The following is a 250118-nucleotide window of genomic DNA, read 5'->3' as shown; positions in this document are numbered from 1 at the left end:
AGTGCATTTTGCCCCTCCCCCCTTCCTCTACTTTGTTATAATTCGATAAAATTACATAACGATAAAATTTTTAAAATAAGCAATGTAAAAGCGAAAGGTGTATCATACTACTTTACCTTTTGTGTATATGATTGACCCTGAGATCTTTCAACATAAAGCAAGATCAATACGAAAAGATTGAACTTGAATATATCATCCGGTCATTCTATCTTACTAAAGTATAATAATAATAATATTACTGTAAAATCGATGTTCAATACAAACCAATTGCAAATATATATTGCAATGGTGAATCAATAACCGCTAAATGTGAATATAACTCCAGTAATTTCTTTCTTTGTTCACCATAATTTATCATCTCCGAGGCCACTTATTTTCTCAGTATAGAGTAAGACTTTGTATAGAGGTTGGGCGCACAGAGCCTCTAATACAGTATAAGATCTTATCCTCCACCAGTTTTTCGTAGTTTTTATATAGGTTTATGATTCTTAAATATATATTTCTATGGTCTTATAAGCAGTTTATCTTAAAGAAACTTATAATTTTATAAAAAACACAAATGTGATAAAATTTGATCATATTTGGTGTATTATTTATATAGGATGTATCAATATTTTATAATTTGGTTTAAGTAATGCTACGGATTGTAAATACTTATGAGTGTAAAGCAAACTAGAGAAGCAGACGATAATCTAGCGATATTCAAAGTTGAGCAGCATTGAGGTAGCACATTAGTTGGGTGGGTGACCCCTAAGCAAAATAGCAGTTAACCGGTAGATAACATTTTTTTTTTTAATTTAAATTTGATCATGCATGATTATACACACGGAGAAAAAAATATAGTAAAAATTACAATCTTATAGTAAAATTTACTAACAGATATGAAAAAATACATTCTGTATTGTAGTTATTACTAAACGTTTAGTTAAATTTACTAGTTAGTAATAATTACATAATTAAGATATTACAAATTACTATGCGTAATGTATTTTTCGCTAACACAATTGTATTTTTCACTATCTGTATAGTAAATTTTACTATAATTAATTTTAATAAATACAGATTTAAGAAAGTAAATTTTCTAATACAATATAGGATTTGTTACTATAAAAAATATTAAAAATTACTATACGCAATGTATTTTTTGCTAACACGATTATATTTTTTTACTATCTGTATAGTAAATTCTACTATGTATAGATAAAATTTAAATTTGGTGGGGATAGCATATACAAATATGTATTACAAGTTCTGAAACTCTTGTCCAAAGGAGACATTGTTGGTTGAAGCCAAGTGATTTTTTAAAAACAAAATCGACATCAACACCAATAGCAATGATAATCAAAATGATAGTAATAATAATAAAAAGTTAAATGCTAATAAAAATTTTATTTTATTTTTTTCCATTCTAATGTAGTAAAGTTTACTAAACGGAATAGTAAAATTTACTAAACGGAATAGTACAATTTACTAAACGGGATAGTAAAATTTACTGAACGTACAATTTACTAAACGGAATAGTACAGTTTACTAAACGAGATAGTAAAATTTACTTATCTGTTTATGAATTTTTTATATAAATCATAAGCGTTTCAAGATTACTATCTAAATTTAGTAATTATTCCCATATTTTTTAGTAAATTTTACTATATTTTTTTCTCCGCGTAGATAGTTATATATCATCAAATCCTGCCAATTTTCATATCTAATTGTACACTGTGAAAAATTCCCAACAAATTTTACTATGGATGCATTGTAACACCGGGCCATAAGAAAACTGGCACAAAATTTACAAGTGTCCCATAGTAAACGGTATGCGCAGACGACACGATTGGGACCTATGCGCATGTAAGGCAAATTGAGACGTCACTTCTTAACAAAAAAATATTTTTTTTGTAAATGTTTGTTTACAATCTGTAAAAAAAAATAGGGGGTACGTTGGCGAACCTAAATAGTAGGATCATTTCGAAAGTTTTACCAAAAGAAATATTATTCTTGTTTATTTAAGCTATTTTATTATAAATCGGCAAAAAACTGATTTGAGGGTGAAATGAATTTTGAAAAAACAATTTTTTTTTATTTCATTTTTTCAATAATTTTTGAAAGAAATGTTTTATAACTATTAGCTATGATTTCAATATTGATATTTGTTAATTTATTTGATATAATTATTTCTAATTATAACACAGAATTAAAAGTTTTTTTTTTTTTTTTTTTTTGATAATAGTATTACTATTATACTATTTTCAATTCAACTCGTTAGTGAGAATGTGGTTGCATAATTCTTAGGCACATTACTAGATCATTAATTCAGACACTATTAAATAATAAAATTAAAAAAAAATAATAGTGATTGATAAAACTATTAAAAGCAAAATGGAACCGACAGAAATGGAAATTTAAAAAATTTGAATATTATTTTCAATTATATTTTATAAATTATTATTATTATTTTGTTAAATTACATGATTTCCATCGATGTACTTGAATTGAATACATGATTCAAAAGTTTAACTGCAACGGAATAGCAATTACCTTTCTTCACGTACGATTTCCCAAATGATCTCTTTCATATGATGTCTCAATTGTATAATTTTTAGGGTACAAACGTAAGTGAGCATATATATAGCTCTCAACAGGAAGTTTTATAATTAACTTTTTTTTCACGCATTGAAAAAAAAAAAAAAATAATAAAGAAATAAAGAAGTTTAAATGTCTTATTTATGGAACCTTCAATTTCATGGGCGTTAACCCAATTATTTTTGAATTCATTTTTAACTTATTTTTAAATATTGCATATACTTAAATACGTTTATCGTGGTAATTACCCCGGATGTTGCTTGTTTGAAATTGCGTATGTGCATTTATCTTAATCTCGTATGGCGTAGAAATGTCGGAAACGGGTGTTGAAAATTCTGAAAGATCTTTTTTCGTTAATACGATCAATCATTAAAATACTTTTACATCCGTTAAATAGCGTCCTTGATACATTTAATAATCTGATTTGATCCATTTTTTGTTAGTTTATTAATTGAAATACAAATTTTTTTCCCTTATTTTCACGACAGAGGCTGAAAGTTCAAGTATAATATTGATCAAGAATTATAATAAAATAAAAGAACGCAGGACTACAATATGTTTGTTATATATTTTTTTAATGAATTATTCAGAACGTATGATGTAACAAAATATTTAAAGATATAAGTTTTTTTTATAACTTCTTTCAAGTACAGATTCAAATTTATAATTCAATGACTCCAGCAATTCTTTACTTGTCATCTCTATACGGAGAGAAAAAAATGGGAATTTTTCCAATTTTGCTTGTGGAAAATTCTTTTGTTGGCGTTGTAAATTTTTAAGTAAGATCTACCAATTGAACATAATTTTCTTAAGTACAAATTTTAAGTCAGCGTAACTACACTATTTTGTTAGGGCTTATCATTTATATTAAGTTAGATGAACTATGTTACGCTGGGTTGTTTGAACTAGAAATTTTATAGTATATTTTATTATGAAAGCATAGTCATTCAGACTTTTCATACATATTGTCTTCCGAGATTTTGTTTTGAGTTTAAAACGTTTTTTTTCTTTGGTTAGCTGAAGAGTATTTTTTATTTTTTAATGTCGAGAGATTATTCAAGGAATTATTAATGTCATTATGTAGTTAAGCATCTACTATATGATTACCAAAACAGGCACTTGTCACTCTGTGAAATAACAGAGGAGTATCGGTGCCAGAATTGTTCTCAAGTATGGAATATAAAAACTCTAAAATATCTATCTAACCAGGAGCAGCACAAGAAGTTGAGTGTCATCTAGTGGCGAGCACTGAACTACTTCCGCTGCTGCCTAGCACCTATGACTTTTTCCTCTTCCACATATATATTCTCCCAACAAATATTTCTCTTAAGTCTTTTAGATTAGAAATCAAAGAAAATGAAAAAAAAAAAAATGCCAAAATGTCGATATCACCAATCGCCAGCATTTTTTCCGAAGTGAATTTCTATCGTATCGTCCAAAGACCATATTTTTGTTTTTGTTAACTATAAAAGTTATAAACAAATGGATTTTTTCAAAGTCCGGATTGGATTGAAAAAATGTTGATACCACCAATCGACAGAATTTTTTCGGAATCGAATTGCTGTCGTATCGTGCCGAGAACTTTTTTTTTTTGTTAATTATTGTTATAAACAAATAGATTTTTGCAGTCCTATTTATCGTCCAGATACTTTTTTTTGTTAACTATTGTTATAAATAAATCGATACGATGAAAATTCGTTTCAGAAAAAATGCTGTCGATCAGTAGTATCGTCTTTTTGTCGACTTTTCTCTTTGGTACTGTAATTTGAAAAAAAACCTCCATTTGTTTATAACATTAGCTAACAAAAAAAGAAAGTCTGTGGACGATACAATAAAAATTCGATCGAGAAAAATGCTCTTGATCGATGATATCGTCATTTCTTTGATTTTTTTAAACCAAATAGGACTGAAAAAATCTATTTGTTTATAACATTAGTTAACAAAAAAAAAAAGTTCTCGGCACGATACGACAGCAATTCGATTCCGAAAAAATTCTGTCGATTGGTGGTATCAACATTTTTTCAATCCAATCCGGACTTTGAAAAAATCCATTTGTTTATAACTTTTATAGTTAACAAAAACAAAAATATGGTCTTTGGACGATACGATAGAAATTCACTTCGGAAAAAATGCTGGCGATTGGTGATATCGACATTTTGGCATTTTTTTTTTTTCATTTTCTTTGATTTCTAATCTAAAAGACTTAAGAGAAATATTTGTTGGGAGAATATATATGTGGAAGAGGAGAAAGTCATCGGTGCTAGGCAGCAGCGGAAGTAGTTCAGTGCTCACCACTAGATGACACTCAACTTCTTGTGCTGCTCCTGGTTAGATAGATATTTTAGAGTTTTTATATTCCATACTTGAGAACAATTCTGGCACCGATACTCCTCTGCTATTTGACAGAATGACAAGTGCCTGTATTAGTAGTCTTATAGTAGATTCTTAACTACATAATGATATTAATAATTCCTTGAATAATTTCTCGACATTAAAAAATAAAAAATACTCTCCAGCTAACCAAAGAAAAAAAACGTTTTAAACTCAAAACAAAATCTCGGAAGACAATATGTATGAAAAGTTTGAATGACTATGCTTTCTTAATAAAATATACTATAAAATTTTTAGTTCAAACAACCCAGCGTAACATAGTTCATCTAACTTAATGTAAATGATAAGCCGTAACAAAATAGTGTAGTTACGCTGACTTAAAATTTGTACTTAAGAAAATTATGTTCAATTGGTTGATCTTACTTGATATAAATATTAAATTATTACCATGTCGCGTAGTTGCGCTGTCTAGAAATTTTTAATTTAAATTACCCAACTCAGAACAGTTATGTTCACTAGTATCATAGTAGTGTATTCAACTGCATAATATTATAATCGACTACTTTTTTGTAGTACTATTTACTATAACACTTTAATTACGGGTACTACAGTCAATAGCTGAGATGTTTTTTTACTACGTTTTCCTAGTTCCGAAAACGTATTTTTTCTCTCAGTGAAAGTCGTGTGTTATTGAGCCGTCAGGCTTTGGCGGTTTGATCGTCTAATTACAATCACTTTCCCTACGGAAGAACCGAGTTTTCAGAGTTCATCCTGTTAGCACTCAGAGGAAGTATCAAGGAGAACCCAGTCTTCTAGACAGGCATCAGTGAGGGTTGGCAGTTGGTTCCAGTGGACGTTCCATCCGTCCGCCGATTGGGAGCGTCCCGTTTCATGACCCTCGTTATAGGCACTACTCTGAGGCCTATTTCAAGACCACCAGCAGGTACATGTACGTACCGGCGGAAGCAAAGAAGTTACTCACGAAAGGAATTATTTGGACCAAATTATGGGGCCCATAATCTCCACCACGGTAAGTCGATAAAATTTATTTCAAAAAATAAAGGAAGGTCAACAGCTGACACATCTACGATCTATCGATACCCCAGAGACATCAACCTGGTAAATTTTAAATTATTCTGTCTCATAAACAGAGAAGTCAGAATGTAACACAGGCATCTGCATACCTATTATTTATTTTTTTCCAATAATTAAATACTTAATCAATTAAAATTTATTTCGAGATTGTAATTTCTAAATTTAACAATTAACAAATATTCATGTAAATATTTGGTATTTAAAATAGATCTATATCTAATATATATATATATATATCATATGATTATTAATTGAATTCTCGTTTTTAAATTTTGTTTCGATTTACAATTTTAATCTCCTTTACCTATATTTAGACGTATAATTAAATATAAATTGTCGGACCCGAGCAATCAACGTAATCCGAAAAAATTAATGAGTTAACACGGGAAACTCTTGTATAAATATCTATTATTATAAAGTAGTAGGTATAATAATTATCGCGATAGATTATTATCTATAACTATAACATATTACGTGAAAACGATATGTAATAATTATTTACTTTTAGACCACATATTATATGGTAATTTATATAATTAGTAATTAGTTTATAACTTTATACTTAAAAATAATAGTTCTCTGGTAATAACATTTATTGTTCTGTTATTAATAGGATTTCACATATATATTATAACAAAAATCATATACTGGGTTTCAATTATAACTTCATCCTCTGCTTTTAGCCTTCAGACTCGATTCGAATGGGGCGCCAGGTGATTTTTATCATTGGAATAACCAAACCAGTAAATTGCGTTAGATAATTAGTACACAGAAAAAAAGGATTATTTGAATTAAGGAATATACGTTCTTCCCAACTTTATTCTTAAATCAACCTCACATTTTGTTTTTGATTGAAACAACAAAAAAATTTGGATTTAGAAGATGATTTCTTTATTAAATAAATAACTATCTTGATTCAAGAGTAAATTTATTCAACTTGAGAAACTTTTGTATTTGTTCAGAAACATTTCAGACTTATCTCAAGTATTTTTAACTTCCCGCTTAGAAAATCGATGATTTTCAAAATTTTCGGGAAGTATTTGTTTTCACCCCGATTTTCGGAAATCGAGTTTTCATCAGATGTCGACGATTTGGGGTCCTAAGAAGCTATTTTGACTATTTTCAGAATGATGTCCGTGTCCGCGCGCGCGCGTGTGTGTGTGTGTGTGTGTGTGAATGGTCTATAACTTTTTAATTAATGAATCGATTTGGATGTTTAAGGCAGCAATCGAAAGAGTTTGTTGGCCATCAACTTTCCTGGAAATTTGAGATTATTTGATCAAGTAGACTCGAGAATATTGGCGAATTACGAAAAAAAAAAATTTTTTTTTTTTTAGTTTTTTATTGATGTCTCAGAAACGAATTGAACGATCGACGCCAAAATCTAATCAACTTTAGAGCTCATTAAAACGCGTCGAATGCTGTCCCGACCATCTCAATCGGTAAATTTGTTTGAGAGATATCGTTGGAGAAAGAAATGGTAAAAAACGGTTTTTTTTTTCAAATATCTTCGAAACGACTGAACCAATCATTTATAAATTCTAATCAGCTCTAGAATCCTATAAAATGCGCCTATTGCCGACTCAATCATCAAAATCGGTTAATTAGTTCAAAAGATATCAGCGTTGAAAAGTTAAAAAAATAAAATTCTATGTTATTTTTTCCAGATAAATCAAAATGTACTGTACTACAAACGTGTCTAGAATCTTACAAACTTTTCCTCTTTATGGTCTCTTTTGATCATCATATAATGCCATCAAACTTGTTCTTTAGTTTAAACAATATTATCAATGAAAAAAATCGAAAAAACACTGTTTTTAATAATTTTCTCGGATATTTTACATATTATTGCTCTGACCAAAGCCCAAACTCATTTAAATCTTAATTTGATCACTGACATTGTTTTCTGCCTCTATACATTTAGTTTATTGAACATAATCAGAAATTAAAATTTAAAAACCGCTTTTTCATTAATGACTTGTAACAGGGAATTTTGAATTTTCCGCGCTCAATTGCCGTGATTTTCTATCATGTGCGCGGTCGATATAATTTATTACTGCCCCAGGGTTATCCGGGGTAGAGTGCGACTGTCGTCCCGCGCGGAAATCGTAGGGGCTTGTCTGTCAGTCCCACTTAGTGATAAGTAGGGGTGGCAAAGTTTCCGGAAGTTGCCGAATTCGGTCGAGTGGGTGTACAATTATAAGTGAAGAGAAAACCCAGGCGGAGACACACAACCGGACAAGACGCCGAGCAATTAAGACGCTCTTCATCATTTAGGTAATTAATCAATTTTAGACGTGGATTCTTTTGTGGAACCGAGCGATATTTTATTAACTATTATTGATACCAGGCCGTTAGCCGGTACCTTTGATATCATTGTATTAATTATTTGGAAAAGCAGGTGAAGGAGCCAGCACCAAATAGAACGAAAAGACGAGAAATAACAGGAGGAAAGACGCGAGACAAAGCAGGAGAACGCGACGAACGAGAGGAAAAAAATTAAATTAATTATTTTAGGCCGTAGCCAGGATATTAATTTAATTGCATAAATACTTAGTCGTTCGTCGGGGTAATCCGCGTCTAGGCCCATTGTCAATAATTAATTAGTTATAAAATTATTTTATTAATAAAAATTAAGCCAGACGGTTATCTAACCGGGTCCAGGCCCAATTGCCGGGTCCAGGGCGTTGTCTTAAAATTCCAGGCCATCGCCGGAATTATATGCGTCGTAGAAAATTCTAGGCCGATCGTAAATGACGAGCCAGAATTTTCCATATTCTAGTCCGCGTTGTTATAAATTAATTATTAATTAAAATAATTAAAATAAACAAATTAAATATTAATTAGATTAATTAAATGGACCAAATTAATAATTAAAGTAAATTAATAATAAATAAAATTAGTTAATAAAATTATTATAAAATATACTCGGTATAAAGAAAAATCTATAAAGTAAAAGTCGAGTAAGTCGAGTGTCGAGTCAAGAAGATAGAATTGAAATTTTACTGACTAAACTGAGAATAGTAACATAGTAACTGGATCAGTATTATATTGAAGAAATGATGTTTAATAGTTGGAAAGGAGTTAATTTAAAATTAATTAATTAATTAATAATAATTCTTCTTCTAAATTAATTAATTAATTTACTAAGTGCGTGGCGGGAATAGCCATTTTTAATTCAGTGTGTGTGAGTAAGTCCAGGGGACATGAGTACAGTGTGTATAGGAAATGAATTTTAAAATGTATAGAATAGTAATAATTAATTCGGGAAGTAACCGATTTTAATCGTAAGTCCAAAGGTAGTTGGCAATGTTTTAATCGAGTGTGAGAGTGTTTGTGATGCCAAGGTAGTGGCTATGTAGTTAAGTAAAGTAAGTCCAAAGGTAATTGGCAGAAGTTATAAGGTCAAAAAGGTTAATAGTTAGAAGGTCTAAAAGTTATAAGGTCCAGAGGTTTAATAGTTATAAGGTATAAGTTATAAGGTATAAATTATAAGGTCTAAAGTTGTAAGGTTTGAGGTCAAAGGTTATAAGTGATAAAATTATAAGGTTTTAATTACAAGGTTGTGAATTAATAAAAGTAAATATTGTGATAATAAATAAATCTAGTTATTTATAAAATTATCCTTCCTCTTCCTTCTCTTACAATTAAAATTTACACCGACCCTGAGTATTAAGAACCGGTTCTGGATACCGTTTAATCCTTCCAGTGGCGCCCTTAGGTAATTTAAGGACGACCAGAGTAACAGCATAGCCCTGTTATAGACTTTCGATTCTTGAACTTTTAAACTTTAGTATAAAGCGTAACTTGTTAGAGTTTGAAAAGCTCATAAAAAAGCAATCGCATGCAATAAGATTTTCGAGCTCGAAGAGCTCGAAAATAGCGGGAAGTTTTGGGGCTGGCCCGCAGGGCCAACCAACGCCCGGATTTTTTTTCTTGGTTTAAGGTATTTAGATTTTGATTCCAGTATTTTTTTCTTGGCTTAAATTAATTAGGTTTTTACTCAAGTATTATTGGTCTTGGTTTAAAAAAATTTAATTATTTAATATTTGACCCCTGACAAGCACACTGGGTACAAAATACCCACCCCAAAATTTTATTTCGTTATAATTCTTTGTGTATATTTAACAAAAGACTCTTTTGCTAAATATAGATAGATAAATAGATACAAATAATATTGTATCTATATTATAGAGAATTTTCTTTAATTTAGAAAAAAAAAGAATTCTCTAACTTTATTAGGGACCAAGATATTTGAAAATAAAATATGTTGGGTATTTTTCACCCTCAATGCCTAAAGAGGTACATCGTTTAGATGTGTGCATGTCAGGGGTTAAGAATATTTTATTTTAAATTATAATAACTATTAAATATTTATTATTAAAATTTTAATTCAAATGATGTTCTCCTTATTTTTTGTAATAGTTTTAAATTCAATTGATGCAGTTTAGAAAACAAAAGTTATTTAATTCTTAGATTTATTGATTTATTTTTTTCATAATTCTAAAGAATTTTACCGTTTTAAGCTTTTATAAAATTAATTGAATTAGAAAAAAACAGACTATCTCTGCAGAGTTTCCCTCCGAAATTCCTTAAATAGCAGAATTTATAATAAATAAATTACACATGTGTCCAAATATTTGCTAAACTTAAAAATAATTGTAACAACATTTATGAAATAATTATTGTTATTTTTTTTTTTGTAAATTTCATCTACTCAACTTTTACAACGTGGACAAATTTTCTATTTCTTGTGTAGGAGCGATAAAGATAGAGATAGAGTAGTGAGGAAAGAGTTGAAGAACCTCTGCGTGAACCTACGAGAACTTACTTGGCTTAAGCCCGTAGTACTCTTGGTTCGAGATTTGTATTTTAGTTCAAGTTATCACTGTTTATTGATTCAAAACATCGCATTACTTTATTCAACATTGTAACTTTCTTGTACTGAACATTTATATTTTTTGGTTAAAGTAATAAATATATTACAGTAAGGAACAATATTTATTAAATCAGGAAATTTAAATTATTTAACTAAACAACTCAACTATTGAATCAATCTTTCAAGATTGATTGAGTCAAAAAATATTTTTTCTTTGTTCAAGATTTAAAATCCAAGGAATTTTTTTACTTCCCTCAAGAAAATCTCAATTTCCATTCTATGTCCTCAAAAATTTCTTGGCTCAAGAAAAATTACTTTGAGCCAAATAATTTTTTTTTCTGTGTAAATTTCATAAAAATCTAACTATTGTATTCATCCTCATGATGGAATTTTCGACAAATTTTGCTACCTCTAAACTCAGCTCGATGAGCTGAGTCAGGAAATACATTTGGTTCAAATGTTTATAGGGGAACGGAGCCTCCAAAATTTAAGGGACCCATTTTCGCTCCCAAATCATTCGAGGCACACAAAATTTTAAGTGGCTTATTTTTCCCCCCTTTTCCCTATCACGGGAGAATGGGGCAAAATGGACCCTTGGGGGTAAAATGGGCTGACATTTATATTACATATAAACCCTCATTTCTTAAGGGGCCCATTATGCCCCACCTTCCTCTATATGTACTTATATATATGGGGCGTTCCACGCCAAATCGGACACCATTTAGCTTTTGGATTTCGGATTTTTTTGAAACTTTTTTATCTTTTAGTATAGGTTGAACGAGACCCTCATGATTTTTTTCAAATTTTTCCTCCAACCGTTTTCGAGATATTAAATTTTGAAAAATATAGAGATTTTTTTTTCAAATGCTTACAACTTCGCGAAAAGTGGTTTAAATAAAATTTTCATAGAGACAAAATATGTTTGTTTTTAAACATCTTTTCAGTAAAAAATAAAAAAAAGATTTTATGAACCACGCTACTATTGAAATTTTAAATTTTAAGTATAAATTGTCGATTTACAAAAAACACCTGAAAGAAACTTAGTATATTTATTTTATCGATGATTACCTTGAATAAGTTTGAAGATGAGCCAAATCGACCAATAAATCTAAAAGTTATGGTTAATTGAAATTTTGTAAAATTTTCAAAGAAAAAAATTGTTCACCGATTCAACCGGATGTAACTTTTAAACGGAAAGAGATAGTTTATTTTTTTTTTGTTCTATCTGAAAGCTCACTCGATTGTCTTTAACCCTTTGTTAGTCGCGCTATACACCGGTATAATTTCATTTTTACCAGGGGGTAAACACCGCTCTTTTTACAGTGTACTTCATAATTAATTGTACTATGGGTTCGTTAGTTCTGGAAATATAGTTAGCGAAAGATTTGATTAATTACTGGTTTCTTAATTTTACTCGGATACTCCATATTTCAACAGCCTAATCTGATTCAAAACTTTCGAGTCTTTAACTGAATTACTCATATTTATTTCTGTCCAAATTTATGCGTTTCATTTGGAATAATCGTTAATAAAAATTAAAAAATTGCTTGTGTCTTAACTACTTTAGATTTTTAGAACTGTCATAGTCCAAGAAATGACCACTCTTCTCGAGCACCAAAATGTATTCACAGTGACGTTTCCGAGTTTAAAGAAATCGGAAACAGTGGGAAACGTCCAGAATTTTTTACAGTGCAAACATATAGTACTTATCAAACATAGTATTCGAAAATATTCAACTCTGTATAAATTCTTAGGTATATTTTGTTTATAGGTATATGTTTATTTACTTAATAATAAACGTCTATTTATAAATTTATGATTGGCTTAGGTTAGTTTCTGAAATTTTACGCTCAGTAGGGAATCGGTGAATTAGCGTCAATGTTGACCTTTAAATGATAATAACGGTAATGATAATGACATAAAATACATTGGGGACTTGATTACGAAGAAAAAAAACTTGTTGATGCTCTTTTCCAGCTGTTAGTTCAATTGGTGTTTTCAAACTATTGATTATCATGTAATACCACTTTAATGTTTAAAAACTATTTTTAACTACTCAAATGTTTATGTGAAAAAATAATCTACGTATCTATGAATATTCGGAGTAGAATAAATGAATAATGATTGTTATCAAAATATCCAACCAATAATTAAAATTTATATTTTTCTACACTTTTACAATCTTAGACATAATTTATTATAACTAATTTAAAAGTAGAAAAAATATATGTGTTTAATTCTTTCTGGTATTTGAAGAATAAAAAAAAATCATTTTATTAAATATGCAGTCATTGCATGATAGCCAGAGTTATTATTTATTCAGAGTGGCCACAAACCGGGAAAACCGGGAATATCGGGAATTATCAGGGAATTTAATGCAACCAGAAAATATCATGGAAATGTCAGGGAATTTCGAAAAGTATCCGGGAATTAAATAGTAACAGTTCAAAATTTAAAAAATTTTCAATAATACACTGGTTACGAAAATTAAGGGATATTAAAAAAATTGCAAATTTTAAAGTGATTTTCAATAGGTTATAACTCGAAGGAAAATGGTCGTACAACAAAAACAAAAAAGGCAAATTGTAGCTTCAAGTGTATCAGTTTCTGATCTAGTCTTCAAATTTTTTTATTATGTGCGGTTCTGGAGTAATCCTGAGAAAACTATCTAAAACTGAAATTTACCAAAGTTTTGCACATCTTAAAAATGGTCTTCGAGCTTCAATAAATTTTTTTCAATAATTATGATTAATTCTTGATTGCTCCGAAACTGTGCACAGAAAGACTATTTTTCTTCGAGGTACAAACTGTTGAAAATTACAAAACAAATTTCAATTTATTTTAGTATCTCTTAATTTTTATAACCAGGGTATTTTTAATTTATTCGAATCATAAAATTTGTTATTAAATATTTTACCTTACACATTTTTAACATCAGTCAATCAAAAGTAGGCAATATTCATTTATTTCATTGCTATTTTTTATGTTTTCTCGCATGATTTTATTATCAAATTAAATTATTGAAAATGAAAATCTAATAAAAACTTTGAATATCTAAATGATACGAATAAAACTTCAAAATCAAAGAAAAATGTGGAAAACTTTACTGGAAAACCGGAAAATATCAGGGAATTTTGAAATCATTTCTTTATGGCCACCCTGTTATCTATTTAAATTCTATGATATTCAAATGATGATAGAAAAATCGAAAAAGTCTAGAGATAATTTAATGTGAGTGAATGAGTCAAAAAATTTAGAGCGATCATAAAGCACACTCAGCGCTTTCGCGCTTGAGATGTGCAAAATTTTTTAATCAATTAAAGATGTCAATTGTAATAAAAACAAAAAAAATTGTTTCTTTTACCAAAATGCTCTCCAAACATGAATTAGTGAAAATAATTGAATATGTATTTACTAATTCCAAGTGCAAATCGGATCACTAATTTAAAAAAGTGGTTCGGTCGGCACTCAAAATTAGCGAATATTTACTTATTTCACTTATTCATGTTTAGAGAGTGTAAATAAGAAAAGTCAACATTAATATACAAAAGGTTTACTATACCTAATCGTCAAATTGTAAATTTAATTGTCATCATTATATGTCAAATTATATTGTCATCATATTATAAATATGGTCCGAAGATGTGAACAATGAATTTACGAAATATTACCATAAAATGAAAAATTAAGAAAGAGATTGAATGTTGCGAGTTATTTAGCAGCCCATAAAAATTATTATTATTATTCTTAAATCTCGTTTAAAACGAAATACAAATTTTCTTTTTGTTTATAAGTTCTTTTATTATACATTTGTATAATACTAGTTTTCATAGGGTAGTTATGTAAAAATTTACTCAAATGTATATACAACTACCTTGAATAAAACCAAGAAAGAAAAGAAAGAAACGAGTGTTGAGAGTCTTCCTTACAGAAGGTGTTTGACCTTTGTGAACTTTTTCATAAAAAACTTTACATTTATTTCCCCAGTTGTCACTTGTTTTTTTTTTCTTTTTGTTTCCTTAAGTAAATATATAACTTCGCTTTCGAGCGTTCGTCTTTGTCAGATAAAATGTTATTGAATGAAAAAGGAAATATTATCTATCATAAAGATTGATAAAAAGTATTTGTAATAAATAATTCAAAATTTATGCAAGATCAAGATTATGTAGAATAACTAATATATACATGAACAATGTTATGTGTGTACGTATTTGGTTCTTTTTTTCTATACAATGTGATTTCTAGAATTCTTGTCATGGTCCTCGAACCCAAAGTTTAATTTAAATTTAATTTAAACTCTTCCTTCTGTTCGTTCAGTCACTTTGACTTCATTATTTTGACATCTACACCTTTTCTGGTAAGATCATTCACCTCATAAAACGGTGAGACACCCTTGCAATTTTTTTTTTTTTTTTTTTTTTTTTTTTCATTCTTTTATTCAGGAAATTAATTGAAGATTTCGTCCTAATTTGATTTTAATACTTATCTTTATTTATAAACATTTTAATTGGCTTATTTGTATAATTTTTATACATTTTTTTTGACCTTGACTTCCCGAGTTCGAGTTTTATTTTTCTCTTGGTTCTCTGAAGTTCGCGAAATTATTGCTTTTGATTCTCCTTACATTTCTTTTGATGCTCTTACATTCTCTTCTCTTATTTTTCTTTATTTTTTTTGGTTCTCTATAAGCTGTTCTGAGTTCTCTATCCGAAGTTTTCAATTCTCGAAATAGAAATTTATGTGCGATGATCCGCTTATGATTCTCCTTTGTTCTAAAAAAATCGATTTCAAAATTTTCATTAACCAAAAATCAATTGATTAACAATCTGGCAATCGTTTTCAAAAGTATTGGCCGACGACACCTATCCAAAAAAAGTATTCATATTTGTGTTTGCATATTAAAATACTTTACTTGGCTCAATCGAGCATCATTACTCTCCTAAAATGAATCAGTTAAAAGTGCTGCAAATCAGTCAATATTCACTGGATAAACAGTCCCAAGTATAACACTGATTGAATAAGTGGTATACTTGAGACTCTTAATTTATTCATTTACATCGAATCATAAAATTACAAATTAATAAATGTTTGTCATTACTCATTAGATAATTCTAAGTTCATTGAATAAAACTACATTTCACCTCATCTTTACGATGTAATATTTCTGAATTAAATTGTATTCAAATTATTAACAAGAAAAAAAACTCATGATTATCTAAACATCAGATTTAGCACAGTGGATAGCGTTTCGGCCTAGTAATCAGAACAATCTCAGTTCGATCCCCGGTAGCGCCCAAATAATTTTATTCGTTATTTTCTATTAATTCAGTACTTAGTTAATTACACTCCAACACTGTAAAACCAAGTGTGTAGTCAAAATTTAAAAACTTACTAAATAACATTGAAACGCCATAAGCAATCTATAAATATTTAACACACCGCGAAACGTGTTTTAAATGACGACAAAAAAACTATAGTTTCACTTATTGCCTATAACATAGAACACATTTAATATGTGTTAAAATAATACGTTTTTGTGACAGACACTTGAAATCTACGACATTTAGCGCCTATGGTCGGCAGCTAAAGATATTAGATAAGATACAGCTGGTAAAAAAGATACCTAATCGTTCTAATAGTGAGGTCATCATTGGATCAAAAAATATTTTTTGATTACATCTGCGATAGCAAACGACCAAAAAATATCGAAGTAACTTAACGAGCCATCTTGTGACAAAATTTATCATCATTTTAATTCGTCCACTTACCGACTTTTCTCTAATTTTCAACAAATACTCAAAACAATCTTACCGAATAAATAAACGCGGATTTATAACCTGCCATTTATAGGCACTAAATGTAGTAAATTTCAAATATCTGTCACAAAAACTAACGTATTTATCTAGTACAATCGAGTCTAAGACGCTCGTGTGTTGGTACCCTCGCCTTCGGCTTGGACACCAATCTTTACACTCGCGTCTTAAACGCGATCGCACTCGATAGATAAACTACTATTATGACTCAATTATTGTCATTTCAGTAAAATATAACTTTTTCATAACCAAAAATATGCAGGACAGTCTTAAACAATAAGATTTGGTAAGTTTTGAATAAGCGAAAAAATCTACAAATTAAATTAAAAAATAAAAATGTATGTAAATAACTTATTATTTCTATTTCTCGGGTTATATTTTCGTTCACTGTGATGCCATTTGATGGTAAAAAAATCGAGAAGCTTTATTATTAATATTTAAGGGCCGCTCGAAAACGCTCAAAAGACAGCACTCGGAAACATTCAAAATTTTTGAGCGAGGTATAAATGTTTAAATTTTTGGCTTAAATTTTCAACGTAGTTAAGATTTCACAAATATAAACTATTGCTGCCATGAGAAAGAAAAAAATTTGAAATAAAAAAGTCGAATTTCAATTATTTTTGATATTTTCAAAATTCGTGAGCGACCTCTTGAAAATTTCTTATCGAGCTGATTTTTGGAGAATCTTCTTAAAACATCGTAAAACAAAAAATTTTCATAAGAGACTCGAAAAAAAAATACTCGGTTTTTTTGCGCCACCCTAATATAGATATATGTAATTACACACCGAAAAAAATAATCGGTAGCAGCTACCGATTGACGATCGAAAGCCGCTACCGACTAATTTTCGATAACAGCTACCGATTTTTTTGGTAGCAGTTATCGATTTTTTTTCGGTAGCTGTTACCGATTTTTTTGGTATCAGCGTGCGTAGGTACCCGTGTGTACGCGTATGTGTGCTTGTGCATCCGAGTGCGTGCGAATGTGTGTGTGCGTCCAAGTGCGTGCGAATGTGTGTGTGTGAATGTGCGTATGCGAGTGCGTTCACACGTGTGCGAGTGTGACGTGCGTGCACAAGTGCGCGTGTGTGTTCCCCTGTGTACGGGTTTCTGCGCGTGTATGTGGCTGTGTACTTGTGTGTACGTAACTAATACCGAAAAAATCGGTAATAGCTACCGATCGCCAATCGGTAGCTGCTACTGATTATTTTTTTCCGTGCAGTAGATATTGAATGTATTTTATTGCAACAGATTAGTAGCAATTATATATACAAAAAAATTAAATGACAAACGACTAAAATTGATATTACTTTTTTAATTTTGTCTGAATTTATTTTAATCTCCCTTATCTATATTGGCATATATAATTAATTATAAATTATCCAACCCGAGCAATTAATGTAATCCTGAAAAATAAATGAGTTAACACATGAGGGAAACTCTTGAATAAATATCTATTTTTATAAAGTGGTAGATATAACAATTATCACAATAGATTATTATCTATATCACATAACGTCGAAACCATACGTAATATATATTTGCTTCTGAACCACGTATTATATGGTGATGTATATAATTGGCAATCAGTTTATAACTTTATACTCAAAAATAATAATTGGCTGGTGGTTATATTCGTTGTTTTGTCATTTATAGGATTTTATGTATATATACACATTGAAGATTGGTTAGATGAACTAATTACAGCAGTAAATTGATGGCCTGTTTTCCCATGTTCATACTCGGTTTCTTTTAGCCACTGGCCCTTGTTAGACCTCACAAATCCCCGACAATATACATAGATTTTTATATATAAAATTGGGCCCAAGCCAGTTCCTATAAATTGTGGCCCCGAAAAATAGAAATAATTTTTTCACGCAAATTCGCCTTGGTTTTGACTTAACTGGCTCACTTAGTCACGATTTAAGACAACCAAGCCTAAATCAAGTTTTATTTTTGACCCAAGATATGTTTTTAATGTATAAAAATAAAAATAATTTAGTAGAACTCATTAAATTATAATTTCATACTCTCTTAAAATGAAATAGTGAAATTCTCTGCGAATCAGGGGATAGTCTATTTGTCCAGCTATAAGTATACCATTTATTTTAACAGCCCGATAAAAAACATTTGAATCCAACCAGATGTGTCTGGATCTCGTTATATCTGTTTATATCCAAATACATCCAAATATTTGATCTTGCTAGATATAAGCATATATAATTATATCCGCCCAGATCCACTCATATATAAGCAGATATAAAAATTGATATCCATGCAGATATGCTTATATCCACGCATATGCAAGTATATATAGTTATATCTGTTCAGATCCAACTGTATGTATGTGGGTATATAGATGCAAAAATAATTCATATCCAAGCAGATATACGTATATCCAAGAATTTATGACTATCCAAAAATGTGTGTCTATATGTAGTCATATTTGGTCAGATCCAATAATATTTAGATACAGGTAAGGCTCCTGAATCGTCAAACTGTTAGGGTTCTACTGCAAATAAGACATTAAATATAGAGTTTTTTTTGTCTAATTATACACGAATATCTGAGTTATATACGAAAATTAAAATTTTTTATTTTTCTCACTGATTTTGATATATATATTATTTAAATCATATACTTGATATTATAATGAATAAATAAAATAAATCAGTTTGATCAATGTTTCTGAAGTATTTATGTATTTGTTTTGACTCAAATATCAATTGACTTTTGATATATGTTTTACATAGGTTCATCAAAAGCATTAAGAGGTAATAGCAATAAGATCCAAGATGTGAGTAGGTATCGTGTTTAGAATAGTCTAAAATATAATATATTTATACATACATTCATTAGAATGTAGTGAAACTTCTTTAGAAATATGTGGATATAGTGAGATCTGTTTGGATCTCTTTTGATATTTTAAGATCTGTTTGGATATACTTAAATATAGTGAGATTTCTTCGGAAATTGTCAGATCTGTTTGGATCCGCTTGGATCGCACCAAAATTTTGATCCAAGCATATCTGACTGTTTGGATCCAATCATATATGCTTGGATCTAAACATTTTTTATCGGGAGTGGTATACTTATAGTTGATTCCCAGTGCTTATTGACTAATTCACAGTGAATTTTACTAATTCATTTTTAAAGAGTATAATCCATAATGAAAACATTACATTATTTATTAGTTATAGTGACATAGTTTCTATGGAAATATTTTATATTTCGGCACAATATAAAATGATGTTTTGTAATATGTTTGATGTGAGTCATATGACAGTTTGTGACTTACTAGAATTATATGCTTATAATTTTTTTTAATTATTTCGCGTGAATATTTGGAAAAGAAGCTCGTAATTGTTTCCGTACTTCAATATAAATGTCAAAATATTAAAGATCTAAGCTCGCTATGTATTAGTAATTGTTTTTTTATAATTAATATTATCTAAAACTCCTTCTTCAGAATGAATGTCCACTTCGAAGGAGAGTGAATAAATGAAAAGTCATCCACTCCGCAAAATTTTTATTTAGTGTATAAGCTAGTTTATAATCATGTTAATATTTTATATTATTGACAGACTTGAATTTGTTTATAATTTCAAAGAATATTTTGAACGATATATTCCATAATATAAATTCTACAGTACTAATTATTAATATTTACTATAATAGTATTTAAATAAATTTTATTTAAACAGTTTGTAGAAATACATAAAAAGATACAATTATATTATTAGCTTGATATTCTTATTACAATCATAATTTTTTCTATCCTACCTCGAAAGTCTTGCTTCTTTGCACGTGAGGTTGTGGGTCGTGCCTATGTAACAATTAACAACGTGACGATTCTGCTCAGGACGTACTGGAGACGCAGATGAGCGTTGAAATCGACCTTAAATTCTATACCATGTTGTATAACTGCAGCTAAACCACAAGAATAACTTGTACCTTATACCATTAGGATACCAAAATAGTCGTTTTGCTGATCAAATCATCGAATGAAATATTATTTAAAATATTGGTCTTTTTGATTTTCTTAATATTTTTAGACAATTATACGAAAATTAAAATCTATTGTTTTATTCAAAACTATTAAACATCCGTTCAAAAAAAAAAAAAATTATTTATTATAATGCATTACTTGAAAAATATTAGTTAATAAATCTTTGAATCCATTTTGTAAATAAACAAAAGTTGCTATTTTTTATTATATGTAGATTTTGATTGCTGGAATAAAAAAAATACAACTACACGGAAAGAAAATTATGGAAATGGTTCCCATAATTTTGTGAAATTTTATCCTATACCAGTATAGGAATGACGACCATAAATTATGGGAGCAGTTTCTATAGTTATAGTAATGTTACCCATAATTATAGGAATAGTTCCTATAATTATGGGAATGATACCCATACCATTATGGAAATGGTTCCCATAATATATAGAACCATCCCTATAATAGTATAGGTACCATTCCTATACCATTATGGGAACCATTCCCATGATAAATAGGAATACTTCCCATCATTTTCTTTGCGTGTAAGACCTAAATCATTCATATATTATGCATGTCAAAGATTGAAGTGAGAATAAAATTACAGCCGGACCTCGTTATAAGACTATCATTCTGTCTTTTTTATAAACCAGGTATCGCAATAGTTTGGGAGAGAAACTAATAGTCTTATAACGAGGTCCTACTTAATACCACTTAAAAATAAAAATAGAAATCTAGAATTCATTAGATATGAAAAAACAAAAATTTTTAATATTCTAAATATACTAATAAGTTATTATTGTTGTCATTTATGTTAAATTGTCATATAATAACTATTTATACAAGGGATTAAAATGCAATGATGTGGAGTTTGATACATATGACAAACGCAAGTAGACCAAAATTTTCACGTGGAAATAGAAGCGCAGGCGTATGTACCCCCTGTGCGCCGCAGGACGATAATATATAAAGGGTGCGACTGTCAGTATAAGCTCAGTCAGACACTTACTACTGAATCGTAACAATTATTCATTCAACTTAAATGAATTGATTCATATCAATAACATTATCGTAATTGATAAAAACAAGTAAAAATAATATAATAGTAGTGCTTGAAATAAACAAAGTAAAATCAGTGTAATTATTCAAATAAATTTTTTGAACACTGAAAAATTATAATAAGAGTGTAATTAAATCTCTAATTATATTATTAAATATACAATTAAATTTTGAGTAAATAAAAATTGTTTATCGTCAATTAATTCCAATAATGGAAAGAAAATTAAGAATTAAAAATTCATCTTCACACCACCAACGTCGGTCTGAATTCATTGATGATGAGTGTAGCACCGACAGTGGTTGTAGCAGTGGTGGAAGTACAGGAAGTGCCGAACACCTATCACGGCGTCAAGTCAATGACCCAAGATCAACATTTCACCATCGTTGTTATATTAATCATGTTCATTATAATAATGAACCCTCAACAACAAGATCACAAGAACGTTTAACGAGGTCACATATAAACTCTAATCAACGAGGACGTACTTCTAAATCATCAAGATCATGGAGTCCAAATAATTCGAGACAACATACTGAAAAATCACCAACTCGATCATCCAGTCCATCAGATGCTCATAGTACAGACAGTGATTCACTCAAAAGCACGCCTAAAACAGACGTTTTCCGACGTGCTTTACAGTATCTTACACTAGTTAAATTGGAAAATAATAGTAAGGAAAAAAAACTTACAAAAAAAAGCCCAAAGAAAATTTTGAGAAAACCTGTTTCATATACCTACGTCAAAGGATTATCCGGCTTACCAACGCAACGAGTGCCTAGAACTTCAACACCAGAACATTCTTCAGGTTGCTCTTGCTGAATTAATATTTATTGCCTTCGTTAGAAATTTTTGTCTCTGGTAAATAACAAATATCATTATTTATTTAAATTAAATTAAACTATTTATTTTTAATCAGACAGCTTTTAAATAATGATATAAAAATTACTATTAAAAAAAAAATTAATGCTCAATGAAATGTAATTTTCATCGCTTTTATTTCTTTTATTTTTATTATTTATTTAAATACCATTCAATTAGATAGATAATAAAATTAAATAATGAATACTTAGCATTTTTACATAAATATAATGGTACATAATTCTAACAATAAATAATAATAACTTATTGTACTTTTAATTTATTAAATACCATATTTAATAATAATAATAAAAAAAAAAAAATTCGATTTATACATATTTCTCAACACTTAAAAGTCAAAATGATAAAACGCACGAGCTTAAAAATTTATTATAATTACTCAACTATCTAAAATTTTTGAAAATTAAAAATATCTTGAATAATGTCAATTAGATTAAAATCGATTTGAAATATGATTTTTTTCACAAAGATTATTTTTAATATCACAAAAATAACAAAATCTTTGAAGAAAATATTATTTGTTGTTAAAATCAATTGGCAAAAATTACGTGAGAGAAAAAAAATGTCATTGTTGACACAATGCATAATAAAATATCTTTATAGGAAAATACCTCAAAATTTGGTATGAGAACACAATATAGTGATAATGGTTAATAATTATCTAAATAAATACTTCCAATCGGTATAGTATTAATTATAATTATATACCTCATTTTTTTAAATTATTTCTTGACATGATAAAATATCAATAATCATAAACTACTGAATAAAATTATTATTATTATTATTATTATTACGAGTATAATAATGTAAATTATGATATCATAAAATCTTTTAAGTCGTTTTCAGATTTTTTTGAAATTACAATTTATTAAATAGTAAATTACTATTACGGTGGAGAATTGTGTTGTCAACTATATGAAAAAACTAATAATAAATAAAAAGACCGAGTCAATTATAAAATGTAATCTAATTTTTATTACTATAAAGATCGTGCTTAATCGAAAATAAATTTTCACAAAAAAATAAAAACTTATGCTGATCTCTAAAGATCGGCTTAAAAGCTTTCGATTTTTTTTTTTACTGATTATACTCAGTCACGTTTTGTTTATAACTAAAAAAACTATTAATATATATCGTGCACATATATTATCAGTACTTATATTTTTTTTCAATGTTCATTTTATCTTTTAAAGAGCATTCGCGACTTTTTCAATAGTATGATTTATATGAAGAAAAAAAAAAACTAAATTGATTTATTGGATTTCTTCGAAAATAAAAATTTTGGAGAAATAAAAATAAATAGATAATGAGTGATTTCAAAAATCATTATTATCTTATAAAACAAAATGAGTAACATTTAATTTTAAAAATAGAAATAAATACTCATATGCGATTTCCCTTATCGTTTTCATTTGTACAATTCACTCTAGTGCCTTTGTAGATTTCCTCTGTATGACTGATGAATGACTTACACAACATTTTTATGTAAAATAAAATTTAATGTAAAAGTTGGTATTTACGTATGTGTGAGATCTAATTGTGTATTAAATATATATACTTAAAATAAAAACAAAAAATTTTAAATATTGTAAAAACAATTTAGCCATATATGTGTATTTTATACGATATCCTTGTAGACATGATAAGTTCTAAATAAACATTTTTAATGCTGAAACAAAATATTTTTTTGTCAAACAATTATTTTCACCTTTAATTTCCTATTAAATCAATGTTTCTATCGTTATATAAATATATTTTCATATATATACTTAATCATTTCGTTATTTTTTTTCTCTACTGATAATACACATTTATTTTTTTTTATTTTTCATATTATATTTTAATATTAATGTTATTTTAAAAATATTTAAATCAGTATAGTTATGTTATTCACAACTAAGTTTTAATTCAAATGAACTCAATGCGAAATATTTAAACCTCCGAATCTTTTTTACGTAGTTCTATATTCATTGCGTGACATCGAACTTCAACAGTTTTGACCCGATTACAAGTTAGCAATAAACTCGAAATTCTGCATCGTATGAACAGATTTATTTCATACGAGAACGGTTTCGGTATTTTAGGTTGCCACTTTATATTCAGAATAAAAAAAAAAAAAAACATTGTATGAACAATCCAAAATAAATAATACTTTGAAAAAAAATAGAAAAAAATTTAAATAAAAAAAATTCGGATATAGAAAAAAAAACTGAACCCACATTTAAAATATAATATTAAAATATAGTATTTCAATTGATTGAATTTTGATTTTTTTCTTTATTGGTAGAATTAAATATGATGATGTGACAAGGCACTATTTATTGGTGGATGACGATTCATCCTTATAAAATATTTAGAAGGCAATATATACAATGTACGTTAGGTTAAACCCTATAAATATCTATTTGGGTTTATTTCTAAATAAATATGAAGTAGACGAACTCAACGAGGTAAGTAGCCTTGATAAATCACTGTTGTTATTTAATATAGTCAATCGTTGTTTAACTCTATCTGTGTCTCATTTCGCAGTATTACTAATTGGATTAATCATCGTTAATTCTATTATTTAACTCAGAGATTTAAATTAATACACTTAAAGAAAGTTTTTTCACCCGTAATTTTTTCAAATCTAAGACTGTAATATTCTTGCATGTGTAGCATTAAAATATGAGCAAGACGGACCACCGTAAAAATTTATAGTATTTTTTTTTTTTTTTTTTTTTTTTCTTCAAAATTGTGCTGATACGTCATTGATGAGTTTTATGAATATTTTTGCAGAATGTTGGGTGTACGAGAATTAAAAAACGTTTTTTTTTTATTTTTTATAATTTTTTACGAAACAATGTATCATTGGCCACAAAAACCACAAACTGTGTTTTTTTCGATTCAATAACCTTTCAACTCTTTAACTTAATCACTTATACTTATTTCCATCCGAATCTATGTGTTTCACCAAAAATCTAAGAATTGCTTGTTTTTTAATCATTTTTGATTTTTTGAGGTTTCATAGTCCAAAGGAAGACAACTTTTTTTAGCTTTAAAAGCTTAAAAAAAACATTGTAGTGAAGAGTTTTTTGAACTCGGAGAATTTTAAAACATATTGACAGCAATGATATTTTTTACTTGAATTTAAAATTTAGAGCGTATCTGTCGCTAAAAATTGTTATCATAGTGCACCTACGTTATGCCATCGTGGCCTCCGCCATCGTGACTGATCTAAAAAAAGATACACTCTCCACCTGATATTAAGACACTAGTAAACAGTTGCTTCTCCGGTAGTGACAGCTTAGCAGAAACGACAGCTGGAGCTTATGCTATACGCTTTATAGTAACCATCACAGGCAAATGTTTGAGTAGCTTATCAGTCCTCTAATCCTCTAATTAAATATTCTAAATTTTATATTTTAATAACTATGTAGGGGAGCCTGGGGCACAAAGGCCCCCTTCAAAAATAGGTAAAATTTTTTTTTTTAATTTTTCTTTCAAGTTATGACCTCTATAATGTTTTTCTCATATTTTCGGGTAATATGTGGGGTAAAATGGACCACTTGAAAAAATTATTTTTTTTTTATTTTCCGTTAAGTTAATTTTTTCGTTACAATTTTTTTTTTCAAGTGATCCATTTTACCCCACTATCACATATTGGCCTAAAGTATGATAAAAACATTACAGAGCTCATAAGTTAACAGGTAATAAAAAAAAACTTTTTGTTAATAATTTTTTGGGGAGGGGGCCTTCGTGCCCCAGAAACGAAAAACTTTTTTTTTCGTTTCTTTGCAAGATTTCGACTGATTCTTCCGATATAGACGGAAAATAAATGAATTGATGGTTAAAAGCCACGAAAGAAAAAATCGGCTAAAAAGGGCCTTCGTGCCCCAGGCCCCCCTAATTAAAACTGTTGGAGACCCAAATGTTATTTTAATTAAGGGAATTCTCAGACAACGCCCTCGATGCACTTTTTAAAAATATTCAATGACCTTATTTGAACTGTCATAACCATATTACAATATTATTAATTAATAAAAAAAAAGTATTAATTTTAAAGAAGGCAACATAGTTAACATTTCATTGAGATATAGACTTGAAAAAAAAATTGCTTACAATTATTATCTATTAGGAATTAAACGAATTTTGGTACAATTAAGTCCGCAAAAAAATGATCTTTTTTTTGTTTCTCTGTACGACAATTTGCTGCTGAGATATCGGCCTTCAAATAAAAAAAGATCCTTTTGTCTTTGATTATCGATATCTCAGCAACTAATGGTCGCACAGTAATTTAAAGGGCAGTTTGAGAAACTCGAATAAATTTCCGACAAGCTCCATTTTCGATTAAAAAAAAAAAAATTTTTTTATTCTTGATATCAATTTGAAAAACCCACAAAAAATAGAAATTTTCTAGTTTTTTTAGTCCTCATCGCTACATTGCAAATATTGATGGAAAGGTTAATGTTGCCAGGTGATTTTACAGCTTAATATACCCCCGAAAACCTTGGAAATTTTCAGATTGATCCATTGAACCGTTTGTCCGGGCCGATTGCTCAAAGTTTTACAACACAATTAATTATGCAATTATGAAATTCTATATAAATTATATATATGATTGAATGTCAGTGAATCATTAAAAAATTTTCAAATCAATAAATATATCACATTTGGCGAGATTGACGCTCAACACTTGAGAAATGCAATATTTGAGATTTGTTAAAAAAACGGATGTTACATTTAAAAATAATTATGATTCAACCTAAATAGAATTTCTTATCTTAACCTAACAATTGTTTTTTTCAAAGCTGTTGTTAAAATATGCAGTGAATCTAACAATACTTCTCTGGCTATTCATGACATGGATTAGTTTAACAGAATTCAGATATATTTCTGACTGGAAAAATAGAAGATAATGAAAAATCTATAATTCACATCAAAAGAATCATACAATTTATATAATTAACAAGTACATGAAAACAGTAAACAAACAGGTGTGCATAGCCATGAAAATAGTGAACGTGACTGATCACAGTTAGCGGATATTTCGCAGTAACCATGATGAGGCCAAGGAATGACCTATTTTCATAGGAGCGGATTCTATGACGTCAGATTCCATTCATGACCCTGTCGCGTGACCTAAATTCAACTAGCAATGAATAAAAACTCAAGAAATACCATAGTTCATTGAAATATATATATTTCCGTTATAAAATGAATAATCAATTATTTGCATTTAAATAGGCTATATATAACTTTTAATCATTGCTCTTAATCAATTTATTATCCAGAATACCCGATATATTCTATAATCAAAACTGACATTCAAATGTTATTATAATTATAAAATTTTTTTTCATTTTTTTCATCCGTTTCTGAAACATTAAGAAAGTGCCGCAAATTAGTAATCGTTTGAGCCAGTCTTCAAACTTTTTTTTGTTTACAAATTCGAAGACGTTATAAAAAATATTTACTTATTATAATAAATTATAGAAGATACGTAAAATCAGAACTATTTATTCAAATTTTCCTAGACTTTTGTCCGCAATATTTTCTAAATAAATTGACTCATTGGAATGGTTTTTATTCAGAAAATAATAGATTTCATCAAGAATAAGACTGAATTAAATTTTGAAATCAGTTTGTTATAAAATTTATAACTTATTTCAAAAATCCCTTAAAAAAAAAAATAAAATTATTAGTATTAGTTTTACTTTATGAAATCGAAGTTTTAACTGGTCGAAGTTTTGAAGCATAAAGAAGCTATATTCTTGCTGTTTTCAGGATGATGCATAAGAATATCTGTGAACGTATAGAATAGTACATTGTGTGACAAGGGAAGAAACAAAACGATTTCAGATCAGGGTAAAGTTGGCCGCTCAAGTCGTAAGTGAGGGCTGCCATCCCCCGCAGTCTGAAATCGTGTTTCGTTCTAACCGTAAATTGTGATCTGTAATTTTTAATTGAGCTAAAACTATAAATATACCGTAAAAAATTTTGAGTCCGCGGTGTAGTGTAAATGATTTGGTGTTAAAATTTTCAACGCCTGCCGGTGTGAAAGTTATACGACGCACGGTGTTAAATTTTAGACCGTGTGAATTAGAACGTTCACACCACCAATGTTGAAAATGTATAAGTTCTTTATTTAAAACTCTCGATTACTTCGACACCAGACAATTAATTTTTATTTTAAAGTAATCTTCATCAATAATAATAATATACTAAAGCTGCAATCTATATATATATTATTTGATAATTTTTAACTATAGATTATATTATCAGACAATATTTGAGGTAATAACACCGAACGGTATAGCAAAAACACTTGCACACATGCGCACTCACGAGCGCACACACGCATGTACACACATACTTACGCACACACATGACAAGTGTCAGAGTTAAAATTGCAAACGCCTTCAGTTAGCGGGCAGAAACATTATTTGTTTCTTCCCAAGGGATGAAACAAGTTTTTTTCTGCCCGCTGACTGAAGGCATTCACTATTTACACGTTTGCTCATATTCATTCGCGGCATTAAACTGAAATTAGCTTGTTTCGACTGGCTGTAAAGACACCGAAACTTCAAGTTTCGATGCTGGTATCATGAAAATTAATTAATTAATGTAATGGAACCAAGGCTTCCCCGCGCAACCTTATTCATAGAGGCCATTCCCCCACCTATTTCAGGTATATACGCCCTGTGAGTGTCCCGTCTTTTCTACCACAATATAATCAAGTAAATAGTATAATCAACAAGCAAAATATTGAACATAAGCTCATTATTGGTGTCACCTTAGGACCAATAATCAGTGATCGATAATCCTTTTACGTGTAGGGCCCAACCAAGAACCACTGCGAGTATATAACCTGTTATGCCTCCGTAGATTATTTTCACGCTCACTTCCAAAGTGCTGACAATAATGTTCCTACGCTCGCTATCAGCCGCATGACTACTTATTGTTTAAATTTTCTCAGAGCGTAATAATATCAGTTGTAGATAGTTGTAGATAGTTAGTCAGAAAGAAGGACCAAAAGAATTATGAATAATTACAGAATTATTAATTAAGAATAACTTTAATTTAAATAGACTAAAGTAATATTCTTTAGTTTCTATAATTAGTAATATTATTATTATAGTTATAAGACATTCAAATCAATTTATTGTTATTATATTTGTAATACATTTAAAAGTGAAGTTTTCTGTGCTACTTCTCATTATTAAAATTAAAATTCGAATGTCGTTACACAGAGAGAAATTTATGGTAACAATTACAATATATTATGGGAATGGTTCCCATAACCCGAGTCAAAAAACAAATTCGGATTTAAGTCTCAAAGTTCTCAATGAGGTTTTTGAGGATCAATTTAGAATTTTAAGATTGACAACAGTATAGAAAGTTATTCTAGTTTAGTCCTCAAATTAGTAGTTACGACCAATTTTACCACTTTGAAGACTAAACTGGAATAACATAATCTGGATTAGAGCCTCAAAATACTCAAAACATACACGAATAATATTATCTACATTTAAACCTCAAAAGTCTCATTCGACGTATTCTCTCCCCTCTCTTCTATCTAAAATTTTTTAAAGTCCGAAGTATAACTTTTCATTTGTTGAGAATTTTGAGGTCTTAGTTATAATTTAAAATCAATAAATTATTCGCGTTTAGACCTCATAGTTTTCATTGAGGATTTTGAGTACTAAAGTAGAGTTACTGGGCGATAAATAAAACATCAAAGGAATTGAGGCTTTTGAGGACTAATCTATTATTTGTTTTTTGACTCGGGAATGCATAGTCACCGGTTTTTTTGAAATGTCAATTGTAGGAACGGCACCTACATATATTATAGTAATCATTCCTATAAATAAGGGGGTAATTACTGTACGGTATCCTATTGGAATAGTTCCTATGAAATTATGGTAACCATTACTATAATCTCATGGTAATCGTTATCATATATTATATGGTAATAATTCTCATAAAGCATGGTAACCATTACTATAATATTATGGTAATGGTTACCATAATATTATAGTAACCAGTACCCAGAGAAAAAAGTCCGACCATTAATGTTTAAACTATCTAAGGGAAGTAAATGATGGGAAAAAAACTCGGTGAAAATTCTGCTGGGTTCTGGAAGCGAACTACCGTCCTTCTGATTGCTGGGTCTGAACGGTAGCTACTGGACGAACCTACGGATGTTGAACTGATACATTTATATGATCTACTTATTAAACCATAGGTACAACCAAACTTGGGTAATCCGACCTTGGCCCAAGTCTGGCTTGCCATTGGATGTCCAAGACAGAGGCATTCAGTCTTGACCCAAGCTCGGGTAATGATTGGGATGGCCAGGACTGAGTATCCAATTTTAGACCAAGCATGAGCCAATATAGGTGTGCTGAAGCTAGGTTCCCCAGTGCTGGGCCAAGTAGGGCCCCGTCGTTCAACTCTGGCAGCTCCTGCATGGGTTATCATAATATTATAGTAACCATTACCATAATATATAGGGTTTATTCCCATATGCACTTAAGAACTGTTACAATGTGGTTATAGGATTGGTTCCTATTTGGTTATGAGAACTATTCCTATGAATATTGTAGTCATTACCATAATTCTATCACATGCAATATGCTCTCTAAACATGAATAAGTGAAGTAAGTGAATATTCACTAATTCTGAGTGCCAGCCGAACCACTTTTTGAAACTAGCTGGTTAATAGTGTTTATTCAATAATTTACAGTAATTTTCACTAATTCATTTTTAAAGAGTCAGGAGAGACGGGAAACAATGTTTAATTCACTTTAATTTTCCAATAAAAATTTTATAACTTTATACTCTTAAAATAAATCAGTAGAAATTACTCCAATCAGTGAATAGTCATTGCACATATAGTACTAAGTATACCATTAATTAAATCAGTAACATTCCTATTTTCAATTGGTTTCTAGAACTTAAAAATAGTACAAGTAACTATAAACATCAGTTAAAATTACGATACTGTTGTACTCATCCCTCCATAGTTACCACTACCATATACTTTTCTCTCAATTTACAACAAAGATAGTTTCATTCATTTTTCTGAAAGTGTGAAAAAGGGCGGGTGAGGTTTCATCTTCACGAAACTCGCGTAGAGATACTTTAGATGCTTCCCATCACAAGAATTTATTTTCTGTCACACTAATTCGTTTTCCCATCATACTTTTTTGTGCACTAGTTTAACTGGTTAAGTTTCTTATTCCAGTAACTATTATTTGCATATTGATAGAAAATTGAAAAATTTTATAAATTTTTATTTTTTTCATCGTTTAATATAATTTAGAATTTTTCATTTTTAAGTAATATGTAAGATCTTGATTAATAATTATTAAATCTATAAATCAATTAATGCGTCATTAAGTAAGTGACGCATGTACTGTTTCTTCTTAACCGATTTAATAAACAAAATTAGACTTCAAGTTATACAACGGCTTGACATTACATTGATATTTAGTCAATTTCATTACGTTATTTTGACAATATCTATTTCCAACCATTTTTTACCCTTATAGCCCCTTAACGTTGGCCTAGTTCTTCCAATTTCTCGTGCACGTGTATGACGTCACTATCGTCATTGATGTAGCCAACGAGTAACCTGCCCCAGTTCTCAACACTCTACTATTATATATACATACCACTGGGGCTGAGCTGATCGGCATCTACTGCAACCCCTTCCTTAAAATCCCTTCGAGCTTTGTCCTTCAATCTAAAAGCTATACGCGAATGCAGTTTATTAGTATCGTCGTACTTTACTTATTTATTTCATTATTATCGATGATTACAGTTTACTTTAGCAGTCCGATGATGACTGTTAATTTTGTTTTTTTCATTAATGATAATAATAATGATATACTTTAATTATAAATAATTCAATAGTTTAATTGCAAGTAAGTTTGATTTTAAAAATTTATTCTATACATTTCAAGTAGTCAGTACAAAATGTAGAAAAAGAAAAAAAAAATACAAATCTGACAAAAGAAAATAGTAGGAAAAAATTTCGTTGCACTGCCTCATTCACCCTTGCAAGGGAGTTCGTTGCACTGACACGATGACGCGTCGATTACGTCATGACTGTGGATACTTGTCTTTACTACGCACGCCCGAAGCTCCTGTGATATCTGGGTTTATGACCTCGAACTAGGACAATCTCTACTGCAATACTCATGCTTACCATTAGCTTCCGCTCATCCATTTTTAGCTCAGGGACAACATCTGGTGACAGGGGTAGCTGAAACGATGCGCCAAAAGCTGAAAGTGCATTCACCTCGTCTATGACCTAATCAATTTTAGTATTTTAGTTATTTTTCTCTGCAATATTTTTTAATTTCTTATTATTGATTACAAATATTTGTAAATATATTTTTTCACTTTTTTTACAATTATTCGTTTCGACTCAATTGCATTTTCGCTTAATGAAAAACTCAAGTCTTTTACAAAAGTATTAATAAAAAAAAACTAAAACGTTATACTTCTATATAATCGTCTACGTTAATGTAAATTATTTTTACTGTGAACCATAAAAAAACTTACCTAATCAGTTGATGGTCTTAAATCCCAAATAGCCTTAAATCTCAACCAATCTTATAGATTGCGACAAAACCGCTTTAAAAACAGCAGCTTTTTTAAAACGATGAAAAATCAAAGGATCATAGTTGTCTTAACATATATATGTTAACATATATATGTACTTAATACGGTGTTTCAAAAAAAACAACGATTTTTTTTCTCGGAAACAGGTTCGAATGTTTCATTTTGATATGAAAATTAGATCTCTTAATATCAGCATTAAGAGGTTCCCCATCACACTTTTCTATTTTTCGGAAGAATTACTTAGAAACAAATTTTTTTTGCGTTTTCTGATTTTTATAACAATGCTAACGATGTGTCGTAGGAAAAATCTCTAGGCATAATTTTGTAAAGAATTGAATGCTCTACAAAAAAAATCACTTATCATTTTTTGATAAATCCTGTTCAAAAGTTATTGGAGCTGGAGATTATAGTAAATTCGGAGATCTTTTTACTTTTCTAACGAAGCTATCAGACTTATCACAAAATGTCACAGATTTTTTTGTAGAAAATTTTATTCCTTAAAAATTATTTCTCATAAAGTTTTTTCAAATTCCGCATTGTTTTTTAGTTATTCCCATTTTAGTGTCAATCTCTTAAAATCGATCAGAATACTACTTTTTTTATGTCACATAGTGTGACGAAGGGGGGGGGGTCTAAAAGGTAAAATTTTGGGTGACGTATTTTATGAATGGCCCCTAACCGACCTTTTTTTAAATTGGTGTTCACAAGTACACTTGATAAAATTAATGTATTCAATTAGAAATCAATACAAGTACACTATTCAAGCTAACACCGATTACAATAAATTATATAGTTATCGACAAAAACATTTTTTTAAATTTTTTTTGTGAATGAAATCGCTTGAACAAATCATCCGATTTTGATAGTCGAGTCGGTATCACGATCGGAGAGAGTGAAGGCGTCCGGGTGAAAGGTTATTTTTAGTTAATTATTTAGGTATCATTATTATGTCTGTCGTTCAATCAAGGAGTCCGAAAAATCGTCACATGGCTAGTATTAAAATGTTAAAATATTAGGTACTAATATTATTAATTAATAGTTAAAAACTATTTATTTGCACCCAGCGAAAGTGCAATAGACTATCCCCTCTGTTGACATGCGTAGATTAAGATAGGTCAAGAAATTTCGAGTGAGAAGGGATAAATGATTCGGTGAATATGGAGCTTCGAGATGTTCTTGACGTACATCTCTTTCTAGCTTAAAGGACTACTCACTGATTTTCTGAATGTTAGAGTGAAAAAGGAATACTCAATAAAAAAAAAAATCTATCTATCGGTTGACCCTGCGGGCAACAAAAAAATTTCAGTATGTATGTCCACAAAAACCCTACAAAGAGCCAGATCAATCTAACAAGTCGTATTTTTGTTTCACTCGATCGAATTTTTGAAAAAATTAAAAGATCACGGTTCTTGCTCTAAAAAGCTGATAATCTTTAACTAATGAAAAAACAAATTTTTTTCTGAGCTTTGTCCACATTCTTATTGTAGACAGTGCTTAAGCTTTCAAAAACGAAAAAGTTTTTTTTTTCAAAACAATTTTTTTTTTTTTGAATAACTTTAGAAAATTTAAAAAACCAACGCCCAATCATTTTTAACAGGTTTCCACTGCTGCATTCCGTAATTTCACTGATCTCTCGTTCATTAAATTAAAATTTTTTTTTAATGTTTTTATTTTTTGAAAATTTAAGCACTATCTGCAATAAAAATGTGTACAAAGCTCAAAAAAAAAATTTGTTTTCTCATTTTGTTAAAGATTATAAGCTTTTCAGAGCAAAAAACGTGATCCTGTGATTTATTCAAAAATTTGATCGAGTGAATCAAAAAAACGGCTGGGAGGATTGATCTGGCTCTTTGTGGAAAGAATAGGAAGAGGAAGAGGAAGGATAATTTTATAAACAACTTAGATTTATTTATTATAACAACATTCACTTTTATTTATTTCACAACCCTTGTAAATAAAACCTTATAATTTTGATAAACCTTATAAACCTTTGACCTTTATAAACTTTATATCTTTATAAACCTCAAACCTTATAACTTTTAGACCTTATAACAATTTACCAATTATCTTTGGCGACTAAAATTACTTAGACTAAATAGCCACTATCTTCGCATCACACATACACTCACTCGATTAAAATTGTTGCCAACTACCTTTGGACTTACAAATTTAAAAATCGGTTTCCTCCCGAATTAATAACAACATTAATTTTAAAATCTTTTCCTCTACACATACGCGCACTCGAGTCCCCTGGACTTTTATTCATACACACTGATTTTAAAATAACTGTTCCCGCCACGCACTTTAATAAATAAATAAATTAATTTTTGAAGAATAATTATTATTATAATTAATTAATTTTAATTTAACTCCTTTCCGGCAACTAACATTAATTCTTCAATTTAATACTGATCCGAAATCACGAGACTTAATATTTTTGAGTTTTGGTCAGTAAAAATCTCATCTCCGTTTTCTTTACCCGATACTCGCTTCACGCAAATTCCATCTTTACTCGCGGCCACTCGACTTCTTACTTTTCAGTCTCTACTTTTACTAAGTATATTTTTATAATATTTTTATTAACGAACTCTAATTATTAATTACTTTAATTATTAATTTTTATTTATTACTCGACGTAAATTAATTTAATAAAACTAATTTATGTATTTATTTAATTACTTAATATTTTATTACAACGCGGACTAGACCGCGAAAATTTCTGGCTTGTGTTCTACACAATCGGCCTAGAAATTTCTACGACGCATGTAATTCCGGCAATGGCCTGGAATTATAAGACGACGCCCTGGACCCGGCAATTGGGCCTGGATCCGGTTAGACAACCGTGTGGCTTAGTTTTACTTTAATAAATTTTATAACTAATTAATTGACTATGGGCCTAGACGCGGATTGCCCCGACGAACGACTAAGTATTTATTAAATTAAATTAATATTCTGGCTTCGGCCTAGAAAAATTAATTTGATTAATACCTGATTCTTTTCTGATGCGGCTCCTCTTTGTTTTCACCGTCTCGTCAAGTCCTCTTTGTCTCGTCTCGTCCTTGTGTGCGGTTCCTTTCGCCTCTCGTGCTTTCTCTCGCTTGTTTTTATCTTTTGGTTGGCTCCTTCACCTGAGTTGCTTAATGCGCCTATCTCTTCGGTGGTTTGTCCGGTTGTGTCTCGGCCTGGGTTCATCCTGCACTTATAATTGTGCACCCACTCGACCGAATTCGGCAACTTCCGGAAAACTTAGACACTCCTACTTATTACTAAGTGGGACTGACAGACAAGCCCCTACGATTTCCGCTCGGGACGACAGTCGCACTCTACCCCGGATAACCCTGGGGCAGTAATAGATTATATCGACCGTGCGCATGATAGAAAATCATGGCAACTGAGCGCGGAAAATTCAAAATTCCCAAACCAATTACAAAATCCCAAACCAATTACCAGTTACAAAATCAATGTCAGGGATCAAAATCAAGATTTGAATTAGTTTTGACTTATGTAAGAAACAATGAAATATGAAATATCCGAGAAAAATATGAAAAACTACGTTTTATCGATTTTATTGTTGATAATATGATTAAAACTAAAAACCAAGTTCGATGACATTATATGATCGAAAGAAACCATAAAAAGGATGAGTTAGTATGATTTCGGACACATTTCAGTAGGTTATATTATGATTTATCCGGAAACAATAACATAAAATATTATTTTTTTAACTTTTCATCGCCGATATCTTTCGAATTAATTAATCGATTCTAACGTTTGAGGTGGCAATCGGCGCGTTTTATTAAATTCTCGAGTTGATTGAAATTTGAAATCGATCGCGTCAGTCGTTTCGAAAATATTTAGAAAAAACCGTTTTTTACCATTTCTTTCTCCAACGATATCTCGCGAACGAATGAACCGATTTTGATGGTTGAGGCGGCAATCGACGTATTTTCTTGAATTCTAGAACTGGTCAAATTTTGAAATTGTTTGGTTAAGTTATTTCAAAGATATTTGCAAATAACTGTTTTTTACTATTTCTTTATCCCGTGATATCTCTCGAACAAATGAATCGATTGAGATAGCTAAGGTGGCAATCGACGCGTTTTATTAAATTCTAGAGCTGATTAGATTTTGAAGTCGATCATTCGAGTCGTTTCTGAGAAATCACTAAAAAACTGAAAAAAAAATTTTTATTTTTTTCGTAATTCGCATATATTTTCGAGTCTACTGGATCAAATGATCTAAAATTTTTAGGAAAGTTGATGGCCAACAAGCTCTTTCGATTGCCGCCTCAACCACCCAAATCGATTCATTAGTTAAAAAGTTACAAAGAGTTTACATACACACACACACACACACGCGCGCGTGTGTGTACAGCCACTCGAACATCATTCTGAAAATAGTCAGAATAGCTTCCTAAGACCTCAAAACGTCCACATCTGATGAAAACTCGATTTTCGAAAACCGGGGTAAAACCAATAACTTCCCAAATTTTTGAAAATTTACAATTTTCTTAGCGGGAAGTTAAAAAAAGAGTCGTGCAAAAATGTACAATAAAAGTTTCAAGGACAATTTTATTTTTTCTTTCTGTTTCACAAGAAATTTAAATTCCGCTCCGAAAAATAATCAAATGCATTTTCGCGCAGATGCGACGAAAGTACATATATGTAAAAAAACATATAAATATAAGAAATTAGTTGAGTTGTTTTTATTAATTATAATTAAACGGGCCCGAATTTGATGGCCATTTATGACACACTTCTTCTTTGGCCCTAAAATAATCTTTAAAAAAAAAAAAGTGATCCAAATAAAGGAGAATTTTTTTTTACATTTTGATGTTTTTTTAGTTATTTAATACATCAAATTGGTCTTTATAACTCATAGAATCCATCCTTATTAAATTCTCTATCCGATGATGTGTAACTTGGTTAAGCTCCGTGGACTAACAAGAGTGGAACAGTAAAAGCAGTAGCGTCAAAGAGGCAAACAGAATTTTTCGATCGAAAAGCACACTCTAATGCTTCATATTCAAAGCCGTGCAATATTTACATACGTATATACGTATATCCGTACATACACATATACATACATCCGGACATCATCTTGAAATTAGTCAGAATAACTTTCTAGAACCTCAAAACGTTAAGATCTGTTAGAAATTCGATTTTCGAAAATCGGACCGAAACCAATAACTTTCCGAATTTTAAAAATTCTTAATATTCTTATAGCGGGAAGTTAAAAGAAATTAAGAAAAAAAGAATGTAAGTATTTTCTGTTTTAGTTACAAAGTTGTATTATTTTACATAAGTGCACTGTGAAAAATTTCCAACAAATTTTAATATGGGTTCATTGTAACACCGGACCATAAGAAAACTGGCACAAAATTTACAAGTGTTCCATAGTAAACGGTATGCGCAGACGACACGATTAGGACCAATGCGCATACGTTTACTATGGGACGCTTGTAAATTTTGTACCAGTTTTCTTATGGTCCGGTGTTACAATGTACCCATAGTAAAATTTGTTGGAAATTTTTCACAGTGTGTAGTTGACAGGTGCTCTTACTTTTTTCTCCCTCGCACCCAAGCGGGCGAGCGGTATTATCTTTGGTGCACTAACTCACTAATCAGGTACTTGGACTGATTTTTTCTCTTATACAAACGAATATTATCAAAAAATTAAAGTGCACTTCGCTGGATTAGACAGTAATGAATCAATGTGCAATATGTAGTTTATCTTTAGAGATTTTGTGTCAGAGAAAAATTCAGTCGAAAATGTATTATAATCCTTGTTAAACGACTGAAAACACAGGTTGAGTTATACTACTGGATCTGAAGTTGTTACACGTTGGTTACACTCTCACATAATTCATCAATTTGAATTTATAAGAACAGCAATTTAATTTGTTATTTTTATAAATGTTTGTTTTTATTTGCGCTATACTGGCACATTGTACGTCTGATAGAGGAATGCCATTTTCAGTGGAATTAAATATTAACGCATGAGCGATGTTTTTGATAACTTTATACCTTTCATACAATGAATGGTTGAACAGATACGTCTCCTGTCCTTATAGCTCTACATACATTTTGTATATGGGACAGTCCACGCCAAATTGGACAGTTTTTCAACTTTGCAGTTTTGATTTCCTCTATTTTCTGACATTTTCTTGTACCTATCAAAAAACTCTTTTTGGCCGTTAGAGATTTTTTCGATTGTCGGTTAAAAAGATGTAAAATTTTGAAAAAAAAACAGCTTTTTTCACGGTTTTTTGTTTATAACTTCCATAATAATGGTCTAAATTCAGCGTTTTTTTTTTAATTTTTGTTTTCTTATATACTTCTCGAAAAAAGATGCAAAAATATTATGCCAAGTGTTTTTTTGTATGATTTCTGAAATTTAAAATTTTAATTATGGTTTCAAAAATGTTTGTGTCGTTTAATTTTTCTGAAATTGTTTTACGTCGAACTTCGATCAATTCTAGAAACTTTAAGCCTCGGCCGATAGTGGGATTCGGACAATTACTGTTTTTTTTTCGATTTTTAAAAATTTGACAAAATTTTTTTTCAGCCTTATTCATTATTAAAACTATTTTTTGCTGTTGTTTACTCTTTTTTGAGTGATTTTAAACTAATTTTTATCGTTAAAAGAAGTTTTAAAAAAATTACAAAAAATGTTATTCAGTTATTTTTTATTATTATATAAATTATACTGTATTTTATTCATTATTTTAATTTTTGGTGCCATTTTTTCTGCAAACTTTCCATTACTTTATGCAAATAATAATTAAATGGCTTTCATTTTTTTCTATACCTCAATCACACGTCCATATGTATGCAGTACGTACGTATATATACGCAGGAAAAATGCAAAAAATTGGTATCTGAATCGTGTTGCTATTTTTAACTATAAAAAAAAATTAAAGCTATTTTATTATTATTCAGATAAAATAATAAAAGTTTGCAGAAAAAAGAGCACCAAGAGTTTAAATAATAACTTAAAAATCTCATATAATTATTCGCAAAAGCGACGGAGCTATATTAACCAAGGAGTACTCTAATTCAAAAAAAAGGTTAATGTAAAATTTTTAAAAGAACACGGAAATAATTAAAAACGTTTGTAATGGAATTTCGTCACTTTTTCGAATAATTATATGAAATTTTTGAGTTCCGGTTATGGTCTTAGCTGGATTGTATAGCAAATCTAATGTTTCTTTGATCGGAAATAGTTGCTTCTCAATAAATAAAGACATTTATTATAACTGCTTACAAACAGCATTAGCTTTTACTTACTGCTCTTAAATCTCTACTCAAAAAAAAAAATATCGAAATCAATTTATAATATGTAAGATAAACAAGTGTACAGTGTCAAAACTCGGTACTGATAATAATTTATAACGAAAAAAAAATTGTTTCAATTATCAAAAATCAAAAAAATAGTAATTATGGAAAGCCCACTACCGGACTGGGCTTAGAAGTTGCAGAATGGATAGAAGTTTAAGATCGAAAGATACACACAGTTTTAAACACACAATTGAAAACTTAAAATTAAAAAATCTCGATTAAAAACATTTCGTATATTTGTTTTGTATTTTTTGCTGTAAAGGCCAGCTAAAAACGAAAATTCTGAAAAAAAAAAAAACATAAAATTTCGACCATTATTACGAAAGTTATGATAAAAAAACCATAAAAAAGCGGTTTTTTAAAAATTCGATATTTTTTGAACCATTGATCAAAAAATTTTAAAATTTACCAGGATGCATCTTTTGAGAGGTACTAAAAAATACTAAAAAATTAAGAAAATCGGTAAAAACAATTTTTGAAACCGTCCGATTTGGCGTGGAATGCCCCATATTACGACTTAAATGTAACGCTGTTCGAAATAATATTTCGAACAAAATATTTAGTAAAGAGAAAAATTAAATAAAATATATATCGGAATAAAGATTGATTTTTGTACAGAGAATCCAACAGTTTCCATAATTATGGGGTGCTATCCCCAAAAAGTACGGGCCCATATCCCATAATCCAAGTAATCATTACCATAATGGTATGGGATGATATTTCATAAACGTACTAGTAACGGATACAATAAATTTCTCTCCGTGTACCTACTTCAGTTTATATTTATCATATTTTCAAATAAACTTACAAGACTATTAGACTCAAGTTATTGTTAGAAGCAAGCTTTTACAGCTGTAATGAAATTATACAAAAATTAAAAAATTAACGCGCCTCTCATGGCGTGATAAAAATTAACGCTGTCTCTAATGAGCGCGCGCCACCTAGTACCTTTTCTACAATTGTCAAGTTTAAGCGGGGTAATAGTCATTAGTATTTCTTATCTTCGGTACTCATCATTCAATATATTTTTGTACTAAAAAGTGTAAAAAAAAATTTAATTACTTCCATCTGATACCATAATTCATAATAAAAATAAATAATTTAAAAATCTTATATTATTAATTGTGTTAAAAGTTAAATAACTATTCAAAATGCAAAGAGGTTATACAACGGTCAGTGAACGTAATACTGTTTACGAATGGAAGATAAATAAAATAGATTTTTTTATCAAAAAGAAAACAACTTTTACACTTTATTCTTCTAAATCTTCATCAGGAGCCAACTTTGAAGATGAATGGCGTATTAAGTCAATTTTTACACCTCACGACAAAATAGAATTTTATTTATGTCTAACAAGCAATCATCACGCATTAAAAACAATATTTTCATTTTTCATTTTGAACGAAAGAAAAAAGAAAAATTTTGTAAAAAATTATCAGTACCGATTAGCAAAGGTGAAGGCTTGTATTTATCCCTATCCAAAAAAGATTTATTAGATAACAAAGATGAATATTTGCCTAATAATACTTTGACAGTGTGTGTCGAACATTCTATGTATGACACTCCAGTTACAACTTCTAGAAAACTTGAATTAAATATTTCAAAACGTCAAATGATTCACGACTATACAGAACTGTACAACTCTAAAATGATTAGTGATGTTATTATAAATGTGGGTGACAAAGAATTCCAAGCTCACAAAATTATTCTGATGGCACGAAGTCCTGTTCTAGCTGCAATGTTTTCTCATGAAATGATTGAAAAGAAGCAAAACAAAGTATCTATAACAGATATTACTCCAGAGATATTCGAAAAAGTCCTGGAGTATATCTACACTGATGAGGTAATTGGTCTGGATGAGATTGCTGACGATTTATTAGAAGCTGCCGAAAAATATCAGCTTCAGTCTTTTAAAGAAACCTGTCAAGAATCACTCAGCGTCACACTGGATTTTGAAAATGCATTTAAATTGATGACTTTAGCTGATTTATATAACGCTAATCATCTGTTAGAATTCACAACTGATTTTTTGGTTGCAAAAATGAAATGTGTTATTAACACTCAGGGTTTTAAACAACTCGAGAAATCACACTCTTCTTTGGCCATATATAAAGGCAGAGAAATTTCTTCTGACTTATACATAAGTCATATAAGATTATATATGGCCATGTACGATCATATATGATACAATATAAAATATTTTTACTCGATATTCAGTCCATATAAGATCATATATGGGTATATATGACCATATATGAAGATACAGCCGGGAAAAAAAGTTCATATCTGGCTATATATAATTATATATGACCATATAAGATCATATATGAATCATATATGTTTAAATATGATTCATATATGAGTCATACATGTTCATATACGACCATATATAAAGGTAAAGAAATTTCTTTTAACTTGTACCTAAATCATATAAGATCGTATATGGTCATGTATGATCATATATGATATGACATAAAATATTTTTACTCGATGTTCAGTCCACATAAGATCATAAATGATCATATACGGACATATATGAACATATATACTTACGCAAAAAATTAAAGGAACAGAAAAATTTTATAAATTTTTTTGCGATTTTTGAAAGACTAACTTTGTGAAAAAACATCGTATCGAGATTTTTAAAAAAGCATTTTATAGCTTGATATCTCTAGTTTCGGTAAATTTTTATAAAAATGTTTTAAGAGCTCAGGATATGGCATGAACATGAGAAATACTGTGAGACAAAAAATTTCTGAATGCAAGGGAATAACAAAAGAAAAAAAGTTTCAAAAAATAATTTTTGAACACGATAATAAAGTTTCAATTTTTTTTGAAATTTTTTGGATTTTTTTTTTTTTTTTTTGAAATTTCGTTGCATTTGCTGAGTAACCAATGCAAAAATTTGAAAAAGTCGAAAAAAAAAATATTTTTTCATTTTGATTATGATTACACAATTAAAAGAACAAAACTTGATCCTTTAATTGTTTAGCAAAAATACGATCGATCATTCCCAAGAAATGGTTCGATAGTACAATTTGAAAATTTACAGGGTTATTGGGGGTACATTAGGCTAAAAAAGTCTTTGGCAACAATAGTCTTCTCATCAATATTTACAGAGTGGTGGTTGATGTTTTTTTTTTCGAAAGTCCTTTTTTTGTATTTACTTCTAATGGATGTTAAAAATAAAAAAAATTTTTTTTTTAGAGAAATGATAAAAGGGTCTTGTATGGAATTTATACCAGTTTTTAACGCCGCCCTTAAATTTACTGTGCGATCATTGGTATCTGAAATATCGATGATCAAAGCCAAAAAGTTCATTTTTTGTTTGAAGGCTGATATCTCTGCGACAAGTCGTCCCACGAGGTTAAAAAAAAGCCAAATTGAAACTGAATAAATTTGCTAAACGACCTATCCATTAGTTTAGTTTAAAGAATTTTTCCACGATCCACGGGCCCTTCGGAAAAAAAAAATTTTTGAAATTTTTTGTCTCGCGGTATTTCTCATATTTACGCAATAGCCGAAGCTCTCAAAAAATTTTTAACAAAAATGCACCGAAATTAGAGATTTCAAGCTATAAGATGCTTTTTTTAAAATCTTGATACGATTATTTTTCACAAAGCTACAGCCTTCCAAAAATCACTAAATAATTTATAAAATTTTTTTGTTCCTTTAATTTTTTGCGTTAGTGTATGAACATATATGAAGATACATTAAAAGTTTTTAACCGATATACAGGCCATATAAGATCATATATAATCATGTATGGACATATATAAACAGATATGAAAAAATATAAAAAAATTTTAACCGATATACGATCCATATAAGATTATATATGGTCATGCATGATCATATATGAAGGACCATAAAAATTTTTAAATAATGTTCAACTTGTGTAAGATCAGATATGGTCAGGAATGAACATATATGATAATACATGAAATTTCTTACAAGTTGTTTAACTTTTATGAAATTAGATATAGTCAGGTATAAAGAGACATGAAAATTCTTTACACGATATTTAACGCATGTAAATCAGATATGGTCAGGTATGATTATACATGATAAAACTTAAGTTTAAATTTTATTTTTTTAATTTGTTAAAGATAAAAAAACTTCTGATTCCGCATTAGAAAACAAACTTCTCAAATACCATGTAAAATATCAATATAAACGTAATGATTGTTGAGATTTCTAAGATCAATATATAAACCTATTGAATACTCCCAACTATCAAGTCCATGGTTTGGCAGAGTGGTACAAGCTTCACCTAATACGCAGAAGGATCCAGGTTCGAATCCAAGAAAAATACCGAATACTTTTTCGTCGATAGAAAAATTAATAATGAATGAACTATAACTTCGAAAAAATAAATTCCAATGAATGTTAATGAACAATAAAATTAAAACATTATTTTTTTAGTTTAAACAATTTTTATCAAACCTACATGTATATCATATATGGTCATATCTAATCATATATGATCATATCTAATCATATGTGATCAGACATGGCCAATTTTCATATATGATCATATATGAATGCTCATATATGGTCAGACATGAGATTTTTTTTCCCGGGAATTTATGCGCAAAATAGACTATCCGTATTAAAATAGGACACCTAGAAAATCTTATAAAATAAAGTAATTTGATATTATTAAACATTATAACTTTTTATAGCAAATAAAAATAAAATCAATGATAAGCTACGCTGAGAAAAATAAATGTACTGCGAACTAAATTCGGTTCTCTCATCAGAGTCGCGGTTGGCTCAATGACGCTAAATTTTGAGTGAAAGACGTCTCGTTTCAGCAGAGACGGTAATTCACAGCACACATTTTTTATTCTCAGGGAAGATTTCATGTCACTTGCATTGAATCTGCAAGTTTTAATGTCTATTTTGCTAATTAAAATAAACAAAGTTCAGACCTATTTTCTTTATGTAATTTATTTACTATCGAATTTTAGCACTCAAACTTTTCTTAAAATTTACTTTCATTATTTTATCCGTGATTAAAGGAAACGATTCAAAACAATCCAAAACGATTCAATTTTTCTACTATATAAATATACATTCAACATTGAGCGAATCGTATTGTTTAATCAGGGATCGTACAACTTTTCCAGATTAAAAATTTTGATAGAGAACGAGTAATTCCGATTACAAGTCAATAGGACTTCAATTGGTTCCGATTGGACCAATCGGAACACTTTTGAGGCATCCTCAAGTTAAAATCGAAATCAATCGAAGTTTTTATTCAGAGGGCATCTGTTGATACTCTAAGTTTTCAAAGTCATGATAAAAGTAATAACCAGTCTCTGTTTTTTTAATAAATTTCCAATTTCCTCAGCAAAAAGTTAATATTCTGATTATTGTGTAAATCTTTGATTTATATTTGTAAAATAATTGGCTATTTTAACATTATATTTCCTTAAATATATTTCTATGAACTTCTAATAAATTAATATCAATTGATTTATATTTAAAAATGAATTATATTTATCGGAATTTACTGACTTATTTAAGACCTATTCTCAAGGCGCTAAATCAATCGTCTTGTAAGCACGTGTTTGAGTTTAAATTTGTCGATAATTGAAGCACGTGAAATAGTTACTACCACTTTTGTGCCTTTTTCTATTAAAGAACAATTTACTTTTTTCTTTTTTCAACATAACTAAAAATAAATATGAGTTACAGAACATATTTATGAAAATTATTACTCTGTAAAAAATAACCGGGGTAAGTCCAAGCCGTGTAGGTGTTAAAATTTGCAGTGTTGAATTTCTACACCGAAAGCGGTGTCAAAATAACGCTGTCGTCGGTGTGAATATTCTTTACCGGTATGTGTCTGTGAGTGCAAGTGTGTGCGCTCGCGTGTTTGAAGGTTAATACTCCAAGCGGACATAGTTTACTCCGCTTTTACATCAGTTACTCCGCATTTACCTCGGTTTAACACCGGTATTTTAACACCGCCGAATTACGCTCCCTACACCAGTGTAATTTCATTTTAACACCGCGCAGAGTTAAAATGAGTCCATTTTTAATACCGCTCTTTTCACAGTGTAATATTGAAATACATACAACAAAAATATGTCACTTTTGATATCAATAATAAAAACTTATTCTTATTTATCTGCTACAATTGATAAAAATAAAAATCTCTCACTATTTGGATATACTTGTTATACTAAAATAACATACCAAATATAAATATACTCTTAAAAATAATTCATATAAAAATAATGTATAAGATTAAAAATAGACTCAATAAGTTTTATTATAAATCAAATTGAACGAAATATAGTATAGTACATAGAAAAAATGTTTACTTGACGCAAAAATTTTTTACTCGCCATAAGAAAATTTCTATTTGACCCAAGAAGTTTTTCTCGTTATAAATTGAAACAAAAAATTTTCTTGAGACGAGAAAAAATTTTTTTAAGGGAGAAAAAAAAATCTTCCATCAAGAAATTTTTTCTAGCCCTAGAAAAATTTTTGTCTTCAGTTCGTAATGCAAAATATTTCTTGCGCTAAAAAATCCTTTTTTTTTGTGTATATTAATTTGGATTTTTAAATTTAGTGAAACCTAAACTTACAATTAACCTTCTCAATAAGACAATTTATATATAAATTAAGAAAAATATAGATAGCCCGAACTGGGATTCGAACCCAGACCATGTTGGTATCGCGCCGAATGCTCCACGTTTTTTTTTTTATTCGCTATGAGTGTGACTGCAGCGCCAGACAAAATATGAACTACGGGAGGCTGTCAGAGTATGTTTTTATACGTATGTCAATAGCAAGAAACATAAAAATAGATAAATATTATAAATAATAGTAAAAAAAAAAGTTGTCAAAAATATGTGACAGTTTTATAGTAATTGCAGTTTTGTTTTTTAGCTAAACGAACCAACAATAAGTAAGTATAATGATAAAAAATAAAAAAGATTGCAGTAAGCATTTAGGTTAAGTTGTTTGAAATTCATATCAAAGTCAAAATATGATACTAAGGAAAAAATCAAAATGAAAAATAAATAATTAAATAATAACAAAATAAATACTTTCATGTGTGCTTGCTTACAATTTCAGTAATCATAGCCTCCCGTAACTCCGAAAGTAACCACTGCAAACGCTTCAGTCAATTTGATTTCCCCTACCATGGCTTCACTCAGAGCGAATAGAAATAAAATTCATTTCGTTTAAGTCAGTACATTGTTTTATCATAGAGAAGAAATATAACTTAAAAAATACTCTTTAATAATAACACTATTTTAAGCGGCTGAGGCAGCCGTTCGGCACGCGCGTGGCTCGGGCGATCACCGAAGTTAAGTAGCATCGAGCATGATCACTACTTGGCTGGGTGACCGTTTAGCCACACGTCGGGTTCGAACGAAGGTCTCTGATCGCTAGGCGCGGGATGAAGATCCAGTGATCGGTAAAATGGGAATTTTATCGATCACTGGAGCTTCACCCAAACCGTACTGTACTGGCTAGGTTTTCTCTGTGGTTTCCCTAGCCACTGCACCTCCATTGCACAAGGGAGGTTTCAGGGTATCACCGTAATGATGCAGTACAGTATAAGCACAAGTCGGGCCACAGCCGCACAACGAAAGGCAGAGGAGGAGAATTAAAGCAGTTTGCGATATAAAGGCAAAAAGTGTAAAAGGCCGTAATTGCGGCTATACACTAGAAAACAATTAAAAATTAAAAAAAAAATAATAACTCTATTTTGTAGTGTCGTTGCCCTGCTTAAAAAATCCGATAGATTCTTATAGCTGTATGTATAAGGCCCTATACTTAACTATAGCACTTCTCATAGAACTCATTCATTCTTATAAAATTTCTACAGGAATTTATGAGGATCTATTGGATTCTATGAGATTTTCTAAACAGGGTGGAGCTGCTGGACACTGCCGCGCTCTCGCATACTTTAGTGATAACCTGAAGGCTATTTAAGTTTGAAATCACTTTGATTATAAATTATTTTATTCATGGGTTTAACTCAGTAATTGTTAATCTTGTGATGGACAGAAAAAGACTATTGAAAACCATCTTTGACTGTTGCCGAGTACTTTACCAGTTGAGCTATTCGGCTCTATACTATACTTATATTCCGTTCAATTTGATCTATAACTTATTGAGCCACACCGTCCATTATTATACTCCACCGTACTAATTATATTATACTCTGCTGCCACATAAATTTGAAATTAATTGATGAATAGTATCCTAATTTAAAAATTACATATTTCCTTTGTGATAAAAATCGAATTCATGATACTTGCCGTGTGAAAGTGATTTTATTTGAAAAATATTTAACATTTCGACAACAACCTTACAACAAATATTATATTCCAATGTAATATATGAACTGTCATAAATTATATCATAACCGTAACTAAAATTACACCAAAAAAATGATAATAAATATCATATCTTTTCTAATGAATAAAATCAATAAAAACCATTTAATATAAATGTTATAATAGTTCATACTTAAAATTTGAATCATTTATTGATAATATTGATAGTATCAATAATATTTATTGATTGAATAACGGATAATCTTATATTTAGTAGCTGAGCATAAAATAATTTATTATAACGTATCATCGAATAAATAACATTGTTCAAATGATGAATTCGTTGGGCCAGTGTATGTTATAGGATAATTATAAATTAAATGTGCAATCTCTTCCTCCCTTGATTCGAATGAATGATTATTTTTACGAGCTGCAATAAACATGATTAAATTAAATAAATATTAATTAGCACATAATTTTTTCATAATTTACCTTCATCGACAAAGAAATTTGCGAAATATTGGCCAGCTTTAATAGCATTGCTGCTGTGAGGTATTCCTTTTAATCGATTAGCCCACTCAAAACTATTTTTCTCTGGATGAAATTGTGTACCATAAAATGGCATGTTAAAATGCTCCATTGTTGAAATATACTTTAACCCATTGTCGTCATAGTTTACAGTCATTACTCGATATGTATTTGACAAGTTGACCTTTTCTAAACCCTAATACAAGAAGAAAAAATTTTTATTTATAAAAATTCTTTGTTGTTTTAAGGGTATTCCCAAGCAGTGCCCCCTTCCCACTGTTATCGAATACTCAATGACTTTCAATTGTCGCAATAACCGTTTTGAAATTTTATTCGTTAACTAAAATAAAATTACAGAATTAATTGAAAAAATGACAATGTAGTTACAATTTCACCAAGATATAGATTTGAAAAAAAATACTTACAGTTGTTATCAATTAGGAATTAAATGCAATTCAATAAATAAATTTTAGCCTAAAAAATTTGACAATTCAGATTATAACATTGACCTGAAAATTTTACTGAAATTTATACATATAAAAAATTTCATTTAACTCCTAATTGATATGAACTGTAAGTAATCTTTTTTTAAAATCTACATCTCGGCGAAATTGTAAATAGGTTATCCTTTTTTCAATTAATGATTTATTTTTTTTTTTTTAATTGATAAAATTTTAATGCGGTTTTATGACAACTCAAAATCATTGAATATTTTTTAAAAGTTAAGGGTATTATCTTAGAATGTCCTTAATTACATTGAAAACATTAACTCATATACTTCCATTTGTATTTAATTAAACTCACTTCTTTCGTAACACAAAATTTATGAAAATTTGCAGTTACTGCTTGAGTTTTTAAGATATCAATAATATCTTCCGGTGCGTTTTTAAATAATCTACTTTTAGAATAATCTAAAAATTAGAAAAAAAAATGTATTTACGTACTAAATTACAATAAAATAATTATATACTTTTTGTAAAATTCAGCCGTAAAGCTACGTTATTTACTCCTTTACATGATACTCGTACGTCAACATCACCTGCCGCAATGTACGTCATTGCTTCAAAACCCAAGCAAGTTCCCCACAGTGGAAAATAGTCTTCTTGTTCATTCATACGAACTGCAATCCTATATATATATGAATAGTTAATATAAACAACAGTATTTATTTTTCAATTTATTTGTTGTCTATTGATGAATGTATATTTTTAATAAAATATACTATAGATTTTTTAAATTAAAAAAGGATCGAAAAAACAATTCGAATAAATATTTTTGATCTGAAGATCTAGATCAAGTTCAAAGATGAGCATAATCATCAGGGAAGTTTAAAACTTAAGAACAGTCATTCAAAAATTTCAAAAATTATTTAAAAAAAAGTCGCTTCTGTAGATTTAACCCACAAAAACTTTTTTTTTTTAATATTTACACATTTACATTAATTTGATAAAATGCATGTTAAAACTTAATGTACAGGTGTCATTTTTTTTTCTATTTTTTCCAATATCAAAATCAGAATTATACTTTTTTGAATAAAAGAACAAGAGTTTTACTAATCTAATTTATCAACATCAAATATTACAATGTGAGTAACGTTTCGTTAACTATCCCACGATTAAATATTTAATGTCAATAAATTAGATGAGTAAAAGCGCTGGTCCTTTATTCAAAAAAATATATAAGACTGATCGTATCATAATAAATTCAAATAAAGTAATAATTGTAAGTAGATATACATGTGAAAAATTTATCGCTTTAATCATTTCACATAAAAATAATTCAAATTCTTACTAATTTTTTTTTTTTTTTTTTTTTTTTTGTAATTGTTTATTACCAATAGATTATTCGAACGGTATCAGCATAACCATTAGTTGTGTTGAAAAAAGTCGAGCCTCCAGGAAAAAGGACTCTGAAAAATTTGAGTTGATATAAAAACAAATATTAATCTATCATCGATAAATATTTTATTATTACCCGTTTATTTTATTCATTATATTTTCATAATATGACTCGCGTTGTCCAATCCTGATAAGAAAAAAAATGATATTACTATTTTAATAAAAAATATTAGTAACTAATTTGATTGCTGCTCTATTAATTAAAAAGTTACCTTATAGGTACAACACGAGCACCAGCACTTTCTATGTGTTTCACATATGACGCCGCTATATAGCTGCTATACTGATTATTATAAACATTTCGCATATGATAACTGGTTTCTTGTGCTACAATACCTATAGTTTTTCAATTTTAATTATTGATCGTCATAAGCTGAAAGAATTGGTTATATATTTTAATGAATTAAATTAATTTACCTATTATCGGGCGGATGTTGAGACCATCAGGCGAGAAAGCTGTAAATAAAAATTGTGATTGAATCGGTTGATAGAAACAAATAATCAGAGTTGTTATCACTGCTTCTCGTAATATCAGCATTATTCATAAATTAAATGCTGTTACTATTATTATAATTGCAATTTAAAATTTTATATGATTTGTCACTGAGTGAATGTTGAGCTGATCTTTCTACTCAAATATCTGAGAAAAAAGATATCAATATACCAAAGCCCCACTATTAATATCAATTTTCGTATACATAAAATACTAACTATTGATAAGGCTAAGATTTGCTTATATTCAACAAAAAAAAAAAAAACTATATCAATCAAACTGATAAATAAGTTTTGACAAACAGTAGTGATAAAAACTGAATCACAAGTTTTAATTAGTAATAAACGTGACAATTCGATCGTTGTAACTTTATAAAGCACAGAGTATACTATAAACGGCTCATTATATGCAAGCGAAAAAAAACAATGGTAGGTAAAATAATTCATGAATATTATAGATATTCATAACGGAAGTACACTGTAAAAAGAGCGGTGTTTAAAAATGGACTCATTTTAACTCCGCCCGGTGTTAAAATGAAATTACACCGGTGTAGGAGGCGTAATTCGGCAGTGTTAAAATATCGGTGTAAAAGCGGGGTAAACTGCGTCCGCTTGGAGTATTAACTTTGAAGATTATAAAACACAAAAAATGTCAGTTCTTCATGAAAATTAATAAAAAATATCATTGATTAACAAGTATAGTGATCGAGTAAGTAAAAATATTCACAAAGAAAAATATTTTAACACCGGTAAAGAATATTTACACCGGTGGCGGCGTTATTTTCACACCGCTTTCGGTGTTGAAATTTAACACCGCCGATTTTAACACCCACACTGCTTGGACTTACCCCGGTGATTTTTTACAGTGTAGAATAAGAATAGAATTTTATTTGTACTACATTTGTGTTTAACAAAACTGTTTCCTTACACATGTTTCCTTACATAATAACATTTTAATAACAACATACGATTATATTTATTATTTGGTTGTTCTCTTATTTTGCGTTAACTCCATTATCTGGTAATATACCCCTTGTTTCTATTGCAAGCTCCTATCTTACTTAATATATCTCGCTCTTTACATCTTTTATAACAAAAATAATTTTTATACAAACAAAACTACTTGGTTTGCGATTCTGCGTGACCCTCCTCCATAGCCCTGTTTTTTTATGTATATATTATATGTCTGTAGCGTACTGACAATTTTGCTTATATATATATATCGCTTTCTCCTTGACATTCTTTCAACTTCCCTCATAACGGAAGTAATAAAATGGCATATTAATTATAATTGAAGAAGAAAATATTATACACACTCTAAACATTTTATCACAGATTAAATTAATTAATAATTTACCTAATCTTTGAAAAAAAAATTTTATCACAAATAACTATGTTATCGGCTACAAATAGATAAATTGTCTACTGACGTTATTTGAATTATTATAATTTTAAATTAATTGGTAAAAAATAAAAAAATCTTTCAGACACACACTCGTTACTCGTTTGATTAAAATATAAGAAAATAATATCTGTAACTAAATATAAAAAAAAAATGGATTTTTAAAAATAATTAGGTATAGTTATTTTTATTCTAGACTTATTACGCCGGTATAAATTTTTTTCAATAGAATACTGCTCATCGGGCATTTTTATACAGTCGATACTTTAATCAGAATATTTAGAATATAAATGAAAATTATATACGAACATATAGAATCTCGATGAAAAAATCACAATAAAATAACAAAATTTGGTAAATCCAAAAGTGCATGACTCTTAATGCTCATTTGATTGTGGAAAATATATATAAAAACAAAAAAAAGAGTCGTGCAAAAAAAAAAAAAAGAAAAATGTACGATAAAAGTTTCAAGGACAATTTTATTTTTTCTTTCTGTTACACTAGAAATTTAAATTTCGCTCCGAAAAGTAATCAGATGTATTTTTTCGCGCAGGCGCGACTGGTGTGATGAAAGTATATGTAAAAAACATATATAGATATACAAAATTAATTAAGTTCTTTTTATTAATTATAATTAAACAGGCCCGAATTCGATGATCATTTATGACACTCTTCTTCTTTGACCCTAAAATAATCTTTTAAAAAAAAAAAAGTGATCCAAACAATGGCTTTTTTCTCGAGTTTTGTGTTTACGGGTTACGAACACTTTTTCTACTGCTTCACGGGAGAATTTTTTTTTACATTTTGATGTTTTTTTAGTTATTTAATACATTCAATTGGTCTTTATAAGTCATAGAATGAATCCTCCTTAAATTCTCTATCCGATGATGTGTAACTTGGTTAAGCTCCGTGGACTAACAAGAGTGGAACAGTAAAAGCAGTAGCGAAAAAGAGGCAAACAGAATTTTTCGATCGTAAAGCACGCTCTAATGCTTCGCATTAAGAGACGTGCAATATTCTGTTTTTTATTGATCACGAGTTACACTTAAGTATAAAATATTTTAATTTAATGAATGATTTATTCCTGACAATTATTGTAATGACCTAATACAAACGCACGAGTTTTTAAACAAACCAATAACTGACGGAACTAAAATAAAGATCGAATCTATTAAATACAAATATTTAATTAATTCGATTTAGAATTGTACTAAAATTTGATCGATAGAATTATTTATTTAATATCGTTCAAGTGTTTTAAAGTAAGTATTACGTATGTATATATACAATTTTACGTGAGCGTATAACGATAATAGTATATATTACATACCGAGGGAGGAAAGTAGGGCATTCCGATCCACGTATTACACACTCGGGTGGGTATATTCTTACTTTCCTCTCGAGTTGTGTAATATACTATATATTTATTATTAGTCGCTGGCTCTGACGATTATCGGCAATAAATTACATGATCCAAAACAGCGATAATTTATCATTGTCATCATTGATCTGACGATTTAATGAAAACTAGCAACCTGCAGTTCACATATACAGCCGCCCAAGCCCCGAGATTCTCTGAATCAAAATTTTAGCCCTCATTTAACACTTTTTTTTGGGTTTTGTTTTTCATTTCATCCTTCAAACTGCAGATGGGTGAGCCGCATCCCGTCTTCAATGAAGTTCACTGATCCTCATTTCGTTCACAAAATAAACCTCATACTGACCCTCATCAGTGATCACTACTAAAAATTACTTACTCATGTGTTTTAAATTAAATTGTTTATCCAATCATTTACTCGGGAATATTTTTTTAAATTTTTATCATTATTAAAGTTTTATGCGACAAATATTGCCTTCCATCCTAAAACTTGGTGGCTTTTTTAAATTTTAAAATACTTTAAAAAATCAACGCACAGGTAAATTTTTGTATTACTATCATCTAATTGTCTCTCGTAATTTTTATCTCAAACCAGTAAATGATACGAAACAACTGATTCAATTATTAAGGTTTAGCAAAGAGGTGGTATTTTTTATTTCTAAAAGCAAAATTAGTTTTCAAAAAGTTTTTTTTTTAATTTTATGGTTTTCTTTGCCTATAATTTTTTTCAAAGGAGATTTTAAATGCCTAAAAATTTGTTAATAAACAATTATTTTGTGATTACTCAGAAATCAATTGAGATTGAAGTTCTTTATTTCAGAATCTTGCGACATGTTCAGTTGCTTGCTTGGAATACAAATGGCTTCATGTATTAAATTATTTTAAAATAGAGTTCAGACCTGAAAATCAAAAACGTAAATGTATGTTTTGTTTTTTTTTTCATTCCTTATTGGCTATCGTCTCATAAGGGCCACGTACGAATATAGTAAATGTATGATAAATGAATGTGCTCCGACAGCTCTGAGCAAGTAACTAAACACACCGTCAGCATTAGTAAAAATCTTTAACAGGGACCTGCATATTTTGAAAATATAAATAAACTTTAATTATTGTTTAAAAATTTTTCGAAATACCTCGTTGTGCCTTGAGAATCTCCTAGTCCTAGTTTTGCTTATAGAAATATCGAATATATAGAATTTGGTAAAATGTCAAATTTAAATAATTAAAAATTTATTAAAATTTATAGTTTTTAAACTAATTAAAATATAGTCTATAATATTACCTCGGCTCAAAGATATATTTTCCGTACATCTATGTCGTTTGAAACCTGACATAACTGAACTCTAAGTAGTTTAAATTGAAATTATTAAATGTCATAAATGTACAAGTGCTTCATTTAAAAAAATATCGTGGAAAAAGGTTGAGTTGAACGATAAATGAATTAAAACGAAATCGATAGATCGATCAGAATCTTTCGACAATCGATTACTCGTAACGCCATCTTGATTCTTCCGACGCGCGCAACAACCGGCATCAACAGTTAATTCAATAACCCATCCCTCATTCCACAACCACGACTTGAACGTTTAAAGCCACCACGATTTTCTGTGTAATCCTCAGTGAAGCGCAATTAAACGCCGAGAGGTTACAAACTTATTAAAATTCAAATATCTGAATCTAAAACTAATTAAAATGGTACGTACATTGCATATTCAATTACTAATAAATTTATATTTATTTATTTATGTAGCGGTAAGTTTATTGTTAGCATGACGAAAGTAAGGTTAGAATTTTAACACGTGGTCGGAACTCATAAATTGAAATGAATAATAATAATGATTATTATAAACATATTAATTATAATACATAATATATATTAGTTTTATTAATAATTTATCTTTTCTGTGTTTTAATTAGACAAACGAAGTAAACCCAAAAGCATACCCATTGGCGGACGCCACATTGACTGCAAAAATTCTAAACTTGGTACAACAAGCAATGAATTATAAACAATTAAGAAAAGGAGCAAATGAAGCGACGAAAACGCTTAATCGAGGATTATCAGAATTCATTGTGATGGCAGCGGATGCTGAACCATTGGAAATTTTATTGCATTTACCATTACTTTGTGAAGATAAGAATGTTCCTTATGTTTTTGTAAGGAGTAAGGAATCATTGGGACGTGCTTGTGGTGTATCACGGCCTGTTGTTGCTTGTTCAGTCACAGTTAATGAAGGTTCACAACTTAAACCTCAGATTCAAGCTATTCAGCAAGAAATTGAACGTCTTTTGGTTTAAGTTTTTTTTTGTACCTGACATTAATCTATTTTTTCAATCATTTATAAATTTATATCTTTTTTGTAACATTACTACGAAAATATAATAAAAAAAAAAAAAAGGTGTGAAAATAAAACAAAAAATTTACTGTTATTATTATTTAAAATAAAATAAAATATAAAAAATTAAGACAAATATCAATCATTAGCAAATCATTATATGTTATATAATTGAATATTGTGTAAGCAAACCGGTCATAAATAATGATTGTCAAAGATACAACACACAACTTAGGTTCTATAAAAACTCAATCTTTTTTATTCATAAATATCACTACTCTGAAAAGTCTTTTTTATTTTCTTTAGTATACTTACAATTTTAATATTTTCATAAATTTAAATTAATAAATAAAACGGTTTAATTATTTGAGTATAAACAGAAATTGTATTTAATAATCAAAATATTTAAAAAATAGAAAAATTTTAAATTAAGATTTACGAGAATAATAATATTTATTAATATTTTTTAAGAATGAATTTTATATAGTACCAAATCTGCTAAACTGAGCAGTATTTGAGAAAAAAAAATATATATTTATATATATATATATATATATATATATATATATATATATATATATATATATATATGTATATATTTCATCTGTTAATCAAAGCAAGGTAACACTACATTTCTCCAATTACCAGTCCATCGAAGTTTTTGAAAATTGTCTAATTCCTGACGAAATCTTTGATTTTTCTCAATTTGCTGTTGATCATTTGGAAAATTGTAAAACCATGTCCTCAACTGAATTGATAATTCTTGATCATTTGAAAACACTAAACTATTTTCTTCATGCCTTACAAGTTCATTGAGACTGTAATGATAATAAATTAATAATGAAACTATTGTTATTTAATATAATTTATAATTATTATTTAATTTACCATTTGAAATTATATGCACAGACTGGTAGCCCACATCCAAACATATCAACAACTTTCATTGGTAAATCTAGTCCACTTGTTGATGTATGCAGACATATTCCTAAATCTGCGCTTGCTAAAAAATTAATTAAAGATTTTTTTAATAATTTTTATTAGACCAATTGAATAATTGTAATAAATAAATTGAAATAAACCTAATAACTTAGGATAATCTTCATTTGTTAACCAAGGAGTGACAATTTTAACGTGTTTCCATTTTTTAAATTTTATGATAGCCGTCCAAAAATCTTTTAAAGGACCTTTTCCAGTAATAGCACAAATTAAATTTGGTAACATAGAATTTTCACTGCAGCAAGCCAATTCATATTCTTAAAAAAAAAAAAAAAAAAAATATAAATATATGTAAGATGAAAAAACCTTAACATAATTGATAAGAAAAAAAATCAATAGATAATTTACCTTTCAAAGCAGTAAGTAACACTGAAAAATCTTCATCTTCAGTCCAACTTGTACTAGATACAATTAATGCTGGTCGTTGGTTTCTAAGTTGAATTTCACCATTAGGTAAACATTCTGTTAAAGCAGATGAATCTTCTTGACCATTTCCAAACTCTTCATAAGTTTTACTTAGTCTAGTTAGCAAGGAATGTTTCTCAGATAAATCAATTGGTTTAAATGCCAGTGGTGGTCTGTCATACAAAACTGTAGCCCTAGAATAATATTTATTTTTATAACTAAAACCTTTCTTTTCATGCTGAGAGTAAAGGCACAGATATATACACGGAGAAAAATATAGATAAGAAATGTATGAATTTTTATTATGCTGTTTACCAAACTTGAAACAGAAAGTTAAGTCACCAACAAATTATCATGCTGTAAGGTAAAAGGCCTAGTAGCTAATCGTGGAACTAGTACTCGATCACTCCATGTATTTGTGCGTCTATAAGGGTGGTCGTTAAAAATCAAATTATCTCAGACGCCCCAAAAAAAAGCTTCTTTTTCGTGAAAAAGTACGTGGGGAATTTGGTTTTTTCTTTTAACTAAAAAGAACACGTGCGTCAGGACTATCAAAGTTCTTTTTCAATACCATCGCGGTTTTTTTTTTTAATATCTCATGAAATATGCCGATTAAAGGAAAAAATCATAGGAACAATATTGTAGAAAATTAAATTCTTGAGAAAAAAAGGTCATATTCATTTTCTTTATAAAATGTGTATTTATGAAAATATTAAAAAAAAAAACTTTTTTTAGATCGGATGAATTGAGCGGTTTAAGAATTACAAATGTTGAAAATAACACTTTTCTAAGAATATAGAAGCTATAACAAGCATTAATGATTGATATGTTTTAAGAGTTACGAAGTTGTCTATATTTAACATTCGTAAATCTTTAAATATTCAATGGATAAGATCTAACAAAGTTTTGAATATCTTCATAAATACACATTTTATAAAAAAAAAATGAATATTATCTTTTTTGTCAAGAATTTAATTTTCTACAAAATTGTTTCTATGATTTTTTCCTTTAATCTGCATATTTCATGAGATATTTAAAAAAACCGCGATTGTATCGAAAAACAAACTTTGATCGTCCTAAAGAATGTGTTCTTTTTACTTAAAAAGAAAAAACCAAATTCCCCACTTATTTTTTCATTAAAAAGAAGCTTTTTTTGGGGCGCCTGAGAAAATTTAATTTTAACGACCACCCTAACGTCTATATCTAGTAAAATTTAGTAAATATAGATATACAAATATATAAGTAATCGGGTACTCGTTCCCTGATTGGGTACTGGGTCTCTTACTTTACTATAATTGTTATTGTGAGCCTCTAAAATTTTTTTTCTCTACTATAATTCATATTTTAGACAAACAATTTTCGTTGCAAATCTATCAATTAGTTTTAAGTGTATAATATTTTTTGTAGTGCAGCATAATTTTTTGGCGACTTAACTTCCTTGTTTTAAGTTTAGTCGACAGCATAATAAAAATTCGTACATTTTTCTCCATGTAATTTAATTTAAATTACGAAGATTTTAAATTTAACAAAATTATTATTAGAAAAAATAATAGTGCCTTTAATCCAATGAAAAAAAAAGTAAATATAAATATAAAATAAAAATACTCTATACTCCATCTTTCGTTTAAATCATTTTTCATAGCATTGGTAACGCAAAAATTTTTATCAGCACGTTTACCAAAAAATGATTCAATAAACATAGTTATTTTAACAAGTAAATGATCTCTTCCAATTGTTAGTGCCATTATCGAGTACGCATAATTATGCCAATCGATAATAAATTGTGTTTTAAACATACGACAATAACACCAGCATATTGGAATAGTTGGAACAGCAGGTGGATTTTGTACCATTAAATAACTCGATTGGATTTTAGTAAATAATATTCTCACTAAATCATTAGCTTGCCATAATGTTTTTATAATATATGACAATAATCTCGGCATACCTGTAAAAATTACATTTAAAAAATCAATATCATTTACATACAGTTGAAAAATTGATTACTATCACGTATAAAAATAAATGAATAATTTTTAAAAAATTCAAGTACGATTATTCCAATCTGGTACATGTGTTAAATAATGAATATTGACATTATCATTATTTTTCAATTCTTCTAGTGGTTCAGAACCAAAATATCCTATGATGTCAACAAAATATCCTTCATTCATAAATGATAATGCATGATATTGCATTCGTGGACTGCGTCCAATATCACCCAATACAACAATACACACTCTTTTTTTATCACGAATATTGATTCGACTCCGTCTTGTCCATAATAACCAAGATATTAAAATAATTAATATACTACTAACAGTTAATAAAAACATAATTATCACAATTTACCGGTCAAATTATTTTTATTTATGGTATCATAAATAAAACAATCATTAAAATAATACTTGTTTGCAATATGCGATATTTTATTTTCAATGCCCGATGCAATATATATATGTAAATACCAAAAAATACATACATAAGTACAAGTACTTGAGACACTTATGTGTATGTAACCTTTCATTCGCAATAAAAAAAAATGTTTGAATAAAAGCGCAAAAAATAATATAATTTAAATTAATTTGATGCAATATTTCAGATCAAGTGAAATATTATTTGCTTGAATAGTTAATTAATATTCAAGTATTTGAATTTTTATAAAAAAATATTACAGGCAATAATTGTTAAATAAATAAAAATTTTAAATAATATTTTAGTAAAATTCAAAAACTTTTTATTACAAATGATGGCGCTTACATCGTTCAGCTCTTTATCCGTCGTATACTTTAGTATTTACATCGCCTATACTCGGGAATATTCGGCTGACATATGGAAATAATCACAAAAATATTCGACTTCCCACGTCATTTGATTTGGCGCCAAAATAATGTGAGTTAGGTTAAGATTTTTATTACGTGAACAATAGTTTACACTCTATTTAATATTTTACAAGTATGTATTCAAACTCATTAAACGTTAAAACTTTATTTAAAATTAATTGAATAAATATTTAACCAGCCGTGTAATTAATTAATTTTACAAAAATGAAAGATTTAACTCATTATTTTGTGGATAATGTGAAAACTAATGAGGACTCATTAATTAAGCCTGAAGAAGAGGTTACTCCTGAAAAATTAGTAAATGGTAATTGCAGTAAAAATAAAGTGGATTTCAATATGAAAAAACGCGAACGAGTTAAAATAAAAATATCGCAGTCAAGTAGTCGAGGTAAAGTTTGCAATATTGTTAATAGTCAAAACGATCTTATTGATAAAACTCCAAGTCCACATTTTAAATTGTCTGATAAAACAATAATATTAGCTAATGACACACCAAAACGTTCAAACTCCAGCAATAAAATGAATAATAATTCTGATATTAATGATAGTAAAATTGATTTAGATTCTTCAGATGAATGTATATTTGATGTTGATAAAAAAAAAAAGTCATCAAATAATAAAATAATTACATTAGAAAATAAAAAAAATAATTCACCAACTGATGAACTAACAAATGGACGGGAGGAATCAAATGCATTTCATGTTTTGATGACTCGTAATAAATCTGTAAAAGTTAATTCTACAAAACGATCAAGTGAAGAAGGAAAAGAGGACTCTTCAGAAATAAAAAATAGTCAAGAAATAAAAAATAAATTGAAACAGAATAAAGAAAAACTTATTACACTTGCTGATAAAAAGGGATATACTAAAAGAAAAATACGTGAGAGAGAAGAGGAAGAAAAAATAGAAAAACAAATAGAGAATCGTATTAAAATGTTTAAAGGAAATAATAGCAGTGATAATAATGATGATAACGTTATTACTCCAAAAATAACTCCTCGTGGTTTGTATAATTATTTTAGTACAATAACACCTGAGGAACGGGAAAAAACTAAGTCTAAAACGATTGTTGAAGCTGAAATACACGGTACAAAAATATCATTAACATCTAACGAACAGTCTTCAAAATCTAATTATAATAATAAAAATAATAAATCAAGGGTTAGAAAAATTTTAGCAACAATTGACGATATTCAAGTCCTTAATTCAGAAACTACAACCCCGACAGATATCACCCCGGCAGAAAAAAAATTAGAATCGACAAACGAATCATCTCAGTTGCTTCAAAAAAAACGTAAATGGTCGTTGCGAATCAATCTTCAATCATCAGAAACTCAAAATAAATCAGGTATATTATTTAATTTATAATTTTAATCACTATGTAATATTTGTTATAAAAAAAAAAAATTGTATGATGACTTTTTAACAGCGAGAGTCTCCTAAATTTTTAATAAAATTTAGTTGATGGCAATGAATAATCACACTTTGATCTCTGAATTTTATTACATTTTTTTTTAAAACATTTTGTCTTTCATTTTTTAATGTAAAATTAATACGATAATAAATGTATATTTCAGATGGAGATTCAGGAAATGAAGTGAAAAATAAAACTCAGGATAATCATATTAAACGTAAAAAAAGTAAAAAAATAAGTAAATCAGATAAAGAAGAATCAACAGAAGATTCTCAAGAAGAAGATGATGTTAGTAACATTAAAGATAATAGCCAAACAAATAAAGTTTCACAAACAACAGATTCTTTACAAATTAAAGAAGCAACTTTGGATGATTCAGAATTAGAAATTATTGAAACAAAAATATTAAAGAGGCCTCCAAATGAAAAACTTGCTCCATTGTTTGTCAAGAGATCGAAGCCCGATCCTGATGTTGTTGCAGCTCGACATTCATTTTTACATTCTCGAATTCCAGAAAATGATAAAAAATTTGAAAGAAAAGTTATTGTATCTGGGACACCATTGCTTTCGTTTCCATCCATATCTCATATAAATCAGCTTAGTATTGAAGAGAAAACTCTTGATATGTCTTGCCCTTTGAAATATAAAATGAAAGAAACTGCAGCTTACACCCCAGTATTTGATTTTGATAATTTCAAATCGATTATTAATTTGAATGACTCTGTACAAGAACAAAAAATACTTAAAAATGATGTAACAAACCTAGATACTGAAGAAATTTTGAAAGAAATTGAAGGACGATGTTCTGATGCTCGAGAAATGTGGACTAAAATAAATTTATTATCAAATAAACAAAAAGATCAAATGAGTCCAAAAAAACGAGGGCGTAAACGAAAGTCTGTAGATAAAGTGGCATCTGTAAATAAAAATAATAATGAAAATAATATATGGACAGAAAAATATAAACCTATATGTACTAAAGAAATTGTTGGCAATGAAGGAGCTGCTGCTAAATTACGAGATTGGTTGAATGGATGGCAATCCTCAACCAATAAAGACGATTATAGCAGTGGTGAAGAATTTTATTCATCAGATAATAGTCGATCTGGTGGCTTCGATTGTAATCAAGTTGCTGTTCTCTTGGGTCCTCATGGTAGCGGTAAAACTGCCAGTGTTTACGCAATTGCTGAAGAATTGGGTTATAATGTCCTAGAAGTTAATGCTTCAAGTAAACGTCCCGGTCGAAGAATTTTAAAAGATTTAGAGGAAGCAACTAAATCACATCATGTTAAAAAATCAGAAAAAAATAATTTTCTTCAACCTTCTTTAAATGATAATAAAAAAACATTGCAAAATTCTCTTATTTTATTTGAAGATGTTGATATTATATTTGATGAAGATGATGGCTTCATATCAGCTACTTATCAACTTGCATCAAATACTAAAAGACCAATAGTCATGACATGTAGAGATTCGTGTTCTCATTTAAGTCGAATGGCACCACAGCAATTACGTATTTCTTACCAAACGATTTATGGTTCACGTGTTTCAGCATTATTAGAATTAATAACATTAGCTGAATCTGGAACTCGTTTACCTCAAACCTGTTTAAATGTAAGTATATACTTATTTAAATTAAGTTATAAAACTTGACAATAATAATATTTATTTATTTTACAGAAGCTTATAGCAACTGGCGATTTACGAAAAGCAATACTACAATTGCAATATCTTTTAATATCAGGAACACCACGATCATCATTGCTATCTAGTGATTTTCATAAAACTTTATGGCAAGATATGCGTAATTATTTGTACAAACCAATAATTAAACAGGACAAAAAACAAACAAAGAAAAAAATTAATTTGAAAGATGAACAGAAGATAGATGATTTAAATTTAAATACCATTGCTAATTTAGCTGATGATTTAGATGCAATATCTTTAGTATCATCTTTAGTTGATATTGATGATGAAATTTTAAATATGATTGAATTTAAATATGAGCCTAGCCTGTCTCTCGAAGAAACAATGGATTTATATTCAAGCAATAATATTCTCAGCATGGAAATCGGCAAATGGTTAAGACATAAAGTTATGAATAATGATACTATAGATACCAATGAAATTGATACTAAATTTTCACGGCAATTGTCATTAAAAAAAGAATTAAATACTGGTATTAATTCAGCATTGTCACAAATTTCAATTAATAACTTAGATTCACGAAGTGTATCAATTGATTATTTGCCAGCTATCCGTACGATATGTAGATCTGAAGAAATAAAATCAACAAACAACACAAAAAGAAGATTTTTTCATTATTTACAAAACTTTCGATTACCGTATGGTTCTATTAAACCCAATATTCTGGAAGCGGCATGCAAAGCAATGCAAGAAAAACCTGATAAGTCGCTACAAAGATAGTGGATTAAATTTAGTTTTTAAATCTGTATATTTTTACTTATTTCTAAATTGTCACTTAAATCTGTCTGATAAAATCATACAGGAATTATATATTTAAATAAAATAACTTTAATATTTTTATTTTGTTTATTTTTTATTGAAATTTGAATTGTTTTTTTCAAATCAAATGTATTATTACAGAAATATTTATGTAATTATAGAAAAAAATTTTATAAAATGAATTTTTGAGTACAGTTATTTATTTACCATAATGAATTTAAAAAAATTTAATTTTATGTAAAGATTGAATTATTAAATTTTAATATGATGCAATTTCCTATTTAATTCTTCAAACTTCAAAATTTTACGGATGAAAAAGTCTCCATAGCGATGAGCAACCTTGGTGTCCGCAATATGAATCATGTCATGATCAATGTAGAAATCAAGCTAAAAAATAAATAATATTAATGAGTATTATAATTTATAATAATTTACGTATTATATAAAATAATAACTACCTCTGAGCCAGATTGGAACTTTCCTTCTAATCCCGATGCACCTTTAGTCCAAACGATGTTCTTCATTTTATGCTTAAAGCACAACAAATGAATAGTCAAAGCAGCAACTTCTTTGTCAAGATCCCAATTTTCATCAGTACTTGAGCTACTTGATCTGTACATAAATGTTGCCAATTTACTTAACGGTAGCGTGGTATACAATTTCAAATATGATCGAATAGTGGGCAACATTTTTTGTTGAATAACTTCATCCATAAAAACTTGAGTTTGATGTTTAATAGCATCCTTGGTGTAGTCTTCTCTCTTGCTATCAGGACTTGGGGGTGTTGAAGAAAGGAATTTTGGACAAGCAAATAAGAAGCAAGATTCAAATTCAACTATATCTCCGTACTGCATTTTATACATTTTTTCATGATAATTACGTTCACGAAGTGCTTGCTGTAAACCTTCATCAATACATTGAGGGTGAAGAACAAGACATATAGCCAATAGATGATACATCTGCTCAGTTTGTTTATTAATTTGATCATTTTGATAACTTCTTGCTATGAATAATTGCTTAGTACGTTGAATGTAAAGCAAAATACCAGAAAAAGTTCTGATAGCATCAGCATATCTTCTCATCATCATGTAAGCAAAACCAACGTAATATGCAGTTGAAATTTGACATCCAGGAACATGAGAATAAGCGCTCTTTTTGTAGATTTCAACATTTTCCAAGACTTTAATAGCTTGATAATAATCTCCCAGTAGAGAATGAACTCTCAATAACCCAATGAGAGCAAAATATCCAAGCATTTTGTACAAAGAATGCTTTCCAAATGGCCCAGCAACAGAATCTGGATCACCGCCACTTGCATAAACCTCCAATTGGCTCTTAATCTTTGATTTATCAACCAAATAATGCAAAACATTTAAAACACAAAGAATATCCCATATCTTGATATGATTATTCAAGTTTTCAATTTCTTCAGGAGTTTTATTGGCCAAGTTAGCTCGATAATGAGAAAATGCTTGGAATTGATAAACAAATTCGTCGATGAGCTCCCAGAGCCATTGGTCAGGTAACTCTAACTGAACCGGTTCTTCTGGATTCAAAATATAATTAAATAAATCACAATAATTATAAAATGAACCAAATCGTTGCTCCAAAGTTGGTCCTTGCATTCGTGCATAAATATGACGATAGTAAAGTTCTTTATATAAAATCAAAAATACAGTATCATTTTCAACAATATGAGCAATTTCAGATTCATCTGGCCACGATTGTTTTTCAAACAATTGCTCGCTTATTTTTGGAAATGTATTTTCATAAAGATTTTGAATTTCGAAAATCATCCCTTCGCTGATACAATTACGAAAATAAATCAGAAATTTTCTAACAACTTCAGGAACTTGACGATATCTATCATAAGAATCCGTGTGGGCTTCTGGTGCTCCATATTCATCATACGTATCGTACTGTAAGTTTTATTTTTTTTTCTCATTTAATAAACTTAATAATCATTTTATACAATATAAATATTTATTTTGTAATTTATATTTACCTGATCGCTGTATTCGTCGTACATTTTTATTTTTTTACGATAATATTACTTTATTCGTTTAATAACCTCACACTACTTTTCGCCACACGGCTGAAATCAATTACGAATAAAGTAGGGTTAAGTTTTTTTTTTTTTTGGACTAATGGCGTCGGAATTTCTAGTTGGCACCACTGTTAAATTTTTTTTGTCTTAAATATCCGGTTTGGTGTATAAATTAAGACTAGTGGAACAAGTTACTTCGAGTTCATAAATCGAATGCTCTGTTTCATAAAATTTGAATGAGAACCGAAAATACCCGAAGTAATTTCTCTTACTGAACTAAACTTATTGGATAATAATCGAGAGTATTGTCATCCCACCGAGAGAATGCACCTCGGGTGTCGTCGGTTTTTACTCCCACCCTAGATGTTTTATATGCTAAATGTTCTCCTACTTTTCTGTGCGCATGCGCAGTTCATAAATGTTTGGTAGTGGGGGCAATTTCCGAGGTTTATTCTCTTACTGGGACTACAATATGAATATTTTCGAGATAATATCGAATGAATACGTCAATCATATGATCCATTAGGGCGTAACAGTAAAGAGTGAATAAAATTATTTTTTAACGCTTAATTATTTTAAAAAATTTACCAATTTAACTATTGATTTAATTTTTTCATCAAGATACAATGAAAGTCTGTGGTCCAAAATATGCCCTATGTGGTCTTATTATATCAACTTGGGGAATTATACAACTGGTAATATTATTTTTCATTACTAACCTAGTCAAAAAAAAATTTTTTTTTATTTTTTTAGTTTAAATTTATATTGTATTTAATAATAACACATAATTATATTTTTAGCTTTTAATGGGTATATTTTTCTATGTAAAAAGTGTGGCATTGATTGAGGATTTACCTCTTGACTCACACGAGTACTCATCACCAGCAAAGTTTTATGATGATGTTGACAGAGGATTTATTCACAATGCTTACAATTGTTGGATTGCTGCTTGTCTTTACTTACTTACATTATTTTTCTCTGCCCATCAATTTTATATGAACTCAAGAACATCTTTAAGTGTTTAAATGTAAAAAAAAACATTAGATTAAATTATAGCTGCTACTTTGTGTAACTTAAATTATAACTGATTGGAAATAGCTGAGGTAAAATATGATTTACGATTTTGTCGATCAAGTTATGTTCAGAAAATGAAAGAAAAAAAAAATAAGATTCAATTGTAATATAATTTTAATATGTACAAATAATTATTTCCTTGTTGAATTAGTCTTCGAATCAAATTAAAATCTTATCATCTAATACTGTCACATTTCTGTGAATTAAGTTAATAATATTTATTTCATATTATTTATCTGTGTATGACATAAATAATCTGCTGTATGTTTAAAAGCTGCTTTTATTATTTTACAACATAAATTGTTCATTATTTTCAAAGCATTCCATATATATCATGTATATCTGTAACTTTAGAAGATTATCTGATATTAATTCAAAATTATTCGTCATTAACAGCTTTACTGCATTATTGTTCCATAAAATATTGTTCTTTAAAAAAATGTATAAATGAAGTATAATACAAAAATTTACGAAAATATATGTAGAGAAATAAAATAAATATGTAAATTAAATGTATTCATAATATAAAAAAATAATCAACAATGTTATAAAAAATAAAAAATTAACAAATTACTTTAAAATTTATTATTTTTTAGGACATTAAAATTTTAAATATCATATATTTGTTTTTTCAATACAGCATAAATTCATTTTTTAAATTTCCCGCTATAAATTGTATCGAGGTCGAATATAAAATGATCGAATCCCCGAGACTGATCAGAGCGCCATAATAAAATATATTAAACTATATATATCTATGGAATGAAATTTTTTAAATAATTGAGAAATAATGTTTTAAGTGAGAATCTGTAAAAAATATCACTCATTTTCAATCTTCCGAAAATTTTACTAATATAATGAGACAATATTTAAGTGAGAGTAAAATAGACATTTAATTTAAAAGAATTTAGTTAAGATATTAAATTTTTATTAGAAAAATTTACTCAAAGATTAAATAATTTTCGTTTATCCAATAAAGACATTATTCTTATTTTATTTTAAAACTATTGACACAAGAAGTTACGATCTTGAAACGATAGTTAATTATAACAAAATTATAGAATATGAATCGTTTTTTTTTTAAATAAATATTTAAACAAGATGATTTAAGCTATAAGTCCAAAAATATTCATTTTTTATGTTTAAAAAAGAAAAGAAAATCGCATTTACAATAATTTTTAATAAAAACAAAAAATGCATATTTTTGGGCTTATGAATCGAGTTATCTACCGAAAATATTTATTTCGCTAAATGCACCGAAAAATAAAATAAATTTAAAAAAAATTTTTTTTTTAAATATGAATTTTCCGATTTTTAACTTCCCGCTATAAAAATTGCAAACTTTCAAAAAAAAGGAAGTTATTGGTTTCGGTTGGATTTTCGAAAATGGAGTTTTCATCAGATCTCGACGTTTTGAGGTCCTAGGAAGCTATTCTGACTATTCCCGGACGGACGTCCATATGTGTATGTGCGACGATATCTTTGGAACGAATTAATCGATTTAAGCGTTCTTGGTGGCAATCGAAATGGCTCACCAAGGCTTGAAATTGATTGGATATTGGAGTCGATCGGTCACATAGTTTACAAGCTATACAAAAAATAAAAATTCAAAAATTTTTTATTTCGTAGTGTCTAAAGATACAGAAAAAAATCTGTGTTCGGAATAGCCTACCGTGTGGCACGTTATCGTGCCGCACGCTTATTCCTTATTCTATCTCACCTATTTCTATACACTTGTACGCGTCATTTTTATTTTGTTTATTTGCTTATAACTCATAAACCACTAGCCCGATTCACCTCAAAATTTAATTAGTTTTAAGTCTCGGTCAACTCTTTCGATTGCCACCAAGAACGCTTGAATCGGTTCATTCGTTCTAAAGACATCGTCGGACAAAGATTGCTTTTTTTTCAGTAAAATGTGTGTTTTGTTGGTCTGACAGTCTTTTGAGCTCTTCGAGCTAAAAAATTTACAAGTAATTATTTTTTCGAGCTCAGGAAGCTCGAAAACAGCGGAAAGTTTTGGAACTGGCTCGCAGGATCAGGCGGTTTTTAGATTTTTTTATTTATGATTCCTCATAGGATGACATTACGACGACCTCAAGTTGTTTTTCGCAACTGCTATTCTATACAATAAGGATTAAATAGGAAAGTAACATTAGTTTCTGTAATTAGTAATTTATTGTTTTATTTACGCCATAAAATGAGTAAAAGTGATCATAAAAAATATTTTCGTTTACCTAGAAACGTCTGCTGTTAATAAACAAGCTCTTTAATTAGAAATAAATACCATACCAATTGATTTAACTAAACAATTATTATTTTATTGATCTTTAATTAAACAACTATTTATTAATTAACTTATAAAAATTATTGAATACTTTGTTCTTTTTCAAGTATTGTGAGAGCGCAAGAAACTCAGCATGGTGTTCTTATAAAATTTGACATTTATTAAGAAATTAGAAGAGAAGAATAAAACTTTGGTTGAAGAGTGGGAAAATAGTCACAATTAATTATTATAGAATTTTTACGTTTACTATATGAATGCATATTAAATATATTATTATTTACAAATTTAAATAAATATCTAAACTATCTATTTAATTGACTTATTTTAAAAAACATTTTGACCGTCAACTTGTCTTCAATCGACAGTTACTGAATCCAAACAGCTTCCCCCACTTAATCACTCTTTTGAGCTTTGTACCAGACATCCCATTATTAGCCTCTGTTAAAATTGTCAAGATTATAAACCAAGAATGAGAAAAAATAGATTAATTACTGACGAAAATTTTTATATCTATACTTCGTAGAGATTTTAGTACTATAAGTACTTCAAAAATTGAGACAACAACAGGTGACAAATCGTAAATATGACGTTTAAAATCATATAAAATAAGACAGATTTATAAAAAGTAGTCGAGGATAAGCAAAACGCAAGCTAGTGGGACGACTGTTATTTCAAGAAAAATTTCCCGTCTCCTAGCCCAGGCTTATGGCGGATAGTTGACTCTATAATAAGAACTACATTAAATTAACTTTTCGTTGTAAAAATCAAATATTTAATAGAGGAAATTATTTTTCCCATAAGAAGATATTCCTGATTGAAAGCTCCGATTCAAAAATTTTTAATCGAATCGAATTTCAATTAGTTTTTAATTAAGAGCAACTCGATTGTAATTGTATTTAAAAAGTAAAAGACATGTATGAGTTTTTTGTTGGGGATATAAATAAATTTATACGTATAAAACTTTTTTTTTATTTTAGTATTTTGTTATAATTTAAAAATTGGTGTTTCAGTACTTCTGTGAAAAAAAAATTAAATGTCTAATTTTAATAACGATGCTGCAAGTAGCCATTAACTAAAAATTTTAGTGTTTTTAATTACCAAGTTAATTGTCATCATAAAAATGTTTAAAAAATATGCACAAGAGAATTTTTGAAAATTTTTCACATGCATTTTTTGAAATTTTGCCTCTCAATATTTATTTCTATTGAAAATAAATAGATAATAATAATAGATAAACAGATCAATATATTTTCTCATGGTTCAGAAATTAATTATCATATTAATCAAAAATATAAAAGATGTATATTATTTTAAGTATTTATAAATATTTTCATTTTTCATTAGTTAAAAACTTTTAATATACTTTATAAAATTTTGTCTCTATTTATTTTGAATATAAATATGTGTCGTGCTGTTGGTATTCCCTATGTTTTTTTTCTCTCTTTCATTGACTGACGGTAACGTCTGTTGTAACTTTATTTTTTTTTTTTCTCCATTTTAGAATATTAAAACGTGGTCAAAAATCTATAGCACATAAAAATACTGAGGGTTTTACTTGAGGTATTGCATATTGACAAAAATTTTAATAATATTTACTTTATAAATCAATATTCATATATTATAATATTTTATGATCTATAGAAGTTAATAATATTTATTATTATATTTATTGAAAAAATTCACATTCATTAATACACAAAAAATTTTTTTTTTATTAAAATATGTTTTGAAAATAGTCTAGACATAATTAATATAAATTTCAAAACTTTCATAATTTATAACTTAATTTTTAATATGAATTAATCGTTAATAAGTAACACATGTTTTTAACTTTATTTTTTTTTATAATAGCCGGTGCATAGGATGATGTAATATCGATCAATCAACATGACAAGCGAATTAGCAGAAAATATTTTACTCCAATTGGAGAAAAATGGTGAAGTAAATTCATTGGATTTAGTAAATGTTTTTAATGAAGACCATCAAAAAATTATAGGAGCTATTAAAAGTCTTCAAACTCTTGATAATGTATGTTGATTTATTATTTTTGATATTTACATATTTAAATTAGTGGAAATAATTATTTAAGTTTATATAAATTGATTCCGAGTTAATTTTCTTGAGATTTTAATAACACTGAACTAATATGTGTAGATCAATGAGTGTCAATGTAGCCGACAATTGGCAATTTTCTAAATATAAGAAAATAAAAAAAATTAAAATTGAGAAGAATAAAAATTAAAAAATGCGTACTTAGATAATTGAAAAATCAGAACGTGTATTTTCTTCAATTTCGATATTTTAATTAATTTATTTATTTATTTACAATTTTAGATTACAATCTAGATTAAAATAATTATTACTATTATTAATATGTAAGTTTTAAAATTTATATGATATAAAATATATATTTTTATTATTTTTAGGTAATTGAAGTTGAGCAGATAAGCCATAAAAAATGGGAACCCACTGCAGAAGGTGAACATGTAATTCAACATGGTAGTCATGAAGCAGCTGTATATCATGCAGTACCTGAAAATGGAATATTACAAACAGAAATTATGAATTCTGTACCATATGCCAAAGTTGGATTTTCAAAAGCTATTGTGGCTGGTTGGATAAAGCTTGATAAAAGCAGTGGAAAACCTATGGTTACCAGAAGTATATCTACTATTGAAGATACAACACAAAATAATCTTAAAAATTTTGATAATCTCACCGACAATATTAAACTCGAATATAAAAAGAGAAAACTACTTCAAGAAAAGTAGGTATTTGTAATTAATAAAAAAATTATGTCTGATGACCTAACTTCGAATTATTTATTACAGTATTATTAAAAGTGTCACCGTTAGAAAGGGATCAAACTTTGTGATAAAAATTGAAAAACAAGAAGCAGATTTAACAAGTGATTTATTAGTAAATGGAGCCTGGAAAGGAAAAAAATTTAAACCATATAATTTCGATGCTATGGGATCTGCACTTGATGTTGGTCATTTGCATCCTTTACTTAAAGTTCGAGCAGAGTTTAGAAAGATATTTTTAGAAATGGGGTAAGAAATAAAAAATATTTTTACAATAAAGCACTGATATAATTTTATAATAATTGATTTATTATTTATTAATTTGATAATTAGTTTTATGGAAATGCCAACGAATAATTTTGTTGAAAGTTCATTCTGGAATTTTGATGCATTATTCCAACCGCAACAACATCCAGCTCGTGATGCTCACGATACATTTTTTATTTCTGGTACTTTTCTATTATTTTTAATAGCCTATTATGATTAATTTAGATTATTGTGTCTGTTAAATTCTTATTTTAGAACCAAAGTATACAAAAAATTTTCCGCAAGCTTACTTGGAGAAAGTCAAGCAAGTACACAGCAAAGGAGGATATGGTTCTGAAGGGTATCGTTACGATTGGAAAATAGAAGAAGCACAAAAAAATCTTTTACGTACACACACGACTGCTGTGAGTGCTCGAATGCTGTATAAATTAATGCAAGAGGTATATTTTTATTATTCTATCAATATATTTGTAAATATATTGTTAAATAAATATTTATATTAAATTTAATTTTAGGGTGAATTTAAACCAGTCCGATATTTCAGTATTGATAGAGTATTTCGTAATGAAACATTAGATGCAACTCACCTTGCTGAATTTCATCAAGTAGAAGGTGTCGTAGCTGATTATAATTTAACATTGGGTGATTTAATTGGTACTCTATATGAATTTTTTAAAAAACTTGGAATTGATAAACTCGAATTTAAACCTGCATACAATCCTTACACTGAACCAAGTATGGAAATTTTTTGCTTTCACGAAGGATTAGGAAAATGGATTGAAATAGGTAACAGCGGTATATTTAGACCTGAAATGCTTTTGCCGATGGGATTACCAGAGAAAGTTAATGTTATTGCGTGGGGTTTATCATTAGAACGGTAAGTGTATTATAATTAATTAAACAAAATTAATTGTTTAATCAGTGAGTTAAACAAATAAATATAATTGATTTCCTTTTTTTTTTAGACCAACAATGATTAAATATAAACTTAACAATATAAGAGACTTAGTAGGACCAAAAGTGGATTTGCGAATGGTGTACAACAATCCCATTTGTCGTTTAGAAAAGTAAATATACATTCATTATTTTGAGGTATTTATGATTTGCATTGATGATTTTTTTTTCTTCAATCTTGTTTTTATTTTTTATTTTTTTATTCTTATTTTACTTTTTATAATCAATATGTGAAAAAAAAAAATAGATTTATTATAAAATTAATTTTATTAATAGGGTAAGCAACAAAAACTCTTTTAAAGTAAATGGATCACATGATGACAATTCTATTGTAATAAATTCAACAAAAAATAATCAATATCTTCAAGGCCAGAGTTATGTCATATTTTGTGATCCAAAGTATCCAATTTATTGGTTTGAATCACTTTTAAGTCTAGCGGAAAATTGTATTACACCATCGGTATCAACTCACCTTCACTCTTCAGTCTTAAATCCATCTGAAGATCTTAAAAATTTTTGTAATAAATTTCGTACAAATGAAAAAACAGATATATCAATTATTTTTATATGGAAATCGATAGGAATCGATCCGTTGTTAAAAGCATCAGGAATGCGTGAAATTTTTGGCGAAATTAATATCGCTCGTTTCTTTAATCGTCTAATTGAATCTGTTAATAACTCATTACTTAAATATGAAAGTAATGGTACTAAATATGCTAATAAAATAGATATGGTTCTCGAAAAAATGCATTTATCAATGCATAAAGAGAATAATTATAAATTAAATGATTTACGCAGTAAATCAAAAACCCGTTACGTTCTGGGAGATTTATCAATTATTGATGTAATGCTGGAAGCTCAACGATAATCTTATAGATTGATAATTTTTTAAAATATAAATTAATAAAAAAAAAAGCTTCCAGTGTTCTTTCATATTTTATAAATAATAAAAATAATGATAAAGTTATAATTTTCAGTACTGGAAACAAAAACCGTTGGCCTTACATTTAAATAAAGCACATAAATAACACTATTTTAATTTTTTTTTCTTCACCACTTTTTGTTAATCACCTGTCAATAATTATAATAAAAATAAATAATATTATTCAGTAATTATTGTTTAAAATTAAAATTTTTTCAATTATATTACAATTCAATTTATAAAATTAAATCATCTCCCTTATGTAGAAACCTCAAAGCTATAAATAAAAATTTCAACAATGCTGATGCATATAAATTAAAAAAAATATATATATATACATGCTTTGTGAATTTTTATGCTCCAATTGTGCAATGTCACAATTTTTGAGGCAATAATATAAATACATATTAAAGATATAGTTTTTGTTCATCATGCATTTTCTGTATGTGTGTGTTGTGTTGAGTACGAAGATGAAACAAAACAATCAAAGCATAGTAAGTAAGTATATATATTTCTATATGAATATATGCGAACATATAAATTCTAGGTAAAAATTAAGTATCGAGTATGCACGTACGAGGCTCTACGCACGTTGTGTAAGGTTTGTATTAATGTGTGTTTATGGATACGTATACATATATGAATATATGTGTATATGTATATGCTGACGAGAAAAAAAGAGAGAAAACGAGAACAGTGCACTCTGCTCGCCTCGTCACAAAATATAAAAATTATATATAGTGTGAGTGTAGCTTTTGGTTGTTAGACTATTCTTTGAATTGAACAATTGTGTGCATAAGTAAAAAAATAATAACGTCAAAAAATATCGATGAATTTTCAATATTAAGTAAATATTAAATAAAAAATTTGTAATAAATTGTGATAGTTTAATCAGATTATCAATAAAATAAAAAAATAATAATAAAAATAATAAAGGAATATCGTTGTAGTGATGGCAGTGTAGGACTGCTAAAATGGCGACGATCTGGCGGTGAATGGTAAAAAGGAAGTGCTGGACTAAGATAGTGTTTTGATTCGTACAATAGGTAGTCAACGCACAACGAACGTCGTGCAAGTACAGTAATAGTCACGCGAACGTATAATACATACACATATATATATATATATTTTTTTCTTTAGTATTAGAAAAATAAAAAAATATAATAAACACGTAAACGTACCAGGTGTGTTTGTTAGTTAAGAAAATAATTGAAGACAAGTTAAAACGTTAATAAGATAACGGCTGTAAAGCAGCACCGCCCGGTGGTGGTGAAAATTCCATCTTCCGTGCTGTGACGGCCGCAATGCTCGTTTTGAGTGGCGATTATATTCTTTTTGATAAATTCGTTGGGACCATTGCTAAAAAAAAATATTATTTCGATACAAACATAATTAACAGTAACATTTACGTCGAGGTCGACGTCACGAATAACGCTCGTGACCCTCGACTTAGGAGTCATTAGGTAAGCAAAAGGCATTACAGGAGATCTTGACGATTGTATTTTTTTTTTTTTGCGCATTGTCGAGCTTATTCTCTTATTCACATATGTAAATATCATCATTTTCATTTGTATTGGCTTTCTCTTATCCGGGATTTCCTTCAAAAGGCATCGATATATATACTCATTTTTTTTTCTCAATGTCTCGTGTTCCTTGTTCACAAGTTTACCGTTAATTATTACTGTAGCTACAATTTAACGGAAAAAAGGATATCCTACGATATCATATTTACTAAATTTTAATTACAATCATTTATAAAATGTAAACGTTCTATTTACGTAAATCTTTTATTATTGTTAATTTGATATTTTTTTTTATCCCAGATAAGAGGTTAGTTGGTCTCTTTTACCCAATGACTGTGCAATTTAATCCCGTCCAAATATGTTTTGAGTTCATGTCTTTGTACGAAAAAAGTTTTAATTAGATAAGAACAAATATTAACGTTTATGATGCAATATTCATTAAAATAAGTAAATATCAATGGATAATTGTAGAATAGTGCGCAGTGATGTTTTTTTTGTACATTCAAATGATTATAAAATTTTAAGTTTTAATTAACTTTAAATTATTAAAATAATGTAAATTAATTGTTTAATATTTATCTATTAACATTAGTCGTTGCATAATTTATTAATTAATTATTAATTTTTTCAGATTATTATAAAAGCATAGTTTATTCTTCAAAATGAAAATCGACAGGAGTAGATTGAAAAAGTGCACTTCTGAAGTGGTAAGCTGATTATAAAATTTTGTAATAACAGGAACAATTATAAATTCTCTGTTAATCTTATTATCAATGACTATTTGAATTGTTTATTTTATTTACAGCCTGCCGAGTGCCAGGCACTAATTAGTAAACTTAGGTCATGCTCTCACAGCGAATTACTTGAAGAATTAAAACAAATAGATGCCTGGACTTTTGGAAAATGTGAATTATTTCACTGGATCGATGTATTAGATCTTAGTGATAGTATATTGGAAGCAGCTGTTGCAAGAAGTCCTGATAATCCATGGGAATTAGCTTGTGATCTTCCTCAAAATAGAGAAGTAAGTTTTATTTATTATTATTATTATTATTCTTATAATTATATTTATTATGAATATCAATATCGTAAATTTAATTAAAATAATTTCTATTTACAGGCAAAAGAACTGCTTCTCTGGGTTCTTCATTTCACCACTCTATTGATAGAACATTCGTTTTCTCGGCATCTTTATAATAGCATGGAGCATCTTGTAACTTTGCTGTCAAGTTGTGATATGCAAGTAGTACTTGGTGTTCTGAGTCTTTTGTACATGTTCAGTAAACGAAGCAATTTTATCACCCGTTTAAATAGTGACAAGCGCCAGGCTTTACTCAGTCGTTTAAATCATTTAGCTGAAAGTTGGGGTGGTAAAGAAAATGGATTTGGTCTTGCAGATTGTTGTAAAGAACATCCAGATAAGCCATTTCCACCAAGCGCTACTACATTACACTTTGAATACTACGCAGAAAATCCAACAGCTACTGAAGCAACCAATAGTTCAACGGGAAATTCAAATATTAAAAAAGTTGGACAGACTAATCTAGTAACATATATACATATTGAAAATGTAGATAAACTTGGCAAAACACCAGCGCAAATTATGAATGACTTGTTAAAATTTTATAACGTACCACAAGATAGACAAATGGCTCTTTTAACACACATCAGATTGGCTCACAGTTTTTCTGATTATCGAAGACGTTTACAGTGTGTTCAAGCTCGTCTACAAGCTCTCTCTGTACTTGTTTACAGCAATGCCTTACAAGAAAATGCTCATAGTCTTCTTCATGCTGGATTATTGGAGGAATTAGTTGAATTATTAGAACTTCCACATCCCCATCTTGTTGATATTCGTGCAGCTGCACTGCGTACACTCACAAGTATCATCCATCTTGATCGAAATCCTCACTTTCCTAAAAAACCAGGCTCTCGTCTTAATATGATAATAGATGTTACCGGTGCAAGTTCTTACCATGGATTTTTGCCGGTATTAGTTCGTACGTGTATAACAACACTTACATCGCCACAACCAGACGGTCAACCTTTCCCTTTGGCATTGGCTACTGCATTGTTTAGTTTCTTGTATCATCTTGCCAGTTATGAAGCCGGTGGAGAGGCTCTTGTCAGTTGTGGAATGATGGAAAGTCTTCTCAAAGTCATAAACTGGCCTGGAAGTGAATTGGAGCATATTACGGTAAATTATTTTTTTCATTATTATTTATCTTAACCATCACTGCATTAAATTTTTATAAATTCAATTTATTTAATTTTAATCTATACTAAGTATTAAAATTTTTATTTTATATTTTTAGTTTGTAACGAGAGCTGTACGAGTGATTGATCTCATCACAAACATTGATATGCAAGGGTTTCAAGCACACGGTGGTCTGTCAAGTTTTATAAATAGATTAGATATGGAGGTTAATATTTGTAGAAAGGTACAACCTTTTGAAATTGATCCAAGTATGTACAATCAAGATGTTCCGGTATGTACTCGTGATAAATCAATTGAAAATACTGAAGAAGCTGGTCCGTCACGAGCTTCTAATCAAGTTTTTGATGAACATGAAGAAATATGTAATCCAATGGAATTTTCTGAAGATGAAAATACAAATTCTAAAACTGAAACTAAAATAGAACAAAATTCAAGTAACAACAGCTCACCAATACGGTCAGGCAAGACATGTTTACCTCAACGAGCTGCTCTATTAAAATCAATGTTTAATTTTTTGAAAAAAGCTATTCAAGATCCAGCATTTTCAGATAGTATTAGACATGTGATGGAGGGTGAATTGCCATCTTCATTGAAACATATTATAAGTAACTCTGAATATTATGGACCATCATTATTTTTATTAGCAATTGATGTAGTTACAGTTTATGTTTTTCAAGAACCATCATTACTATCTTCTTTACAAGATAACGGTTTAACGGATGTAGTACTTCACGCTTTGCTCATTAAAGATGTTCCGGCCACTAGAGAAGTTTTAGGTTCTTTACCAAATGTGTTCAGCGCATTATGTTTAAATCAACGTGGTCTTGAATCATTTATGAAACGTCGACCTTTTGAAAGAATTTTTAAAGTATTAATATCACCAAATTACTTATCAGCAATGCGTCGACGACGTAGTGCTGATCCTCTCGGCGATACGGCATCTAATCTTGGTAATGCGATGGATGAACTCATGCGTCATCAGCCAAGCTTGAAGACCGATGCAACTGCAGCAATAATAAAATTACTTGAAGAATTATGTGTACTTGGTTGTGATCCACGTTACATATGTTGGCGAGCAGCTAGTAAAACTGACAATTCACCATCGAGTTCAAATTTAAATACTCGACAATCATCTGGTCAATCAGTTGGTGTAGGTGTTGGTGATAATGGAGCCGGAAGTGGTGGAGCTGGAGGAAGCAGTAGTGATGAAGAAGAAGAAGATGAGGAAGAAGCAAGCACAAGTTCACATCCACAACGTGAAGAACAGCCATCACCATCACCTGTACAACCTGGACCTCCACCACAACAACCTCGAGAAAAAACACCAATTGCACTTGTTGATTACATTCACAATGTTATGAAATTTGTAGATGCAATATTGAGTAATAATTCAACAGATGATCACTGTCGTGAATTTGTCTCTCAAAAAGGTTTAGTACCATTATTATCTATTCTTGGATTACCAAATTTGCCAGTCGATTATCCTGTGGCACAACCCGCACAATCTGTTGCATCAGTTTGTAAGAGTATTCTTAATCTTGCTCATGAGCCACTTGTATTAAAAACCGGTCTATTACAACTTAATGAAGTACTCAGTCTTCTTAAACCACTTCATAGTCATATGGAATCACCTGGTGGTTCAGTTCTTCTTCATGAACTTGCATCAGCACCAAATTTAGAAACAGCATTTACAAATGATACTGCAACACCATTGCTTCATGCAATGAATGCAGCTCACAGTTATGTTGTAATGTTTGTTCATGTTTGTCGAACTAGTCAAAGTGAAATAAGAAATCTCTCTATGAATCATTGGGGTTCAGAGCTTGGTTTATCAGTTCTTCAAGGTTTATCAGAATTATACATGTCACTTGTATGGGAAAGTACGCTTTTACTTGCACTCTGTAGTGATGATAGTATTCCAGCTGGTTGTGATTTTGGTAAAGAAGACATGGATAAACTTATACCAGCTGAATTAAGAGCAGATGGAGATACATCTGTTTGGCCAAATACTTCTGCTGCATCAGATATGGGTAGTAATGGTATGACAACTGCAATGGAAGCATTAAGTACTGATCCACCACCAGTATCAATGGAAGTAGATGACAAACCAAGTACCAGTACTGGAAGAGCATCACCCAGTGCACATCAACTTAAATATATTAAACCACTTTTGGGAGCATCATCAAGACTTGGACGTGCTTTAGCTGAACTTTTTGGTTTATTAGTTAAACTTTGTATGGGATCACCTATCCGACAACGCCGTGGACAACAATTACCAATGATGCCAGCGATTCCTAATTCTGCTGCACGAGGTGTAGCATGTGCTCTTAATATACTTCTTACTCGTGGATTGTCTTGGGATAAACTTCCGCCATCACCACTTCCTAAATTTAAATTAACTTTCTTAATTTGTTCTTTAGGATTTACTTCACCAATGTTATTTGATGAAAAACGACATCCTTATCATCTGATGCTACAGAAATTTGTTCAATTAGGTGGACAAAATGCTTTTTTCTCTACCTTCCGTTGGGCTTTATCAGGTGGAGAACAATTTCCTTTATCTGAAGGTTTAGAACATCCAGATTTACCTGATGGAACTGGTGAATTTCTTGATGCTTGGTTGATGCTTTTAGAAAAAATGGTTAATCCAAAAGCTATATTAGATTCACCTCACGTTGGATTAGCCAAGTGTACTAGTTTCAATAATACTTATCGATCCCAAGATCCAATAATTAAATATTTACAAGATATACACAAAAAAGCATTTGAAGCAGTCATGCTTATGTGGGGTAAGAAACCTTTAAAGAATTACGGCGCACGAATGACTGAATCTATACTATCTATACTACGACACATTCTTCGTGGAGAAAAATTAATAAAAGAACGTACAGAAGAAGAAACTACTGAAGATACATCAAGTACCAGTGGAACAGCTGCAGCAGCACCTAGAACAGGAAGTAATAATGCTACAGAGCGACGAGATGATCCTGAAGCTGATATTAATGCAGAACATCTTCGACAATTAATGGATATGGGTTTCAGTCGTGCTCATTGCGTAGAAGCATTACTCCATACGTTATCTGTCGAGCAAGCAACAGATTATCTTTTAAGTAATCCAGCAACTCAACGTAGACCTGACGTTTCTATTGGTGATGCTAGTGGACAAGGACCCATTATGGATTTAGACTTTACAGATGATCAAGTAATGTATGCTATTGCAATGTCTCTTGGTGATTCAGATTCACGTAAATCTGTTGAAGAACCACGAGATATACCTATTACACAAACAATTGATGAATTTACTAGCACTGCTCTAGAACAGTGTCTTAATTTACTTGATTTAATGCCTGATACTGTATACAGAATTTGCGATCTTTTAGTAACAATAACAAAAAGAAATGGTGAAGAATGGCGTGATACTATGTTACGTCATTTGATGCGTGATATTGGTGAGCTAGTTGATTATCTTATTGACATTGCCGAATCACCAGATGAGGATGCTGGTACTAGATTAGTTGAATGTGAACAAGCTACAAAAGTTGCTGGACGTATATATTTATATACACTGTTCTTTGAAGGTACTTTCCAAGAAATGAGAGTTCCTTGTGCTCAGATAGTTGAAGATTGTGCTATTCTTGATAAACTAGTTCGTTTATTAGTAATCAGTGAAGGACCATTAACATTAAATAAAAATAAACTTTCAAAAGATTGTAAGGATGGCCAAATTCCTGCTGTTAAAACACCTAAATGGCTTGCACCTCTTCTTTTACTTATTGATAGACTAGAAAAAGTTGCTGTATTAACTCAACGTAAACAACTTATGCACAAAGTAACTAATAGAATATGGAAATGGTTTGATTTAAGTACTGGAAAATGGACCCCTTATTCACCATTAAATAATCGTTTGATAAATGACGCTTATTGGGCTGGTGAACCAAGTGTAAGAATAAATTGTTCACGTCGAAGATATTTAATAACATTTTCGTGCATGACACAAGTTAATGAAGACAGTGATAATAGACGACCTATAACAATGGGTTTTAAATTTCACAATACCAACAGTGATGATGCTAGTTCAGGATCAGACTCAAATATGGATACTGAAGAAACACCAACAGAAGAAAAACGTAATACAGTTGTTCAAGGTTTAGATCCAAGTATTGCACCAAGTATTGTTCGTGCCTGTGTTAAATTACTAGCAATTCCTGTTGATCGTGATACTTTACATGCTTTAATGAAAGTGTGCTTACGATTAACTCGTGATTATAAAAATGCTGAGGTATTTGCTAGAGAAGGTGGAGTACAATTACTTTTGGATATGACTCAAGCTAGTAGTTTTATTGGTTGTATTAATTTGAGTACTCTTTTAATTCGACATACTCTAGAAGAACCACGAACACTTCGTCTTGCTATGGAAAAAGTTGTCCGTAGTCGTACTCAAGCAAATATTCCACCTGCTTATAAAGAAATTCTATTTATGACACGACAAATTAGTAGTGCTGTTTGTAGAAATCCTGATGTTTATCGTCAAGTTTGTGAAGATATTTTACGAGTGGATATAAGTGTTTTAAAAAAAGATGATACTGATAATCGTCTTGTTGTTAAAGCTTTACCATCAAATCATTCATCAGCAATGCCAATGGCTGAAGATGTTTCTGTAAGTGTTGTTCATGATCTTCTTGATGCTTTAATAAAGCCAGTTCCTGTATTTCCGGATGATAATACAACTACACCAATAGGAAGTCCTGAAAAAAAATCTACAACAATTACAACAATAGCAACAACAGGCCTTGGTGTATCAACAACAACAACAACAAGCTCACGACGAACTGATGGTACAAGAAATAATGCATCTACTACAAATGGACCATTAGATGATGATGATCAAATAGTACCACTAAAAATGTATACTGATTATATAAATAATGGTAAAGTTGAACCTGAAGAAGCTAAAAAACCTTTACTTTCAAAATCAGCAATTTTAAAAATGTTAGCAGAGTCAATACGCTCTTATGGTGCTATTGCTAATTTAATAGCTGAACATACATACAGAGCAGGACAAAGTGAAATGGTTACTGAAGATACAACAGCACTAGGTTTTCTTTTGGATAAACTTTTACCGGTATTGCCTGAAAATTCCGGTGATCGTCAGTGTAGTAGTATGGCAAGAATGCTTATTGCTGCTATTGCTTCTTGTAATCATTCACCTGATGCTCAAACAACTTTAGTTACTGAAGTTAAAGCAGCATTACTACGAACTTTAGCATTACCCGAAAGTTCAGAAAAACATGCTCAATTACAATTACTAATTGGACTAATTTCGACAATGATTGATAGTTGTCCTCCTACATCACACACTCCATTACGAGTACCACAAAAAGTTCATCAGTATAACAATGTTAACTATGTTGTCAGAATAATGCTAAAAAAAGGAATAATTACAGATTTAGCAAAAATTCCTCATAGTCTTGATTTATCAAGTCCAAATATGGCTGGTACTATTAATGCAGCATTGAAACCTCTTGAAACATTATCAAGAATTATTAATCAACCAATGCCTGGTACAGTTAATAATAAATTTCCAAAACCGAAAAATCGTACTGTTCAAGATGAACCAATTGGTGATCAAACTGGTACAACAACATCAGAAGCAACTCATGCAGTTGGTGAGGAAGCTAATGAAGATGCTGAAAATACAGAGCATGATATTTCATTGAATGCTGAAAGTCTTGAACCAACTTCTGAAAGTCAAGTTCAAGATGAAGGTGATGAAGCTGCATTAGAAGATATCATGGATCAACTCTTGGAAAGGTATGATGCAATAATTTTTACTACTTATTATATTAATTTTTTATTATTTAAAAAAAAGAACTTCAGTGTTTATAATCCAATAGTGTTTTATTTTCCAGAGACGGCTCTGCCGTTACTGAAGAACCAACGTCACGATCTCACAGACCAATGGATATTGATGATGAAAGTCTTGCAATGCGTGATACTGATGGTGACTTTGATCCAACCCGTGATACAACCGTAAGAGTAACGTCTCATTCAGTCTATATGATCATATAAAATATTTAATTATTTATTTATTACTATATATATTTTTCATTTATTTTAATGTTTTTTTTTTTTTTTTCACAGGAGGATTTAATGAGCTCTGATTCAGACTCAGATAGTAATCAATCAGATGATAATGAAGATGATGTTCAGGATGATGATGACGATGAAGAAGAGGAAGAGGAAGACGATGGTGAAGAAAATGAAGAAGAAGATGAAGAGGAAGAAGAGTCATCAAACTATGGAGAAGAAGATCACATGGGTTATATCGAAGGTATTAGTGATGCTGTTCGTATGATGGCATCCGCTGAAAGAGACGTCAGTAATGTCGTAATGATTCCTCATAATTATGACAATCATGAGAATAATTCAACGTTACCTACATCAACAAGACCTAACCACTCTTGGAGTGCAAACTTCCCTTTACCTGTTTCATTATTTGAGGATTTACCGTCTGTCTCTGAAGGTAATGGCATTGGATCACATCCATTATTAATGGGGCAAAGTAGTCTAGACATAGCTAACTCAAGAGCTCAACGAGCTTTACGTCAACGTAGATATCAATATCTTCAAATAGCTAATCCAAGAAACTCAAATTCTCCAGTTATTTTACAACGATTATTGGTCCCAGCAGCACAGACACTTCCAATGTCAGCCAGTCAAGTATTAGCATCTGGATTCCGTGATACACGTGTCGTTGTAATGGATAATAGTCTTGGTATTTTTTCTAATCAGGAAGAAGAACAAATAGATTTTGTTGATCAATCGGGTTACTTATTTGGGCCAAGTTTAGCAGCAACATTAAATAACATTCCTACTGCTCTTCATTGGTGGATTGAAGAGAGCAAACTGTTGGATGGTGATTCACAACCTGATTGTTGTGTTGGCGTTGTTCATAAATTAATTCCAGGATTAGAAAAACAACGTAATGCTGAATTAGCAGAGAGAAAAGATAAACGTAAAAAACAACAAAATACTGAAAAAGATTCTGAAAAAGACACTAAAGATACTAAAGAAACTTTAAAAACACGTGAATCAGGATCATCAGTTATTGTATCATCTCAAGCTGAACAACAACAACCATCAGGATCTGTTTTAACAAGAACAAGTTCTAGAAGACTCGCTGATACTGTTGAAGCTGCAGTAGAAGCTGTCAGGCAAAATAGTGATCGTGATGAAAGTGTAATTGAAATTACTGGTGAGATGGAAGTTACTGTTCAAGATGATGAAGATCGAACCCCACCTCCACCACCACCACCTCCAGAAGAACAAATGTCTGAAACAAGAAATCCTCTATCTATTCTCAATGCGCCACTTGAACTTGCTGAAAGTTTAATAGATTCTGTTCTTCAACCTAGTGCAGAAGAAGCTACAAGATTACGAAGGCTGACATCAAATCTTGATTCAGATGAAATAAATCTCAATCGTTCATACAATCAACTTCCAGAACCAAGAGATCCAGGTGCATGGGTACACAGATTTTTGGGTCTTGAACAACCTCGACGGGAAAATAATGCCATTATTTCAATTCAAGATCCTGCATCATCATCTACCACTGATAACAGTGCTGTAACATTCACGGAACAACCAGTACCTCAACAAACACCAGAACAACAACAACAATCACAATCACAACAGGCAACACCACAGACACCTTCACAACAAACAACACCACAAGAAGCCCAACCACAATTGATTGAACCACAAGAAACGTCATCTGAACAACCACAACAACAATCTCCTTCACAACAAACACAACAACCAGAACAAGCGCAAGCACAGCAACAAGTAACCCAAGATCTTCAATTACCAGATGGAGTGGATCCTTCATTTCTTGCTGCGTTGCCTGATGAAATGCGTGATGAAGTTATTGCTGAACAGTTAAGACTTCAACGAATAAGACAACGTACACAAGCAACCGTTGTTGAAGAAGTCACTGGACCAGTAGAAGTTAATCCTGAATTTTTAGCTGCACTGCCACCTGCTATTCAAGAAGAAGTTCTTGCACAGCAACGATTAGAGCAACAACGTCATGCAGCAGCTTCAGCAAATCCAGCAGATCCAGTAGACGCTGCAGCTTTCTTCCAAAATCTTCAACCTTCATTACGACAAGCTATTCTTACAGATATGGAAGAATCACAGATGTCTGTACTGCCTCCTGATCTCGCTGAAGAAGCACAAAATCTTCGAAGACAATGGGAAGCTCGTAATCGACATTTAATGCAAGAACGTTTTCTTAATCATGTAAGTCAAGGTAATACAACACTTTCAAGTATTTTAAGAAACTCTGGAAGAGGTAGAGGAGGAGGTACACGATACGCAATCCATTCAGTAACTCAGAGAGCTCAATGGAACTCATGGAATCCACGTGGTGAAACTAGTATCGCTCATCAAAGTGCTGGATTACGTTTACGTGGACGTCAACTTCTTGATCATGAGTCAATGGCATGTTTACTCGTACTTTTATTTGTTGATGAACCAAAAATTAACACATTAAGACTTCACAGAGTAATTAGAAATCTTTGTTATCATACAAGCACACGTGAATGGGTAGTAAAAGCTCTTTTAAATATTATGGAACGTAGTAATGATGAAAATAAAGAAATAATGAGTGATTTTACTAGTAAATTTAAAAGAAAAACAGTACATCCATCTATTGATTATTGTTCACCAAAATTATCAGAATCAAGAAATAATTTACAATCGTGGTTAAATATAAGTATTGATGCTGCTCTTGGCTGTCGTGCTAATGTATTTCACGTTTTACGACATAGTGGAAAAAAATCAGAAAGACAAGGAAACGTAATTGCTATTCATCCTCAAGCAGCACCAACTGTTTGTAGGCATACACTAGAACTTCTTATTTCTTTAGCTAAAAGTTTTCCTGGTTACTTTGTGCCAACTAAATTTAAAGAATCTGAAGAAAAAAGTAAAGACAAAGAAACTAATGGTAAAGAAGAGACTGGAGCAAAACCAAAATCTGCATCAAAATCTACAAAAAGTGATATTCCTGATTTTTGGGATATGTTACTCAGACTTGATTCTTGTGCTTCAAAAAAAGGTAAATCCGTTGCTCGAACACACTTTACATCTGGATTTGGCAGTGAACCAGAACAAAGTTTAACATCATTTGAATCTTCAGCTTTCGGACAATTAATATCTATGCTCCATTGGTCAGTAGTAAGACGTAGTAGTCAATTAACAGATAAATTACTTCGACTTCTTTCTCTTATTTCAATTGGTCTTACTGAAGTTAATTCTTATCGACGTCAAGATGCTACAAAAAATAAAAAAGTTGAACCAAGTAAAGAACAAAGTGTTGCTGCACCTGAAGGACATCTTCGTCTTGCTGTTCAAGTTTTAACAAGTAAAAGTTGTTCTGAAGAAGGTTTAGAGGATGCTACTGCTTTACTTCTTAATTTATCACACTGTCCAGATCCTACACGACAATTGATATTGAAACTTTTATTAGAAGGAGCTATGGAGTTAGCTAATATGGTGTGTGATCATATTAGTGAATTAATGAAAGAACTTAAAGTGTTAAATCGTGAAATACGCCGTAGAAATTCACTAGAAGAGCAACCATCAACAAGTACCGGTGGTTCTGGTCGTGGTAATTTAACAGATCGATTTACTCAAGATAGTGTTATTATTACTGCACCATCAAAAGTTAAAGCTGGTACTGATCTTCAATTACCATCAATGAGTGCACTGGTCAGCAAGACTTCTAGTCAAGCATTCTTCTTACGAATACTTAAAGTTATTGTACAAATTAGAGAAGCCGTTTATTTGGCAAATAAAAAGAAAAATGAGACTGCACAACATACGGAGACTGTTATGGAAACTACAATACCATCAACACAACAAGTACAAGAGACAACGGTTGATGATAATACATCTGAAAGCACTGCAATGGATACTGCACAAGCTGCTAACACAACAACACCGATAACAACAGCAATAACAACGATGTCGACAGCTACAACGACAACAACAACAACAGCAGCAGTAGCAGCAGTAACATCACAGCCAGACAGCCATAAAACGCCAACATCATCACGGACAGATGAGGATAAATCAGCACTTCCATTGTTAAGTGAAAGTTTGGTATTGGATAATTTATGGGAAACTTTAAGTGCTTGTTTACTCGAGTTAGAACATACTCCAGATCATCATGCCGTCCTTGTTCTACAACCTGCCGTTGAAGCCTTCTTCTTGGTACATTCGTCATCAAGTACGTCAACGCGTGATCGTAACAATGACGCAAATGCTGAAACAAGAGAAGCTGTAGCAGATGTTGCACCTGTTTCACCAATTTATAATGAAAATGAAGGTCAATCACAAAGCGAAACTGCCAATGCTATTTCTTCATGGGATATGACTCCCGCACCACATAAATCATTACCGTCCGATCAATTGAAATTCCTTAAATTTGCTGAAACACATAGAACAGTGTTAAATCAAATACTACGGCAAACAACGACTCACTTGGCAGATGGTCCATTTTCAGTACTTGTTGATCATACGAGAGTTTTAGACTTTGATGTTAAACGAAGATATTTCCGAACGGAATTAGAGCGAATGGATGAAGGAATACGAAGAGAAGAACTTGCTGTTCATGTTCGCAGAAGTCATGTATTTGAAGATTCCTTCAGAGAACTTCATCGTAGAAATGCTGATGAATGGAAAAATCGTTTTTACATTGTTTTTGAAGGTGAAGAAGGTCAAGATGCTGGTGGTTTACTCAGAGAGTGGTATGTCATTATTTCAAGAGAAATATTCAATCCAATGTATGCACTCTTCACTGTCAGTCCTGGTGATCGCGTTACATATATGATTAATTCATCATCTCATTGTAATCCAAATCATTTATGTTACTACAAATTTGTCGGCCGAGTAATAGGTATGTTATATTTTTAATTTATAAAAGTATTAATAAAACAAAAAAAAACTTTTAATATGATATTAACGTATATTTATTTATTTTTTAAATACAGCTAAGGCAATTTATGACAACAAATTATTAGAGTGTTATTTCACTCGTAGTTTTTACAAGCATATTCTTGGTATTCTTGTAAAACATACTGATATGGAGAGCGAAGACTATAGTTTCTACAAGGGCCTTGTGTATCTAACTGAAAATAATATTTCTGATCTTGGATACGAATTGACTTTCTCTGCAGAGGTAATTATTAAATACAATGATTTATTATTTATTTTTTCAAGATACCAACATCGAAATTTACAGTTTCAGTTTCTACAGCCAATCGAAACATGCTAATTTCAGTCCAATGTCGCGAGCAAATATTATCAAACGCGTAAATTGCGAATGCCTTTAGTCAGCGGGCAGAAACATCTGTGTTTTGTCCCTTGAAAAGAAACAAATACTATTCTGCCCACTGACTGAAGGCATTCGCAATTTCAACTCTGATACTTGTCACTTGTTTAATGATAATTTCAGACCATTAGTTTTATTTACGTAAATGACAGTTATGACTATAATTAAGATTGTATTTATAGTTTCTGTTTAATTATAAATTGCAAATCATAATTTACTCTTACGTTAATAGTTGATCACACCATTGGTCTTAAATTAACTTGATTCTGACTGGCTGCTGACACAAACTTTAAGTTCCAATGCAGGTAATAATGAAAAGTATAGTCTGTGACAAGAGATAAAAAACGACTTCAGACTGCGGGTGATGTTAGGTCTAAAATTATTTTGTCTCATCCCTTGTTACACACTATATTTTATTTAAAAATATAATCGATTGTTCATTATTTATAAATAAATAAATAATTCAATAGGTCAATGAGTTCGGGGTCAATGATGTAAGAGATTTGATACCAAATGGACGCAATATAGTTGTTACAGAAGAAACGAAACTTGAGTACATAAGATTAGTCTGTCAAATGAAAATGACTGGAGCTATTCGTAAACAGTATGTATTATTATTTTGTTGTTAATCAAGTTAATTTTACTGACAAATAATTAACATTTTTTTTTCTTCAGATTAAATTCATTCTTAGAAGGTTTCTATGACATAATTCCCAAACGTTTAATATCAATATTCAATGAACAAGAACTTGAATTATTAATAAGTGGTTTACCAAACGTCGACATCGAAGATCTTCGAGCAAATACAGAATATCATAAATACAGTGTTACCTCGCTACAGGTAAATTATTTATTTAAATAAACACCCTGATAGCTAAGTTGGTGGCAACCTGGCGTCAAACTACTGCCACAAAAATTGGCATTTCCATAAGTTGATGGCAACTTTCTGAAAAAGTTGGTGGCAAAAGTTGGCAATTCCATAAGTTGACGGAAAGTTGCCTTTAATTTCCTCAGACACCTGCCTTCAACTTGAGGCTGCTCGCTGGCGCCAGCTTTCTCAGAAAGTTGGCGGTAACCTGTAGCCAACAGTTACAAAAGCTGAAAGTTGTCGTCAAGGTGGTCGCAAACTAATGAATACCAACTTTCTGATCAGAAACAAAATTTACTAATAAGCTATTCTTTTTTTTTTTTTTTTTATTCACAGATTCAGTGGTTCTGGCGTGCTTTGCGTGGATTTGATCAAGCGGATCGAGCAAAATTTTTACAATTTGTCACGGGTACATCAAAAGTACCACTTCAAGGTTTTGGTGCCCTTGAAGGTATGAATGGTGTACAGAAATTCCAAATTCATCGTGATGATCGTTCGACAGATAGATTACCGTCTGCACATACATGGTAATTATTTATTATTTTTATTAAGTAAATAATTACTTGCTTACCAAACTAAATAATTCGTAAATTATTACAGCTTCAATCAATTAGATTTACCTGTGTATGAGACCTATGATAAATTACGAAGCAACTTACTTAAAGCGATTCATGAATGCAGCGAAGGATTCGGATTTGCATAAACTAATTGACACCTAACAGAAAATTAATAAAGAAAAAAAACTTTTTATAATTATTTTGCAAGTTTGATTTATGTTTCCGGAAGTATACGTAAAAATAACGAAATTAATAATTTCACTTGCTACGATTCCGACTAAACATAAATATTAAAAGGCAATATAAAACAAGAAATTAAATATTCAAATATATATTAATACGCTATAAAAAAAATACGGTTTATAATTTATACAACCGATGCCGAAACTTGCATTAACTCCAATCACAAGCATAATTAAACAAGCGTATATACATGTTATGAATCGGAGGTGTAATTATTAAAATTCACCCTACAACGCTTCCCAGAAAAAAAAATGTCAGAGTTTATTTTGTTGAATGAATAAATTGCACAGTTGCAGAGCTTAAGATTAACTTTGAATATAAAAAAGAAAAAAAAAATTAATATTAATACTTGATATAATAAGTTTTTATTTGTAAACCTAAATAGTAGATGTCTTTGTTATGAATAATATCTAGAAGCAAAAATTGTAAGATATTATACTTTGAGCGAAGTAAAAAAAAAAGAAAAAAAAATTGAAAGATTGATTATCAGTGATATATATATTGATATATTGTATTTCAATCAATAGCTTTGGTAGTTTTTCTTTTGAATGATGACAAAAAATAGATCGCGACTTTTTAAAAATATAATACAAAAAAAAAATAAAAATAAATGAACGATTGAAAAAATAACATATTGAAATGTCGGTTTAGTAAAAATGTAAGAATGTATGATTGTTATGTGTGAATGTTAATAAAATCATAAAGAGCCTAAAGAAAAAATAAATAACAAAAAGAAAAAAAAAAAACAAACAAACAAACTTGGAAAATATACACAAAAAATAATTCGTTTATGTAAGATGAGTCCTCAGTTCCCGACAGATGTATGGTTGTACACTAGTATTAATAACGTAATATAGTAATACTTTTTAATTAATAATAATAATAATAACAATAATATCATTTTAATAATAATCATTTGAATGTGATGTTAAAAAAAAAACAAATTGTAATTTTTTTTTTTCAACTCTAACGAAATAAAGTTTACCGTTGAACTTGAATAATTAGTTAACAATAAAATTAATAAATTAGTAAAAAATTTAATATCTTGACGTAAGCATATATTATTTAAATTTAAATTATCAGTTTAAACAAACAGAAAAAAGCCAGATTGATAACAGAAAAAAATATATATTTAATATTTACACGTACGTACACATCGTAATGAGAATATAGTTTTTTACAGCCAAATTCGTTGTGATCAACGATGTGGAAATGAGAGTAATAATCAACGATAGTTGACTACTATATATATATTATTAATAATTAGTAGTCTATATAAATCCAATAATAATGATAACGTATTGTTATTGATTGTAAAGACCCATCCATAAATGGAAGCAACACGCATTAACGAAGCCTTCAATTAAATTATGGATCTCGCTTACACTAAACGGTGTACTTGTTATTTCACCAGACTTTCGATAAACCGCAAACAATTCCTGAAATTATTATAAAATATATTAATAATAGTATAATTTTTTTTTTAAATATGTATAATTAATTAGTATAAATTTAATGTATATTTACTTACACCTCGTGAGGTATGAAGGTCAATAGTCAGCATCATAAATACTTGAAGATAACTGGGATGTAATATCAAATGATGACTTATGTTTCCATCTGGAGTACTAAATTGTTTATGATGTTCTTGGTATTTATTTTGCAATACTTTAGCAAGTGCTTGGTACCAACTAATTGGCTGATTAATAAGTGGACTTAATCGTGAATCAAGATTTGATAATGGCTCAACTTTAGCAAGTGATCGAAGTTCAGTAAACTCAGCATAAGACATTGTAGATTTATTTTCTAATAATTTATTCCATAATAAATGGGTTCTGCAATGTAACATACCTTTTTCAATCATACTAGTGATATGTTGACGAACTGCACGTGCTTGAGATATAATAAGTTGTTGCATTAATTGCTCATGAGATGAATAATAACCTAAATAATTAATAGACTCTCGACGAATTTGAATTAAATGTGGAGAACTCATCGATGATCTTGTTATTGTTCCTGCACTTGTTAATGGTGAGCTTGGCACTGGTGGTGGTGTAGGTGCAAACATTTGATTAATAATATTATCACTCATTTCTTTATTATTATCATCATCCTCATCATCATCATCATCATCATCATCATCATTATCAACTTTAATATTATTTTTATTACTATTATTATTATCTTGTTTTATAAATTCAGTCGTATTTATATTATTATCCGTAAGTTCATAATCAACATTTGTTTCATCTCTGGAACTTCTATTGGACGATGGTGTTGGTGTTGTTGAGGTGGATTCAACAGAACTTTCAACATGTGAACCACTTGGTGTTTTAACAATACTATAAACAGTACGAAATTTACCTAATTTATTATTTTCAACTTCTTTTTTAGGATATAATTCACGTTTACTCGTTAATATTAAATAATATTTTAATATTATTTCATTTTTTTCAAATTGCACTGGTAAATCTTGTTTTGATACTATTAATATAACGGCAAAATCATCAGTATATTTATTATCTTGAATATCACAATAATTAACTGATGGTGTATTTTGTAAACGTACTAATACATATTCACTATCTTGACTATCAAGTGAATCACTTGTCATACCAAATACTTGCATACCATAAGTTTTTTCATGTGATAATAAGTATGAGTAAAGGGTTGAAGCTGGTGTTGTTAAATTATTAACAGTAATAACATCACTATATACAAGATTTCTTGCAAAATTAGGAGCTTTACTGTAGTATTTTATAAAATCATCTAAAAAATGAGTTATATGATAACCTTGTACTAATGACCATTGTCCGATTCCAGAAATATATGAATGAATACATCGTAAATGAAAATCATATGTAAATGAATGTAAATGCATATTAATTTTAACTTTTTCACAAGTATCAACAAAACTTAATATAAATTGATTAACTAAAGTAGCACCGGATTTATTTTGTAAACGATTACATTCAATTACATGTAATTTAGCTGTAAAAAATGGCTCTTCTAAACAAAGTTCAAATAATAAAATTCCACCGAGCATTGATTTTTTTAAATAACATTTTTTCCTTAATTGATTAGATTCTTCAATTGAATTTTTATGACTAGAAGAATCTATTTCTACAAGATTGAAACCAAGTTCTTGTAAATATTGATTATATTCAAACATCATTGATCTGCATAATTCTTGATGCCAAGTTGTTGTTTCATTAGTACTTGATCCAATTTTTTGATAATTATCTGATGATAATGATGATTGCCATTGAGAATTTATTGGTGAAATAGATGATGGAGGTGTTAATGAATGATCTCTAGTTGCTGCTGATTGAAATCTCCATTGAGGTAAAAAAAGTATTGGTGTATAACAGTAATGTATAAGACGTGAATATCGTTTAAATGTATTTATATTTGTTGATGACATTGGTATATTTGGCGCAGCACCTCTACTTTGCCACATTGTATGTAACCTTGTAAGATCTTCTTTATTTTTACGTTCACGTTGATGTAAATCTTGAAGATCATGTACTGCTTTTACAACAGGATCAAATGTATTTGGAGGATAATGCATATTTGGTCTTGCATCACGCATTACTTGACTTACTAAAGGATAATGAATATTTCTACCAGTTGACAATCTATGACTTGATTTAGACCAATCAGTACTATCAGCATTATACATTGTTGAGAATTTTGTTACTGCTTCGATATCAGTTATTTGACAATGATCATCACGTAAATGATAAGATTCCATCGGTTGGTGATGAAATATTCCTAATTTTTGCATTACTACATTTGAAAGTAATACAGATCTTGAAGATAACCATGTACCCAAATTTGTTGCTTGTTTAATTAATTTTTCTGAACGTTCTTTCGACCAATTATATATATATAAAATAAATTCATCACCTTGTACTTTTGCCAAAAGTAAACGTTGACGTGGAATAAAATTTGATTCTTGAATTAATGGATTAAATTTTTGAAGTAATTTTTGATCTTTTGGCATTAAAAAATCTGGTTCAGAAATATTACTGTATGAAGCTTTCCATTGATTAAAGTTTCTAGCGACAATAACTGCTTTTGAATATGATTTTGTATCGTCATGATCAAATTCATATGGCACATAATTTATATTTTCATCGTCAAATTCAAAAGAACAATAATTGTCAGGATTATATTTTATTTCATCATCATTTAGTGAATCTAATTTTTTAAATGGTAAATAAGTATCTGGTGATACTATATCATTTATAATGAATGGCTGACTTTGGTCTAGTACAAATGCACGTGTAGATGTATCAGGAGCATTAACACGAATTAAATTTTGTAATTCTTTTACTGTTGTTGAAATATGATGTCTGTGATTTATTTTTACAACATGTTTACGTACTGATGATACACTCATATCTAATGCAAATTGAAACCAACACGGTAAAGTTTTGTGATATATTTCATTAAGCACACCTTTTTCTCCTAACTCATAAGAATTACAACTAAATTTTATTTGCTCTGAATTTTTAGTATTACTTGATGATTGATGATTGTCATTTGTATCATCATTTAAATCTACTAAATTATTTTTAACAGGTACAGTTAATGGTACAGAAAAAAGATAAAATTCAGTAATTAAATCCCAAATAGCGTGTTTTATTGCAGCTCCAAGTTTTTCTTTTAATGTTTCAACATTAACTCGTCCTTGTTTCCAAATACGAAATTCAATAGGTACATCTGATATCGATACAGAACGAGTTTTACCTTCATAAACAGATGTTGAAAGCGCATCTGAAAAATCACTTACTCTCATTGAATTCGGAAAAATCTTATCACTCGATAATGTTATTTCCTTGTCAATAGCCATTGCGATACAAGCTATTCCACGATTTCCACTTGATTGACTTTGATTATTTAAAAAAATGTCAGTTTCAGGGACACGTTTTTTTGAACCTTCAGGCTGTGAATAATCTTGCAAATGATAATGAGCACGTGGGTCTGTATACTTAGGAATGTATAAAAATTGTAAAATATTTTGTCGTAAATAATATGCCAATGCGTCAATATGTTTAATATAATAAGGCTGTACAGAAAATTGGACATAACTTTCTGGCGATCGATATGGTTTTTGAATAAAATGTACATCAGCTGGTGTTAATTTACACATTGGATTTCTAGCTAACATCACAGATAATACCTCCAGTACTGCATCATCAAGTCTATTATGCAATACTTGAACTAAATCACGACGTATTTCTAAACCTGGTTCTGAAATTCCATGTACCATAAGGACTATTGAATCGTCACATTTATTCATATAATCAGAATCTTTTTCTCCAAATGATCTAACACGTGGTCTTGTATCATCTATTTTACTTAAATCCATATGATGTGATCCACTTATACGTGATTGTGATAAAGATGCAATACTATTACTTCTTGACACCATTAATCTTTCATCACTTTCAGATAATTTATTTTGAAGTGATTTACCATCACTTGTTTGTTCATGAAGTCTTAAATAAAATACATTTGAATTATTTTCACGATAAACAAACATATTATTACGATTATTTACAGAAAAACGATTCAATACCACTTGAAGTGCTTTAATACCACGTGATAATCCAGATCTTCCTGGTCCTGTTTTTAATCGTGGATGTAAACAAAAAATTTCTTCCCAAACAACTGAACATCTAAACATACCTGGTATATTTACAATTGATTCATGTTTTATTACTGATCCTGAATCATTATATGAATCAGCTCGTATTAAATGATCATCATGTAAATCTGGCTCTAATAATGTATCACAATTACGTGTATCATGAAGATTTTCTAATAATAAATATTGATTAACTCGACGACATATTGTTGCTATTTGTGAAACAACCATTTTTTGTACTTGTCTATAACGATCAACTTCTGGTGATGCTATTTCTAAAAAACGACAATGAAAATAAACATCAACATGATTACGACGAACTTGTAAAATTAGCCAAAAATTTGGCAGTGATTCACGACGTTTATCTAAATCAACAAGCCAATAACAATCATCCTCTGAATTACTACTGTCACCATCATATCCATCATCAGTACCTGGACGTCCTTCGCCAATACTAGATACTTCTGATTGACAACCAGGTAATTCACCAGAATCTTGTCTACTTGTACAACAATTATTATTATCTTGTAAACAATCTGAATAATCTAAATCTGGTATTATTGATGATTTTTCTTTATAATATTTATTATTTATATCAGTACTATCATTTATATTTTCAGTATTATTACTAACTAATCTATCATCTTTAACAAAATATAAAAATTCTTTCAATTGTTTTATTTTATAACGATCAATTTCCATTTTAATAAGTTCTTCATAAAATTTTGGTGCATTATTTGTTGATGAAAAAACAAAATGTAGTGGTACTTTATCAAAATGACAACTAGTACGTCCATTTGAATCAGCAACATGTCGAGCTATAAAATGTAATGTTTCTTCTGTTGGTGGATTAATATCAAGAAGTGCTGTTACTATTTCATCTTTTAATAACCATTCAATTTCAGAAGTAAGAGTTGAAATTGCGTGATGTTGATAAGGTGGAAGATGAGATATTCTTTCTTTAACTGGTTCATTATCTAGTGCATTATCATTTTCTGGATAACTTTCACTATCAGTACTAATACTACCAGTTGAAGATGAACTGCAGTAAGATGTTGATTTAACTTTCATATCATTTTCAATACTAACTTCCAATATATCTTTAGGTAAATTCAAACATATTATATCTAATGTAATTTTTAAATTTTTTAAATTAATATCACCAAATTCATCTAATGGCTGTTTAATATCAGAAAAAAAACAAGTTGGTAATAATTTAACAGGAATACTTAAAAAATTCGAACCAGAGTGTACTGAACAACTTAATTGTAAAAATAATGGTTGTTCTCTTATATTATTTTCATCTTCATGCAAATCACTAATAAGTGATTCTGTTGAATCATAAACTTGTAATTTTTTATTTTTAATATTTGGCCAAGTAGCATTTAATGATATATTATTTTTTCCAATATTATTATCCATTTTACAATCCATTGCTTCTGAATGAAATATAAAATTTAAATCATCATCACTATCAGAACGATGAAATTCCATTGAATCTAATCGTTCAGAATGATGTAATGGTGAACAATAATAAAATTCGGGATGAGCTGGCACTGGTTTAAATGCAACAGTTATTATTTTTTGAAATTTATCTCTTATTAAATTATGTAATTGCTGAACTTCAGAGCATGTAGTATTTTTAAAATTTTTAAATTCTTTTGAATCATCTGATTTTAATGGTAAATTATTTAGATGCTTACAAACAGTCCGAAGATAGTTTGTTATATTAATTTCAATAAGTGATTCTTCACATTGTTCAACTGCAGCTTCCATATCTTCATAAGAAAGATGAAGTTGAAGAGCTAAAGATTTATAAACTGCTACAACATAACAGTGGCAGTGAGCTAAAGTTAATAATTTACAATGCTCTAATAAACTACGCTGATCTATAAAAATAAAATATTTATTTATTTATTTTTTTATTTATTTTTTTTTTTTTTTTACTAAACTTAATAATAATCTTTATAATAAGTAAATAATAAAAATTTTACCATTTGATAAATTATCGGAATCCTCACTTTTTGGCTCTGGAGATGTTGATTCATTTGGTGGTTTAAGATTTATAAAATCTTCTTGTAAATGTTGACCAATGGTAAATGTATTATTTTGATAAATATCTTTTGATTTAGGTGTTTTCAATTTACCTACCAGTACCTCAATAAGCAAAGCTAAAGAACAATCATAAACATATATTGGAAATATTAATCCAGCTTTAACTCCTGTCGATGATGTGCGTCTTCGTCTTTCTATTTTTGGTGTGCTTTCAGCAGTTGTTGTACGACTCGATAAATTTGATTCAAAATCAACCATACGTAAATTTGAAGAAATTTCAAATTTCTTTGGACTACCGATTAAAGAAGATGGAAGTTGTTCATCAGTTATTGAGACTGGTTGTGTTAATGAATCTAATTTTTCTAAAGATTTATCACGTGAATATTTTCGCGATTTAACAACAGGAGAACCTAAATTTCTTACATCTTTTTCTGTAGCTGGTAAAATTGATATTATTATATGTGCGACATTTACACCTTTAATAAAACAACGCCATCGAATATTTTTAAGTTGTTTATCATCTGAAAAATTATTTATTTATAATATATTTTTTTTTGTTTGTAAAATTACTTGTAGTCAAAATAAGCCAATTTCAGACCAATGTGATTTCACGAGTTAAAAATAATTATTTTCTTCTCTAGCACAAATGATGTATAGTAGTAGTCAGTTTTATTTGCACACGCGCTATTGATCTTAAATAGTCTTGTTTTGACCGACTCTTTACATTAAAATTTCAAATTTCAATACAGGTAATTGTTAAAAATATAGTGCGTGAGATAATATAAAACACAATATCAGACATTGAGTGACGGTAGTCAACCTCACCCTTGTCTGAAATTATTTCATTTCAAACACTGTAACATATTTTTTGACTTTGACTTTTTGAGTGTAAAAATTACACCAAATATCGTGTTAAATTTAGGCGGTAGAAATTAAAATTTTTTACACCGTCAAGCGTGTAAACGTGTAATTTATGATAATTTTGCGTTAAGAAAAATAATCATAAAAATATTAAAATGTTAAAATTACTATTTTATATTTAAATAAAATTAATGTAGTTAATGAGTAAGTAGTTAAAAATATTCAATGATCGTTTGGTGCTGATTAATCAAAATTATAATAAGTAAAACTTAATGGTGTAAAAAAAGTAGATTACACCGTGTTAAAATTACACGGATTGCTAATTTACACCAAAATTTTTTACAGTGTATCCTTGCCATACAATATATTATGAATCAACAAAATTCAAGAACTAATAATTTTTTATAATATTTTTATTTTGGCATAAAAAATATTAATACCTGAATTTATCGAGAACGGAAGTGGTCGAGCATCCTCACGTGATCTGTTAATAAGCATTTCAGTAAATTTTTGTGATTCTGAAGTACTTAATATAAGTTCTTTATTATGAAGCCTTTTCATTTGATCCATTAAACACTCAATAAGAATATTATTAGTATCTTCATTACTTCCTTCGGGATTTTCATCAGCAAACATTGAAAATAATAATTCAGCTTGTTGACATTTAGGCAAAATATTAATCATATTAAAATTAAAAAATTTTGAATAAATTTTTTCATCGGGTTGATCATCAGATAAAATTCTAGAATGTGTAAAATTTGATACTGATGTTTGTCTTGGAATTTTGTGCGAATTAGTTTGAGCATATTGAGATAATTGATGTGGATATCCATTAGTTATAACATTATTACTATCGCGAGGTTCTACTTGCGTTAGTAGAATCAAATGCTCTAGTGTAAGTAATGCATTAAAACATTCTTCATCAACTTGAGCTATCTGTAAAATTGAAAGGGAATTTTTGTTTTTGCTTTATTTATTATGATACTAAACTTAAAAAAAAAATTTTTAATACAATTATGAAACGTTTGGTCATACAATCGGATTTAAATGTAATAACAAGTAATAAAAAATAATATAAATAGAATTAAATAATAATAAAGATATGGTGTTATTGAGGCGACCGGAATAAGTTGGAGGAGTTGAATCTCGCTTTTAAACCAAGCGTAGAGACCACTTCTCCACTTGAACCATGACTCCTCGATTAATGTTTTTTTTTAATTATCTATTAAGAACAATAAAAAAAAATTTTAGGAACTTCTAAGAGACCAACAATGAGGATGAAATAATCGACGATAGGTTCCGAACGATCTTGAGTTGGAAGAAATAGATCTGGCAAGATCCCTAAATTCCTCACTGCCTAGATCCTCACTTCCAACTCTAGACCATACGGTGGTTGTAGTCTTCAACTACGAAATCGAATCCACGTTTATCAATAAATTTTTAAATTCATAATTAAATTATAAATTAAAACAAAATTTTATATTATTCATTATAACCAATTAACACTGAATATTATTTATCGACACTTAATAATTCACAACACTAAATTAGCAATTATTGTTTAACAAAACACTATCAAATTTATAAGAAGAATTATTAATATAATGTCATAATTATATATTTAAAATTTTTTCAATCTGTCTATTTTTTTTGTTTTCTTTGACTAAAGTACTGAAGAGTAAGAGAGATCAAGAGTATATGAGAATAGTTGTTAAAAAAATAAAGTAATCCAGACACTAACAGGCCCAGAGTATACTGTGGGCCTCATATATACCCAGAGACAACTGATACGAAACCCCGTCCTAAGTTTCTCATCGATATTCGAGCCCCGCCCTGATAACGATAACGATATCAAGTGATAGAGACTACTAATACACCCTTATTACGATTAAGAATTGCACGACGTAATTAAAATTTTACAGTTACAAAAATTTCCTTTATTTCTGTCTTTTTTTGCGTTTTTTTTTTTTTAAATAAAAAAATTTTTAAAACCGGAGATTTTTTATTAATTTACGAATTTGTTCTACTTAGCAAGACATCACCCGAACAATCTGACTCATCGTCATCATCTCCACCGTAGGTATAATGAAAAAGTAAAGTGGAGGGAATGATAAGACAATAGAATTAGAAGTTTTATTTGAAGATATAAAAAATATATAACTTTATAACGTAATTAAATTATTTTATTTTAAATTAGTTATTTTTGTTGAAAAGGATAAAAAAAATAAGCTTTAATAATTTTTTATAAAAATATAAACACTAACTTTTGATAATATATATTTATTACTTTGTTGTTCAATTTCAAAGATCATATAAATATTGTTTTATATTAAAAAATTAAACTTTTTTTTTTTTTTTATAAAACTTTATTAAGTATCATTAACAATCTAATAGGTCGTTAAGCTTCAATATGACATAAAGTTAAAATAAAATATATATCCTGAGGAAATTAATGACCTAAAATGTTTTAAAATAATTAACTTTTATTTATCTATATTATAAATGACACTGTTTCATAATGGATATAACTTATCGACAATAAAAATCAACGTAGTAGAAGAAAACGACTACGCAATCTTTCCATGATATCTTTGACCAATGTTTGCTGTATGATAAAAGTCTATGACAAAATAAACCACTTCAGAAATTGCTGCCCAGGATAATTTTTTTATGTTACTGATACGAAATATTATCAAGAATTCTTAAAGATATCATGGTACCAAAGTGTTAATACATAAAAAAGAAAAAAAAGAAAAGAAAAAAAAAATGATTATTATATTAGGATACTTAAAATGACGCTAGATAATTATCACGAGCGTTCTATTTAATATCAACCATAAACCCAAGAAGATCTAGTCAAGAGAGTTGTTAAAACTACTGTAAAATCACCAAGCCAATCTGGTTTCAATTCAACCGCTAGTTTATATGTTATCTATTGATGTCTGTGCAAGTATTGATCCTAGATATCTTATCAGATATAAGACGTTTTTGAGAATATGAGAATGTCTTATCAATTTCCGACTAGCAACATGACCAAACGTGACATAGCAGCAAGTGTATATACATTATTATATATATATATATATATATATATATATATATATATATATATATATATATATTTTTTTTTTCTTTAATTTATCTCTATATCTTATAATTATATTGTTAACTTCCATTGTATACTAAAGACAATTTAGGTAGAATAAAAATACTTACCGCATTCGATAAATCATGATATAATAAAGAACTCATATATGAAGCGGTAGGATGTGCAGGTAATTTTACTTGCCCGCATTGTGGTTCTATCCATATTTCAGTAACAATTTGATAATCTCCTGAGCTCTCATTCTCTTCTGCACACCCTTCACCATCACCTGTTCCTAAAAAAGAAAAAAAAAGTATTTAATAAAGTTCATAAATTAGAATTTATTAATTCTTACAAAAGCCAAAATTTTAGAAGTATTTTTTTTAATAGATTATATAATTTTTAAATGATATAGTTATACAGCCAAATTCTAACAATTATTAAACTAGTTTAATCTATTTAATTTCATAGATATTATATGTTATATATACATTTTTCTTTATCTCAAACGATAATTTTTAGTAAATAGAAAATCCTTGATGATGAGCTGGCTAGTTCAAGTTAATAATAAACATAAATTAAAATTATAATAGATATAAACTAATTAATTTTTGTAACCCATAAACAGATTCAATATGGACTTTAATAAAATAAAAATATTTTTTTATCAATGTTATAGATTAGATTGAAAGATTATTTCAATTCGCAATCTTAAGTATCATGTTATATTACTTTAAAGATATAAGCTTTTATTATAAAATATAATTCATAAAAAATATTACATTTCATAGAATATAAAATTAAGTTTCTTTTCAACAAAATTTTGACATTAATACTTATCAAAAAAAATTCTCAATAAACAATATTTTATAAATTTCTAATTACCTGGATCTGTATCTTCTTCTGACTCCGTATTTCGCTCTAACGTAGGATTAGTTATTATGTGTGGAGGAAAAATAATGTATTGGATAATACAAGGATGATAATCATCTTGTAATCCCTGCATCTGTACTTCTAAAACCATATTAATGATTCCAGCTGTCGAATATGAAAAATTAAATCCTTCAGTCAACCTCATTCTGAAACGTTACAGAATAAATGAATAAATAAATAAATATAAATCAATAAATAATATCAATAAATGATTTGTAAATTTAATTAATTGAGACATTTTCGGAGATGTTAAAATAAATTATTTTTAATAATTTGGAAATTAAAAAAATTTTTCACATGCATACATAAATACTTGATAGATATATACGGTAAAAAATCCTATACCCGCTCACTTTTCATTTGAGTGAGATTAAATCACTCACTATAAATAATTAAATAGAATGAAAAACCGTTTTTTTTTTTTTTTTTAATTGTTATTTTTTGTAGTTTTAAGTACTAGGATAAAATTTTAGTTTGAAGAATAATGTTGATAATTAATTATTATTAATTTTTAAAATAAGGTCCTTGAGTGTACTTATAGTTGCTCGCTAAAAGTTGTGATGCACCATTACTCGATCAACACATGGCCCTATAGTCACTCAAAGACAATATCAATTAAACTATTATAAGTTTATTGATTTGGAAAATAATTTATAAATTATACTATTTTATTCTTTCATAATATAAATTTTCATTAATTTTAAAAATATAGTTAATAATAAGATATACTTATAACAATTTTTAAAAAATTTGACGTAACTTAAATTTAATCGAACGAATGAACGTTAAAGGAAAAAATTTTCGGCTGAGCGCGATTTTGAAAACAGTCACTTAATTTAAATTTATTATCTATTATAAAATAATTTGATACATCATATTTTAGTATATTTAGATTCACAAATAATTATTTATCAATAATAATTTTTTTAGTTGAAATTTTTTTTTCTAAAAATTATAAAAAACGCATTAAACAGTTAAAGTGAGTGACTAATGGTACTGAGCGGGTAAAGGTTTTTTACCTTAGATTGAAATAGTTTTTCCAAGGTCTTATGAGACTTACGGACTCAAATATATAGATATATTAAATAACTTACTTAGTTATTGTCGAAAGTATTCTAGCTATCGCAGTAATACTCAGTCTTCGCATATTTATTCCAGGGATAGTTTGTATAGTTGGTTTTTTAACATTCCACAGCCATCGATTATGATGCAAATATCTAGATAATGTCGTAGTTATAATTCCTCCTGGAATTTGTGTAACTTTAAGTGGCATTGATTGTGTCCCGTCAGAAACAGCAGTAGTACTTAAATCAATCGGTAAACGTTCATATCTTATTAAAATTTTTTCTAAAGCTTTATGTATAATTGTACAACAAGGAGAGGTCCCTCTTTGTTCCATTGGACGATTTGGTAATGTTAACTTGGATAATTTATCAACTAAATCAGTCACTACATTGTGACGTATTACACCCTCTGTACCACCAGCAAACGCAACATTTAATACAACACATAGAGCTTTACAATTAATTCTTATAACAGAAAATGAAAGAGGTGGCTTTTCAGTTTCTTTTTGAATGAATTTAACATACGTATGATTTTCAACAAGTACAAATGTTGCCCAATTTTTTAGCATTGCATAAAGTACTGCAGCAGCTTGTCTATATTGAACAGATTGAAAACGTCCACTTTGATTAGCTTGATGAAGATATTTTGGCAGAGGACGATCATGTGCCAAAATAAGAGTAACACGTTGTGAATGCATCCAACGTGCCCATTGATTTGAATCTAAAGATGCAACAGGTTGCCAAATTTTTCCAAATTGATGATAAGCTGAATCACTAAGTTGAATTGTCGTAGCTTGTGGATAAGCTGGTAAATTAAATACCGGCATACCACTTTTTATTGTATCAGGTACATTATACCAAGTCCAACCTGGTTCAGGAAACCAGCTAAAATGTTCAAGCATATTATTACTCTCTGTTAATGCTGATAGTGTAGCCCAAAATTTAGATACAACACTTTGACGATACGGTGATTTTAATGGTTTTTTTGATAAACAAGTAATATCATGAAGAAAGTCATATGTCGCTTCTACTGTTATTGTATATTGTATTTTATTGCATGTAACCAATGATTTAGGTGGCCATGCACAGCATACACAGTACTCAAGGAAGACATTTATTTTCCACGGAAGTATAAAATAAATTTCAAGACAACCGTCTCTCATGGTCAATTTTTTAATAAGATATCCGTCTCGTAGTCGACAGCACAAAAGACTACTTAGTGTACATGTTACTTTATCTTCAATTAATTTTTTTCTTAATAATTGTATTTGTTTATTACCATAAAATAATCCATTTTTTGTAAACCAATAATTTGATTTATGAGTATTGTGACATAATTCAGAACGATATAATTTCCAACATAAGAAATTATTATGATAAACATTTATTGTTGATTCGGAAGATGATAGCGGTGGCATAAATGTCATATAACAACCTAAAGTAGCTGTAGCAATAAAACATAAGAGATCTGGATATGATACTAGTCCATTGGCACAATGCGGATGATATGCGCTACCTAGATGTATGAAACTACAAGCAACTGTTGATACTCGAAATTGCTGTACTATTGAATCTAATACGTGAATATCAGTGGTTGCAAGTATACCATCAGTTATAACAACTAAATCTAAAACAAAATAAAGAAATAAGTATATAAAATTTTATTTAACATAAAATTAAAAGTTATATAATAATTGTCTTACTTGCACAACTATGATCAGGTAGTAGAGCAACAGCAAGTAATCCATATCGTAACATATTTATAAAAGTTGTTTCAGGAGAAAGTATTGATAAATTTCCTATAGAGTTATTTATACTAGAATTAACTACAGAATTTCTTTCTTCAAAAAGTCCACTAACCAATCCACTACTGTCAGGACGGAAATTTTCTTGATGATGATAAATCATACCAGTAATATGAGCTATTTTTTCTTCTAATAAAATTAATCGTTTTTCAATAACTTTCATAAGATCATCAATATTTTCTGTATTTATAAGCCATCCTTGGATTATTACTTTTTGAGCTGAACTTGTTATAAATGGAGTATGAGCTATTACTGTTACGTATATTTCTGGTTTAAGAATTATTTTACTACCTGGAATAGGAAACTATTTTATGGATTAAGTATAATTCGTTATTACTTTTAATATTATTACAAAAATGTATAAAAAATCAAACTTACGGGTTTTGAAATATTTTCTAAAAATTCTTTTGTTGCTGTACAAACTTCATCTAAAACTATTTCACCACGTTGAATATCCTAATAATTAAAATAATATTTATTACAATAAAATACGTGATTTTAATTTTTTATTTAAAAAATTAATGAATAAATAACTTACAATAGTACCAAGTGATGGACTAAGATCTAAACAAACAACCATTCTGTATTTATGAGCCAGAAAAATAATAGAAGTTGATGAGGTAACTCTGTACTGATACAGATAACTATTGTCATCATTCCACGATGATGGAAAATTTAAAGGTACAATTGATATTACTTCTAATTCTGGTATATCATCATTGTCACATTCTGGTGATTTAATATTTATTATTGTATCTAAATTATCTAAGATCCACTGGGCTCTAACATTTCGTGATATAGGAAAACCATTTTTCATTAAAACAAATACTTTATCAGCTTCGAGGACGACTTTTTCCTAAAATAAATAATTTTATTTTAACCATTCAATTTTATTAATAACTATAATAAAATTATCAATAACATTTTAATTAATACCCAAATAAAATTTTTACCTCACTTTCGGGGCTATCCATTGTAGATAATTATCATATTATAATTACTGATTGTTGATGATAATTGCTTATATACATAACATTCATGATAACTTTATTAAAAAATGTTTAATTATTTTTTATTTTTACTTAACACTGATAACCATTGTGATTTTAAACAGGTACTATAAATAAATTTATAAAAATAAATAATAACAAAATGACATTTATTCAAGTATAAGTGTGGACAAAGTTCATAACTAATAACATATTTTTATCCACATGTACAAGTTTTGTTTTTGATTAAATATAAATAATAATAATAACACAAAATAAAAACACACATGGTTAAATTGACCATTTCTTTTCTTTCAATAAAAAAAAAAAAATATCAGCGCCTCTCGTGACTGTATTTGACATTTCCAATCTAACCTGTATATTTTTACCACTTGTCTCAGTTAGTGTTTATTAACTTTTCATATTAATTATACATAGAAGGCATCAATTTAAATTATACTATTTCTGCGTTTTAATTAAAAAAAAAAAATTGTTGATAAGATTAACAATTTGACATTGAAATATAAAAATATAAAATATATAAATGATTGCATGGACATGGATAACAAAACATACACATTAATATATGTATACATATATGCACAGTCATGTGTCATGTGAAGGTGCATAATATAACGATAATTCATAGTGTATGTATACTGTAGGTATATATGTGTGTTTATAGTAAGTATAAATGTGGTAGTTGATGATACAGAGTTGGAGATGAGATATAGTTATATGTGTTATGTATTTAGAAACGGAAGGGCAGCACTTGTCGCGAAAAATCGATTAAACGCAAAAGTACTGGTGGTAAAACGTCGCCTAGTTCACGTTGTTTCATGATCACTAGAAGATCAGAAGCAGGAGCAGAACAGCAGCATCAGGAGGCCAGTGGATGGCGACTTCTGTCGTCAAATTTTTCATTAATTTTTGTGGATCATTTTTTTTTAACAATTCACTATATATTTTATAATATATATCAGTAATTATTACAAGTATTTAATACGGAAAGTTATTTTTTAACGGATAAAAATGTAATATTTTTATTTTATTTATAATTATTTAAAGTTTAATTAATGTTGAGCTATAATTACGATAATATTTTTTTCAGTGTTATATTTATTGGTGTAGTGATTCAGATTGAACCCCAATCTTTTATGAGTCTGTGGATTTAACATCAATTTCTATGACATCCGGCAAGGAAACGATGGGGTAACTTTAATTTCTTTTTTTTTTTTTTTTTATTTCATCAAAGGTTTTACGTAGATTAAAAATGAAGTCGAGTTATAAATAGTTTTAATTTAAAGAAAATGTTGGAAAATTATTAATTAATAATGATACGATGGTTTTGTTAATTTTTTTTTTGTTTAATTGATTATTTTCATTTGATAACACAATAATCTATTCAAGTGAATAATTACTCTGCTGTATAATTTTCACACGTTCATTATAAGTCCAACCCTTTTTTTAACGCACACATTAGACATTATATGTGTATACGTTGATTAAATGAAAGTAACGTGTACACAGTTTGTAATAATTGTCCTATGTATTATGGTAAAGAAATAGATTAATAACCGAGTAACGAGTTGTGATTTTTTTTTCTATTTTTAGAGTAAAAATAAAAATACTTTAATTTAAATTGTACATGCATATAATATATGGATACAAATTTTTATTAAATAAAAATTTATTTTTTTTATATCATCATAGTAAAAATTCATATTAATTTTTTTTTGCAGTGAACAACCAATTTTTACATGCAAAGCGCATGTATTTCACATAGACCCCAAGACCAAGAGGTCGTGGGTTTCAGCATCTACAGCCGCTGTGTCTGTGTCCTTCTTTTATGATTCAACGAGAAGTTTATACAGAATTATTTCTGTCGAAGGAACAAAGGTAAAAATAAACCATATGTATACATTATTAAATTTTTAATACTCATTTAAGTTTTTTTTTCCTTCATTCATTTATTTTTTTTATTTATTTATTTTTTTTTTTGTTTTTGTTAAAATTGTTATAATTCGTTTCAGGCGGTTATAAATAGCACAATTACTCCAAGTATGACGTTTACTAAAACTTCACAAAAATTTGGTCAATGGTCTGATGTGAGAGCTAATACGGTTTATGGTTTAGGATTTTCATCAGAAGCTGAATTAGGAAAGGTTTGTAGATAAATATATAGCTAAACTATAATTTCTCATCTCTGTTTGTGGTGTATGTTATAACATGATTAACCAATTTGAAAAGCATTAGGTTAAAGAGAAACTTAAATTTAAACCTAATGAATTTGAAGATGCATCTTCTTGATTCTCAAAGAAAAAGATTTTACCAAAATCTAAGGGAATGTGAACGGCGATTTCAGGGTCAGTGGAGAGTAAATATGTTTGCAGATTACTGTTGGATGCTACAATAGAAAACTCGAAGGAGAGGAAAAAATGCAGCTGAAATCCACTGCGTGGTTTATTTGAAAACAAAAGTGCTAGAAAACGATGAAATCTATAAGAACATTATCGTCATACAGAAAAAACTATTATATCATGATTTTTATCGATTTTTTGAGTTTTTCTCGAATATTTGCAGTTCGACCCACAATTCTGACTTCAGATTCGTGTTCAGCGGGAAAAAATACGCCAAATAATCATAGTCTGACACCCAGCATACACTACTTTTTTTTGTGGACCTGTGTTATTAATTAAATATTGTAAATTTTACTCAGTATTAAAAAGTCGAAATTTCTTATCAGTTTATTTTTTAAATTAGTTTTTAAATAGAAAAAAAAATGATAACAATACATAACACCGATTGATCATAGTGTATGATTATATTGTATGTTTTAAAAATAGTTTCATACTTTTTATGTTCATTGATGATACTCACTAAAAGCACAAGTAGATGTAACAATAAATCCCAATAGTGAATATTTTTTTATTTCATTTGGAAATTGATATTCCATGAATTGTTATAGTTTTATATAATTCTTTCGAACTGGTTCAATAGTACACGAAATGAGATATAAATATATTTTTCTGTTTTTTTCAGTTAATTTAACTTTTTACTTAAGATTATTTATTTCAATAATAATATTATTATTTTTTGTTTCAGTTTATCGAAAAATTTCACGAAGTAAAAGAAGCAACGAAAATAGCGGGAGCAAAATTGCAATCAAACAGCTCATCAGTAACACCATCAACTAGTGCAAATGTCAGTCCAATAACACAACGTTCTTGCATGCCATCATCTGAACAAGATTTAATAGATCCTCCAAATTCCTCTATGATAAATTCAAATACCTCGGCTTCAAATAATCCAAATCCAAATACAAATATGATTTCTGCGCAAAATAGTACATCGTCAGTCAGTAGTAGTCCTTTACCTGGAACATGTCAATCTAAAGTTGATGAAGAATTGAAAAATGCAGTTCATGCAAGGTCTCAACAAATAGCTTTGGCTCAACAACAGAGTATTGAAAGTCCACAGCATCAGGGTAAATCAGGACAGCTTAGTTCTAATCAAGTTAATCAATCGTCTGAATTACAGTTAAAATATGAAAATGATAGGCTTAAACTTGCGCTTGCTCAGAGTTCCGCTAATGCGAAAAAATGGGAGGTAATAAATAATTTAAAAATAAAATATTATTATTTCGTTTGATAAAAAACTAAAAAAATTTGCTTATATATTTTTATTTTTAATTGTAGGTTGAATTATCAATACTCAAAACAAATAATACTAGGTTAACAAGTGCATTGCAAGAATCTACAGCCAATGTTGAAGAATGGAAGCGACAATTGCAAATGTATAAAGAAGAAAATGCTCGAATTAAGGCAAGGTACACAGATTTAGAAAATGGAAAAATATCTGAGGGTAATAGTGAAGCTCTTAAGCTACGAGTTGAAGCATTGGAAAATGAATTAAGAACGCGTAATGAAGAGTTAAAAGCTATTACAATGGCTACAAAGAATAAAGATTTTATTGTAAGTAATTAAAAAAATTTTAATTATTTAATGAAATAATATTATAATCACATTTATTATTTTATAATATTTTAGAGTTTGCAAAAAGAAAACAATGAACTTCGTCATACGTTAAGTGTTGTCCATGAACAATTGGAACTTGCGTTAAGTTCAAATAAAGTTCAAAAGCAAAATTTGGAAACGCTAAATTCGCGGTTGGCTGGTTATATTCAAGATTTAGCTACAGTGCATCGAGAAATAACGAACACACTGCAAACTTAAGTATAATTATCATTTTTATTATATACTTTTTGTAACGCAGGATGTGACGACCCGATGATGAAACAAACAAACTCGGGTAATCTCATTTAAAAATTCAAAACAAAAACAAAACAATCAATGAAATATAGCGAAGGGCCATGTTCCAAAAAAAAAACATATCTTGTAGTAAACTCCCTCCAAAATAATTATATTTTAATTGTGCCACGATAGAATCATTTTATTATTAAATTATTTTTATTATACTCACTAGTATTTTTGTTGATATTTTAATCATCAACTGAAAAAAAAATCATGCAACCGATTTTTTTTTTATTAATTAATTGATAAATTAAAAATAAAAATTATTTTACAAGAATACATTATTAATAATTGTTGCCAAGCACAAATGCCATAATTGTATAAATGTATTTATCGTAGAAGTATAATTAATCGTGTTTAATCGATAATATAGTTATTATTTTTTAACGAGACTGAATTTTTTTAGGCTATTAGTTTTTATTACTTATTTGCTTACAAAACTGAAAATGACAGAGCTTAAAAATACTACGTGTGGAGGAGTTATCATACATATCAATAAAATAATTGATATGTACTCATTAAAAATGTGTCGGTTTTTTTGGAACCCGTCCCTTTGATTAATAAAAAAAATAAATATATTGATGGTGGTTCACATCAAACGCGCCTCAATTAAATGCACAATCGCATTTAGTTATAATTAGGTAATTAGTAAAAAAACAAAAAAAAAAAATGAATAAACAACAAACGGATTTTCGATTTAATAAAATTATTTATTTTAATATAATGATGAGCTGGATATTTATTGAAATTAGAATCGTTATTTTCTTTATTCTGATGAATCATTGGTATATAGTATATATATATATATATATATGTATATATATATATATATATATATATATATATATATATATATATATATATATATATATATATAATATTTAAATATACAAAAAGTAATTTGGTTAATTGGAAAAAAAGTTGCTGATCATTATCATTGAAATAAATAGATTGATTATAAACTTTAAATATTGTTTATCATGAACTTATCGAAACATCGATAATTATTTCATCTTGAAGTTAATCAGTTTTGTTTACTTTTTTTTTTACAAGAACAGTTGATTTTAATACTAATAACAATATTAAGTAGCATTATTTATAACTAAAAATGTGCATTTATATATGTAGGAAATTTTACATAAATTTATGTAAAAAAAAAAAGAAAAAAATAATCATTAATTGGGTCACTAGTAACTAATCTTGTATAAAGTTGAGTTAAACACGGTCAATAAAATGATTGCACAATAATTTTGACCAATTAGCACAGACTCAAGTACTTGCAATAACAATTATTCATTTAAATTTATTAACGCGAAAATCTAATCAATTTTTAGCAACGATATTTTTTATTTGTGCGGAAAATACGCAATAGAGTTCAATTAGTTAAATTAATTTTTCAATCAAATATATTTTTAAATTATTACCTCAATTCATGTGTTATAATTAAGGTACATATCTCAATTAACAAACCAATCGAATTTTTTTTTTACTAGTCATATAAATATTTCAAGCAAATATAATATTGAAAATATCACGTTTACAGTTGATAGGATCAATTGAATCCGTCATAATAAATAATTAATAGATGTTTTTACGCTTCAATAAGTACACTTTTCACAAAGAAATTTTTTTTATATATTATTATTTATTGTAAATGTTTAAAAATCTACTAAAAATAATCACGGAGAATGATAATTGAGGTAATTAATTGTTAATTATTGTTTAAATAATTTAAAAATGAATCTATTAATTAATATGACGTTTTATGCAATTACTATTGTTTTTTTACCACTGCTTTATTTACGGTAAAAAATTATACTTACCTTTAATTATAAACTGTAATTGAGTCTTATTTAATTTATATCGGATTATAATTGATTTTCATTGAAATACATTATAATTTTAATCAGAGATTGAACAAATTTTGAACTAATTAGCAAAGTTATTTATAACTAAAGGTCATTATTAAATTATTTTAGGTAATTAAAATTAATTATTTTAACAATGGTTAATCAATAAAGACTGTTTGCATATTATTAATTTTTTTTTTTCCTATTGAATATTATTAATTTATTGTAATGTATATTCAACCGACCTTAACTTTAGCAACCCAAGTAGTAAGTTACGGTATAAATATTATATTCATAGTTTTAAAATATTAATTTATCTAATGCCGTAAGGTAGACGGCGGAGTTGAATCTGATATTTGCTATTTGCTACTTGCTACTTGCTAATTGCTACTTGCCATTAGTAGTAGTCCCCAAAATCTTGACGTCGGAAAATAATCATGGAAATGGTCATGAATTCTATGATTATTCTCTTCCGTCATAGCATTCTTAGCAATCGTATAAATATTATATTCATTGTTTTAAAATATTAATTTATTTAATGCCGTAAGATGGACGGCGGAGTTGAATCTGATATTTGCTACTTGCTATTTGCCGGCGTCAAGATTTTGGAGACTACTACTAATGGCAAGTAGCAATTAGCAAGTAGCAAATAGCAAATACCAGATTCAACTCCGCCGTCCATCTTACGGCATTGAATAAATTAATATTTTAAAACTATGAACATAATATTTATACTGTAACTTACTACTTGGGTTGCTAAAGTTAAGGTCGGTTGAATATACATTACAATAAATTAATAATATTCAATAGGAAAAAAAAAAAATTAATAATATGCAAACAGTCTTTATTGATTAACCATTGTTAAAATAATTGATTTTAATTACCTAAAACTTTAGCAACCCAAATAGTATACGGATTTGTGACATCTATAAGATCGCAGTTTTAAGGCTGTTTGTTAACCTATCGACAAGGCACCAAAATGTTGACAAAACAATGAGAATTTAATGCCATCAAAAAAAAATATTTGCTACTTAAATGGCTTGACACAAACGACGGCAAAAATTGAATTACAAATAATTTTTGAGTCGGTCATCTGAACGATTTGTCAATTGAGATGACTTTTTTAAGACGGGAAATAGAACACAAATTTTATATGACGTCTAGAACCAACACCTGTATGACTTACTTACATAAAAAAACTTTTCTTTGAGGCATAATAAAATTTATCTTGTCCTTTTTAAAACATCTTTATGACATCTAAAAATTGACTTTGTACTACTTGGGAGAATATCATATGGAACAGAAAAGTTCTAATGGTTAATAGTTATGTTTGCAGTATCCTAATAAATGCTTATTTATTGATAGTTAATAAATTTTAGCCATTTTATAAATATATTATGTCATGAACACGTTATATGAGTAAACTTTACTTTTATAAAAATTTTAATTGAGATATTTACCTTAATTTTATATTGCATGTAGGCTTAAACGATGATCTATATTTTGCTGTATTAATATATTGTCACTGTTAATAACAATTAATCGCCGCCAACAATGAAAAAAAAAAATAAATAAATAAATAAAATTTTAAAAAACTTATGATCTCAAAAAATAGCAGTGATGATAATTAAACTTGATAGGTTTATTATAATCAGTTAGATCTCTTCGTGAAAAATTATGACAAAACAATAATAAAAGGTGCGATTTTTGTTGTAGTAAAATATATTTTATTTTATTTCAAAATACATTGAAATTATAAATTTAATATTTTAAAATAGGAAAAGCAAAAAAATATATAATTTAACATTAAACTAATAAGGTAATCTTAACGTTGCAAGTAGTTAAAAAAATTTTATACTTATATATAATTTAGTAAAATCAACGACAATTGTACGTATATCAATAGCAATAGAATTATATAGAATTAAACTTTAAAAATATTTATAACAAAAGAAAAAAAATCATAATTAAAGCAACAGGATTACCTTATTATAATTATTAAATATCTTTTAATTGTTGATAACTAATTTATTTAAAAAAAAAATACTCAATTGATTGAATAGTTTAGTAGAAAAAATTTACATTACAATTCTTATAATCATACGGTTTTTTAAAATTTATATTGCATTTAGTCATTATTATGAGATAGAAGACAGGAGTTTTTGAATAAATCTTTTTTTTTTCTTTTAATTAACACTAATTATAAGATTAAGACAATTTATAGCCAATATTGTATAATTTATATTGTATTCCATAGTAATCCTGTTTTGTAACTATGGTTTTATAAACTAATATTAAGGTCGTTACATGACGTTTTTACATTAACACGAAATCAATTAAACAAAAAAATAAAAATATCGAGATACCAAATATCTTCCTTGAAAAGAAATAATAAGTCACATATTAAACATTTTATATGAATATTTTACGTGTTTTTAATCTAATAATTTAAACTGAAATAATTTTTTAATAGTAAAATATTTGATTATGTAATGCAGCAATTAATCAATATTATATATCGGTAATTTGCTTTTAAACTGATTATGTTTTGTTAAATTATAATATATATAATTTTAATTAGTTCTAATATAATTATCATTGTGTATTAGAAAGAAAAAAAGAAAATTTCGTGCGACTGCTGTGACATAATTTTTCCAAATCCATGATCGGTACAAACAATACAAGCTTTATTTATAGAGCGAATACTGAGATCGAAAAATGAGTGACTGAATTATTATATTAATATATTAATTCGAATTATGAAAATTGTGTATGTTTCTAAAAATGAAAAAATTAAATTACCGAAAAAAGCGCAGGACACATAGTGAATAAAAAAAAAAAAGTTAATAAAATAAACCGTAAATTTTAGAGTGTTTGTACTCGATACGGTTGAAAAATTAAATAAAGTTGGCAATATACTTGGATAATTGTTTTTTTTTTTTTTTTTTTTTTTTTTTTTTACATTTATAAATTTTAAATTATTATTTTAGTTGGTAATTTTTTAAAGATAACATATTGAAGGTTGAAAAATATTGTTTGTTTAAAATTTTGCATAAGTGTAAAAATATTATTTGCAAATGAAAATCTGTTGCTTTATAACGTATTATATTTTAGGCTTTGAGATCATTATTTAAAAGAAACAAAAAGAAAAAGTAGAAAAATTTTAGTAATAGTGAATAAAAACTTTTGTTTTCAAAACTTCACAGCCTTTTTAAACATTCTTAGCATTAATAATTGTTATCGAAATATAAGAAGTTTAAAATTGGACAAGAAATTTGTGAATCATTAGCAGTACAGTCCTGTTCCCTGATTATCAATCACACATTTCTTGACATAGTCATATTGTTTTTCATTAAGTGTTTTACAAATAGGATCATTATCGAATTGCTCAAGTGATCCAGCTCCCGCTACGTAACCGTTTAATCTTGTAGCTAATGGTGTATGGAGATCAGAAGCTGTTGCGATACTAAGAGCTTCAATAAGATAAGTATGCAACTGTAAACGATATTTTTGATGATAGCTGTAATTATAAAATAATCATGATATAAATTTTTTTTCATTTTTCATCTTCAAGGCTTAAATTTATCGGGAAGACAAAAAAATAATCTAAATTTATTTACTCTTCAGCAGGATAAAATTTATCGAATTTCTTAATTTGGGTGGTAAAAGTTGTTCCCCGTTTGTTTTGCTCTTCATTAAGAGATTTTTGTGCCTCTATTTTTTGCTCTTCATCGTGGTAAAGAATTAATGAAGCATACTGTGTTTTTATTTTTTTTGTCAATCCATATTCATGATTATTCCAAAATAGACCCAGTAATTGAGAAAAAGATGCCGCACTCGGATCATATTCAATTTCAATGACTTCAGTATGATCACCTCTATAAAATAAATAATTTTTTTTTTTTTTTTTTTTTATTTAAATTATTACTATGGGAAATAATGCAATACAAATAGAATATATATGCATATATAACATACATGTTTTTGTATGTTGGAGATAGCTTAGTGCCACCGGCATATCCAACACGTGTTCTTGTTACACCTGGAACTACTCCAAAAAGAGCATCACACGCCCAAAAACAACCCATTCCAAATGTCGCTTTCTTTAGTGCTTCTGATTGACCCGGCATTTTATATATAATACAAATTCTTTTTAAATTTTATTTATAAATTTATTATTTGACCTGGATTCTATGAAAATAAAAACATGAATGAAAAACTTACGATTGTAATCACGTATAGATTGAATTCAAATGAAGTTTTAATAAAAAAAAAGCAAACATATATCAATACTTACAACTATTAAATTTAGAATTTGAATATTTAATCAAAAGTCAGTGTCAAAATTAGAAGAGCTAAAGCACTGTTCTCGAACTGGTAAAGTTTCAAACTGAAATATTTAATAAAATGTCAGCTTTTATATCTGGTTGGAGGTCTTGATGATATCCCCTCTTTTTTAATGCACTGTATAGTAGAATCTACTCTGCGGTTTAATTAAAATAGAAGTAAAGGCTCTGTTAAAAAACATAGAGTATCAAGGTCAAGAAAAAAGGCGTAATACTTGATTGAAGATGAATTGAAATTCTTCTTGAAGATACATAATATAGTTGATTTATTATGGAATGTAAATTATCGTTAAATGAAATATATGTGAACAAATAGTTGAATATAAAAATGAATGTAAACAAATAATTTTAAGATATGTTTCAGAGCAATTACGTCAGATTATGAAAATCATTTTTTGTAATTTATAAATAATTTTACCACTGACACAGCTAATTCGTAAGCTAAGGTCAATGATGAGTTTCATATTCATCTATTTTTGTATTAAATGATTATAATTACGAATTATTTTACTATTGCTTCAATTTTATTATTAATATCTGAATTAAAGATACATTTATACATACATATTCTGAGATAGCGGTTATTTTTGTAGAACCAACGAAAAAATTTTCATTAATTCTTTAAAATTAAAACTTTTGTATCTTTTAGATAAATATATTTTTAACTTTTCGCTAAGAAAATCAAAGATTTTCGAAAAATTCTGGAAGTTATTGTTTTCACCCCGATTTTCGAAAATCGAGTTTTTATCAAATGTCGACGTTTTGAGGTCCTCGGAAGCTATTCTGACTAATTTTAGAATGATGCCCGAGTGTGTGTGCGTGTGAGCGCGTGTGTGAGCGCTCTATAACTTTTTAACTAATTAACCGATTTGGATGGTTCTTGTGGCAATCGAAAGAGCTTGTTAGCGATCAACTTCCCTGCAAATTTCATATCATTAGATCGAATAGACTCTGAAATAATTAAGAAATACGGAAATTTTTTTTGTTTGTCGTTTTTTTGAAATTTTTAAAAACAACTTGATCAATTAATGCCTAAATATACTCAGCTCTAGAACTCAACAAAGCGCGTCGATTGTCGTTAGAACCATCTCAATCGGTTAATTTGTTCAAGAGATACAGTTGGAGAGAGAAATAATGTAAACCCGTTTTTTTTTTTCGAATATCTTCGAAATAATTGAATCGATCGATTTAAAATTTTAATTCACTCTAGAGCTTAATAAAATGCGCTAATTGCCGTCTTAACCATTGAAATCGGATCATTTCTTCAAGATATATATTTGTCGAAACAATTACAAAAAATAATTTTTTTTAATAAATTCCAAATCGCTGAACTGATTGATAATAAATATTTTTCAGCATCAAAGACTAAAAAACTGTGTCAAATGCTCCCTCAAACTTTAAAATCTGTTAATTAGTTCGTAAGATATCGGCGATGAAAAATTAAGATAATTATAATTTACTTCATTTTTCCCGGATAATACGTAATGTAATTGATCATATGTTCCAGAATTTATACTGGCCCTTTGCCTTCATAGTGTTTGATAATCGCTACATAAATTATTGCAATCAGTTCGTTTAAACAATGTCATCATTAAAAATTTTTAAAAATCATTCATTTAGACATTTTTTTCCGTATGTTTTATATTGTAACTCGCTGGTTAAATTTAAAGTTCATATCACTGTCCATATTGATAATTTCTATAAGTTTCTGTCAGAAAACATTGAATTTGTCAAGTATAATCGTGAGCAAAACTTTAAAAAACGATCCTTATTGATCATTTTTAATTTATCAAATTCTTGGAGATTAATACGAAATTTAACTTTTTTTGACCTGGAAGGGCTTGATTTTTAATTAAATTTGTATCTGTCATTATAATCTGATTCTTTTTCATAATCAAGTTTGGGTTTTTTAATTTATTTTTTCCCAATCAACTAAAACACCACAAGAAAAATAACAAAAAAAATTTCTGTAAGAATAATAAGTTAACATTTAAAAAAATATACATATCCAGGATTCGAGTGCTGTAAACGACAGCCTGTAATGACTTTTATGAAGAAATGTATTAATTGGTTTTATTATTTAGTTCATTTTTGCCTAAAAACATTGAATAATTTGAATGAATAAATAAATAAATAAACTTTAAACAAAATAAAAATTCTTTTTCATACACGGAGAAAAATGCAGATACAAATGTACGAATTTTTATTATGCTGTAAACCAAACTTAAAACAGGACGATGAGTCGTTAAAAAATTATTATGCTGCACTATAATTATTATTGTAAGACTAAACATTTTTTATTTTCTGCTATAATTCCTAATTTATAAAAATAATATTAATTATAATTTGTAACAATTATTTGCATAAAAAATCACCTAAAGGTAAATTATAAAATTATAACTATTAAATTTGTTCCTAAATAATAAAGCCATTAAGAACTTATGAAAAATTGAATAATATAATTTCTAAAGTTATTAATAAATAATCGATCTACTCAGCAGTATTTAGGTCAGTATTACACTCTAAGTATTCAATACTTAATAAATTCTATAAACTATTACAACTATTTATTATTAAGAAATTTAAAAAAATTGCAAGTTGAAACTTTCAATAAATTTGAATGGCTTTAAAAATTACTTACTATTTTGTTTGCATATTTTTTCAAGTTAATAATTTAATAAGACAAATAGCTTTATTACATTCTTGATATTTTTTTTGATTAGTTAATAATACAAATTAAAGTATGTTATTTAAATTAAAATTATTGAAAATAAGTTTTATTGCAAATGAATAAATGACATATGATATATAGTATCGCTAAATTTTTATTGAAGCAAAATTATATCGAATTTACGTATCAAAATCAAAATAATGCGCAAGCGTTCTTCATAACTAAAAAACGGCTGAACAAATATATTGCACATGAATTTATATAACATTTGTGTTAATTGACTAAATATATAATTGATAATTTTGAAGAAAAATTTTTTTTTTATAATTTTTTAATGATAAAAAATTAATATATCATAATTTTTATAAATCATAAAATGTTTACCTAAATTTTTTTATTTTCTTACTAAACTTAATAGATAAAAAAAAAATGATTTTGTCTAATTATTAAATTATTATTTATTAAACCAAACTATTAAAAAAAAATTATTATTCTGTTAAAATGCCAGTGATTACACCGCAATGATGTTTGTCAAAATATCAGTCATTAATACAATTTTATGAATGAGAGTAAATGTAACAGACATGAGACAATTTATAAACTTTTAATAACTAAATTAATGAATTAAAATAATGAAATTGAAAAAAATGCGCGGACTGATTTTTCATTTATTTAAATACACATTTTTTAATTTTTATTTTACTTACATTTTATTTGTTTGTTCAAAAATTAATTGCCACCTGTCAATTACATTCACACTCATATTTTGTGTTTATGATTTTAGTCATGATATAAAAATTATTATTATAAATTATCTCATTTGTAAAATAACAATTTTTAAGATTGAATACATTTATTTTATAGTGTGTTGATTAACAAATTAAGTTAAAAAAGAAATAAGTAGGATTTTTTATGAGTATAAAAGTAGCTGGCAATTAGTGATTTTATGAATGATAGAATAAATATAACAATAAAGCTAGCAGACATTTAACAATTTTTGGATTTTTTTTAACAAAAAAATAAATATTAAAAAAATATTTTGAAAAATTGCATGTATAGTTTATCAAATTTTCGACATGTGTATTTTTTTTTATCATTTATCTGTTAAAAAAAATTTTTTTAACTTCAAATGTCTGCTAATTTTAATAAGTGTGTATGTAGCAAACGTCAGACAAATTTAAAATTATTAATAAACCTAGTAAATAATTAATGAAATAAAATTTTTAAAAAATGCGCATTTAAAAAATTTTGAAATTATTAAGTGCATTTTCAGTTAATATTATTTTTTAAATTATTTATTCTATTTGTTTATAATTTTAAATTTGTGTGATGTCTCCTACATTCACACTTATTAATTTTACGGTCATGGAATAAATAACTGAAATGTAAGAGTATAATAAAAATTAAAAAATGCGTATTTAGATTAATTTAAAAATCAATACGCCCTTTTTTCAATTTGATTAATTTACTTATTTATTTGAAATTTATAAATTATTATCTGATGTCTGCTACATTCACACTCATGATTTTCTAAAAACTTTATTATTTATAAACTTATATTAAATATGAATATTATTTTACTTATTCAGCTTTACCTTGGAAATAATTTTTCTCTATGTACAGTAACTCCTCGTACATAAATATAATTAAACTTTAGATTAAAATGAATAGCTTTTAAATAAAACAAATAAATCAAATGAGATTAATTTTAATTATTTTTTTAAATAATTTATTTACACACTGTAGAAAATTTGATATAAGTCGACCTCTATATGTTATTATAAATATGTATACATATATTTAATTATTAAGTATTGAATACGTGCGCTTATGTATACTACTATAGAAATAAATGTATATTATGTATACCAGTATAAGTACATATGGTCGGAAAAAAGTTCCAGTCCGCTTTTTTAGTGGCGCTGTCATTATGCATGCGTACGTCTCACACTGATGTTTAATATTATTGGTATTTTCGTGCACGCAGCCAATAGTATAGCAAAAAGCAAATAGTATTCCAAGCACGTGTTGTTGATAACTGCAATAATGAGTTTTTCAGTATTCAACTCAAATATAATTTTGTGTAGTGCTGATAATGTTATATCATATGATTACAAAACAAAAAGTGAATTATCAATTGAACTTCCAAAATTAATAATCAGTGATAACCTTAAGCTTCATAACAATCTTGATATTGAAGCATGTCACGGTATAACCTCAATAACATTTTCATCTGATGGACAATATTATTGTGTTTGTACAAATCGCAAGCAATTGTGTATTTACAAACGTAAAGATAATACTCTTGTATCAAATAGAACACTAGTAAGAGCAGCAAGTAAAGTTCAATTTACTCCAAAAAATGATGTAATAGTTGCTGATAAATCTGGTGATGTTTATCTATACCATACCTCTAATTATGCCAATGAAGGACAACTGATACTCGGACATTTATCAATGCTACTTGATGTTCTAGTTACTTCTAATAATGATTTTATTATTACGGCTGATCGAGATGAAAAAATTCGAGTATCTAAATTTCCAAATGCTTATAACATTCATTCATATTGTTTAGGACATACTAAATTTGTAAATAATATTATTGAATTACCTCATGATATTGATATTTTAGTATCTGCTGGCGGAGATGGAGTTTTTAAATTTTGGGATTTCAAAAATGGAGTTGAATTAAATTCCGTTAGTTATAAAGACAAAATAAACGAAGACGACGTTAGTAAATTGAATGAAAATTTACGTAATTTAGAATTAACTGAAGTAGTTGATAATTTACCAGTTAAACATATGAGAGTTATGAAATTTGATGACAATTATTCTATTTTAATCTTTAGTTTTTATGGCAATGGTAATATTATTATTTATCATGTCACTGGAACGCTATCCAGTGGATTAAATGTTAATTTTAAACAAAAAATTTACGAAAAGGACGAACCGTTGGAATGTATTTTACAAAAACAACAAATGTGGTTATTATTCGATGATGGATTGAAAATATTTAAACTTAAAGATGAAATTTTTATTGAAAATACAGAAATGAATGACAATCTTAAAGCATTAAATGAATCATGGAGTTTACTGAGAAGTAAAGTAATCAATAAATTAAATTTATATCCTATTCTTTATAAAAGGAAATTCGATACAGTTCAAGAATATCAAGAAAGAAAAAAAAGTCGCTTGACAACTATAGTTGATTAACAAATTATGTATTTTTGTTATTTTGTATATAATTATAATCAAATACAAATCAATTGTGAAAAAAATTCACTCTATTTATTCAAATTATTATTATAATAAAACGCATAGACATAAGAAAGCTTTAAAAAAGAGTTAAACTGGCTTGTAATCTAACTTCGACTCCAATTTTTTGTTATCTGATACTTTTCTAACCGCCTTCATAAAGTCTTCTTGGATAACGTATTCGCGTTCTAAACGTATTGCGAATAATCCTGCCTCTGTGCATACATTTCTTAAATCAGCTCCGTTAAATCCATCTGATAGTTTAACAACAGCTTCATAATCTGCAATAAATTATTATTTTTTAATATTAAGTTTAATAACTTTTTTTCAAATTTTCAACCTCCGAATTATCATATTGCAATATTTTTATAATAAATAGCAGTTATGATAAAGGTACAGACTATTTTTTGGATAATATTATATTTTGTGTTAACGATTCTTACTTTTTTATTTCAATGAGAGGTAATGAAAATAAAGAATGACAATTTAACAGTTTTATAATTCAATACAAAAGTTTGTGAAAATTAAAAAAAAAAAATCCGATTTTAACTTTGATGAAATATTGATTAAAAAAATTTTTTTTTTAATGGAAAGCAATCAATAAAAATGATTTTTTTTTTTAAACATTTCAAGACAATAAAAATGATAATTTTTTCAATTTAAATATTGTAACACCTAATTTTAAGGATCCTGAAATCCCAAGAATTTCAAACTTCTAAATATTTTTAAATATTTAACTGAAATTTTATAAAGATTCTAAAGTAGCTGCTATTTTCAAGACGACTAAAACATCTGTGATCTTATTATTAGACCTTTTAACTACAGTCGGACCTCGTTATAAGACTATCATTCTGTCTTTTTTATAAATTAGGTATCGCGATAGTTTGGGAGAGAAACTAATAGTTTTATAACGAGGTCCTCCTACTGTATAATTTTCAAAAATTTCCAAAAATTATGTTGCAATATTTAATGTATTCAAAATATTAAAAAAAAAATATGGAACTAACAGATTCACTGATAAAACGTTCAATACAAAAAACTTATTAAAGTGAAAAACGGTAGATACTATAATCTCAATAACTTTGTATTGAATATTTCTTATTTAACATATTGTTTATAATAATTAAAATTCTTTACCAATTTCTCCATGTTTAGCGATTGGCAGTGCATGAATTTTCAAAATTTCCAACCTCGCCTGTTCATTTGGCAATGGAATTTCAATTTTCCTGTCCAATCTTCCCGGTCGTAATAAAGCTGGGTCAAGAGTATCTGGTCTGTTAGTCGCCATAATCATTTTAACTTGACCCAAGGAATCAAAACCATCCATTTGATTCAATAACTCCATAAGTGTTCTTTGAATTTCACGATCAGCACTAGTACCCTCAGAGAATCTTCGACCACCTGAGAAAAAAAAAATCATTTTACAAATATTATTTTATTCAAATTAATTACTATTAACTAATGAATATAACAATAAATAATATTCACCAATAGCATCAATTTCATCCATGAATATAATGCAAGGCTGATGGTCGCGTGCATAATTAAACATTTCACGAATTAATCGAGCTGATTCACCGATGTACTTATCAACTATAGCACTCGAGACAACTTTGAGAAAATTAGCATCAAGTTGACTGGCAACAGCTCGAGCTAAAAGTGTTTTTCCCGTTCCAGGAGGTCCATATAAAAGACATCCTTTTGGTGGAGTAATACCTACTCGCTGGAAGAGTTCAGGATTTAATAAAGGCAACTCTATGACTTCTCGTAGCTCACGAATTTGTTCACTCAGTCCTCCAATAGCTGAATAAGTTACATCACCAGGATCTTCATGGGACATATTATATACCAAAGGATCAACTTCACGGGGTAAATACCGCATAATAGTCAAAGTAGTCATATCAAGAGCTACTCTGGTCCCTGATTTTAATTTATTTTTATCCAACTGACGTCTGCATCCGACAACATAACGAGGGCCGTTGGTAGCCTTTACAATAACTGAAAAAAATTTTTATTTTTACAAACGTGATCAAGCAATTATCTATTATTTAATCCATAAATTTTATTAGAATCTTACATTTTTCTTCAGTCAGCTGTTTTAATACTTCTCCCACGATCTGAAAATAAAATTTTTAATATTATACTTTTTTTAAAGACAAAATAAATGTAAAAAAAAAAGTAAATAAATCTGAACTACTCACCTGGCCTACACTTTGCAGAGCTTTGAGATCATTTTCTGATTTGTCATACTGCTTGGCAAGATCCTTCGAATGTTCACGCACTAAAAATCAATAAATAATTCCATCATACATACTTATAAATACACTTTAACGAATTGTATTTATGTCACGCACTTGTTTTCATGTATTGTAAATTTGAAAATTGACAGAATCATGATCCAAGTTGTGAGGTTAGGAACCAAAACTATTTCGGATTAGTCAAAGAAAATGGAAAAAAAATAAATAAAATTATAAATAAAATAATATACTTACTTTCTTTTAATCGTGACTCAGTTTCTTTATGTTCCATAAGTTTTTTTCTATAATCTTGAAGAGCTTTTTCACGTACGGGATCCATAGCTGTAGCCATTTTTGGATTCTATTATGCTGTATAATGATGATCAGTGATCAAACCAGATCAACTTTTATAGAGACGAGAAAACTTACGGCACCTAGTGTTTGAATATTATAATCTCAATGAAGAGTCAATGGAGAAATCAAAGTCGTTAAAAAGTTGAATATTAATTGTTATTGAAAAATTTTAATTTATATTATGTATGGTAATTAATATTTAAATATGAAACCAGAGCAAAATATTATTTATAAAAATTATTGAAAAGTCATTTTAGTTGATGTTTAAAAAAAAAAATAATATATTTGTTAAGAACTCCGGAATTATTTATATTTCTTGGTGGGGCTTAAAAGATGGCGCAATAGTTTAAAGTCACAAACTTTCAAAGCGGGAAATAAAATTCTTATTTTTTGAATAAATAAAGAAAATATATAAACAAGCAATAATTATTGTACAAAAATATATGTCCATTCTTTTACATGTTCATTTACGTTCATAAATAATTTTGGGATATAAATTAAATTTATATGATAAAATCATAAGACATAGTCGAAATTTATTTATTCTCAAAATTTGCATAAACATGATAACCATGTATAGTGAATAAAGAAAAATTACAAATAATTTGACCGAAATTCATTATAAATATCACTACGACCTTTTTTAATTAGAAATTTTTCATTCAATTGGTAATAAGTTATGATAGTAAAGTTAAAGGCAGCCTACAGCTTATTATTTTCAAATAAAATAGTTTAACGTTAACATTAACATTAAAAAAATCGATTAAAATCCGTATAAAAGACTTTTAAAAATCTTTGTGTGCACATATTTTTTAACAATATCCCTGTTCAGAAAGTTTCAAAAAATCCGATCGATTTTCGTAAAGATTTTTTAAGAATTAATGAGTTTTATGAGACTTTCACATTTTTTTTTCTATAATAACCAGGGATATAAGTAATTAATAAAAAAGAAATTTTCAGTCGTCTTATATTTTCAGTATCATAATAACTTATATTAACAATAATCTATTATTTCAAGTACAGGAAAGTATAGAGATGAACAATAAAAATTTTGAAATTAATAACATTTATTAATGATACTTAATAAATACTTAATAAGTAAATTTTTACAATATAGAAATTATCAATAACTTTTTGCACATAAAAAAATTATTTTTTATTAAATATCATTAATTTTCACTAAAAATGAAATTTTCCAGAAAAAATTTCATTCGAATTAGAACTCGCAACACGAGGAAAACTTTTACTTTTCCTTTTACTGACTTATTTATTCATTTATTTTTTTCAGATTACTTAACTACAAATATGTCCGCATTTATGCCTCTAAAACATGTAATTTTCATCAACTTTCGTTTGATTATAATTATTTTTGTTTTCCTTAGCCATTTATCATAATAAAATCTTGATAATACTTCAGATGGCGTTTATCGTCAACATAGTTTGACAACCTAATATTTTTTTTTTTTCTATATTTCATCACAAAGTGAGTCTTGATCGTTGTATATATACGATATTTATCATATACCCATATTCAATATCTCATAAATATATATTTCAACTTTTTTTCAATACCATGATTTATTGGATTTTAAAAAAACGTACAATTAAAAGGTATATTTTTATTTTACTTTTTTTATTCTACTTTGATTATTGGCTGTATAACAATTAACAAGAACAAATTATAACAAAATCTCATTTAAAAAAAAGGGTTTTTATAACATCACTTCGTTATATTAAATAACAAAATTACATATAATCAATCATAAGTGTGTTTAAACAAATTATATCAGTCATATTGATGAACTAACGTAGAGATTAAATAAGCTTTTATCAATAAATTTTCTAATCTATGACTTTTTTGAACTTTTGTTTACGACAATTAATTAAAAATTAATTTTTCTAAACATACTAATATTTATTAAAAATATTTATTAAAATATGTTCAGTAATTGGATTTTCTCTAATCTTTCAACTATGAACTTATGCAGGTATATTTAAATTATTAATAATTTAACAATTATAGTTGTTTATAAGAATAATTATAAAAAAAAACAACTTTAATTTTCACTGATTTACAATTTTAAATGTTTTAAAGCACATTTTAAAATTACAGTTTAAATGAAAACAATAACTACTTACAACATACAAAAACAAAATATACTGTTTATATTGTCAGAATGACATTTAAAATGATTCATTGAAAATTATTAATGACTACTACTACTACTACTAATACTACCCTATTATAATTCACACTGTGTTGATACCTCATGCTGCTTGGTATACTTGATTGATTTTTTCATAGGTTGCACATTGACAATAGCTCCTGTTGATGTTGTTAATCCGCGAGAAATACTTGGTGCTTCAAAACATTTATGGAATTATATATAAAACAATAAAAATATATAAATACTTATAATAACAATAAAATATATATAAATACTTATAATAACAAAAAACATTTAAAATAAAAGGATATTCTACTCTGCTTTAATAAAATAATTATTTTTTTGGGTTATATGTTATATACTTACTAACAAAATGCAATGGGCATATTTCTTAGCTGGTTTTGTGCCATTCATCATCCTTGATATTTGGTATATGGGAATGTAAGTTAAATTATGCTTGATTTAAATTGCTAAGTCACTATATTCATTGTGTGTCATTATTGTATTGTGAGAATTTATAATAGTATTTTACTTTATTCATTAATAATTCATATGTATACATACACACAATACACAGTTTGTTAAACAAATTTTTTTATTACCTATCATTGATTATTAAATAATTTTATAACTTTTAGTTTTCACAGTAAACCGAGATTCAAAAATTAATAAATTACTCATTAATCGGTTATTTGTATAATCACTATTTTCTCTGTTTTATTTATATTGTTATTTTATTATTCTTTTCCTTTCTTTCACTGAGTTGATATTTTATTTTAATTGTTTGTACCATAATAATAAATATTTAACGTACTGATTTTTAATTTTACAGAATCACATTATGGACTTTAAAAATATTTATTATTCTTTACATAATTATATTTGGTATTTGTCCGTTTATATTTCATTACTCATATAACTTTCAACGTAAAATACTTTTTTTGAATTTCGGTAAGTTTTAATATTATTTGTTATGTTATTAACTATTGTCAATAATATTATATAACTAATGTAATATTATTTTAGTACACTGGCCCCCTAGTCTAGACTTTAATAAACCCGAAACAATCGGATTGGAAGGTGTAAGAAATTTTTATTTACACACTGATGAAAATGTTAAAATTGGAGCGTGGTAATGAATTAAAATTAAAATTATTATAATATTCATTATTTAAACTATAATTAATCATTTTTATTATTGTAGGCAAATGTTACCTCGATCTTTACTCAACGGCACTACGATACTCAATGATGAATATTTTGAAGCAACCTTAGCAAATGCAAGTAAACCAGTATTTTTATATATGCATGGTAATAGTGGAAACAGAGGAAGTAGTCATAGAATTGAATTATACAAAGTATTTCAAGACCTAGATTATCATGTAATTGCTTTCGATTATCGAAGTAAGTGTAATTATTCCTGATAAATTGTATGTGTCTAAAATATTTAGATAATTTTAAAAAAAATTATACATATGTATATATATTTTTTTTTATTTTAGGCTACGGTGACAGTGACCCTGCTGATTTATCAGAACTTGGTGTTGTTACTGACAGTAAATATGTAGTACAATGGCTTATAAATAAAGTAAATAACAGTGCACCTATTTTTGTATGGGGTCATTCACTTGGAACTGGGTATAATAATTTATAATAATAATGAAACTAAAAATTAAGTGATAATAAATAACAATTTAATATTATTTTAGAGTATCAAGTCATGCATTGGCTTTATTAGCTACTGAAAATATACACCCTACAGGATTATTTTTAGAATCTCCTTTTAATAATATAGCTGATGAATTACGTTGTCATCCTTTTGCTCAAGTTTTTAAACATCTACCATGGTTTGATTGGATAATTGTGCAGCCATTTTATGGAAATAATTTGAGATTTGAGTCTGATAAACATACTGCTAATATAAAATGTCCTATTATGATCTTACACGCTGAAGATGATAGTGTTGTACCATTTAATCTAGGTGAAAAGGTAAAATATTTTATTTTAAAAAATGATGAATTATAAATAATAAATAATAATGAAGAATAATATTTATTATTATTCTTCATTATTATTTACTTGTATCACTCATCGTGTTTTACAAGACTCTACATTCAAATTCTCCCTTTTCTCGCATCTTTTTAATTTTTGCGGCTGCGGCCCGATTTGTGCTTATGACTACTGCATCATTACGGTAATGCCCTGCTACCTCCCTTGTACAATGGAGGTGCAGTGGCGTAGGAAAACCACAGAGAAAACCTAGCCAGCACAGTTTCGGTTTGGGTGAAGCTCCAGTGGTCGATAAAATTCCCAATTTTACCGATCACTGGATCTTCATCCCGCGCCTAACGCTCAGAGACCTTCGTTTCAGCCTGACTCGTGGCTAAGCGGTCATCCAGCCAAATATTAATCATGTTCGATGCTACTTAACTTCGGTGATCACCTGAACCACGCGCGTGCCGAACGGCTGCCTTAGCCGCTTGAATAATAATTATAACCTCGATCGTATGAAGTTAAAAATTAACGAAGTGTGTTAAATTAAATACATTAAATGTTTTGTCATTTATTTATGACTTTCTCAGCAAATGTAATAAAATAAGAACAATAATAGACATATTAAAATTAATTATACTAAGTTTATATTTTGAACATTTAATTTATTTTATTACAGTTGTTGATGAAGTCATAAATAAATAATGAAACATTCACTTTATTCAATTTAACTCACCCTGATTAAAAACTCCAATTAAAACCGCTGAATTCCGATTAAAATCCGATAGACTTTTAATTGAAATTCATTGGTTTCAATCGGAGTTTTTAATCAGAGCATTTCGTTAATTTTAAATTTCCTACGATTGGAGTTATTGATAATGATAGATACGATTAATGAAAAAATGATATTTATAGCTAATAATTTTAATGACTTTTTTTATTCATATAGAAATAAAAAATTTAAAATTGTTAATTATTGTAGCTTTATGAAGAGACTTTAAAATCACATGGAAATGATACCGAACAAATTCAAATGGTTAGGATAAATGCTTCGTTAGAGCTTGGTCATAAATATATATGTCGATATAAACCATTACCATCAATTATAGAGTATGTATCAATGAAATAACCATATTAGTATTTATTTATTCAAAATAATGATACTAATTGTTGATTGTTTATTTTAGGCATTTTGTTTTACAATGTCAAAAGAACAAAATTCAATGAAATGCTTTAAAAAATTTAGCATCGTATTTGTGTCCATCAAATCCAAAGAGCCTGGTGGTATCGTCCAATTTTATATTTTGAGTGACTTAACTAAAGTAAAAAAATTATTTTTTTCAGTAGAAATACTTAGAAAAAAGACAGTTGAGATTAGAAAATTATATTTTTTTTAGGTAATATTTAATAGTATATTGTGTGGCAAGAGGTGAAGCACAATAATTTTAGATGAGGGTAAGATTGGCTGCTCGCGCTGAAGGCAAGCGCGGGCTGCCACCACATGAAGTTTTCAATTGTGTTTTATCTCATGTCACACACATAATTTTTCATCATTACCTGAATTGAAACTTAGAGTTTAAGTGTTTGGAATCAATTAAAATGAGACAATTTAAGGGCATTTTTGAACAATGCCCCCACTTTTTTAAAATATTCAATGACTTTCAACTGTCATAACAGTATTTAAATTTTACTAATTAATTTTTAAAAAATTAGAGCATTAATTGAGAAAAGGATAACGTAGTTACAATTTCTCCGAGACATAGATTTAAAAAAAAATTACTTAAAGTTGTTATCAATTGAGAGTTGAACGAAATTCGGTAAATGAATTTAAGTAAAATTTTCATGTCAATATTATATAATTAAGCCCGTAAAAGAAAGATCTTTTCTCCCACTATTTTTTACATGCCATTAAGTCATTACTGTGCATGCACGTTAATAGGGTGAAATTATGACAATTCACGGTGAATCAACGTGATTCCCAGTGATGTCAGCGTAAGATTACGGCGAGCTTCCACGGTTATATCACGGTGATTTCTCATAATGATTTACGGTGAGACATGGTAAAATTTTCGTGAGCTACCACGATGACTCTCGGTGATTTCTTCTGGTGATTCGAGGTAAAATCAGGGTAGAATCACGGTGATGTTCCATAATCGAGCAATGGAGATTTACCATGATTCACTCTTGGGAGATAAAGTAAATATTGAAGAAGGGAAAGTTACCGGTGCTCGACAGCAGCAGCGGGAGTAGTTCAGTGCTCGCCACGAGATTGCGTCTAGCTGCTTGAGGTTATCCTGGTACGAAATTCATTCTAGAACTGTCATATCCGAAACTTGAGAGCAATTCTGACACAGATACTCCTCTGTTATTCGACAGAGTAAAAAATACCTGTTTTGATAATAATATAGTATATTCTATAATATATTATGACAATACTATTTATTATCAATGTCTCCAAGAATAATTTTTCTTTGAAATTGGCCTTGCATAGTCCGAAAATTATTTATCCGACTCGACACGTCAATTTTTTAGAAAAAGATTTCATTTCTTAGATTAGTAATAACAATAGACTAGCAGTAATATTAAAGGTCATACATCACGGTGATTCACAGTCACATCGCAGGGAGCTCTCATCGTGATTTACTGTTGATCTAAACCACTAGAGGGCGATTCACGGGGATTCTCCGTGATACATCGCATTCATGGTACTTCACCGGGATTCACGGTGATTCGTGGTAAATCAATGTGAATAAGGACCGCCAGTGATGGACTTCATCAAGTAGTGGAAGAAAAGCCCATTCTCTTGCAGCAACTATAATTCGAAGTCAAATTTATTTACCAAATTGGATTTTAACTACCAATTGATAACAATTTTAAATAATTCTTTTCTAAATCTATATCTTGGATAAATTGTAACTACGTCGTCTTTTTTTTTCAATTAATGCTTTAACTTTTTTCTTTTAATTAATTGATAAAATTTTAATAAGGTTATAATTACTTGCATTGAAATCAAGTATCAGTGCCGCAGCCAGTTAGGGATAAATTAACTTAAGGCGAATGATGCAGAAAATTATTAGCGTAAATTGTAATTTACAATTTACAGTTGAATAGAAACGAAAAAAAAGGACCGGACGAAAAGATGCTTTACTGAAAGTATTGCAATTAACGCATTCACCGACAGTTGTTCATGGCATTGACCAGAAATGATCTTATTTAGATTGGCTGTAGAGGCACTGAAACTTGAAGTTTTAATGCCGGTATCATGAAAATTCATTTAGCTTGCAGAAAACTAGAAAAATAGACTGTCGATTTTAAACTCCTCAAGTCGCTTTGATCTATTTCAACTGATTAAACAGGCATTGAAGCTCAAAGCTTCAAGCCAGACGATATGAAAATAGTATATTACAAACCGAGGGCAGTAAAGTAAGAAATGTCTCAGATCACATGTAATTTTTGGCCGAGACGAAGCCAAGCTGTTTTGCTCAGCGGGACGAAAGTTGACGCTTTCCGCCCGGAGGTGAGAAATAATATATTACATGCCTAGGGAAGTAAAGTAAGAAATGTCTCAGATCACATGTAATTGTGGGCCGAGGCGAAGCCGAGGTCAACAAACATGTGATCTGAGGCTTTCTTATTTACTTCCCGTGGTGTGTATACTATTTTTCTCCTCGACGGAGGCGGAAAACGGCAACTTCGTTTTGCACAGCGGGACGAAAGTTGACGCGTTCCACCCGGAGGCGAGAAAAAAGTATTGCACACCTAGGGAAGAAAGTAGGACATTCCAACCCGTGTGTGTAATTACCCACCCGAGCCCCATCCAAGGTGTGCATAGTATTTTTTACCATATGTGCAACGGACACTTCAAATTTCTATCATTGTTTGAAGAAAGATTGGCATATGTTCGTAATTAAATTATTTACTTTTTCATAAGAGAAAAATCCAATTTCCTTCTTTCTAAACAGAACAGAAACTTGAACTTTCTACACAAATGTGGTAAAAAAATTATTAATTATTTTAAAAGGTTGATTAATATGTGATCAACAAAAATATCAAATAGAAATTAACAATCAAATACTTGGCTCTCTTGGTGTTCAATAGATAATAACCGAATTAAATTTTATTTATAAATTTATTAAATATATTTGATAAATATTTTTTGATTGGAGTCTGAAGTATTGTATTAATATTAGTATCTGTATTCAATATAGTATATTAATCCTCATCATGAAATTATTACAATTAATGTATAGTTTAATATATTATATTTAAAATTGTATTTATAATAAAATGTTTCTTGGAGTCGCAAGAAAATTTTATTCAATAATTTATATAAAATCCCCAGGAAAAAATGATCAGATCTGATCAGACATGAAAAATGGCCGGGCATGATCAATCCTGATCAGGTCTGTTCATGTCTGATAAGGTCTGTTCATTACTACATGGAAAGATTGGAACTCGACTCAGTACATAGTTAGGTTCCGCACAAAAATTAATGTAACGGGACTATTAAGTCCGCCTACGTTTGACGGGAGACCGACACCGCACCCTTTTGGGTATACTCGCGTTCAGTAACCCTATTTGTATATTATGAATCCACCATATATTATAAAAGCGATATATGAGCATAAGCTCGCATTAGCTTACCCATTAGGCATGCAGTGCGTGTGGGTGCCTCACACACAGCCACCATGAGTCCGACCTCACATGGACCCAAACACTCCTCCCATCTCAGGAAACAAAGAGACTATGGTCGAAGTGGGGCTTGGAATGGGTCCCCCATGGTACCAGACTTCAGCTCTGGTCAACCGCTTGCGTAAGATAAGTGGTGGGACGCAAGTTCTTCCCAACCCATACGGGTTACCTCCACTTATAATCACTAAGGATTTGAGATAAGCCATTATATACATTTGCCCTCATTTGTCACCTAGTGTTCACTTATCTCCGAGCTTTTTGGGGACGCCATTAGTGTTTAAAGTCATAAAAATGGCGGTGATAGTTCAACTTGGGATCAGGTTCCGCACGGTAATCAGTGTGACGCTGCATGCATCACGATCGAGCATTTTCTTCCAGCACCGTACTGAGTCGGGTGCAGAACAGTAACCAGTCGGCGGGTTACAATTTTTCCGTATACATGCTTTCTTATCTAAATAGTATATTATATATCTAGGGAAGTAAAGTAAGAAATGTCTCAGATCACATGTTTGTTGACCTCGGCTCCGCCTCGGCCAACAATTACATGTGATCTGAGGCTTTCTTATTTACTTCCCGTGGTGTGTATACTATTTTTCTCGCCTCCGGACGGAAAGCGTCAACTTTCGTTCCGCTGTGCAAAACGAAGTTGCCGCTTTCCGCCTCCGTCGACGCGAAAAATAGTTGTTAACTTCCCGCTAAGAAAATTGAAAATTTTCAAAAAAATACATAAACTAAACCTCGCGGTTTTGAATCACCCTGGAAACACCCTGAAAACATGGTGGAATCACGGTGGATCCACGGCGGTTACACGGTAGGTTTTTTATCATGTTATCACCATGATTCCACGGTGGTTACACGGTGTACCCACCGTGATTCAACGTACACCACGTAATCACCGTGGAATCTCCGTGAGTACACCGTGTAACCATTGTGGAAACACCGTGTAACCACCGTGTATACACAGTGATAAAATGGCACAAACCCACCCTGTAACCACCCTGGATCCACCATGATTCCACCGTGTTTCCACTCCCAGGGTGTTTCCAGGCTGATTCAAAACCGCGAGGGAAAAGACATATACTTTTTAAACCATACTATAATTTTTACAGTTGCTTACAGTTTATTCACCATAATCGTTCTAAATAAATTTCTAATTTCAACATACCGACTCCTTCACAATATGGTTTAAAGTATCTTTATATTAAAATAAAAAAACCATACAGTTTATATATCGTTCTATATCAGTTGGCATCATTGTTCTGTCATCGCACCTAGTCATATGACTCAATAATACTGCATCCAGCTCTGAAATTCTTATTATAACTTCTCGTCAATCTATTATTAAAACATATTTACTTCTTTCAAACTATAATTATCATATAAGGTAAATGTCCCAATACTGGAACGGGACCCAATACCGGAACGATTTGATAATCATTATATTATATTTCAACTCGTACGCGATGAAACTAAATAAAACTTTCTTTATTTGAAACCTTAATCTTTCAGTTAAAAAATAAGATATAAAATAGATTTTAGAAAATATTTAAAATATGAAAAAAAAATGTTAATTAGAGCAATAGTCTCGGATTCATGACTTTTTCATGTCTCTTAATGGTTTTGCTAAGAAATCAGTTAATGGTCTTAAGCTTATAGAAAATGCATAGAATTACTTTTCAATAATTTTTTTTTTGTATATGTATCTTGAATGACATAAAATTCAAGAAAACATATTGAAAATATGAAAAAAATAGTATAATTATATTAATTTTACTGTTCGTCTATTGGTACACCAAAATGAACCCGTGCCCAGTACCGGAACAGCCAATCATATTAATGTTATCGATAGACATTAACGGTGAATTTTATTGACTGGCTAAATCAAGTACATTATTAATTATTACTGGAGCCCTAATATATTTAATGCAGTATGTATAATTGTTATAAAAAATAGATGAAGTATAGATAAACTCTAATTTAAATCATAAAAAATAAATTTTTGTGTTCAGTTTTTTTTTTTTTAATTATTTTTCTAGTATAACCTCAAATAATTTATTTTGTTTCTATTCTTTAGTTCAAAATATTTATTTTCATTGAATATTCAATCATTTTTAAATTTTAAATACATTTTACATTATGGGTGTGATATAGCAGACATCAGATAAATTTAAAATTATTTATAAATCGAGCAAATAATTAATAATATAAAATTTAAAAAAATGCAAATTCAAAAAATTTTAAAATTAATAGTGCTTTTTTTGTAAATATTATTTTTTTAATGATTTATCTTATTTATTTATAATTTTAAAGTTCTCTGATGTCTGCTACATTCATACTCGTTTTACATTAATATTATTTAATAATTATTAATATTTTCACCATGAATAAATGCAAAAAATAACTTATTTTATTTACTGTTCCGGTATTAGGACAACCGAATTCCCGTATTGGGACAAGGCTATTTCAGCGTTCCGGTATTGGGTCTTTTGGGTGTCATAGAAAAAAATTTTTTTTTTATATTAAATTTGAGAAAAATGAACTAATTTGATTATGTTTGCATTGGTAAATGTCTATTCTATATGATCTAATAAATTACTTTGGTTTATAATTTATTTGAATATTTTTAAAACGATAAAAATCAGTCATATACCCTTCGTCGTTCCGGTATTGGGACATTTACCTTATGTTATGAAGATTAAGTATATTATGGAAACATCGCTAGAACCGATACCGCAATTATAACTAAATATTAGTCTCATTATCCTTTCAATTGCTTATTGAACTTATTAAAATCGATAAGATTAATATTACTCTACAAATCTGATAAAGCAAGAAATTCCAGGGACAGCCTGCGGTGTCAATCGGGTTACAGACTTTTTTTATAAATGATACATCAATTAAAATTTTTCTCCGAGTATTTTTTCGGATTTCGCAGTTGCTCCATAATTATAATTTATAGTCGTTAGATCTCATGAAAGTCACAGATGCATGAATTGTCGTTGCGGAAATGAAACAATTTCATCTAAGTACGCCTTAATGTTTATAATTTTATGATTTTTTTTCATTATAATGAAGTCATATTCATATATTTTTATCAATTATTGTCTATAATTACAGTATAAAGTAGTTTTTCAAGTGATGCCGTATAATCTTGAAACATCATTTCAATAATAACAACGTTCCATATTCATAAATATAATTTAAATATACTTATATAAAATTTACAAAAATATAACCCCACTTATGTATTAGAAAGTCAAAAATAACCTACTACTTATTGTTTTATTTATTTTCAAATGAAATTAGCATTCGCCATTTGTTAACAATAACTATTAACATAGAAATATGGTAATCAGTTTTTTAATGAGTAATTCAAAATATTTGTAAGAATAATTGATACTTTCTTATTTCGATTTTTTCCCAACAAAAAGTTCATGTTGTCAAGTTGTCATTGATGATCAACATATCGAAAAAGAATCTAATAGTTTATTGCCATAGATTTGGCCGACAAAGTTATGCTTTTTTTTTTTTTTTTTTTTTTTAATGAATTGAAAATTTTTTTTTTTTTTTTTTTTAGATTATTGCATTTTCATAAGAAAATTTTCTCATCTTGAAACTGTGTGGCATGTTTTTCTCATTTAAGTATTATTTACTTGAAAAATTTTCGAGTGACAACTAATTGTTATTATTATTATAAAATGGAGTCGACTGGAAATAAAATATGATTGAAAAACTGTTTATAGTGTTTTGCTTAAATGGAAAATTAACAATTCTTCATGGATCGGAAAATGTTTTAGGGATGGAGTAAAATTTTTGATCTGATATGGGATTTGAATCATAAGTTGAAAAACAATTTTCTAAACTTATTTCTGATGAAATAATCAAGTCTGGTAATGCACCCATTATAGCGCAAAACAAAAGCAAAGTTTAAAGGGTGGTGCTAAAAGTATTAAAATAAAAAAAAAAGATTTATTTAAGAAGAAATGTTGTGTCTATTATACTTTTTCTCTTCACTGTGAATTACAAGTAAATAAAAAATTTCGTTGTTCTCAATCAAATCTATTACGATTAATCAAGTTAAGATTATTTCTTTCATTCTTGTAATTAGTTTTGTTAGCACACATATTAATGTTATCAGCAATGAAAATAAAATTGAAATTAATATTTTTTTTTTAAATTCAAGTGGCATTTGTCTAATTGTATGGTTAATATGTTAAAATAATGTACGTAGTCGAGAGAACTCTATTGTCATAATTTCATAGCTACTGCGGTTAATTAAGAAATAGTTTCACTAGAATCAAGAATCGTTTAATTTAAAAATATATATATATATATATATATATATATATATATACAAATCTATTTTATTTAAAATAGATATAGGGTCCATATATAAAAAGATGTATTAATGTCTATTCATCTATTAATGAGGTATCATGTTCATGACTGTAAAAATAAAAATAATTTTCGTGAAATTTAAAAATGAATTTATTTCTGTTGACTTGATAATTTCGCATTTTTTTTAGCTATTGTTGGTATATATTTTACTTGTGAATTTTTTATTTTTAAACAATACAGAAGAGAGTAAGCCTTCGGAAACTTTTTTATATAAATTAAAATAATTAAAAATTAAATTTATGAAATAAAAATTTGAAAAAGTAAGTAAATTTTTTTTTTTAAATTTCGTGTGCATTTTTTGATGTAATTATTTTTTACAATATTCAGATTGTTTCTATATAAAAATTTTTAATTGTCAGATGTCAGCTATTTTCGGTGTCATGAAATACAAATCTGTAAAAATAAGTGATTAAAAAAGAAATGAGTTACTTAGAGGTTGCTACATAAAATTGAATTAATAATTAATTATAATAAATATGTTAAACTAAGTGCTTGTTTTGATGACGTTGCATCTTTCTTGAGTGAAATCTTGAATAATATTATAATAGTAAAAATTACAGGTTATGAATGAAAATTAAAAATTTTCATTAATTATATGTTGTTGTAAACTTCTATAAATTCTTGTTCACTAGATTCCATTCTACCTTCAAAAACCTCTACTTCGTTGATTATCGAGTGTATGATTAAATAGGAACAGGAATTATAAATATTGTTATTAGCACTATCATTGATAAATAAATATTTATCTTCAAAAAAAAATTATTTTGCACTTTATTGAATTATTATATTGTCTCTGATTGAAAAAACGTATTGCTATATAAATATCTTCAATATAGGAAATACGAATATTTATTTTACATACATTTGATTTTTGGAACATTGTTATTATTTATTGAGATGATTAAATTTATTATTTTTAATTCACATGAATAATTTTAACACATAATTCTATTCAGGATTCTGCAAATTATCTAAAATACAAAATTGGTTGTTTTAATCTTTAATTATAAACAATAGTAAAAATAAAAAAAATTATTTCAGTATATATTTTACACATGCGGACAATTTTATTCTTATAACTTAACCTTAACCTATACAGTTTTCTTTAAATATATTAATAAAAAGCACTTTATTTATGAACATAAGTATTTTTTAATACTTTTCTTCTAATTTTTTCTTTTTTTTATTTAAAAAAACATGGGAATTAAATGCATATAAAATTGATTAGAAATTGTAAGCAATGTATACAGACATTGATTATGATGTTAGCTACTTTTAGCATAATCTTTACTTATGTAAATAGTGTATAAATACTTTTTTGTATTATTTATATATAATTATTAAAATTATCTCATAATTGATGGCATTTTTTTTCTTAATTTTTTATCAACAAATTAATGACACTGAAGTTAGCCGACGTCTAATAATTTTTGGATTTTTTTTAAATTCTTTAGTTTTTAAAATTTTCTACATGTGCATATGTTTAATTTGGTTTTTCTTCAAATATAATTGTTGGAAAAACAAAAAAAAAAAAAAAATCGAAAATTGTTAATTGTCTCCAAACTTCAGGATCATGTAAATAAATATTGAATTGGCATCATATTTGTAGTCAATGCAATAAATAATTCTTAAGCGTTTGTCAATAGTATAAAAATGAATACTTATTAATTAAAACGAGTAAAACATTAATAGAATATTTATCGTAGCATTGTACATATCTCAGTATATAGTCTTTATAAATATTTTAATTGAAATAAAAAATTTACATTATTTCGAGCTTTATGTACATGTTATAGCTACATGTCCGTGAAATGAATTTTCATTCGAAGTAAGTTTGCTTATACTATAAATAATTTATTTATTTATTATTGATATAAAATGATATGAAATAACATTTATTATTCTGTATTCAATATTATATTTTTGATTTCTTCATATATAATTATTTATAAGAAATGTAACATTAAAATAAAATTAACATAATAATTTCACAAGACGTAAATTTAATAGTATTTTCATTATTGCTGTATTATTCTAAAATATAATAAACTCCGTGGGGTTCAACTTCAGTACTAAGAGCTCCAGATTCTGGTTTAGCTGAAGAATCATTGTAAATTTGCCAACTGCCCGACAATGGTTGACAGTAAGCAAAATAATGACCAGTTCGATACGCTGCTACTCCAGATAATCTAAAAATCAATCAGTTTTTCAAAAATTAGTCATAACTGTAGACATAAAATTAAATATTGTTAAAAGCAATAAGTATACCGGTAACGTAGAGTAGTTTCAGACCCATTATCTGTTATTTTTAAGTTTAAATGAGTAGGAAATTGACTTAATTTACATCTTTTGCCACTTGATGCATTGATATTGCCACGTATATCTAATTCTAAAAATAAATACTCTTTAGGAACAGTAACACGGGTTGCTTTTGCTTTGTTACAAAACCGACACTGAACATTAAAGATTTTATTGTAGAATCTTAAAGCTTTTTCGAGAGCAATAAATCCACAACGATCAATCGTTTTATGATTGACAGTAAGAACTGGAAAAGCTTGAGTGTGTATTTGACACGAAGAATTTGAACAAAATGAAGTTTCGATGACGCTTGGCGCATTTTTAAGTAAAGTTTGCCACAACTTGCTGATATTATCATAACAATTAATAGTGGGAGAAACATTAATTTTCATCATGTCTTTTTCTTCTAATTTTTTTTTATCTACAATAGAAACATTATAAATAGGATGTAAAATAGACATGCGTTGTTGATAAATTTCTTTTGTTGGTCCTTTTTTCATAAAGTCATTCAAAAATTTAAATACAGGAATATCTAAATTTGTGATATATTTATGAAAACGTGTACTATCTAATGCGCCAACAAATATTAATTGAATTATTGTGTCAAAAGGACAAGTATTAAGTGCTGTCCATTTTTTTCCATTAAATACAACTGGACCACTCTTGTTACCATTACCTAGTAAGAAAATTTTAGTTTGTTTCACGTCCACTAAATTATTTCGTAGTTTAATTTCAGGGAAATTTTGAAAATATAGACCAACTTCTTTATTAATGGATTTTTGTTGAACCATAGCTTCAACAGCTGCTGATAAAGGCCCGCTATGTTGTTTCATAGTTAATAATTCCGGAGTATTTTTTTTATTGTCATTCTCAATCACTTTTGATAAATTATTAGAATTTCTCAATTTAATAACATCATTTCGATGGTGATAACTTTTTGATAATAATATATTTAAATCATCATTAGGATCCCCAGCATCAGTGGTAGCAATACTAATGTCTTGTTCATGATGATTCTTTGATAATAACATATTCAAATTATTATTAACGTCTTTAGCAGCATCGGAGGTAATAATACTATCTTGATCATGAAGATCCTTTGATAATAATATAATTAAAGTATTATTATCATCTCCAGTATGAGCGGCAGCGATAATATCTTCATCGTGACGATTCCTTGATGATATTGCAGTTAGACTGTTATCATTTTCTGTTATAGTGGAACTAATATTAATAATTTTGTTTGCATCATTTTTTTCCTCCAAATAGTTTGCACTTTAATTGTGATCAATATGACTCTCTGATAGATTTACAGAATAATTTAAGCCATCTTTGTCTTTCAACGGGCTTACAGAATCACTTTGATCATCTTTATCCATTGATGAGTTCACGTAATCATCTATCCAGTCGTAATCGTTTGAATTTCCATCCTTTCCCAACTCCTGCCAATTTTCAAACAAATTTTCATCTTTTGGTTTGTTTAATTCTTCTTCAGAACAATTATCGACCACGAACTTTGCCAATTTTGAACGAAATTTATTTACACCACCTAAAAGATCAACAATATGTAATTTCAGAAATTTGATTTCTGTTGCAGGTAATTTTATTTTTTTTTTTCAAATTCATTTTTAAATCTTTGAAATCAGCCTCTATATAACTAGTCGTTGCTCGTGGCATCGTATCAGGTGTGCACATATTTGTCCAAAGTGGAAACTCTTTGATTATTTCAACAAGTCTGACATATAGTTTAGGCATATAAAAACTGTTAATCTTGCTTCCAGTGAAGATTATAGTATTAGCTTTTTTACAGAGATTATCAATCCATACTAAAAGAGCTAAAGACCATCCATTCTTATCGACTCCACACGATGATTGATCGAAAATCATAGTTTTTTCTGTGTCAATTTCAATAGAATCAATAACTGTCAAGTCAGGATTGCAAATTGAAATGAACTTTTCTAATTGATTTCTAGCCTCTACTGGAGTAATTATACAGTCATCAGACACAGAAACAATTGAATCTTCAAACTCAGTACCAGATACGATTAATGTCAAGATAAAAATTCCTTCCAGTTGAGATAATCGTTTACAATCAATCATAAATGCTGTACAATAGAGATAAAAAGATTTCACAATTTTATGAAGCACTGATTGAAAACATTCCCATCTGCTGACAGAATGACTAAAGTGTGCTGTGTCCAAGCGTATGAAAGTGCGCGGTTCTAAATTTGTATTACCTATCAGATTTTCAAAACAGAAATTAATATATTCCTTCAGAAATTTACCATTGAATGAATCTGACATTGCATTTAGAAGTGCTTTAGATCCATCAGAGACTGCTTCGCGTGGTGGATTAACTTTCTGGACCCACCTTGAAAGCCAAAAAGAAATAAACTTGGCATCATGAGTTTCTGATAACATCTGATAAACTGAGATGGAAGTGCCTTTAAAGTTAATCACGACTTGATACAAAAATATATAACCAGTTTTTTTATCTCGAGAATCAGTCAATTTTTTCACTAAACCACCAGTCGCATCTATGCATATTGATGAATATTTCCGGTAAATGCGCAGATATTCTGCATAAGTGTGGAACTGAGTTGGAGTTGCATAAAATAAGTAGAATGGTGTATCACCAATTGCTAAAATAGAATTCGCAAAGCATGGATCTTCGTTCATCTTGCGTATAGTTAATATAACATCTCTTCGATCATCAGGTTTTATCCCAAGTTCTTTGTCCGAAGCTTCTTTTTTGGCTTGATGTAGAGTACTCGAATCATATAAAAACGGTGATCCGGTATCTCCTGGTTTCAAAATTTTTTCGGCTTCTTCTTTTCGCCAAGCCAATACACCTGTGCGCAGTAATCTTTCTTGAACACCATTCCGTTTTTTACCATTAAGAGGACGTTTGACATCAGCGTGCTTTGAAAATCTTGTATCTCGACACTTCATGGTTATGAAGACAGGACCTTCATCTCCAGGAGGATATTTAATTATTCCGAAAAGAGGATTTCGACAAGTGCGATCTCGACAACGTCCAGTCATGACTGCATAATTACTACCACTTTCATGGATTTTACCCCGTTTAAAAACAAACGCACATTTGAGGCGATACTGCTCCCAAAAAGCAAATGAAACAATATTGGTCTATACATCAGGTTTAAATCCAGGATATCTCCGTCCATTACAAATAAGTGGTTCATCAACCGTGTCAAGTCCGTGTCAACCGTGCCATAGTCAAGGGTGAGCTGCACAGATGCTTAATGGCTTTCTCTGCCAATGAGCAATCAGAAACTTAACTGAAGGCTCCCCTCGCGGTTTTGATTCACCCTGGACACACCCCGGAAACACGGTGGAATCACGGTGGATCCAGGGTGGTTACAGGGTGGGTTTTTTGTCATTTTATCACCGTGATTCCACGGTGATTACGCGGTGTATTCACCGTGAGTCGACGATGATTACACGGTGTACCCACCGTGATTCCACGTACACCGCGTAATCACCGTGGATACACTGTGGAATCTCGGTGAATACACCGTGGAATCAGGGTGGGTACACCGTGTTATCGTGGAAACACCATATAACCACCGTGTATACACGGTGATAAAATAGCACAAACCCACCCTGTAACCACCCTGGATCCACCGTGATTCCACCGTGTTTCCACTCCCAGGGTGTTTCCAGGCTGATTTAAAACCGTCAGGGTCGAGATGAGCAGAAATTAATTACAAGAATTATTTATAATAATTTTGATTGATGTAAGTAATTAATTTGCTGTAGCCCGTGTCAGCCGTGGCCCATGTCAGCCGTGCTATAATAAAGTCTAAGTTGAACGGATGCTTAATGTTTTTCTATGCCAATGAGCAATGAGATTCTTACCTGAAGGCTCGGGATGATTAGAAATTAAATACTAAAAATATTTATGATAATTATGATTGATATAATTAATTAATTTGCCATGGCTCGTGTCAGCTGTGGCTCGTGTTAGCCGTGCCATAATAAAATCTAAGTTGAACGGATGCTTAATGTTTTTCTATGCCAATGAGATCGATTCTTTGTTTTGAAGATTGATTGGTTAAAACCAACATGGTGGAGTTAACGGTTGTACAAATTTTATCCTAAAAGCTAGTTTGTCCAAATCGTATGAAAAGTAAAAAATTGTTGGACATCAGACTTTTTATTTATTTATTATTTTTTCCTTAACTGTACAACTTATTAGTTTTTTACAGAATAAATCATCCCTTGCTTCTTAATTTCCTAAGCTCATTATTCCTTTATTTCCTAAGCTCGTTATTCCTTTATACCCTATTTGTGCGGCTGTGGCCCGACTCACTCACTCACTCTTTATTTTCTGGCTTAAACTGTTGGGAGCCAGAGACGTCCCCAAGTGAAATATATGCTATACGTAATTTCTATGAAACTACAAATTAAAAAGTAGAAACAATTTGAAATGAGGAAAAATTCAACAGGAGAATGCATCGGAGTTACTGAGTTGAAAAGAATAGAAAGTACCGAAAAAAAAAACATCGAAAAAAATATTTGAATAAGATATTGTATCAAGATAGAATAAATTTGAAGTAAAATTTTAAAAATAAAAATTTCTGCAATACAAAATAAATTCGAAAAAAATAAATACCTTAAAATACAATTTCATAGAATAAAAAAAAAATTCACATTAAAAAAACTTCGAAATGTTTAGTTTTTGAAATTATATGCTCTTGAAAATATATAATGAAGAAATATATTTGAATCGAGTGGCGTGCGAGCTAGTTAGAGTAAGGACGCAGTGAGACAGCACAAGCGCAAAAAATAAAAATAAAGTGATAATAAGAAGGGAAAAAAATAAAAGAAATAGGGAAAAAGCAAAGTGAAAAAAGGGCAAAAGATAATAAAGAACAGAAAAGGGTAAACGAGTGGTGGAAAGTGAAAAAATAGTGAAGTGAAAAGTGCAGGGGCAAATCATGGTTAGACATCGAAAGGGGTCCCAAAGCGAGGGAGAATCAGATAAAGAAAAAGGTGGAGGCGACACCTGTGATGAAGAACTTGAAGATTACGAGAGCACGGATGATAAAAATGTGGAGAGGGGAGAAAGAACAACAGATGAAGAAGGCAAGAGAGGTAACGAGGAATCAGACAAAGAGAACATGGAAAAGAAGATAGAAAATAAGAGAAATACAGAAAAGAAAAAGAGAGGGAGGCCGTTTGGCAGCAAGAACAAAAACAACAAAAAAAACCGAGAAAAAGAAATTGCGGAGAAAAATAAAAAGAAGAAAAACCTAGATGACTACGTCATAAAAACAGGGGAGCAAAAAAGCATAAATAACCAAGACGAAATGGAAGGTTTCATGACAAAAAGCAGAATTGAGAGATCGCCAACCAGAGTAACAAATACAATGGACGTCACAGAGATCGAGGAGAACAAGGAGCAGAGCAGCGGGAACCAGGAGACAAATATCAGCGGGACACAAGAAATAGTAGATAGCGTGAATCAGGATATAAATAGTAGCGTGAACCTGGAAATAAATGAAAGCGGGACTCAGGAAATAGTTAGCAAGCAAAACATAAGCGGAGACAAATTAAGAGAGGCAGAAAAGACAGCACAAAGCGCAGCACAGCAGTGGGTAATGAATAAGATAAACCCTAAACAGAATGGAGTAGAAACGAGAGAGGGGGAATGCGCATGTAAATGCTGCAATACAAATAAAATAAGGCTCGGGGAGTTAGAGAGCAAACTGATAAACCAGCTAGAGAAGATAAAAAGGGAAATGATGATAGAAATAGGAGGGATGAAAGCGAAGAGCAGCAAGGGAAATAAAAGTGAAGAAACGAGCGACGGCCTGGAATTGATAAGCGAGGACGAGCTGCGAATAAGTGAAGCCGACGCAGAATACGATGGTGAAGACGATGAAGGCAGGAATAAAAAGAAGAAGAGGACAGGTAAGAAGAAAAAAGGGCACGCACAAAAGGAGAAAGAGGCCCAAAACATGAACGCAAGCGATGAGGACGTAATAAGTCAAACGAGTGCAATCAATACAGAGAAAAAAGAAAGAAAAAGAGAACGAAGAGCTGATCCGAGGAAAAAAAGTGAAGCAGAAATTGAGAAATTCATAAAAGAGACAAGGAGGATGCACGATCAGCAGGCAGGGAAGACGAGAGAATGGAGGAGAGAGGAAGAAGATAAAATAAGAAAAGAAAAACCAAAGAAATTGAATGAGGAAGAGCAAAAAAAAGAATGGGAAGAAAGGAAGAAAATAAGACTAAATATACATATAAGCTATGAAAAAGATAAATATAATAGAGTAGAGGATGTGATAAAGACAATAGAAAGAAGACTGAAGTTCCGATTAGAGACAAAAAAATAATAACACAAAAAGGAAGACAAATGATAATAGAAAATGCGACGCGCGAGGATAAAGAAAACATGCTAGAAAGGAAAAAAATTATGAAAGGGTCAGGGATATGGATAAGCGAAGAAAAAACAAGAAGAGAACTTGAAGTGGAAAGATGGCTAAGAAAAAAAGCAAAATGGGAGCAGTGCAATGGTGGAGAAACAGAAATAGAGGGAAAAAAGATAAAGATAAGAGAAATATGGTGGCGCTGGGATGAGAAGGTAGGGGAGTTGGTAAGATGAAAATTAATAAACGAGGAGAAAGAAAGCTGGGCGGGTAGTGAAAGAAGAAAGGAGGATAGAGTGCCAGCAGATGAAGGAGGGGAAAAACAAGAGAAGAGGAAGATGAGAAAAATAATGTTTTGGAACGTAGCAGGGATGAATGAAGTGGATCGAGCGAGGGAGTTAATGGAAGAAAACGATATAGTGATCCTAGTAGAGACATGGGTGACGGAAGAAAAAACAAAAGCAGCCCAAAGAAATCTAAGTGAAAAATTTGAATGGAAGGCAAAAAGCGCAAAAAAAGAAAAACAAAGAGGAAGAGCAAAAGGAGGACAGCTGATAGGGATAAAGAAAGAAATAAAAAAGGAATGGAGCACAAGAGAATGGGAATACGGTATGATAATAGAAAACAGACAGGAAGCAGGGGAGAGCCTTATCACAGTGTACAACAACGTTGGGATGAAAAAGATAGAAATGGAGCTGAGGAACCAGATTGAGGAATGCATGAACAGACGGGAAAAAATAATGATCATCGGAGATCTAAACGCCAGAATCGGTGAAGAGAACAATGAGGAAGATGAGGATGGTGTCAAAAGAAGAAAGAGAAGATCTAAAGATAAGGTGATAAACAGTGAGGGACGAAAGCTATTAAAGATGTGCGACGAATTGGGATTATGTATATGGAACGGCAGGGCTAAAAATGATGAGGAAGGAGAGATAACATTTGTAGGTGGAGATGAAGAATGCCTAGGGTCAGTCTTAGACCTGGTGATAACAGTCGAAAGAGGAGGGGATGACAAGATGGAAATAGAAGTGAAAGAGAGAATCGAATCGGACCACCTACCTGTAGTCGCGAAATACAAGATAGGAGACGAAGAGGTCGAGAAAAGTTAAGAAGAAAAGGAAGAGGAAGAAAGTCTTGAGGAGAGACACGAAAAAAGACTAGTATGGAAAAAAGAAAAAAGCCAAGAGTACACCGAGGCAACGCAGGAAGCTCTGACAAAGAAGCTGCAAGAAAAAGAAGTACTGGAATGGGAGGATATAATTGAAATAATAAAAAGTGGAGCAGAAAAAGCTGGAATGGCAATAAAAAATAAAAGCAAGCAAGACAGAGGGGAAAAAAAAATGGTTCAACGAGGACTGCAAAGCAAAGAGAAAAGAGGTATGGAAAAAGCTTAGAGAATTCAGGAAGGACACCAGCGATAAAGAGAAGACAAAGAAACTGATGGAAAGTAGGAAAAACTATAGAAAAGTGAGAAAAGAGAGTAAAGAAAAATGGTTGCAAGAGATATGTGATGAAATAAGCAACGCAAAAGATATGCAAAAGTGGTGGGAAGCTGTAAACAGATTTAGAGGAAAAAAGAAAAGTCAAACGTGCAATAAGATAAAAGAAGAAAAATGGACGGAGCATTTTGAGGAGCTTCTGAATGGAGAAGTGGAATCGGAGTACGAGGAACAAGAAGAGGAAAAGAGAGCACCCTGGAATGGAGTAAATGGGGAAGAAGAGTCCACTGAGCCGAAGCTAGACGAAGTATTCAGTATGAAAGAGATAAAGGAGGCAATAAGGAAACTCGGCAACAAAAAAGCGCCTGGGGAGGACGGAATAGCTGCTGAGTTCCTGAAAAACATTACAGCTGAAGCGATACCATGGATAAGAGAGGGGATAAACAAAATGTGGGAAGAAGGATACTTACAGGAAGGATGGGACACAGCACTAATAATACCAATATACAAAGCGGGGGACGAGGAGAAACCTGAAAACTATCGGGGAATTTCCCTATTAGACACGGGCTACAAGCTAATGACAACACTGATGACGGAAAGACTAAATAATTGGATTGAAAAAGAGAGGATACTTAAAGAAAGCCAGGCGGGGTTCAGGAAGAGAAGGGGTACGAGGGATCACATCTTTGTACTGAATGGTATAATTAACAACAAGCTAAAAAAGAAAGGAGGGAAGCTGTACATAGGATTCATAGACTTCAAGGCAGCATTCGACACGGTAAAGCGGGTAAAATGGAAGATAAAGGCGTGGAAGAAAGGAATAAAAGGAAAGATGCACAGAATGATAAGAATAGCATATAGACGAACATATTGCAAAGTAAAGATGGGAAAAAGAAAAATAACAAAAAAGTTTGAAACGAAAAAAGGAGTAAGGCAGGGATGCCCGATGAGTGGAGCAGCGTACGGAATTGACATAGATGAAATAGAGGAGACACTAGAGAGGAAAAAGATCGGGGGTGCCATGATAGGAAAGCAAAGGATATACGTGATGAAGTTTGCAGACGATATAGCATACATAGCGGAAAACGAAGAGGACCTCAAGAAAATGCTGAAGGAGCTAGAGAAATACGTGAAGGAAAACAAAATGAAGGTAAATGTAAAGAAGACCAAGATCTTAGTGTGTAGGAACGGTGGAAGAATCAAAAAAGGGAAAAGAGAATGGAGATACGAAGGAAAAGAAGTAGAGGAGGTAAAAGATTTCAAATACCTAGGTTTCTGGTTCACAACTAGAAACGGGTTGGGAAAACAGAGAAAAGAAATGGCTAAGAAGGCGCAAAAAGCAGTAAATGTTGCCTGGGGGGTGATGAAAAGAAGCAGAAGGAACTGCATGAAGGAAAGAATATACTTGATGAATACGGTCGCGAGGTCAGTGGCAATGTATGGGGTGGAGGTATGGGGATGGGAGAAGGCAGAGGAGATAGAAAGAGTGCAGAGGAGGTTGTGTAAAATGGCGCTAGGAGTAAGAAGGAACACACCAGGATACATTTGGAGGTCCGAATTGGGGATAGAGAGCATGGAAGTAATAATAAAAGAAAGAGCGATAAGATACCTAAAAGAATGCATCGGAATGGATGAGGAAAGATGGCCAAGAATTGTGGTGAAGGAAGAAATGCGAGGAATTTTAAATGGGAATCCGTCAAGGTGGGGGAAAGCAGTGAAAAAAACCCTGAAAGAAATGGGATGCGAAGAGACAGTCGGGATGATATACAGAAATGAAGAAAGTGAAGTGATTGAAGAGAAACTAAACAAGGGGATCGAAAAGTTAAGGGAAAAAGCAAGAAAAGAGGACTTGGAGGCGATTGAGAAATCAACACACAGAGAGCTATATAAAAAGATCAGAATAGAAGTAGATAAAGACCACTACTGGAAAAAAGACAAGATCAAGGGAGAAGATAAAGAGGTGTGGGCGAGGGCAAGATGTGGCAATATAGAAAGAGCGGGAAAGAAAGGCCTTGCGTGCTGGACATGCAGGGCCTGTGGTGAGGAAAAAGAAACGCTAGTGCACCTACTGAGATGCAATGAGATAGCCAAGAAGGTGGGTGAGAAAGACAAAGAGTATTTAGTGACGTGGAAGCAAACACAGGACGGGACAGAGGCAGAGGAAAAACTAGTGGCAACATTGAAGGGAGAGGTCAATGTAAATTTGTGTGTGGTCTTCAAAAAAATTGAAGAGATCCTGCACAATGCAGTGTCAGACAAATTGGGGCAAGAGGGCAACCATGATGACGCAAAATGAAGGAAGGAAAAATATTAAAAGAGTGCAATAAATATAATAAAAATATATTTAAAGAAAAACATGTGCAAAACTTTGTATGAGACCTAAAAGTCGTGCAAATAAAACCTATTATTATTATTATTATATTTGAATCGAGAATGAATAGTATGAATATTATTTTGCAATATTTAATACTACAGTGTTACCAATTGAATTCTAAAAAAACTTTTTTATCGGAAGCTGTTATGTCCTCAACAGCCTGAGGTGCCTTCACCTGTTAATTAATTAGTAAACTCAAGATATATAAGAAACGCGCATTTAAATTCTATTTGAAATAATATATTAATATCCTACAACACTTATTGCGTCTTAACAATATGAAGTAAATAAATTAAATTACAAATCGTCGTGGCACATACTCTTTAAATTATATATTTTTATTATAAGAAAGTTAAATAAATAGATGGATAAACTTTATTTTATATTTAGAGAAACATAAATACAGTTTGAGTGGTCTTGGAACGTTTCCTGTCACCTGATACTTAAAGCCTAAACAAAACACACGCATAAAAATCATGAATAGGCCCTTGTTCTATAGTTAATAGTAAATATGGTTATAAACAAATATATACTCTATAAGCAAATAAGGAAAAGAAATATATAATAAATAAATCTTATTTATAAATGAAAACCATATCACAGGAACTTAACTATTATTGTTGATATATATATTTCTATATTAAATAAAGAGTGATTCGTATAATAAATGAATTAATAGAAATATTGAAATATAGCATTAGAATAATTATAATGATGTTTCACGATAAATGATAATGTCAATTGTAAGCGCTGGTCGGTTGGTTTCGAAGCGGGGGCATTCCCAGAAGATGTGATTAAGGTCTTGAGTTGGGTGGCCACATTCGCAAGAAGGTGAGTCGCAGAGGTTTTTCCTATGGGCACTGTAGTTTAAATTGTAGTGGTTTAAACGCATACGACAGAAAGAAACGATGGCTGATCTTGTTATGTTTAATTTTTGAAACCAAGGTTTCTTGAAACCCTGGTAAAAGTTGTCGAAGTATATTTTTCCTTTAAGTCAGCCTCTCAGACGCAGGAATTTGTCGGTGGATGAATTGATTTGGATTGTGGAGATGTTTATTAGATCTGAGTAAGGTAGTTTGATTCTTATGGCAGAACCTGAGTTGATGGCATTCTTGGCTAGGTGGTCGGCGATTTCGTTTCCATCAATGTTTGAGTTACTCGGGATCCATATTAATTTTATTTTACGATTTTCTTCATCGGCTTTTTTTAGTTTTTGTAGGATTATTGGTGCTATATGAGTTTTTGCCTTGTCCAGATCCAGATTGTCTATTGCCTGCAGTACGCTGAGTGAATCGGTGAAGATGACTGCTTTTTCAATGTTATCTATGGATGTGAGGTCGATAGCTTTTATGATTCCTGTTCCTTCTGCAGTAAAGATTGATGCGTGATTGGAGATGGTGAGTGATATTTCGAGGTTTAGTTGAGGGCAGTAAACCCTAATACCGCAACTTTTTGATCATCTTGGGGGCTTTTGGACCCATCTGTAAAAAAATGCATATAGTTTCCGAATTTTTGGTTTGACATTGTTGAGAAGTTGTTGCTGGTGTCTTCAGGAGTGAGTCCTTGGAGTTCTTGTCCTGATACTAAGTCGATGTCAGGTTTATGCCATCTGATTTTATAGGGAAATTGATATGGAATCGGCAGTCGATGTGAGTGAATTAGGTTTCTGAATCGATCAAACTTTTTGTAAGCTTTCAGTAACAGAAAGGAGTTGTCGTATGCTGGGCACCTCCTTTTGTTACTCATTAGATTGATAAGACGATCCAGGGCTTTTGCAGGTGTAGATGAAGTTAGAGATAGTATTTTAATGGCATATCTGTTGGAGAGTACGTCGAATCTAAGTTTAAGTGGAGTTACGCCAGTTTCTGCCATCAGCGAGTTTATTGGAGTGGAAATCCTGGCCCCAATAGATAATCTTAAGGCTTGGTTTTGTATTTTATTTAGTTTGTCCACTAGGTTGAAATTGGATAAGTTAAATATGTGATTTCCATATTCAAATTGGCTACGTATGAGGGATTTGTAAATATTAAGTAGTGTCATTGGGTCAGCACCCCATCAAGTGCCTCTTAGAGATTTGATTATGTTTGTTAGTTTTTTGGCTCTTGTTATCAGGAGATCGAAGTGATGTTTAAAGGTTAATTTCGAGTCTAGCCTTATACCCAAGAAGGTAACAGAGTTAGATGGTTTAACTCTGGTGTTATTAATCTTTATGTGTAGAGAATTATAAATGTCTATGTTTTCATTTGTGAAGATTATAACTTTTGTTATAGGGTGAGAGATTTAGGCTGCGCTTTTTCAAGAAGGTTTGGACTCTGTCTATCGACGCTTGGAGTAAGTCTAAAGCTGTTGAGATGTTACAGTCTTCGCAGTCTATGGAGATGTCGTCGGCAAACATCCTGATTTTACAGGATGGCAGGACTTGCTTAGGAAGTTTTGAGATGTAAAAGTTGAAAAGAAAAGTGCTTGATATGAGGCCTTGTCCTGTACCTAACTCGACTTTCTGTGGCTGGCTTAGGGCACCATCTAAGACGAAGTGAAGCTTTCTAGATGTTAGTATAAAATTGAAAAATTTTATGTAGTTATCTGGGAGATTGGTTTCTTTGAGATCATTTATTAGTAGTTCTGGGATGACATGGTCAAAGGATCCATCTATGTCCAATAGAGCGCTGACCAAGTAGTTGTTATTTGTTTTGGCTGAATAAATGTCAATAGTTAAGATTGCTAAATTATCCCAACAGCTTCTGGTCTTCTTGAAGCCATTTTGTTCATTTGGTATAATTTCTTGTGTTTCTGCCCACCAGTTGACTCTGGACATATGGATTTTTTCAAAGATCTTGAGCGTACAAGAGGCGAGAGATATTGGTCTGTATTTTCCTGGTACAGGTTTGGGGAGTAGGAATACCAGCATGTTGCTCCAGGAGGCCGGAAAGTTACTATTTTCGAAGAAGGAGTTGAAACAGTAGAGCAGAATTTCTTTGTAGGAATCCGGTAATTTTTGGATGATGTCGTAGGTAATTTGGTAAAGCCCAGGGCTGGAGTTAGGTTTCGAATTTTTGATTTGCTTATTGAGTTCAGAGAATTTGAAGGATTCGTTCATAAAATTGTATGAGCTGTTGAGAGCTGTCTAATAATTTGAATGAGGTGTGTGAGTCGTTAGAGGTGGATTAGATGTATTTCCTCTGTGTATGGTTGAGTTTCCGTTATCAACTTGGTGTGTTTGAAGGTTGTTGATGGTATCTGTGAGTTCTTGGGAAAGAGAGAGTTTGGAGCTGTTGAAACCGAAGGTGTCTATAAAATCTTTTTTTAAGGCTGAGTCTTTGTGATCTTGTTGTGTTATGAGTTGTGATGTAGCAAGAGCTTTGTTTTTGAAGGCCTTAATTTTGTTCCAGATTATTTTTTGCGGTGTCGTTTGGTTTAAGGTTTTAGAAAAGGCTTTCCAACTATCTTTCTTGGCTTTCCTAAGTGTTCGTCTAGTTTCTGCTTCCTGTTTTTTCATGGCTATATAGTTTTCATAGGTTCTATTTAATCTGAAGTTTACATAAGCTACTTTCCTTAGCTGTACAGCCTCAGTACATTCTGGGGTCCACCACGGTGCTGGAGATTTGTGTATACGTATGTTACTTGTTTTCCCACCCCTATTGGATGGTTATGGGTTTGACCGAATCGTTGAAGTTTGGCTAGTGTTGATTCCTTCTATGATCGTGTGTACAAGTTTATCATAGGTGGCTAGTGCGTCTGGGTATAGCTTGGTAATATTTTTTACTTCGTTATTAAGGTAGTTGTAAAAATCTTCCCAAATTACTCCTTTAGTGCTAAGTTTATGGGAGAAGTGTTTGTACTTTTCCCCTGAAGTTCCTATTTTAGTTACAATCGGGTAGTGATCACTATTTAAGGCGTCTGGCAAGACACTCCATGTGCAAAGCAAAGCAAAATTGGCAGAAGTCACTGTTAAGTCAATTGCTGAATTTTGTTGGTCTGGATTGTTAATGTGAGTAGGAGAGCCATCGTTTAAGATTATTAGATCATTTTCAAAAGCGGCTTCAAATAAGTTGGTGACACTTCGGCAATTTTTCCCGCAGCCCCAAGATGTGTGGTGAGAGTTGAAGTCGCCTCCTATTAGTATGGAGCTGTTTTGTTGCTTTGCTTTGTTCACTATTTCTTTAATGTGTTGTTCTGTAAGCCGAAAAGTAGGATGTTTGTAGATATTAACAATTAGAATCTTGCCGTGTGAAGTGTTGAGGAGTATAGCCATTGTGTCTAAGGAATCGTCTACACTGAAAATGTTATTTGTCACAGAGTATTGTAGTTTTTTGCTGATACAAATCGCTAGGCCACTTCCTGTTGGAGTGGTGGTCCTATCCTTTCTGATAATGTTAAAGTTTTTTAAGTCGAATTTGATGTGAGGCTTGAGCCATGTTTCCGAGAGAAGGATAAGGTCATATAAGAACATGATATTTTCTAGGTCACCCTTTTTATATAGTATGCTATGACAGTTCCATTGGAGAATTTTTAATTCTTGCAGTTGAGAGTGGGCCATTTTATTCGAGCGTGGTGCAGAGACTGCTGATTGAGCTGGCCTGGGTTAGAGGTTGTGTTGGTGAGGGTTGGATAGCATTTTTCTTTGATCTGGTTATTAGAGCACATGTTTGTTGTAAGGCTGTAACTTGGTTTTTGATTCCGATATTTTCCAGTTCGGTCCCAAGCTTGTTACTTATGGTACCTAGTACCGAGGATATTTGAGATAATAGATTTATTAGAATGTTTGGGTCAAGTTGGTCATTCGGAAGAGTATTCGTTGCGCTTGAAATTTCATGAGTCTGCATAATTAAGAGAGTTTGCAGAGTAGTTATTATTGGATTTGAGCCTGTTTTTGGTTTCCGCATAGCTGATGTTATTAATAGCAACACAGTTGTATAGTGATTTGAGGTAATCAAGTGCTGGGCGATTTGAGCTCATTGATTCATGAGCTCCTTTGCAGTTAGCACACTTTGGCGGTAAGTTGATATATGGGCATGAGTTGTCTTCTGGATGGTTATTTTTGTTTTCTCCACAGTGTCTGCATCTTGAGGGGTGGGAACATTCCTTGGAGGGGTGATTGAAACGTAAGCAATTGGTGCACCGCTTAACTGGCGCGACATAGACATAGACTTTATGAATGGCATTATAGATGCTTACATGGTTAGGGCGAATTTGTCCAGCGAAAGTAACTTTTATCGTTTTCGATGGGACATATCTTCGAGCGTTGTTTTCCATCACTGCTCTTTGGCATCTTTCGAATGCCATAATTTCAACTATCGACTGTGTACCTTCTTTTAGATCTTCCATGGGGAAATCGACTGGTACATCCTTAATGATACCATAGCATACCATTCTGTGGACGGGTATGTATGCAATGAGGCCGTGTTCTTTAAAGTCTTTGTGATTGACTAGCAAGTTTGCTGTCGTTCTAGAGTTTAGTATTATTGCTGCTTTCTTACCTATTTGTTTCATGTTTTTAAGATACTGAATTGCGTTGTTTTTCTTTAGTGTATCAGTAATTAACTTGCAGAGTGATAGGTAATGTGTAGGTGGAGAAAGATGGCTGGTCTTGTCATGTTCAATGATAAGTTCGTAAGATCCTTTATTGTCTTGGTTGTATTTGTTTTTAATTAAGTCTGAGTAATTGGGTGGAGTCGCAGTTATATTAGCTTTTTTAGAAGTCGACGTAGATGTGTCTGAGTCTTGGTCGGATAGATTTTCATCTCTCACTCTTTTTTTTAAAGAAATATCAAAGGGATGTAGTTTATTTGTGTTAATTGTATTTAAGGGGTTACCTTCTGTTTGGACTTCATGAGGGTTTTCAAAAACGTCCGTGTTATCCATGTAGTCCTGGTCCTGGGACATCTGTTCGGCAATTATGCTGGCTGCTTAGGTTACCTTCATCGATGAGCTGTAAGTTTTCTTGAGAAGTTGATTGCGTTTGTGATTGTTGTTGATTTTTTGTTTCATATATGTTACTATTTGGATTTGCTAAGTTTGATTTGGAATTAATCTGATAGGTTTCAACTGTTTTGAGGTTAGACATGATGTGGGTGGGGTAAAGGCTCAAGGCCTTACTATCGAAGATATTATGTATTTTCTTCGCACTTGTACACTTATTTCAGCCTTAAAAAACAAAAAAAAATTGTTTGATTGATAGTACCTAGACCGTTCTTGGTTTAGTTGTTTATAGCTGTACGTAATTAATATAAAATATTATTTTTAATTTCCGATTTCCGAAGATTATCTACCTATGAATTATCTCCTGTGGCCCGACTTCTGCTTATACTATAGTACATCATTACGGTGATGACCCGGTGCCTCCCTTGCAATGGAGGTGCAGTGGCATGGGGAAACCATAGAGAAAACCTAGCCAATACAGTTCGGTTTGGGTGAAGCTCCAGTGGTCGATAAAATTCCCAATTTTACCGATCACTGGATCTTCATCCCGCGCCTAACGCTCAGAGACCTTCGTTTCAGCCTGACTCGTGGCTAAGCGGTCACCCAGCAAAAATTTAATAAGTTCGATGCTACTTAACTTCGGTGATCGCCCGAGCCACGCGCGTGCCGAACGGCTGCCTTAGCCACTCGACATCAGACTTGTAAGGTAAATGTCCCAATACCGGAACGACGAAGGGTATATGACTGATTTTTATCGTTTTAAAAATATTCAAATAAATTATAAACCAAAGTAATTTATTACATCATATAGAACAGACATTTACCAATGCAAACATAATCAAATTAGTTCATTTTTCTTAAATTTAATATAAAAAAAAAATTTTTTACTATGACACCCAAAAAACCCAATACCGGAACGCTGAAATAGCCTTGTCCCAATACGGGAATTCGGTTGTCCTAATACCGGAACAGTAAATAAAATAAGTTATTTTTTGCATTTATTCATGGTGAAAATATTAATAATTATTAAATAATATTAATGTAAAACGAGTATGAATGTAGCAGACATCAGAGAACTTTAAAATTATAAATAAATAAGATAAATAATTAAAAAAATAATATTTACAAAAAAAGCACTATTAATTTTAAAATTTTTTGAATTTGCATTTTTTTAAATTTTATATTATTAATTATTTGCTCGATTTATAAATAATTTTAAATTTATCTGATGTCTGCTATATCACACCCATAATGTAAAATGTATTTAAAATTTAAAAATGATTGAATATTCAATGAAAATAAATATTTTGAACTAAAGATTAGAAACAAAATAAATTATTTGAGGTTATACTAGAAAAATAATTAAAAAAAAAACTGAACACAAAAATTTATTTTTAATGATTTAAATTAGAGTTTATCTATACTTCATCTTTTTTTATAACAATTATACATACTGCATTAAATATATTAGGGCTCCAGTAATAATTAATAATGTACTTGATTTAGCCAGTCAATAAAATTCACCGTTAATGTCTATCGATAACATTAATATGATTGGCTGTTCCGGTACTGGGCACGGGTTCATTTTGGTGTACCAATAGACGAACAGTAAAATTAATATAATAATACTATTTTTTTCGTATTTTCAATGTGTTTTCTTGAATTTTATGTCATTCAAGATGCATATACAAAAAAAAAATTATTGAAAAGTAATTCTATGCATTTTCTATAAGCTTAAGACCATTAACTGATTTCTTAGCAAAACCATTAAGAGACATGAAAAAGTCATGAATCTGAGACTATTGCTCTAATTAACATTTTTTTTTCATATTTTAAATATTTTCTAAAATCTATTTTATATCTTATTTTTTAACTGAAAGATTAAGGTTTCAAATAAAGAAAGTTTTATTTAGTTTCATCGCGTACGAGTTGAAATATAATATAATGATTATCAAATCGTTCCGGTGTTGGGTCCCGTTCCGGTATTGGGACATTTACTTTAGTTCGGTGTAACACGAAATTAATATTATCACGCTTACCATATGAGACTGTATTAAATCGAGTTGGTGCTGGACCAGGATGTAATTAATTAAATAGGGTAATAATTACGCGTAAACAAAACTTCAAAAGACCGTAAATCCTTCTGAGCCTTAGACGGATTAACTTTTTTTGTCATTGCTTATTTTTTTTAAAATTACCCGCCTTCATCATTAAATGCGCGCATGCGCAACACAAGTGTTCCACACATATGAATATATAACTAATTAAAAACTGCAAATGAACATAAAAACAGACAATTTAACAATAGGACAAACACAATTAATGATCGGACAAACGTTTATAGATAATTATAGACCAAATATGATAGAATAAAATTATAATTTGCATAGGGGGGGACTAACTAAACAATCAGTTATTATTTAATTTTTTATAAATAAACAAAATTAGGACAAACAATTATTAATGACGAACATTTAAGGAGAAACGACGAACAAACGATTTATTACAATCAAAATCCAAAAAAGTGTCAAAAAAAATTTAGAAGGGGCTAACTTTGCTCAGCTGCTCTTGGCACATTTTAGCCGACCCGTAATGGCAGGAGGGGGTAAAAATATCGCACGTTCTGGCAGCACTGCTTGCGTCACACTCCCGTCTCGTTACTGATTGCTTACAAACAAACAATATTTTTTTTGTAATTTTACACGCTAATTAATTTATAAACATATTTAAAAAAGCGAACGCGTTAAAAAGGTAAAGAGTATCTGTACTTATTTTTCTGATTTTAATGAAATGAAAACATTTAACTTTCTAATTCTTAACTCTAACCTCTAATAACCGGTCAAAATAAAAATATATCATTTAAATTTAGAAATAATAGTCATGTATTATTAATTATTTATAAAAGAAATTGTTCCAATCACTATTTTTTCTAATGAACTAAATGTGACATTCATTTTAATATAAAATTATAAATTTTATAACCTCTCAATTATTTCGGATTTTATGAATATAAATATTTTTAAAATTAACATTGAAATAAACTTTTTATTTTATTTATAACTAGATGAGTAGGAAAGAAGCACTTCAACAATTCATCCATCAGATTCATGGAAGACCGGTGGTTGTTAAATTAAACAGTGGCGTAGATTACAGAGGTATTTTATATATTATTAAATGATGAGTGTAAAAGTAGCAGATATAAAGCAATTCAAAATTTTAAATAAATAAATTAATTAATTGAAATAATGAAATTGAAAAAAATGCGTGGACTAGTTTTTCAATTATCTAAATACGCATTTTTTGATTTTCATTTTTATTCTACTTACAATTTATTTATTTCAAAATTTAAAAACTCGCCAATTATCAGCTACATTCTTATCGAATTAATTATAAATTTTCAACTATTTAATAATTACAGGTGTATTAGCTTGTCTCGATGGATATATGAATATTGCTCTTGAACAAACTGAAGAGTACGTTAATGGACAATTAAAGGATAAATATGGAGATGCATTTATTAGGGGAAATAATGTACTTTATATTAGCACACAAAGACGTAGAACTTGATTATATATTTTATAAAATAATTATTAAAATTAACAATAAATTGGTACTTTATATATAATAAAATTAAAAAAAAAATATTAACTTATTTATAATCGATTTTTTTTATTCAAATATTATAATTTGATTATGAAATACTACAAAGATAAAAAATGAATTATAATTATAATCGACGGTAAATTTATATTACTAGCAATAAAATTTTTAAGATTAATGTAATGGTCTTTTTTGTTGGGCGAATTGGTTGACTGCTTCATTTATCTCTCTTTCAAGTTCTTCGTCAGTCAATAAAGTTTTGGGTACATTTTTGTTGTTTAAATTGCCATTGACTGTATTTGAAAGTTGTTGATTATTTTCTTGAATGTCGATATCTTCTAACGGTTGAGTGTCTGAATTGAAAATAGAATTTATTTCTTCATCAGTAAGAGTTGGATTTTGATCTTTAGAATTTGTAACTGGTATTTGGACATGAGGAATACTTTCACTTGTTTGTGGTAAATTTTCAGATGTATGTGGTAATGGTTTTGTAGTTTTTTCTATTTCAGCGGATACAATAGAAGATTCGGAAATTTTACTTTTTTTAATTTGTTCATCTCTCCTCAATTTAGCTTGTCTACGTTCAATTGCCAATTGCCTGTTTCTCTCAATTCTCTTTTTTATTTCTTCTTCTGACTCAGTTGAATTAATAGATTTACTAATATTTACTTGTTGACTACTACTGGGTGTTTGCTGATTTTGTGAATTTACAAGTGAATCAAAGATATCATTATTACGTTGAGTTGTTTCAGTAACTACTGTTGCTTGTTTAGTTTTTTCAATTTGTTCAGCGATAAGTAAATCAAATTCATCTACAGGTTCAGGTGATTTTTTTCTTTCATCAATAGCATCATCTTCTTCTCGAATAATTACTTCATCAAGCATCATATCTCTACGGTATCTTGTAAGGAATGTTTGAAGTTCTTTTTTTGTTCCCAAAGTTTCAAGTTTTTCAATAAAATCATCAAATTGATATTTTGGAAATAATCTATGTCCCCAATGTTCTAAACGTTTCATAATACGATCTAAATCATGTTTTTCATGTCCTTTACCGTGAAATTTAAATCCTGTAAAATATTCCTCAATAGTATGAATACCTTTAGGTCCTTTTAACCTTGCAGGATTTAACTTTGGCATAGGATTACGAACTATACGTTTTCTTGAAGTCTTTGGATCAATTTTTCTACCATCTTCTTCATTATTTTCATCGTTTTCTTGTTGATCATTATTAGTAGGTTTATTTTCATTATCTGAATTTTGACCTTCGTCTCCAGACAATGATCTTTGATTAATTTCATCGTCTAAATTATCAGTCATTTTCATTTTATTTATATTACTTTAATAATTATCAAGACAATAAAAGATATTATCAATGTTTAATTTTTTTCTATCAATCTTCACTTTTATTTTCAATAAAAAAATAGCCAATATTTTTGTTTACTGATTCCCGCCAAATCTACTTGACAAAAGAAAGGAAAGCTAGCATTTAATCGACAATATCGTAACATAATCAGTAATTATTATTGTTATAAGATTAATATAAATATTTAAATTCATAGTAAAAATATAAAATATAAGTAGTTAAAATTTTTATTACCACAAGATAACCTCACTTGACCGCCTGTTAAATTTTTTTATTATTATTGATATTAAAACTCAGCTTCATCTGCGTCTTCTTTTTCAATAGAGTCTTTCGAATCTAAAAATTTATCGAACTCATCGGTTTTACTCATACGTTCTAATAAAGACTCTAATAATCGTTTATTTAATTTATCCGTTTGTGTTAATTCACGCACAACTGGTTGTTGTCGATTATCATCTCGTTGCTCTGATTGATTTTGTTCATTTTCAAATCTATTATTCACTTTATCAACACTGTTATTGTTATTTTTATTAATTGGCGTTCCCGGCATATTTACTATTTGATAAAAACCAACAACAATATATAAATTTTCATAAATTTTAATCAATTTAAACTATAATACTTTAGTAAAAATATTTTTATAATTTTTTTAGTTGGCAGCTACAGCGCATGAGCAAAAATGACATTATTTCATAAGATCTAAAAATAAAGTTCAGAAAATCAAAAAGTGCATACATCTATTGATCAAATTAAAATAAAAATGTAATTTGAAATTATTATTAAATTAAGAATTTAGTATCATTTATAATTTTACATATTTCATATATAATCAACATGTATGTTGTCTGACAATAGATGTATGGCACAAAAAAAAAGATTGTTCACTTTTTGTTAAATCCAAGTTAACAATTAGTTATCATGAAGCCAATTGTTAACTTAAATTGAATAAAAAACCAACAATTTTCTTTTGTACCACGTGGGCGAGTTTCAATTTAACATTTATGAAATTACACAACTCCATTAAAAAATTTTAACTATTGAATCAACTAAGGTAAAAGACTTAGTACCCGATCAGGGAACTAGTACCCAATCACTCCATGTATTTGTATATCTATATTTAGTAAAAATTTAGTAAATATAGATATACAAATACATGAGTGATCGGGTTTGGGTCTCTGACCTTACTAATTATTTATGAAAACTTAAATTTTTCAAAAAAAAACTAATATAAAACAAAAAACAATTTTATTTTTACAATGAAAAGAAAAATTTTAATTCGGAAAATCCAACAACCTATATTTGGAATGCTCATGTTGAAAATATAACTTAAAATTTATGAATTGAATAATTCAGTAACAGTATTGTGAAAATTTTATTAATTCTTAATTTTTATAATTAACACATGCTGTCTATTAATTCATATCTTATTCAGAGTTTCGGTCCATTATTTATTAATATATGTAGTGTTCTTGAAGAAAATATAATTTTTAAACAAACAGCTTATTATTTATGAAACCTAAAATTTCCATGATACCGAATCAAAAATAGCCATGGGAAATTAGGCTGCTTGCTCTGTGAGTGCTCGGAGCAAGTAATGGCAAGTACTTTTTTTACCGTATTATGTTTTTGTTTAGCTCTGAATTATGTTCTAAAATTATTAAGAATTCATCTTAATTCATTTTATAAAATTTCCTGATTAAAAACTCTGACTTAAATAATAAAATTTTATTTTATTCCAATCGGAGTTTAGTAGAAACGAAATGAAATTTTTTCATTTTAAATCCGAGCTTTTAATCAGGATTGATAAAAAAATGTTAAGTCAATAAAAAATAATTACTAATCAACCTGTCAATAAATTTTTTTTAGACCACTTCGTATCAGTGTCATCAGAACGCATCAAACCTGCTGACTAAAAGCAAAATGTATGATCAAAAATCTCCATAACAGCTGAATAAATTATTCCACTGACATTTGGAATATTAAAAAAAGAGAGTAAAAATATTTGCGCAATAAGAATAAAAATAACAGGAAAAAATCGTAATCTAGACCGGCTAAAGTCAAGATTAATGAGGCCCAAGGATAAAAAATTATATACTCTAAGAAATATCTGAGAATATTTATTTTTTTGAAAACTATACTTGAACAAAATAGATTCCAAATGAAGCAGTTGAGGGAAAAACATATTAGAAAATTATAAAAAAATTACTCAAATAATTGAGTTGTCAGAACAAATATTTGAATTGAAACTAAAATAACATTAATAAAATAAGTTACATAATTTCAATAATAACGTTTCATATGTTAATTATTTTTAACGCAATTATAGTGATGTCACCGTATAAATAAAATTCTAATCTAAGAAAGTTTTTACGTGTTTAAACACATGTTTTAAGTGTTTACATGTTTGGGCATAAAAAGACAATTATTGAGAATGAATTATTGATTAAATACAATTATTAACAATAGTTTTTTTTTGCACGTAATTTTTGTTGTGCACTTAAATAAGATACGTAACATTATTACTAATATTTAAAATATATGAGCACTAAAACTTCAAAACGTTTCCATTACAAATAAAATATTTATTTAAGAATGAAAAAAATTATTGCATGCAATTGAAATTTACTAAATAAAAATTATCATTAGTTGAAATACTAAATCATTTAAAAATAAACAAGAGATACGTTCAAAGAAAATGATTAATTTAGCATATTTATCAAAAAGTTGTAAAGTTCATTTAACTTGCTCATTACTTTTTATTTATTCAATTCTATAATTACATGCTTGAAATGTTCAGAAAATTATTAATAAAAATCAACGTGTTGCATATATTTTCTTGATATTTGATTTTTTATTTACAACATTTTGGACTGACACTATTAATAAGTTATGAGTTCAAGCTCATTATTATATGAACTCTATACATACATATACATACATTTTATGCATGTTAAAGCTCTTTGGAACCCATGTGTCTAGACATAGACAACCTAGACCCTAGAGAAAAAAATATTACGTTTTGGAATATCACGTGACATATATTTTTATTAAATTGATAAAAGACTTAAAAATTGATTAATTTATAAAATTATCAATCATAAAAATGTTATCAGAAATGACGAGGGATTTCTCTAGTGAATAAGAGAAAAAAAGAACGAGAAAAAGAAAAGTATACAAATATAGAGGACAGAAGAAGGATCACGCGATGAAAGTAGAGGGGGCACAGCAAATCCAACGACGTACTTCTGTTGGGGGTTATGCACCGTGTGATAATTTAATGCATAAGTGAGCAAGCGCATCGGAAATTTTATTAGGAGAGGGTAGTGAAGACTTTCCTCATTTTTTTTTTAACGTGCATTAGTTTACACGTGGTACAGCGATGATCCGCAATGATCGAGTAAAACGTGTTGGGTGATATTGGTCCCAGCCTTTTAGTTTAAAGATATAATAAAAAAAAACAGTTTATGTGACAAAACAAGTCTTGAAAATAAAAACGCTGTGTATTTATACCGGCAAGCAGTATTTTGTATTTTATTTACATTGCCATAACGTGAGTAGCGGTAGTATCATAAATACCGTTAAATACTGTAGCTTGGTTTTTTTTTTTTTTTTTAATTATTTTGTGACTGCAATTGAAAATAATTTATAAATATATTTGGTGAGTATAGTATAGTTATAATCAATTATTTATTGTTTATTTTATTTCATATAATTTTGTTTGTTGCATATTTACATAATGTGGATAACGTTGAGTACATTAAAATATCATGAAAAAATTCGTTACAAATATAGTTATTAGGTACGTCCCAAAGTACAGAGTTCTAAGTTTATATTTTTAATTTCATCTGTCGCATATTATATTTAGCTTATTATCACGTCAGATTGATACTGATAATTATTATTCTTGTGTACGTATTTTTTATTTTCAAATTAAACATTAATAATTGATAGCTTTAAATTACACATTAATTATCGATATCTACTGTTTAAAAAATTAAGCGCTAATAATTATTTATATTTGAATAGAAAGCTATTAAAAATAATCAATGAATAAAAAATTGATAACTTTTAATTATTAATTTTCATTTTAATATAAACTAATAATGGATTAATGTCTTGTACATGTTTTGAGCGAATGACCACGTGCACACTTGATATGACATGCTTTATGACGCGGAATCATTGATAATTTTTCATCCAATACGATCGAAACGCGTGACCTTATTACTAATAAATACCTAGTATACACGGAATTACGCATTTTTTAAATTTTAATATTATTTTGTTTTTTCGAAATTATTTAATTATCATTTGAATATAATTAAAATTTATCATGTTCTATATATATATATTTTTTTTTTTTATATATATTGGTATATATAATATATATATAAAATATATATATTTAAATAAATAAATATATATATATATATATTTATTTATTTATTTATAAGTTCATATAATAAATATAGAAAATTTGAAATTATTTTTTTATTTAAAACTTTAGTATATTTTAAACTTACTAAATAAACATTGGCAAAATATGACTATGTTAAAAAACTTAATTTTTGTCCGCTTAATTTTAAATGCCATAAGTGTAAACCATACCGAATCATATATAATTAAATGTATAGATAATAAATTATAAAGTAATCGTCATCAGCGTACATATTATCAACAGGTAGCACGTAGTTTTCTATAAATTTATTTTTATCTTCATGATAATTATTACAGAAATTGATGGAACTGTCTATTATCTTATGAAAATAATAATTATAGAATGATTTTTTTTTTTTTTTAATACGCAAGTTTAATTTTTTTTTTATTACGATATGATTATTAATAAATTTAAGTACGAAATTTAGATTAAAATAATCTTTGTTCAATTTTTGTTATTAATTCATTGATATTTATTTATTATCGTTTAAGTTTTGAACCGTAAATTCAAGTTTAGTTTTTTAAAATTCAAGCTAAATAAAATATCATAATTATTAAAATTTATAATTTAAATTCGAATTTTTATTGATTTATTTTTCACTTTCAAAAATTACTTTTGAAATATATGTAGAAATAATTAAATTATCTTATGATAATTTAATATAGTAAACAACCTTCAGTTTAGTGGTATTTTCCATAAAATAAATTTATTTTAATTTAAGAATAAATAAGAGCTGGTTAATGCCTAGTTTAAATACATTTATAGTAATTTTCATATTAAATATATGATTTGACAGATGAAAATGAAGATGAAGGGAAATGATGATATTCATATAATTAGCAATAAAATTTTGAATTCCAACAATAGAATATTAAAATTCGCCTGTTCAATCAGTATGAATCTATAATAAAAGTTCAAACACTAATAATTTACATCTTGATTTTTATTTGAAAATTTTTAAATATCGAGTAATAGATTGCCAAGGACAAACAAATGACATTATCTATAATTTTATAATGTATGTAATGTCATGTATGTTTTTTTTTTGTATTTTATTATGTTTTTTCTTTCAATTCACGCTATTATTAAAAATCTATCACGGTAATTTCGGTTAATGATACTTTATAAAGTGTTATGTAATAAATGGTAGTGGGGTGATTAGATGTTTTCTATACCGGACTCTAAAGTAATAACAAATTCTATTCAGCTTCATTTCCAAGCAAACAGTTAACGAAAAAAGAGGTATGATAACTTGTTATCATTTTTATATATTATTTGTATTTGTACTATAATTTTAATGACAGTTTCTGTTAATAGAAAGAAAATTTAGCGACTTACTAACTTAAATAAAAATCTAAAAAGAATTTTTTTTTTAAATTATTTACTGGCAAAAAATAAGCGCGCAAATTTTTGAAATTCTTATTCTTATTATTATCATTATTATTACTATAATAAATTAATATTTTTACCGTAGAAAAAATGTAATCTAATATAATAATTGTACATAAAAGTTAGGTGTGTCAAACATAACTTAAATTTACCGCCAGAAAGTGGGGTGATATGCTCAGCTCTATTGATTTCTACCACTTGGCTGCGTTATTCGAAGCAGTAAAATACGCGAAAGAATTATTTAAAACGGTGCAATGGTGATTTTAGTATATAAAGGTATTATAAATAAATTATTTATTGATTACTTTACAAAGCTAATGTTTAATAGTCTATTTGTTATAAAAATTTTATTATAAAAATGTAAAGTTTGTTAGTGAAATTCGTTAATGCATTTATGATTGCACGGTGGTGCCTTCGAAGTCATAGAACTGCTTCAGAATTTTTGTATTTTCTTTAATTGAAAATTTATATCACCTCATTTATTATTAGATTGATAATAAAATTGCATCAGTAAAATTAGAATTTATTTGAAAAGTAAAAAATCTATAATAGAATAAACAATTATTTTGGATATACTTGCTTGAAATTTACAAATAATGGGCGTAGTTCATTTTATATGTTTAATTTTCATTTTTAACTAGATGTAGTAAATTGTATATAATTGTAGTTTTAATTTTTGATTAATAATAGTTTTATATTCCACAATCACATTAATTTTGTTACAATTAATTTCTTTTTTCCTGTAATTTCTTTATAAAATCTTGTAACTTCTTTTTATATGCGTTAAAATTAGAGTAATTTTTATTTTTAATTATGATTATTGCTCGATAAGTATTTATAATATAATAATAAATTACCTACATGCATATAAAACATGAATGACAAAATTTGATATCATCAAAAACATTAAACATGTTAAACATGTAATTTTTTCAATAGAAATATTCTCAAATTAAAGTATTGTATTTAAAAATAAAAATATTGTCAGCTGATTTCACTGTCATAAAACTTGAACTCTAAATAGATAATATTATGAAGAAATTTTTAAATAATATTAAAGTTGAATATTGATTTAAAAAAGTTAATATATACTAAGTAAATTTGAACATTTTCAACCGTAATATGAAGACTTAGACTGTAACATTTGCTTATTATCTTACCTGGATAATTGCAAATTTAATAGAGACATTATTAGTTTAACTTTGGTATAAAGAATGTATGTATGATTGTTTTGAAATAAATCTGCCAAATATTGGCTGAGTTATGAGAAAAAACAATTTTTATACACTAATTTTTCTTTAATAACTCTTAAACAATATGTTTAGTCGGACTTCATTTTTATTCAAACCTCAGTTTTCATCAGAAAATAACAATGTTTTTTTGAGTTTAAAGATTACGGCGAGATCTGTTTGGCAAGCAGGATCAAATGATTGCGAAATTTTTTTATAGCACAGTATAAATTATAAAATTTGGTAGCAATTAAAAAAAATGTTTATTTCCTTGTTCTAATCTTACTTGATATTTCAAAAAATTTTAAATAATTATATTTTTTTGATTTAAAAAAAAAAAAATTTTATTATGTAAAAGCAGAAAAATATCTTTGTTAACGTTGCCGTAACAAATTTAAAAAAAAAAAATTTTTATTACAACTATAATACACCTGATAACACGTCATTTATGATTAGATAATATATGTCATATTGGTGCAATTGATTGTTGAAAGCAATTACTTAATAAACTGCGATAGTTTCATGATGCTCTTTGATTGGTGTCACCTAAGATTTATCTGTTTATATACATACATGTGTATTTGTATTTTCTACTTTTTAAATTTAAAAAATTAATCGACTTTTAGCCCAATCACGATCTTTATAATTATATTATCTGATACTTTAATATTTAACATGAAAAATTATTTTTATTCAATTATAACATGTAAACATTGTGAACTTTGTCTTATTAAAAATTATCATTCGAATAAAAAAAAGATAAATGTATTATTATTATCAGTTAATTAATATCTCATTGCCTGTGTATTTTTTTATAATCGGATATTCGTTTATATAAATTGATTATATTGTTTGGATAAACGTTCATAAAAATTGATTTAATGTATCGTTAATATATTATTCATATTTTATTCCAGATAATATGTCTGCAGTGCAGCCTCATTTGTCCAACGGATTCATAAATGGATTCTCAAAAGATGATAAAGTTAGTGTTGAAAAAAATTTTTTTTTAATTTAATTCAGTTTATTTCTTTTGAGTTTTATTTAACAAATATTGAAAATTTTATATTACAGACATCAGAAACAGATGGGAGATATATTTCTCCATCAGAGACAGGTCATGATGGTAAGAAATAAAATAAATTTAAATATCTTTAAATGTTATACAATCTAGTGTTAGTTTTTTAGGATTTATTTTATTCTAGAAAATATTTATTACTCTATCACTATACTATAGATAATTAGTAAAAATACTTGTAATAATGAACATATATTTATGAATTTATATCACGAGTGATTATGAGCAATTTTAAGTTATTAACATATATTAAATTTATAAATGCTATTTGTAAACGTAAAATATTAACTTGTCAAGATTTTTCTGAACTTTGAAACTATAATTCTTGTCGGAAATTTCCACTTTAAGATAGTACAAAGTCTATTTTTATATTTATTTTATTGAAAATTAAATTATTTCATAATTAAAATATTTATTAATTTTAATTATTAATATATAAAAAGTAAAAAAAAAAAATATAAATATAAATGAATATTTTATTTATTCAGGACCAGATCAAATACTTGCTTCAGATGTAGATACAACGTGGGAACCGAATGGTCGAGTTAGAATACAATATGACAAAGATGATTTAAAATCGCGAGAATTTATATCAGTGCCAGGTTTGCTTATGAAAACAGCAAAAAAATATCCAGATCATCTAGCAATGGTATCGAGAGTTGGTGTTGATGGTAAAAGACGTACTTATACTTACAGGTATGTCAACAACAATAAAATAGTTATCCGTAATCATTGATTGTTTAGTTAACGATAATAATTAACAATTAATGATTCTATCTTTTTTTTGTTGTTGTAGAGAATACGAAGCGGAAGTGAGAATTGTTGCTAAAGCATTTATTAAGTTAGGCCTTCAACGATATCACAGTGTTTGTATACTTGGGTTCAATAGTCCACAATGGTTTATTGCTGATATTGCAGCTATTTATGCTGGGTATTTTATTGTTTATTTTTATTGCAAAACAAAATTTTATTTATATTTGATATTTACTTGATGTAATTAATTTATTTGAAATGTTAATATTATTTTAGAGGTTTTGCTGCGGGAATTTATACCACCAATTCTCCAGATGCTTGCCAATTTTGTGCAGAAAATAGTAGAGCTAATATAATAGTAGTAGAGGATAATAAACAATTGGAAAAAATATTGGAAATTAAGAAAGATTTGCCGCATCTGAAAGCTATCATTCAGTATGAAGGAATAGCAAAAGAAAAAGATGTATTAAGTGTAAGTAATATTTTTAGTAGTTACTTAATATTATGTAAAAAAAAAATTTTTATTCAATCAATTTTTATTTTTAGTGGTATGATTTATTAGAAATTGGTCGAGTTGAATCAGATGATAAATTAGATTCTGTTCTCCGAACAATTGGTGCTAATGAATGCTGTACTTTGGTTTACACGGTAAAAAATTTGATTCACTATAATTATTAATGATGCAATGAAACAACGCATTAATCTGTTTTTTTTTTTTTTTTTTTTTTTTTTTTTTTTTTTTTTATGTGCAGTCTGGTACAGTAGGCCGCCCTAAAGCAGTAATGTTGAGTCACGACAATTTAACACATGATGCACGCGTAATCACGGAACGTGTTAATTTTAAAGACAAAACTGAAATAATTGTTAGTTTTTTACCACTATCGCATGTCGCAGCCCAGGTAAAAAATTATTGCAATCTTAATTATTATTCATTAGATTTTTTTTTTCACTAGTAGTAAATATCATGTGATATTTAAGATAAAATTTCTACTGTTGAACGTCAAAAATATTGCTCGTTCGTTTAATTATTTGTTTTCTCATTTCACATTATTTTATGATTCAAAATCTATTGATATTTTGTTGTTTACTACTTTTTAGGTAGATTTTTTTTTAAAATCTAGGTATTGTATTTGTCCTCATGGTTGATTTTTCGAGGAATTTTGTCATAACCTATCATAATTAGTTGAATAGAGTTCGAAAATACCATTCGTTGAAAAATTTATATATATATATGTATATATATATATATATATATATATATATATATATATGTAATATAACCAAGTTTTGAGGACACGATTGCAGCTACAATTCTTATCAAATCTTGATGAAATTTTTCACACTTATTCTATGGGCGATTATAACGGTTAAGTTCGAAGATGGGCTAAATCGGTCAATTAGTTTAGAAGTTATGGCTGTTTGAAATTTCCACGATTTTTCGAATATATTAGTTTTTATCCACTTTCATGTTCATATAATTTTAAAACTAATACTCATTGACAATTACCGTAAAAAGTGTCTGAAAGCTTATCTAATAAGCTTTAATTTATGACCTTAAATTTTATGTTCTGACCATTTTTTCGAATAATTTTATAGCCTTGAAAATTTTTATGGAATCAAAAAATGATGAAAATATGGTTTTCTTTCCACATAACTTTTGCATGTCCCATTACAATTCAGTTTCGTCAGTTGTATTTTATTGTGCACAAAATAACCTGTAAATTTCACAGCTATTTTATAGTTTAAACGTATTTCTTTTATTACTTATGATGTATTAAATGTACCTCTACCCCCTATTAGTATCACTGGTCTTGTCATTACGATAGCACCCACAGTTCTTATCGGATCTTAATGAAATTTTTCACACTTATTCTATAGGCAATTACCTTGATCAAGTTTGAAAATGATTTGAATCGCTTGAATAGTTTTGAAATTATGGCTTTTTGAAATATTCATGATTTTTCGTAAAAATCAGATTTTAATCACTGTTAAAGCTTATATAATTTCAAAACTAATATTCATAGACAATATCTGTAAAAAATATCTGAAAGCTTGTCTAATAATCTTTAATTTATGACCTTAAGCTCCATGTTTTGACCATTTCTTCCAATAATTTGATAGCCTTGAAATTATTAAATAAATCAAAAAATGCTGAAAATATGGTTTTTATTCCACATAACTTAAGTATTTCTCATTATAATCCAATTTCGTCAGTTGTATTTTGTTGTGAACAAAATAACCTTCAAATTTCACAGCTATTTTATATTTTAAAAGTATCTCTTTTATCACTAATGATGTTTCAAAGGTTCCTGTACGCTCTATGATGGACATTTTTATTGTTTTATGATACTTTCAAAGCATTGAAATTTTTTTTCAATATAGAAACGTGCATCTTTTATGGTTTTAAGTCTTAATAACTTATGCATTACACACTAGAATCTATTTCCATTAAATTTTTCTTGTCGCTAATAATATAATCTTTTGATTTATTTGCACTGGAAGATCATATTTTACTGATAGTAATACTGTTAGGTGATAGTAACCATCTAAAAATTAAATAAACATTGTAGACTATGTATATAGCAATACTTTATTTGCGTAAAGTTTATATATGTATATTATCTATACAATGTTTTGTAAAATTAGTAATCTGAAGTTCGCCGAGAAATTTCATACCATGACTCCAAACTAACATGTATCACAAGATATTCATGTAAGAAATTAACTTATTTGATCGATTAAGTAAGAAATCTACCTTCCATTTCGGCTGCCGAATGGTCTTTTTTAAAATTATTTTATAAATAATTATAGTATAATCAAATTCTCGGCCTATTTTTTATATAATTGGCAAAAATGTCAATGTTTTAAATGAACTAAATTGAAGGTTTTTCAAAAATACTGTTCTATTGAATTATTTAATCGAATGAAAAGAAAAAAAAAAAAAATGGAACACAATAACAATTAAATACAAAATTTCTTAAATTTAATTACTCATATATATATGTTTCTTTTAAAGGTGGTTGAAATATTTACTAGTTTGTCTGTAGCTGCAACAGTATATTTTGCGGATAAAAATGCTCTCAAAGGTAGTCTCGTAGAGACCTTAACATATGCAAGACCTACAGCTTTTCTGGGTGTACCACGTGTTTGGGAAAAAATTCATGAAAAAATGATGCTAGTCGCACGTAATAATGGTCCAATAAAAACATGGATTGCAACTTGGGCAAAAGCACAAGGATTATACTACAATATGAATAAAATGAATGGAGTTGATTATAAAACATGGGGCTACATTTTTGCTAAATGGCTTGTATTTAATAAAATAAAAGCAACACTTGGATTAGATAGATGTAAAATATTTGTTACTGCAGCTGCTCCACTAAGTGATGATATTAAAAAATATTTTATGAGCTTAGACATACCAATTATGGAAGCCTATGGTATGTCGGAATGTGCTGGTGCTCATACTCTAAGTACAGAAAATAAATATAGGTATATATTTGATCATTTTTATTTATAATACAATTTATTATTAATTAATTAATTGATTAATATACGTTATATTAATTTGAATATAGATTAGGAAGTGTCGGAGCGGTTTTAAGAGGTCTTAAAACAAAATTAGATCATCCAGATGACAGTGGTGAAGGTGAAATATGTATGGGTGGTCGTCATGTTTTTATGGGCTACTTAAATGCACCAGATAAAACTAAAGAAGCTAAAGATGATAATGCTTGGTTACATAGTGGAGACCTTGGAAGAATAGACGGAAAAGGATTTTTGTATGTGACAGGTAATAATTAATATTTTTAACTTTAATACTCATAAAAATGATTAACATATATGTAATTATAGTTTTATATTTTAACTACACGCAATTTTTCATTTTTTTTTTTTTTTTTTTTTTTTTTTTTTATTATAGGACGAATAAAAGAACTTGTAATTACTGCTGGCGGTGAAAACATCCCACCTGTTCAAATAGAACAAATATTGTTGAAAGAATTACCAGCACTTAGTAATGCTATGCTTATTGGTGATATGAAAAAATATCTGACAATTTTAGTTACATTGAAAGTAAATATCATTTTTAAATATATGTTTTATTGATTTAATATTTATATTGCAATTATTATTTTATTTTAGACCGAAATGGACCCTGATACTGGTGGACCATTGGATGCTCTTTCCCCTACTGTGATATCATGGGCAAAGTCGATTGGAAGTAAAGCAAAAACGTTATCTGAAGTTTTAAGTACACGGGATCCACTTGTACGCAATATAAATTTTTTTAAATATTCTTATACTTACAAAAATCAGTTAATTTCAGATTTTTACATATATTTCAGCTACTATCAGATACACGGAAAAACAAAATAGTAGTAGCTACTATAGTAATTTTTGGGATAAATCTTGAATATTAAAAATTTAAATAAAATTTATCTTTGTACGACTGAATCGTTAGCCCCTTGGCGTGTCCGTATTCTAAAGATGAACACTTTGATGTTAATATTTGTTTTAATTCAATTTAAATAAATAATAATCTGTTTCATCTGTAAAAAAAAAAAAACTCGATTTTCGTACCAGATATCTTTTATTGCGAGTAAATATTTTTAATTTATTTTTGGTGGCATACTAACGTTAAAAAAACGTGATGAAACAGTCAATTTGTTAGCTTCTTATCAAGCAGTTGTGTTGTAGATTATTTGTAATTGTCCTCGATTTAATATAGAATTACGGTAGTTCGTGTTGCATAATTGGTACCGAAACCCCACAGTTCGGTGTATTAGTTTATTTTAAAGATTTTATTTTTTACACTTAATTCGTCAGTCTCTTGCACCTAAAAGTCACAATAGATTGTCTAAATGATACTGCCAGCGATATCACTAAGAAAAATACCAAGTGATTTTATTATTTAATTCACCACGTGATAAGTTTTTTAAAAATGAATAAAACTTTTAATACAAAATTTTTTTTTCAAGTCCAAAATAGATAAATTTTTAGTTGGGGCAGTTGTTTTTATTCAAATATGATAATTTGAACTGAATTATTTAAAAAAAAGTTCAACTAATGATAAATTAATTCATTTCATATTGAAGTTTTTATTTCTCATAATTTTTTTAGCCCCTTGGAGTTGAATTTCTTCTAAACAATCTAAATTTCTCATAAAATATTAAATATATTCACTGCTTTTTAAAAGTAAAATATAACTGAGGAATCGCTCATCAAAATCGTTGTGGAAAAATAGAATAAAGAATAAAAATCAAATTTTACAAATTAAACTCCAAAGTTAACTGAATTTTGTAGAACTAGTCGCATATTTTTTTATTATCATTTTATAATTATTTATTTATTTTTTTTTTTAAATTTAATTTTACAGATTTACAATGAAATTGAAGAGGCAATTAAAAGGACAAATGAACAAGCCACAAGTAATGCTCAAAAAGTACAAAAATTTACTATCCTGCCTCACGATTTTTCTATTCCGACAGGAGAATTAGGTCCTACACTTAAATTGAGGCGAAATATAGTATCGAAAAAATATGCCGATGTCATTGAAGAAATGTACAAGTAACAAAATTTTTGTTAGATCACGTTAGATCGACAACAATTTATTAGCTAGGTATTTTTTTTTTTAATTTTGTGATGTCTATAGTTAGATTATGTTAGTTGACATTTTAAAATAATGATTTCAATGATATTGATAATTAAAAAATAAAAACATATTTTAAAAAATTACACATTCAGTTTATCACATACATGTATAATATAATTTAAAGAAATGAACAAATTAGTATACCTTCTTATAAATAAAAAAGTATAATTTTTTTTTTTCTCAAATATTTAAAAGTATAGAAATTTTCTTTGGGTTGTGGCAAAAGAGTTTATTATTCTATGAACCAAATTTTATATAAAACGATGCAATTGATGTTATGTACTTGTGTTATTTAAAATTATAATTTAGTTAAACTTAAACATTAATACTTTTAAGGTAAAAGGCATTAAAGTTTCTTACTTTCTGTAATATACATAGTTAAAAATTTATCATGTATATAATTATGTGTGAAAATGCTCCTGTACAATCTCAATAATGTATGAAAGTAAAAAAAAAAAAAAAAAAAAAGAAAAAAAAAAGAAAACGTATCGGTTGTATGATTTTTGATGTTACGAGGACATTTTTATGTAAATTTAAAAAAATCTTTTAAATTAATGAGTACTTAAAATAATTGTAAGAAAGTGCCTTCTGATACCTGGACATTTAAAAAAAAAAAAAATTAACATTTTTCTTCTTGTACTTTAATAATTATTTGGTTTGTTAATAAATACATTATAGAATAGATAATATTTTAAAACCAGGTGTAAAATAAAAAAAAATAAAGGATAATATCAATGAGAATTGATTAAAATTATTTTAATGTCACTGTGAGGAATTAAAAAATTTTTAATTAAAAAACATTGAATTGATTCAAACTATGAAACAAATTTAATCATATCGTATATAAAAAAATTTAAATAACATTTATTGGGAGTTTTTTTTTAAATCTTTGAATGAATAATAATACATATTTTGAATTCGTCCGTATTTGAGCGTTACTAGTGAACAATTTAAATATTTATTGGTTGTAACTGGTATTCGAGTGTGACAATAACACGGCTTGATTTTGAATTTTAGTATTGTTTTTGAGTGAACGCTATGACTTTTATATTTACTGTCATCAGGAGGTTTAAATAAATGTATATAATGTAATATTTATAATAAAATTATTGATTGAAAATTTTTTATAAATTGTTATTTATTTTTATCTTTAAAAATGTATGGGTTATTATAGTGTATTTTAGTAGGGTGGTGGGATGTTTCAATTCGCTTAAATTGTCTACTCGAGATGAAGGTAAAAAAGTTAGTTGAGATGGGCTACTCCCTAGGTGTCCAAGCTTTAATTTTTACCAGATCAGTTACGCAAAGTTCGAATTTTTGTTATTTTTTGATGGAAGTTTGATCTTAAATTCAAGCTGTTTTTCATAACAAAATAATTACTACTCTTTAATCTTTTTTTCAGTTAAACGGGAAAGGAATTCACGCTTTCCGTACATTTGATGGAAAAGTATGATTTTCAAAACACCAGGTACTGTAAATTAGTGTGAAAATTGCTTACGTTTTAAATTATTGTAATTGCACATTTTAAAAATCTAATTAAAGATAAAAAGACATTTGATGCCTCTGAGCAATTACTAAATAAACGAGTTTGGAAGGACGTTAATTGATTCTTTATTATGACATAACTTTCAACCAACGAAAAAATTTTAATAACGTATTAAAAATATGATTAACAATAAAAATTATTATTCTTTAAGTAATTCGAACAAGGTTTGTCTTTGATTTTTTTTTTTACTGAAAAGTCGTTATTATAATAGAGTATAGAGACTCAGGAACAAAAATTTAGTTTTCGCAGTAAAACACTAATGTAATAAATATAGAAATCTTAGGTACTTACTACATTGTTATAATAGATATTAAAAAAAAAAAAAAAACTCATTGTAATTTAAAATAATTTTTATTTATTCATTAACTTCTTTGTAAAATAAACTGACATGTTCATAATTTTTTTTAGTATGTTAACAAATTAAATGTATTGATTTATAATTATAATTTTACGATTATAACTGGGATTCAAAGTTATTTTTGTTTAAATAAAAAAAAAGTTATAATAAAATAAATAAGGAACGGTTTAATTATTAACTGAATATATTAATAAATGTTTACATTAATGATTACAACACTTGAAAATCTACGGTATCAAGTATTTTTATTTCATCTCATGGATTTTTATCAACAACCTGAATTCATATAAGACAATATAGTCTTACCAAGCACATCACAGCGGTTTAAAAAATGCAGATCCATCGAGATGTTAGACTTTTTTTTCTTGCGTTTATATTATATTTTGTATTCCTAATAATCTAAGTAACGTATATTTGTAACAAGTATGTTTAAATTATTTAATATTTATACCAGAGTTTAGTTGAAAAAATACATCTTTGTTTTCCAATATTACAAACTATGCCGACTGCTTATGAATGGAAATAAATAATATTATTAATTGTTACTTTGAGTTGTAACTTTTTTGAAAGTTTATTGTACATATAAACAAACGCAAAAAAAAATAGTAAGTAAAATTTCATTTTATAATTAATTTATACAACAAAAAAATGGAATTATTTTTTTTTTGTAATTTAAGTTGTTCTATAAATGTAAAACCAAGACTTAATGTTAGGAATTAAATTTAAATGGAATTATTATAAGTTACCAATGATTTTTTTTTCTTACCAGGAATTCTTAAATATTATTTAATTTAAATGGCTGTCAAACATTGATTTTATAATCATCATAATAATAGCAACAAAAAAAACTCTTACGAACTACTTGATGTGTTAAATTTTTGTTGTATAATTGATGTTTTACGTTGTGGTACTGTTTCAGGAGTTGGAATAGCATCGCCAGTAGGCAAAACTCCAGTTGGTTTAGGTTTAGCAGCTGATTTTTGTTTTGCCATTTGATAATCACCAGAATCAAAAAATTTTTGCTGTAATAATGATATAATTATTAAAAAATAAAAATAATATATCACATATATATAATGGAAAAAAAATTTTACTAACTCCTTTGGCTAATCTTTTTTGCAAAAATGCCGAATGTCCGCTGATTGGACGGCCAGCATTAATAGGAAACTTAGCCTTCAATTTAGCCTCTTCCAATTTTTCAATGTCATTTGATGATAGCTATCAATAAATTATAAATTATAATTATTTTATAAAATTTACATGCTAATGCTAATTGATAACGTGCTAAATAAACAATTGAAATATATAGCATGTTAATTAATAAAACACTAAATAATAAATAATATATTAATATAATATTAAATAAATAAATTACCTCCATTGCTTGTGGGACTTCAACTGTTGTTTGTTCGTCATTCATTTTAGCACGTTTTGGAGTACTGTTGTTTTCAGTACGACTACGTTTTGGACAAGTTACCCTCGACAGTCACCTTTCGAAACCTCCAAAATTGTCGCACATCGAAACTTCTATTTATTTAATGCGATATTAACATTCTATAGGTACAATAACTTAAATAAACTTTATTAAAATTATAAATATTTTTAAGACTATGAATAATAAATACTTTACTTTTTAAAAATAATTATTTAAAATTATTCATAAAATTATAAATAAAATTTTTTCATGAAAATAAAAAATATATATAATTTGTGTTAAATATAACTATATAAACTCTGCCGATAGTACGACAGCCATTCAAGCGTCATATTGTTATAATTTATACCAACTCTAAAAAAATAAATTTTACTAAAACATGTTTATTTAAATTATTATTGGCATTATAATTTACTTTAAATAAATATAAAGCAAATAAATTTAAAATGGCATCTCTAAAAATTTTAAATATTAATATTTCAATTATATTTGTTTCTTATCATTTATCAAAATATATATTTTTATATTTTACAAATAGGGCAAATGTTAATTATTTTATTGGTGTCACTGATTAACTTTGAATTTTGTGCGAACATCTGTCTACTGGAAAAGTCGTAGTCGTTACTTGTTCACTCATTGTTGTTGTTGTTTTTTTATTATACAGTTGCAATTCTAAAAGACTTACTAATAATATTGCTTAAAAAAAAAAAAAAAAAAAAAAAAAAAAAAAAAAAAATGGATTTGAGTAAAAAGGTAATTATTATTTTGAACGAGACTCAGAATATGAAAAATATATACTATTAATTATTAATTTAACATTTTGTTCATTTTTATAAATATTGTCAGTTATTTTTATTTATTGATAATTTTTTACAGCTTCTCTGATTTTAAATTCATTTATTTACTTAAATTAAATGATGCTGAAAGTAGAAAACATTAAAAATTTTTTTCTTATAAGTGAAAAAAAAAAAAAAAAAAAAAAAAAAAAAAAAAAAAAAAATGAAATACGAAATTATTAAAAATGCATTTGACTAACTTTTAGTAATCTTTTTGTGAAGATTATTAAAAATTCTAACGACAAATGATTCGTTGATAAAAAAATTAAAATTGTCAGATGTATGCTACTTTCAGTATCGCGTTTTGTAACCACATGGGTTACATCTTTTATAATTTATAAATTATTACAATTTAAGGTAATAAATTAAACCATCATATTGAAAATGATGGTAATTATGCATAAGTACGGTTTTACCTAGTTTTGGGTAGAGCAACTTAGGCATTATCAAAATTATTTGACAATAATAATTTACTTGCTTCAAATTTTAATTAACTATTAAATTACTATTTTTTTTATGCAGACTGTAATGAATTCTACGTCATTGTCCAACAGCAGTGACTATGCTGGAGCTACAAATTATTTATTTAGTTCAACACAAAATTGTTCCCGACTTGAATTTAATCAAGAAGATACAACGGATGATGTTATTAATAAATTAAAATATTTATTGAATGCTATAAATGAAGTGTCAGCGGAAAATAAAATTCTTGAAAGGGAAACTAATAAAGTTTTAGGTTCATTGGATTTGGAGCCACAATCATTATCTCGTGATGTTAACACTGGATTAAATAAAATAACATCAATTTTGAGAAAGGAAAATTTAACAGAAATAAATGAAAATACATTATTGATAAATATGGAACGTAGAAAGTTAGATGAATTAAAAAAAGCACGAGAAGATAGAGACTTAAAAAAAAAATATGAAGAGTTGTGTAATAGATATGCCAACATACAAGATAAATTTCATTATATACAAGAAAATGTAAATTCTCTAAATGAATTTATTATTGGAAAAAGTAAAGATAGTGATAATGATTATACAAATTTAATTCACAAATCAACAAAGTTAAATGATTATAATGAAACATTTAATAATTTAGAACAGGAATTAGCAGTTATGAAAGTAACTGATGATTATCCACATAAAATATTAGAAAAACATAAGGAGTACATGCAATCAGCTGGTGAATTAGCTACTATAAATAAATCATTGAGTCAATATGGTGATTTACCACCTGATATATTACAAGCTAGAGCCGTTATCGAACAATTGGAAAAACGTCGTCAAGAAACTAAACGATTACTTGAAGAAAAAATGCATCAATAATTTTATTTAATTAATAATCTAGTATTGTATTTTTTTTATTCATTTATTATTCTTACTAAACATTTAATTAAAAAAAATAATTTTAAATACAAGAAAAGATTTTAATTATTTACATCTTAACTAACAGCATTTTAAAATCCATATTTAGATCTTGTTTGATTTCTAGCAAGTTTATTGGCAGCCCATCGATTTTGTAGTTCCAAATCCATTGCTTTAGCTTGATGAGCAAGATAAGTAATTTGATGTTTCTTTTTTGATTGACCACTGGGTCCAGAACTAAGTGATATTGGTCTCTGCACTGGTTCTTCAGTCAGTGCTTTTACTAACCACTCTCTTTCATCTGGTTTAATATCTTCACCATTAATATCAATTATCTCACTTTCATTTATGAATCGATCTTTTCTTTTGATTCCACGTTTTCCACAAAGATATTCAATGGCTTTATCATCAAACGCAATATTTCCATCATTATCTAAATGGAATTCTTGTTCGGGAACTGGCAATTTAGGACCAACTTCAGCTTTATTTTTTAATATTATTTCATCTCGCGGTAGATTCATTACTGTACTTGTTAATGTCCTTTGGTTTTCATTAATAGATTCTGGTTCTTCGATATCGTTTTTAGGTCTAGCTACGGATTCCAAGGTATCCATTTTCTCTAGCATCGGTAAACTATGTGACGCTAAAGCTTGTTCGGAAATTGGTAAATTTACGGGATTAGATAATGAAAAAAAGTCAATACTAGTGGTGCTGCTAGTTTTCACGTCTTCTTCATCTTCAGAGTCTGAAGTATACTTGAGAAGTTCCAGTGCCTTTGAAACTTTAGGTTTTTCAATAACTTTTTTGTTTATAGCAGCACGAGTTTGAGCATTATTTTTTATTTGTGTTGGTGTTAAAGCCGTAGTTGTAGTTGAATTTTTAGTTAAAACATAAGGAATCATATTTTTCGTACTCATTAATTCGCCTTTTGGTGGAGGGAGACTAGATAATAATCCAGGCAACTTCTGTAAGTATAAGTTAAAATTTAAAATACATTTTTATATCATTCCGGATGATTTTTTCTGGGAAGACTATTCCATACTTTTTTAAGATTGATTTAAATGTATCAACAATCCACAAAAAATTTGGATGAACTACTAATCGATTTACGATAAATCTACCGTTAAAACTTATGAAAATTCGTATACAATCACTAGTAATCTGTAATATTATTGATTTATAAAAATGTATCTATAGTCTACAATTGACTATTTAGAGCTTAATCATGAGCTTATTTAATTAATTGTATGATGTATCACATCTTTAAAAAAAACACAATTTTATTATTCATTAGTCTATATTATTGATCTATTTTTGATCTACAATAAATAGACATTTTTTAATTAGATTCAATATACATTTGATATATTTTCAATAGATTACTCATATACTTTTATGTCTTAGATTTATTACTGATAAAAAGTAGATTTATTACAGATCAAAAATAGATAATAAAAAAAAAATTTGTTTCGATATAATTTATGTTTGAGTAATTAATCCATTCAAATTCTTAGTGGGTTCATACTTTTGGAAAAATAAAGAAGAAAAAAAAGAAATTGTCACGCCAGAGAAATTCACCAAAAAACTATTAAAAATTATTAGATCAATTCTACATCTCAGATCTATGTTATTGGTTTCGGTCGGATTTTCGGAAATTGAGTTTTCATCAGATCTTGACGTTTTGAAGTCTTAGAAAATTATTCTGTTCTGACTATTTCTAGATGGACGTCCATTTATATGTGTATGTATGGCTGGATATGTGTAAACTAATTTTTGGTGTACAATATCTTTGGAATGAATCAACCGACTTGAACGTGCTTGGCGGCAATCGATAGGGCTTATTAAAACTTAGATCTGCTTAGATTTTGGAGTCGATAAGTCAAGAAGTTTACAAGTTATACGGAAAATAAATATTGAAAAAAACTTTTTTTCAAGTTTTTGTTGCATGACTCATAAACCACTTGACTGATTTATTTCTTAATTAGATTAAATCTAACTCTCAACAAGTAACAATCGACTCTTTCTATGTGGCCACTCTGAAAATGTCTGTTCCCCTGATTTTAAAGATTAGTTGTTCCCCTATCAATGGTCAGTCATTAATTTGTTTAAACTCTCTGTCTATGTCCACAACAATCGTACTTATTTATATATATATATATATATATATATATATATATATATATAGTTTCTCACAGCGGCCAGATTCAAGGCAGACACTTAGAGAGAGTCGAATCTGCAAATAAAATCTACGACCAAATCGAGCATGATAGTGGGGGGACTGTATTTCTCGGAAATATATTCTCCTACAGCCCCGAAAGCGGGGACACTGTCAGAGAGTTGACTGTATTTGAATTGCCGCTAAGCACATGCAAATCGATTGATTTGTTCCGAAGATATCGTCCGAAAGAAATGACTTTTTTCAGCGAAATGTATATATTTTGGGTCCAGCCATTTTTTGAGCTCGAAGAGCCAAAAAATTTATCAATAATAATGTTTTCAAGCTCTTCGGGCTCGAAAACAGCGGGAAGTTTTGGGGTTGGCTCACAGGGTCAACTGTTCGTCAAAATTTGTTATTTTTACATTCACTGTGAAAAATTTCCAACAAATTTTACTATGGGTACATTGTAACCCCGGATCATAAGAAAACTGGTACAAAATTTACAAGTGTCCCATAGTAAACGGTATGCGCAGATGACACGATTGGGACCTATGCGCATACGTTTACTATGGGACACTTGTAAATTTTGTACCACTTTTCTTATGGTCCGGGGTTACAATGCACCCATAGTAAAATTTAATGGGAATTTTTCACAGTGTAAAAGTGTGAATGTACCTGACAATTGGCAATTTTAAAATTTTGTAATATATAAAAAAACTGTAAATAGAGTAAAAATTAAAAAAAACGTAAGGTAAATGTTCCAATACCGGAACGACGAAGGGTATACGACTGATTTTTATCGTTTTTAAAATATTCAAATAGATTATAAACCAAAATAATTTATTACATCATATAGACATTCGCCTATTCCAAAATAATCAAATTAGTTTATTTTTCTTAAATTTAATATGGAAAAAAAAAATTTTTTCTATGACACCCAAAAGACCCAATACCGACACGGTGAAATAGCCTCGCCCCAATACCGGAATTCGGTTGTCCTAATACTGGAACAGTAAATAAAATGAGTTATTTTTTGCATTTATTCATAGTGAAAAATTAGCGATTATTAAATAATATTAAAGGAAAATGAGTGTGAATGTAGCAGATATCAGACAAATTTAAAATTATAAATAAATAAGATAAATAATTAAGAAAATAATATTTATAAAAAAATAACTATTAATTTCAAAATTTTTTAAATGCGCATTATTAAAAATTTTATTTTATTAATTATTTACTCGATTTATTAATAATTTTAAATTTGTCTGAAGTCTGCTGTACCACCCTCATAATGTGAAATGTATTTAAAATTTTTAAATGATTAAATATTCAATGAAAATAATTACTTTGAACTGAAGAATAGAAACAAAATAAATCATGAGGTTATACTATAAAAATAATAAAAAAAAAAAACTAAGTACAAAAATTTATTTTTTATGATTTAAATTAGAGTTTATCTATATTTAATGCATTTTTTATAACAATCATACATACTGCATTCAATACTAGGACTCCAGTAATAATTAATATTGCAATTGATTTAGCCAGTCAATAAAACTCACCGTTAATGTCTATCGATAACATTAATATGATTGGCTGTTCCGGTACTGGGCACGGGTTCATTTTGGTGTACCAATAGACGAACAGTAAAATTAATATAATAATACTATTTTTTTCATATTATTAATATGTTCTTTTGAATTTTATGTCATTCAAGATGCATATACAAAAAAACAAAAAATTATTGAAAAGTAATTCTATACATTTTCTATAACCTTAAGTCTATTGACTAATTTCTTAGCAAAACCATTAAGAGACATGAAAAAGTCATGGATCCGAGACTATTGCTATAATCAACATTTTTTTTTTTCATATTTCGGATATATTCTAAAATCTATTTTATATCTCATTTAGTAACTAAAAGATTAAGGTTTTAAATAAAGAAAGTTTTAATTAATTTCATCTTGTACGAGTTGAAATATAATATAATGATTATCAAATCGTTCCGGTATTGGGACATTTACCTTATTTAGATAATTGAAAAATCAGTACGCGCATTTTTTCGCTTTCATTATTTTAATTAATGAATTCATCTAATTACAATTTATAAATTATCGCATGTTTGCTACATTCGCACTCATTTTGTAAGGGCTTATATAAATGTATTCGAATAAGTAACGGAGAAAATTATATTCGTACCATTGATGGCTGAATTTTATTATTCGCTAGATTTGATGATGGTCCATCAATATCGTCGAACTAAAAAAAAAAAAAAAAACAAAAAAATGATATACGTTTGTTTATTTCCAATTACATTTAAATATACATTAGACAATGATATTAAAAAAAATAACTTACATCAGATAAAGATGGAATTGATATTTTGACAGGTCCTTTAATTTTTTTAACTGGTTTTTCTATTGTTATTTTTTTCATGGATATGATAGGAAAATCATCATCTTCTTCCTCTTCTATTTCTACATTATTCGTCAGTTCAGTTATAGGCTTCGGAAGTATATCAAATGCCAAATTATTTGACGAGTTATCAACGATAATGGCCAATTCTAACCTAGTTTTTTCTTTAATTTTTTGCACTGGCTCCGGTAAATGTAATTTTGTTTTATTATTACTCTGAATTATTTTAGTATCATTTGTCAAATTATCAGAGTTAGCAGTATTTGTAACAATTTTTACTGTATTTTCCTCAGGACAATCTTCATTTTCACTTTCATCACTACTTTCATATTCAACTAAACCTGCGAGACTCATTGTGAACTTTATTATGAAAAAAAAAATGATTTATATTTTTTATTCATTTAAAATCTATCTAATTATTATACAAAATATTTTATCAACAGATATTAATTTTAATAATTCAAGTGATATTCACGTAGTATTTTCGTTTATTACAAAACCAAATTACGAAATGGCGAATTAACCACAAAACAATAAAATCGCCTTTTGTAAACTAATACTAGTGAAATCTATTAGAAATTATTTGAAATATTTAAAACACAAAATAACCCAGATAACCAGAGTCGGACTCTGTAGAATCGACCCATCCCTGCTCGGGTCGGCCAAAATGTGCCAAGAGGTAAAGATTATTTCATGTAGAGGTTGGCAGAATTGAAGGTTTCCAAATATTGAACACAAAACTATAAGAGGGAGTAGCGTATTATGAAAACTTGTATGATAAAGCAGAATTTTATAGAAAATCTGGCAAAGTCTGGAAGATGGCAGCCCTGATAGCCAAGTTGGTGAGAAACTGATGAGAAACTTGCAGCCGTGTTATGTCCTGGGAGGTTACTAGGATCGGAGCTAACGCCACCTCCTGGACAGTGGGCAGTTCGTTGTCACGCGGGACCAAATTTTGAATTTGAAAACAGTGGATAAATTTATTGTTTACTACGATGATGATGATTATGATTGTTATTTAATGAAATAATTAAACTATGATTAAGGATAGATGTAATTGATAAAATAACTTTTATCTGAAGACTGAATTTTATTATAAAGTATGGATAAAACTTGATCAGTAATAACAGTTGTATTCGTAAAGAGTTCTCGGAGAGAAGTGAAGTTACATCAGACGGCAGAGAGATCTCGGACCTTCACTCTCCAACTTCTCCCCACTACTCTCATGTTCACACTCATGCTTATATGTATATATTCTTATATATCTATGTTCTTTACTAAATATTATACTTATACATTTATACTTTCTACTAATTCAAATTTGGGATATAAGCTTACACATATACGTTCTTCACTTTATCCATTCTACAACTTCTTATTACTTATTCTATTTATATGTACTTAGATACAATCTTCCAGTTAAATATTCTAGGCTATCAGAGGTGTATTCCTCCATAATTATTCTATATTTAATTATTTAGTACGATTGACATTACTATTTATTGTGAAACATTATTATAATTAATGTAATGCTATATTTCTATATTTTCTTTAATTTATTTATTATACGCGTCACTCTTTATTTAATATTAACAGTAATAGTTAAATTCTGGTGAGACATGGTTTTCATTAGTAAGTAACATTTATTAATTATATATTTTCTTTTCTTACTTGTTGATAGAATATGTATTTGTTTATAACCATATTGACGGTTAACTTTAGAACAAGGACCTATTCATGATTTTTATGCGTATGTTTTGTTTAGGTTTTAAGTATCGGATGACAGGAAACGTTCCAAGACCACTCAACCTGTATTTATATTTCTCTGAATACAAAATAAAGGTTTATCTATCTATTTATTTAAACTTTCTTATAATAAAAATATATAATTTAATGAGTATGTGCCACGACGATTTATCATTTAAATTATTGACTCAATATTGTTAAGACGCAATAAGTGTTGTAAGAAATTAATATATAATTTCAAATGGAATTTAAATGCGCGCTTCTTATATATCTCAAGTTTACTAATTAATTAACAGGTGGAGGCACCTGAGGCTGTTGAGGACATAACAGCCGCAACTGGAACCAAGTTGACCGCCAACAGTTGGTACCTCCAATAGTTGATGGACATTTTCTGAGAAAGTTGGTGGCAAAAGTTGCTTGCAAAAGTTGGCAATCATAAGTTAACGGTAAATTTCTTTTCAATTTCCTCAGAAACTTGCATTCCAGTTGCGGCTCCATACTGGCACCAACTTTCTGAGAAAGTTGGCGGTAACTTGTAGCCAAAAGTTGCAAAAGCTGAAGTTGTCGATAACTTGTCGTCAAGTTGGTCGGAAACTAATGAATGATCAACTTTTTCACGATCAACTCGTGTTATCAGGGAGGGTAATGCCCAAATAATAGAAGAACAAGAATGCGCAGTAGTCCGCAGCCAAAGCTTTGAAAATTTGATATAGAAAGACGCTAAGCAGCGTTGGCGTAAAATTGAAATCAACAAGTCATAAAATACGATGTGATTTTTGGCACTACACGGGTAAAAGGAGCCATGGCAAATAAATTAATTATATCAATCGAAATTATTATAAATAATTGTAGTATTCAATTACTAATCATCTCGAGCCTTCCGGTAGGTTTCTGATTGCTCATTGGCATAGAAAGCCATTCAGCATCCGTTCAGCTCAGGCTTTATTATGGCACGGCTGACACGGGCCACGGCAAATTGATTAATTCTTTCAATCATAATTATCATAAATATTTCTAGTATTTAATTACTAATCATCTCGAGCCTTCAGGTAGGTTTCTGATTGCTCATTGGCATAGAAAGCCATTCAGCATCTGTGCAGCTCACCCTTTACTATGGCACGGTTGACACGGACCACAGTAGATATTCTGAAAGTTCCTATTATAATTTTTTATAACACACCAAGAAATGATCAATTCAAAGTTATGATGGTGATGAAAGTCGTTACGTTGCTGCACCGGCTAAAAGATTCGTTATGATGCATTAACCATAAAAATTCTTATTTGGTATGACCAGCATGTTTCTTGACTATCGGACACTCAAAATATATTTCATTGTAAACGAGTTCAGGATTGAATTGAACATTTGGCATATTTTAATAAACTTTATATAAAGTTTTACTATTTTTTACCATGAACTTCTGCTTGAATTTTTTTTCATACAACTTCATCGCCGTCTCTACAACAGCATATGAAAAGAATGATTGATTTTTAAATAATATTTTTCCAGACATTGTCTTTGTTTCATAAATTTTAATATACGCGCACTTTGATAAAAAAATTTAAGACGAATGAAACAAAGGATTCTTCTTCAAGTAACGCATATAAATCGAAGTAGAATTGAAAAATGATAAGATATAACAAGGAAACAACTGACGCCATCTACAATCTAAGCGCTGAAAATTTGAGCATTTGAATTTTGCGATATAAGGATAAAGCGTGAAAAAGAAAATAATTCGTTTTTAAATACTCGAACATATGAATTTTGCTTTCTAACCATTATTCAATGATTCATAATTCATCGAAATTAATAAATAACAACGATCGAGGTCGTAAAAGACGATCAGAAAAAAATGAATGCTCGATGAGATAAATGACAAAAAATATAGCGATAATTTCAAATTTTTCCATTATGTTAAAAGTGTTTCAAAAAGTAAACTCATGTACTACAAGCAGTAACGAAATACAAGCATTTATTGATAATAATTATGATCAATGATTTCGTCAATTCGCCGTGGCCTGTGTTCGTTAGCCGTGCCATAATAATGTCTAAGCTGCACGGACGCTGAATGGCTTTCTATGCCAATGAGCAATCAAAAACTTAACTGAAGGCTCGAGATGAGCAGAAATTAAATACTAGAATTATTTATAATAATTATCTTTGATATAATTAATTAATTTGCCGTGGCCCGTGTCAGCCGTGCCATAATGAAGTCTAAGCTGAACGGATGCTGATTGTTTTTCGTAAGAATCCGAATAATTCCGAATAATCGTAAGAGTTGTTTAGTATCGATTTTTTTTTTAGGAAATCGTTCAATGTACTTTTAGTGGCTGACAAAAATTAAAATGTACCTTTACTTGTTCATTACATGATTCGAAAAGCACTCATCTACATAAAATTTTATGATAATTAACACATCATTTATGCTAGACTAGTTTTGTTTACAGTGTGAAATTATTTCTTAGATATTAAGAAATCATTTTAAATAACAAAAAATCATTCGTAGGTATTATAAATCATTTTAAAAAGTAATAAATATTGGTGTTAGGGTACATAACAAAAATTCGAAACAATAAAAAGCAAATTATATTTCAAGCTTAGTTATGAGAGCACTTTCGATTACTATTGAATAAATTCAATAATTTACATAGTTTTTGAAATAATTCAAGCGAAAGTTTACACGTGGAGATTTTCACAGTTGTAAAAGTAACGTAGGTGTAACATAAACTTATATTTAAAGTATAATATCGATTGATTTCGAACATGATTACCAAGCATTAAACTAATAATTAATAAAACTTACTAAAATTGGTTTGGTAATGAACTGAGCACAGTGCTGTGATCAAGTTTCGCAACCACATCAAAATCAAAAATTAATTATTATACCACACCGAAATTTTCTTATCAATATAATTTCTTCACATCCACTAACGCTTATTTGCTTTTACTTACTCAAAAATAAAACATTCATTATATGTATTCAGACTACTTTTACGCGTTGATTGAATTAAAACAGGAATGGAATTTTTTAAAAATATTTTTTGTGATATTTACTTTTTTTTTTTTCTTTTTTTTTTTAAACCTTAATGTTATACATACGAAATGAAAAGGGAGAAAAATTCAAATTTCTTTTAAACTTAAAATTATTTTTTATTTCATTAAAATTAACTGTACACTCTCGATCATTTCAGTGCTAGATTTGTATTTGGATTGATATATATATATATATATATATATACATATATATATTAGACTGGGCCAAAAAAATCGACTATGTTTTTTTTTTCGATACTGTGAAAATATTATTCCTGACGACCAAAAAAAATTATTGTGCAAGTTTGAGCCCTTAATATTGATATTAAGAGGTGTATCGTTACAAATATTCGTTTTTTGACAGAAATTTCATTTTTTACCCAAGACTCGTAAATCACCTATTTGAAAAATTTGAGCAATGCATATTTTTAAAGGAAATTGAATTCCCTACAAAAAATCTCTCTTAGTAAATTGACGAAAAACGAGCCGTTTCCTTGTAACCGTGCCTTAAATATTGATTTGTTTTTTGAATTCTTTGTTTTTTTTTTTTTGGATTTTTGTAACTACTAGAAATATTAAAATTTCTTTTAGTCAAGATACAGAGTTTTGAAACAAATTAAATGCTCTACAAGAAAGGTCTCTTAACATTTTTTGCTTAATTCACTCCTTCGAAAGTTATATTTTTACACACACACACACACACACACACACACACACACACACACACACACACACACACACACACACACACACACACACACACACACACACACACACACACACACACACACACACACACACACACACACACACACACACACACACACACACACACACACACACACACACACACACACACACACACACACACACACACACACACACACACACACACACACACACACACACTCGGACATCATTCTAAAAACAGTCAGAATAGCTCTCGAAGACCTTGAAACGTCGACATCTGATGAAATTTCGATTTTCGCAAATCGGGGTGAAAACAATAACTTCCCGAAATTTGTGAAAATCATTGATTTTCTCAGCGGGAAGTTAAAAACACCATTAGCCACACCCGATATGGGTGGGTAGATTTCTTTAATGAATATTGAAAAAAATATGTAATTTAAAGACAAAATAGTAGAATAATTGTCTTTTTTTCTATTTTTTTTTTCTCAATTTTTCGAACTACCAAAGAAATTTAAAAAAATTATCAAAAGTGGGCAAGTAAAAGCTTAATCTGAAGATAATTATGTGAACTTTAACAATCATTTTAAAGATTTAAGCAATCTTTTACTGCTAAGACATTATGTTAAGATATAGCTCAAAATACATGCATTCGAAATTTTTTGAAATTTTTAAAGTATCAAATTAAATTCGAAAAATGATAAAAATTATACGAATAATAGTATAAATTAAAGGTAATTACGTAAAATTTAAGATAAATTTAAAAGATTTGAATTATCTTCAACGGTTTAAAAATTATTTCCCCAAAATTGATGGATTTCTAATTTTCTTTTTTTTAAAATGAAAAAAATTTTCAAACACCCACAACTCGTTAACTAACCGACCGGTTTTGCTCTTTTTCGAACTTGGTATTGATCCCCAGAATAAGCTCACAAAATTTAATGACGACCGGTTGAGAACTGTGGGCGCAATCTTGCTGACATGGCGCGTTATGTCACATATATATTCATACATACATACACAAATACAATGATATAATAAATAAAATTTTATTTAATAGATATGTTAGAACACATCAAAGTTTCCGGTACTTTGGAGATTGAAGGACAGCCTCGGATTGGGGATAAAAACAACGACACGAACGAAGTAAATGATTAAGTATATTTAACTAATGTTAGCTACTAACAAATTCTACTAACAAATAAATAAAATCAATGTCACAAAAATAATAAGAAACCAAGCAAAACTGAAGCTTAATGGCGTTACCTGCGTGAATAGAAAAAAGATATTTCCTTAACACAATTTAACTGTCGCTTCAACACTTTCTTTGTGTTGATTTTAAAATAATACGTAATAAATGTTGATATTATTGCACTGAGAGAAAAATGCATAGTACACTGAGAAAAAAAAGTACTATTTTCGAAACAAGAATTTCTTGGTTCAAGAAATCCGTTCAAAATATTTATTTTATTATTATTAATTATCAATTTTTTGAAAAAAGAGCATCAAATTTATTTTTGTTATTATATGAATTTGATATTATATTATAAGTAAACAAAACAATAGCTTTACTTGAATTAAATAAAAATTATTTCCTTCAATTCTACAAATTCTTCAGGCAAAATTATATATTCTTGAAAATTATCAAGAATATATGTTCTTGTATCAAGTAAATGTTCTTAACAAAAGTATTTTTCTTTCTCAGTGTAGCCTGAATTACGACAACTCAGATATTAAATATTAGTTCTGTGAACTAGTTTTCGTAGTCACTGGTGCTACACGGTAGTCCACGAAATTATGCAAAATAGTAGCACTAACTATTCTTTATAAACAATTTTTACCTGGTTATAACGATTATAAAAAAATAGTCTTCGAAACTTAAGATTTAATAGTAATAATAACTACGATTTATAGTTTGCGTCAACCAATTAAAATAGTATCAGTAACTACTTCGGCTTAGTTAATGTTGAGTAGTTGACGTAACTTGAAAAAAAAAGTTATTTGAGCTGAAGCTTGAGCAGTACTGACAATAATAATTTTGTAGTTAGCTTCAATAAATAAAAGTAGTGTTAGTAACTATTTCAGCCCAGCGGGAATGAATTAGTAGATATAATTATAATGATTAAGTTATCAAAATTTGAATTTTAGCAGTGAAGAAAAATAGTGTTTGAATAGTTTGCTGTAATAAATTAGAATAGTATTAGTAATCATTTTAATCTAATTGATCGTAAATAGTTGATATAACTATGAAAAATTAGTTTTTGTAACGTAATCCTTCGCAGTAGTTACGATAATTTATTCATAGTTTATTTGAATAAATTAAAATAGTATCAGTAAATACGTCTACATAGTAGATTTCGAATAGTTGATATAACTATAAAAAAAAAAATAAAGTTCTTGTAACAAGCTAGTGCAGTACTGACAATAATATTTCTATTATTTGCTTCACTAAAAGTTAATAGAATCAGTCACGTTTTTGATTTAACAACGTTTTTTGTTTTTTAATATCGAGAAATAATTCAAGGAATTATTAATGTCATTATGTAGTTAAGGATCTACTATATGACTACCAAAACAGGCACTTGACACTCTGTCAAATAACAGAGGAGTATCAGTGCCAGAATTATTCTCAAGTATGGAATATAAAAACTCTAAAATATCTATCTAACCAGGAGCAGCACAAGAAGTTGAGTGTCATCTAGTGGCGAGCACTGAACTACTTCCGCTGACGCCTAGCGCCGATGACTTTCTCCGCTTCCACATATATATTCTCCCAACAAATATTTTTCTTAAGTCTTTTACATTAAAAATCAAAGAAAATAAAAAAAAAAAAAAAAAAAAAAAAACAAAATGTCGATACCACCAATCGCCAGCATTTTTTCCGAAGTAAATTTCTATCGTATCGTCCAAAGACCATTTTTTTTGTTTTTGTTAACTATAAAAGTTATAAATAAATGGATTTTTTCAAAGTCCGGATTAGATTGAAAAAATCGAAAAAATGTTGATACCACTAATCGACAGGATTTTTTCTGAATCGAATTGCTGTCGTATCGTACCGAGAACTTTTTTTTTTGTTAACTAATGTTATAAACAAATAGATTTTTGCAGTCCTATTTATCGTCCAGATACTTTTTTTTGTTAACTAATGTTATAAATAAATCGCCAGATTGGTGGTATCGACATTTTGTCTTTTTTTTTTTTTTTTTTTTTTTATTTCCTTTGATTTCTAATCTAAAAGACTTAAGAGAAATATTTGTTGGGAGAATATATATGTGGAAGAGGAGAAAGTCATAGGTGCTAGACAGCAGCGGAAGTAGTTCAGTGCTCGCCACTAGATGACACTCAACTTCTTGTGCTGTTCCTGGTTGGATCGATATTTTAGAGTTTTTATATTCCATACTTGAGAACAATTCTGGCACCGATACTCCTCTGTTATTTGACAATGACAAGTGCCTGTTTTGGTAATCATATAGTAGATGCTTAACTACATAATGACATTAATAATTCCTTGAATAATTTCTCGACATCAAAAAATAAAAAATACTTTCCTGCTAACCAAAAAAAAAAAAACGTTTTAAACTCAAAACAAAATCTCGGAGGATAGTATGTATGGAAAGTCTGAATGACTATGGTTTCTTAGGAGAATATACTATAAACTTTTTAGTTCAAACAACCCAGCGTAACATACTTCATCTAACTTAATATAAATGATAAGCCGTAACAAAATATTGTAGTTACGCTGACTTAAAATTTGTAGTTAAGAAAATTATGTTCAATTGGTTAATCTTACTTGATATAAATATTAAATTATTACCATGTCATATAGTTGCGCTGACTAGAAATTTTTAATTTAAATTACCCAACTCAGAACAGTCATGTTCACTAATATTATAGTAGTGTATTCAACTGCATAATAGTGTAATCGACTACTTTTTTGTAGTACTATTTACTATAACACTTTAGTTACGGGCACTACAGTCAATAGCTGAGATGTTTTTTTACTACGTTTTCCTAGTTCTGAAAACGTATTTTTTCTCTCAGTGTGATTTTTGTACTAGGTAACACTTTTAAAGTGTTGACTAGTAGATCGATTAAAAATTGTAAAGTAACACAGAAAATTGTGTTGATTCGACATAAGATAATGAACACAAAAAATTTAACACGGATCGTTTTTAACACAGATACACAATTTTTTTTACTGTGCAATACCGTCCGAAATTATCGCAAATCATTGATTTTCATAGCGGGAAGTTAAAAAATTTAGTTAGTAATCTTAGCAAGACTTAATTATAAAAACCAGAAAAGATATAAATTATATATTATTTACAGGTATACGCTGGAAATAATCGATGGATCCCACAGATAATTTTTGACCAATTAATGGGAGCAACAAAACCAACTATGTTTGTTAACCGAGCAGTTGATTTCTTTTTTAGCAAAAAGACGCTTCTTGAAAGTTCCGTAATTGGTCAAACTTCCCATCGAACTAAATATAAAAATGATGAATCGCTTAAACAATTAGATGAAAATATTCTGCTTACCATGTCAGGTAGGCAAATTATTATTAAATGGAGCTACTTTTCACGCCTGAAACCACGAAGCGGTAAAGATTATGCTTAACTCTCGACACGTCATAGTTAAGCAATCCTGCTCAAAATATCCAATAGATTCTTATAGCTGTATGTATAAGGCTCTATACTTAACTATAGCACTTCTCATAGAACTCATTCATTCTCATAAAATCTCTATGAGAATTTATGACAATCTATTAGAATCTACGGGAATTTCTAAACAGGGAATTTTGCACGCTTCATAACGCCAAACTTTTGAGGTAGTGCTTTATGCTGAACATTTTAAAAGCAAGCAATTTTTCACTCCTCAACTGTTTATCACTAGAATTTTTTGACTTTTTCGATAATATGAGTAGATATATATATATATATAAAGATAAAATTTTAATTAATTTGTTTCACATTATGAAAAGAAAACCATTTGATATTTATGTAAAATACATGTAAAAGTTATGAAATTAGGTAAAAGTTCAGGATCTCGTCAAGTGAGTTTTGTCAAAATATAGCTGTTAACGGAATCTACTTCTATTGTGAACGTCAAGTGGCGTTTGTTTAAAAATATTCTTATCATACCATCATCGATACTTGAAGCTTCTGTGTCTCTACAGCGCGTCGAAATAAGCTAATTTCAAGCCGATGCTGCAAACGACTGCTAGCGAATTCATAATTCAAGAATGCTTTCATACAGCGGATAGAAACACAATTGTCTCTGCCCGGTGTCAGTTATATTTAATGTTAATTTGCAGCCTTATTACTCTCATTTATTTAATTGTCACTTCAGTTTACTCATTCCATTTTTTAAGTAACAGTTTTAAGTTGCCATACAAAATTAGTAAAAATTAGTGGAAATAATATTTTTGTCTTATTTACTATTTAATAAGTGACTGTAAATCACAGAGTTCTCATTCTCTAACAGTTCTCCGCATCATCGGCTTGAAATTAACTTGTTTCTTACTGGCTGCTGACGCAGAATTTTAAAGTTCCGATGCAGGTGGTCCGGAAATAGTATAGCGTGTGACTCAGGATAAAACACGATTTCAGACTGCGGGTGATGTCTGCCCTCGCCTACGGCTCGGGCAGCCAACCTCACCCGAGTCTGAAATCGATTTGTTTCATCCATGGTCACACAATGTACTATTTCGTTTTTATTTAAATTTCTTATAATTTATAACACTTATTATTCAAATTTGAATTCTTCAATTTTTATTGCAGGTTTGTTTGCACATTACTTGAGTCATTCTATTTTTACGAAATCATTGAAACCGTTAGAAAGAACTCAAGAGGTGGGAAAAATGAGACAACATATATCTAAATATATTGGGAATCTTAAAGATAAAACAAATAATCTTAAAAAAAAGAAGCAGTCTAAAGAAAAAGTAAATAAAGATATCGGAACAGATGTAAATGTTGAAGGAGAAGACTATGAAAAAGGTGGAAACAATAACAATATCGAAGATGACAAAAGTTATGAAGAAGAAAATGAGGTGGATGAAGGAATAAAAGAAAAATATCGGCAATTTTTAAATGAAGAATCTGAAAGTGATGACGGAAATGACAAAAATAAATAAAATAACAACTTTTACTTTGCTTCAATATTTATAAAGGGCATTAATAAATAAAGTTTTTACATTGATAAATTTTTATTACTCTTAGGTACTACCACTTTTTCATTTGATCTTCTTGATAATGTTTAATTCTCTACAGAAAATTCAGATGTAATGAAAGTCTTGTATTTTAAATCCTATTCAATGTTATTCAATCCTTCATGAATGATTAAATATTATTAAACATGATCTAAGAGTAAAGACTTTCAATACATTTGAATTCTCTGTAGAAAATTAAATAGAATCAAGAAGAATTCAAATTTAGAAATTGTCAATACTTTTTAATTCTCTGGAGATAGTTCAGTAGTATTGAAAGTCTTATATTTTGAATCCAATTTAATACTATGTAATCCTTCATGAAGAATTAAATAGAATAAATAATGCTGAATCCTTTTTGATTCTAGGCGGAGAAATAAAAAGTATTGCCAATTGCAAGTGTAAATTCTTTTTAATACTTTTCAATTCTCCAAGGAGAATTGAATAGAATGAAAAGCTAATAGTACTGAATTCTTTTTAATTCTATTTAATTCTCTGTGGAGAATTAAAAAGGATACGATTGATTTTTAATTCTCCTTAAACCTCTTTCTTAACGGGAGAATTAAAAAGTATTGAAAATTCCTTAATGTGAATTCTCCTCAATTCTATTTAATTCTCTGAAGAGAATTAGAAAGTATTGAAAATTTCTAAAAGTGAATCCTCCTTAATTCTATCAAGTTCTCTGAAGAGAATAAAAAAGTATTAAAAATTTCTAAATATGAATTCTCCTTAATTCTATTTAATTCTCTGACGAGAATTAAAGAGGATCAAAAAAATTTTTAATCCTCTTTAATTCTTTTTTTTAATCAGGGCATAATAAAGTCTAAGCTGAACGGATGCTGAATGGCTTTCTATGCCAATGAGCAATCAGAAACTTAACTGAAGGCTCGAGATGATTAAAAATTAAATACTAGAATTATTTATAATAATTTCGATTGATTCGAATTAATTTATTTGCCATGGCCCCTTTTACCCGTGTAGTGCCAAAAACCACATCGTATTTTATGACTTGTTGATTTCAATTATACGCTGACGCTGCTTTGCGTCTTTCTATATCACATTTTCAAAGCTTTGGCTACGGGCTACTGCGCTTTCTTGTTCTTTTATTATTTGGGCATTACCCTGCCATCTTCCAGACTTTGCCAGATTTTCTATGAAATTCTGCTTTATCATACAAGTTTTCATAATACGCTACTCCCTCTTAGGGCCAGTTTTTCAATCTGGGATAAAATTTTATCCGAGATAAAAGGGTTACCAATATAGGAAGAAAAATAAAATAAACGAAATCACGTTGTCCGCGAGTAGCTCCCCCTGAACTTTGTTAAATATTAAAATCAAAATAAATACATGTGACAGATGACTCATTAATATTAACCTCCGATTGTAAAAGTTTAATTACTGACGGAAAATGAAAAACTAGTAAGTAATTATTACTGAAATATTATTATTATAATGTAATTTAAACAAGTAGTAATAATTGTTGTATAATACTTCAAAATATTAAAATTTTGGTTTTATTTAATAGGTAAATTTATAATCTATCCACGTATCTATATAGCAGTGATAGATGGACATCATTAATTTTGTAATGTCATCAGATGATGACTCGGACGATGGAAATGTTAATAATTATGTCGAAATCGAAGAACAAAGAAGAATTCTTGTATTTCGTGTACGTCAAAATTACTTCGAAATTTTTAATGAAAAGCAATTTGTGGATCGTTTTCGATTCTCGAAAAATTCCACACAGTTATTGTTAAATCGACTTGCTGGACATTTTGAATTGTTTTCTGAAAGGTAAATTATTTATTTATGTTTTTTTCCACAAAAAAGACTACGTTAACTTAGGTAATTGTATCAATTAACAGCTTTGCTAATGAAAAAAAATCTATGAAACTATTGATATTCGTCTTAAATTAGTTACATAGTTTATTGAAAGAAAGTTATTCGATAAATAAAATAAATTTTAATATTTTTCTTAGTCAAAACTAAAATTAATATGTACAATTATTCAGGAGTAAATGGTCACCTTGTTTCTAAAATTAAAAATTTACAAAATTAATTATTACAACTTTTTAAATAACTTTTTTTTTGTTGAATAAATTTTAAAAGTAAACATGTTTCTTTCTTTTTTAGAAAATATATATTGAATTTTATAAAAATACAGACCATGTTTTTTAGTAAATGTTACAGAATAATTATAATTATTTTTCAGAAATGATGCAGTACGGCCCATTACGCAACTCTTAATCATCCTACGTTTTCTTGCAACTGCGAGTTTTTATATAACAGTCGGAGACTTCATTGGAATTTCGAAAAGTACAGTTTGCAAAACAGTGCACATCCTTTGTCGTACAATAGCTTCGCTACGTAATGAATTTATTCGTTTCCCATCAACTGAAGAACAAATAATACAAAATCAAGTAGAGTTTCATCAAATAGCTCGTTTTATACGTGCTGTTGGTTGTATCGACTGCAAACATGTATAAGTGGCGTTTTTTTGGTGGTAATGATGCTGAGATTTATCGAAATAGGAAAGGAACTTTTTCTATTAACGTGCAAGTAATATGTAATGCGCACTTAGAAATCATCGATATTGTAGCCAGGTGGCCAGGGTCAACTCACGATTCTACCATTTTTACAAATTCAAGAATAGATAATCTTTTTGAAGATGATACGTTTGGTGATGCATTACTTTTGGGTGATTCGGGGTATGCAAATTCTTCTTATTTGGTAACTCTACTGCAGGATCCACAAAGCGCTGCCGAGCAGCTTTACAACGAATCTCAAATAAGAACCCGGAATAGGATAGAACGAACATTTAGTGTTTGGTCCAGGCAGTTTGCTGTCTTAAATGGCATGCGAGTTCGAAAAGTTGAACGTGCTTTGACTATTATTGTAGCTACTGCTGTATTATACAATATGTTGAAAAGAGAAAAGCCACGAGCTCCGCTAACAGTGCCGATTAACGAATACCAACTAATTCAGGAAGTACAAAATCCAGTTATTGGAAATGTAAACTTACGGCGAATTTTGATTAATGGATACTTTCAAAAATATATTAAAAAAATATTCATTATTAGCTTACAGTAATAATACTGTATTTATATACAGTACTAATTTCCTCAAATTTAACCATTTAATTTTTGTAATTATAGTTTAATTCGGCGAAATTGAAGAAAAATACTATTTTTATAATTTTTTATCAAAAGACTTGATTATCTCATTTCTTGGACTAAAATATTTATATTTTGCTTCATCATAATAATCTACTGTAATTATCTGGATTTTATTAATTAAACATACGAAAATCACTGAACAAAAAAAATTGTCATATCATTGATTTTTACAATCAATTTATTGAAATATTTGGTAAGTCAATTTTTATTTAAATATTTATTCAAATTACATTACTCAAAAAAATAAAAAACGTCCACGAAAAAAGTAAGATATAAAGAATTTTACAAATCACATGTTCATTGCAAATTTTATAAATAACTTAATTGTTACTAGTATTGAAGTCTGTCATTTATACAATTAAATAAATTAATAAGAAAAAATAGATATTACTATTGATAAAGCTATTTTTTTTTATTTTGACTTAGGATTTTTGTCATTGATGAAATAATTGAACTTAATAATTAGATTTGAGAATTTTTTTATTTTTTGTAGAGTGATCATGGACAACTTAAAAAAAAAGAAGTCGCTAGCAAACGTGCTTCCAGAATGACCAGTGATGAAAAACTGTTATTAATTAAATTAGTTAATGAACATAAAGATGTGATCGAAAGTAAAACAACTGACAAAGTCTCTTTGAACGATATGGAGGAAGTATGGAAAATAATAACTGGACAATTTAATCAAGACTTTTCTTCTAGATTTTCTGTTAATTTACAATCAGTTTGGAAAAATATAAAATCGCTAGCCAAAAAATATTCACAAAAATTGCGAAAACAAAGCATGGGAACAGGTAAATATTTTCAATTTTTTTCATTTTTATGATAGGATAAGAATATTACAAAATTTAACAATAAAATTGAATAAAAAAATTTGTACTTTTTCAATGTGGTGGGGGAATGATTATCTCTAACAATCCTATCTTCGATGCAGCTCTAAACATAATGAATAATGTGACAGTACAAGGACTGAGTAATGAATTTGACAACGATGCTGAAGAAATGACAGTTGATGAAATTTTTACTTTGGATGGCGAAGATGATTCAGATGATGAAGTATTTGAAGTAAGTTAATATTAATATTATTTGTAGTTACAATCATATTATTAGTTAATCTTCGAAAAATAAAGATTAATATTTTTTAAACTTAATAATAAAAAAAAAAACATAATTTTTTCATTAAATTTTTGTTTACATTTATGATATTCTACTTTCTTCAATTAATATTTAGCTGTTGCCTAAATTTTATAAAATTTAAAATTAAAATTTTACAAAAACCTTATAGTAAACTTTCTGATAAATCAGTATCTATCAAACCCAAGAATGAATTAGCGTCAGTGCTCTTATAAAACGCCCAAGAACAACATGAATATGAAATTGAATTGTTAAAACTACAGATAGAAAAGGAACAACTACTGGTTAGAAAATTAGAAGAAAAACGATTAGAAAGTTTGAGTGATGGAGATGAAGAGGATGTTTAGAAAAACTTGATGGTAACATATAAAATACGTATAAATAATAATAATAAAAATAATAATACTAGTTATTAATAATTATTATTAAATTGTATTTCATTGTTAAATTACTAATTTAAGTATTGTTATTATTTTTATTTTCATATAATGTCTATTCTATTGATATCTAATTAGATCGCTAAATTTGTTAATTTTTGTTAGATTCGTTTTGTAGAAATTAAATTCAATTTTACCGTTGATAAGAAATTCACCAAAAAAATTTCGCAAAACAACAAATGAAAAAGCCGTTTCTATGGTATTCAACAACATTGTTCTGTTATAATATCAATCTCCTTATCAAATCAGTATTTCAGTAACATCCTAGTAGTATTTGCTTTCATTAATTGTTCTTTGCACTCGAAAATTGTGATAAAATGTCTTATTGTAAGAATTTGTGAATACTAGTATTATAATTTATACTTTTTATTTAATTACCATCATTATTAACAATAAAAACTTTTTTTCCAGTTACTCAAGCCGATGATTATGAGAATTATTTCAATTCCAATGATTGGGAAGACGTGGAGGACCCCAATTACTACGATAATTTTTTGTAAGTTGTTTTAATCTGTATTACTACGTATAATTATTTGAATTAATCTTATTAATTTTGCAATTTTCATTCTATTTTAAAACAGGGTTGTTGCTTACAATTGTCACTTCCGCCCATCTAAGTCTATGGCAGAGATTATTGTTCGATTCACTACTCTCTATGCTGAGTTTGCTAGCTACAAAGAAGAATTTGATGGAAATGATCAGGTTCCTGATTGGCCCTATTGGGATTTATTTATTAATTATTGGAACAAGTTCAGTGAACGAAAAGAGTAATGAGATGAAGGGGAAAAGGAGGTGGCAACTTTACTATGAAATATTTCTTCCGTTTGCTCGTGTTATTTATTTATAATTTATCTTGATAATTTGTGTTCATTCAGTTTATTTCATGTTCAAAAAAAAAATTGTATTTTCAGTTAAAACAGACTCCAAAATTTTGTTGGTAATTATATATGAATTTAACGAGTTTAATTTGTATTACACAATTAAATAGAATGTACTTAATCAGGATAGAAGTGCTATTTGTGGCCAGTGCTTTATTTTTAGACCCACAATATTTTATTTTGATTAATGAAGAAGTATAAAAAAAATTTTTTATTCTAATGCAGTAAAAAAATTGCCTTTGAATTAATTAAAAAAATTAATTATATCATTACGTACCTTACGTATCATTTTATTCAAATTTTTACTTACAGTAAATTCACAGTGAATATACAGTAAATTTACAGTGAATATATAGTGAATTCACAGTGAATTTCCTATGAACTTACAGTAAATTCACAGTGAATTTACTGTAAGTTTACTGGAAATTCACTGTGGAAAAAAAATACAAAAAAATTATTAAAACCTACCATCATTTGTTTTTTTTTTCAAATAAAAAGAAAACAAAAATTTTCAATGACTACCTTTTTTTATTTTTTTTGTCATTCTATAATATCAAACTTTGAAGATTTTTATAATTTTTTCCATTAAACTTATTTCTCAAAACACATTTTGAAAATTTTTAAGTGTTCCGAGAACTTTGAAATAAAAAAAAAAGAATACAAACAAAAATCAAAAATGGCCATCATGACACAAATATTCAGTTTATTTAAAAAAAGTACAGAAAAAAGTTGAAGAATGTTTGAACAACTTTTTTTTTGCTATTCTAAAATCACCATAAAACTATAGGCAAATCATCATAAATTTTCTGTGGAATCATGGTGAAATCACCATTAATTTACTGTAGAATCATGGGGAAATCACCATTAATTTACTGCGAAATCATGGTGAAATCGTCATTAATTCACTGCGAAATCATGGTGAAAACACTATTGATTTACTGTGAAATCACCATTACTTTACTGTGAAATCATGGTGAAATCACCATTACTTTATTGTAAAATCATTGTGAAATCACCATTAATTTACTGTGAAATCATGATGAAATCACCATAAATTTACTGTGGAAAATCACAGTGAAATCACTACTAAATCACAATGACAAAATGGCATAAAATCACTGTGATAACACTATGAAATCACCGTAAATATACAGTCAAATTACGATGAAAGTGAATTCACTGTGATTTTACAGTGATTCCAAGTCCGCGAGGGTATGAAAGAATTACTATTTTGAATGATAATATTTACTAATCACTTTATTATTACATTACTCGTCGTTTCTCAGTTTATATAGTTCATTTCTTTCCGTGCAATTGCAATGTTTTTCGTAATCTAATATTTTTTTCAAAAAATAAATGCTGACTGTAGAATTCTATGAAATTTCATAAAATTTTATAAATTTTAATAAAATTCCTTCAGGCTATTTTCACCCGGGAAAAAAAAATTATATATGTAATAAGATATAATCATATAAAATTATAAATATTTTTGTATAATTATATATAGCATATCTATTTATTTTAAACTTTTTATACATAAACATATATAATTATATAAATTTATATATAGTTTTATATAACGATATATATTTATAAATAATTGTATAATTCTTTTTAATTTATTATATATTATTTCATCATATATAAATATATATAATCATATATTTATATATATATTTTTATATAAATATATATAATTATGTTATCTTATACATAATTGTACGATCAAACGAGCCCGCCTTTGGATCGATGATGATAACATGTAGATGTTCAGAGCAGAAATGACAACATTGTTCAGTTTGTATCCCAGAAGTGGTTTTGGCACCCTCTAGGGGACGTCAAAACTAGCAAGTACCACCCTCTCCGCGGGTTCTGGGATCAGTATTCCAACCGTTAGCGGTGCCCGCATGTCTTGCACCTTGTAACATGCGGCAACTCCGTGGTTGCAGGAAGCCAATAGGTACCTCTGCGTGGGCTAAGCCGACCCCTCTTGAACGTCTTAAAATTCTAAGGGTAATAGCCTGTACACAATACTATGACTAGCATATAGTGATAATCACTCGGTAATAATAATTGAGGGCAAGCTTATTTAACTGCTGTCTTAAATCCGAGTGAGTATAATGTGGAAGAAACCCTTTTTGGGGCAATGAGCGAAGGCTGTGACTCACCACTAATCTGCAGCATGTCCACCAATACATGGAATTGGTACCATGGGGGACCCATTCCAAGCCCCACTTCGACCAGAGTCTCTCTATTTCCTGAGATGGGAGGAGTGTTTGGGTCCAAGTGAGGACGGTCTCGTGGTGGCTGTTGGTGAGGCACCTACATGCATTGCATGCCTAATGGGTAAGCTAATGTGAGCTTATGCTCATATTTCGCTTTTATAATATTACGGTAGTGGATAGGCGATTACGCAGCGCGAGTGTGCCCAAAAGGGCGAGGAATCGGCCTCCCGTTAAACGGAGGCGGACTTAACCGTCCCGTTACATTAATTAATTGTTCAGTTTGTATTAAATTTATTTCTTTAAAATAGCATGTGCAAACATCTCTGATGATTGGATGGGGCTGTTATAAAACTTAGCGAAAGTTTGCGAGTTTTTTGACCAGCCTGCTGTTCTTCATATTGTATCCACACTTATTCCATTTTTATAAGTTGTTGAGACTGCTGCGTATCTATTGCTATAAGCGGAGAACTGACTTGTATCAACTCCCACTTTGTGCAGAATAGATTTTATCCAATGTCCCAAGGTTTGGGCACTTGCTGGCCCATAAGTTTTTACTGTTGAAATCAGTAGGTTTTTATTACAGCTACATCTCAGGTCTTTCGTATATTTTATATATTCCAATATTACTGACGCTGCGCAAATACTAGGTTTACTCTTGAAAAAAGGAAGCATAAATTCTGGTTGATCCGATCCAGGTTTGGATGTTTTTATCAAGTCTGGGATTTTTATGGATATACTTGTAGTCGAATGCTTAATATTATAAATATTAATTAGCGCTAACGTTTGGAGCCTGTGAGCTATAGTTAGCGCTAGTAGGAGTGTTACCTTCTCAGCTGCCTCTTTGTGTTTAAGGGCACTAAGTGGATGTAACTTCTCTAAGTACTCCAAAACTGGGGTGACATCCCAAGAACTTGAGTAACGTGGTTTTGCTAGCTTTTGTCGGTATACTCCTTTTAAAAAATCTTGATATTAAGCCATCGGATGATAGGTCAGATTGTGAAATTAGAGCTATGGCTGATCTGGTAGTGTTTAATGTACTGTAGCTGGCTCTTTCTTCAAATCTTTTTGTTAAAAAGGAAATTATTTCCGGAATGCTGGCGTTATGTATATTAACGTTATTTTTAGTTGCAAATTCTGTCCATAATTTTAAGGAGCTTTGATATTGTTTCAATGTCGAGCTTGCTATTGAGTTGGTCATGACCTCTGCCGAATTTCCCTCTAGACCTTTCTTCAAGAAAGCCGCCCGGATAAGTTCCCGACCACTAAGGACAGGCTGTTTGCTAGTGGATGAGTCTTGGTCCTGCAAGGAGATGACCATAAATTTTTTGAAGGCTTAAGAATCAGGGGATGTTCTTTGAGGAGAGACCTGAAGAGTGGGTACCATGGTTGAGTCGGCAAATGAGGAACAACCAAGATACCCTCTGTTTTGTCTCGTTTAATTTTTTGTAGGCAGCGTAATATAATAGCAAAGGGAGGAAAGGCGTAAAATTTTTCCTTATCCCAAGAAACTGTAAATGCATCAATAGATGTAGCTAATGGATCTGGATATCTAGAATAAAATCGCGCGCATTTTGTGTTCAACCTTGAGGCGAATAGATGAACCGAAAAGAGTCCAAATTTATTATGAATTTTTTCAAATTCATCTTTAGCTAGTTCCCATTCGGTATCTATGTTCGTTTGTCTCGAAGCGAAATCAGCCTCATAGTTTTCTTTAGATGGTATACATGCAGCTGTGATCCATAATTTTTTTACCTCACACCACTGCCATATTTTCCAGGCTAACTCGTTGAGGTGAGGAAATTTTACTCCTCCCATTTTGTTCACATATGCTAACGCTGTTGTGTTGTCTAGTCTAAGTAGTATTTCGTAATTAGATAAATTACTTGCAAATGATTTTATGTGTTAATGTGATGACTTTTTTCCTCTGTACTCTAAAACCCGTGGGTACTTTTGCCATTTGAGTGCGCACCCTATCGGGTTAGGGATGAATCGGAGAAAATTTCTAAGACGTAGTTATGGGATCTAAAGGGGTTCACGCCAATTTTTACATTATTCCTCCATCATTCTAGATCATTGGTTAAAAATTCTTTAAGGTAGATTTTTCCCTCGAAATCATTACCATTGAATGTGAGTGCAAGAAATTTTTCTCTTTCTAAACGTTTAGTGTAGAGTTGACTATAGGCAATCGCTGGACTTGCCGCCGTCAAAACACCCAATAATTGGGCTATATCCCGAATTTTGTACCATTTTCTTTCTTTGAATTGACTCAGCAATTTCCCAATTTGCTCTTTTTTCTTTTGAGTTAGTTCTAGTGCCAGATCCCAAGAATTAAGTATAGAACCTAAGTATTGGCATGTTTGAGTTGGTATTAAGGTGCTCTTTTTATAATTAATTACGAACCCCAATGACTCTAGTAATCGAATGACTTCCTGTGTGTTTTTCACACATGAATCATATGTATTTCCTAAGATAAGTAAGTCATCTATATATATTACTAGTAAGATACCTAACTCTCGTAGTTTTTTAATCACCGGTTTCATGGTTTTCGTGAAAACACGTGGACTTGTTGATAGACCAAAAGGTAGGCAAGTAAATTGATAGGTTTTCCCCAAGAGTTTAAAGCGTAAAAATTTCCTGTGGTCTTTGTGAACTGGGATTAAATAGTAAGCATCTTTCACGTCGATAGAGCTCATATATACGTGTTCTGAACTTAAATTTCTCGCGGAGCGAATGTCCTCCATTTTGAAATGTATAGTTTTTACAAATTTATTTAAGTTTTTTAAGTTAATGATAAATCTATTTGATTTATCATGTTTTGGGATAAGGAAAAAGGATGAGATGAATTGGTTAGATTCATCAGAGCACTCCTCTATAGCTCTCTTACTTAGTAATTTTTTAATTTCAACATTTATTTTTTCCAAGTCCTCCGCTGAGAACTTTTTTCCTAATGGAGCTTTAATCTGAAGCGGAGGGTCTTGGAAAGGAATTTTATAGCCTTTCGGACAATTTATTATAAATTGGTCTGATGTGATATTATTCCATTCATCTATAAAATGTTTTAAACGACCTGCGTTTACCTGGTTTACTTCCTCGACGATGAGTGGCTCGATGATCGGTTGACTGTTTTGGACGTGTTCTGGCTCGATGGGTAATTTCTTTTTCTGGTGAATTTGAATGTTGATTTTTCCATTGCGTTGTACCCACCTGCTTGGACTTCATAATTGGGTATTTCGCGTTTACCGGATTAATTTTTGGAAGATTTGCTTTTTTAGCAGCGGGTTTCAGGTTTGAGCTGGTTTTTTCCAGAATCTTCACCTCTTTAACTTGGTCGGTGAATTTTTCGCCGTAAAGCCATTCATCCGATTTTGCTTCGTCTAGGGATGTTTTATATACTTTGTCCATCAGGGGCGTAATAAACGATTTTCTGGTAACTGATATTTGGTAAAAGGTGTCAGTTAGCAATTGTCCTGCATGCGACAACAACTCACAGAAAGATTCTTGATCTACCTTTTCTCCTGGTGCTGTTTCCAAGATCATGGAGATTGCTGTAGCTTGGGCTGCAATTGCGGAACCTACTGTGTTCTGCAGATCAATAAAATGATTATCTTTTTTAGTCGCCGCTTCAGTCATAGGTACCCCTTAATTAACCTTTGGTGCTTCAAGACGAATTTCCCCTATGCGCGAATATTTTTCTAAAATGTCCATTTTGGCTTTTTCTGGTAGACCTTCCTTTACCCATTTCTCTCATCTCGTCCGTAATTCTGAGTGATATTGTCGAGTACACAGCGGATGCGTTTGGATCCTCTCCTAAAATTTTTAGGATATCTTGGTTCACCTTGCTGGAGTCGTTTTATTTATTTTCCTCTGGAGAAACTGTTTCCACTGAGATTTTTGCATCTTTATCTATGCCCTTGTCGACTGATGTCATGGATTTGTCATTATCCCCTACCACTTGGGTTGGTTCAACTACTTCGCTTGCATCTGTTATAACACAGAAAATAAAAAAGCGAGTTGATATGTGTTTTGGTTAGACTTATTGTCGTTACCTTCGAATGCACTTATTGTGCTAGATAGTGAGACATTGTTCTTGTTGAACACTCACATATAAATTAAGAAAGAAAGTCTATAATTGCATTGAGCATTGATAAACATACTTACGTATTTTATATATTGTTATGTATAAACACGTGTATGTATGTAGGATTTGTCGGGATGCTTCCCAGCCAGATTCGTGTGGAAACTGACTACTCTGATATTCGTATGGAATTACAGAGTTCTTTCTTAATTTTTTTTTTTTTTTTTTAACTAAAATTATTACCTTCATTTTTCTTTTTATTTTGAACCTGAGCAATTTGCACATCGAGTAGTTGAGTCACAACCTTGCTTAGGTTATCCATCTGCTTTTTCATATTTTTAAACTCTTCTTCTATTTTTTCTTTCTTTCTTTCTCTTGAGCGGGAACGAGACCTCGATCTTTTCTTTCCTATATCGATTTTTTAATTATTTTGCTTCAATTATTTTAATATGTAATTTATATTTTATTTTATTAAATACACTAAGCGTTGTTAGTCTTAGACACAACAAACGATAATGAAGAACACGGGACGTAATGGGGGACGCGGACCCATTGAGGGCGCTCAGAGTGCCACGAGTGGGAAATTCAAATTCAAATACTCTAAAAGTTCTGAAGTTTTAGGGCAGTAGACACTACTACATGTTATCATCATCGAGAACGAGACTCGCAATATAATCATACATATATATATATATATGTATATACACATTCGGTCGAAAAAATTTTATATAATTAGATAAAATTTTATGTAATTTTATATAATTATATAAAATTTTACGCGGGAAAAAATGATCAGTCCTGATCAGACATAAAAAATGATCATGCCTGATCAGGCGTGTTCAGGTCTGATCAGGTACGTTCATGTCTGTTCATATCCATCCGGGAAAAAAAATTATATATAAAAAATGGCCCTATATAATTATGTATAACTATATTATATTATATGTAATTATTGCTATAAAACTAAAAAAAAAAAAAATTCGGGTGTGTGTAGGATTTGAACCGTGGACCTTGCGCTCGAAAGTTTAACTCGCTACCCACTGACTTAAGAGATGTAGTTGAAAGGTTAGTTTCGTATGAACTTCAAGTAATAAAAATCTTATATGTGATTGATTCTTAGTCAACAAAATTTTATATCTACGAGCAGACATTAACAGCCATGAAAATACATGACCAGGCATGGACAGGTATGATCAGGCCTGAGCGTATTTAACGCTTCAGACATGAACAGACATGAACAGGCATGATCAGGCCTGAGCGTATTTAACGCTTCAGACATGAACAAACATGAACAGACATGACCAGACATGACCAGGTATGAACAGGCATGGACAGGTATGATCAGGCCTGAGTGTATTTAACGTTTCAGACATGAACAAACATGAGCAAACATGAACAGGCATAGAAAGGTATGATCAGGCCCGAGCGTATTTAACGCTTCAGACATGAACAGGCATGATCAGGCCTGAGTGTATTTAACGCTTCAGGCATGAACAGGCATGGTCAGGTCTGATCATTTTTTCCCGGGTATACAATGGAGTTCGAAAAAAATTTATTGAATTGCAATTTCTCAGTGAATATCAAGCTGTGCGGGTGTGTGAATCATAATATTTTGTGAAATAATTTAGAAACTACCAAACAACGTAAGATTATTTGTAAAAACTGCATAATGGTTTATAAAATAAAGTCTATAAAATTTTTTAATTTATTACCCCATTCATAAATGTTATAAAGAAAAAATTTTTTTTTAATTCTTGGAAATAGACTAACAAAACCCAAAGCGGGATGACAGCTAAAAAATTTTGAAGTTTCAACAATGAATTAAGTTATAAAAAACTGAGATATAAAATTAAAAAAGTCTTTGTTAAGTCTAAAAGATTTTAACTTCTCATTTTCTTTTAATTTGTAATATCTTCAATTTTCTAAAATTCATTTGTATCCAAAGAAATATATACAGCGAACTCAACTTTTCAAGTGTGTGATTCAGCGCAATGGTCAACACATCAGACTCCAAATCAGAAGGTCTTGGGTTCGAGCCCATAACTCGGCAAGGTTGTTTTTTTTTATGGCAGTTATTGGTTATATATAAATCATTATATAAAATTATACATAATTATATATGGCCAAAGCTCATGCATAATTTTATATAGTGATTTATATATAATTTTATATAATTATATATAATTTTTTTTCCCGGGCAGCATAATATTTTATAAAACTTCATGAATTTTTATGAAATTTCAAAAAATTTTCATCATAAAAATTTTAAGAAATTTTTATGATTCTAATACTATGCACGTGTTTTTGCTTCTATTTAACTATGTGAAGAAGATTCTAATTAATTTCTTGCAAAGAAATTACTGTTATGATAGGAAAATTGAATCACACACACATACGCACACACGAACACACACACACACACACACACACACACACACAATTCTATAAGATTTTTATATCTATTTGCTTAACTATAACTATACCCAGTTACATAAAATTATATTCACTCCCCGTGAAGAAACGTGTTGATTTGGCCAGATATGAATCGCCTAGATCAGGCAATTTGGCTATATCTGGCCAGTCCAGGCCATTTATAACTTGATCTGGTTATATAAAGACAGATCTGACCAATTTTTTGATTAGACCATATATGACCATATAAGGCTAGATCCAGCCAATTTGTCGATCAGTCATACATGGCCATTCCTGATTAAACGAAACGATCCAAATTGATTCGAAATTAAAAAATCGAATACTTTTAAATCTACATTGAATCTACATTATATATTCTAATTATTTATTTCAGCTTTTAGAGCCTAGAAATAGGATTGGGTACATATAATCTTACATAAGTTTGTTTCTTTTGCATTCTATTACATTATATTATCTTAAATTAATTTTACTTTATACAATGCGTACTTTCCTCTAAATTATTACATATTTGAATATATTAATATACTATATATTTTCTATTATAGGCATTTTCACTTCAGAATTTCTATCAATAGTCGTTTAGTAGTCTTTTAAATTCTTTTTAAGATCTTTTCTAAATTTTAACTTTCAATCTTTGGTATCTACACTGTCTACCTTCAATTTATCACACACATAAATATCAAAACAATGAAAGACAATGCTTTGTTGCTTCTTCCTTTTATGACTCTTCTGATTTCTTTCCCGTTTCCTTGTCCTTCCTCTGTATATCACGTTTCTTTTTTTCTATTTCTTTTAGCCAGATAGCTGCCTCTTTCAGGCCTTCATTACTCAATATTTCTTCAATTGATAGCGCTGTTCTTTTTACTTCGCCACATTCTTTCCACCAGTGTTCTAATCGGTCTTGCCCCTTGCCACAAAGCCAGCATGTCCTTTCTTTATCACTTTTCCACATCTTATTAGCTTCTTCTAATGTCCCACACCTTGCTTTTGCTATTATAACGTAGTTTTCTTCATATGTTCTCTCCAGATATGCTGGTAGATCCCCTGTATGTATTTCTTTATATCTCTGGTTGTACTTTAGTTTTTCTATCCTATTCCATTGTAGCTGTCTTTGCACATCCATTCCTTGTGCTTTTATCTCAGCACCAACAGACCCTTTTGCATTTTTTATTCCATCTACTCCTTCTTGACTCAGTCCACATTCGTTAAGAAATTTCGTCCTACATTCTAAACTTTTTTTACAACCTTTTCCTTTGGTTCTTTCTATCGGAAATTCTTCCACAATTCCTCCTTTCGTCATAATCTGCTGCTAGTTTTGAAAATCTTATTCTCAGTTTTTCACGTTTAGTTTCTTCTAGTAAGATGCAATCTGGTGTGCATCTTTCCAATCCAAGCGTCCATTTTAGGTATTTTTTCTGTACTCTTTACATTTCTTCCACCTCTTCCCACCCCCACAGCTCTGCCCCGTACGCCATTACACTTACCACCAGACTGTCGAACATCCTTATTCTTCTCTTGTAGTCTTTTTTGAAAATCCTTTCTCCTATGCTCCAAGTGTATTTCATCATTGTTATTGATTTTTTAACTCTTTCCTGAATGCATGCCTTATTTTTCTCGTTGCACCTGAAAACGTACCCTAAGTACGTAAATTCATTCACTTCCTCTATCGTTCTACCTTTCCAGAGCCAGCTTGATTTCTTTTTCTTATCACTTCCATTTCTAAACACCGTCACCTTAGACTTATTTTCATTTAATACCAATCTCTTCTTGTCCAAGTATTTCTCGATCCTTTTAATCATTTCTTTCATCTCCCCATCGCTTGTTGCAAACAGTACCACGTCATCAGCATAGTCTAGACTCCAAATTTTTTCCTTCCCTAGCACAACTCCACCTGCTTGTCCTTTGCTTAGCCCCTCCCCCAGATTCGCCATTAGAATTGTAAAAAGTGTAGAACTCAAAGGACAACACTGTTTCACTCCTTCTTTCGTCCAGATTTCTTCTGATAAAATGTTTCCTACTTTTACTTTGCTCTTAGTCTCTTTGTACAGTTCTTTCACTCTCTCGGTCAGTCCTTGTCTTACTCCGCTTTTTTCCATAGCTTTCCACAATACTTTCCTATCCACGCTATCGAATGCTGCTTTTACATCTATGAAGAAGGTGATGGTCCTGGCTTATCTCCGATCTTTGTTTCCTATATTCATTGATGAACTCCCATACTTTTTTTTCGGTGTTTGCTTATTTTATTTCTTCACTTGTTCCATGCATTCTGTACTTACTATAATATAGTCAATAACAGATTGCCCTGTCTCTACTACAAAGGTAAAGCTGCCTTCTTTATCTCCTTCTGTATTCCCATTGAGCATACACCATCCCTCTTCTTCTACAATTTCAACCAGCGCAATGCCTTCAGTATCACATTTCTTGTCTTTCGATCTTCTTATACTACTTTCTTCTTCTATTCCAGAATACCAGCTTCCTCTGTTTCCTGTTCTTGCATTTAAGTCACCCCCGATCCTGATTTTTTCTCGCCCTGTTTCTTCGCTTATATTTTTTAATGCCTGCTTCACTTTACTTTGATTGTATATTGTCCATATTACCCACTACTCCTTACCTATGTTAACTGTCTTCTTCACCGCACTTCCTATTTCTGTTTTGTTCTCCTCTGCTACAATGTTTTTCCAAACTCCAGCCCCCCCTTGCTCTTCCTCTTTTTTTCTCTCGCTTTGCAGCTTTGCATTTCCATTTATATTCTTTTGTCAATCTTTTCTCTAACTTTTCTCACCCTTTACTTTCTACCCACGTTTCGGTTAGTCCGATTACGTCATATTTTCTTAAAAATTCCCAGAAGTTAGCGGTTTTTTCTCCTATTCCTGCAACACTCCAAAATACCGCGCTAAACTCCTCACCTACTATTTCTACGGCTCTGTCAACTAAAAATCCTGCTGTTCTATTCTTTTTTTTTTATTTCATCCCACGTGTGCCATATTCCATCTACACACATTTTCCTATAGCCCACTTTTACCCTGTGGTTATTTTGTCTCGCAATCCTCGCTTCTTGGCTGATCTTCCATTGCATTTCCCTTTTTTCTCTTGTTAAATCATTCTCGATGTATATGTCAGTGCCTACTAGCACATTTTTCTTTTTCATAAGCTCTTCTTTTATTTTCCAACTGCTTAGCTTAACTATAATCACCTTTTTGTTTTTTCCCTGTATCCATGTGTTTTTTGATTCTATTTTTACACCGAATATTTCCTTCATGACCTTTTCTGCTGCTTGCTGAAGATCTCCATCTTTTTCATTTAGTCCCTTAATCACTACATTATCTTTTCTTTCGAGCTTCAGCTGTTTCATTTTCATTTGCTCCATTTTTTCTATCTCGGCCTGAATTTTTGCTTGCTGCTGTAGTATCTTTTCTTTTTTCTTTTTCCACATGTCATTTTCCTTATTATTTCCATTTGTATGTCGTAGTTCACCTTCCTCCATTTTCTGAATTTTATCCTCCATTAGGTCAATTCGTTCCCACAATAAATTTTTCTCTTTTTCCCACTTTTTGTCCCCCTCTGCAATGCTTTCCTTCAGTATATCGATCTTTTTTTTAATTCATTTTAAATTTCTTCTTTATTTTCCTCCATTTTTTTGTTTATTCCTTTTAATTCCGCCATAATCACACTGAGTGCTTTTTCAGTGCTTACCGGGTCCTCCTTGTTACCTTTTATATTGCTTCTCGTGTTGATGGCGTATTTATCTATTTTTGTCTTTTGATTGTTTCCCGCATCTGTTACCCTCGCACTTGCCGACGGTCGCCCGGCAACTTTCGTTTCTTCTACTTTACCCATGGTTGATAACTACTTTACCTGTTAAGCATACCTCAGCTATTACTTAACGCCAAATAAACCTAATCTCATCCCAGTAGTATTTTCTTTCACCGTGTAAGAATTTTTCCCATTCTTACTAGACCCAACTTTTTTATATCACATTACACCTTCCGCGTTTTACCACGTAAAATGAACCCAATTGGTCCTAATAAAATTCTCGCTTTTATTGAAAATTTCACTTTTATTTGTCGCACAACCTTTTACGCATCCGCTCTCAGACACTTCCTCTACCCAAGTTCCCATTGAATCTACATCAACAATTAGAATGTATTAAAAAAGATTCGAAAAATCTAATTGTCCCTCATAACACGTGTTTGAGCAAGACTCTGAAGTATCTTGAGCAAGGCCCCTAGCTGCTGGTGTCTTTTTCTACGTATGTGTCTTTCGCAAGATTGTGTACCAAGAAACCTATGTCAAGATTTGTGTATGCCTTGATCATGGTATCATACGCAAGAATATTAAAGGTATCTTTAACACGTGCAATGAAACAGTGTCTGACACATTTCTTGCACTAGTAACTTACAGTAGGTACTTACGCTTGGCTTGCTTGAGATCTGCTCAAAGCTTGAGGTCAATTTTGAGCCTTGAGCAAACCATGCGCAACTATTTTCAACTATAGTCTTCGTCCAGGATTGAGTTATAATCTGGCACAAATTTCTTGTGTAAGGCTTGCACTAGGCTTGAAATTTAAATCTGGTCACAAGTATCTGCAGCAAGACATATACGTAGAAAAAGATACTGGCATCTATCGATCTTCAGAGTAGACTTGCTCAAGAATTTAAAAAAATTGTTATGGGGTATTGAATCGTTTCAAACCTTCCCATGATGCAGAAATAACATTATTATTCGTTGATTCACAAAGATTTAATACGATTAGGTATTTTGAATCGTTTTAAATCTATTTGGATCGATGAATAATAATTACAATTTATGGATTCAAAAGGATTCAAAAAAATTAATTGTATTGAATCTTTTTAAATTGACAAATAATAATTTAATTTTTGCATCGCGGGAAGATTTGAAAAGATTCCCTGATTCAAAAAACAATTCGAATTGATTCTAAACGATTCAAAAAATTTTTTTTTTACTTGTTTTGAAAACTTTGGAATCGATTTAATCTACATCGTTTTTACAGAGCAAATTAAAATAAATCGTTTTGAATCGACGTACCTAAAAAGATTTAAAAAGATTTAAGAATGTTTTTCAGATAATTTTGTCCCAGCTTTTCTCTGAAATAAAAGCTCTAAACGCAAAATAAAGACACAGACCCGATGCTTTACTCTATGAACTAGCGAAGTGCACTTGAATTTTTTGATAACTTCCATTTGTTTACGAGAAAAGCTTGGACAAAGTTCCTATTTAATGTATAAGTGCAACAGAGATAGTACCGTTTATCCAGTTGAGTGCGAATAGAGAAAGAAATGAAAACGCGTCTTAAGACGATTTTATTTTTCAAATATTTCCAAACGCTTTTGAATCGACAAATAATAGTTGAATTTCTGATTCACATACGGGTAATACGATAAGAAAAATCTAATCATACTGAATCTTTTTGAATCCATAAAATTTCTACACAGAAAAAAAGGATATCTTGGCGTAAGAAATTTTTTCTTGCCGCAAGAATATTTTTTGCAATTTTGAATGAAAACGAAAATTTTCTTGGTCCAAGAATAAAATTTTCTTAAAGTTAATCATCTTGGCATAAGATTTTTTTTTATTCAACCGATATAATATATGTTCCTTGAAGTAATAAGAAATATTTTCTTAAAGTGAGAAAAATAAATATTTTGCCCCGATGTATAATCAATAGTTCGAAAAGTAAAATATTCTTTCTTGAAGAATAATTTATTTTGAATCGAGATCATTTGTGGCTCGAGTCAAGAATTAAAAGTATTCGACTCAATGGTAAGAAATATCTTGGCTTAAGTATTTGTTGTGTTGCAGCAAGTAAGCGTAGACGTTTAAACCATCAGCAACTGCGCTCATGGCTCAACGCAAAAATTCTCTTGGGAAAGCTAACTGTATTATACTAAAGTGGCGATAGTGTAGACTCTACATTGTACAGTGTGCTTACTGGATATGGGTAAAGTGAACGAACGCTCAGGAAATGGTCGGGTAGTATAACTGGTAAAGCTCTCGCGTGATGCCGAATCAGTCTGGGCTCGATTTCTACCATGAGCAAACAATTTATTTTTCTCAATTTGTTCATAAGCCATTTAATCAAGAGAGTTTATTCTTTATCCTCTCTACTGCTGTATTGTGATGTTCTGAATATACGCATACACTCTCCTGCTTGACAACATTTAATATTTATATTAGGTTAAATTCACTGAAAAATATAGGTCGATATATTTAAATATAAACAAAATTTTGTTGAGAATTTTATGTTTTCCGTTAAGTAAATATTTGCATGATTCAAGAAAAGTTATTTTATTAAGTTAAGATTATAATTTATTTAAATCAAAATTAAAATTTTCTCATTCCAATAGACAGTTGTCTTGAGTCGATAATGTAGTTTTCTCAAACTGAGTGTAAATGTTCTTCTGCCACGCAAAAAAAGTTCTTGGTTTGGGATGTTGATATGTATTGTGACAATTTAATATACTCACCAACCAAGACAGAAAAGTATTTTGTTTTGATAGTTTTTTTTACTTGATTAGAAGTAAAATAAATGTGACTTAAAATAAATATTCTTAAACTAAGATTATTTAACTTGAATTAAAATTTAATTATTCTAGATACAATATTTTTATAATATTAGTCGAAAAAAATGTTCTCGGATTAATAAAACCCAATTACTCAGCCCAAGAATAAAAAAATGAAGGCAAAAATTATTTTGGGCCAAGTCAACCTTTTTTGCTGTGTAATTATTATTTGTCGATTCAAAAAGATTCGAAAAATTGAATCGTATCGAATCCGACAAAAAATAATTACAATTTGTCCTAAAGTAATAAAGGATATATTGTATAACTATCAATTCCTACTATATTACTCCCAATTATTACCAATTTCTTTGAGGCAGAAAAGGCCATTCAGTGATATTTCTGCTCCTATTCAGACTTATAGAATGGATTTTCATCTGGTGTCTGCACGTAAAAAAATGCGGGAGTTGAATTTACCAAACCAAACTAGTAAAAATTGAACTACACTTTGTGGTCGCCGCATTGACAACTGTAGTAACATAATTCACAGTGTGCATGATATTTCTCTACTATAGGAGTTCTGCTTACTACTGTAATGTGGTAAAACTTTGTAAGCTCCACAAGTACTCAATGTAGTATAAAATACTTATTTTGTGGTTTTTCGAACCACGCAATTTTATATAAATTGGTATCTGTAATTATTTTTGGAGTATACAACACTTCATTACGTGTACAATCTACTCCAATGTGTGGTAAAATGATCGAAAGAAGAAAACAACAGATTCACCTACAACTTTTTTACTCTATTCTGTGGGTAAACCTCGACTCCTGTCAGTGAATTTGATATTATAAATAATATAAAACATTACAAATAATAATATAGAAGAGCGTGGGGTCGCCCCGATCACCTAACAAATAAACCTTCAAAATTTTTCGAATTATCCTTATTAGATCATGAAACGGACTTTATCTTATTCTATGGAATCTAGAGGACCTAGGACACATACTTAAAAATGAAAGCATAAAAGTAAATAGAAATATTTGATGAATTAAAAAAATTGTAAGTTTGACCGGGGCGATCCGACACGTCGGGTCACCCCGGTCATTTGGCGGGTCATCCCGGTCATTGCACGGAAAAAAGAAAACTGGAATAGTTACAGCATAAAATGTAAAAACCAGCCCGTCATATTAAAAATTACAAAAGTTAAAGTGTATAATGTAATTTTTAAATTTTATCCTGTAAAAAATTAGTTGCAATTTAAGCAGTAATATTTACAGTTTGAAAATGTAAATCGTACACAACAAAATGTAAAATAATTATTACCTTTTGATCACAGAAAGTTTGTTTCTTTAAAACTCATTTATTCCTCTTTAAAACTGTAAAAATTACAGTTTAGACGTTGTGTAAAAATTAAAGTATCAAATAAGAAAATTTGTTGAGTGGTTCGAGAAGATTTACAGTATGGGCATTCAATTATGAACCTTAATGTAGAAAATGGAACTATTACATCTCATACTGTAATTTTTAAAATTTCTTTGTCAAGTATCATCAATGCCTTAGCAATCATGAACTTTTACTATTTAAAATGTAAAAATAAAATAAAAATTCAGTAAATATTTTTGAAATAGTATATGTGAGTGCACGTTGCATTTAGCCAAGACCCATGCCTCAATATTAGAGGTTATAGTAATAAGAGTCTTCTGTTTCACGAGTGTCTCATGTGAAGTTATTATTCTACGTGGTGTCGTCTAGTACACTGCAAAGTCTTCCAATATTGCGAATTTTAGTAGTTGAATGATTATTTTTGGTAAGTACCCGATGAAAAAAGATTTTATACAATATTGTATAAAACTATACATAAATTGGATAGAAAAACTGGTCCTATTCATTTGTATACAATTGTACATAATTATATCTTATTTATATATAATTTGTATATAATCACATATTGTTTTCGTATAGATTATATATAATTATATACAATTCTATATAATTATATAGAAATATATACATTTGTATATACTTTTATTATTGTTTTTTGCATTTTTATATAGAATTATATACGATTGTGTATAATTGTATATAACTATATAAAAATTTTATATAAATGTGCATCACCTCTATCCAATTGTATATAATTCATATATAACTCTATATAAATATATACAATCTTTTTCATCGGGTAAATAAATTTTTTATACAATTCGCTTGTTTATTAATAATTTTATTTTTGTTTTCTTATTTTATATTGATTTTAATTGTTGTCAATTCAAAAAGAAATTTGAAAGTGTGGTAATAATTTATTTTTGGTTACCATAGGTTATTCTCATCTATTTCCTCAATTGAAATTAATTATCAAGGGTGATGTTGAATCGTGTCACTATTCATACTCTATTATTGAAAAAAATAAACACAAATATTACTAATTGAAAATGTAAAATTTACAGTTTATAGTGGCAATATCGTTATTTTGAGAAACAAGTTTTAAAAATTTTAACGTAAAACTTGATGAGAAAAACTTTAAGTTTTGAAGCATATCGAATGATACTTTGATAATTTTCAACAAATATTACAGTGTGAGGAAGTAAACTTAATACATTTTCAAACTGTAATATTTCATACTTAAAATGTAAAACTTACTGCGCGGCGCCAAACAGTAACTTTTACAGTTTCGTTTATGAAGCGCTGCGTTACTATTTGAAAATGTAATAAATGCTCGTTCGAACAGCAATTATTTCTGTGTTCTTTTTTACATATTTTTAACAGAAAATAATCAAAAGTAGAGCATATTAATTTGTTTTATTGACTTTTTTTTGTTTCTCGTCATGACAATTACTTTTATTTTTAATTTTTGTAAAAATATTTACTCTTTATTTTTTGATGCTGTTTTCAATTTTTTGTTCGTCATAAATATAGAAAAAAAAATTGTTAAAATAAAAATAATGATCCATTTATTTGTGTTGAAGCATTTTAAATTTATTTATTTTTTTATTTTTAAATTACTTTTTTTTGTATTGAGACCGTAAGAGAATACCTAGTACTGTGATTCTTAGAATATTCGATCGATACACAATACAAACATAGTTTGCTGGACAGTTGAGTTTCCTAGCTAAGTGACAGTCGCTTCATTAGTTGTGCAATTTTTTCTTCTGTTTTCAACACGCAAACTTATCACGGGTGATCATACCAAATTAAAAAGTGGAAGTTTTTTTTTTCTTTTCAATTCAGTGGTTTTAGTTTATCGTAAAACGGTAAGTTTTTTTTTAATTTTTATGATTGGTAATTATTTGAAAGTGTAGTCAACCACATTATTAACAATTAAAAATTGGAAAATCAATGTTTTCGAATGTTTTTTTTTTTCAAATTGTTTGATTCTACGGCAGATTCATGGATCAACCATCAAAAGTTAGAAAACTTTGATATTTTTAGGAGTTTTTGCAGTTTAAAAGTATAAAAAATTCGCGTTTTCCATCATTGACATCGAAATTTTTGTGGCAACATTTTTTCGAATCTGCTAGTTTTTTTCTTAAAGTAGAGCAATTTGAATGAAAAAAACCATTCGAAAATATTAATTTTTCGATTTTTTTTATATTTATTTTTTATTTTTATAAATTTTTAATTTTTTAAAATTTTTAATAACCAATTAAAAATTCTTAAGTTTAAAGTGAGAATTTGTTTTTTAACTCCTACGTCGTATGTAAAAAATTTTTCTTCTGTTATTTTTCAAATTAATAATTATTTTTAAATATTAAGGTGGCTGAACACTTAGTGAATATAAATTGGTTGTTATTATTATTAGTAATACTGTTATTACTAACATTTATTTAATTTAATCATAAAAATTTCAAATCCTTAAACATGTTTTTTAAATTTCCAGACTAATGCATTTAACATGACAGCGCGCTTTCAAAGTGATTGGTTGATTGATCCAGATTTTAACTTTTGCTTAGCAGAAGTTAAAAATGATTCTCAAAGTGCAAAATGCAAGCTTTGCAATGTTACATTTTCCTTGAGTAATATGGGTAAAACAGCAATTGAAAGTCATGCTAAGGGGCTAAAACATATAAGCAAAGTTAAAAATTGCAAAACTACCACTACTCTTCAAAGTTTTTTTATCTCAACCGCAACATAGTAGTATTGAGATAACTAATCATGATTCATCTGAAAAATTGATAATTTCTAATCTAATTATGAATCAAGAAAATGAACCGCGATTTCGGGGATCATAAAATATTCTTAACTCGTTTCTTCTCAAAGAAGAAGTAAGCTGTGCAGAAATAATTTGGTGTATTCAAACATTGATAACGCACAAATCAATGCGCTCAGCTGGAAGTGACGTATAATTATTTAAAAAAATGTTCAGCGATAGTCAAATAGCTACAAAAATGGAATTGCAGCGATCTAAAATTGCCTACTCAATTCTTTATGGGATTGCTCCTTACTATAAAAATAGATTGATGGAATCTATTGCTTCCTGTGATCATTTTGTCATAGGGTTTGATGAGTCACTCAATAAAGTTTGTCAAGAAACTCAAATGGATATAAATATCAGATTTTGGAGTACTGAAAAAAATGAAGTTTGTACACGATACTTAACATCTGCTTTTCTTCATCGTACAAGAGCCTCCGATCTTCTTCTGTCGTTTAAGGAAACACTTCTTCCTCTCATACGCCTTGATAAAATTTTACAAATCCCGATGGATGGACGAAATGTTAATCACAAATTTTTCAGAGACTTAAAAGCTGAGCTGCAAAAAACTAAAGAAATCAATAATCCAATGGTACTTGATATGGGCAGTTGTGGTCTCCATAACATGCATGACGCATTTAAACGTGGAATTGAAGCCACTAATTGGAATATTGTTCAATTTTTAAGTTCAATTTGTTATCTGTTTAAAGATGTGCCGACTCGCCGCGCTCAATTAATAGAGTATTCAGGATCAAATCTTTATCCAAAAATATTTTGTGCAGTTCGTTGGGTAGAAAATGATAGTGTCGCTGCTCGTGCTATTGAAATTATTCCTAATGTTAAGAAAATGGTAGAAGGCTTACAGCGTGATAAAAAAGAACCGACTAGCGCCAGTTACAAAATTGTAACTGAGGCTCTTTCAGATCCTTTTCTACCAGCTCTCTAGTGACAGTTCTTCAAAATATAATGCAAAGATTTATGAAAGCAGATGTATTAAAGTTTGCTAACTCATTATCAAGTATAGACTTAACTGACAAAAACAATTTTATTTCGTATAGTCAAATTGACTTAGGATTCGGTACTAATAAAGCTATCAGAGAATTAAAAACTAAAAAAAATATCACTGATCTCATCATTTTACAATTTCAAAAAGATGCTGCAACTGCTTTAAAAGCTTTTACAGAAAAATTGTTGGCGCGATCTCCTTTACTGTATAAGCTTACCAAAGCAGTCTCTTGTTTTGATCCAAGTCTTGCACATTGTCCTGAAGTCAGAAGTAGGAGATTGAAAAGTTTACTCACTATTTTAAATGAAAATAATTGGATTAGTGGTATTGCGGCTGATGAGATTAGTCGAGGTTTCAATAATTTACGTTCTCAACCTTCAGCCCAACAACTTCTTACAAATTATTCACGTGCAAACAAACGCCTAGATCATTTTTGGAATGAATTAATTTTTACACACACCAATCCACAATGGCTAGTAAAACTGTTAAAAATAGTTATGATTTTATCTCATGGCAACGCGAATATTGAGAGAGGTTTTTCAGTCAATTCTGAATGTTTAGTTGAGAATATGAAAAACGAAACTTTAATTGCTCAACGATTAATATATGACTCTGTCTTAAGTGAAACAAATGGGGACGTTGCAACTATTGATGTTCCGAAATCTTTAGTTCATTCTTATAGGAACTCACGTACAAAATTGTCAGAAGAAATTGAACGTCGAAAAAAAGAAGCTGCAACAGCTGAATCTGAAAATTTAAAAAGAAAACGTATAGCAAATGAAAAAAAAAAATGTGGCATCAAAAAAAGCTAAACTTTTAGTTGAGATTCAAGCTATTGATGATCAATTTCAAAATCTTCAATAATTTTACCAAATATTAAAAGTTAAATTTGTTCTAGTTCATTCTAGTCATTGCTTTTTTTTTTTTTTTCCTTAGCTTAAAGTTCTTTCTTATAAAATTATTTAACTAGTTATAAAATACCAGTTATGGCAATGTATTAAAAAATGAATTATTAAAATAAACATACTTCAACATGTCTTTATAATTTTTGTGAGTTTTATACCAAATTAAATTATGAACAATTAGAATATAATCAAAACTTTGGATATCTTAATAATAGGAATCAAATTCTGAATCAGGGAAAAATATGAAAAACTTTACAGGAAAACCGGGAATTATCAGGGAATTTTAAAATCATTTCTTTGTAGCCACCCTGAAAAAGTTGGCTTTTAAAATTTGAGTCCTTATTACTATAAATTATTCATTAATAAATTCATTTTTATATCATTTTAATTTGATAAACTGTAATATAAGTTCGAAGAATGTAAAATAAATTTTTATATTTTTATAACTTTTGCTATATCATAAAAATTAATGATCGTTAACTAACAGATATTTAATTAATACATTAGGAATAAAATATATTCAACTACTATGTTGCGGAGTAAAAAGAACCACAGTGGTTATTTAATGCAAGTTCTTGTTACTACTCACTGTAGTAAATGGTACTACAGGTTGTGTATCACAGTATACTAGTAATTGTTACTAAACTTGTAGTTATCCTATATACTACTAGTCAGTGTAGTAGATGGAACTCCATTTGTAGTAAATTAAACTACACATTTTATTACGTGTAGTTTATTTGCAAGCATTTAATAAGCACTTTATTCCTACAGTCTAACAGAGGCAGAGAAAACCCTCATAAATTATTAGGATCATCCATTAACCTCTACGCTCCTATGAGACTCATTGGATGGATTTTCTTTGTGGCGTTGCTTTATTTGCAAGCACTTAATTGGCACCTTATTCCTACAATTTAATAGAAGTAAAAGAGGCCTACGTTTTATTGATAGTCATTTACGGTCTTTTTGATTCTGTAGGATTGTCTTTTGTATGGTGTCTGTACTTTATTCGCAAGCACTTAATAAGCACCTTATTTCCATAGTTTTATTTAAGGCAGAAAAGGCTCTCGCAGAAAGTTAAGACCAACCTATGATCTTTACCCTCCTATTTAGACTTATAGGATAGATTTTCATCTAGTGTCTGTAGTATACTTGCAAGCACCTAATAAACACCTTATTCCTACAGTTTAACAGAGACAGAAAACCCTCACAAATTATTAGGATCATCCATTAACCTCTCCACTCCTATGAGACTCATAGGATAGATTTTCTTACAGTTCCTATGGTCCATCTGCAAGCACTCAATTAGCACTCGATTCCTACAGTTTAATAGAGGTAAAGAAGATCCATGCAGAAGGTTTAGATCATCCAATGATTTTTACGCTCTTAATAAGACTCATAGGATGAATTTTCATCTGGTGTCTGTAGTTTATTTGCAAGCACTTATTAAGCACCTTATTCCTACAGTCTAAGAGGCAGAGAAGATCCTTACAAATTATTAGGATCCTATATTGACCTTCACACTCCTATGGAATCCATAAGATAGATATTTTTACAGTCCCTGTGGTCCATTTGCAAGCGCTTAATTAGCACCTTATTCCTACAGTCTAACAGAGGCAGAAAAAACCCTCACAAATTATGAAGATCATTTATTAACTTCTACGCTCCTAAGAGACTCATAAGATAGATTTTCTTACTGTGGCTGTGCTCCATCGGCACTCTCTTAAATCTGAAATAGTGAAAATAGTGACTATTCACTATTTGCTAGTGAAAAGTATATCACTAATTTAAATAGTGGTATACTTTCCACTAGCAATAAGTGACTATTCACTACCTAATAGTAATTTTCACTAATTCGTTTTTAGAGAGCAAGCACCTAATTAGCACCTAATTCTTACATCTCATTACCGGCAGAAGAAGCTCTCACAGAGCATATAGATCATCTATTAACCTTTACGCTCCTATGAGACTTATAGGATCGATTTTTTTCCATAACTGTGGTCCATCCGCAAGCACCTAATTAGCACCTTAGTCCTTTAGCTTAATAGTGGTGAAGAAAGTTCTTTTCGAGCGCCACGAATATTTATTGAATTTTCCTTCCTTATGAAATTTATGGGATGGACTTTTACATGATATTTACTTTTTTTTTGCAAGCACCTAATTAGCACTTAATTATAGGTCTATTCATTATACGTACATATAATTCACTTATCATCTAAGAGACGTATGCTACAGCTTTTAATTCCAGGTTGTTTGATCTCAATTTTATGCTGGAATTATTATTAACGATACCTGATTTTTGCAAGCTTGTTTTTGCAAATAGTGACTTTAATTTATATTTGTCTAAAATCGAACTATTTTTACCATTTAGCACTTAATTAGCGCCTAATTGTCCAGCTGTTTCATTTTTTATTCACTGTTTATTTCCATTGTGTTGCCAGCATAACGTTACGCTAGCAACGCAACATAAAGAAATCGATTGCGGAGCAAATTAAAGAGCACCTAATTTATAAATTCTACACCTAATTAGCACCTAATTTTGGCATTTTTTAAATGCAATTTCCAGATTTTGCGTTGCTAGCTTCACAGAGCTGTTCATGTCTGATCCAGCCTGATATATGGGATTAAATATAACTAACTTAGTTATAATTAAATATAACTAACTTAGTTATAATTGCATATAACTTATATTTAATTTCATATAACTATAAGTCAATAATTGATAAATTAGATATCAAATTTCGTTCACCAAGAATCTATCCCATATAAGATTTTTATTACTTGAAGTTCATACAAAAATTACTTTTCAAGTCAATCTCTTAGGTCAACGGGTAGCAGGTTGAATTTTCGAGGGCGAGGTCCACGTTTTAAATCCTGTAGGCGCCCGAATTTTTTTTTTTTAATTTTTTTAGAAATAATTATATATAATTGTACATAGTTATACATAACTATATATAATTAAATGGGGCCATCTTTTATCTATAATTTTTTTACCCGGATGGGCATGAACAGACATGAACATACCTGATCAGACCTGAACACGCCTGGCTAGGCATGGTCATTTTTCATGTCTGATCAGGCTTGAAGACTCTTGCCTGCTCATGTCTGATCAGGTCTGATCATTTTTTCCCGGGTGATTTTAAATTGTCCGAGGATTCAGAAATTGCGATATTATTTTCTAATTTGATTTAATTTGATAATTCAAGAGTATTAATTATTTTGAATAGTTTTAAATTGTCCGAGGAACCAGAAATTGCGAGATTATTGTCTAATTTAATTTAATTTGAAATGATTCAAGAGTATTCATTATTTTGAATAGTTTTAAAATGTCCGAGGAACCAGAAATTGCGATATTATTTTCTAATTTAATTTAATTTGAAATGATTCGAGCGATCAAATTATTTTAAATAATTTTGAATTGTCCGAGGAACCAGAAATTACGATATTATTTTCTAATTTGAAATGATTCAAATCATTCCAAATAATTTTATAAATCCTTAAATTAAATTCTCCTTTTTCATGATTCTATACGATGAAAAATGATATATTTGAAAATTATACTTGAAAGCAACATGATTTAACGATTCGGGTAGCATTTGCAATATCAAAGATTCAAACCATTTTGAATTATTTTAAATCATACGCTTATAATTTAGAATAATTTTAAGTTAAGAATGTTAAATTATTTTGAATTGTTTCAAATTATATTTTTATATTTTAAAATAATTCGAAGTCGATAATTTTAAATCATTTTGAAATATTTCAAATCATATTTTTGTAATTTAAAGTAATTCGAAGTTGTGAATTTCGAATTATTTTGAATTATATCAAATTATATTTTCATAATTTAAAATAATTCGATGATTTTAAATTATTTTGAATTATTTCAAATTATAATTTTATGATATGATACAATATAAAATAATTTAGAATTTTCAAATCATTTCAAATTAGATTCTTTTATCAGGGTTATTTACGCTTTCGTTTGTCAACTACGTCTAAAATACGTTTTTTCGGCTATTTACGTCTTGAAAGGTTGAATTTAAGTTTTCAACGTCTAGTAAGATCAATCTACGATTCAAATTTCAACTCGGGAGAGCAAAAAAAAAAGGCCATTCGGCAGCCAAAATGAAAGTAGATTTTTCATTATTTATTTAATTATTTAAATCTGTAAGATAGGCGGTGGCGTTTAAAGATTCATCTAAAGCTTATAAGATCAATTATATTTATGTTTGTCAATTTTTAAAAAATACTTTATGTATACTTTAATTTTGAGATTTTAAAAGTGTTACACGGCAGGAATCAAAATTGGAACAGTTAAATGAATTTATTAAAAAGTGGAAAAACGAATGCAACAGCTAAATTTCAATAAATAAATAGGTAATTTTCGTTGAATATAAAAAAAATACTACTGAAATATGAAGCTCACTAGATAAGCTACATAAAAATATTAACAAGATTCAACTATTATGTATTACTTGAAAGTTATTAAATGAGAAAGTAAAAAAAAATGTTTTTTTCTATTTTTCTGAAAATTTGTAAATTCATCAAAGTATTAGAAGAAATTATCCAAAGAGTAAGTAACATAGTTTAAATTAAAGCAAATCAAATGAACATAAAGATTCAATCACCAAAAAAAGATTATCTCTTTAGGATCAAAAGATAAATCAAGAAAAGTTGAATTTTTTGAAAAATTAAAAAATCTTTAAATGACTATAACTTTTAAACTTTTCGGCCGATTTAGCTCATCTTCGAACTGAACCGAACTCTTTAGCTAAAGAGTATGCAAAAAAAAATTTCATTAAGATCGGTACAGAATTGTGGGTGCTATCGTGGGAGAACCACGCGTAATATCGTATATATATATACATGTATAAATTTTTTTACCAATAGTATTTTTGGAACCTACTTGACTCAAATAGATAGAAAATGTTAAAATTTTTGTAAAGTTGCGTCATGAGGACAAATACAGTTAGATTTTTATAAAATCTACTAAAAATTTATAACTCCAGAACTTGAAAGAATTAAGAGAAGCATTCAATATGATTTAAAAAATCAAATTGATAACTTACGAACTACCATACACACAGAAAGCGCTAAGTCCTTGAATGCAGAAAGCCCATGAAAAATATTAGAAACAAAATTAACGAACGAAACTTTAGAAGACTTCATTTTATTTGAAGAAAGCTTGACCGATATTTCTAAACACGATGCATTGTTATGATTTTTAATTTTATAATTTTTATTACTATTATTATTATTAGAATTTTCTTAATTTTATAACATCCATATTAAGAAAATTAACAACATTATTGTTAAGCTATTTAAGTATTTAAATTAGATTTATATATATATATATATATATATATATATAAAACTAATTTAAATAATTTACCAGCTTAACAAAAAGTTTTCTATTTCAGGATGCATCTCAAGATCTTAGAATCCTGGTTATTTTACTTACTGATCATTTATAAATATGATAGAAAATAAATTTTTAAATTCTTTATTGAAAAAAAAGTTATTTAAACTAAAAAAAATGAAAATAAAATTAATGCATCTTAAAAGTCGCGACAGAGATCAAGTTTTGTAGTTTGTCTGGTAGAATTTATTTTTTCTATTAATCGTTTATTTTATTTTCTTTAAATGTGGGAATAGTATATTGTACAACTAGTGCGGTAAGTTGTTGATTGCCTACGAGAGCGAAGTTGAGCGCACGAACGAAGTGAGTAATCGACAACACCGCACGAATTGAACACATTTTTTTTTACCATGAATGCGATATGAGTACTATTTTAGTGCTCGCTGTTTTGTTCTCCAAGTAACTTTTTGCTGATTCAATTGTTGCCACGACATTTTTGTGGGTTAAACGATAATCTGCGTGCGAGTAGAAGTAAATTTGCGTGCAACAAGTTTACTTGTATAGCTTGTTTTATTTATGTTATTATTATTTTTTATTTATTTCATAACATTCATTAAATTATGAAATAAATTGACTCTCCACAGAAAGAAATTTTTCATCTTGTAACTGTGTGCTATACTAGTTACGAACGTGATGTACATACGATTATAAGTAAAATAATACACTTGAGTAAAATTGAAACTTATAGGTGGCCATCCCGTAGCTAACAGATTTGAGTCATACCTCATCACTGTCTAATAGAACAGGCCAGCCATAACCTCACTATGTAACGCCATCTTAGCCGATGGCTGACTGATCAGAATAAGCCAGTGGATAGATTCAAACTTATATCCAATATCTACGTTAAAACAATGAGGTAGTGAGTGTGCAACTGTAAATAGCTAATTGCTGGCTAAAAAATGTGAGCTAATGGCAAGATATGAAAAGTAGCCAGTGGTTAGCTAAAAAATAAGAGTTCATGATGACGTCAAATTTGAAAAAAAAAAAAAAAAAAAAAAAAAAAATTATTTTACATTGGCTTTACTTGTCCGTTTTTCAGTTTACAATTCATATTTAGATTTTTTTTGTGAGCCTATTATCGAATTAACCGTGATGTCCAGTCAGGCGGTGACGGGAGTTGAACCTGGATCCATGAGATTACGAGTCTCGCGTGATATCCACTAGCCTGCTACAGCTGGTCGGAATCGACTTCTATTCGATGATCCATATATGTTTGAGGCCGTGCTATTTGTAACTAATAGTGACTAGACGACTACAAGATATTGGTGAGGTTAAATTAATATTTTTAGGAAGCTCCATCTATAACTGATAATTACTGGACATCTATTAGATATAGTCTACTCAAGAAGATAGAAACCTGCGAAAAATAATTACAAGTTTTCTAAAAGTATGGTTGATGGCTTAAACCATCCGGAATGGCGTCCAGAAAAAAGCGTTTTTTGGATTTTTTTAGCAAAAGAAAATTACAATTGTTATTAACACAAAACTGTTAAAAAAATTAGCCGTCCAGCTTTTTGGAAAAATCTCAAAAAGTATAAGTGATAGATCAAATACTAAAAAAGTTTCTGAAAGAGCAGGAAATTCGAGTAAAAAAGTTCTCGACTCCCCGAATTGTAGTTCCAATATTTATAATTTTTATTTAACGTTGAAAATTGGCTTTTGCGCGGCAGTTGAGGCATGCGAGCGCTGCCGCTCTAGTGAGCGTAGTTGTTAAATAATTTTTTTATGCAATTAAATATTAATTCAAAAATTTGAAAAAATTCTGGTGTCATCTAGACACTTAAAAGAATACGATTCCGCGGTATTAAAAGTTGTATCACCATTTTTCAAAAATTTATTTGATTGTTAATTAACATTTTTTTTACGGGTATGTGTTGTCATAAAAGGCGGTGTAAAAGTTTAAATAATTAATCTATAAATTTTTTGTTTCTTGGAGCCTTTTTTATAAACATATTCAACAAGATGACGTGAAAAAAGTTTATAAAATATTTTTATTTCATTAGTTATTAATTTTTGAAGTAACAAAAAAATTAACAATTTAAATAATGTGTGTTAAATGATTTTTTTTTTAATCTTAAGCTATTACTGATTTCATATCCTTGTTAAGCATTATATGATTAATTTTTAAATTTTTTCATGCCATTTGCTTGTAAATTTTTTATAAACAAATGGATTAATTAAATATTTTTGACAAATTTTTTTGCACCATTTTATTTGCTTATAAAAATAATGATTTTTATAAAAAACTTTTTTTCTTAAAAGCAATATCTTATTGTTTATAATCGTTTTTTTTATATTTTGATTATTTAAATAAATAATTAAGGAATCGTTTTTTTCTTAAAAATCATAATTTGCATTTTTAAATATAATGGCAAAAAAAAATTTTTTTTGTCAACAATTAATTCATTTATTTATTAAACAATTTGTTATAAACAATTTTTTTTTTTTCATTGTAATTTTTTTCTAGAACATAAAAAAATGACAAAAACAGCAACCTACAACAATATGGTAAAAAAATTTTTTTTCGATTTTTTAAAAAACATTTAGATTTTGTAGCACGACAAAGTTTAAGCACTGACTCAATTTGTCAACAAACAAATTGCTGTAACTTTGCAACGATTGCAGATACAGTTTTCGACCTTTCAGTCGTTTTTATACAGTATGAGTTAAGCTTTCTTATCAATCTTTAACCTAACGTTTATCTGCTATCGTTCTCTAACTACACGCGTTTATTTATGAAAATTAGTATTTTTTATTTGTTACAATGCCTATATCTCATAAACAAATAATGTTATGACACATATGCTTCTGGACGTTTTTGTTACCTGATTATTAATTAATAATAAACTTTTTTCACGTCATCTTGTTGAGTATGTTCATAAAAAGGGCTCCAAGAAACAAAAAATTTAGAGATTAATTATTTAAACGTTTACACCGCCTTTTATGACAACACATACCCGTAAAAAAAATGTTAATTAACAATCGAATAACGTTTTGAAAAATGGTGATACAACTTTTAATACCGCGGAATCGTATTCTTTTAAATGTCTAGATGACACCAGAATTTTTTCAAATTTTTGAATTAATATTTAATTGCATAAAAAAATGATTTAAAAACTACGCTCACTAGAGTGGCGGCGCGCGTATACCTCAACTGCCGCGCAAAAGCCAATTTTCAACGTTAAATAAAAATTATAAATATTGGAACTACAATTCGGGGAGTCGAGAACTTTTTTACTCAAATTTCCTGCTCTTTCAGAAACTTTTTTAGTATTTGATCTATCACTCATATTTTTTGAGATTTTTCCAAAAAGCTGGACGGCTTATTTTTTCAACAGTGTTAATAACAATTGTAATTTTCTGTTGCTAAAAAAATCCAAAAAACGCTTTTTTCTGGACGCCATTCCGGATCGTTTAAGCCATCAACCATATTTTTAGAAGACTTGTAACTATTTTTCGCAGGTTTCCATCTTCTCGACTAGACTAATTCGGGTGAGTTACATTTATATTTTTATGTGGCACCATCTGTAGTTAATCGCGGCTGGATAACCATGAAATACTGATGAGTTACAATTATATTTTTGTATAGTTCCACCTGTAAATATTAGCGATGGAATAACTATGAGATACTGGTAAAGTGGATTTCATTTTTTATACAGTTCCACCTGTAACTAATGTTAACTGGACAACCATGAGATGCTGATGAGTTACAGTCATATTTTTATGTAGCGCCATCTTTAAATATAAGCGACTAGGTAACCATGACATGCTGATTAGGAAAAATTTTTTTTTGTACAGCTCTATCTTTAACTAATTTTTATTAGACAATCATGAGATACTAATGAGATTACAATTATATGTTTATATGGCGCTGTCTATACTTATTTGAGGTTAGGTTGATGTATTGTTTTCATACAGTTGATGCTTATTACGCTGATCATAAATTAATTGTTTTGAACAAGACATATTATGTGGTTAAGAATCAATAACGAGTTAGCAAATTCTTTTTATATAGCACTATCCGTAAATAATAAATAGTGGCCAGCAATGAGTTGACAGTTAGTCCTTTTTTGAATTCAAAACTCCACTGTCTATGAATAATTATTTTGAGCCAGTTGTAATGTAAGGTAATGATGGGCCAACGTTTTATTTTAGTACAGTGCCATCTGTAAATAATAAATAATGGCCAGCTATCAGCTTGTAGTGAGTCTTTTGACTTGAAAACAACGCCACCTATAAATAATTATTCCAAGCCAACTATAATGCAATAATGAGTCAAGATTTCATTCTTGTATAGCGCCATCTGTAAATAATAGATAATGGCCAGCTATTAGGTTATAGTGAGCTATTTTTTAATTTGAAAACAGCGCCATCTATAACCAATTATTTTGAGCTAGCTGTAAGGCAATGGCTAGTCAAGATTTAGTTCTTGTACAGCGCCATCTGTAAATAATAAGTATTGTTCACTCACGAGATATTGGTGAGCTTAAAATATTCTTGAAAAAAAAATTAGCCAACAATGAGCTCGTTATTAGCTAAATCTGCTAGCTAGTAACGCTGAGCTAGTCACTGGCTCTAAACTCATCTTCATAAGCCAGAATTCTACTCAGGGACAAATCCGTTCAGTTGTTATATAGTGGAGCAAGACAGAAAACGAAGAGTCAAGCAAAAAAATCGTATTCAGGAAACTCAAACTTATAAATCTATCGATGGTATGTATCTTTTAATTTTAATGTAAATATGGAGGAGGGAAGGAAGGGAGCAAAGTAGGATTGATTAAGGTAGTTGCTTCACGATCTATTTCTACTTCCTCTTTGACTCCATATCGCTTACTGGCTTTTGCTTGTATGAAATTGTGAACAAGAAATCTTTAAATATTTATAACTTTTTTACTAAATGATTGCATAGAATTTTTTTTTTAAATTTATAATTGTTTTTTCTTTAAATTAATCTATTAGTTTTTGCGAAGATTTCGTCATTAGCTATTTAATATGTACGCGAGACGATAACTTTTTTAAATTAATCTGATCTGCGACATCTTGATTATGCGTACTCTGATTATCGATATATTGCTTCATAAATGATCAAAACTTCTGTTTTTTTTAAATATGTTCAGGACAATAACCTTAATATTATAATTCAATCTCGTCAAATTCTATCATCAGTGGATTTACCGGCACAATTACCTTCCCTGATGGTTTTGATTCAGCTTGGAAACACCCTGGGATCGGAAACACGGTGGAATCATGGTAGATCCAGGTTGAGTACAGGGTGGGTTTGTGCCATTTTATCACCGTGTATACTCGGTGGTTACACGGTGTTTCCACGAAGGTTACACGGTGTACTCACCGTGATTCCACGGGGTATTCACCGAGATTCCACGGTGTATCCGAGATGATTACGCGGTGTACGTGGAATCACGTACGTGGGTACACCGTGTAACCACCGTGGAATCATGGTAATAACATGATAAAAAACCCACCGTGTAACCGCCGTGGATCCATCGTTATTCCACAGTGTTTCCAGAGTGTTTCCAGGGTGATTCAAAACCGCGAGGGTTAATTAGAATTAGAGAGTGTAGTAGAAAATAAAAGAAAAATTAGAAATTTTTTAAGTTACGACATTTATCCCCCTCTCCCGTCTGTTCCAATTCTTTATTTGTTTTCTTTTGGCCAACATTCAGTAATGATGAATTTGTTCTTGCGTCCTTTTTCAGAATTCTTGAAAAAAAAAATATGAAAATAGTTTGATACAAGTAAAGGTTTTGACAGTAGCCAGCCATGATTTGTCCGGTGCGCCTGACCGCGAGGGTGGAAGAAAATCTTGAATTCAAACAAATAATTAGAAAACTTGCAATATCGACGTAGAAATGATAATTCGAAAAATATTACATATAAGAACGCACATAAAATAAAGATTTCTAATATAATTGTTCAAATATTAGATTTAAAATTGCTTTGCCATTAATTAAATAATAAGTTATCTTGATTAATAAGACGATATCAAATTACAAAAATATAACACATAAGTATAAGTAAAAAAAAATCTTTGAAATATTATTACCAAAGTATAGATATTAATATTGCTGTGAATTTTATTTATTAATAAGCTATTTTGATAAATGATATTCAATTACAAAAATATAAGATAAGCACGCATTAAAAAAATTAAAAAAAGAACTTCTCAGGAATAAATGATCAGACCTCATTAGACATGAACAGGCATGAGTCTTCAGGCCTGATCAGACATGAAAAATAATCATGCCTGGCCAGGCATGTTCAGGTCTGATCAGGTAGGTTCATATCTGTTCATGTCCACCCGGGTAAAAAAATTATAGATAAAAAATTGCCCTATATAATTACATATATAATTGTGTATAACTATATACAATTATATATAATTATTTATATAAAAATAAAAAAAAAACGATAAAAATTCGGGCGTGTGCACGATTTGAACCATGGACTTCGCGCTTGGAAGTTTAACCCGCTACCCGTTGACCTAAGAGATTGACTTGAAAATTAAGTTTCGTATAAACTTCAAGTAATATAAATCTTATACGTGATAGATTCTTGGTCAACAAAATTTGATATCTAATCTATTAATTATTGATTTATAGTTATATGAAATTATACATAATTATAACTACTTAAGCTATATATAATTATAACTATGATTTTAAATTTAATCCTATATATCAGGCTGGATCAGACATGGACAGGTATGATCAGGCCTGAGCGTATTTAACGCTTTAGACATGAACAGACATGGACAGACATAAACAGGCATGGACAGGTATGATCAGGCCTGATCATACATGAACAGGCATAGCCAGGTCTGATCATTTTTTCCCGGGTTATTATTGCAATCAAAATTTTAGATACAAATATTGCTGTGTATTTTATTGAGTAATAAGCTCTGTTGATGAACTATTCATTATTTAGTTAAAAAATACTAACCCGATAAAAAATGTTTAGATCCAAGCATATATGATTGGATCCAAACAGTCAGATATGCTTGGATCTAAATTTTGGCGCGATCCAAGCGGATCCAAACAGATCTGACAATATCCAAAGAGATCCAAAGAGATCTCACTATATCCACGAATATATAAGTGTATCCAAGCAGATTTGCGTAAATGTTAATCTTTAAAGAAATCTACATAGATTTAAGCACATATATCTAAAGAAGTTTCACTATATTCTAATGAATGCATGTATAAATATAAGGTCAGTGCTGCCAGAACGTGCGATATTTTTATCCCCTCCTGCCATTACAGTCAATGCTATTTCACCTCAAGAGGGGGTAAAAAATATCGCACGTTCTGGCAGCACTGTATAAGGTACCGGCGGGTAATAAGGCCTAGCTAAGGGAGATTTTGAATAGAATCGAAAATATTGCATTTAATTATCGAAATGTACCAATCTTTATTTCAATAAATTAGCCATAAAATATAATGAAGTAATGGTAATTTATACTACAAACAAACAAAAAATTTAACTTTTACAGCAACCATACGAATAGGCCTTATTTTACTATGGTAGGGTAATAAGGCCTACGGGTTAAACGAACTGGAATAGTTTAATTATACTTAATAAAATTGGTATTAGAAATGAATCATCACTTAAATTTAGCAGCAATACTTTTTTATAGACAGAAGACTAGATTGTTTTGCTCAACAGCTGTTAAAACTATCAGTATTCTTTTTAAGAGTCAGAAGGTCAGATTGTTTTTTAAGATTTCTTCTGCACTACGACATCATATGACGGATGATGAAATATAGAAGACAGGGAACGTGGTATCGGGACTCAATAAATTTGTCGTAACATCTCTATGCAAGACCCTTCTACTAGAGTAGCCTTTAGCGAAGGCGGTTATTTTAGATATCATTTCTGTCACTTAGACCTTATTACCCGACAGGCCTTATTACCCGCGGGTACCTTATTATACTTTAGACCATTCTAAAAACAATACCTACTCACATCTTGGATCTTATTGCTATTACCTCTTAATGCTTTTGATGAACCTATGTATAACATATATCAAAAGTCAATGGATATTTAAGTTAAAAAAAAATAGATAAATACTTCAGAAACATTGATCAAACTGATTTATTTTATTTATTCATTACAGTATCAAGTATATGATTTAAATAATATACATATATATCACAATCAGTAAGAAAAATAAAAATTTTTAATTTTCGTATATAACTCACATATACGTGTATAATTATACAAAAAAAAACTCTGCATTTAATGTCTTATTTGCAGTAGAACCCCGACAGTTCGACGATTCAGAAGCCTTACCTGTATTTAAATATTTTTGGATCTAACCAAATATGACTGCATATAGACACACATTTTTGGATATAGTCATAAATTCTTGGATATACGTATATCTGTTTGAATATAAATTATTTTTGTATCTATATACCCACATACATACAGTTGGGTCTGAGCAGACATAACTCTATGTACTTACATATGCTGGGATATAAGTATATCTGCTTGGATATAAATCGTTATATCTGCTTATATATAGTTGGATCTGAGCAGACATAACTATATATACTTGTATATGCTTGGATATAAGCATATCTGCATGGATATCAATTTTTATATCTGCTTATATATGATTAGATCTGAGCAGATATAATTATATATGCTTATATCTAGCAAGATCAAATACTCGATGTATTTGGATATAAATAGATCCAGACATATCTGGTTGGATCCAAACGTTTTTTTATCGGGAATATAAGTGCAAAAAACAACTTTTTATATAATTGCAAAGTATAAAATAAAAATACTAATATAAGTACGAATTAACAAAATTAAAAAAAGAACATTATTGTTATCAAAATGTTAGATACAAATATTACTGTGCAGTTTATAGAGTAATAAGTTCTGTGAATGAACGAGTTAATATTTAGTTAAAACATACTAATATAAGTACAAAAAAAACTTCATACAATTATCAAAATATAAATATCAATTATACTTTGCAATTTACTTGTTCCTATTTTTTTTATTCATTATTGAGTTTTTAATAAACATAACTTAGCATTAAATAACTTTTACAGCAACATTGATATCTCTATTTTGATAATAATATTAAACTTCTTTCTTTCATTCGCACTCACATGCAATACTTTTCTAACTACAATTAGAAAAATATTACATACAAATATACATAAAATAACAACACTGAAGATACTAATTAAGTTAAGCTTATTAGTAGATTTCATAGAAATCTAACTATTTTATTTGTCCTCATGATGGAATTTTCGAAAAATTTTGCTACGGTTAAACTCAGCTCGACGAGCTGAGTCAGAAAATATATTTGGTTCAAAAGTTTATATATATATATATATATATAGTAATATGATGAAAAATTCGACATCGACTCGTGGTTTGAATGTATTTGAAATAATCAATAGTTACCGGATGAGCAAATTCTAGTGACATCTAGAATTAAAATTTTCGACTTCGATCAAGCAATCGATTCACCGCATGGATTGAAACGAGAGATCCGGGATAGACTTCGTACTTAACGGCCGTGTTTTTGGTATTCGAACAATTTGACCCTACCAAACGAACAATTTTGATTACGACTCTTAAACAACGCGAATTTCGACTTTAAGAACAATCCGAGTGATCTACGAACAATTAATTGCGATAAAAAAATTTTTGTTAACAAATAGCCGCCGTCGTGGACAAGTGAATAAGCCGAAGCCTCGGCACGAGAACTGATCGAGTGTACGACCGATTGATTTGGTTTAATGAACAAGTGCAACGCGTTTTGTGGAAATAATAATTAATTATGCGTACTAACTGTATGATAGCGAAATTTAACGCGTTACCGAAATAAAATATTATTTTACATTTTATTTTATTTCAATCGAGCAATTCTGAGAGTTACGGATTATCTTTTTCTCCGAACAATAAAACTTTTATTTTATTTCGTCGACCGACTTTTTTTTTTCTAGTACGAACTGAGTTTGTGTTTCGATCAACTACGACTTTTACCAACAATTTTGTGTTTATATCGATTCAAGCCGACAACGGCATTTATGATTTTGTTTTGTAACCGATAATTAGTAATGATACAGATCAATTTATTGCAGTTTAATAAACGAATTTATTTTTGTGTTGATTCTGATCAATTATTTTATCGTAATCTTAAGTGCCTGACCTTTTCCCGATCCGTCACCCGGAGCTGAATTTCGATAATTGTTTATTTGGTGATTAGAAAATCACCTGGTGCCCAACATTTAAGTTCTTGAACAAAGTTGCCAAATAGAACGTGTTCTCGGACTTCACTCCGGTAGATCCCCGGTGGTGAAAAACCCGTTACAATATATACGATATAACGCGCCGTTCTCCAACGATAGCGTCCACAATCCTACACCGATGTTAATGAAACTTAGTACATTTTTTCTATGGATGATTACCTTGGATGAGTTCGAAGATGAGCTAAATCGGCCAATAAGTTTAGTAGATATGGTTAATTGAAATTTTGTAAAATTTTCAAAAAAAAAATTGTTTACCGATTCAACCGGATGTAACTTTTAAACAGAAAGAGATAACTTATTTTTGTTTGTTCTATCTGAAAGCTCGCTCGATTGCCTTCAATTTTCACTATGCAGCTCATTGATTTGACCACTTTTTCTGATAGAAAAATGGTTTTAAAAATTTGCAAAATATTATAAAAAATAATTTTATGAAAAAAATAGTTTTATTCTGTAAATGACTACTTTAATCGAGTTGAAAAATGAGCTCAATCGGTCGATTAGTTTAGAAGTTATAGCATCCCAAAATTTTTAGAATCTCAAAAATTCATATTTTTACTTATTCTTTCTTCGATATTTTTTGAATGTTATAACTTATCGACTTTGTATAAAATTCATCTAAGAGCTCTTCAAATAAGCTTTAATTTTCATTCCTATATTTGTGTCTCGACCAATGAAATTTCTTATCTTACCACTCATCAAATGAAATTTTGCTATTGCATTGGTTTTCCTATTTTCAATAGATTCCTCAGAATCCTAACTATTGTATTCGTTAGTAAATTTATGAAACTGATTGAATTTATATTATTGCTGTGTAACACTCATAAAATCTAAACATTTCAATTCGTGTAAATTAAATTTTGTTTTATTGACAGTTTTTATGACTGATTCCAAGTATGACACTTCGATCTATCATAATTGAAATTTTAACTCAAATCATTTTATTTAATTTCGTATTAACTATTAATTCTGTAACAGGGTAATTTTTATAAACATGAATAATTGAATTAAGTTGAATTTGAATTTCGTTCCCGCCAATAACCGGCCAACGACCTCGTAAGTTACGAGTAGTGATGCGACTAGTCACCGGGTGTCGCATGGATCACTAAGGCCCGTCCGTTCATCATTTCCTTAGTCTAAGAAAGTGGGAATAGGTTTCCGGAGAAGTGAAACGATATAATGGACTGTGGAACGAAAAATAGTCAGAGAGTTGTCCAGTCGGCGAGAACACCGGACGCAAATTTAACATCATTAAGGTAAATATATATGTCCGTTCACGCTTCACGTGGAACGAGGCGATTGATTAATTAATATTTAACTTGTTAATAAATTATTAGGCCTTTAGGCTGGTAATTACAATAAATGATAATTAATTAACATACTAATGCGTACTGTTCATTGACAGGTTATCAATTGCTAAATTTCATTGTAAGCAAAAGAGAGTACGGATGAAATTTCGAGCGACGAAGCTAAGGAAAACCTAGAGAAGCAGAATAGCCCGGACATCGGCTGGAATCTTGAAATTGTTGGAGTTTTCCTCAAGGTAAAATTTATAATTAATTAAGGCCTCTAAATTAATTATTAGAGGGCCGAATTAATTATAAATAAAGTGCTTAATATCTTTCTGCTAGTTTCGTGAAATTAGATCGGTAGCTCAAGGCCCGTCGGCCGGTTCAACCACGCGTCTCGAAATTTCCGTAAAATCTTTCCGTATACTCGCCGTTCTGTCGTAACTCTAAATTTATTCTATTCGAGGCCTCTCGGCTGGAATAAAATAAATTTTTCCGTGTAAATTATTCAATAATTAAATTCAATTAAATTCAATAATTTAATAAAAGTATTTAGGCCTGTCGGCCACTTTAGACAAAAGTTGTCCGCGTGTAAGATCGTAAATTAAGGCCTTACGACGTCAATTCGCCGGCCGAATATTCTAGTCAATTTTAGCCGTAATTCTAGTCGTAAAATTTAGTCGTAAAATAATTGTAAAATAATGTTAAAATAATTCCAATTAAAATTATAAAATCGGAAATCAGAATTTGAAGACGCTAGAAAATTTACGATAAAATTGTGTCGAGTACGAAGTTGAGAACGGATTATTTTGTCAGTAAATTAAGTTGAGTGGTGAAAGCGTAATGAGAATATTTATTAGTAAAATTGAGGAAATTAAATAAATAGATTTTGGAAATGAATATTAATGGGTAATTTGTCAGTGAAAAATTAATTAACTAATAATTAAATTAACACCAAAATTAATTAATTAATGAAAATATAAAATGAATTAAATAAATCAATGGAAATAAATAATAACTAAATAATTGTGAAAATTTTATGTGGAAATTTTATTAGTAAAATTGTCATATTGGGAATATAGAGTCTATTAATTGAGTAAAAGAAAGTGATGTCATTGAGTACAAAATAAATAAAGTAAAGTAGAGTCAATAATTTTAAGTAAAGGAAAACTGTGTCTGTGATTTAGGTCCGGTGGACATGTTAAGTTTATTTTAAATAATTATACATCCAGGGGATGGTTTTTAAATTAAAATTAAGGTTTACCGTCCAGGGGACGAGTTATTAGGTTAAGGTTAATGTCCAGGGGACAATAATAAGGTTTACCGTCCAGGGGACGAGGTATATTTTAACGTGGGTGTGTGGGTGTGGAAAACGTCCAGGGGACGAAATTTAGTTTGTCATAAGAAACCGTCTAGGGGACGAGGAAATTTAGTTTGCCATAAGAAACCGTCCAGGGGACGAGAAAAATTAGTTTGCCATAAGTAACCGTCCAGGGGACGAGGAAAATATTAGTTTGTCATAAGGAAATTAGTTTGTCATAAGGAAATTAGTTTGTCATAAGGGAATTAATTTGTCATAAGAAATTAGTTTGTCATAAGTATATTAGTTTGCCATAAGAAATAATTATTGTCACAAGGTTAATGAAATAAAGCAAGGTGCTTAAAAAAATAAAATTTGAATTATCATTATTTCAGCCTACTCTACGATTCCTCTTCTCACTCACAAAATATTATAAACGACCCTGAGTAATAAATTAAATTAATTAAATTAAAATAAAATCATATAACATCCGGTTCTGGAAGGCCGAGTCCATCTTCCAGTGGCGCCCTAATATTCGACTATAATACTAGGTGCGACCAGACTTGGCAAGATTAGTCTCTCTGTCATAATTCTATAGTAAAAAAAACAGAATACTTTTTCATAGATAATTTGATTCTTTTTAATTTTAATTTTCGTTATTTAACTTACCATTCCGATAGTTTTTTTTAATTTTCTAATTTCAATTCTTAAATTTGTTGCCAATTTTTTTCGCTCTATAACCTTGAGAATTTCTGAGGATATCAAAAAAAATTTATTTTGTTAGTAATGTTTTTTTAAAAGGTGGAAATAATTAAATAATGAGAAATCTACTTCCATTTCGGCTGCTATACTAGAATACTAAACAAATTTTTTAAGCTGTTATTTGAGATGGGATTCGAAATATTTATCGATTTTTTAACTTGTTTTTTCTTATTTTTTGTGTTCAAAAGTCTATGTTTTGGATAATTCATAAATATTTCGCGAAAGTTTTAGTTTAAAAAATTATAATTAAATTTTAAATGAAAAACTTTATTAACTTTATTTTTTTTTGCAAATTTTCAATTTTCATGAGAAGTTTAAAAAAAATTTATTCAATTTTTTCCGTGTTTTTTAATAGCGGAGACCGAGTTACATCCTCACATTTCAATATGTTGTTTATTTATTTTAAGTCTATTACAATAATTTTCGTAATAGTACTCACGATTGCTACAGCTGTTTATGCATATTTGTTTATAGTATTTTAATATTAATAAATATTTTTTTACTACACATAACATGTTTTATTAAAGTTTGAAAGATTATCGAAAATTTAATGTCACTTTTTTGAGAAAAAACAATAAAAACAGTTCCTAAACCACAGTTTATCAATAACTTATTTTTCTTTGAATCACTTCATATCTATTGTATATATCTAAATATACAGAGTGTTTATGATTAATTTAATGTTACTCATTGATTAAAAATTATATAAAAAATAAAATAAATTTAATAATATACGGTAATTTAATTTGACAATAGGAGTTTCGGAGTTATGGAAGTACTTTACTTTTTTATTAGTACAGAGATAATTATTATCCAGAACATTATTAGAACAGTCAAAAAGCGTGAGTTTGATATCAGTTAAAATCCCTGATTACCGTCCGTCTGCAAAATCTCGCTCTTTTATGCAATTTAAGCGTTTATTAAAGTTTGCTCGCAAATGAAACGAAGCCCATATAACCTACCTAATTTAGCGAGTAGCATTTTCGAGTGGGGACCACTCCAAGAGAGGAGGTAGTAGGGTTCTATTGACAGCGGTTATTGCCTAACTGCGTACCTCTACCTAATATGCGCGCTCGGGGATCTGCATACAGGGCTAGGCCGCCCGAACGAAAACTGCGAACACGGTCGCTCGAATCTTTAATTCGCGGCGGTGAACGAGTAGAGCTTCATGCCCCAGGCTCGACACAGTACTTTCATAATACCACGCTTTAACGTTCTTTCATCACAGCTATTCTCCATCAGAATTTTTATCTCTCTATCCGTTACTTGAATTTTTTTATTTTCTTTTCACATAAAAATCTATCTCTTATTAATTATTTCTTTATGTTGTTGCTTCGTGTTTACCGAAAGTCAAAAATAAGAATATTATTTTATTAAGCTCGATAAAAATTTCGTAAAAAGATTTTAAATAAAATTTATAAGGATATATATATTTATAGAGTAGTTATTGTGTAATATAATAACGGCTGCTTTTGAAACTTCATTTAATTGACGGAATATTAACTCGTCGAGCGAGATTAACTTTACGGTATACACTCGATGGTGAAAACGATGACATCACTATTAAACTCCTGTCAACCCGCGGAAATTGATTAAACCATCAAATTAGCTAAACCAATATTAACACATCAAGGTTCAAGCTACCTGACTTGCAATCCTTTCTGCCCTATACTCCTGTGCTGCACGCACGCTTTCTCCCTCTCTCAGTCTCTCTTTATCTACCTCATATATATATATATATATATATATATATATATATATATATATATATATATATATATATATATATATATATATATATATATATATATATATATATAGTTCTATTGGCCATTCAATGGTTTGATTATTCTCTAAATTGTTTGCGCCAAGTTTGTTCGAAGAGCGTGTAATTTTATCGTTTATCACCACGTCAATGTTTTATGAGCTTTGACCAAAATTAATTACGATTCAGCAGTTACTAATTTTACAATTAATATAGAAGAAATAATGTAGGCTAATGACTTTAATTTATTGAACTTTTAATTTTCATATGAAATTTATATATTAACATTAACTTTTATAATCAAAAATTTTAATTTTTACATAATTTATTTTATAAGGATTTATTAGATGTTATTTTTTCTCATCTTTTTCCACTAGATATTTCATATTTATTTGCTTTCTTTTTTTTTTTTCATGCCGATATAAAGTAATTGATCAAAGTTTAAGTCGACGAGACAAGTAATCGGCGATGATTTAGAAGGCTCAGGAATCCCGGAGTGCCGAACATATAGACTAATGTCAAAGGAAGTGTGAACAATTTCGCTCATTGTACACGCAAGTTTAATATATACATATATATAGAAGAGGGGATAGAACCCCCATATGGATGACTGTTGAGATAATTATTGGGAGGCCGTTTGAAACTAACTGTTTCCTTCATTAGTAGTCTCAGTTCGCTCGTTTCTCCCTTGAATTTTGCACAGAATTGCCTGCTATTATCATAATTGCGCTATTACCGATAATATCTGCAACTCTCGGTCTACGATGCGCTTATAATCCATTTTGTATTTATAGTCCTAGTGCTTTTGGAGTGCGAAAAGCCGCTCGACAGCTTTCACATTCTCTTTCTCTCCTTGACTTTAACTCACTCACATTTATATAGAACTATAAATTTATTTAAATGTATATATATATATATTAATCAAGCTCGATCATTATTGTTGCAACGTCTCATCCTGACACTAAAATTACAATAATAATTATTCTACGTGGATAAAATTATTTATTTAATAACGTGCAATAATGATTAATAACTTTATTACTTAATATATTTGAATAAGTATTATGTTATCGATGCGGTGTTTTCTTGTGTGGTTATTAGACTTCCCAGTTGGTGGCGATGATCTGGGTCTGACAGTTTTTAATAGGGTACACAAAATAATAGCGGCTTGCCTCGAACCCACAAATCAATTTCTAACTCATTATTATTATTAAATCAAAATATAGGCCTTAAATTTTTTGTATGGGCATTATACATAGGGATCAAGTGAAGTTAATAAAGAAGTATATATATACATATATATTACATTATTTTAATATGATTTATATTTTATATTTACATAACAATTAAGTATTTTAAGATTAAGAAAGTTCATACTTCTGTAATTAATTTTATGAATATCAGAGACTGTAATTAACAATATTAATTTTGTTTCTAGTGAGGACTGTCAAGGGGAGTGTCATGAATGCAGATGTCAACCTATTATCATACCCGTGCCAACTGAATCTATACAATAGCACCGTTTCATCTCTCCCACTTTACTTTCACGCGCGTTTCTCCTCAGTATACAACGACGACTAGACGATTCATTGCAAAGTTGACAAAATGTTATTTGCTTTCCAATGCTTCGGAAAATATCATTGTCAA

The 250118-nt window shown here is 29.2% G+C and overlaps 24 protein-coding genes and 1 long non-coding RNA gene across 44 annotated transcripts; 16 read left to right on the top strand and 9 right to left on the bottom strand.

Annotated features, from left to right (window-relative positions):
* Positions 1–21090: 21090 nt before the first annotated feature.
* On the top strand, positions 21091–22664 carry LOC103569119 (uncharacterized). The gene has a single exon (XM_008546234.3). It carries the CDS (start codon positions 21968–21970, stop codon positions 22574–22576), a length of 609 nt encoding a protein of 202 aa, XP_008544456.1. The 5' UTR covers positions 21091–21967; the 3' UTR covers positions 22577–22664.
* An 18514-nt stretch (positions 22665–41178) lies between these two features.
* LOC103569146 (speckle-type POZ protein-like) lies at positions 41179–42877 on the top strand. Its single transcript, XM_014441345.2, has one exon. It carries the CDS (start codon positions 41939–41941, stop codon positions 42776–42778), a length of 840 nt encoding a protein of 279 aa, XP_014296831.2. The 5' UTR covers positions 41179–41938; the 3' UTR covers positions 42779–42877.
* Positions 42878–48326: 5449 nt separating this feature from the next.
* LOC103569122 (chitobiosyldiphosphodolichol beta-mannosyltransferase) lies at positions 48327–60786 on the bottom strand. Its single transcript, XM_014441358.2, is given in 13 exon segments — positions 48327–49332; positions 49395–49626; positions 50235–50341; positions 50401–50558; positions 51265–51339; positions 51405–51455; positions 51541–51701; positions 57565–57754; positions 57825–57939; positions 58019–58192; positions 58284–58534; positions 59946–60288; positions 60394–60786. Coding segments are annotated over 13 exon segments (2274 nt in total). The 5' UTR covers positions 60677–60786; the 3' UTR covers positions 48327–49198.
* LOC103569123 (NHP2-like protein 1 homolog) lies at positions 56142–57012 on the top strand. The gene is made up of 2 exons (XM_008546241.3): positions 56142–56295; positions 56518–57012. Exons 1-2 carry the CDS (start codon positions 56293–56295, stop codon positions 56896–56898), a joined length of 384 nt encoding a protein of 127 aa, XP_008544463.2. The 5' UTR covers positions 56142–56292; the 3' UTR covers positions 56899–57012.
* Positions 60787–61058: 272 nt separating the features above from the next.
* LOC103569124 (ATPase family AAA domain-containing protein 5) lies at positions 61059–65146 on the top strand. The gene is made up of 4 exons (XM_053740854.1): positions 61059–61295; positions 61362–62531; positions 62761–64211; positions 64278–65146. Exons 2-4 carry the CDS (start codon positions 61388–61390, stop codon positions 65022–65024), a joined length of 3342 nt encoding a protein of 1113 aa, XP_053596829.1. The 5' UTR covers positions 61059–61295; positions 61362–61387; the 3' UTR covers positions 65025–65146.
* Positions 65147–65241: 95 nt separating this feature from the next.
* Positions 65242–67187, bottom strand: LOC103569125 (eukaryotic translation initiation factor 3 subunit L). The gene is made up of 3 exons (XM_008546244.3): positions 67069–67187; positions 65522–66982; positions 65242–65450 (listed from the first exon to the last, which is right to left on the bottom strand). Exons 1-3 carry the CDS (start codon positions 67090–67092, stop codon positions 65316–65318), a joined length of 1620 nt encoding a protein of 539 aa, XP_008544466.1. The 5' UTR covers positions 67093–67187; the 3' UTR covers positions 65242–65315.
* Positions 67188–67627: 440 nt separating this feature from the next.
* On the top strand, positions 67628–68663 carry LOC103569126 (ribonuclease kappa). Its single transcript, XM_053740855.1, has 2 exons — positions 67628–67805; positions 67911–68663. The coding sequence occupies exons 1-2, from the start codon at positions 67737–67739 to the stop codon at positions 68133–68135; spliced, it is 294 nt and encodes a 97-aa protein (XP_053596830.1). The 5' UTR covers positions 67628–67736; the 3' UTR covers positions 68136–68663.
* Positions 68664–71943: 3280 nt separating this feature from the next.
* LOC103569127 (phenylalanine--tRNA ligase alpha subunit) lies at positions 71944–75529 on the top strand. Of its 2 annotated transcripts, none has more exons than XM_053740463.1 (9): positions 71944–72031; positions 72323–72499; positions 72898–73238; positions 73303–73524; positions 73609–73724; positions 73798–73982; positions 74058–74419; positions 74508–74609; positions 74773–75529. In XM_053740463.1, the coding sequence occupies exons 2-9, from the start codon at positions 72359–72361 to the stop codon at positions 75362–75364; spliced, it is 2061 nt and encodes a 686-aa protein (XP_053596438.1). In that variant the 5' UTR covers positions 71944–72031; positions 72323–72358; the 3' UTR covers positions 75365–75529. The 2 variants fall into 2 exon arrangements, with proteins under 2 accessions (XP_053596438.1, XP_053596439.1); XM_053740464.1 differs by having other exon boundaries at positions 74508–74634; positions 74773–74861.
* Positions 75530–76166: 637 nt separating this feature from the next.
* LOC103569128 (E3 ubiquitin-protein ligase HUWE1) lies at positions 76167–92968 on the top strand. 4 transcript variants are annotated; one of them, XM_053740672.1, is made up of 12 exons: positions 76167–76881; positions 77573–77648; positions 77747–77965; positions 78062–79138; positions 79257–84970; positions 85069–85189; positions 85301–90119; positions 90214–90401; positions 91025–91158; positions 91230–91395; positions 91759–91949; positions 92023–92968. In XM_053740672.1, exons 2-12 carry the CDS (start codon positions 77604–77606, stop codon positions 92123–92125), a joined length of 12777 nt encoding a protein of 4258 aa, XP_053596647.1. In that variant the 5' UTR covers positions 76167–76881; positions 77573–77603; the 3' UTR covers positions 92126–92968. The 4 variants fall into 4 exon arrangements, with proteins under 4 accessions (XP_053596647.1, XP_053596646.1, XP_053596645.1 ...); XM_053740671.1 differs by having other exon boundaries at positions 85069–85195; XM_053740670.1 differs by having other exon boundaries at positions 85054–85189.
* Positions 92969–93072: 104 nt separating this feature from the next.
* LOC103569130 (KICSTOR complex protein SZT2) lies at positions 93073–108967 on the bottom strand. Its single transcript, XM_014441352.2, has 11 exons — positions 108635–108967; positions 108220–108537; positions 108060–108137; positions 107580–107985; positions 105907–107503; positions 104765–104958; positions 104011–104174; positions 101235–101730; positions 99873–100454; positions 93754–99767; positions 93073–93661 (listed from the first exon to the last, which is right to left on the bottom strand). Exons 1-11 carry the CDS (start codon positions 108653–108655, stop codon positions 93527–93529), a joined length of 10005 nt encoding a protein of 3334 aa, XP_014296838.1. The 5' UTR covers positions 108656–108967; the 3' UTR covers positions 93073–93526.
* Positions 108968–109059: 92 nt separating this feature from the next.
* On the top strand, positions 109060–113762 carry LOC103569131 (homer protein homolog 2). 2 transcript variants are annotated; one of them, XM_053740673.1, is made up of 8 exons: positions 109060–109331; positions 109426–109704; positions 109782–109882; positions 110413–110569; positions 110704–110835; positions 111776–112279; positions 112369–112644; positions 112720–113762. In XM_053740673.1, exons 3-8 carry the CDS (start codon positions 109857–109859, stop codon positions 112903–112905), a joined length of 1281 nt encoding a protein of 426 aa, XP_053596648.1. In that variant the 5' UTR covers positions 109060–109331; positions 109426–109704; positions 109782–109856; the 3' UTR covers positions 112906–113762. The 2 variants fall into 2 exon arrangements, with proteins under 2 accessions (XP_053596648.1, XP_014296839.1); XM_014441353.2 differs by having other exon boundaries at positions 109060–109354.
* Positions 113763–117063: 3301 nt separating this feature from the next.
* On the bottom strand, positions 117064–123584 carry LOC103569132 (peptide methionine sulfoxide reductase). Of its 4 annotated transcripts, none has more exons than XM_008546259.3 (5): positions 123446–123584; positions 119131–119347; positions 118812–119024; positions 118454–118711; positions 117064–118353 (listed from the first exon to the last, which is right to left on the bottom strand). In XM_008546259.3, exons 3-5 carry the CDS (start codon positions 118961–118963, stop codon positions 118119–118121), a joined length of 645 nt encoding a protein of 214 aa, XP_008544481.1. In that variant the 5' UTR covers positions 118964–119024; positions 119131–119347; positions 123446–123584; the 3' UTR covers positions 117064–118118. The 4 variants fall into 4 exon arrangements, with proteins under 4 accessions (XP_008544481.1, XP_008544482.1, XP_053596383.1 ...); XM_008546260.2 differs by having other exon boundaries at positions 119131–119316; XM_053740408.1 differs by having other exon boundaries at positions 119131–119311.
* Positions 123585–123782: 198 nt separating this feature from the next.
* Positions 123783–125168, top strand: LOC103569134 (tRNA (guanine-N(7)-)-methyltransferase non-catalytic subunit wdr4). Its single transcript, XM_008546263.3, has one exon. The coding sequence runs from the start codon at positions 123897–123899 to the stop codon at positions 125061–125063; it is 1167 nt and encodes a 388-aa protein (XP_008544485.1). The 5' UTR covers positions 123783–123896; the 3' UTR covers positions 125064–125168.
* LOC103569133 (26S proteasome regulatory subunit 10B) lies at positions 125051–127760 on the bottom strand. Its single transcript, XM_008546262.3, has 6 exons — positions 127598–127760; positions 127307–127386; positions 127183–127222; positions 126594–127103; positions 126243–126506; positions 125051–125386 (listed from the first exon to the last, which is right to left on the bottom strand). Exons 1-6 carry the CDS (start codon positions 127692–127694, stop codon positions 125196–125198), a joined length of 1182 nt encoding a protein of 393 aa, XP_008544484.1. The 5' UTR covers positions 127695–127760; the 3' UTR covers positions 125051–125195.
* Positions 127761–129138: 1378 nt separating this feature from the next.
* LOC103569136 (lysophosphatidylserine lipase ABHD12) lies at positions 129139–140285 on the top strand. 4 transcript variants are annotated; one of them, XM_053740554.1, is made up of 9 exons: positions 129139–129307; positions 130002–130305; positions 130697–130815; positions 130891–130996; positions 131069–131268; positions 131367–131502; positions 131574–131853; positions 132839–132966; positions 133044–136052. In XM_053740554.1, the coding sequence occupies exons 2-9, from the start codon at positions 130238–130240 to the stop codon at positions 133081–133083; spliced, it is 1077 nt and encodes a 358-aa protein (XP_053596529.1). In that variant the 5' UTR covers positions 129139–129307; positions 130002–130237; the 3' UTR covers positions 133084–136052. The 4 variants fall into 4 exon arrangements, 2 of the variants coding, with proteins under 2 accessions (XP_053596529.1, XP_053596530.1); XR_008403956.1 differs by lacking the exon at positions 129139–129307 and adding an exon at positions 140126–140285 and having other exon boundaries at positions 130052–130305; positions 133044–133178; XR_008403955.1 differs by lacking the exon at positions 129139–129307 and having other exon boundaries at positions 130052–130305; positions 133044–133178; positions 133254–136053.
* Positions 140286–148205: 7920 nt separating this feature from the next.
* On the top strand, positions 148206–149606 carry LOC106693376 (golgin subfamily A member 6-like protein 22). The gene is made up of 2 exons (XM_014440778.2): positions 148206–148362; positions 148546–149606. The coding sequence occupies exons 1-2, from the start codon at positions 148206–148208 to the stop codon at positions 149604–149606; spliced, it is 1218 nt and encodes a 405-aa protein (XP_014296264.2).
* An 8655-nt stretch (positions 149607–158261) lies between these two features.
* On the bottom strand, positions 158262–159335 carry LOC106693673 (uncharacterized). The gene has a single exon (XM_014442366.1). It carries the CDS (start codon positions 159333–159335, stop codon positions 158262–158264), a length of 1074 nt encoding a protein of 357 aa, XP_014297852.1.
* A 2640-nt stretch (positions 159336–161975) lies between these two features.
* LOC103569138 (U6 snRNA-associated Sm-like protein LSm6) lies at positions 161976–163015 on the top strand. Its single transcript, XM_008546266.3, has 3 exons — positions 161976–162122; positions 162436–162526; positions 162790–163015. The coding sequence occupies exons 2-3, from the start codon at positions 162436–162438 to the stop codon at positions 162936–162938; spliced, it is 240 nt and encodes a 79-aa protein (XP_008544488.1). The 5' UTR covers positions 161976–162122; the 3' UTR covers positions 162939–163015.
* LOC103569140 (protein TIPIN homolog) lies at positions 163016–164425 on the bottom strand. The gene has a single exon (XM_008546270.2). The coding sequence runs from the start codon at positions 164292–164294 to the stop codon at positions 163146–163148; it is 1149 nt and encodes a 382-aa protein (XP_008544492.1). The 5' UTR covers positions 164295–164425; the 3' UTR covers positions 163016–163145.
* Positions 164426–167583: 3158 nt separating this feature from the next.
* Positions 167584–179997, top strand: LOC103569141 (very long-chain-fatty-acid--CoA ligase bubblegum). Of its 4 annotated transcripts, none has more exons than XM_008546272.3 (13): positions 167584–167992; positions 172308–172375; positions 172465–172516; positions 172957–173164; positions 173265–173399; positions 173498–173693; positions 173768–173869; positions 173974–174120; positions 176238–176713; positions 176800–177014; positions 177144–177295; positions 177365–177490; positions 178599–179997. In XM_008546272.3, exons 2-13 carry the CDS (start codon positions 172313–172315, stop codon positions 178791–178793), a joined length of 2067 nt encoding a protein of 688 aa, XP_008544494.1. In that variant the 5' UTR covers positions 167584–167992; positions 172308–172312; the 3' UTR covers positions 178794–179997. The 4 variants fall into 4 exon arrangements, with proteins under 4 accessions (XP_008544494.1, XP_008544495.1, XP_008544496.1 ...); XM_008546273.3 differs by lacking the exon at positions 167584–167992 and adding an exon at positions 168031–168133; XM_008546274.3 differs by lacking the exon at positions 167584–167992 and adding an exon at positions 169867–170014.
* A 928-nt stretch (positions 179998–180925) lies between these two features.
* Positions 180926–182521, bottom strand: LOC103569142 (cAMP-regulated phosphoprotein 19). 4 transcript variants are annotated; one of them, XM_053740916.1, is made up of 4 exons: positions 182409–182521; positions 182154–182347; positions 181877–181996; positions 180926–181800 (listed from the first exon to the last, which is right to left on the bottom strand). In XM_053740916.1, exons 2-4 carry the CDS (start codon positions 182196–182198, stop codon positions 181630–181632), a joined length of 336 nt encoding a protein of 111 aa, XP_053596891.1. In that variant the 5' UTR covers positions 182199–182347; positions 182409–182521; the 3' UTR covers positions 180926–181629. The 4 variants fall into 4 exon arrangements, with proteins under 4 accessions (XP_053596891.1, XP_053596892.1, XP_053596893.1 ...); XM_053740917.1 differs by having other exon boundaries at positions 182154–182332; XM_053740918.1 differs by having other exon boundaries at positions 182154–182305.
* Positions 182522–182603: 82 nt separating this feature from the next.
* LOC103569144 (uncharacterized) lies at positions 182604–184471 on the top strand. Of its 2 annotated transcripts, none has more exons than XM_053740915.1 (2): positions 182604–182966; positions 183572–184471. In XM_053740915.1, exons 1-2 carry the CDS (start codon positions 182949–182951, stop codon positions 184376–184378), a joined length of 825 nt encoding a protein of 274 aa, XP_053596890.1. In that variant the 5' UTR covers positions 182604–182948; the 3' UTR covers positions 184379–184471. The 2 variants fall into 2 exon arrangements, with proteins under 2 accessions (XP_053596890.1, XP_008544500.1); XM_008546278.3 differs by lacking the exon at positions 182604–182966 and adding an exon at positions 183315–183406.
* On the bottom strand, positions 184411–189667 carry LOC103569143 (proline-rich protein PRCC). The gene is made up of 3 exons (XM_014442375.2): positions 188934–189667; positions 188775–188834; positions 184411–185382 (listed from the first exon to the last, which is right to left on the bottom strand). The coding sequence occupies exons 1-3, from the start codon at positions 189342–189344 to the stop codon at positions 184510–184512; spliced, it is 1344 nt and encodes a 447-aa protein (XP_014297861.1). The 5' UTR covers positions 189345–189667; the 3' UTR covers positions 184411–184509.
* A 12330-nt stretch (positions 189668–201997) lies between these two features.
* LOC103569148 (uncharacterized) lies at positions 201998–203146 on the top strand. Its single transcript, XR_008404032.1, has 3 exons — positions 201998–202084; positions 202191–202462; positions 202881–203146. It is a non-coding gene; the product is annotated as an uncharacterized LOC103569148 (long non-coding RNA).
* A 613-nt stretch (positions 203147–203759) lies between these two features.
* On the top strand, positions 203760–205328 carry LOC103569145 (uncharacterized). 2 transcript variants are annotated; one of them, XM_014442372.2, is made up of 4 exons: positions 203760–204037; positions 204338–204635; positions 204776–204906; positions 205147–205328. In XM_014442372.2, the coding sequence occupies exons 2-4, from the start codon at positions 204392–204394 to the stop codon at positions 205171–205173; spliced, it is 402 nt and encodes a 133-aa protein (XP_014297858.1). In that variant the 5' UTR covers positions 203760–204037; positions 204338–204391; the 3' UTR covers positions 205174–205328. The 2 variants fall into 2 exon arrangements, with proteins under 2 accessions (XP_014297858.1, XP_014297859.1); XM_014442373.2 differs by having other exon boundaries at positions 203762–204037; positions 205127–205328.
* The last annotated feature ends 44790 nt before the right edge of the window (positions 205329–250118 follow it).

This window comes from Microplitis demolitor, chromosome 7 (genome assembly GCF_026212275.2).
Source record: "Microplitis demolitor isolate Queensland-Clemson2020A chromosome 7, iyMicDemo2.1a, whole genome shotgun sequence".
Classification (NCBI taxonomy): domain Eukaryota; kingdom Metazoa; phylum Arthropoda; class Insecta; order Hymenoptera; family Braconidae; genus Microplitis; species Microplitis demolitor.
Note: the sequence above shows the minus strand (reverse complement) of the source record. Positions and strands in the feature narration are given on the sequence as shown.

What these genes read in the sequence shown, in the direction of transcription:
- LOC103569119 (XM_008546234.3), top strand. Translation starts at nt 21,968, where the DNA reads ATGGAAAGAAAATTAAGAATTAAAAATTCATCTTCACACCACCAACGT.
- LOC103569146 (XM_014441345.2), top strand. Translation starts at nt 41,939, where the DNA reads ATGTCTAACAAGCAATCATCACGCATTAAAAACAATATTTTCATTTTT.
- LOC103569124 (XM_053740854.1), top strand. Translation starts at nt 61,388, where the DNA reads ATGAAAGATTTAACTCATTATTTTGTGGATAATGTGAAAACTAATGAG. An exon ending in AGAAACTCAAAATAAATCAG is followed by an intron (nt 62,532 to 62,760) that starts GTATATTATTTA and finishes TGTATATTTCAG; the next exon opens with ATGGAGATTCAGGAAATGAA. An exon ending in TACCTCAAACCTGTTTAAAT is followed by an intron (nt 64,212 to 64,277) that starts GTAAGTATATAC and finishes TTTATTTTACAG; the next exon opens with AAGCTTATAGCAACTGGCGA.
- LOC103569125 (XM_008546244.3), bottom strand. Translation starts at nt 67,092, where the DNA reads ATGTACGACGAATACAGCGATCAG. An exon ending in ACGACGAATACAGCGATCAG is followed by an intron (nt 66,983 to 67,068) that starts GTAAATATAAAT and finishes TAAAACTTACAG; the next exon opens with TACGATACGTATGATGAATA. An exon ending in AGTTCCAATCTGGCTCAGAG is followed by an intron (nt 65,451 to 65,521) that starts GTAGTTATTATT and finishes TTTATTTTTTAG; the next exon opens with CTTGATTTCTACATTGATCA.
- LOC103569126 (XM_053740855.1), top strand. Translation starts at nt 67,737, where the DNA reads ATGAAAGTCTGTGGTCCAAAATATGCCCTATGTGGTCTTATTATATCA. An exon ending in CTTGGGGAATTATACAACTG is followed by an intron (nt 67,806 to 67,910) that starts GTAATATTATTT and finishes TTATATTTTTAG; the next exon opens with CTTTTAATGGGTATATTTTT.
- LOC103569127 (XM_053740463.1), top strand. Translation starts at nt 72,359, where the DNA reads ATGACAAGCGAATTAGCAGAAAATATTTTACTCCAATTGGAGAAAAAT. An exon ending in TGGGGTTTATCATTAGAACG is followed by an intron (nt 74,420 to 74,507) that starts GTAAGTGTATTA and finishes TTTTTTTTTTAG; the next exon opens with ACCAACAATGATTAAATATA. An exon ending in CCCATTTGTCGTTTAGAAAA is followed by an intron (nt 74,610 to 74,772) that starts GTAAATATACAT and finishes TTTTATTAATAG; the next exon opens with GGTAAGCAACAAAAACTCTT.
- LOC103569128 (XM_053740669.1), top strand. Translation starts at nt 77,604, where the DNA reads ATGAAAATCGACAGGAGTAGATTGAAAAAGTGCACTTCTGAAGTG. An exon ending in CCCGTGATACAACCGTAAGA is followed by an intron (nt 85,196 to 85,300) that starts GTAACGTCTCAT and finishes TTTTTTTCACAG; the next exon opens with GAGGATTTAATGAGCTCTGA. An exon ending in TTACCGTCTGCACATACATG is followed by an intron (nt 91,950 to 92,022) that starts GTAATTATTTAT and finishes AAATTATTACAG; the next exon opens with CTTCAATCAATTAGATTTAC.
- LOC103569130 (XM_014441352.2), bottom strand. Translation starts at nt 108,655, where the DNA reads ATGGATAGCCCCGAAAGTGAG. An exon ending in TGGATAGCCCCGAAAGTGAG is followed by an intron (nt 108,538 to 108,634) that starts GTAAAAATTTTA and finishes TATTTATTTTAG; the next exon opens with GAAAAAGTCGTCCTCGAAGC. An exon ending in TTCCGATAATTTATCAAATG is followed by an intron (nt 99,768 to 99,872) that starts GTAAAATTTTTA and finishes TTATTTTTATAG; the next exon opens with ATCAGCGTAGTTTATTAGAG.
- LOC103569131 (XM_053740673.1), top strand. Translation starts at nt 109,857, where the DNA reads ATGACATCCGGCAAGGAAACGATGGG. An exon ending in TCCGGCAAGGAAACGATGGG is followed by an intron (nt 109,883 to 110,412) that starts GTAACTTTAATT and finishes TTTTTTTTGCAG; the next exon opens with TGAACAACCAATTTTTACAT. An exon ending in CTAATGCGAAAAAATGGGAG is followed by an intron (nt 112,280 to 112,368) that starts GTAATAAATAAT and finishes TTTTAATTGTAG; the next exon opens with GTTGAATTATCAATACTCAA.
- LOC103569132 (XM_008546259.3), bottom strand. Translation starts at nt 118,963, where the DNA reads ATGCCGGGTCAATCAGAAGCACTAAAGAAAGCGACATTTGGAATGGGT. An exon ending in TCTCCAACATACAAAAACAT is followed by an intron (nt 118,712 to 118,811) that starts GTATGTTATATA and finishes TTTATTTTATAG; the next exon opens with AGGTGATCATACTGAAGTCA. An exon ending in AAATTTTATCCTGCTGAAGA is followed by an intron (nt 118,354 to 118,453) that starts GTAAATAAATTT and finishes TTATAATTACAG; the next exon opens with CTATCATCAAAAATATCGTT.
- LOC103569134 (XM_008546263.3), top strand. Translation starts at nt 123,897, where the DNA reads ATGAGTTTTTCAGTATTCAACTCAAATATAATTTTGTGTAGTGCTGAT.
- LOC103569133 (XM_008546262.3), bottom strand. Translation starts at nt 127,694, where the DNA reads ATGGCTACAGCTATGGATCCCGTACGTGAAAAAGCTCTTCAAGATTAT. An exon ending in TGAGTCACGATTAAAAGAAA is followed by an intron (nt 127,387 to 127,597) that starts GTAAGTATATTA and finishes ATTGATTTTTAG; the next exon opens with TGCGTGAACATTCGAAGGAT. An exon ending in CGCTAAACATGGAGAAATTG is followed by an intron (nt 125,387 to 126,242) that starts GTAAAGAATTTT and finishes AATTTATTGCAG; the next exon opens with ATTATGAAGCTGTTGTTAAA.
- LOC103569136 (XM_053740554.1), top strand. Translation starts at nt 130,238, where the DNA reads ATGCAATGGGCATATTTCTTAGCTGGTTTTGTGCCATTCATCATCCTT. An exon ending in AATGTTAAAATTGGAGCGTG is followed by an intron (nt 130,997 to 131,068) that starts GTAATGAATTAA and finishes TTATTATTGTAG; the next exon opens with GCAAATGTTACCTCGATCTT. An exon ending in AATTGCTTTCGATTATCGAA is followed by an intron (nt 131,269 to 131,366) that starts GTAAGTGTAATT and finishes TTTTTATTTTAG; the next exon opens with GCTACGGTGACAGTGACCCT.
- LOC106693376 (XM_014440778.2), top strand. Translation starts at nt 148,206, where the DNA reads ATGGTTAGACATCGAAAGGGGTCCCAAAGCGAGGGAGAATCAGATAAA. An exon ending in AGATGAAGAAGGCAAGAGAG is followed by an intron (nt 148,363 to 148,545) that starts GTAACGAGGAAT and finishes TCATAAAAACAG; the next exon opens with GGGAGCAAAAAAGCATAAAT.
- LOC106693673 (XM_014442366.1), bottom strand. Translation starts at nt 159,335, where the DNA reads ATGTCCCAGGACCAGGACTACATGGATAACACGGACGTTTTTGAAAAC.
- LOC103569138 (XM_008546266.3), top strand. Translation starts at nt 162,436, where the DNA reads ATGAGTAGGAAAGAAGCACTTCAACAATTCATCCATCAGATTCATGGA. An exon ending in CAGTGGCGTAGATTACAGAG is followed by an intron (nt 162,527 to 162,789) that starts GTATTTTATATA and finishes TAATAATTACAG; the next exon opens with GTGTATTAGCTTGTCTCGAT.
- LOC103569140 (XM_008546270.2), bottom strand. Translation starts at nt 164,294, where the DNA reads ATGAAAATGACTGATAATTTAGACGATGAAATTAATCAAAGATCATTG.
- LOC103569141 (XM_008546271.3), top strand. Translation starts at nt 170,416, where the DNA reads ATGGTGATTTTAGTATATAAAG. An exon ending in GGTGATTTTAGTATATAAAG is followed by an intron (nt 170,438 to 172,307) that starts GTATTATAAATA and finishes ATTTTATTCCAG; the next exon opens with ATAATATGTCTGCAGTGCAG. An exon ending in GATTCTCAAAAGATGATAAA is followed by an intron (nt 172,376 to 172,464) that starts GTTAGTGTTGAA and finishes TTTATATTACAG; the next exon opens with ACATCAGAAACAGATGGGAG.
- LOC103569142 (XM_008546275.3), bottom strand. Translation starts at nt 182,198, where the DNA reads ATGAATGACGAACAAACAACAGTTGAAGTCCCACAAGCAATGGAG. An exon ending in AAGTCCCACAAGCAATGGAG is followed by an intron (nt 181,997 to 182,153) that starts GTAATTTATTTA and finishes ATTTATTGATAG; the next exon opens with CTATCATCAAATGACATTGA. An exon ending in AAAAAAGATTAGCCAAAGGA is followed by an intron (nt 181,801 to 181,876) that starts GTTAGTAAAATT and finishes TCATTATTACAG; the next exon opens with CAAAAATTTTTTGATTCTGG.
- LOC103569144 (XM_008546278.3), top strand. Translation starts at nt 183,332, where the DNA reads ATGCTACTTTCAGTATCGCGTTTTGTAACCACATGGGTTACATCTTTT. An exon ending in ATAAATTATTACAATTTAAG is followed by an intron (nt 183,407 to 183,571) that starts GTAATAAATTAA and finishes TTTTTTATGCAG; the next exon opens with ACTGTAATGAATTCTACGTC.
- LOC103569143 (XM_014442375.2), bottom strand. Translation starts at nt 189,344, where the DNA reads ATGAGTCTCGCAGGTTTAGTTGAATATGAAAGTAGTGATGAAAGTGAA. An exon ending in CAATTCCATCTTTATCTGAT is followed by an intron (nt 188,835 to 188,933) that starts GTAAGTTATTTT and finishes TTTTTTTTTTAG; the next exon opens with TTCGACGATATTGATGGACC. An exon ending in ATAAAATTCAGCCATCAATG is followed by an intron (nt 185,383 to 188,774) that starts GTACGAATATAA and finishes TTATACTTACAG; the next exon opens with AAGTTGCCTGGATTATTATC.
- LOC103569145 (XM_014442372.2), top strand. Translation starts at nt 204,392, where the DNA reads ATGACCAGTGATGAAAAACTGTTATTAATTAAATTAGTTAATGAACAT. An exon ending in AAAACAAAGCATGGGAACAG is followed by an intron (nt 204,636 to 204,775) that starts GTAAATATTTTC and finishes TCTTCGATGCAG; the next exon opens with CTCTAAACATAATGAATAAT. An exon ending in CAGATGATGAAGTATTTGAA is followed by an intron (nt 204,907 to 205,146) that starts GTAAGTTAATAT and finishes CTGATAAATCAG; the next exon opens with TATCTATCAAACCCAAGAAT.